At 41.5% G+C, this 244,263-nt stretch overlaps 11 protein-coding genes across 12 annotated transcripts; 5 read left to right on the top strand and 6 right to left on the bottom strand.

Annotated features, from left to right (window-relative positions):
* Positions 1-3,813: 3,813 nt before the first annotated feature.
* Positions 3,814-15,639, top strand: dhodh (dihydroorotate dehydrogenase). Its single transcript, XM_062382216.1, has 9 exons — positions 3,814-3,915; positions 5,253-5,465; positions 5,565-5,764; positions 12,066-12,148; positions 12,629-12,816; positions 13,145-13,258; positions 14,284-14,437; positions 14,572-14,731; positions 14,921-15,639. Exons 1-9 carry the CDS (start codon positions 3,898-3,900, stop codon positions 15,060-15,062), a joined length of 1,272 nt encoding a protein of 423 aa, XP_062238200.1. The 5' UTR covers positions 3,814-3,897; the 3' UTR covers positions 15,063-15,639.
* An 8,344-nt stretch (positions 15,640-23,983) lies between these two features.
* Positions 23,984-26,233, top strand: LOC133957419 (lectin L6-like). The gene is given in 6 exon segments (XM_062392984.1): positions 23,984-24,028; positions 24,116-24,161; positions 24,164-24,370; positions 24,550-24,773; positions 24,864-24,984; positions 26,148-26,233. Coding segments are annotated over 6 exon segments (729 nt in total).
* A 4,023-nt stretch (positions 26,234-30,256) lies between these two features.
* On the bottom strand, positions 30,257-40,703 carry LOC133947576 (beta-2 adrenergic receptor-like). 2 transcript variants are annotated; one of them, XM_062382195.1, is made up of 3 exons: positions 40,523-40,703; positions 33,948-34,317; positions 30,257-33,720 (listed from the first exon to the last, which is right to left on the bottom strand). In XM_062382195.1, exons 2-3 carry the CDS (start codon positions 34,228-34,230, stop codon positions 32,825-32,827), a joined length of 1,179 nt encoding a protein of 392 aa, XP_062238179.1. In that variant the 5' UTR covers positions 34,231-34,317; positions 40,523-40,703; the 3' UTR covers positions 30,257-32,824. The 2 variants fall into 2 exon arrangements, with proteins under 2 accessions (XP_062238179.1, XP_062238187.1); XM_062382203.1 differs by lacking the exon at positions 40,523-40,703 and having other exon boundaries at positions 33,948-36,655.
* A 3,516-nt stretch (positions 40,704-44,219) lies between these two features.
* Positions 44,220-47,494, top strand: hp (haptoglobin). The gene is made up of 4 exons (XM_062382186.1): positions 44,220-44,376; positions 44,470-44,558; positions 46,325-46,608; positions 46,839-47,494. Exons 1-4 carry the CDS (start codon positions 44,345-44,347, stop codon positions 47,400-47,402), a joined length of 969 nt encoding a protein of 322 aa, XP_062238170.1. The 5' UTR covers positions 44,220-44,344; the 3' UTR covers positions 47,403-47,494.
* A 6,081-nt stretch (positions 47,495-53,575) lies between these two features.
* On the bottom strand, positions 53,576-56,587 carry sult5a1 (sulfotransferase family 5A, member 1). The gene is made up of 6 exons (XM_062393302.1): positions 56,241-56,587; positions 55,401-55,612; positions 55,094-55,220; positions 54,903-55,000; positions 54,457-54,637; positions 53,576-53,871 (listed from the first exon to the last, which is right to left on the bottom strand). Exons 1-6 carry the CDS (start codon positions 56,377-56,379, stop codon positions 53,720-53,722), a joined length of 909 nt encoding a protein of 302 aa, XP_062249286.1. The 5' UTR covers positions 56,380-56,587; the 3' UTR covers positions 53,576-53,719.
* Positions 56,588-58,584: 1,997 nt separating this feature from the next.
* dpep1 (dipeptidase 1) lies at positions 58,585-67,722 on the top strand. The gene is made up of 10 exons (XM_062382177.1): positions 58,585-58,934; positions 60,346-60,472; positions 60,886-61,018; positions 61,143-61,293; positions 62,421-62,490; positions 62,777-62,953; positions 63,781-63,865; positions 64,012-64,087; positions 64,849-64,984; positions 66,711-67,722. Exons 1-10 carry the CDS (start codon positions 58,810-58,812, stop codon positions 66,885-66,887), a joined length of 1,257 nt encoding a protein of 418 aa, XP_062238161.1. The 5' UTR covers positions 58,585-58,809; the 3' UTR covers positions 66,888-67,722.
* On the bottom strand, positions 67,103-81,142 carry slc22a31 (solute carrier family 22 member 31). The gene is made up of 9 exons (XM_062382164.1): positions 80,433-81,142; positions 76,904-77,007; positions 76,281-76,435; positions 72,446-72,614; positions 71,304-71,449; positions 70,959-71,067; positions 70,546-70,760; positions 69,693-69,804; positions 67,103-69,192 (listed from the first exon to the last, which is right to left on the bottom strand). Exons 1-9 carry the CDS (start codon positions 80,964-80,966, stop codon positions 68,748-68,750), a joined length of 1,989 nt encoding a protein of 662 aa, XP_062238148.1. The 5' UTR covers positions 80,967-81,142; the 3' UTR covers positions 67,103-68,747.
* A 2,797-nt stretch (positions 81,143-83,939) lies between these two features.
* ankrd11 (ankyrin repeat domain 11) lies at positions 83,940-171,110 on the bottom strand. Its single transcript, XM_062382153.1, has 14 exons — positions 170,681-171,110; positions 148,188-148,267; positions 108,157-108,302; positions 105,026-105,158; positions 98,253-98,426; positions 97,035-97,235; positions 96,787-96,929; positions 96,340-96,487; positions 91,767-96,216; positions 88,904-91,649; positions 88,597-88,695; positions 88,349-88,492; positions 88,145-88,237; positions 83,940-88,029 (listed from the first exon to the last, which is right to left on the bottom strand). The coding sequence occupies exons 3-14, from the start codon at positions 108,241-108,243 to the stop codon at positions 87,844-87,846; spliced, it is 8,604 nt and encodes a 2,867-aa protein (XP_062238137.1). The 5' UTR covers positions 108,244-108,302; positions 148,188-148,267; positions 170,681-171,110; the 3' UTR covers positions 83,940-87,843.
* Positions 171,111-173,137: 2,027 nt separating this feature from the next.
* On the top strand, positions 173,138-181,138 carry spg7 (SPG7 matrix AAA peptidase subunit, paraplegin). Its single transcript, XM_062382127.1, has 17 exons — positions 173,138-173,507; positions 174,072-174,174; positions 174,266-174,355; positions 174,467-174,708; positions 174,808-174,947; positions 175,381-175,483; positions 175,597-175,722; positions 175,915-176,077; positions 176,209-176,382; positions 176,462-176,586; positions 177,436-177,538; positions 177,673-177,783; positions 177,871-177,986; positions 178,543-178,699; positions 178,998-179,161; positions 179,411-179,488; positions 179,964-181,138. The coding sequence occupies exons 1-17, from the start codon at positions 173,304-173,306 to the stop codon at positions 180,168-180,170; spliced, it is 2,406 nt and encodes an 801-aa protein (XP_062238111.1). The 5' UTR covers positions 173,138-173,303; the 3' UTR covers positions 180,171-181,138.
* A 321-nt stretch (positions 181,139-181,459) lies between these two features.
* Positions 181,460-196,580, bottom strand: cdh15 (cadherin 15, type 1, M-cadherin (myotubule)). Its single transcript, XM_062382138.1, has 14 exons — positions 196,407-196,580; positions 189,105-189,272; positions 187,443-187,598; positions 186,501-186,645; positions 185,753-185,934; positions 185,534-185,662; positions 185,219-185,401; positions 184,269-184,513; positions 184,039-184,175; positions 183,296-183,526; positions 182,947-183,186; positions 182,556-182,704; positions 182,271-182,462; positions 181,460-182,144 (listed from the first exon to the last, which is right to left on the bottom strand). Exons 1-14 carry the CDS (start codon positions 196,458-196,460, stop codon positions 181,944-181,946), a joined length of 2,412 nt encoding a protein of 803 aa, XP_062238122.1. The 5' UTR covers positions 196,461-196,580; the 3' UTR covers positions 181,460-181,943.
* An 18,362-nt stretch (positions 196,581-214,942) lies between these two features.
* Positions 214,943-243,232, bottom strand: acsf3 (acyl-CoA synthetase family member 3). Its single transcript, XM_062382118.1, has 10 exons — positions 243,178-243,232; positions 240,859-241,651; positions 239,924-240,079; positions 236,520-236,674; positions 235,494-235,639; positions 231,067-231,164; positions 230,593-230,719; positions 219,230-219,364; positions 218,634-218,745; positions 214,943-216,361 (listed from the first exon to the last, which is right to left on the bottom strand). Exons 2-10 carry the CDS (start codon positions 241,567-241,569, stop codon positions 216,247-216,249), a joined length of 1,755 nt encoding a protein of 584 aa, XP_062238102.1. The 5' UTR covers positions 241,570-241,651; positions 243,178-243,232; the 3' UTR covers positions 214,943-216,246.
* Between the last annotated feature and the right edge of the window lie 1,031 nt (positions 243,233-244,263).

The following is a 244,263-nucleotide window of genomic DNA, read 5'->3' as shown; positions in this document are numbered from 1 at the left end:
CGCACCATGACAGACCCTCATTATAAAATAAGTTAAATATCATGATGATAATGATGTATATATTTTTTCCAAAGCGAAGTACATACCCTGCTTTCATTTGTCGGTTCCCCTACTGTTGTTTCCATTCGCATTAGTTCTTCGTCTGCCACCTGTCTCAGAAAAACAGTACTTTTTTTATTGAATTAAATAGTTCTATAAATAATAAAGTATAATATAATATAAACATAGTTGTATTCATTGCCTGTGTGTTAAATGGGTGAGGCATCTCTCACCTGGAGAAGCCTCGTGATTACTGACAATAGTGGAGCAATTTCCCTTTTGGGTCCTGAAATTTAAGTGAGTGTGTTAGAGGGGCAGAGAAAGACAAGCAGGTACTCCGACTTCTGTTCTTTACTTTCAGTGAAAACAAAGAAGATGCTTTCAGATAGGCAAATGTCCGAGTCGATTGCTCCACACATTTTCTGGAACCTTTCATGCCTGCCCCCTGGTAAAATGTCTGTGAAATATCTGAGAGAGCCAGTGCGATAATTCAGTAGGAAAATGCTCGGGCGGGTATGTTAATGATGTTTCTCATACACATATCTCAGGACGAAAAATATGTGCCACATATGCCAAGGACGCTGATGGCAACTTTGAAAGACAATGAGATCTGAGACTTTTTTAACATAAGGGGCGACACCGCGGCTGCAAAATATCATGTCCTGGTATACACAGTCACCTGTCTAAATGTTCTGGACATTTCCATGCTGTTGTGAGCACTTCTAGCAGGAACAATCTCCCGCTGTGTTCTTCATATGTGAAAGGCAAAGTCTGGAAAATGTCCAGACCCAACTTTCCGGCAATTTACGGAGTTCATGTCTGAAAACGGCAGATCTTTTTAATCTTACTTACGAGGTCTGCTCACATGACTGGACACAAATTTATTCTGCAAAGACAACATGAACAGACGTGAAAATTCAGTTTGTATTTTAACAAGGTTTCACTCTGAAAGGGTGCAATAGATCTCTTACCCCTGTGTTTGGTGAAGACCGCAAACCTTTAAAACAAGAGTGACACATTCATCAAGCTGCATGTGGAATACAAAGGAATGAAATCAGAAAAAAAGGAAAAGACAAAGGAAAAGGGAGGAAAAGATGGAGCTAAAGCAGTTGTTAACATACTACGGCTGCAGAGGTAGCTGCGTCTCTCACTGCAGTCTGATGTCAAAACGAGCTCAAGAGGATTCGGCTTCATGAACGTGCAGTTGTACTCTGAGGGATCCCCATTTTCTGTTGTGTACACAAACACACACACACACACACACACACACACACACACACACACACACACACACACACATATAATACAATACTGCTTTTGATACCCATTCATTTTCTGTCGATGGACTTTCAGAACTGGAAAGTGGAAATTAAGTGTAATTACACACATGTATGCAAATCTGTCAGTGTTTATTTGCAGGTGTTTATTGAGTTATTGTAAAGGTTAAGTGTGTAGAAATCAGTGACATCTAGTGGTGAAGTTGCTTGTTGCAGCTCCCCTTCCAAACATGAGCGAGAACCTTTGGAAGCCTTCAGTTGCCATAAAAACTCTTAAAAGTTTACTCTGTCCATTCTGGGCTACCTTAAAAAACCATGGCGGCCTGAGAGGACCTGCCCCTGATGTAAATATAAAGTATTTAAATATAAATGGCTCATTCTAAAGTATAGAAAAAAAAATTAGTAACAATTTAGATGAAACACACTAGTGAAAATATCACTGGGGTTATTTTATATTCAATTTCTACCAAGAGATCCTTTTCACCTAAATCTGACACACTTGACATTTAAAACATAGTCAATCAGAACTAAACATAATCCTTTCATTAAGTTTCGGATAGTGTTGGTGTGGATTTGGGTTATTTCTTAAACCCTTAAGGTGAAGAATGACTTTTGGTGGCCATTCATTTTCATTTCAATTTTTTATTAGACTTTTTTCTATTGGCCAACATTAAAGGTTTTAGGTTGATATCTGCATATGTATAATATCAGTAAGCGTGATGTAATCTGAATGTGTCCGATTTGAGCGCCCTGAAAAATAACCATTTAACACTCTATGGTCAGAGTTACCATAGTCTTGTGTCGATCTAAAATGATTAAATAAGACAGATGAGACAATGATGTTAAAGTGTTTGAGAAGTTGTCTTATTTTGTTAGATAAAAAAAAAAATCAATCCAGCTATGTTTGCTGTATAAAAATATCTCGATTTTAGCTTCCATGTTATTGAATAATCTTTCTTATCCACATGCCTCCTGATTATAAATATAAACAAACAACTTGAAAACAAAAAGTTAGTTATTTCCTTGAGCTGTATTTGGTTTGTCAGTCTCAAGGCAAGGCCGAACACTAATCAATTTTAAGGATCAGAGGCCAAAGACCCAATAAACTAGAAATAAAAAACAACAACAAAATAAATCTTGCGTGTGTGTCTGTATTTTACTGACCTCCGCTTGGTTCCCCTTGAACAACCTCCCCCAGCCACCATGTGAAGTTGCTGGTGTTTCTCTGTCTGGTGATGTTCTTCAGGAGAACCTCGAACGGGCTGTTCATCTCCTTCAGGAGCTCCCCACCTCTCTTTTCACAGCTTCTCCTGGCCTGGGACCAGGTTTTCAACTCCTCCACAAACTCAATGCAGACTTCTCTCAAAACGAGATCACACCGGGCAGTGAAATCTTCGCTGCAACAGGCCCCAGACTCCACAGGTGAAAGTAGAAATCCAGCGGAAATCCACAAAAAGACAGAGGCTCGGAGCAATAGGTCCATGGTGATAGTACAGTACATACTACAGGACATAATGCTGAGGGGACTCAGGCTGCAGTGGCAACTGAGCAAGATCACGTCCCTCCGTCACATGTAAATGAGGGAACTTTCTCCAGAAAAACACTGCATATGTTCTCAATAGATTAGGAAAATCACTGCAGACACTCAAACAAGATGCAAAGTGAAGGACTCCCTCGGCAAGGGTCACACAAGATGAAGCTTTTCTTCTGCAACTGACCAACTGACCAAAGACAGGTTCCACATTTTTATTTACTGAGTCACACGAAAAAACATATATTACTATTTTGTTTGTATCATAATGACAATGTACTACAACAAAATATATTTTTCTCTGTTTAAATCCTTGTTGAGATTATCGTCCTTTTTTTTTTACCTCTTGAGAAACACTGTGGGTGCAGAGGAAGCTGCGGTGGCCCTGAAGTGAAAATCACAATGACAAGTGGGAAACCACAACTGCAAAATAAGATACAACTGCAAAATAAGATACAACTACAGTTGGTAAAGCACAATAGACCAAAAAATAAAAACACTACAACAAATCAAACAACACAACAGCAAATAACAAAAACACACCGGTAAATAAAAAACACATTAGACAAATACAGCACACAAATCAAATGACATTACGGCAAATGAGAAAACGCAAACACAAATAAAAAAGTCACTGACAAATGAGAAAACACAAGAGCGAATCAAAAATACATTCTTATCTGCTGTTTTTTTTCTTCTGTTGTGGGTTTTAGTATTTGCTGTGGTGTTTTTTTTATTTGCAGCTGTCTTTTTTTCGTTTGCTGTTGACTTTTGTATTTGCTGTTGTGTTTTCTTATCTGTTGTTGTGTTTTTGTATTCGATGATCTGTTTATTAAATTGCTGTTGTGTTTTTTTTTTTGTGTTGTGTTTGCCTATCTTCTGCTATGGTTTGTATTTTCCCCTGTGTTATGTGATCAGCTCCTCCGCCAGTCAACGCTCAGGAGGGAAACATCGCGAGAGGATGAAGCGGAAGTAGATCCGGCATGCGTTTGTGTAACATGTCAGGAAACTCCTCCTGTGTCCTTATAACGCAATGACAGAGTCGCGTCCATGGCGGGACATCTGAAGGTAATGTCCCCTCTCTAACTTCCCTGTTTCGGGATAGTGTGAGACAACAACGTGAGGCTTCATGTGACGGTTGTGTTGTGTTAGCTTCTCCTCTTCAGTTGAGTTACATTGAACCAGGAAACAGTGAATCTTCGCTTCTCCTCTGCACTAAAAACAGAAACAGTGAAACCTTAGCTTCGTTGTGTGTTTGCAGGACAACATATATGTAACTCACACATTCACACAGCGGTGGTGTGTGTTGGCTCATTGACAAACAAGCGGTAGTTGTGTGTAAAAAGTCCCACAGAGACACATCAGTGTGTTCAGGTGGATGATATCCAGTATTCTCCCTGAAGTGGTGCTGTGTGTGCCCAGAGACGAACGCTGGGTCACCGGGTCCAGACAAGGAGAGAGGCCGCTGCTGATCAGACCAAAGATTCAAATACACAATGGTTTAGCTTCTTTGTATTTATATCATAGACTGCAGGATCTATACACGTCATAATGAAGCACTGTTGTTATTGTATTCACAACACCACAACTTCTCAACCTTACTTGCACTGTTTTTGCTTAACATTTTATTATCATAATATATAATATATAAATGCATTAGAATTATATATTCATATCATATGTATAAAGTCCCTGGTAGCTTAGCTTGCTCATCACCACTCAGTTCCACACAAGCCAAGAAAAGTTCACAAATTAATATTGTACAACTACTTGCATTCATCCTGTGCACAACTACTTTTGTCTACCCATAATAATCAATCTGTAGTGAAAGTGTTTATTTTGTACATGTTCTCTGTGATATGGTGTGGTTTTCTCACTTTGTTTTGGTTGTCTTTTTGTTTTTGTTTTCTCAATTTGTCTTATGTCTTTGTGTCCCTCTTCTCTGGTCGTCGATCTGTGATTGATTTTGTCGCTGGTTGCTTTTTTTCCTCAGTGTTTATTTTTAAATATTTATCTCTTTGTTATAGTAATGCTTGGCATGCAGCACCATGCTGTTGATATTAGGAGCCTCCCAATATAGTTTTGCCAGCAGACGTTTAGTGACGTCACAGCAGGAAAAGCATTTCATTATTCAGTTGCATTGATGTCCCGTCAGCCTTTGCTGTGTTCATACATTAATAATGTGATGTGTCTTGCGGTAGCTATCTCCTGCACACGATCTCGCATCCTTTCTGGATGTTATCTCCATTATTAGATCAAACCATGAATGCAAAGTTATCGTTATTCTGGAAATCTGGACCATTCTAGCATTATGAATGTGTTTATCAAACTTTTACCAGTCTATTCACTATGTGTCCTTCTAAAATGTAGTTGAATGTATTCATTTCTCACGATATTGTCAACAGAAGCAGTTTAAAGATGCGGTCAAGATCATCAGCTCAGGGAGCCTTCTGTTTGCCTCCTACCTGACCGTGGTTGGAGATGAGCGCTTCTATGCCAACCAACTTATGCCCCTGCTGCAGAGGGTTGTGGGGGCAGAGACGGCACATGTGCTGGCAGTGAAGATGATCCGTCTGGGTCTGGTTCCTCTGAATCGCTACCAGGACCCTGCGTCATTGGTAAGCATGTCACCTCACTGCTACATGACCAAATTGTTGGTTCCAGAATGATCCCAGACCCTCTAAGACTTTTTTGTGTTTGTCATCGTGTCTCCACAGGAAGTGAACGTCTTGGGATTAAAGTTCAAAAACCCTATTGGCATTGCGGCAGGCTTCGACAAGCACGGGGAGGCTGTGGACGGTTTGTACAAGATGGGCTTTGGTTTTGTCGAGGTGGGGTCAATCACGCCCAAACCTCAGGAGGGGAACCCCAAACCTCGTGTGTTTCGACTCACCGCAGATCAGGCTGTTGTTAACAGGTATGTTTTATAAGAAGCTGCCCTGCTGATAATCCAGCCAACTACAGGAATACAACCTGGGGCCAAACACCCCTTTCAGAGATGGAGAGTGAAGCGGCTGAGGTAATGCAAGGAAATAAATCCTTAAGAAAAGCTGGAAGGGATAGAAATATTGATAAGACAACCCTCAAAAGATTCATAAAAAGAAAGGGAAAGTAAAATCAGTAGCCTGGGATGCAGTAGCTGAGGCAAAGAGAATATTCACAGATGAGATGGAGGAGAAGCTTGCCAAACACTCGAAACAACTAGCTGACCAGTTCCATGGCCTTGCTCCAGTTAAGTGCTGTGAACTGGCATTTGAATACGCAGAGAAAAACAATATCCCTGTTCCTGCCAATTGGACAGAGAAACTGTGCAGGTAAGCTAGGGTGTGCAAGAGATCACATGAATCATAATAATTATAAATGTGCTTAATTGACCAATCCCCATGATTCTGTTACTAGTCCGATATTAGTTTTGGAATGTGTGGTTGTCAATCTAGCTCTAAGGATTTTAATTATTATTAACATCCTGAATTAATGGGAAATGTGTAAATTTTACCGATATATCATTTTAGCTCGCCTAGAGGGGAGCCAATGTAAAAAATGTCTCTCATTACCCCGCTCTCCCCTACCTGATAAAATCTCTTTTGTGGGAAAAATTGAAAAAATATTGCTGAGCCAAGATCATTTCTAGGCTTTGTACCATTACAATCTGTTAATAAGACAGACAAATGTACATAATAACATTTTTTTTTATTTTATTAAATATAACCTTTACAAAAATATAAATTGAAACAGTAATCTAAGAGAAACTGTGGCAATGGACGTTGGCTCTGGGTTCTCCCAACAACAGACAGAGATGAACGTTCCCCGTTTCAGCACGTTAATTGAAAAACAGCAAACATTAACACAACAAAACATAAGTTGTCTATCAGTTTCTGCCTGTCATGACAGCTCAGCTCTGGCGTTTGTCTTCTCCTGTATCTCTGTGTCTCTCTACATGTATCAAGGGAGACTTCATTGGCCAACTTACTTCAGCTGTGTCAATCAACTCTCCTTGGTTACCCTGGAGGTGCTCTGGCGAACTACCCCCACAAACCTTTTATTGTTTTTACACAGTCTAAAAGAGAACTGGTAAAGACGTGGAGTGATTGTTTCCAATCCATCTTTGGTTTTGTCTGAGTCTCACCTTTCTAGGACAACAATGTCCTCAAACTTTCAGACCTAGATTGTGTTATCTCTCTCCCTTTCTTCTTCTCCTCCAGAGCCTGCTTGGTGTTATTTAGAGACTCCAGGAGGTGGGACCTCTTCTCAAGCCACTGGAGTGTCTCTTTGTTCTGGTCTTCCTGCACCGTCATCTTCTCTACCTTGAGGCAGTATATTGCTTGGACCTGTTCACAGAGGATATGTGACCGTTCCTCCTCCCACTGACGTTTAGTTTTTTCTTGGTCATGATTAGCCTGGGTCAGTGAAATTTTGATTTTAGAAGTCTCCTCCACCTGTCTGCCGAGGCATGCCTCAGCCTTTTTCCTCCTGTCGGATTGGGCAATGAGCTCTTTCTCCAGTTTTTTTATTTCTAGGGCAGTATTCCGTTCCAGCTTGATATGATCAGACAGCTCACCAATACCAACGGCTCTTTCATGGTCTGCCTGGGTTAATTGAGAACCAAAATGCTGTAGCTGATTCGTAAGCTCAGTTTTCCGTTTCAGCAGTACAGATAAGTCTGTCTCCTTGTCACCGATCAGCTTAATGAATTCTGGCTTTGTTGGGGTTGGCAGTAATGTGATTTTAGATTTCTTTTGAAAGTTTGCAGTCTGTTTCTTTGTTTTCCGAGAAGCCTTTGCTTTGTTTATCCATGCAGACTGTGTTTGAGATGAAACAGCATTTGCTACCGAAGACAGAAAAGGCAGAGATATGTTTTTGTGTGGTTTGCCTTGGTTGTCGGCTTTATCCTGGTGATGATAGACTGGTCCCAGGTTGTCAGCTTGATCCGGGTGATAATAGACTTGTCCCAGGTTGTCGGCTTGATCCGGGTGATAATAGACTGGGCCCGGGTTATCGGCTTGATCCAGGTGATAACAGACTGGTCCCTGGTTGTCAGCTTGATTCGGCCGATAATAGACTGGTCCTAGGTTGTCTGCTTGATCAGGGTGATAATAGACTGGTCCCAGGTTGTCGACTTGATCCTGCTTATAATAGACTGGTCCCAGGTTGTCGGCTTGATCCTGGTGATAATAGACTGGTCCCAGGTTGTCCGCTTGATCCTCATGATAATAGTCTGGTCCCTGGTGACCACCGCCTTGATCCAGGTGATAATAGACTGGTCCCAGGTTGTCGGCTTGATCCGGGTGATAATAGACTGGTCCCAGGTTGTCAGTTTGATCCAAGTGATAATAGACTGGTCCCTGGTTGTCGGCTTGATCCGGGTGATAATAGACTGGTCCCAGGTTGTCGGCTTGATCCGGGTTATAATAGACTGGTCCCTGGTTGTCGGCTCGATCCTGGTGATAATAGACTGGTCCCGGGTTATCGGCTTGATCCAGGTGATAACAGACTGGTCCCTGGTTGTCGGCTTGATTCGGCCGATAATAGACTGGTCCCATGTTGTCGTCTTGATCATGGTGATAACAGACTGGTCCCAGGTTGTCGGCTTGATCCTGCTGATAATAGACTGGTCCCAGGTTGTCGGCTTGATCCAGGTGATAATAGACTGTTCCCAGGTTGTCCGCTTGATCCTGGTAATAATAGACTGGTCCCAGGTTGTCCGCTTGATCCTGCTGATAATAGTCTGGTCCCTGGTGACCACCGCCTTGATCCAGGTGATAATAGACTGGTCCCAGGTTGTCGGCTTGATCCGGGGGATAATAGACTGGTCCCGGGTTGTTGGCTTGATCCAGGTGATAATAGACTGGTCCCTGGTTGTCTCCTTGATCCTGGTGATAATAGACTGGTCCCGGGTTGTCGGCTTGATCCAGGTGATAGCAGACTGGTCCCGGGTTGTCGGCTTGATCCGGTTGACAATGGACTGGTCCCAGGTTGTCCGCTTGATCCTGCTGATAATAGTCTGGTCCCTGGTGACCACCGCCTTGATCCAGGTGATAAGAGGCTGGTCCCAGGTTGTCGGCTTTATCCTGCTGATAATAGACTGGTCCCAGGTTGTCGGCTTGATCCTGATGATAATAGACTGGTCCCAGGTTGTCCGCTTGATCCTGCTGATAATAGTCTGGTCCCTGGTGACCTACGCCTTGATCCAGGTGATAATAGACTGGTCCCAGATTGTCGGCTTGATCCGGGGGATAATAGACTGGTCCCGGGTTGTCGGCTTGATCCAGGTGATAATAGACTGGTCCCTGGTTGTCGGCTCGATCCTGGTGATAATAGACTGGTCCCGGGTTGTCAGCTTGATCCAGGTGATAACAGACTTGTCCCGGGTTGTCGGCTTGATCCAGGTGATAACAGACTGGTCCCTGGTTGTCGGCTTGATCCGGTTGACAATGGACTGGTTCCAGGTTGTCGGCCTGATCCTGGTGATAATAGACTGGTCCCAGGTTGTCTGCTTGATCCTGCTGATAATAGACTGGTCCCAGGTTGTCGGCTTGATCCGGGTGATAAAAGACTGGTCCCAGGTTGTCAGTTTGATCCAAGTGATAATAGACTGGTCCCAGGTTGTCGGCTTGATCCTGCTGATAATAGACTGGTCCCAGGTTGTCGGCTTGATCCGGGTGATAATAGACTGGTCCCAGGTTGTCTGCTTGATCCTGCTGATAATAGTCTGGTCCCTGGTGACCACCGCCTTGATCCAGGTGATAATAGACTGGTCCCAGGTTGTCGGCTTGATCCGGGGGATAATAGACTGGTCCCGGGTTGTCGGCTTGATCCAGGTGATAATAGACTGGTCCCTGGTTGTCGGCTTGATCCTGATGATAATAGACTGGTCCCGGGTTGTCGGCTTGATCCAGGTGATAACAGACTTGTCCCGGGTTGTCGGCTTGATCCTGGTGATAATAGACTGGTCCCTGGTGAACACCGCCTTGATCCAGGTGATAATAGACTGGTCCCATGTTGTCGGCTTGATTCTGTTGATAATAGACTGGTCGATGGTGACCACCGCCTTGATCGAGTTGATCCATGCTATGATGGATTGGTACCTGGTCGTCGGCTTGATCCTGGTGTTAAAAGACTGGTCCCAGGTTGGAGCGTTAATCCATGTTATGATGGACTGGCACCTGGATGTCTGTTTGTTCCTGGTTGCAACCAACACCAACTTCCTCTTCCAAGCCATTACAAACTAATATTTCAAAGAATTCAGCAGCAACAAAGTTCAAAGCATACAAAGACGGCAAAACAGATCAAAGAGCTCTAAAGGACAGGAAATGATCTGTCATAATTTCTTAACCTTGCCTGCACTTCTTTATAAAGATCAAAGAACCTCAATGCAAAAAGATTGAGATCCGGTAGATGGCAGTAATTAGGGCTGAACAATTAATTGCATTTGCAATAAAATTGCGATATGATAAAACGCGATTTTCTAATCGCAACGTGCGCGATTGTCGCGCAATCAGCGCCAGCTAGATGCCCTTCCAGCGCATCTAGCTGGCCAGCAGCATCCGCGGACACAGAGGTTAAACTGCTGCTGCTCCACTGACTATAACAACGCCGCATTCCAACACTTATAAAATGTAATTCAATGTGGAAGTAATCCAAGTTTTCAGAATACGTTACTCAGATTAGTTAATGTAACGGAATACGTTACAGATTACATTTTGGGGCATGTATTCTGTATTCTGTAACGGAATACGTTTTGAAAGTATCCTTCCCAACACTGGAAATGTTACTGACTTTGGAGCAGTAAGACAACTATAATTTAAAAAATGTTTTTCACAAGATGGTCAATTTTGCACACAGGTTATAGCCTGACGTTGTCAGACTCACAATTCTAGTCAGAATGTGAGTCTGAGACCGCTCCATTGGGCTTTCATTATGGGGCGTGTTTCAACTGACCAGGAAGTAAAATTCCTCTTCGCTCAATCAGATAGACCTACAACCAATCAGAGCAACGTAGTATGTGACGTATGCTAAGCAACGCATTGTGAGTTATTTACTAACCCGGGTTCACACCGGACGCTTCAGCGCAGCGCCAAGCCTTAAATAACAGCTGGCTCCCATCCACTCCCATGTTAAAACTTTGTGCCGGTCACACCGGAGGCTGCTTCAGTTGCTTCAGCCTCCAGTGTGACCGGCACAAAGCCGTGCAGCGATCTACTGGATCAACGGGTGATATTATTAGCGCTGCCCGGCGGTTCAGCGTCGCTTCAGTGTCCGTTGTGAACAGCCAAGCGCCGGGGCGATTCTCTGTTCCTCTTTCAAAATGAATGCGCTGTCGATGTCTTCTAAAACAGACTCAATGGCAGCATCTACACATCTCAGCTCGCCAGCGGCAGGCATGTTAGTTGAAAACGAATTCAACCCAAGGGCACTTTGATGACGTGGTTGATTACGTTACCGTTGATCATCTGTCAATCATCGTATAAAGCCCGCCCTGACAATCTGATTGGCCCGGTCGGGTCATAATTTTTTCGTATTGGAGCGGATCCAGACCGAACTGCCCGACCAAAAATGTTGTGGGCGGGGCTAATTTCGTCTGGCATCCAGGCTACACAGGTTATAAAAGTGCATGCTTTGTGTTTATACTTACAATGACTTTGATTAAATTACTTAAATGCACACTGATTTGTTGTTCTTGTTTCGCATTTTAAATTGCAATTGCAATATTTGGGAAAAAAATCGCAATTAGATAATTTTCCCTAATTGTAACTGTATTAGTTTTCGCTATGAGCACTAACTAAAATGTATATATTAGAAATACAAATAGGGGTTTAGAAGGAAATGTATCACAATAGTTTCAGTTCACAATAGCCTTAATAATTTCATTTTAAAATAATTTTATTTTTCACAGGCTTATGTCATTTCTTAGCAGTTTGTGTAAATGAGGGATGAATAAGTAATGGAAATCTGTCTTTACCAGTATTTAGTTTCTCTCTGTCATTATACAATTAAAATTGGTAATTTAAGGAAATGTTCCAACAGACAATTTACTAGTGAATTTAAAACTTTGTCATTGGATTTAAAACATCTCATTTGAATTACTTAAAAGAAAATGTCATATTATGGTTTAAGTATTTAGTGCTCTTGATTTTTAGCTTGCTGTGTTTTTTTTTAATTAATAATTTTACCATAGGCTGGCGTTCTAACAAGTTATACTGCGTATCTGTGTTGTCCAGATATGGATTCAACAGCTGTGGTTTGGCAGAAGCGCAGCAGAGGCTGAAAGCTCGGGAAGAAGCACAGCAAGAACAAAGGAAAGGTTAGCTGGCACTTCTTATTTATTTATTTATTTTCTCAATGTATTAACTGTTCATTGTACCCTTGGCACCATTGTAAATGAGGGTCTTGTTCCTCAATGTGTTTTCTGAGGCTTAAATAAATAATCAATCTATATATTTTGTAGAGACTAATGTAATGTAAATTTTGATTTCTCATTTACCAAAATAATGCTTATATTTTTATTACAACATGGAGTGAGGGATAAATCTGGCACGTTTTGGATTATCTGTATTTCAGTTAGTTTGAAACAAAGAAACCGAGGACCAAATACGATTTTCTGTTAGAATATTCTTGACCTGTCCTTGTCTCCCGTTCTGTTGTGTCTGATCCATACCTGCTCCCAGCCCATTTAGCACATGAGCAGCTTCTGCCCCAGCTGAGTCATGCGTTTGATGATGCAGCTTGTGTTTGTAATTGTCTGAACTTCCTTGTGTGTGGGTGTGTGTGTGTGTGTTTATAGCTGGCCTTCCCCTGGGCATCAACCTGGGGAAGAACAAACTGTCCCAGGACGCGGGGGCGGATTACTTGGAGGGGGTGAGAATGCTGGGCCCCCTGGCTGACTACCTGGTGGTAAACGTCAGCAGCCCTAATACGCCCGGTCTGCGGGATCTGCAGGGGAAGGCTGAGCTCCACCAGCTGCTGAACAAGGTAGGATTGTCCAAATGGTTGTTTACCTACTGGGATTCAACCCAATAGTTACAAAACTCACTGGACTCATAGTTCAGCATATCCCGTTAAAAACTGAATTGGCATTGAGATTTCAACAAAATTCATTGTGACATATAGTAGATCTTTATTCTGAAAGAGTCTTCTGGCTAACTAAATTCCCCAAAGCTCAATCTCCTTCACAATCTCTCAGAAGGTCTCTTGTGCGTCTTTCTGACACAGGCGTCTGCAGAGTGAAATCACCTGTTTCTGTAGTTGTGTCTCTTTGTGCCCTCTCACCGGATGTTCTCACTTCACACACTCTGCTCAGGTGTTGAAGGAGCGTGATGCCCTGCAGGGAGAACACAAACCTCCGGTCCTGGTGAAGATCGCTCCTGACCTCACAGCGCAGGACAAACAAGACATTGCTGCTGTTGTCACTGAGGTTTGAGGATATTCTGCCTTTTAATTGATTTTCCTTCCTGTCCTTAGTTTCATTTCATTCTGATCAGACATTCATCACAGCTGTATGTTGCTTTCAGTGCAAATAAAAGAGTGTGTTCAGGTTTTATTCAGACAGGACTCCGTTCCTCATCTGTGCAGTTTTAACTGGGAGGGATAGAGATGACATTTTTGTCTTAATATCTTTTAAAATGTAAAACCCATCTAGCAAAAAAAATAAATGGCAAACAAGTTTACACATTCTGCTTTTATAGAGTTGCATCTTAAATCTGTTTTAATTGTGTATTTCTTTCATCCCTTCTCAAAAACACAGGAAAAAGTAAGCAAATTAAATGTTCAGGGAGTAAAATTGATTAAAATAAAAAGAATAAATACTAAAAAGTGTCATGAACAAGTAAAACATTTGGTATATTAAACATGGAAAAATTAAATCTTTGGACAATATCTGTTGCTTAAGTTTAGTTATTTCTGCCTTCAGCATTTTCCTATAGGCTGGCGCATGCTTCTGCGTTTTAATTGGCCTGTAAGCGCAAGAGCCCTTCCGGGCCCCTTCCGTGCTTATGTATCCGTTCTTACGTGCTTACGTGCGACGCCCAATTTTTCTAACTATGCGGCAAAGTTCTGCGAGCTTCACGCAGCCCGCAAGGCTATGATTGGTCTGCTAACTACATCCTTTGTTGTATTAACTTTCTTACTAGACTCATCAGAGCTCTGTTTAAAATGTGTGGCGTAACGGAATCACTCAAAAGTCTCGTCCTCAGCTCTGTTCTGGTTACGTCATCACGACCTCAGTAGGTTAACTTGAATGTTGTTTTGCTCATCGGAGCGAGGAGGAGACAAACCCTAATTGAAGACATTAAGCAAATATTTTAACAGCACTTAGTAATGGTGCACTTTACTTTGGAGGTCTGTGATAGCCAAATGTCCTTAACCTCTAGTCTCCCAACATTAATCATTATCTGTGACTTACTTCCCGTCCTCGCCTCTTTGTACGTCCTGTCTCTGCAGCTGGGTGTTGACGGTTTAATGGTTTCCAACACCACGGTGTCCAGGCCCGAGACGCTCCAGGATCCACACAAGTCTGAGGTTGGTGGGCTCAGTGGCCAGCCGCTCAAAGACCTCTCTACCAGCACTGTGAGAGAGATGTACAACCTCACCAAAGGTAACGTCCATTCCTCATCCCCTCTGCTCCCAGACAAACATGTTTTTAATTTCTGTTTCTCAAATGGGTTAATTTTCAGTTTTTTCTCCTCTTAATTCGACAGTAAACTGAAAATCATGTTCATGTTATTGTAGGTAAAATACCAATTGTGGGAATTGGTGGTGTGGCCAGTGGGCAGGATGCTATGGATAAGATCCGTGCTGGTGCTTCTTTGGTTCAGCTCTACACTGCTTTGACCTATCAGGGTCCACCTATAGTGTCAAAGATCAAGCGAGAATTGGAGCAACTTCTGAAGTGAGTTTGACCTTGAATGGAAATGCTGTCGTCCTGTCCCTCTTTTTGTTTTTCTGTCTGTCTTTCATCGTCATAGTGACATTACTGTTGCTTTGTGAATAAACTCTTTAAACCCACAATGACAGGCACATTTTGAACGACGACAAAGCTGTTAATATTTTTAATTCAGTGAACTATCACTTTTCACAGAGAGGAAGGCTTCAGCAGCGTATCGGAGGCAGTTGGAGCAGATCACAGAGAAGCAAGAGGCTCGACTCGTAAACAGAAACTGCCGACAGACACAGACACTCAGGCCTTAGCAGCACCTGAAGCTGCCAACTCCTCCAACTAGGAAGCATGATCATCAACGTCGTCCGGAAAGAGATGAATGCTGATTATTTCTGATCGTCCGTGCTTCTTTATGTACAGGGTGGGGGTGATAGTCAGGTCTTAACCATATTTCCATTATTTGTTGTGAGGAGTGCAAACAGTAAGTGCACCAAACCTCAGCTAATCCGTTACTTGAAAGTTATTAAGTAAATAATGGTTAATGATGTTGCATCGATACAGGCAGAAGTCTGTTTGTAACTTTATTTCAGGCTTTCATCCTTTTGTTACAGTGTAACAGCAGCAAGTATTTCTCAATCTGTACCGTGTCCAAAGTGCTTGAATTTTTCAAACACTTGGTCTCGAAAACTCATTTTTAATGATGGATACAAGTCATTTTCTTGTGTGTCAAGACAATAATCTGACATGATGATTGTTTGTTTGTTCTCCATTTGAGGAATTATCCAATGCAGAAGTTGAAACACCTTCAAATGTTGATATTGTATTATTTACAATCCAAAAACCAATGAAATTATATTCAAAAAGGAATGGAACAGTGCAAAAAAACGATCAAGACATATTAAAGTTGTCAAACACAAGAACAGCTCGAAAGTCATTTTTAGTTTTTATTTAGCTTTGTTCTATGATTGAGGGCTGTTAATAGTCTCTCTCTGTTTTAAGGTTTTGTGCATCTGACTTGATTAAACAGTAAAGAGTTGTTTATAGACAGAATAATTACAAAGAAGAAACTCCAATCACAACTGGCACACTGCAATTCCCAGAAAGACCTCTTATATTTAAAATGAAACAGCTCAATTCATATATATATATTTAGGGCCCAAGCACTGACAGTGGGCGGCCCTATTGAAATTGTGATGATTATTATTCAGGCAAATGAAATGGCTTTTTAACATGCTCAAATTCGTATAAAAATTTGCAGAAAGTTAGAAAGTGGTGAAAATGTACATATTCTGGAGGAATTTTCAATGGGCGTCGCAAAATGTCTCAATTGTGCCCCAGAGACCCCCGGAACATGTTCACATTGACCGATCTTCACAAAAATCAATACACAGGTGTTTCATGACCAGAAAAACAAAAAAGTCTCTAGGTGCAATTGGAAAAACACAACAGGAAGCCTGTTTTTTGCAATTAATGGTTCATTTTGGCCATATTCCACATTTTTACTTTGATATACTTGTACCAGGGCTTTCATCAGATCAAATTTAGATGAGTGTCATCACAACAAGCTGGAGATAAAAAGTTATAAAAAGATAGATTTTTCGTCACACGGCACCATTAAAACATGATATTCTAGACCATGAATCCTTTGATGCTGAGCCGTACACAAACAGCTCCACTCCTGCAGTGTCAGTGTTTTAATTAATTTAATTTAATATTCCCAACTCCTTCACCCTGTAAACTGCTGCTTCATTTGACTATGTTATATGTGTTCAGGACCTCCCTGACTACCTACATACATGCATATCAACGATTTTTACTGAATATATTTGGAGTTTTTTCAAAGTAAAGTCCAACATTTTCAATGTTTACATTTTTTTAAAGTAAAGTCCAACATTTTCACTGTGGAATGGATCATTTCAGGATACTTCAAAGTACTTTAAAAACACTTTGCTCAAAAAGTTCAGAGAGAAAATTATATGCCTGTGTTCAGGACCTCCCTGACCACCTACATACATGAATATCAACGATTTTTACTGAATATATTTGGAGTTTTTTCAAAGTAAAGTCCAACATTTTCAATGTTTACATTTTTTTAAAGTAAAGTCCAACATTTTCACTGTGGAATGGATCATTTCAGGATACTTCAAAGTACTTTAAAAACACTTTGCTCAAAAAGTTCAGAGAGAAAATGATATGCCTGTGTTCAGGCCCTCCCTGACCACCTACATACATGAATATCAACGATTTTTACTGAATATATTTGAAGATTTTTTAAAGTAAAGTCCAACATTTTCACTTTGGAATAGATAATTTCAGGATACTTCAAAGTACTTTAAAAACACTTTGCTCAAAAAGTTCAGAGAGAAAATTATATGCCTGTGTTCAGGACCTCCCTGACCACCTACATACTTGAATATCAACGATTTTTACTGAATATATTTGGAGTGTTTTCAAAGTAAAGTCCAACATTTTCACTTTGGAATAGATAATTTCAGGATACTTCAAAGTACTGTAAATAGACTTTGCTAAATAATTTCAGAGAGAGACTGATATGCCTGTGTTCGGGACCTCGCTGACTACCTACATACATGAATGATGTATGTTCAACGATTTTTACTGAATATATTTGGAGATTTTTCAAAGTAAAGTCCAACAGTTTCTTACTGAATATATTTGGAGATTTGTTATGTTTTATGGTCTACTGCTGTCTTTGCAGACGTGACAGAAAGATATCCAACATGACAAATAACTCAGTATACTGTACTGTATATAAAAGACATTTGTTCCAGTGTGGGAGGTCCACATCTGGAATCCACGTACCGGTGAATGGCGACTGATTACAAATGAACAAAACATCCTTGTAGTTTTTTTTTAAATTCTTGTGATTCTAATAAGGAGTGTGTCCTAAAGATGATTGTTTGAGATCCTACATAGATAAACACCCTTAAATCCACTTTCATCAGCTGAGCTCGTACACATACCCCGTTCTTACTCTCAGAATACATTCGGTTTGTCTAGCCTATCGCAGCACCGCCTGCTGATCCTAGAATAGACGGCGACCGTAGTGAGGGAGCGCAGCAGTACTGTGAGGATCAGCTGTGTGCTGCCAAGCGCCTTCCTCTTCCTGTCCTGAGGCCAAGTCCAAACAGGCTTGTATCCCATATGTGGTGTCACAAGGGGGAGGAAAGATAAGGCCTGACTTCCAGATGACACACACTTTCAAACTTAAGGCCACTGAGATGATAGTTTTCCTCGTGTATCTTCGATCGTAGCTTGAAGGCAGCACATCTCTTTCCCGGAGATGCTATTTGTGCCGTGCACTGATACAAACTGAAGGCTAATAGCAAGAGAAAGGTCAGTGCAGGTCACGTTTCAGCTTAAATGAGACAGATATCCATTATTATATCTATTATGAGGGGATTACAGTTGAGGCATATTTCTTTTTGTCATTCACTGGTGTGGCTAATCAACGCAGAAGTAGACTGTTGACCAGTTGAAAGCAGATGTCTCTGTAATGTAGGTAAAGCCAGTGAAGAGGAGGGAGAAAAAAACCCTGCAGTGAATGAACGTGTATGCAAAGCATGTGTTCAGATCAATGATAACGCCGAGCAGCTAAAAAGGAAACGGTTGGCATTGCTTTCTACCTCATTGAGAAATCAGTTCTCTGTTTTTTTGACATTTGGCCGCTGTTTGTCTTTTTCCTTTATACAGATGACATTAACATCAGAGGATTTCTGATTTATGTATTTTTCCTGGAATGTGAGATGGCAAAACTGATGAAGCGTTTTCTTGGTCAAAGAGACTATCTGAGATATTTGAGCATGAGGTCTATAAAGCCAATGTCTTCCTGGTCATTGTTCAGAAAACAAATCAACCCTGAATGTTACCAGGTAAAGCAAAAATGTTTCTGGGTAATTTGTCAACTTTGATAACCTGATAAAAAAAAATTGCCCTCAGAGAAAGAAAGAAAGTAGTTAATGAGAATAATAATTTAAAGAATTCATTGCAAGCCAAGTGGGTTTAATTAATGTTTAAATATTTTTTATTTAATATTTGGTCACATTTTTCAAACATTAAATCGTAAAAAAGTAAAAAGCATTTTTTTAATGAAAATATAAACATCGCAGACAATCAAAAGATATTCAAAACAGTTAAAACATGATCGTGACTTCAGTTAATAAATATATACACTTTCAGAGCATAAACGCCATGAAGCGATCCTTTAGAGACAATAAAACGGTATTTACTTATTTGTGGTTGCACAGATATTGTGATGCATTCATTGAATTCTACTGCTGGTGGTGTTATGGTCTTAGTTGATTATACATGAACATTTTAATTTAAATCAATGTATATATTTTTTTTACTTTAACCTTTTTTTGTCACAAATACATTGAAGAGTAACAGAAACCAACATCATTTTGTTTGTCAATAGTAGCAGATGCAGGGAAATGTAAAAGGCCCTTTCCCTGTTGAGGCATCAATAGACTTAAAAATGTATATATGAATAAAACATCAGATTACCGAGACCTTTATATGTTTGAAGAAAGGAAGCAACCCCTGACAAAGGTGTGGAACAGAGTTTTAATCGTCAACCAACCTAAAAGCAATTCGCTGTGAAGTGTGCAGCCACTGGCAGCGTCCTGCGGAGGAGGCGTGTGAGGCATAACAGTGCAGTGACTTGAGATGAGTACAGGGTGATTCTGGAGAGGAAAGCTGCTTTACACTGCCAAACGCTTTAGATTGATACGACTCTCAAGAACTGTGACGGCAAAGGCGCGAGAGCTGTCAACACTGGGAATGACTTCCGAGCAGCAGCATGAAATCCCTGCAGGGGCCAATGCGAACGCTCCATCTTGAATCACAATGAAAACCAGTGGAATTGCCTGAAAATCCCTTTCACAGACAATACACGGCCAACCTGACAGAGCCAAAACTAATCTGCAAGGGAGGCGGAGAAAATCCCAAATTGAATATTGTGCTCCAAAGGAATACAGATGAATGTGTTGAGAGCAACATTTCCTCCAAATAATGGTAAAGCAGTCGGTTATTTGACAGAGTCTGGAATTTAGTTTCTAACATAGACATTTCATTTAAAAACAAACATACAATAAGAAAAAGTTAATTAAAAAACATTTGCACCAGAGAGAGGCGGTGGTCTAGTGGCAGAAACTTGGACTATGGGCAGAGAAGGTCTCTGGTTCTTCTCTGGTTCGACTCCACGGAGAGACAACAAAAAGATGAACCTGGATTGATCTGTCCAAAAATCCAAGCATCTCCCTACCCTGCCTAGTGCCCCTGAGCAATTACCCAGTGAGCGACCTGAGCGCCGTTCATGGTCGCTCACTGCTCTGTGTGTCCTGCACCAGATGGGTCAAAAGCAGAGATTAAATTTCCCTACCTGCATGAGTGTTTCTGTGCATGTCTGTGCATGTGTTTGTGACTAATAAATGCACCTTAATCTTATCAAAAACTAATATAGCATGGAAAGTTAATTTCATGTTAATGAAAATACATTTTTAGCGGATAATATATTACATAAATCCATCAGTTGTGATGGATTTATCCATTAGTTGTGATGGATTTATCACGAGTGAAATCTACTCAAATTCAAAGTGGCTGCATAAAAGAGTAAGTTGTATTCATACAAATTGGAGGAAAACTGTGAGACAAGGATCCAGGAATGGATCTGTGCTTTCACAGGCAACTCCACCAGGGGTATGAAGTCTTCCTGCAGAAGTTCAACACAGGGAATTGGGTTAACCCTCGTATTGTCTTCCTGTTGACCATGAAACCTTTGTCTTTTTTTGCCTGTTTTTAAAAGCATCAGGTACAAATTATCCCCCGATCATGTGTTACACCATTTGATGCAACATTATTTCAGCTCTTTACCTCAAAGTGTACACATTGTTTTGAAATTCAAGGTAACCAAACATTTACGAGCCTCACTTTTGAAAAACAGTTGGTGAATTATTTGATTCGAGTTTTGAGCCGAGGAACACAGTGATGGGTTATCACAGACTAGTATCGTCCAAGTCTAGCCAGAATATTGTATTGAACGGCAGCACATGACAACACCTTCTCGGGCAAAAATGAAAAAACTATCATCGGCTTGAAAGCACAATTGTGTGACCCATTACAGCACAGTGTCAGGTTTGACCTGAGGACAACAGGAGGGTTAATGATCTGTTTTAAAGCATGAACTGAAAACGCGCGAGCAGTGAATTAGCTTTTAACTTTTGTAACTCGGGATAACTATATGCTTTACAGTACATCATATTACAGTGATTGGGTATTGATTAAACACTTTATTCCAAACATTGTACAATCAGTGCATGTAGTCCATTAAGATCTTAAATTTTATCGGTTTCTATGTGCTTAACGTCATGATTGTATATTGCGATATAGCATCACCGACTCCTATAAATGACTCCACTTACAAATCCAACAGCACTTTGGCAGTTCCTAATGACGGCAGGACAAAGGATCAACATTGAGGAACCAGATTACGGCACTCCCTGTCATTACTTGCACCTTATCTGCAGCACTAGCCCCTTACAATAAAAATCTATTTTAAAACGTTGCATTATATAACTGAGACCCACTGTGTCACAGTCTTGAATGAAGACGGGCTCTGAACGAATCATGTCAAGCTCTGAGAAGGTGGTGAAAGGTATCAATGCACAGATTGGCAGATGTCAAGCAGACAAGGTTACTTAAGCGGGGGGGCTGCAGGTGCTGTCTGAAGGGTTTGTTTACCATAAGGACGAGGAGGAGGAGGAACGACAGCTGCGAGCCTGTCAGGTCGGGTCAGGTCGTCCAAGACGGCTGAAAAAAACTTTCTTCCTGAATCCTGATGGTGATGTTATCATATTTGGAAGTTTGTTGGAAGTTATTTTTATCCGAATATTAAGTGAACGTACAACAGAATCTCAATGATGTGGGTGTTACAATATTTTATAGATGCATCAAAACACTGTTACCTCAACAACTATGCAATGTTTTTATTAACAATTTTAGAAAAGTTTCCCCAAGGATTTAACGATTTATTATACCAACTGTATCCAAATAATGAATACATTTTTTATTAACAATTTTATATGCTAGACTATAATATTAACAGATTCACGCTGCCCATCTACACATTAGACCCTGAACTGCAGGTGGAATCGCTGGCTCTCTAACTCAATATATTTTTTGCTCGTGTACCTGTTCAACAAAAAAGCATTATTTCCAACAATCCCTGTCAACTTTAATTTGGAGAATTTGTGGTGGAGGGACGTTTGAAGAGACCGTCTGCCCAGTGTGGTTTGTTGATCCTGTTAAAGATACACATGTACAGGTGCACATACTGTAGCCCTCAGTGGGCACCAGGGCTACCACACCCTCTATGTCTCACTCGACTTATGCAACTATTTCAGTCCAAAAGGGAAGGATCTGAACTGTTGTTTGTTCAAAACGTGGAAAGATGCATTACATATGTGCGGATGTTAGAAAGTCTGGATGCATTTTGAGAAGTGAACTTGTTTTTTGGAATGTGCTGGATGTCTGTCGTGCAGTGTGAGTGACGTCTACCGCCCGGTGTCCTTGTGCAGATGGCTGTTATGAAGGCTGGTGAGGCCTCTGGCTACAGGAAGTCACAGGTGTGATGGAGGCAAACAGAGACACCGACTACACGCCATGCTGCACTAACCGATTCCCGCTGACGGGAGGGTGTTCATACACGTTCATACAAAACACACACAGCAGAAGGACATGGAATATATCAAATAAACAATCAAAATCAGTGTAAATATTTTTCAATAATTAGTTTCAATTTGAATGTATTTTTATTCTGTGTGCGTATGTTTTAAAATACACTGGGTCGATGTCCCAATGTGCATGCTTGTCAGACACCTGTCATACGACCTGTGCAATCTTCCTCTGGTTTGATCATGAAGTGCTCACACTGATCTCGTCAGTTGGCAGATGTTTAATGGGCATCAATCTCTGATTTGGCTTTCCTCCCTTTTTCTTCTATCCTATATCTGGTGTAACTTCATTCATCCTCTCTTCATTAGACAACTGTTTATTTGGGACTCAGCATCACTGCACAAAATCTCTTATAAGCATTTAAATGAGACGATCAATTACTTAGAAACAAGGTTGTTTATAAAGGAAAGACAACTCATTGAAGGGAGGTAACAGGTGTATTGAATGGATTTTTCCGAGCATGTATAACTTTTCCTTTATTCTCCTCTATGTTAATAAATGATAATTGAAGCAATTTCATCTGACGTTGTGTCCAAATATTAGTGCTGTCGTGAATGAGGTCTTAAATAAGTAAAGCATTTTGGGCTATTCCTAACTGAATGTACTGAAGAAGTGTAACTTCCCCGCAAACCTTTTTTTTTCTGGGATCAGTGTGGATTTAACATTCCCTCAGCTCAATGTTCAAATCAAGAACTAAAATAGGTTTGATGGTAAAACCATTACTGAATCACTTTGGAGATAAAATAAGTCTTCATGGATCGGGCTGCATAATGATTTGAACTTTTACACTTCTGCTTCTTTAGGAAAATTAATTCTAATGGGCATATACTTTATGTGTTGCTTCTCTACTAGAACTGTCAATAACCTGTGAAGAAAAGATATGAAATATTTTTTCACTGCACCATGTTTCACATATGTGTCATCAGTAAAGGCAACTCGGACAGAGGAGCTGGGCACTGACAGGCAGTGACAGTCACACAGAGGAGCAGAGTCTCTGTTAGTTAAAGATTTTCTCCAAGCTCTGAAGTAGAAGCCCTCTCATATTTAGACCTGTGAAAATTAAAGACATCAGTCTTGTTGTATTGGCATTTCGAGGAACAATTGTGAGTGGCTTCGTGTATGTGCGGCTTGTCTTCTGTATCTACACCATTTTCAACAACTGCCCAACCTCATTCATGAGAAAAGATGTCATCTCATTATTGTTTAATGATCCCCTGGGACTCGAGTGCCACGAAATGTAATGACATTCCTGGTTTTGTGTTTATCAAGTCCAACTGGCTTAACATTTGAAATGAATGAATACATCCGTGTTAACGTTCCAAAATAAATATGATCTCCTTGATTCCCCGAGCAGCCTGCAGAACCAGTTTTGGGGGACACTTTGGTTTCAGTTTGGATAAAGTATATTAGGCAAACAAAACTGATCGGCCTGAAGGACAGCAGCTCCATAGAGAAGAGACGGTTCATCCATATTTGCACTGCAGATCACAGACTCACAAACCTAGAGACAACATGAAAGCTGTTGCAGCCTTCTTGCTGGTTCTGTGTTGCCTGGCTGTCAGTCAGGGTAAGTCAAGATTCACATTTTACTTATCACAGTCTTAATCGTTGAATCGTCGTTTTGTTAAATTTTTCTACCTACAGATAAATCATGATTTTGTCTTCATGGCATGGAGATGCAGCCAGGCTCCGCGGCTGCCAAACAGGTTGACACTGGAATGGGAATGGTGGTTGCAACAGACATTCACAAACGGCCCCATTTCCTGAGTGGATTGTCCTGGTACAGACTGGGCACGTTCGCCCACAAGCATTTCTCAGTGGGATCTTCAGGAACGTGGGGGACTGATGCCGCAAACAGGGTCCACAAATTAGTAGCTGGCAACTTCAGACGAGTCAATGGTAACTATTCATATTATTGTGTTTGTGTGATCATCATGTTGTTTGTTCACGGTTTAATATATTGTAGCTACGGCATTCTCCACATCAACTGTTCACACTGTGCTCGACGACTTATTGACCTCTACCAATGTATTATAGTACTCTGATGGTAATAATATGACCTATGGGTTGGTCTTCAGGTCTGACTATGCAGCAGGTAGATGCTGGTGGTGATGGGCAGGTCGTCGGGGTAAGGCCCTCCAACTATTGCATCTACTGCATGAGAGAGGTTAATGCTGTGTCATACACTGGAGTGGGCAGTGGCAGCTGGACTAACATTGCTGGAACCCTGAAGTACCTCAGCTGTGGCCCACTGTACGGATGCTGGGGAGTTCACCGAAACGCCCAAGTTTATGTCTCTAGGGTAAGTTGCTGTTGCATCTCATACTGTCATTTACTGTACTCACTCAGAGATCATGGCAACATCACCATGTATGTGTTCTTGTTATGACAGGCAATATCACCAACCACCTGCATGAATAGTGGCTGGATATACGTGTCAGGGCTAGCAATGTAAATGATTGAAGTGGGGACAGACGGAAGTGTTTTTGTACAATGGGCCCGCTCTACCAAAGGTAGGTCAGCGGCCCTCAGATTCTTATATATTACATACAAATCTGTGCACACATCATTGCAGTACATATAATTTAAGAACAAGAGACACAAGGGCACAGTATTCTAAACATGTCTCTGTCTTTAATGGAATAACATCTGGCATCGAAAGAGCAAAAAATGAAAATCAGAAGTCAACATATAATTACAGTGGTGTAATTGACAATTGTGTTTCAAAACTGTAAAGATTTCGGCCGAGACTTGAGTCATCTCCTTCACTTAGTGTCAAGCTTACAAACAGCAAAGTGCAGCGTTACTCATGCAACAGTTGTACCTTAGATATCAGTTCATGTCTTTTCATAAAAACACGGGTTGGACTTTCCTCTCATCAGACTTGGAATCAACTCATGTCGCCCACAAGGCACAGCTTGGCGGTTAGTTGTAGTCGGTGTAAGTACTAATTTTTCTCCTCTGCTTATTTTGGTATCAATACAGAAAATCTCTTATCAGCATTTAAAAAAAAAAATTGGTTATGAGCACATTTAAAAAGTATGTAATGTAAATTGCGTCAAAATGTTATTTGAAAAATGTAATTAATTTAATTGCAAGACAAACAAATGTGCATGTGAATCATAAGGTTGCATTGTGGTTTTTTTCTGAAGAACGCCCCGCAGGTTGAACCTCTTCCAGCCAGTAATTGTACTCTACCATAAAAAAAAGAAAATAAAAAAAAAAGAGCACATTATTGCTGTGGTGTAGCATTTTATTCTATTCTTGTATTTTGACTTGTTAAGCACCTTGTATTTCAACCGAATAAGACACTTTACACACAATGTGATTTTGATGAATAGATGAATCTAAACATTCATTAGTAAGGAGCCAGGTTCTCAGTATTTTTCACTGTCCACTTTATTGGTAATGATGTGTCAGACTGATACAAATTATAAATCCTTGCAGCTTTTTAAACAGGGATTGTGCCTCCAGTTGGGGAACTGATGTCTCCCAGGGTCATATCGGTTGTGTTATAATACCACCCTCCTCAAACACAGTGAAACCCTTGTGATGAATAATACAGAGGCACTGCTCTGCCCGAGGACAAGCTGCAGACAGGACCACTCAACATAAGTGCTATGGTGAGTTTATCAAGTAGACTTTCGACGAACTGTGCAGGTGTGTGTTTTTATAGTGGACAATGTCAGCAGGGACCAAAAGTCTGCCCTCGACTCAGGCTCGGTCGGTCGTGCAGGGGGCCTCCTGTGGACCACGCTGTGACACCTGCTGAATAATCTGACTGACGTGTCTGTGAAGTGTGGGACTGAGCAAGAGGGACAGATGAAGATGGAACTGTTGAATTGGAGCATCTGCAATTTTTCTGAAAAGGCAGCAATAGATTTCCCATTGGTGCAAATATAAGAGATATAAGTTCATGCATCTCAGACTCACACTCTCTTATATTGAATGCACTCCATGAACAGCATTTCAACAGTAGATGGATGGATCAGAAGACAAAAGTTTGAATTCATACAATACTTTCCCCCTGTTTTCCTCTGAAGAGATCATAGATGGTATAAAAGATCATCTAAAATATCTGAACACAGCCATCTGGTGCATTTGGAGCCAGAGTCGGGGGATGGAGCTGCCAGAAAAAGCAAAAAGCACATTTCCCATTATGTCTAATTATCGCTTCAAGTGTTTCATATTCATATAGGCAACTCAATCTTTTTTTTATCTTATTAAGGAGGTGCTGAGTGGATCCCAGTATACATTTAAACAAAACATTTTCTTCTTTCAGTCTGATTCACCAAGTATCTATAACCAACTATTATCTTTCAATAAAATGTATGCAACATAATTATCACGGTCCTATTCCCACATCCTGAATGTGTTTCAGTTTTGTCAGCACAAAGACATGTTCATCTTTTCACCATTTACTGAATCAGCCAATCTGTCCAAATCAACGTCATCCTGCTCTCCTCCACTTCTCACACATGGTCTATAGCCTCAGGGAGAATTACGTTTTCTAGCAGTTGATCTGGGATCAGTGGAGTATGAAGAAGAGATAAAGATAACCCCAGTGGTTCCGGTATCGTCTTACAGATTATTAGGACTCCCAGGATCGTGGAGTGGAGGTGGCTTGTTGTTGCCCCTGTGGAGGAGACACAGCGTTCCAAACCCACCCCTCCCTGTCAGCCCTCTCAGCCATCTCTGCCTTTGCCCTTTCCTCTGTCGAGCCAAAAACAGACTCCAGCCACAGGTGGTCTCTGTGCTTTATCGGTTCTGACACACATCTCTTGCCTTAAGAGCTTAGAAAGACAATTAAAAATTCATTAGGACAATGAAACGAGAGAGGATGAAATAGAAATAGGACAGACAACAATACATAACCTTGCTGAGGCTCCCCAGTGCTCTGACCCATCGTATGCAGCGTCTCTTGCTAGCGGCGTTGTTGTGTCTGTGTGGTTGTGTGGTTGTGTTGTGGCTAACTATAGAGATACACAGTCTAATACAGACAACAACCGTGCTCTGCTTATACCGCAAAATCTATTGGCATGTATGTGTGACGCACTTTGTTGTTTCCAGACCGGAAATGGTCCATTTCTGTATTTAGCAGTCGTCAGTTCATTCTTATTTTCTCTGCACAAAGTCTCTTCAAGAATAAGGTAGAGACGCACACATACTCTCTATCTCCAGACATTTGACCACATTTAAATGATTCTGACTAACAAATAACCACCACCCCTGTTTTTTTGTCTACTTGCAAATGAGTCTCTTCTGTTTGTCGCGATAGCTCACATATAAGGGACTGAATTTATTCCCTCCTGAATTCTTCCAACTACAAAGCAGCTTTGATCTGTCTCCCACAAATGTTTCCAGTAACAAGTTGTTACACAAGACATTACATCCGTTTCTCTATCATTAACATTGTTGCGACACAGTCGTGTCCCATGTAACAGGGCTGTGGCCACCTTTTTTCTTTGCAAACTAAATTCAGTATGAAAGGTGGCTGCGTGAGTGGTTGCTCAGGTCGGAGTGTCTTGTTTATCCCTGGAAAATGATCCTTTCCCTTTCATCTTTTACGAAACATGGAGAGGCATTTTCAAAGCCTGCCATACCTGGAACAAGCTCCTGTAGAACTGCAAGTCTGCTGCTACTCTTAGTTCTTTTAAATCAATTCTAAAAATGGCCCTTCTTATCTCAGCCTATTTATTAATTCAAATACATTTTTTTACTAATTTCTTATATTTCACTGTTACTCTAAGTCTTTTATTTTAGTTTTTATAAATCTCTATTTAACTCCTCTTCATTTCTCTCTAGATCTTGTGTTTTTATAATTTGCTATGATGCATTTATATTCTATGTAAAGCACGTTTAATGGCTGTGCTTTTTATGTTTTACAAATTAACTTAAATTAAATTTATCCTACTGGGTTAATTCATTCAGCTATAAGATACATGATTGTTGCAAAGTCTGACCTCAGATGCACAGTTGCCTTTGAGTTGAGCCTGGAGGTGAATGCAACAGGCTCATTTCATACGATTTTACAGTGAACTACTTATCATATACTGTAGGAGTATAGTAACATATCTCTTCACTGCACTGAAAGGAATTCTTGATTTAATGAAGAGTTAGTATTTAGACAAAAGACTGTATAAGGATGGACGACATGACAGCTCCACAAACGTGAAGTTAAAGAGTCTTGATTGCCACCAGGTGGCTGGCTGCAGCATAGGTCATAAATCCATAAAACTTTCTCAAAAATGTGTTCTGTGGCTTTAGAAAGTTCTCATTAGACTGATAGATATTCAAGTGCTAAATCTTTCCAGTGAGTTTGGATATTTGATGCTAGAAAAACGGCATGGAAACATAATGCTTTGACAGGGGAGACTGACTCCTGATTGGTTGAGTGCATGTATTGGTAGAACTTTGAAAGTGGCTCCATCCCCCAGGCTCTGGCTCCGAGATTGCAGCCTGTGTATTCTGGTTATTTGGGCTTCATTTCTGGAGAGTGGGAGGAAGTGGAGATGCATCGTCCACACAGGTTTATGGTTAAAATATAAAAAGTACAGCAATAGAGGAAATTTGAGAGCAGGTTGCGTATATTACAGTTGGATGTCACATGAAGAAGAATTAGATGACAAACAAACAGTTGAACTCCCAACTGTGTGTTATTTTGTCCTTTGAAAAGGTAATCTTGCACCAGGGGAAGCCAACACAAAAACGTCCAAACAACTTTACAAACACAATGTAGCTGCTTCTTTATGTTTGCAATTTTAATGGCAGGCTTAACGCCGCTTTGAACATGTAACAAAATATTGGTTTAAAAAAAACATGAACTACAAAGGGACTATTATGCTTTAATATAAATCCTCAGATATGCATAGGTATTCACAAAAATACGCACAGTACCTTTCCAGTAGAGTTTCCACTGCCCTGCAGCAAATTTCCACGGTAGGTGACTCAGTTGTCTACCGCAATCACTGTCAGTCGGTATGGCCACTAAAGATGTTCTACCCGACGCAAAGAACATGAATCATAAGCCTGCTATTGTAAGGATATAATGTGCTGATACACAAGTCTGCTAATGCAATCAGACTCTGTAGATTGATATGCATTGATACACTTATTGGTCCCATACATTCATAAGAAAACAAGTGATTTATTCTCGGTCTTTAATTGTCTCAGTCTCTCTCTTCTCTCTGATAACCTCTTGTTTTTCATTCTTTGTACTCTGTCACATGAATAGGCAAGTGTCAGATCATTTATTTCATGGTGACACTGGAGGTGGAGAACGCTTTTATCCCATCACTGCTGACATTAGTGGTCAGCCTCTCACCCTCATGTCTGATGTCTTTAAAAGTAGGAGATCTCTCTCTCTGGCATTAAAAAATGGAAATTAGCAAACTCTTTTCGCATCTCAGCGAAACAGACACTCTTCAAATTACAATTTGGGTCACTAGGTTTCAAGATCCTCTCTGCTGTGTCTTAAGGCTCATCAGCTGTGCTATTTCAAATGTTAAGAAATAGACTGAACACTCGACCTCACTCTGCTTGCCTACCTGGGTGATTGTGATGCCACTGCGGCCCTTTCTCCTCCATGTTACATAACAAGAAAAATCTGATCCCTGTAGGATTAAGCCAATAATACTCCGGAGTAAACTGAGAAATGCTGAGGTATTTTTCTTATTCCCCCGGGAGCAGCTTCTGTACCTGCTGAGTCTGTGAATATTACAGCAGTGAGCAGAGTGCCTATCTGTCAAACTGAAGCCCATTAAAACTCACAAATTAAATGTTCCCAAACACATTTATTATGACCAAATCTGATGCAATCGCCACTCATGAATTATGCACGGCTGATACAACTCTGTACAGTGATTCAATATCAGCACAGGGAGAATCAATTATTCACCAACGATGATTAAGATGCTGAAGATTTCAATGACTGTGACCGTCTTTGGTGGAAAAACGCTGCAAGTTTGTAAATACGAGATAATCATTCATTCTGTGAAGTTCACACATGACACATTAACATATATCTTTTTTGTTGACCATTAAATTCCCTGATATTTGTTGTCGATCAACATATATTAAATCACAGCACCCTTGGTATTACACAATGCTACAATGGACATGCACTGGATTGTCAGTCAGTTGTTTTTTAGGGAGTAGTATGACAGGTTGGAGGAAATGTGCTTATTCAGATTATTGCTGAGGTGGTGGATGCAATCATGAAGCTGTTTGCATCCACCACCTAAGCTATGTTAACTAACTTTATGAAGTTAAAGCTTAGCATAGCTTAGCTTAGCACAAAGGCTGTAAGTTGGTTGAAGGATAACTTTGCTTTGCACTTTTAGTTTTACTTTTACTTATTCGCAGTGTTTATGCTAAATTAAGCCAGTTGCCTATTGGCTTGAGCCTCATACTTAAAGGTAGGGTTGTTGATTTTTTCTTAAACAACCTGATATCTTATTTGCCTGCCCGTGCTCTCACTGTGCACGACCAGAGTCTTCAGCTGTAGAGACATACTCTGCTGAAGCAGGGAAGAGGGCCATAGGTTAGCCTGTGAGTCAAAAGTCAGCTTCCAGCAGTTGTCAGGCAGTGTAAGTTCATATGGGCATGGCTTCGGCAACAGGGTCAAAGTTTAGCCTGCTCTATCTAAGCTTTTCAAGAATTACCAACCCAATCTTTAAAGGGCAAATGTGAGATAAAATCAATCTCTTCCCCTTAATTCTCAGTAAGTAAGCACATTTTCTAAAATTTCTTAATGTTCCTTTAATGGGCACTTCATGGTAAACAGGACACATTTTTTTATCATGTTGATAGAACGATAGCAATACAATTTCTATATTCACAAAACAAAAACAAAATTTTGAGCAAGCAATGGCAAGACAACATAATTTTTTCCTTTTTGTTGATGCAGTTGCTGAATCATTACCACATCAAAGGTCTGTCAATTATCACAGCAATTCTTGAAATGCAAACATTTTAATCATGAATAGAAATATACCTATTTAACAATGTGAAATGCCCCTCGACCTCATGCATATAATCATTATATTGTCAAATTGTACAATACAGATTTCCAAACAGTACACAAGACTTATAGCTTAAACACAGATATGTTCATATCATGTTACAAATACATTATACCCTGAAAAGATTAACGGTTATTGTGTTTGTCCGTGAACCTTCTGGAGAGACTGTGGGTTTAGTCCTGAAGTTATTGAAAAGCATTGTAACTTGTAAATCTTCAGGACAGAGGTTTGATTCTAGACGGAGGCAGGACTATGAGGACAGGATGTAGATTGTTGCGGCAGTAGAGTTGTTACAAATACCTGCAGTTCAGAAAGTGTCTCTTTCCCTTTATATCTACAGTATGTGTGTTTGGTCAGATCCTGAAAGCTGATTCATCATGGCGTGCATAGATACAGTACTGGTTTCTCTGAGCTGAGATAAATGTGGATGGAGGTAACAAATCTGCTTTCTATTTACAGTTTTTAGACACAAAGTTTTGCAATACTTTCATGTTCAAATTACTTGTTTTGATTATACGCTCATTTCAATTTCTGGCCAAGCGATAAACAAGAAGACTTAGATGACTCTCGTGGATGTACACTTAATAAGGTAGCTTAGCATAGGTAAGCTTAGCATAGCTTAGCTCAGCACAAAGGCTGTATGCTGGTTGAAGCAGGATTTTGTTATCTTTAGACAGAGCAGAGCATATCGATTTTATAAAGATGGACGACATGATACTTCCCCCAAAGTAAAGCCAAAGCATCTTGATCCCCCCCTGGTGGCTGGCTGAAGTATAGGTAGTAAATCTTTCCTATTCAATGTTAGTGGATGGGACATGGACCAAACTAAAAACTCAAAGAACATGTTAAATACATGTTTTGCTCAGAGATGGTTTCTGTCATTTTAGGTAATTATAATAATTTATTAAAAATATACTTATTTAATCAAATAAATACAAGGTGAAATATAATGATTGAGTTCTGCCAATAGAATCAATGTATTGAAGGGACCTTGCTTCAGAGGTTCCTTCACCTAATCACTACTGCATAGACTTTCGTTTCAAATCTACAAGATGGCGCTGTTCATAGCTGGGTTATTTTGGCTTCACATCTGGAAGTGAAGACACGTCATCCATCATTACATACAATCTATGTGACTGAGCCACTTTAAGCAGCCCAAACTCCAGCTTCATATTTTCCGTACAAACATAGAGAGCGGCTTCTTCTTTTACTCGACAAGAGAATGAATATGCATTCCTCAAAATGTCAACCTATTCCATTAAAATCAAACTTACTGGAAAACAGCCACAAAACAGTAAACCTGTTGCCGATGAATCAATTTATGTATCTCTCAAGACTTCTCGCAATGTGGGGGGGAGTGGTCTCGCTTAAAGAGTAGTGTCACACCCTTCCTGAAGCGTTGGTCCCAGACGCTGTAGATGATCACGTTGCAGCAGCTGTTTCCTGTGAGGATCCAGAAGGCAACAAAGGAAAAGTTACACCAGGTGTATCCCACCACGTTCCCAAGCACAAAGACTGCGATGGGAGAGAAGGATGCTGTAAAGGCAAAGGTCAGTATACCAATCGTCTTGGCAGCTTTAATGTCGGAGAAAGAAGGCCTGTGGGGGCAGCCTCCTACGCCACCTCCACCCCCTCCATCACTCAGACTCCCCTCTGAGAGCAGTTTGCGTTTTCGCGAGTACCGTTGAATGCTTGTGAAGGACAAAATATTAACCACTAACGTGCCACCAAGCAGCGTGAAGTCAAACGTTGGGAACAGCAGCAAAATGTTGGCATCGGGTGGCAGCTGGCCTCCAAGCAATAGAGGTGTGTAGTTACACATACGACTGCACTCATTGTACTCCAGAATGAAGTTACTGCTGAAGATGAGCGGCGCGAGAGCCAGCAGGAAGCTCGCCCCCCAAGAGAGCAGGATGAGGAGCAGAGTCCGCCTCCGAGTCACCAAGGCATCCTTTTGTAGCGGCCACAAGATGGCAACGCTTCGCTCCAACGTCATGAGGAAGATGGTGCTAATGGAGACAAACGTGCATCCGGCAAACACGGGGCCAATTAGCAGGCAGGGCTGCCAGGGGCTCACTATTCCGCCGAGGGAGGAGGAGTCCAGGGAAGTGGAACTACCCTGGTACCAAATGGGAAGAGAGCTCGTCACCATTAGAGAGATTTCAGTGTAGACGGAGAAAGGTACAACGAGGACACCGACCATCATGTCTGCTATGGCCAAAGACACTGCAGAGAAATAAGACACAATACGAAGAAGAATAAGAAGACAAAGAAGAAGACAAAGAAGTGGTCAAGGGATGTATTCAGGTTGTTTTCTTCTCGATTCGCCTCCAGTTATTCCAGTTACAATTGCACTCACTACATGTGAATCATTTTTATAATACATAGAGTGAGCATTTCCCAAAAAATTTTGACATGAAAAAATGGTTTGCAATACGGTTTACAATATTTACCTTTCAAGTAACCCTGTGGTGTTCTTGACTGCCTTGTTTGCACAAAGACAGTAAGCGTGACCACATTTCCAACGACAATGGCAAATGCCAGGCTGACCATGAATACCACTGCCAAGGTACGGTTGACAAACCCACAGCAACAGTGGGTACAGAGAGGAGCCAGTGAATGGCCGGACCCGGGTCCTGCCTGAGTCGCTGCGGTCAGGTTGAATGGGCTGTCGGTGATTGGCAGCAGAACCTCTGTGCTCCCTGGGCCGCTGACGTTGTGAAGCAGAGCAGTCATGGCCCAGGATAAACTGACTGGTTTATTCCTGGGATGTGTCGGTGGACTGGCTGCTCAGGAGACCATGTCCTGTGCTGAGGAACTGTCCTGTTGAATGAAAACATTTAAATCACATCTTAAAAACACCAGAGAAATGTATATCTGACAGAACTTGTTTATCGAATTCATTAAGTCATGGTTAATATCACATAAAATCTTTGCAAAACAAATCAAAAGTGGTGGGATGTTAGAAAGTACATTAACCTTGTTACTTTAATTTCTATGCCGCTTTATTTTTTACAATGCATTGCTTGACATGTTAACTGTCAATAATGAAAGAGGAATTTGTCCAATCAGAGTGGTTGGGTAACAATAGACTGTGCTGCCTTCTTCATCATCAAGCGGGTCGAAAAGTGAATGTGATTCCCCTACTTTTACTTGAGTATATTTATTGTCAATGTCTATTTATCTGTGCTTTTACTTAAGTAAAACCTTTGAGTACTTCCTCCACCACTTCCTCAACTTGTATCATTAAGTAAAGCCTTGATTCAACAGAACATCCACTCTCATGATGCATTCAAGTCAAAATCTTGATTTTCGCTGTCATTAATTTTACATTCATGCTTTCACACACACATTCAGAAAGTGCATCTATTAGCAGCACTTTGTTGCTCTATGAGGGGCTATTCCGGGTTCAGCATCTCGCCCAAGGACACTTCGGTGTGCAGATGGGGAAGACTGGGGATTGAACTGCCAGCCTGAAGGTTGGAGGACGACCGCTCTACCCCTCAGCCAAAGCCACAGCCGGCCATCTGTATCATCTGTACAACCCTTAGAAAGAATTCAAAGAGTGGTCTTTATGACATAATTTCCTGAAGCCACAATCATGAAAGTATTTCTTTCTGTGAATAGGTCTATAAACATAATTGCTGTTTAAATTCCTGCTAAATATAAATGCCATGGCTGCACAGAGATGATTGTTTTGAAAATACTGTTTCTTTTTTTACTTTGTAATATCTTATCATATATCAAGCCCGTAATTCAATGACGGTTTGGAGGTTGTTGAAGACTAACTATGTGCAGACTTGAAAACACTACAGTTTGCACCATTTTTTAAATTAAGAAAAATGTGTTAAAGTTATTGACCTCCACCTGGAGTAGTAAGCGAGTTTGTTGTGGTGACATGATGTCTCTCTGTACTCTAACACTGTTGGGAGCACCTCAATGTTGTCAGTACCCATGCAGAAACTCTAGGTTCAGTACTAAATGTCTGTCTCAGCTGACAACCAAATACGCAGGTCCTTCAATCATTTATGCTGTTCACTGGGCTGGAGAGCAGAAAGGTGCACAGGTCCAACCAAACAAAGGCTAACAGGAATGGACATAATCAGACCAAAGCAAAACCAAACCCATGTTCTGGCCATGGCTTTGAAACACAATCAAAGAAACGTCATAAGCTTTGGAAACATCTGGTACCAGCAGTGAATTAGCCTCACAATAATGAGAACTTGACAAACAAGAGATACAAACCTCCTGCTTGTTTAAAAGATCAGTATGTCTCATTCACAATGTTTTCATTAGCTATAATTACCTGAAACTCAAGACTATTGTTTTCATGAGCCATAGTGACATGACAACTCCCAAAAGTAAAGCTAAAACATCTTGATTGCCCCCTGGTGGCTGGCTGCAGTATAGGACCTTTTGGTTGCTTTAAGTTACCTTAAGGCATACACTGCCTGAAGGCCACTGTAGATTCTTAAAGCGAGTGGTGAGGAGAGTTCAATTAGATGCAAACTACAACCTCACCACCGGATACCACTACACACTGGTCTTACTTTGATTTTGAATTAATGATTCTTCCACAAATTAAATTCAAATATGCGGACAGTAAAACATTTCATATACAGAAATTAATATTAGCAGCATATTTTTTTACATAAGCGTAAGGTATATGTATAAAACAGGATATTGTCTAGACGATTAACTGCAAGCAAGTGGGTGTGTTGATGACATTCCCAAAATTGGAATTGGAATATTTTGTATCTGTGGTTGGTTCTGAGCAGGTAGCTTAATGGTCTCATTCTTGTTTTTTTCTCTAATGCTACCAGAGTCATTTCAGTTCCAGTGGGGTCCAAAAGTACAGAGCTTAACCTTAACCAGTCTAGTTGAGAGACTTCCTTTAACATTTTTAATTTTCAGGTGATTGTAAATGAATGTATTGCTGGTTTTCCAAATACAAGTTGTATGATTGTTCAAGTTACGCTTCTCATTGCACCTTGGTGTTCACTTCATATCAGTGACAGTAATAATCAGCTGCAGCAACACGTTAGAACTTACAAACCAAAGAACGGTGTAAAGCTTTTGATTGTTTTGATCTATAAATCATTTAAACAGATTCATCATGAGGATAATTAAAACGTGCAGCGTAAATGATACATCCACAGATAAATCATGAATTATACACACTGGCTTGTTTCTTTCAACTGCCTTGGGCTAAAATGTTGTAATTTAATAATGTCTTAACAAATCCATCCCATTACTCTTAATTTATCTGATGTCACTAGAGTTGAAACAAAAAAAAACATTTTTGGGGTGAACCTCATTAAGGAGCTTTTTGCCTTTACCTTGACTAAAGATGACAAGCGGAAGTGTACACTGCGGCAAGACCTCAGGCATAGTGAGACAAACAGCTGACAGCCAAGACAGTGCATGTGCACACACACACACACACATAGACAGTTCACTGCTGGAAGAATGATAGCTAACCAGAATCCCCTTCAACTAGCTCCTATATTTGAATTTTAACAGGGTGCTTTAATCGAATACTGCAGACCTGCCTCAACAGTGGAGATGTAAAATGTATAGTACAGTGTGAAAAAATTACAATCAAGATTATTCATGTAATGTTAAAGGGGAATGAGTCTAAAACTGCTGTTAAATGTTCATGTAAATTTTATATCAATCAAAAGTGACGTGGACTTTCATATATGGGGCTGGATGGTACTGACTTACATGTGATCAACAAGACTCAAGAGCCAGTGCTGTACGTTGGAGGGGAATTCTGAATAAGTGCTAAACCTGTTCTAAAGGACAAAGTGCAAAGAGATGTGGTAACGAACTGTGCTGTAAGTGCAGGGAGAGTGTCAGTGGTGTTAGGAGAGGGGGTGCTCTCTGAGGAGAAGACTCTTCAGTGGGTTCTTGGAGACTGAGAGGGAAGCGTGTTCCACCACCTGGGAATCACAATCCAGTTCAGGGCAACCCAGTGGCAGAGATGGAAGACAAACCTGTATGATCGAGTTCATGGGTTCAATAATCCCTGTTTTAGAAAGCATTAGAAACTTGGGTTTGATTGGAACGACCATGCATGCTCAGTGAAGGTCAATGAACAGCAGAGTGACATGTTTCCTTTAAAGATGATCGAAAATCAGATGCACCACCACATTCATCACAAAAAAATTCTCTTGAAAACAGGAATGCTTGGACGTACTTTCGTGCTAATCCATCAACTTGATGCTGAGGTGTTCTGAAAAACTGAATCACTGTCAATATATACGAATACCAATTATTTTCAATAAGTCAAACCTGCGACCTGATGGTGACGCCAGTGGCGCTAGAGCAGTGGTTCCCAAACTTTTTACCATCTTGTACCCCTTCAGAGATTCAATCTCCAGCCACTTACCCCCCCTAGGGGTACGCGTACCCCAGTTTGGGAACCGATGCGCTAGAGGACTAGATAGGGAATCCTCAAGTAAGTTTGATTCATCTACGTGGGACTGTGGATATTGGCACTAAATGTCATGTCAATCCATCCAAGTCGTCGAACTAGGATGAATTGGGCACTTAATCAATTTCTGTCTTAGGGCAAATGGACCAATTTACGAGCAGGCCTTGCATTGACATCTTGCGAGTCATACACTTTGTAGCCATGCAGGTCTTTCTTCCCCCAATCAGTGGAGGCAGATGCCCGCCTGTCCTGCTGGAGGTTTCTTCATGTTCATGAAGACATTTTTCCTCTCCATAGTTGCCGTAGTGCATTGTGGGAACTGTTGGGTTTCTCTATAATTTTTAGAGGTCCCAGCCTTACTATGTTAATTTGCCTTGAGATAATGTATGTTATGATATTGCGCTATACAAATAACATTGAATTCAACTGAGTTGCAGTTTAGTGAGCTACTTGAACAACTGGTAATTCACCATATTTACCACATGTGCAAAAATAAATCCAACCCTGGGGGTCCTTAAATAACGCCTACCCTTGTCTCTCTCTGGAGACACTTGTGCTGGAATAGCTGCACTTGAGGTTGTTGTTCATGCATGCAGTGAATTTTCTCTGACAGCTCTGTGTCCCTGAGGGACAGGTTGGACATATGTAGGAAGAGTCTGGGGGCTTGGTCATGGCTCTCAGACCAGATCGCCCAACGAGCAGAGGGGTCATGAGCAGTAATAATGGACAGGCTGGCTCTGAGCCCCCTGAGGCCGACATCCACGGCACACGAGCAGAAAGACCAATTCCTCTTCACATCTTAACTTGTCATTCTGTCTGTGTTCGTTTCACTTGTGGTTATCAGAAAAGTGCACGAGCAACACGCTCACACAAACGCAGATACAAACAACGTAGTGGGACTTTCTGGTTCTGGTTATTATATATTTTCCTGTCTTAGCGTCACGGTTACACATTTTCTTGTTCCTTAGCAACATCAGTTTTTGCTAAAATTTTGCTTCACACCAATATTCTCATTTAACATTACCTCTCACTCTTGATTTTATTTTTTCAAAATGGAATTTCACCACAGCAATTGTAGCATTCATAGGAATTTTGAGCCCAGCAGCAATTCCTGTTAAAACTCTTTCTGCTTCAAAACATATATTACAAAATGTATATTTTCAATATTTTAAAGTGTGTTTATAATGCATCTCATCCTATCAGTCATTCTATTAACAGTTTGTATGAAAATATCTTTAAGTGCAGGGAAAGAAGTATCGGAAACAAGCAGATAACAAATTTGCATTTGTGGAACCTTAAAAATAAATTAGTCTAAAGTAAAAAAAATTAATTACACACTTCATATTGAATAGTCAGGGTACTATATATTTGTCCTCTCACTATATGATGAGGTTTCAATATGTGCGGCATGTTATCAAACATACATTTTAGCACTTCCATAATATAAATTAAAACTGGTGGACAAGGACCAATGTATTATACATAATAATTACAGCAACAAATGTGTGAAAACTGTAATCTCCTTTATAGATAAAGCTATGTATACAGGCACACCCTTCTTTCAAATTGAGGCCTAATGTGTAGTTCTCCAACAACAACAATAATGTTTATCAACAAAAATCATTAATTTAAAATAAGCATTCAAGTCTTCAAATATTTAAATATGTCATACATATAAAATAAACAATTTCCCTTCAGTTCCATGTCCGTTACCTCAGTGTACTTGGCTTATTACTCAGTATTTCAACTTTTGTTCCTCAGTAAAAGTAATAAAGTAAGTCTAATTTACTAAAACAAAACTGTGAACTCCCCATGTTATACAAATGTCTTTGGTCTTTTTCTCTTGTACCTATGTACACATACCCAATACTTATTTGATTGATATATGCACACAGAATAAATCGATAGCTGTGAGCTGTAATCTGAACAGATTGCTGTTGAAGTGATCGTTGACAATTAATGTGTGGCCATGAGTATGTGAGTGTGTGTGTATATGCCGTCTCCAGTGTGTAAATTGCATGGTGCTAATGTGCATCACACCCACTTAGTGTACTTAGTCAGCCGCTGCATGACTCAAGGATCAGACACAGAGCAGGATTCCACAGGCTCACTCTTCTTATAATGATTAGAGTGTATTGAAGTGATTTTAGAGGTAAAATGGAGATTTCAAAATCAAGGTCATACTGTTGTATGCACTCAACCTTGTCAGTATCAATGATTATTTTGTTTCTCTTTGTTAGAAACACTTAATGTGACAAATTTTCGCAAAACCTGCTTGTTTAAAAGTCTCTGTAAGTGCATCAACATTGAGTTAGACAAACTAAAAGCTATAACAGAAAAAAAATTACTCCAAACATGGAGCTGAATAAACAGTTACTTTCCCGCTTTTTGAAATCCCACTACTTGGAAAGTCATATTATTCCACAGAAAAAAATGATTCTCATCGAACTAAATATCCATAATAATTCCTTATCATTTAGAGGCAAATTCACACGACTCATCCATTTTCAATCGACACTCAAACAATGATATATCACATATACTACACATACCAAACACTGAAAAAGAGAATCAGATGGATGATCTTACCTGCGTTTCCACCGTCATGGGCCACAGAGCAGTTGTGCATAGACAGGTTGATAAAACAATCCTGTGTTAAAGTGGCTGTAACATCCGGTTAAAATCCTCCAGAGAAGCAGAAAGTGGAGCTGTGGTCGTCTCATCATTCATCCTGCCGGAGCACACAATCAGCACAGAGCTACTCACCGGCTCCAGCTCTCTGTCCCTGTGATTCAGCCCCCCCCCCTCCCCTCTCTTCCTCCTCTCTCCCTCCTCCGCTTTTCTCTCTCTCTCTCTCTTTCTCTCTCTCTCATTCTTTCGGCATTCAACCCCCCTACCCCACTTCACTGCCCCCCCTCCTCTCCTTCGCTCACCCTCTGCATGGCTTGCCGTTCTTGTCGCATGCACAAGCACTTCCCCTAGAGATTCAAGGTAAAGTCTGCAGCAGGGTTTTACCCTCCTCTCTCATCCTTTCCTCCCACGTTTCTCCTCCCACTCATTTTATCCCCCCCCCTTGTTCTTCAACCCCCCAAGCATCTCTCAGGTCTTATGTATTCTTCGTGAACTCTCTTTTAAATTTAACTCTTTACACAAAGGACGTAAACCTTCAACCTTGTATGAGGCCCTTTTTCTTTTCTTCATCTTTCACACTTGCAAGTTTCCATACTACTAACCTCCGTCTCACTCCTGCTCTCTGTGTGTTGGAACAGAGATGCAGAATGAATGAAAGAGACAACGATGGAAAAAAGAGCCCGAGAGAGATACAGATACATAGAACTAATGAGAGGTGACTCTTTTACAGTATGTGTGGGGGGATAATGCATCCATCCTCTCTTGGGGCGTTTGAGTTTTTCCCGCCGATGGCCTTGGCTTGTGCGCGTGGCTTTGACCGTGGCTGGCACAACGGTCATATTCCATTCTCTTTTTTGCCCCAGGTCATATCATACACAAACGGCAGAGACCTCTTTGAGACTTCTAGTCTGCACAGTACTGAACAGGTACAACCTAGCCTCTGCTTGATTACATGTAGGATCCCAGAAGCCTGAGTGACTGGATGTGCAATGCTCCAGCACAGTCAGGTCAACATCTCTCAGACCAGCTGCCACAACATAATCTTTGGTAGAAGATTACAAATCACTCTATAAACAATACAACAGAGCCCAGGCAGCAACATGACCCAATCCAACAGGGACAGTCGCTGTGTCATTCATTGTGTGAACAGAATTCAATTTAAGATTAAATCTTTTCCTAGGGGGGTAGGGGGACTTTAAAGCTTTATTTACCTCCCCCCACTAATTAAAAAAAAATGTTGGTCATTGTATTGGATCATCAAGCTGCATTGTGTGGAATGACGTCCGTACACTCGGCACTGGAAGACTCCTCACTTTCATCAGTTGGAGGGAAAGTTTTCTTCTCATATATAATCGCAGGTCTCTGTGCAGGAATGCTCACCAGTGGACACCAATCCTGGGCCAATCAGCAACTTACACAGGCGTGATGTGAAGTTTGCATTGCAAACACACTGATTATGGATTTAAGATTGAGGGCAAATACATCAGGACTTTTTTCAATGCAGGATTAAGCATATAGGTCATTTTATGAATTTCTAACCAGCTAATAGCACCTTTTTCTTTGGAAAAAATTACATTAAATGAAATTAAATTTGTATAGCACAGTTCCCTCTGCGAGCAAACAATCAATCAAGCACCTTCATACAAGTCAGTGCTTCACAAGTGACTGATGAGACAATAATAAGACTACACAAATACAAATGTTCTCAATGAAATACCAGAAAAAAGCTATAACAATATTGAAGCTATTTTCTGGAAAACAACAAATAGAAAAAATACAAGTGAACAAAATTAGATAAAAACATACTCATATTTAAGGGCAGATGAAATTGATTAAAATGTTTAATACAGACACAATAAAATATTGTGAAACCCTTCAACAGGAAAATAAATTCAGCAGTATAGAGTCACACATTATTATTCAAAGTATGGTCTGTATTTCCAAAACATGCCTTAGGGGATGTTTAAATACACCATTAGCATATAGGATGTGAGGGTGCAGTCCAAGGAGCAGGTGCGCTATTAGCTCTGCATGCTAACAAGCTCACAATGTCATCGCTCACTTAATTAACTTACTGATTTATGTTGATTAGACCGTAACACTTCCCATGATCACCATTTTAGTTTTAGCATACAAACGATTGCCATCATCACAAAACACAAAGTACAGTTTGATTTTGCACAACTGAGAGAATCACCAATCAACTGACTGACATTGCTCTAAAAATATGTACATGATTGTTTTGACTATGTGTTATGGCAACTCGGATGAGGTTAAAGTGCTGACAGAGAGAAGAGAGGGGCTTCTTAAATAAACAGCTTCTGTCTCTGATCCATTTCAGATTGCACTCGCCCCCAGGTCACTTAGTACAGCTTGCAGAGTCAAGCTTTAGTAACACAGCCAGCAGGAAATTACTTCATTTGATATCAGTGTTCGTTTTTCAGAATTTTCATGTCCAATTACATGCTTAAACTGATTACCCTCAGGAAATCATTTCTCTGGGCTTGCAAGAACTTGTGATCAATCTCCTTCAACAATGAAACGAACTTTGAAGTCAAAGATATGAATCTGAATTCTCTCTACGGGCTTGTTGGCTGTGGGACAATTTTCTACTTACGGCGTGCATTTGAAACTCTGGCTTTGCGTGTCAGTACTCATGTAAAGTACATACTGTTGAAATATTCAAATATACTCTCTAAACATTTAAACTTACCCTCTGTAAACATAGGTGAAAATATACTTAACATATTTATTATGAATTTGTTTATTTTGGTATTTTTACCTGCCACGTATGGCACTTTGTTGATTTTGTTTGCATTTTATGTTTGATTAAGACCATTTTCGCTTACCCCATCCATACATCAATCCATCCATCTATCCTTATTCGAATTATCCTTTGAGGGTAATGGGAGGAGCTGGAGCCAATATGTCAACTTACTTTAATACTGAAAACCAGCTGAAAAATGTAAAAGATGACAGGAAATGCTAAAGCAAAACCCAAAACACGTTTTATGAAAGCAGAGGCTGTAGTTTTAGCAAATTATCATACTGTATGTTGTATGTTACACATTGTCCCCAATGATTCTTGATGTGACGTCATTGTTTTTGACGAACAGCATTTTCAAATAATGCAAAGCAATATAATTAAAAGTCAAGGCAGCAAACTGAAATAAAAAATCTCATCTTAGTCACAAACCTCTGGAGCCTCGCTGTGACCTCTTGTAAATAACCAAAGCCGTAATGCTGGACTTTCCTCCCTCGTGCACTCGTGTCACGGCACAGTTAACTATCTACTGCCGGGAATTTGATGACATATGTGTTTGTGTTCCCTGCAGATAAATCAAAAGGGGTCGTTATGTGCTTTTTTTTTTGCTGTAAAAAACAAATTGAACTGCACATTTTGCTGCATATCATTGTGTTATAATATTGGACTGACACAAATCTGTCAGCATTGTCTACCTTTTGTAAATAATGACAGAAAACATTTATACCATATGGTCAATCTGTTGAAATCAATAACAACAAATCTGTCAAATGATTTGCTGTCCTATTTTTACTGCTACAGATTTTAATCATAGTTAAATGTCCTGTGTCCTGAATCTAGACTGTGGACATTACAGATTTCGCAAGAGCTTTATTTAAAAATCCGGGAATCAATATTTCTGTCCTGGAACATTTGGGGAAATTTGGGGACATTTTCAGGGCTCTGAGCCATTATAAAGACTCCCAGCTCCAAAAAGCACAACACACGGAAGAGCAGAGATTAAAACCAGTCGCCGCATGACAAAGAGGAATATTCACCAAAAAATGTGGTAAGTTAATTTATTCTGTTGTTGAAGAAACTTTTTTTTAATGATGGAAAAAGATTTACCGTCTGTTCATGATGTGTCTGCTGTTGTTTGAAGGTTTTCTCTGAAGGTGCTCCTCATGGCTGCACTGGCCTCCGTGGCAGACGTGTCTCATGCTGAGGACAGGATTGAACGCTCGTTGTCAGGTATCACAAACCAACCTTTACACAAACACAAACACATGCGTGCTCTGATAAACACTGTTTCTTCATTTAAAACCTTTTTATAGTTTTTGCATCAATACTGCATGAATATGATATATATAGACAATAGGACAATTGTTGATAGGAAACTCAACTTGACCCGCAGAGCATGACAAGTTCAAACCTACAGCCATACTCCGGAGGTTTAGCATATATGCAAAAGTAATGAGATTTATATGCTAATATCAGCATGCCAACATAGTCACAATTGTATATGTACTGTATGTGTAAGCAAGTGAAGAGCTGTCATTTATTTTGAAGCTATTTTGTCATAATTGGTTCATCTATTTAGCATGTTTCAAAAGTAAAAAAAAGAAAAACAGCAAAAGTAAATAAACAAGATACAATTATTGAACAAACTAATTCCATTTGTTAAGTAAAAAACATGAAAATATCAGATTTTAAAGAAGATAAAGAGTTTGGTAGTCTGAGATCATCAAATGTACAGCAATAAATAAGGAATTAAAAGTTTGGGCTGGTGATGGGAAAGGAGTTTTTACAAATTGTCCTCTTGGCAAATGTGTATACAACATTTCGTAACAACCCATTCAATAATTGTGTACACCCCCAAAACGGTCGATGTGTATACAGAGCACTTTGTCTCAGGACAGCCCACTCTCATTATACTGTATTTTTATATTTGTTTAGATTACTTTTGAAACAACTTTCGTAACTAAAACTCATCTTTCAAACTCTAATATATCCCAAAATGTATCCATCCAAACAGCAGCCTTTCACTTCAGCACACGTTCAAGTGGATCCAAGTGACCACAGGCTCCATCGCTCTGATGTCCGCTGCTGCTTAGCACTAATACCTTCTAGACAGTTGCTGTTCAGAAAGATAACTCCTGCAGGGACTGACAGGGTTGTCCTGCAGAAATCGCAGGTCTGGGCTATTACAGCTCATTTCAGATACCAATCTACATTTGGTTCTGACTTTACAGAATCTGACAACCCTAAAAAGGGGAGATAAACCAATAAATTAGAGTCCGTCAGAGATATGAATTATCTGACTGGAGGCCCGTTGAAAAATGATTAGTTGATAACAGGAGGAATATATTTTTCAGTATAAAGATAAGCATAATGGGATGAAGAAAACATAAAGTAACAGATGCTCTGAATCAATTTTCTGTTCATACAATCTATGTTGTGCAATAGTCTCATTCATTTTATTGTATCTCTTAGTCATTGTCCAGTGTGTTGAATACACATCGATCGGGTCAAGTATAATCATTAATGATCCATGAACCTTTTCATTAATGATAATTAAAGATCGTGACCAGTTTTCAGAATGATGCCATCCTGGTGCTTAAGATCTTGCCACTGCTTATATCTTAGGAAGTAGTTTTCATGGATACTCACCAACACAAGACACGCACATCAAAGCTTGATGATGCATTAATTAGTGGCATGAAAGCATTGCATTCACTCCACAAAGCTTAATTTATACAACCGATATCAAGAAGCAATACACAACATGCTTTAATATCGGAAATAAATAGCCATGGGGATCCTAGGTTACAATATCTGTTGTGACAAATGAATAATATTTCTGTGTAAAGTAAATAATAGGGGCACTCATATTGATCTTTGTGGGACACCATTATCTACCAGTCTGGGAATTGATTTCCAGAAACACAAGATTTTAACCAGCTATAAGCTATCTACTGGTTTGAAACAGAAAATAAAAAGAAAGTTTCATTTTCCAGCCTCCAGATTGGCATCACTCCGGTCCAGGCGAATGGTTGGGGGAACTCTGGCCCCTCATGTCCCCTGGCAGGTCATGGTGTACCTTGCTGACAGCGTGATAGACGGAGGCTATGCAGGTGGTGCTCTTATATCTGATCGATGGGTTTTGACGGCTGGCAGGAACCTGTTTGTCAGGAAGAGTCAAGAGGACATTCAGGGAAAACATCCCATAATTCCCAAAGTATACGTGGGAATCTCCGAACGGGAAGAAGCCGTTGCCTCTAAAGAGGTCGCGGTAGAGAAGGTGGGTAAACAAAATGATATATTAGGGTTGGAGACAGACTTTAACTTATTGACTTTTCACTCAATCATTCTTATTGTCTTTAGGCCTGTTAAATCAAAAAGCTTTATGATATACAAGTATGACCCAACACAGTTGGTTCTGAATGATTATAAAACTAAGAATCTTTGACTTTTTGGTGAAAAAACAGATGCCAGATAAAAAACCGAAACACTTACCTTCCTCTCCGGCAGGTTGTTCTCCATCCAAGCTTCCAGAATCACTCTGACTGGGACAACGACCTGGCTCTGATCCAGCTGAAGGAGCCTGTGGTTATGAGCGATAGGGTGACCCCCATCCCCCTGCCGGAGAGCGGACACGACCTGAACAACACTGTGGGAGGGTCAGGGGTCATTGCGGGTTGGGGCTGGGGGATCCACCTCACCCCCGCTAGGTCACTGAAATACCTCAAACTCCCGCTAGCTGATCATTCTCAATGTAAAGCAGAATATGGAAGTGTATCTTTCACTCCAGATGTAGACGACAGCATGTTCTGCACAGCGGCTACTAACTACGGGGAAAATCTTTGTTTTGGGGACGCAGGGGGCGCTCTGGCTGTCAATGACACAGAAACTGGGGAAATTTACGCCGCAGGTATCCTTTCCTATGACAAACCCTGCACAACATACAAGTACGGAGTCTATATGAAGATTTCCTCGTACTTACCCTGGATTCACAGTGTCATCAGGGGAGACACAGAGACATCGTCTGCTCTGCGCCAGGATGCAATGTCTAAAATGTACAAGTGGCAGCCGTAGAGCTTCAGGTTTTGTTTTTGTGAATTTTGTAAAGAACATAATTGTGAATTTTAAGCCGAGAATTTTATTAAATAGTCCATTCATAACGTAAATACTGCTGTCTTCTGTCTCTTTATTGTTGTGATGAACAAAATTTAAAAGGGTAGACTTGTTGACAATATACATATACTGTATACTGTACACATATATATTTGTTGAAATAAATTCAATATATGGATTTCTGCTTGTTTGCCATAATCCACACAAGTAGGTAGAACATGATGGATGTCTTACAGCATCCTTTAAAGAGAGTGATGTTATCTTCATACTTAAACAATGACTGTGTCTAACCTCCCTCTATGTTGGCCGGTGTTGAGCTGCGCAACATTTTGCACAAAGAAGTAAGAGGTTGGGTGGTTGGTTGGATGAATCAACTAAATATCACCACATTTTCACCATAGCCCTACATAAGTAATTTATGTGTCTGCAGTGAAATCTTAACCACAGTGAATTCTATGCATATTTCTACATGTATACATATGTAATTTAATGTTATATATATTCATAGTTCTGAATTTATAGCACTTACAAGAGAGGTCTCAGATAAAAAAATAGAAAAAGGAGGAAAGAATAATTCTGGACTCACAACTATACATTGATTGGCGATGTGTGTGCATGATGCATGGTGCACAAGCCGGCTTTTATGCTGACATGCCATGCTAGCTGTCTGTGCACTGCTAAAGAGAAGTACACGCAAAATCAAATCCGCAACCACAACCTTTAACAATTAACATTATTAATACCTGTTCTTGATTTTGTTTAGACAAGATTTGATTGGCTAGTGCCTCTGTTGCCACATGAAAAGTTGGGCTCTGCTAAACTTCTGCTATACAACGTCTGAGCAACCACAATACAATTCTTCAACACATAATGTCCCCTCAATCAAAGGGAATGAGTAGCCTTTTAGTTGAAGCCTCCAGCACACATTTTAATCCTGCATAATTTCATTTGGAGGACTCAAGGATGAGACCACATTTCCTCATGTACAGTCTTCAGCATGAAAGACAGAACTCAAATCATTGCCTGCAGATGAGTTTTTCCCCCGACAATAGAAGCGGGACTTAAAAGCTATTTCGACTTGGCAGGTGCGTCCACTCAGCCACAACACGTGAGCTGTGTCAATAACAAACGCTTTTCTCCACATCAGAGAAGAAGGGCGATGACAGATGCATGTCTGATAAAATATGAGAGAAAAAGATGAGAGGGAAGAGGAAATCAAAGTGCAGGGCCTAAGACTTCTGTTTACATTGCTCTGGATCTGATCCAAATCTTTACTTTATACCTACCTCTTCAGTCTTATTTCGACTAGGAATGAGGATTTATTGTATTTATTTATATATTTTTTCAACAGTTCACTCTCTTATCATTATTAACTATCTCTTTTATTATTTTCATTCATGTCATTTTGTTCTTATATTTTAGTTTTTAATTGGGTTTATCTCCATTTCAACCTGTGAGATGTCTGGATTCTACTAGAGAGGCGGTGGACTAGTGACAGAAACTTGGACTAAGGGCAGAGAAGGTCTCTGGTTCGTCTCTGGTTCGACTCCATGGAGAAACAACAAAAAGACGAACCTGGATTGATCTGTCCATTGATCTTGGACACCCTTTTTTTTTTTCCCTCTACTCTGAACTGACTCAGACTCTCCTGCATCTTTCACCAGACACACAAACATACAACCCTTTAATCCAGGAAGAACACCCTGTGCATATCCGTCCCTCTCAGTCCACTGCATACAGGTGCAGGCCCTGACTTACACTCTGTGAAATCATATTGGCTTCAGGCAGAGACTTTGAGAGAAACTACAGTTTGTCTTGCTGAATGTTTCGGCCTGTGTAGGTAAAATCGAAATGAAGCTGCTGAAAGGATTAAGACATTTTTTTAGCAGGTTGGCTGCAGGGTGCGCAAGGTTTTTCTTAGGCTTCTAAAATATTAATATCCCTGTCAAGGGCCATTACTCTTCACCAGTCTCACAGTGTATGCTCCCTGCCTCCATCACTCCTGCAGAGCACTGACTGAGGTCACAACACCGGCCGTCTCTCACTGCAGCTGGAACTGGAATCCGCATGGACCATGAACACTGTTGTATGTGAGACGAGATACACTTTTCATACAATATGTAAAACCCTTTTTTTTCTAGTAAAAAGGGATTTCACGCTGCTGTTCTCGGAAAAAATATATGGTAAATTTCCCTCTGAAGTTGGTTTGATGTCCTGATGAATGGAGAATACATCAACACTTCTAATACAGCTTTGTTTAAACTTTGTTTTTGATTGAAGAAGGTGAAGAATCAGCCGCACCCTGCCTCCACTTGCTCGATAGAGAACATTTTACACAAGCTTTCAGTTAAAGACCCTTTTCAGGTATATTTAGGTTGTTTAAAGCACTTCTTCATGTATCTATACCCGATGACGGTGTCTTTCATTTTTTGGATTACTACAGCTGTATTACATCTACAGGCAAAGTTGTTTCATATCTCTCAGCAACCTGTCTACTGTAGATAGAATATGCATAATATAGTAAATAAAGTAACGATTCAACAACTGAACCCATTTCAGTGAAATGTTCTGCAGTGGTCGGGTATTCAATTTTGATGCAGATGTTTTGAAGAGAATAATTCATGGATCTTGATAAAAAAAGGGGACAGGTACTGATGAGTGCAGTTTGGTGCAGGTCCAAATGAAAATCCAGATCTAGTGAATTTACATGTGGTCTAATAAGGGGAAGCTCCACTGGGTACGATTCTGTAATTCCTGCTGCCTAAATAATAATTATATATATTACATTCAGAGCACAAGTACTCTGAATTAGTATTAGTTTGAATATTCGACACGTGCACTTATAGAGCGAATGCCCTGGTACTGCTGGATGTGTTGATACTGTCTGTACGCCTATATCTTCAGTCGTCAAACACAGGACTGGATCTCTGAGGTAGGAGTGACACTTATCAGTAGTATTCTGATCCTTTCTGCTGTTGAAAGCTTGCTATGTACTCAGCTGCCAGGTTATCTACACTGTGTCCATGTGTCACTGGGAAACTGAATCACCCACCTACTATTTACTGTATCACACACACACACACACACACACACCAAGCTTTTCACAGGGTAATAAAACAACAGTTACGTGGAACTGTATCGGCTGATGGATCATTTTCCACTGTTTGCCAAAACAGGATTCACTGTGTCTTTCTTTGGCCACGGACAGACTTTACACACAATAGATATGCTGGGTAATGAATGATCCTTCCTTTCACATATTAAACAGATAATAATATTAACACAGTGTCTGTGTCCCTGTTTATTCACCTCCTCCATCTTTTTTTATCAGGTCTCTTGAAGGAAGCTGAAGAGATTTCCTTGTGAATGAACGACTAGGGTCAGTTGCTAAGCATCGGTTGAACCATATGAATAAACCTGACAGACAATGAAAGGACATTTGATTTCTACTGGGTTATTAAGTGTGATACCTACTTTTTGATTTGATGCTGCTTAACACATAGACATATTTGTTATGTTCACACATTCAGTACATCTGCTGCTTTAACTCTTGAGACACCAGTTATATTCATCTAATATTACATGTACAAAAGATCTAAAACGGTAATGATTACTTACTTCTGATTATTTTTACGTTTTGCCGCAACTTCAGGATTTAAATACGTCTTCCATCGCCGCTCAGACACTTAAGTCATAAACCATGTTATAGGTAACCGTTGTCATTTTAAATATAGTGATGTACAATATTCGTACCAATAAATGCAATGATTGGTTAAATTGTTGATCTAAATAGAAACGGGACAGAATTTTGAAAATACTTTTTCAGATAGATGGATCAGATCGATTTTCCACAGTTTTCTTTTCACGTTATCACCAAAAGCTCCTGAATCTAGTTGTTTTTCCAAGTTGACATCTTCGTCTGCGTCTTCTACATCACTTGGTCAAGGGGACTTTTTCTGCTGTATTCTCACATGGGCTCATTCTGACATTTTCCAGACATTTGACCTGGTGGCTGGTGGAAAAGTTGAGTAAAATGTCTGGAGCAACTGACTCAGACGTTTGCATTCTCACATCTGGAAGATTTTAGTAAAATGTTCAGTTCCAGTCTGATCAGCTGAAGACTGCCACCACATCTTTTTCACAGTGAAGATGTCAACAGCTATTAAGAGCTCTGGAGACAGTGTGTACTTTTGTGCCAAGCTCAGAGTTTGCCCAACTCCCCATGTCCAAAGACGCAAATTCAAAAAGTTTGAATATATAGGATGTCAGTAGAATCCAACCTACATTAGAGTTAACGTAAACTTGCTTTACCTTCAGAAGTGGATTCTGCTCATTCAACAGCTCCAAAATGGATGAGTTGCTGTGGCAACCTGAGATTTCCTGCATCGTACCAGAGGCAGACAATGTTACAGATATACTGAAAGTAAACAAAGAAGTTTGAGGGATTCAAGGTTATGTGTGTTCCTTGGAAACGACAACAAAAAGTCTGTAAACGACTGAAACTCAAGGTTTCCTTTTCTTCGTCACACTGACATTCAGTCTGATGTGCCGTCTCCTGCACTTCCCACTAAATCTTCTTCTCTGTTTTAAAAATGAATTGTCCGTGTGTGTGTGTGTGTTGAGATGAACTATTTGCATACTCTGCAACTGTTAGACACAATGGGGGGAGATGATGTGAAAGGCCATAAATGCCATGCAAAGGCCACCAATGTCACACCTTCTCTTGTCCAGGGCACAAACATCCTGCTCTCATTAGCAGTCTCTTATCACACAGGAACAACAGTCACTGTGCAAGTCAGAGTGAACGCAGCTCACTTGTTGGATCAGCTGGGCAGAATAAAATCAACGGTTCAAAAAGTAATAATAATAAAATAATAGCAACAATAAACAGATTTGACCAGTGGGTTGTTTTGTTATCAGCGCCTAGTTGCGTTTTCACCCCTGTACGTTTGTTTCGGACGTATTAAGGGACCTGACATTTATGAGTGCATGCAATGTGCTGCGGATCAACATAAAAATCTAGAAATGGCTGCTGGACCTTGAAGGAGGTATGAGCTCTACTGAGTGACGTTCTAGTTTGATTTCGTTCTGACATCAGCTTTATCCTTCATCCTCCTTCCCTTCAGCAGAGTCTTATATATAGAGAGGTGTGAAGTGGCTTCTCACATTGAGGAAACGGGAGTTTGATTGCACAACAAAGTGTTTGAATGGTTGAAAACCCTTTTTGTGTGTGTGTGTGTGTGCGTGTGTGTGTGCGTGTGTGTGTTTGTCTGTGTGACCGATGCATGGCCAGAAGCACAAGGACGCGCACTTGCACAGGCACGCACACACACTCTCACACACACACTCACACACACACACACACACACACACACACACACACACACACGGTAAAAGGTTTCTTATCACAAAGGACATTGGGAGCATTTCCTCTAATTCAATTCCTCTTTTACCAGATGTTGTATAAATATAAATATCGCTTTGACGATTTGCTTTAGAGGCTGGAAATTGTTGGGTGAGAAGGTGTTTAAGTCTCGTTTTCTGAGTAGTTTTTAAGGCAATTGTTTTTTCAAAAGCATCTTTCTCGTAAAGATGTGTTCTTGGCATTAATGATGCTACTAAACTTTAAAGTCATAAAAGCACAATTATATTCCACAGCGTTCAGTTTGCCCATTGATCGTTGAAATGTATTCACAGAAACATCCGTAGCATGATGGGACGCCTCAATAGATGAATGACCTTCTAACCTGTGTCAGACCAGAGCATCTCCACCAGTTATCCACCCTGACAGTCGCAGAGAACACCATGTTCAGCACACTCTGTACCACATGGCTGATCTAACATGCACTGGGATTATATCAGAGCGACTCCAGTGCATGTAAACTGACCTGTGGAGGCAACATTTCTTTGGGTGGTAGAGGTTACAGGGCGCACAAGGATGACTCAGCCCTCTGGATGAATCTTTGACTTCCTCTTCCTCCTCTGCTCATTATGGGCTCCTGACACGACGTTCAATCGCTTTGCTTGTTGAGCACATTAGCAACCCAAAGTGCCACTTGTTCCGTAGCAAAGACACCAAGACTTTTGTTCAGAGTCAACCACAAGAGGATTCAGTTGATTTGAGAGTTATCCACACATTTATTAGAATGAATGCACCATCAAAAATGTCACATTATACTTATCAATGAGAGTAAGACAACAAGAAATACTAAGAGGCATAGAAACACTCTCACTATTGCATGCTCTTGGATTCATGAAGCTGTTATGGTTTAATTAAACTATAGAGAAATGTGGTCTTTAGCGTGCGTCTCCTCTTGATCCTGCACCTCCCACACAAACTCAGTGCAGTCATGCATCTTGGACTTGAAGACGCTTTCGAAATATTGATTCTGCTCGTCTGTGAACATGTTCTTCCAGTCCCCAGTCTTACCTATATGGTTGGAAAGGGAAGCAACAAGGATGATATTTGATTAATGTGATTTTATAAAAAGCCAGATTGATGGTAAATCTATATATCTACAACCAAACTGAATAGTTGATCATGATTTTAAAAACATGCCTGTTGACTCATGGTCAAGATACACTAAGTTCACCTCTTAAAGGAGGTATTCATCTTTTTTAGTCCCCTGCCAAGTCAGATGTGAAAATTAATACCACAGTCGTGCCTGTAGTGTCTTTGCTACAGCAAAACAAATCTGCAAAACAAAGAGAAGCAGCAACGAAACAAAACCACACTACATAACCTCTACGTCAAAAGGATGTGGTTGTGACAGCAGCGTCGGAGGCCTGTTCGCTGCCTCCCCAGTGAGTTGTATGTAAATGGTGTGTGATAGAAAAATACACTGTGAGAGAATACAGTCCTATAACCGTGGAGAAATTATTTCATTTTAAGAATTTTTAAAGGCGATTTAGGTATATATATATATATAATTCCCCTCCCCCTCCACTGCAGGCTGGAGCAGGTTTCAATCTTGGTGGCCACTAAAATATATATTTAATGTTGTCATAGCCTCACCATTCCTCATGAAGGAGCCCTTGCTGTGGTCCATTATCTCATGAGCGATGAGGGTGTAGTTGACCATGTTGTTATTTTTCATCCCGGCGAAGCTGCAATGTTGCACACTCTTGTTGACCTCCTCCTCCACCAGGGGGCACTCTAGGAAAGAGCTGACCCTCCTTATGGCACCATGTAGGTCCTGTGGGCGATAAAAATAAATAATAATATTAAATGTTTTATCAAGATATAAGTTTTGGACTGCAACACAAAAATGACTGAGGTATGTGAGTAAAGCTGAGTTTGAAGAGATGACGTAAAGTAAATATTTTTATAAAGTTCCTCTTTGTCTAGTGGCCCATGTGATGGGAGCATCTTAAAAGAAACAGGCAGGTTCACTGTCTTTTAATAAATATGCATTTATAGAAATATCATGTGATGAGAATGATGAATCACTTCTCATCTACCAGCGACATCTCCTCATAGGTGACGTGAAGCAGATTGTCCATAGACGCCATCTGGCTGGTCCAGCCTTTGAAGTGGTCAAACCAGGAGCCAAAGTTCACTGCAACAAATATGTGAGGAAAAAATGTATCATGTGTCTTTGATCAAATTATAAATCATAAACAAGAGAAAAACATGTTCTCTGTCCACTCACGCGTGCCCTCGAGGAATTTATTCAAAAACTCTTCAAACGTGCCAGCGCAAGGGAGAAAGTTGGCCATTTTGTGAAAGTGGTAAAAAGACACCACCACGTCTTTGGGGTTTCTGCTCACATAGATGACCTGTGACGTGACAAAGAGCCACAAGGTCAAACCTTTTGAATTGTAACTTATAACTGATGTGAAGAACATTTAAAATAATTCAAAACAAGATCTATACTGAGCAGGATCAAATTTACAGTTGACATACACCGCCATAAATATCGACCTGACCAGTTTACAATAACTCTGTGTAATTCTGACCTTGGCTTTGGAGCCCTGGAGGGCAGGGCCCAGCAGGTGATGAGGCAGGTGGGTGGTGATGGTGCGTTGTGTGGGGGATGAGGCCTCCAGTACAGCTGCACTGTAGTGATGCTCCAGCCAGGGAGCCCTGGTCCAGTTTGGAACAGTTTGGTTCAGATGTGGGTCCCCTCTGCTCGCTACTAGAGTCACAATTTCCTGCATCCATGTGGTGCCTGTAGAGAGGAGAGAGAGAAACAAACACTGTGCTGACGTTCATTCAATTCATTCATTCAAAAGCAAAAAGGTTCTTAGAATAGTTTAAAAACCTGAACTTCATACAAATGAATCATGATGTGATTACAAGTCACAATGTTATTCTGTGTGCAGTCAGCAGTGAGTCAGGATAAGATGAGATAATTAACATTAGATCTTTTTAAAGCTCTTCAGTCCCCTTAAATTAAATCAAACTGCACCGAATAAATATCACTCCCTTAAATTAAATTTTTTTTTAAATAGATCCATAAATAATTTCCTGAGAAATAAGTTAAAAGACAGTGTTGAAAAATGTCAGGATCTTCCCCTTTGTCCAAATCTGGGTTCTTGGTTGTTCTATAGAAATACTTTCTGTGTTTTTGTGTAATCCAGCTCACATGTAAACCAGTGGACAGGGACTAAAACATGACTTCATTGTCATGGGTAAAAAGGAAAAATGCTATATAAACACAATGAAATATAAAAAACACATATAATATGTACAAAGGAGAAATTAATATATACAGTATGAACATCATTGCACATATAAGATATTATATGTTAAAATTGCACGGATAGAACATGAGTTTCGTTGTCATCTGCAGTTACCTGACTTCGGGTAGGAGACGATGAGAACGTCCGTGTCCCGAAACGGAAATCTGAGAGCAAGCTGTAAGGATTCCTGTGTGTGCAGGTGTCCAGGGAACGGAATACCGTGAAACATCTCGGTGACATCCAACCTGTCCATTTCCTGCCCTAATGTAAGATAAGTTTCGGCTGTTCTCTGTGTCTCTTTTAGCTTCCTCTTGGATCTTGAGCAGATCTCTTTTGATGTGTACAGCTCTGTAGCTCTGCCTGTCGCTGTCTGTCTCTGTCTCTGTGAGCAAACCAAGCGATGACACCATACGTGTCACTTAAATTAGAAAGAGGAAATGAAGATGTGACAACTTCTCGAAAGACAGAGGTGTAATTCTTGTAAAGGTTACTAAACATGATATGCTAACATACATTTGGAATCACTGAGTAAAACAGGAAACAAAAGGTGGTTTAGTAATGAACGTGTGCAATGGTCTGTCTGCTGTAGGAAAAAAACAAAAGAAGAAATAAATAAGAGGGAAGAGCTGATGTAGATGTCGGGAGGTGAGAATGTGAGTATTTGTTTTAGGTCACTATAAAATTACAAAGAAAAACTATATACGACCAGCATTTTTAAAACATGTTAACTTATCATCCTATTATAAATCACAACTCCTGCACTTCTACACAAATTACGATTTTTATATATATATATTCTTATTTATTTCACAAATTACGATTTTTATATGTATATATATATATACAAATCGTAATTTGTGTAGAACATCTACATATTTTTATATATATATATAAAAAAATATGTTTTTCATAAAAGCAACTTTTCTATCTGAGATGAGGATAAAGTTCAGTCAAGCAACTTAAGTGCAGTCAAGTTGGCTGCTTTAAGTAGCTCCCTTTCATTTGACATAAAACAACATTATTAGTCTTCAGAATGCGAGTGGAAAATGAAAATGGCGTTTGATGGGCGCGAGATGGTGAATGAAAAGTCTTCATCTCAGTGAGGAAGTGAAGGTCATGTATGTGTGAGTATGTGATGACGGTTTTTGAATCATCTTGTCTTCAGTTTGCTCGAGCACTGGGTGATCTGCCTGTAGCCCTTTGTCCCAGAGCAGCCTTGAAGATAAGAGGGTGACATTTACGGGCGATAAATCAGAGCTTACATATGACACCTCACGGAGAGGGCATCTCCGTCATGTCATAGTCAAGATAAATTACTGTGCTTTAAGTGCATGTTCGAGCATGAAGAAAATCCTTAATAATTCTAATTATTATACAGGATCACCTTTTAATTATTAGCGGATCAACTGTTTCTGAGTCAGAAACACTGCCGCAGTGTTAATTCTCCAAACGAGGTCTGTACCACCAGTGAATTGTTGATTACGTGCCAGGGCCAACTCGCGCCTTCTTGGTGCCCTTGGTGAGGTTCACCACCTGAACTGCCTCATCAGTCCCCACACATTTACAGATCCCTGGTCTTATGCTCTTGAAAGGAGCATTGGCCCAGATGAGTAAATGGTGGAACTGACTATGCAACTTTTTCAAAGATTTAATGTTCCGTCATGGTTTCAGATCAAATTTACTTCTTAAGCTAAATACACCGTTGAGAAACATCATATTTGGACTTTTCCGAGATCTGTGTTTACATTTTTAATTATCGAGTTAGGTCAAAATAAACAAGTACTACAGAAAAGTGTAGCATATTCGGGCTGGGTGATGAAAAATCATGATAAAACATTTGACCATATTGCTCAGCCCTAGCATGTACACTTATAATAAAACTAACTTCATGTGAAATTCAATAATTCCTCTTCAGGGTGAAGGTCAACTACACTGACAAACTTAATGAAAAATCAGTATTGCAATCGGACACTGTTTACTCTTTTGCATTTTACTTTTTACATCTTTTACCTTTCATATATTTTTATTCAGAAATGTTTATGTCAAAATAAATGCTACTTTGTACAAATATGAGTAAGTGAGTAAATAAAATTAAACAGTGAGTAAATATATACTGGTTTTCTATTTTTTATTGCTTTTCCTATGTATGCTGTATTTATTGCATTTTATGTTTCTATGTTCATTGTATGCACCAATAACCAGAGCAAATTCCTTGTAGGTGTAAACCTACTTGGCAATAAAATACTTCTGATTCTGATTCTGATTCTGATTCTGAAAAGGAAGAGAAGATATTGTGAGCTATGGAAAAGCCGTCAAAAGGCACAATATCCATTTACCACCAGTTATTGCTCAACCACCACAGAGACTGTAAGGATTGTTTAAGCGACTGCACAGTAATAAACAACAGACTCACAGGGGAGGAGCAAGGAGCCGAGTTGATGTTTAAAGAGGTAGTCAAATGGAAACAAACAGAAGACTGTGGTGACAATCCAAAAGAATCTGCTCCGTTACCAACTAAACTAAACGACTGGAAACTGGCAGACGAGAGGGGAAATCATTTCCAGCTGCAGCTTGGTCAGTATCGCTTCAGAGGATAAAAAATAAGTACAGTCAAATCTAATCTAAAAAGTTTGTTTACACAAAGAAAAAGAAGAGGATTCAACAGTGTGTAAGAGTTAAAGAAATGCTGTCCAGGGTTATCTCAGCTGTCTTTCTGGTGGTGTGGGTCAGTTCTTGTGCCTTCACCTCGGCAGACCAGTACTTAACCAGAGCTCTGAAGCTGATGTCTGAGACGCCACTCATCGATGGGTAAGTGTCCTACATGGAACGAAAAGAGCTTCACATGTTGGTTTTGATTATGGTATTTGCTTTTTGCCATGGAAGCAACATAAAAAGCATTCGGAAGCAATTTCCATTGCTAATTCAGCAAAAAAAAGCTAAACAGTTTTTATGGGGTTTCTTTCTTTATTATGAGGTTTCTTTCTTATCTTTATTCTTTCTTAACTCCCGTCGCAAATAGCAACTGTTAGGGTGCAAATTTCCTCTGCTCCTGCTCAAAACATCTTTTCAGAGGGCAGCCTCAAGCTGTAAGCATCTGGTAGCCAAAGCCACCTATATAAAACCCTTAATTAAAACCTGAACCACGGTTTCTGCTCACAGATGAGGAAAAACCTTCTCTGGGTAGCCCTGACTTATCCCCAATAGCTGTATATATAAAAATAGATAAATTATTTATTTCCTGTTCAACCAGCCTCAACAGATCTTTTATTTTAATTGCACCATTATTATTTTAAAAGTGCGATAAATGAAAATCTACATTTGGCATTGAAATAAATCTATGATAATATGCTCTCAAATATTAAAAACCCTGTGTCATGCCAACAATGTGGCAACAAACTTTTTTCTGCTTGTTAATGTAAAAAAGGGGTTGCCTCAGATGGAGCTAAGAATATATATCAAAACACTTCCAGTTTATGACTCATTCAGCATCACAGTGAGATCATGTCACATTAAGCAACACATTGAGCTCCTCACAATTTCACTGGGTTTCTTAAAACCGTGATAGAAAATATTGGAAAATATTGTTATATGCACAAACAGCTTCATATAATTTAGAATTGAAATCAGTGTTTGTGTTGATTTGACTTCATTTTCCAGCTGCAGTGACTCTTCCAAACAAGTTTGCCTGGAATGAAACTTGTGAACAGCAGTAAATGAGCAACAGCAGGTTTCATTTATTTCACTTTGCAGTTTATGTCTTTGTAAATATTCCTTTTCTAACAAATGTCAGTTTTTTTGTACCCGGTTGTTCCTTTTTGTGCTCTTTTGAAATAGAGAATGTTAATCCATTGAGTCAAGAAATCATGACTTCAAAATTTGAGTCTGGCTAAATCATGTTCCAATAGAAGCTGGTGCCCCTTTCTCAAAACAAGTGCAAAATCATCAAACTTTAGAGAATACTGCTGCACAGAAAGCTGTTTATTCTGTTGTTGTGAATGCTGCTCCAGAACTCTGGTCGGCTGTTTATCCAGCATGGACAGGGTTTTTTAAGAAAAGCATTAGAAGATCTGGACAGGAAATGAAAATATTATCGTCTCAATTGAAAGTTAATGCTCTTGAATACAAATAGGAAAGAATCGTAGGTGTTTTCCTCGCTGCTATCAAAGCATTTTGTGATGAAAGCCTTAGAGAGTGACCGCTCCACCTTCTGATCTTTCAGCCACAACGACCTGCCATGGCAGCTTCTAAAGCAATTCAACAATGAGCTCAGCAAAGTGGATCTCAACACCCTCCAAACAACACACACCAACATCCCCAAGATCAAAGAGGGACGGCTGGGAGCGCAGGTACATACAGAATAGGATGTACTGGGAATTAAAGGAAACTAGGCTTTCAAGGTCAAAGGATATTGATATCATTCCAGAGGTTTCATATTTTGAGGTGTGAGGAAGATCTAATGATATAAGCCCTTGTGCCTTGTAGGTGTAAGCCTCCTTATTTCTGTGATAAATAAAATATTATAGAATGAAACTGTTTACTTGAAACTACAGCCACAGGGGTGTGTACGCGGATGACATCATTATCTATTCCGGGGCCACAGCTTAAATCAAACATTTCATTTGTTGAAGACATCGAACCCTTGGTGCGACGCCTTCTAAATCTCTTGTGTCTTACTTTATGAAGAACCTTGTTGAGAACTCGCTGTATGCTACACATCAGCACTGCATATAATCCATACATTATCATTTATTCCTCTCAGTTCTGGTCAGCCTACGTTCCATGTGAGACTCAGTACAAAGATGCCGTCAGACAAACACTGGACCAGATCGATGTGATTCACAGGATTTGCCAAAAATACCCAGAAACCTTCATGTTCGCCACCAGCAGCAAAGGTGAGACTTTAAGTTGTACTAGTAAGTTCAGAGTCATTGAAATGCATTGCTACGTCGTCTCTGCTCCTACCTGCCTCGGGTGCCTGGTGGAATCACCTGTCATCTCTCACATGTGGCTGCACAGACATCATGGACGCCTTCAACATGAACAAGACAGCCAGTCTGATCGGGGTGGAGGGGGGTCATTCTTTGGACAGCAGTCTGGGAACCCTCCGCCTCATGTACCAGCTGGGGGTCCGCTACCTGACTCTCACACACTCCTGCAACACACCGTGGTAAGAAACATCAGCGCAGCTCAATTATGCCATCTAGTACACGAAGGACAAAGAGACACATGTGACCTTTAAACAGGTTTAGTCCTTCATTGTTGTTGGTTGAGGTGGAGTGAACTCTCAACTGATTTGATTTTGATTTGTAAAGAATTAAAAAATCCAACCAAGACCTAGTGATCGCTTCTTATCTTTTGGCCAAACCATAACCAAAATTATTCTGTTTTTTTTTTATTTAACACATGGACAATCAGCAAATTGTAACTGGTGGAACTTTGAAGTGTTAACTAGTTCAATTAAAGATCGGGAGCCAGGCAGGGCCTCCACCACACCTGTCAAGCCCACATGTAATAATGAAGCAGAGACAGAATACCCACAATGAGTTTCCTTCCACCCGGTCCCCAGTGCCTCCTCCCAGACCAGCCTGTTAGACACATCTCCACCTCAGCCCCTTCCTTCAACGTCCAAAATATCCATTCAACCTTTAAATGACATATATTTAAAATCTTTCTTTAGATCAACGTGAAGATAAATCGATAAATCAGTTCAGATCCCATCAAATCAAATCAAATCTCGTCATGTATTTGAATCTATAGCGCAACATTGTATTTTATGTTTTCTTTTGCAAAATCTTCTTTTGCTAAGAAAATACATGAAGCCGATTTTTTTCAATTTAGTCTGCCAACTATCTCTCGTTTCCCAGGGTTAATGATTTACAGATTTTCCCCTGGAGAAAGCAGATGTCTGTTTATTAAGCAAACGATCAGTGGAGCTCAGTGAGGTGTGTAACAGTCGGATGTATTGCTCTGCTAAGGATGTGGAAAGTTTGGGGGTTTCCTTCAGGCCTCGTGTGCATTGATATCAGATTCTCTGCAGGAGGCACTGAGGTGCTGAAGCCATATACGAGCATTTATAATAATATTTGCAGTGACTACAGTATCAGGTATTTGAAAAAAACTAATTCACATGGGTATTAAATCTAAACAGATCGATTTAATAAAAAGTCCAAAACTAAAAATGTGATAAGTATTCTTATTAATAATATTATTTGGTCAATCCAAGGAATCAAAAACAAATTTTCTCCTCTCATCAGTCTGATTTTTTCAGGGGACTCTTTTTGTTTTTCTTGTCAGGGCGGATAACTGGCTTGTTGACACTGGATCAGAGCCATCGGAACACAATGGCCTCTCTCCATTTGGCAAGGTCGGTCAATAAGTATCTACAGATGTTATTCTTCCATTGCCCAATCAAGGTGTCACAAGACATCTCTTCAAAAATGTGTCAAATGAAAACTGTCTCCACTTTCACACTTGAAACTTACTTGAAATTAAGCCTGTTGCTGGTGCAAATGTGTCTGAATCAATTAGAATAACAACATGTTTTAATTTCACTTGTAATATGTTTACCGAGTAGATAAGGAAAATTGAATGTATCTATAAAGTATTTATTTATTCTTATTTTATTAATCATTGTGTTTAACCCGCAACAGCAACTGATAGTGGAGATGAACCGGCTGGGGATGCTGATTGACCTGGCTCATGTGACTGTTGCCGTCATGAACCAGGTGCTGGACATGTCCAAAGCTCCCGTCATCTTCAGCCACTCCTCTGCCTACAGCATCTGTCAGCACAAGAGGAACGTCCCTGATGATGTTCTCAAGAGAGTCGTGAGTCACTCTGTGTGTGTCTGTGTGTGTGTGTGTGTGAGTGTGTATTGATTACCTAGACTGTAACAGCCCACCATAATTTGTCCTGCCACAGTCAACATATAACTTCAAAAGTCAAAGCACAAGTAAAATAAGAAACTTTCAAAGATGGTTTCTATCATTTTATTTTTTATCACACTGATTTATGCTCAAGTGCCAATTTTTTCAGGACGAGTTCTTGATTCATTATTTGATGCTATAAAAACGTGGTTATTGGGTATTTTACAGTTTAGTTGCCTTGATGAGCACAAAGCTGTGGTGTTCTCTCCCTCAGGTTCTCATGGCACACAGCTCAATGTTACTGAGCTTTTATTGACCACAAAGATTAGAGATGTTTTGTTATGGAGAAGCAGTAAGTTCCGGGTGAATGGTCCACAGGAGCTGTTAAAAACTATGAAAACACAAGCTACCTTCCCTGCTCACTATCTCAGATAACTGACACGCACATAAAGCTCTTTGTGGCCCCTAGGCCTCACAGCAGCTGTAAACCGCTCACCTTGTGTGGACTTATACTGATATAATAAAGGCAGGTTCACGTTTAAAGGCAATAAAAGGAGGATTATTGTGCAGCAGTGTTAAATAACAAACGGTTCCAACCGGGCATTCGAATAGATGAGGTCAATACCCTCATGTACTTGGATTACAGCGGGTTTGAACACGTCTCTTGGCTCGGGTCACGTCTCTCTCTCAGTCAGTCCCTGCAGGGTCTCCATGTCTAACAGAACAGAAATCCCACTGTGTCTCGCTCCACGTCTCACTGCCACGTCCCATCCTGTCTGTCGCTGCAGAATCAAACCCGCGGAATCGTCATGGTGAACTTCTACAACGACTACGTGACCTGCAGCAAGACCGCGAACCTCTCGGATGTTGCTGGTAAATTAAACCGTTATGATGCGGATTATGATGCTGATGCTGATGACACCCGCTGTAAAGCTGGTTGAGCATTAACAGCGGTTATTCTTTCCACAGCCCCCCCCATGTTGATGCACTTTAATCTCTGTTTACTGCTGTCACTGTAGATCACTTTGACCATATCAAGAAAGTGGCCGGGGCGGGTATCATCGGTTTTGGTGGAGATTATGACGGAGTAACCAGGTTGGTACAGGAACCATTCCTACATTAACTTGGAGTCCAGAAAAGGCGATTTCCAAATTGAGCGGCTTATTACGAGAAAGGACTGGAATCTCACATCCTAACAAAAATTTCTCCGATATAGAAAAATTCCGGCCATTAAGATATTTCTTTGTTCCCTGAGCTTGTTTTGAAAGAATGTTTGCATTTTTAATGTTACAGCAACTAGTGTTTACACTTCCACCAAGGCCCAACAGTCCCCTTATGAAACAACATTTAAATTCACAAGATACAGATTTTTATTTGGAGTGCCCCAATCATGTCTGATGATCCATGAATTCCCCTCTGAGAAATCAACGACAATGTTGAAAAACATCTTATCTCATCATGTTAAGGAATGTGAAAAGAAATCCTGGATGTTTTAAGAGATCAATCTCAGATCATGCTCCACCTCTCCAGAAAAAATCAGAATCAGAATCAGAATCAGAATCAGAATCAGAATCAGAATTCTTTTTATTGCCTTGTATATTTTCACATACAGGAAATTGCCTTGGTGTGGTTGGTGCACTTTACAAACAACAATATAAAAACAACAATATAGAGCAATATAAACATCAATATAAAAAACAACAATATCGAAAAAATAATATATACAGTAAATGTGTTGTGTTCCCATAAATCCCATGGTAGTTGATTGAGCAGTTGCTGTGTAGTAAATACACTACAGAAGACTTGACATGACAGTTCTGTGTGACTAATAGGAAGTAAAATCCTCCTTCCGGCAGATTACCTGAGGGTCTGGAGGATGTGTCCAAGGTGCCCAATCTGGTGGCTGAACTGCTGAGAAGAGGATGGACCGATGAAGAGGTTAAAGCTGCTCTGGGAAACAACCTGCTCCGGGTCCTGAGAGAGGTCGAGAAGGTGAAGAAAAGACACTGACGCACTCACACACATTCGAATATGTACAGTTGTGTTGTTAATGCATTCACAATGAAACTCTTCAACCAATGAGACGACACTCCCGACCAAACTAACAGTTCTGAACTGAACCCAAAACAAGATTATAACAAAATAACAAAATATCCAAACGATCGATTTGTACCAAGATTTGTCCTCACAGCTAAAGACATGAACGAAAACAACCATGAACTCTGTGTGTGTATTTCTGATATCAGTTCGAACACCATTTTTTTTTGCAGTAGTAGTTGCAGTAAACACTTAATCATTGAATGAACATTATGGGCATAATGTTGCTTGTGGCTGGGAAAGAGGTTTGTCAAGGGTGAGGAAATAACCTTGAGGGTTATCTTGGAGATAAGACATTTATAACAGCGAGCCTGGATTAATAACTGGGGGTGTAAAGTTTGAAAGACGTGGATGTGAACCACTGGGTGTGAACCCGGCCGGGAGCATCTGATGCTGCACCTTCATCGTGTGAGATGGAGAATATAAAAATCACCATTTCTACAACCTGTGAAAATACAAAGTGGTTGTATGATTGCAGGGTTGATCATGTGAGGGTTAGAAATACTCTGAATTGGTTATATAACACTACATCCATTAGATGAACCCCTTGGCCTTTGGCACAGGTTTTATGAAACATTACATATCTTCAGTTGAATCACAACTGGGTAAGATGTGTTTCATTTTCAGTATGAAAAGTAATTCAGTGTGTCATGGTAACTCTGCTAATGGGAAGGACTGAGTATCTTTCTGATTCTTTTAATCATAAAGAAAAACGTCCTATTATGAAACATGATATTCTACTGCAAACATTCATAGAGCCCAATTGATTTCCATCTATGTAAAGCTTGTTTTTCCACTCAGAGTGCACATCTCCACCAAGGCCAACCAGTCCCATGAATGTAAACAGATTTCACACACTCAGAGATCTCAGGTCCCAAAATGTGTCTGATTTAAAAAAATATATATATAATCAAGATCTATGAACAATTATAATTTTCTTGGAAAATGGTGAAAATGTGGTAAAATGTATTTGCAGTGCTAATATTCTGGATCTGTCCCCCGCTCTGAACCTGCACCAAAATTGAATGGGCTCTTCCCTCACCCGCCCCACACAGCATCGTCCCAAGCAAACTAACAGAACAAACAACCAGCGGGGGCGGAGGTTATAACGATTATTTTGATTAGTCTAGAAAATCCTGATAAAAATAAATACAAATAAGCCAAAGTCTGAAAAACCAATCATCTTTTTATTTCCTCTGCCTGAGGAGGTTTCGTCTGTGTTGGTTTGTTTATTGGACTTTTTGGTGTGGATCCAAATCAGGAGGTGGAACAACATCATGTTTGTTTTGTGAGATTGGGGGTCATCATTTTACATGATCTCACATGTTTAGAGGACTGATATCTTTGAGTCTGTGCAATATGGTGCAGATCCAAAACTAAATCTAGAGAATATATATTTGATGAGACTGTTCAGCCTCTGCAAATGCATTTATAGAAAGAGTCAAAAGATCTAGATTTCTGTCGTGCAGATTAAAAAGTGATTCATGATAAAAAAAACAGTGGATCTTCTATAATAAAGTTGGTGAAGGTGCTCTGGTAGCAGGTGGACGCTGTGAGAGAGCACACACCTGTCACAGTGTTTGTGCGTCTGCTGGCTGACGGTCTTATCTTTGTGTGTCAGGTCCGTGACAGCCTGAGTGGTGCGAGTCCAGATGATGTCCCTATTCCGTACGAGGAGGTGAAGACCCCGTGCAGGACGAGCTTCTTCTTCACCAGCTCCGGAGCCGTCCACTCCCACAGTGCACTGGGCCTCCTGCTCACACTGGCTCTGCAGGCTCTTATCACATTAACAGTGTAAATGATTGAGGCAGTTTCTCCATGTATAGATCTACAATCAGCTTTTTCCATGTATCCTCTCTGTGCTGAAAGAAACACTGAAGCGCTGCAGTGTCAATCGGGTTGGACAGATGGGGTCGTATCTGATTTGAATGGACTTCAACAGGTTTGATTCAGTTACAGTGTCACATTTAAAACCAAACAGAAATGATCACATCAAGTTGAAGTTGTTCAGGCCTGAGTCAATGTTTCATCTGTATTGAACATCTGTATTACATGACACTTTTACAAAGAGGATCAGAACATGAAGTAAAAAAACACACAAAAACAGTCCAAGACACCAGCATGTCCATATTTCTAGGAGAAGTGCTCTACCTAGTGGTTTGAGAGTGTAATGCACCTGAGAGATAAACGTGTCACTGCAGATTTACACCTTTAAAATTTAATTTGTGATGAGTTGCTCCACTTTTGGCTTGAAAATATTGACATGATTTCGATCTGTGAACTGATGGCATGATAGCTAAAACACAAATAAAAAGGTGACATTCCTTAATTCCTACAGTTTTTAACATAAAAATCACATCTTAAACAAATAAACATATAAAAAAATGTAAAATCAGTTTCTAACTATATGAATTTAGGTTCATATAAATGTTGTTTGCACATTGAAAGTGAATTATTGTAAAAAAAATATATATATAACACAGTAACATCTCATGAAGGCTGAGCCAGTATGTTTTTTTCTTGTAGCGCACACATGCACACACAAAAACCTTGAGGAGTTCAACATCCTTTCAGTGACAGCAAAACGTTACAGAGAAAAACCATTAAAATACTGTTGTGGTTTTAATTTTTCACACAGATCTCCACATTGTGTTCAATACTTAAAAGTGAAAAACTCTGATTATCAGAGCTTGTTAGTGGTTTCACCATTAAAATGCTAAGGAATAAATTAGGGCTGGGCAATATGGAAAAATACTATACAATATCTTTATTGATAATATCAACTTTTTCCTTTTTTTCATTTAAACACAGATTCTTACTCCTGAGTGAAGGTTGTGGTTTTAAACTCGTCTTTGTGAGCAGAGAATAACAGACTTTACGAATCTGAGGTAGATGATTTATGTGCTTTACCTCCTCACTGTGCTCGCACATCACACACAAAATATATTAATGTATTTATTGGACTTAGGTTTATCCTATTGATAATAATAATATTGTCTACCACAGGATAGTGATTCCCAGTGAGCAGGGTATCATCTAGCATCCTCTTGTGGGTTTCCTGGGTAAACACAGGACTTCCCCTACCACAGCATGAACCACTCTTGTTTGTCCTCTCAGCACGGAGACACTGCTGGTGAATCAGATGAACATACTTAATGAAAAGTGCATGAGTTGTTAAGAAATGGACAAAGGGTCGATGCTCACATGATCCCGTGATGATTTACAGCAGCCGCACGGTGGAGCGAGTTTCAAAAAACAATTGGGTTTGAAAACCTCAAATCAAGCAGCGTGACCTCACCTGGACTTTCCAGAGGAGTGTTAACCTCGACAGCAAGGAGTCGACAGCACAAAGAGACACAACATGCACACTCACAGTTCAGCGGAGGCTTTTGTAGCCTCCAAAAAAAGCTGAATCCACAGGAGAAAATACCACCACACGGTAACGGCTTCAAATGTAAAACACATCAAGATACTGATATTTTGCTGAGAACAAACTTGGAGTTATCGTTCTAAAGTTCAAGCTGTGGCCAGTTCCTCTGCTGTGTTAGGAGCGTCCAGTGCCTGAGACAATAATTCACTTAAGGATGAAGGTAAAACCAACAGAGGTAGGAAGGAGGAGGGATAATCCACGTTTTCACAGAGGAGGATGAGGAGGCTCTTAAGGTACATCCGCCCTCTGCGTCTGATTGTCTTGTCCCTGTGTGTCACTGCTGGACAGCAGAGGGGAGAGAGCAGGCTGAGAAATCTGATACGGCAAATTCTCTTTAGTCAACATCTTCCTGGTGGCTGAAAACAAGCGGGAGTAGTTGTCTGGGTTGTAAGACGCCAGAGGGGGCCGGCTGCACAGCAGAGGCAGGTTGTCCCGGTCGGGCCGGGCCAGGAAGAGCGGAGGTCGCCGCTGGTTCTCGCCCTGCTTCAGGGAGTCAGGGAGCGGCTTGCGTTTGCTTTCAGGAAGCAGCATAATGGAGAGGACAGAGAGGACGGCGAAGGAGGCAAAAATGACATGGTGGAGGAAGTAGCCGCTGTTGTTCTGGAGCTCCATCAGGGAGGAGGCGGCCATGCCGACACAACCCGCAGCCAGAACCAGGCCGAGGCATCCACCTCTGACAGAGGGAAAAGAATTACAGTCAGAGGAAGAAGGCATCGAGCTGTAACGGTCAGGCAATATTTTCTGTGTACAGCACTCGGGCCCAAGTGAAGACGTAAACGTGGAAATCTGTTATCTGGGGGGGGGGGGGGGGGGGGGGGGGGTCACCATTGTATCACAGGGCCCAACATACAGAGACAAACATCCATTCACACCAGGCACAGTTTAAAGTTTCCTATTGATCTGATCCCAATCGGCATGTTTTTTGGACAGTGCACGGAAGGACCTGGAGAAAACCCAAGCAGACACACTGGGAACATGCACAGACCACACAGGGAGTTTGGATTTATTGTTTGAACATGGACTAATGTACATTTATCACTTTATTCAGTTTCATAGGGATTGATTGTTAGTAAGATTAATTCAATACTTGTTTTAAGTTTTAAACACTTTCGATGTTTAGATTCCATCATGTGAAACCGTCAGGGAGGAGTTGAATCATTTTGAGACACTCACCGAATGACAGTGGGCATCACCTCACAGGCGAAGAACACACTGAGCATAGCGAGAGCCTGAGAGAACAGCAGGCCCACGACAGAGAGCACCAGCACCAGGCCTCCACGCAGGTCTGACACACAGAGAGGAAAAACCGTCACCATCAACTGAGACGATCAATCAGGAGCACCGTGCAGCGGATTGGTTTCTCCATGGATCAGATCAGCATGGCGTACACATTGGATTTTCAATAGCATGAAGGGAGAATATGGATTATATATAAATATCTAGTAACTCCATGTTGGGTCCTGACCCCGAGAATGAGAGTTAGTTAAAATACATATTTATATACATAGACACCAAACTATACATATTGTACATATTTATATTGTTTATATTTATATACTTAATATATAGTTATCCTGTGCTTCTAAATATATATAGTATAATAATTATAATGCACAGAATTTGCAGATATGTAGGATGTATACTGTATATTTACTAGGAAATTATAAGGAGATCTGAAATATATATATAGACTGAATATATACAGGTAATAGTATATGTTTATGATGTATAGATTATTTCCCAGTAAGTGGCATACAACTAATCATAAGTGTATATAATAATAGTAAAGTACAAGATATAAAACCTGAGGTGCAGAAAATAATGCAATTAAAGGTGAGTATTTGGGGTGTTTTGATATTAAACTGTTTCATTTTAATGTTATGTATGCAATGTTTGTCACCTTTTGAAAAAAATATCGGTATATTTCCATAATATGAGTCAATTACTGCTTTGTGTTGTGATCTCTAACGACCTGAGAACAACTGTTGAAATATAATAGTATTATGAAGCTCGAGATGTGACTTACACTGAGTGAGGGCCAGCAGCAGCAGGGACGACAGCCCAGTGATGATGGCAGACAGCAGTAGCATCCCACGGCGCCCGAAGCGATTGACGGACAAACAGATGAAGATGCAGGCCATCGCTCCGGTGATGACTCGGAGAAAGTAGCTGAAGTAGAAGTTGGTGGAGTAACGGTGCAGGTTTCTGGTGAAACAGTACTGGATTCCTGTTCCAATAAACCTGGAGGAGAGAGACCAGGGAGTGAAACCTCAGAAACAAGCCACTGGATCTGCTTTAAAACGCATCCTGTACCTAGAGGCTTTGAAAAAAACATTCTTTAAATCGAACTGTTCACCTTCTTCGTCAGCTCACTTCCCATCTTTAAAAATCAGTGAGGTGAGAAAGACTGAAACTGGATTTACAAGATAAAAAACTCACAGAGTGAAGCTGAGGATCAGGCAGTTCTTCCAGATCACACGAGACCCGCGCAGCTCCAGAACTGAGTGGTAGCTCGGTCGACACTCGTCTCCATATGTTGAATCTATATCTGCGAACAGAGGAAGGGTAATGAAAACAAGAATTCAACAATTTTACAAATCTTATCTAGCTTTTGAGTTTTCTATCAATGGAGGTGACAAACCCTCGTGTCTTGTGTTTGAGCTTTTTATAAAATCATATTTAGATAAAGGTTGTTTTCTTGCAAGTTTATGACACATTTTTATGTTTGATTAAAATATGTGTGCGCGTATGTGTGTGCGTACACAAAGGTGTGAGTGTAAGTACCTGACAGGAGAGTTTCACCGGGGTAAATGTCATCTTGCAGACAAACACCATTTCTGGTGGAGAACTCCTGGAGGCTCCTCTTCAGCTGAGGGATCTGAGCGGTGGCCAGCAGCCAGCGAGGAGACTCAGGAAACACGGACTCACAGCTGAGCAAAAACAAATCCTCTTGTCAGAGCTCAAAAACACAAACATCTTCTTTTTTTACATCCACATCCAGCCATTATCTACCTGGTCTACCTGACCAGAGGAGAACATGCAAAAACGCACACATAGAGCCGGGATTCGAACAAAGAACGTCGTCACTATGTGGCCACAGTGCAAACCGCTGCACCTGCATGACGCCCTGATACAGACGAGGGTCAGGCTCTTCAGGCTCCTCATGCAAAGTTAGGATTAGATAAGAATCACGATTATATACAAATGTCAAATAAACGGGTACTGCAGACACTCGCTTCCTGACGTGTTTCAAGAGACTTAAGGGAGGTTGAAGAGATTGTTCCAGAACAAGGTGCAAACTGAGCATAAACTTAAATAATAGTGAAGTGAATTCACCCACCACTGTCCCGGGCACATCAGACACACACATTTAGTGATGGTCTTCAGAAAACCCTCTAAATTTACAAAGCTTTTTGCAGAAAGCTAGAAACATGGAGCCTCATTAGTGGGTGAGGGGCATATCGTTGCAGTCTCCTCTTCATGAGCCATCACAGAATTGAATGAGGTTTTAACATTAATGTTGTCGCTGACGAGGTCAAATGTAATCAGCCGTTATTTGGGGCCTGGTCGTTTGACTGCTTTACTGTTGTTGCATCACGCCTGCTCACTCCTCTGAAGACTGAGGGTCTCCTTGCTCATTCATAAAACCTGGGAATGTGTGTGTGCGTGTGTGTGTTTAACTGCTTCAGTTTCATACCTGAAAACATGACAACACTAACAGAGGGTTTTGTGTATTCAAACCTTCAGATGTGGCTGCTAGAAGCAAACTGCAGACACGTCAAACACACACTAACACATTATGTCATAATGTGACACTGGTATCGAGCACCACTGCAACCAACAGCCATTACTGCACCACCAAAAATACGCAGATGGTGAGGTGTGTGTCTGTGTGTTTGGTGTGTGAATACTGCCGCCTGACTCACCACCAATAGGAAAGCAGCAGGAGCAGAGGCAGCGTGATCACAGCCTGCAAAATGGGCCAATCTCTGCACAACAGAGCGAGACACGGCAACAGCAGCTCGGCAAACACGGCAAAGAAGCCGCTGACCATGGCAACCATGAGCCGGTGAGGAGGATCACACAGCTCCAGCCCTGAGAGAGATGAGAGAGAGAGACACGTCAAGGATAAACAGAAAGAATATACTTCCTTTGGTCCGAAATCAAATCCCTTCCTGTCAAATCTTGAAACCTTACACACACACACACATACACAGACACACACACACACACACAACTACTGGCTGTTATACATGTGTTTTGTATAACTGCATTTATTTCATATATTAAATATTAACCCACTAGCTAATATTTAACAGCACGGATTAGCCTAGAGTATTCAATGTTAGGATCATGGATCGCACATAAAGATGGACAGATTGGTTGCCCCCTGGTGGCTGGCTGCAGTATAGACAATCAACACCAGCATCTCTATGTTAGTGGATGAGACATCGACCGAGTACATGTCAAAACATCTCACAGAGGGTTTCTGTCTTTTTAGGTAGTTCTTATCCCATTGATGTATGCTCAGGTGTTAATTGGTTTCTGAAAAATAATGTAATGTTCTTATTCCGAGCTGAATGTATTATATTGACAGTATAATATACATTGACAGTAAAACTAGGAAAACCTCATTTGCTTTTGTAGTTTTGTGGAAGAAAAGTGCTGCGTCTCCTCGATGAGAACCGTACTAAACTCAGCTATGCAACACAGGACAATCAAATCTCCTCTAGTGTCGAGTCTGCTGGTTTAAAGCAAGAGTCTGCACACTATCTGAAAATAAACACTAATGCAATGTTCAGTAAGCAAGGAGATAACAAACTCCACACTCGGGTACTGACGTAAACATGTGTGCGAATGTGTCAAATTTTTCCTGAACTTTAACCTCCTTCCCTCCACAGCTGTGATTCGGTTTCCAGCTGCTCCCGGCCTATAAGGAAAACGAGGAGCTTACTTCCTGCCTACTTCCTGCTCACTTCCTCGCCTTCAGCTCTGTCCTGCTATTGTTTCTTTCTCTCTGTGGACGAGATGTGCTTGGAATGACATCACAGAGGGAAAAAAAAATCTCTCAAGGCCTGACCCAAAAAGAAGAACCTGGACTCACTCTCACTCTGACCTCACAGGAATGTGGGAGTAGGGTCTCATTTGATTAAAAGCTGAAAACGTGTGCGTTTCGGACAGGACACTCCATCGCCCAGTATCTCCACTTCCCACGCAGGAATGCATGCTGTTCACGTAACAACATTCCCATGCTGCTTCACTCTGGAGATAGTTCTAGGAATAAAACAAGCAGGGTGGTTGGGAGACACTGTGTGTCCTCTACCAGTCAGGGACGTCTCGTCACAGGCAGAGTGACAGCGTCGGTACGGAGCTAAGGATTCGTCACAGAGACGCTGAAACCCTGTGGACGACAGCTGAGACGCACAAGTAGAGACAAACCCCAACCAGCTGCCGGCTGTCAGTCACAGCTCAGCCCGACACACACACACAAAGTGATTCCGTCATAGGAGCACACACACAGACAAACACACACACATAGTCAGTCATACACACACCTGTGAAAAACAATAATCCAATTCTGTATCTTATCTACTCTGACACGTAGCCGATGGCAACAGACGGTCGGTCATTTAGTTTGATTTATTCCGTGACCACAGAGGAAATACGACCCTGCAGATGTATAGGTTCAATAACCAGAGCAGCTTCAGTCGACACACACGTCTTTCCAGACTCATATGAGGTCACTGTGACCTTTGACCACTGAAATCAAATCAGTTGATCTTTAGGTCCAAGTGAAAACGGGTCTAATTCGAAGAAATTCCTTAAAGTCAGATGTGAAGAAGTAAATGCAACCAGAGAACATGACGTCCACGAACAAACCCAGAGTGAGTCGTCTTTCCATTCTACATGTCTGTGTCCAAAACATAGTTCACAACATTTTTTTATTCTGATGTAATCTCAAAGTTGTTACTAATGTTAACTATTTGAATACTAGTTTTTCCTTGAGCACTGCTTTGTGGAGAAACAAGTTTATTCTTCCGCAGATCCAAAGATTTTGTTGTAAAAACCTATTTCTGCTACAGTGTCACCAGAGATCAACCCTGCTTCTAATATAATATATATGATTTATAACTTTCAAACTAAAGAGAGTGGTACAAATGATTTGGTAAAACAATTATTCGCTTTGATTTTCTTGTAATGAGAAAAGCCCCAGTGGTCACATGTTTGGCTGTCGGCTGGTGTGTTTGAGCTTCGGCTATTTCCTCCAAGTGTAATGCAATTTAAATTACAGTCAGACTCAATGTGGGACGAGGGGTTAAACATTTAAGATTAAATGATAACAGTATTTTTTTTATCTTTTCTTTAACGTTATACTTGTACGATTGATGGCCAACATGTATTTTTTAATTACAGTATATTAAGCTCTACTACTCGTGGCATTTATTGCACTTCCGTCCTGGGAGAGGGATCATCACATGTGACTCTCTCTTAAGATTCAAAGTTTCTTACTGCTGCACCCTGTGAAGCCCAATCAAGGCTATACAAGTAAGATTGGATTGATTGATTGAAAATGCAGGTATGCCATTTTTAAGATTATCCTCAGAACTTTTCGTTCACGTGTTTTGTCAAAACATTAATATGATAATCTGATCATTTATCTGACTCGTGGGTCTGATACAAGTAATTCAATTGTTCCTCATGCTTACAGAGAGTCTAACAGAGTTAAAATACTGTTAAATGTAATATAAAAGCCTTTTTAGAAGAATAAAAGTATTAGTGGTAGAAGTATTCAGAGAGAAACCGTTACAGTCTCCTGTCGTATGGAATCAACAGAAGGTAATAGTATCCGGCCGTCATTGTTATCATTATATATCAAACTGTCTTTCTTGACTTTCACAAATAAAAAGTCAGACTTCAGTTGTTTTGTGAAATAAAGATAAGAGGGTAAAATAAGATAAGATAATCCTGTATGAGTCCCACAGTGGAAAGAGGGCAGTCAGGAATAAAACGTCAGAAGATAAGCAGATTTTTCTAGCTTGCTTCTGTACAGCGCACAGTGAGACAGCTCTTATCTCGGACTGATTAGATAACTCCGTCAGTTAAAGGCAGTTTGTCGTTCTACATGTTTACATCACAAGCTGTCGGATGTGAAGCTGTTTCCATCAAACTCAATAAGCTACATTTTATTCTTCGCGGGGAATCACAAGGGAGGAATTTACAATATTAACATTTGCATAACTTCAGATCTCCCAGCGAGAGAAAACGTCTATTATGTATAATCGCTGTCAAACCCACTACGGCTGCAGCTAAATCGTAAAAAAGAGAAATCAGGAGAGTATTTACTTAGGAAATAAGTTCTGCTCTGTTTTTTTTGGAATTAACATGATTAAATTATATTTTAATGCGATAGTGATACTGAAAATAGAATTGTGTTCCCTTGAGAAAAAGCTTTCTGTTTTGATTAAAGCAGATTTTTTCCCCACATGAAAACAGAACATAATCTTGCCAAGTTTTTTTCAGTGACATTTCTTTTTAGATAATTTGTTTAAATTCCAATCACAGTGACAAATGATATTAAAATAGAGAATAACATGACATCTGCATGAACACGGTGCCAGGGTGTGACTCACACTGGAGTGCAGGAATCCTGAAGTGCTCTCTAAAGTAAACACAGAAGTGAGCGGCTGGGTGCGGAGGAGCTGAGGTAGTTTTTTTCAGCCTGGGCTGAATGTGTGAGATACTGGGATGTGGGATACTCACTGGCGATGTACGAGGACACGAGCACCCCGGCGAGCATGACGCCTTGAGCCAGACGCAGCAGCAGGAACATCACAGCGCTGCTGGACAAACACACGGCGACCCCCAGCAGGCTGGACAGAACGATGGAGAGGAGGAAACCTCGCCGACGGCCCAACCTGCAAACACACACAATGCACATGGCATCATCATCACACACACCTACACACACGTGACATTGTTAATTCACACAATGGTGTTTTTCTCAATAATTTCAGGTTCGTTTAAGTTATCTTCAGACATGAACTCTGGAAAGACTGGAAACTTGAGTCTGGACATTTTCATAGTTTCCCTTTCACATAAGAAGAATAGTCTGAATAAGAAGCGTTCACAACAACAGGAAATTGTCTTGAACGTTTGGGTGAAGGAAGGCACCACCTGGGTAGAGCATGCAGGAGTCAATTCAGCTGCAGATATCTGATGTTAATGTCCGAGAGTAGCTATTGTTTAGTACTGTCAATTATTTCAAAGTTGGTTCATTGATATAAAATAAAATAAAATATTCACACGTTAATGTTAGAGTTTATTTTTCATTTATTGAATATTGAACACCCTGGGGCTCCACATAAAACATGATCAACACTTACCAGTCACATAATGTACCGATGAAGATGTATCCCAGAATCCACCCTGTCATGAAACAGATGTGCTGCAAAGGGATTTTCCAGTAGTCGCTGCAAACCAGGTTCCACTGCAGAGGACAACACACATAAAAAATTTAAATATGAACTTAAATTTCACTAAAAACAGACGGTGCTGCTATTTTCTTTGGTTTTTAAAAGGAAACAAACTTCTGTTAATTTCATTGGCTTTAGATAACACATATAAAGAAGGGATCTATTTTGTTCAAACTGGTAAAACTTTCTTTCCACATGTTGCTATTAAATTTTTTTTATCCTCTATGGAAAAAAATCAAAATTCAATTCTGCATCTGCAGAAAATGTACCTGCTGCCATCTCAACATGAAGTCAGGTGAACAGCAGAAATTAGAAGGATGGAAAAAACAGGCTTTGGGATTTGAGACTGAGCCAAACATTATCCATGGTTGTTTCTAATGTTTCCTCTGGATTTGAATCTGTCACAAACATTTAATGAGAATTGACTGTTTCCCAGCAGCTGACACTTAGAATCTGACATGTTTTTTCCGTTTCTTTCACATTTCATCTCATTACAGTTGGATGACCAATCAGCTTCAAGCCTCAGTAAGTTAATTGGCATCAGCTGAATCAAACTAATGACTTGTAATGTGCTTTGAGAATAGACGACAATATAGGACATTTGCAAAAAATATTAAAAAAGCAGATACCCAATTCATGTGTGATGACAGTTTAAAATAAGGGACATGAACAAACCAACGTCACCAACATGCTGCATTCATGGTAATCGGAGGACACAGGATGCAGAGAACAGCAAACGAGTCACACACACAGTGATTTGTGTGAGGAAGCAGGAATGTAGCTCATGTTCTTTTCTAATTGAGTTAAATGTCTGCTGACTGTTATTACATTAGAACAAAGTGGAGCTCAAAGTAGAGCCTGTCAGTGACAGCTGATCTACACCAGGTGAGCTGCCGCTGCAGGAAACGTCTCCACTTTTCTCCTCTCTTTGATATAAATGCGGTGGAGACAATAATAAGCACCAGACAGGGTGAAGTACAACCGTCCCTCATTCCAACACAACACAAACCTCCACATCTCAGACACACAAAGTGAACTCCCATGAAGATACATCCTCTTTTCTTAGCTTATAAATGCTATTGGATTTATTACAGAATTATCATATTACACTCCATTAGTTTTAGGTAAGTATAATAAACAGCTGTTGTTTATAATAAGGATTTTGTTAATACAGGGTTTTGTATAAAAACTTGAGTACGTCTGACGAACATACAAATCAGGTGAAGTGTGTTTCCTGAAGTGAACCTGGGGCTTTCAAGGGTCTTTATTTCACAGCCTCAAAGGACAAATCGTATTTGTGCGAGCTGCTGCTGAACTCGTCCCAAACACTGAATCTTCAGTCATGTATCGAGTCTGAAAAACATGACAGCATGTGCTCAGCTAATGCAAGAGACTTCCGTAATGTGGAGGAGTGGTCTCAGGCAGAATCGGACCAACATCCATTCTGTAAACAGTCGCCTGCTACATGAGCATCCAGTTCAATAAACAAGTCCGTCTCACAGCAGACAACACCGTTGTGGGCTGGGGCCACAGGACGACACTCTGAGGTGTTTCTGCATCAGATCGCTCGGTGTGTTTTAATGTGATGAGCTCTCATCTCGTTTCGTCAACTTTTCCTTTCCTAACTTTTCCCTGTGGCCTGGTGAGGGACATCATGTTCAGAGGAAGCCATTGTCAGTGAAGGACGTGTTGACTCAGGAAGGAACCCCGAGCCCTCAGACTTCCCAGCGCCACAGCTCGTCGCTGGGGGGAAAGGAGGAAAGGGTCTCCCCGCTGCCGGATGTTTATTTCCTCGGAACCACAACACACTGAAGATAATCTGAGGAAAAGCTGAGGGGGCAATTACCCATAATGACCCTGGTTTGGAGACTGCACCAACCACCCCGTGTTTTTCTGCTGTACGTTACCTAACACTGAACAGAAACAGATGTTTGGGTGACGACACCTTGAGACAGAGTTTTGGGGAGAACCTGTTATCAGTGTTTGCAGACTGGGGGGGGGGGAATCAGATAGGAGCACGAGACCAGCGAAGAGATAAACAAGTCTCTGCTGCTTATTTACACACGTTGCACAATGTGACACAACCACGATAAAACATAATGTTCAGGCTCTGATTCTTACCTCTGTCACGAGGGTTATGTTTTCGACCGTCTGTTTATTTGTTTGTAAACAGGATAACACAAAAACGACTAAACAGATTTCCATTCAATTTGGGTGCGGATTCAAAGCAGAGGATGGTTCCAGGCGTTTTTTTAAGTTGTTATCACCTTCTTCAACATTGCAAGATTTTGCCATTTGCGCATCTCAGAGAATAATTTCTGGATGTTGATGAAAGAAATCAGAAACATTTAGGGAACTGATATTTACGGGTGACAGAAATTTGTTGCAGCCTGATTAAATTAAGCGTAACTGCTGGGCCTCAGTGGATGTACGAGCTCTACACAGTGTCATTCTAGTTTGTTGGTTGGTTTTGAATGTTTGTTCAATAGATTACAATCAGAGTTACACAAAAACTGCATGTCGGATAACAATGAAACCTGCTGGAGGGACGTGGTATAGGTCAGGAGAGAGAGCATGTTCAAATTAGGTGCGGCTCCAGATGAGGGGGCGGATGTTTGTAATATTAATAATAATAATGTCTTTATTTGTGTAGCACTTTTCTAAACAAAGTAACAAAGTGCTTGACAAAATACATGGCAATAAAAACAGTTGTAGTAAGCAGATGTTAGGGACATATTCAATTCATTTTAAGGTGATGATCTTAAGATTTACCTTTATTTCAGAGACAATAATTCAGGGATTTTGATGATAAAAAACTGGCACATTTAGGGAACTCATTTCTATGAGTGTGTGGAGTTTAGTGCAGCTGGACTGAATGTAAGGAGACTGTTGGGCCTGGGTGGAGGTCTGAGCTCTGATTTCTAGTTGGCGTGTTGAGTTAAAATCCTACAAAACTTCTTTTTGTCTTTTCACACACTTCACCCTCACTTCTTAATCCTAAAGTAGATCATTTGTTTTATTAATGAATATCAGTGCTGTGTGTGTGTGCAGTGTTTGGTGTCTACAGACCGACCACAGATCAGTGAGAGTTAGAACTGTTTGAGCAGCTCAACCTGAGCAAATATTGACTGGAAGCTGTGAACAGCCCCCTTCCACACCACACTGATAAAAGCCTGTGTGAGGAAAGTGTCCAGCAGCAACATGTTGGTGCAGGGCCAGATCACATCACCAGCTTTTAGAGTGACTCAGGGAAACTTTTATAGAAGAGTGAATGAATCCAGACAACCTACAAATCCAGCTCTATCCAGTGGAACCTCACTTCAGCCACACAACTTTGGATGAATGAACCTTCTCATGCATGTCATGCCCAGAGACATCTAGGAGGTCCACACCTGATCCACAGACCTGACGATGACTGGCGGGCTGATCGGTCCCTTACCTCGGTGACAAAGTTGCTCTGGAGCCCCGCTGAGCTGCTGTACTCCCACCCCTGGGTGCAGGACACCCTCTCCCTGGGCACGGTGTCGGCGAGCTCCGACGTGTTGGCCGGGTACTTGAAGAGCTCACAGTGGCTGAGGCCGGAGCCGTTCACCCAGGGGATGGTGAGGTTGAAGTAGCGCTGTCGGGAGAAGTTGCTGAGGAGGAAGGTGGAGGGCAGCAGCTGCGGGTCCGGCTTGCAGTGGTACGAGTCCGGGAGCAGGGTGAAGAAGACGTCGCTGAAGAGGTTCAGCATGACCGCGAAGTTGGGCAGCCAGCTGAACACGACCACGACGCGGTTGTAGCGTCCGTAGCCGCCGGTGTATGGGAAGAGCTGCGTCTCGTAATCCATGAGGAGGTGAGCGGAGGCGCATGTGTCGGTGGCCATGGCGCAGTGAGGGCGCACAGTCCGGAGAGAGGAGGCGCAGCGGCAGGTAACACATGGAGGAGGAGGAGAAGGAGAAGGAGGAGGAGACAGGGCTGAAGCCTGAAACATGCTTCTGCGACTGCGTCTGCGTCTTTTCACGCCGCTGTGGCGCAAGACTCGTTTTCATTCATGCTTCCCCAACCGTTGCGCGTCTTACAAAGCAATTCTGCGCCAGAACACTAGGCGGAGTAATGCTTTTTGTCGAGACGACCTTAGAGACGCCTTCTTTCTTCTTCGTCGATTGTTTATTTACATAGCCACTGCGGCCCATCGTAGCCTTTTTCTGGCGGACAAATCCGCCAGTCAATGACAGGTTATACAAGTGATCATACTATCGGATATCTTCTGCCAAGTGCTCTTCTATTTGGTCCATATTCGTTCTTCTAAATCTTCCGTGATTTCTGCCGGTATTATGGGGCATGAAACCGGAAATGCAGCTCCAGAAGGGATGTGGAGCAGACCAATCACAGCCTTGCGGGCTGAGTGAGCTTGCGGAGCTTTGCCGTAAATTTTAGAAAAGGGGGTCGACACCCGTCAGCACGTAAGGAGGGATACATAAGCACGTAAGGGACCCGGAAGGGCTCTTGCGCTTACGGGCCCGTGAAAACGCAGAAGCATGTTTCAGGCTTGAGGGATGAACCCGTGACGTGACTCACTTCTGAACGTCCCCTCGTTACAAACTTAATTAACTGAGTCACTGAAATGAACACGGTGAGTGCAAAGGGCTGAGAAACACACAACAAAAGCAGTCTGACCATTACATTTAAGATGTTATATTATGTTATTTGTAGTCTTTAAATTTAGATTCTGCTTTAAACCATTTGCTGTTTTTAGATGAAGTTATTTTATTTTGCTTGTTGTCTGTGATGTTTTGTTTATATAGAAGTTGTGGTTTAATTAACAAATAGATGTTTGGAAAGGGTGGAGCCATAGGAGCGAGGTCCCACCCCTAAACAAGCTAAACCAATCGTGAGTCAGTGTCACAACTTTTCATTGTTTTTAAAGAATCATGTACCATTTAAAACCAAACTCACTGAAAAAGATGAACAAACATCAAATGTGAAGAATTACATAAAATGGCACAATCCATGTTGGAGAACATTTTATGTAATAGATACTTTTAGTTTTTAGTTTGTTCCATGTCCCGTTTCACTTTTCAAAGCTGTGATGTCAGCTGCCATCTTTTCTGTACCTGTCGCTGTTCAAATCTGAAGCAGTTGGAGGCAGAGGTGTTTTGGTCATACACTGTATCCTAAATTTCCCTTCATCCAAAAGCTTGTTTTCTTTTGTCCACCCCCCCTTAACAAATCCTGTTACCAAATAAAGTATTCTTTGTTTAGTTGGTAAACTATTTTCTTTTCAGTGAAAGTAGAATTAGTTTAATTGTATGTTACTGTGCTTTATTTAACTGCCTGATTTTACTCAGGTAGAGGTGATTAAGGTGGGTTTTATTGTCGTCAGTTGGATGCAAATCTCAGTGACGTGTGCAGAGCCTGAGGAGTTCGGTCTCATGTTCAGTTTTAACTGACTTGTGGAGTCAGTGCTGTGGATTTACGCCTGTGTGTTTTCCACTTCAGCAGGTGACTGGTATTCGTGTCATTGGAATCAGATGTGAAACACGAAACGATCAATGATCACAGACAGTAAATATAACATGTGAGAAACCTGGTTTGTTTTTGTGAGGAATGACATCACATACAAATGGTGACTTACAGCAAACAGGTGTATTTACCCCGTGAGTCATAGACTGACTATACAGCTATGGACGACATGACAGCTCCCTGAAAGTGAAGCCAAAGCGTCCCGATCGCCACCTGGTGGCTGGCTGCTGTATAGGTCATAAACCCTGCCTCCTCCAAGTTAATAGATGGGAAGTGGACAAAGCCAAAAAGTACACGTCAAATAAACTTTTCTAAAAGCTGGTTCCTGTCATTTTAGTATGGTTCTTATCTCCCGGATTGCTGTTCAAATGTGAAAAACTGCAATTTATTTGAGTTATTTGATGCTATAAAAATGTAGGGTGAAACGTTATGATTGATAGCTGAGACTGAATCATGATTGGTCGAGATTATCAAGTGTATGGATTCATTTATGGAAAGTGAGAGGAAGTGAAGACGCTTTGTCCATCTTTGTTTAAAGTCTATGGGTAAAATCCATAAGTGAGTTAGTAATATGTTTGGTGAAAGGATTCCAACACAGTAATAACATTAAGGTATGTGTTTGTTGATAACTTCATGCTGTTACATCTGACTTCAGCCAGAAGGACGACCTCATGGACCACATCCAGCAGAGAAGGAATTTCAATTATTCACACAGACACAGTTTGCATTCTTAATCTTCAGCTCCTTGATACCAGACATGTTTCCTCTTCCTCCTCTCTATAGAACGGTGTCTCTGGGACATTAAATAGAGATCGATGTTATAGCTGAATGTGTATCTACTCTTTAACAGGTTTATTCTTAAATGTATCGATTTTTCTAAGTAATGGATGTTCTAAGTGTGTCAGAAATGATCAGTTGCAGCATTCATGAAGCTTTCGTACCGTAAGGCTCATGACAAACACAAAAAGCAGAGGGCAGCTGGTAATATTTCAAAATTTTATTAACGAACATAATCTCTGAGGAACAACAGCAGTTCTTGCGCTCTCTGTACATGCAACTGTAGAAAATAACAATTTAGAATTTTTAGTTTTAGTCTTTTTTTTGCCATCCATCCTCATTTTCGGGTTCTCTCGTTTTGATTTTTTTTGTCTTTTCTTTTTCTTAAACTCTTCTTTTTTGCAGGAAATCAACAACAGCTAGAGGTGAAAGTACTGGATTTCTGTTACAGCACTGACGATAGCATCAACAACCCCCCCGCCCCCCTCATTACACCCTTCCCGCCCTCCCCCTTAGCTGCTCCAACAATATTTACACAAATAAACTACATTGTACAAATAAAAAATTGTTACATTGTTACATCATATCACCTGCAGCGAGCGCACGCAGCCCGTTGCTGTTAGAACCCCACATTCTACGCAATTTTTCAGACTAGTACAAAGAGGAGGGTGCAAAACGTCCTGGGAGGTTTTATTTACAGAGCTATGTACAGTATGTCTCTTTCACGCATTACAAGGAGGAAAATTTACACAGCGGAGACCAACTTCAACTCAAAACATACCACAGGTGTCAGAAAAAACAAAAAGATAATAAATAGGTTATTTCTCACCATTTAAAGAGTAGTTCTCCATGCTTTTTATTAGTCATTTTCCATTCTAAAAAAGGAACAAAGAAAGCTACAGTCTGGGTTTTAATAAAAAAAAAAAAAAGAAGAAAAACAAAAGAAAACAAAAGAAAACTAGAAAAAAGGCTTGAAATCGTGATTCTATATAATGAAAAAATAGCAAATATGTATATTTACGTCCAGTAAGAATAAAAAACAACAAATAACAAATCTAAAATAAACATTATGAGTGAATGTAAGGAGAGTAGAGGTAATATGTTGTTGACTGAGGTGGTGTCAGGCTAGCATCTGTATCACCACGGCCAAGTGCTCTACCGTGCATCTGAGGACTGACTGTTATTTGTTTTTTTTTTTCTTCAATTTGATCCAGAATTCAACTTTTTGTCAGTTGAATATTCAAACTGGAGAATCGACGCGGTGTGAAGTGTTTTTACTAAATTGTTCTGCGTGACGCTGTACCGCAGACCTGGGGGGGGGGGAGAAATGGCCTGTCACTTTTATGTCAACCATCACTATTTCAAGCCTTTGTAGTTCAAATAAACGACTGATTACAGAAGTAAAAAACAAAAACAAAGGCGGGGCTCAAACCGTTAAAAAGGTGAATCAGGAAACGGAAACACACTTGATGTCTTGTAAACAATAGGGAGAGGGTGTTGTCGGTCGGGGCATAGTAACGGTATACATTCTGCTCGATAAGCAATGTGATTGACATGCCACTGGTGTTTATGTCTGAATTAGAAAGAGAAAAAAACAAAACAAGATAAACACAACAACATCCAAAACTACAAACACAGAGCTAAAAAAAACAAACAAAAGGATTTTGTGAACAAAAGACACCCATTACCCCTCGTCCCAAAAAACTGTAAGAAACCAACACCAAAATTAAAATCAAGACAAGCAAGGGTTTGAAACCAAATTTCTGGCTATATGAATCCAAGTGTGTGTGTGTGAGTCTAACAACCAGAATCTGTCAAAAACTATCCAGGACAATGCATCTAGCCACCTTGTCTGCACAGTGTAATAGCAACAACCATTGCACTAGCACTAGACATACCATACACAGCTATGTTGACTGACAGTGTGTAAATAACTTAAGAAGTTCAGATAATATTGCCATCAGGATGCATGAGCAGCTCTCACACACGGACAGAACGTCGGCTGTGTGGCAGGTTGGGAAAGCTTTTCAAAACCAAGACCCACGAAATAAACAGAATCAATACAGGTTGTCACAAATCAACATTTCAATGGGATTTCAAATTGTCTGTTCAGCATTAGGCTATATCTTCCCTCTCCACTGTCTGTGTTGATGTCTGTTTACTTTTTGGTTGATTCGGAGAAGATCTACGTCTCATAACTGTTTTGCTTGGGCCCAACGCAAGATGCAAGATCATAACAAATGCCCCCGACTCAGAGTTATATCAAGAAGTAACCTAACATTTATAATCCCTGACAACACCAAAGTCAAACGCCTTTCAGATTAAGCACGGATACAAAAACGTGTTTGTTCTTGAGCCTAGAAAGATTTAACTGACGGCCAAACTAAGAGAATTAAACTCTCTATGGGTTCTAGTAAAATTTTAATATATTTAAAAACATAAAATATATTAAGAGGCCACAGGTCTCATGCAAAGCCAAATAGGGTTCTTGAATTTTCTGACACGCAGAGCCACTGGCGCCATCAAGTGAGTAAAGTTGGAACAGCACCAAGGAAATAAGCTGGTCTCCAACACTGGCCGAGGGGCAGACAGACCAACAAGGAACAGTGTGACATTGCTGTGGAATGAAAGCTTTCAAAAGCTGTTACAGCTCTTCAGTCTTTTTGTTGTAAAAAGCAGATGAGCCGGGAGAACAGAACATATAATGAAATGCTGAAAGACCTGCGTCTTGTCGGTTTCACACAATGTTTTGTGATCATTCGAAATGATTTCAGTCCAATTTTTGTAAAGTAAAAACAAAAAAAATGAAACCATACTAACATGAACATGATGGCATTGCTCGTAAATGACATCTCTCCAACTTTCACCCCACTGATATATATCTATGTGACCTTGCCCAACAATGAGTACATTTTTTTCACTGAAAAAGGCATTTTCTTGGTTTGAAAATTTTCAGATATAATTGTGTAGTAAAGCAATGAATAATAATCCTCTGTCTATTCTTTAAATAAATCCTCAACAGTTATTCTGCTACATCCGAGGGACTATATGGTGGTTGGCCTGTGGGAGGCTGGTTAAATCCACAAGTGTTTTCCGTCAGCTATTTGTGTTTTGTGGTGATCCGTGTCCAGGTGAGACTTCTCATCCGAGCCTGGAACGGGATCTAGAGATGGGATCGTATGACTGTGCACTGGAGTCTTTCCAATACTGACAGAATCGTGTACACATTTTGGCCCATGGATATGAAGGGGGGGAAAGTGCTGCCCAAAAGTGAACTGTACATAAAAAGATAATTTTTATTTCTTTTATGTTTTTTTCTTTACACTTAACTGAGTGATATTACAGTACATAGGTTATTTACAACTGTGCAGTAATGTGTGGCAAAATAAATTATCTAGAAGGCAGCAAGAATACATTGGTTAACGAATATAAAAACTGTACATAATTTACGGAATACAACTTTTTTTCTGTTTTCTTTTGTTTTTTTCCATTAAACTAATATTGGCTCTGTAGTGTTTCAAGTCACTTCCTCAGAAGCAATGAAATGCCCAAGTAAAGAAATAGACAAAAACAATATTTCTCTCCCGCTAAACCACAATTTCTCAAAAGTCTCTTTGAGTCTGACATTCGTTATGTTTGTGTCTTCTGGTTGTCATGTGGTGTTTCTGCAGTCCATGGCGGTCTGATGTTTTTGTGTCGGAGCAAACACGGTGGCCGAGGAACACTCCGGTCGGTCCTCTGCGATCCATGCCTGTCCTTTTCTGTGTAGCCAGGCTGAGAGGCTGAAGGGTCAGTCTCTTCCCCTCAGATACTGGGCCTGACACATCGCTAACCCTCTGCTATGTTACGGCCTGCTGCAGGCTCTGTTGCGCTGCCGCTCAGCCCGACTTGGTGCAGTGAACTGAAACGGCGTCCTCTGGGTGTACTATCTTATGAACCCGAAACCATCAGCGTATGGTTCTAGCTTCCAGGTCCATCCATCCCAGATTTCTTGGGGTAGATCCACATAATGCACCGCAACTCTGTTGATAGACCAGCACTGACTCTGTCTGGTTCTCCTGGCCCACCAGGAGCCCCGGATCGACAGGGGAGGCTTCACCTTAGTCCTCCTTCACGACAGGCACCACACTGCTGAGATAACTCTTTGCAGATACCTCCCAGTGGTGGTGGGTCTATTGGAGCAGGGACTAAAAACAAATGAAGAAAAATATCTCTGTCCCCGGTCTCACTGTAACCGTGGCGCTGAGGAACTTTGTCCTGATGTCAGAGCCTCAAAGCAAAAACTGTTTTGCTTTTCGCGCTCTGACCTAACGAAAGCGTAAAAACGTTGAGGATGAAAGTGCAAGTTGTGTATTTTCTTTTTCCCCAGTAAAAACATGTTTCCTTCTTCGTGGAAGGGAATTGAGAGCAAGTTTTTCATCTTTACTTTTTCTATAGAATATAATTTTTTCTTGTCTAAAGTCCTCTGTCGAACTTGCTAGCCCTTTCCATTCGTTCTGTTCAACGAAGTCTCTTTGAGAAGAAGTGATTCAGACAAAGTTTGCGCTCGATCTGTGAAAACAGGTGTGTCATGCAGGCAGCAGGACAAAGTCGTCATTGACATCGACCATTGGCACGTAGAACGACGGCACTTCGTTGACACAGAGGGACTTGTGTCCTGCTGGGTCCAGCTCTTGAACCTTCAACTGCCACTCCATCCTTTGCACTGCGTTGAGCGCTGCTGCCTCATGTTGTTGCCGCATCAACAGACACGTCTGGGGGGGAGAGGCAAAGAATAAACATGCTTGGTACATATACAGGCTGTGGCATTAATGTCTGTAACTGAAGACATCCCAGAAAATTCAATCACCGGAGAGTGTCGACACTTACCTTCATGCGGTCATATTTATCATCCACATCCTGAATCCAGGAAATGAACTGGCGAGCGTTGAAGCGATCTCTTACAGATTTGTTTTCATCACCCTGAGAACATTGACCAAGTTAGAACATAAACTAAATAATGATGAAAATAAAGATATGGCCACCGCTGATAGATTGATATCTGACCAATAATGTGTTGTAGCCGATTTATACCTGGCTCTCTGATGGCATGTTGTACACTTCAGAGTCCAATAGCATTGTGCAGGCGCTGAATGGCACAGCCTGATTGGCTATTGTCCTGGCTGCTCTGCAATGGACTCTTAAAACCTCCTGCTCACATGACACAATCAGCTTCTCCTGTGAACAGTAAAAAAAAAAAGAAAAGAAAATTAATATAAGCTGACCAACAGCAAGACAACAATCCCAGATAATAAGATGTGCCATGACAGTATATTTCTTACCCGTTCTATGCTGTGCTGCAACCTGAGCTTCCCTCTTATCGCCTCTTGTTGTCTGAAGAGCTCCTTCAGAGGTTCTGCCAGTGATGGAGGTGGTGCAATCTGATAAACAAATATAACATTAGTTAGTTTACCTTGTATATACAGCATTTATGAATCTAAAGAAAAAAACCCTGATGCACTAATGTTTGCCTTTGCAGCAGACAGTAATTTTGATTAATACAAAAATCAGGCATATATTCCAAACTGTCTGAAAACTCCTTACTATTTAGATTTTAATCGAGGAAAAAGTAAAGAGAGGATAATTTACCACAGGGATGTGAAGCTTGCTGAGCGGCTTGCCATCAAGCAGGTAGGAGCCGGTGTAGGTCACATATTCAGCATAACACTGTGGGGCCTGTGGGGTGATGTAACACAAAATCTTCCTCTTTTCCTCAATCTTCTTCCTGATCTGCAGGTACTCAAAGTAAGGGTTTGAACGATCGCAGTGGTAGGGCTCGATATCATCCAGCTTGATGGCATTAACTACAACAGCCAGAGTCTGCTGAATCATTTCCCTGGTCTGCTGCAGGGCCGTGTTTACCAGCTGGACCTGGACCTGCTGCCCAGTAGAACGTGGAAATCTCCTCTTCCGCGGATGCTGGGTCTGAGACTCCTCTTCATCCACCTGGAGAGGGCGTCCTTTTGTCGTCCTACTGAGAACCACTGATGCAGGAGTTGTCACAGAAGTAGGTACAGAAACTGCAGGGGTTGAAATAGATGCAGTAGATGTGACATGAATCACAGATTCCTTGTCTTTCTTAAGAACTGAGATGGAGGAGCCTGAGGTGGGTGTTGGGGTTCGAATGGGGATCACGTTAATGCTCGCTGTTGGACTGGTCGTTACAGGGTTGGCAGTAGCAGACGGGGTTATTATGCTGGAGGTAGAAGGGACAGTAGCGGCAGATGGATTGTTCTTGGCGCGATTGCGGGTAATCCTTTGGGGGATTTCATCCACTTTCTTGGGGATGTCAATAATGGTGGACACAGTGGTCAGAGTTACAGGTATTAGCTTGGACGTTGTCTCCTGAGTGTCTGGTAGTTCCAGGGGGATGGAGAGGCTGACTGCCACTGGGGGCTGAGGAAGAGGACTGCATGTCACAGATTCTGCTACAGGCTCAGACATCTCCTCCTGCATCACCTCTGAACTGACAGCGGACACTGAATCCAGGGGTAACTGCAGCGACTCAGTGAGGGAGTGGATCTGTAGCTGATGTTGCTGACTGGCATCTGGACTCACAGATGAATACAACATATTAGTCTCTGACTCGTCAGGCTCTGTATAAGGTCCTTTTCTCTCCTGTTGTTGAATGAGTGATAGAGAGTTGTTGACTGGCACACTTTGAGGCTCAAGGTCCAAGTCCTGTTGGAAGTTGTCATGCGGTGACGGTACGACCAAATCTTGACTGGTAGGTTCCTCCAAACTTAGGTCTCCGGCAGTGCCGGTGGTCTTAGCCAGGCTTGGAAGGTCCACCTCTATTATGTCTGGGTCATCTTGCTCTGTGATACTGAGACTGTGTCTGATGTGGATGGGCACAGTTTGGGTGAGGTCAGCTGGTTCAGGGTCTCGAGGTTCAGCTTCTTCTGACTTGTCTGGTAGTGGTAGGTCAGGCAAGGAGAATGGTCCAAGGTCATCTAGCTCATCTGTGTCAGCTGAGAATGGGTCTGCCCAGGGCACCACAGGCTCAGGGCCCACTGTTGGACTCATGATGACATCACTTGTAGCACTGAAAGTGTGAGTACTCTGTCTGCTGTCTGGTTGTACACATGTTGACTCTTCAACTATCTGGTGATTATCCTCCATGCTTGGTTTATTGCATTCTTGGAAGAAAGACTCCAGCCTGTTGGAAGAGGATGAGGTGTTTAGATAGTTAGGTTCCACATCGATTACTGAGTCACGTCTCTCTGGGGAGGGGATGTCAGCCACAGCCTCTTTCTGCTCATCAAAGTCCTCTGGTTCCTCTTTGTGCCACCTGTTCCAGGCATAGGGTGGAGTGACAGAGGGGTGTCCAGACAAGTGAAGCATATCATTGTCTGAATGAGAGTAAGGACTGGTTATTTTGGAGACAGCAGCCTCTATTTCCCCGTATGTCCTGTGGGGAGATTTGAGGTCCATATTGGGGTTCCAGCCCATGCTGTGATCAAAACAGTTCTCTCCCTGGTTGGGGGCAGAGTGTGTGGGGGAGAGCTCTGGGACTTCTGGATCCTGTCGGTCTGGAGACTCTGCGGGCCAGCTCTTCCTCAGAGGGTCGTCAACCTGAGGGGAGACGGAAACTGTCTCCCTTGTTTTCTCAGGCTCCTCCACTGCACAGTGGTCTCCATCAGCTCTCTCGTCCATGTCGGCTTCTTCCTCCTCGTCCTCCTCTTCCTCTTCATCTTCCTCTTCCTCTTCCTCTTCTTCCTCCTCCTCCTCCTCTTCTTCCTCCTCCTCCTCTTCTTCCTCCTCCTCCTCCTCCTCTTCCTGCTCCTGTTCTTCTGTGACAGAAGGAAGATCGGAGATGACGCGGTTAGGTTCACTGTGTTGAGGCTCAGAGATGTCATCGATGTCCAGTGGTGGCAAAGCAGCAGGAGCTGGTGTTGGTGGTGCAGCGATGTCAAAGCAGGGCTCCTGGGGGTCTGGCCTGTGAACTGGTGTAGAGGGTTTCGGCAAGAAGCTGTATACACTTTCAGGAAGGTGTTCACTACCCTCAGAACCAGTCAGAGCTGGTTCTGCCACATCTGGTGTAGGAAGTGCTGGCTCGTGCTGAGGGGACAACATTCCCAATGGGGAGAAATAAGGAGAAGACAGACACTCTAGCCTATCTGATGATTTGTCCTCTGGAGTTTGGGCAGAGGGTGGATCAAAGTCCGCTTCTGGATCAGACTCCTGTCGATGGAACTTGTCAGCCTCAGCCTTAAACTCATCCTCAAGAGGCCTGCGGACGTCTGAGGATGCAGAGCGGCTGACGAGTGAAAGCTGAAGGTTCTTCGCAGGGGTAGGGCAGGTCCCTTCCTGGAAACTCTGGGAGTTTGAATACCTGTTGGGTGCACAAGACAAAGGAGAGGACGTTAGAAAAATATGCCACAACCAGGAGAAGAAAACATTTTAATGATCACAACAGTAACCCTGCGTTATTGTTTGTGTGTGTAAATACCTTTCAAAGGACGATGGAGAGCAGGCATTCATTGACATGTTCATAGCTGTTGAGTTCTGACAATCCAACCCATCCAACATGATGTCAGGGTAATCCTCTGCACTGCATGATGGGGTACGTGGAGTCTGCATCACTTCCTCAAAACTGGGGCAGGAGATGACAGATGTCGGTGTGGGGACACCAGTCGGCCTGTTTTGATCCGGCCTGGGAGAAGCAGGGAGAAGCTCCTTCATTTGGGGTCCACTCAGCCAGTCCTTTGAGTTTTGACTGTCCGAAGGCTGGAACTTCCTGCCCGGAGACATCATTTGCGCTGGGAGACCCACATCCTTCAGCTTCTTTTCTTTAAGACCAGATTCCAGGCTGTTGGATTTCTTTGACGAAAGTTCACTGCGGTTCTTTCGTACTTCCTCTGTGGACTTGGTTTTGTCCTTCAGTTTAGGGTCCCCTGACTTGGGTCTCAGCTTTTCCATCTGCTTCATCCTCTCTTTGTGTTTCTTGTGGCGCTCTTCAATCTCCTGGTCTTTTAGACTCAACATCTGACCAAAACTCGTCATTTGATAATCACCATCCACCAAAAGTTTTTCGCGTGGACGATTATCTTTCCGAACTGTGTCTTTGGACTGAGTGATCTTTTCATTTTCATCCTTAGCCTTAGATTTGCTGTGGTCCACCCTGTTGTCTTTGTCCAGTATATCCCGATTTCTGTCTTTTTTCATATCAAATTTAGGACTGTCTTCCTTTGACCTGTCTTTGAGAACGGTGACCTGTGGGCTGTCTTTCAAGCCTGACTTTACATCCTCTTTGGAGTGTTTCAATGACCCAAAGCCATCGATGTACTTATTTTTCTCCTCCTTAATTTTCTCCTTATGTTTCTCCTTTTTCTTTTTGTCCTTCATTCTGTCACTGATGACACTCGAAGATTTGTCTTTGTCTTTTTTGGACATCTCTTTTTCAAACTCCAGAGTTTTCTCAAAGTCATCGTCTCCATCTCCCTTACCTCCGAATGGGAAAGTATAAGGGTCAGCTTCTAGAGGCATGGGCTCTTTCTCAAAAGGTAGGCTCTCTCTGCGGCTGTAGGACTCTCTTATCTCCTCAGTCTTGTCACGTTTGTCACCTTTTTCTTTCTTGACCTTTTCTTTATCCTTGTCGTGGCTTTTCTTGGATGAGGATGAAGAGGAATGTCGATGTCTTTCTTTCTCTCTGAACTTGTCCTGGGGTGTAGATATGGACAGGGAGTCTCGCCTGTCCTCAGACACGTCAGTCAGACTGATGGCTTCATAGTAACCGGTGAGGACGGGCTCGTGACCTCTGTCAGTGAAACTATCTGAGGAGATTTCACTATGCTTATCATTGGAGTCGTCCTTATAGTCATTCATTGCTTCCTCCTCCAATTTTTCCAAAAGGGACTTTTCATTCTCACCACTGCCTTTTGATGGTTTCCTTTCCTTTGAGTGTTCCAACTTGTCTTTATATTTGCTCTTTGTCTTTTCCTCACTCGTGTCCCTTTTGTCCAGGAGCTTCTGCTTATTTTTCTTCTCTAGGTTTGAGTCCACCGACATCCGGTCTTTTCTCTCCTTGTGTTTTGCATCCACACAGTCCTTCTTGTCCTTGTTGTGTTTCTCCAGGGAGCCTTTCCTCTCTTTTCCGGTGTCAAATGTAGCCTTTTCTTTCTTCTTTTCTTTGTGGTCCTTGTCTTTTGCCTTTTCAGTGTTGTGTTTAGCTTCCACAGAAGATTTTCTTATTTTTTCTAAAGGGAAATGATCTAGCTCGTCCGTATCAGGTATTGAGTCTTTCCTGATGGAGTCAGGAACGAGCACACCACCATTGTAGCTCTCCTCCTCATCGTCACTCTCATCAGTGAATATGTCGGCAATCTTGTACCACGTTTTCTCTCTGGTTTTCTCTGGTTTTCTTTCCTCTTTCTTTACCTCCACAAAATCTTTCTCCCTATCAGTGTGTTTGTCTTGAGAGGCCTTTTCTTTCTTCTCCTTGGACTGTTCTGAAGACATCTTTCGATCTTTTTCTTTGCCGTGAGACTCTTTGTGTTTGTCTTTTACTCCCTCCTTCTTGTCTTTGGTGCCCCGGTCTGTATCCTTTTCCTTGGCAGGTTTTTCTGTCGAGCTTTTCTCACTTTTTTCCTTCTCCTGATCAGTGCCTCTGTCCTTTGTTTTGTCTTTGTGCTTGTCCGATTTTGTCTTTTCTCTCTTGTCTGTTCCATCCCCTTTCTTTTCTTTCTCCTTTCCAGAGTAGTTTCTTTCTCGGACATCACTTGATTTTGCAGCATCAATGTCTTTAAAGAAAGCATCATTGCCATAATCATCTCTTGTAGATTCCTGTTTGATTTTCATGTCCTTTCTATCCTTTATGGACTCATGTGAATCTTTACGGTCTCGACTGTTGTCCAAAGAATCCTTGTCCTTTTTGTCTTTGACCACTTCTGTTGACTCCTTCCGCTTCTTTTCTTTTTCAACTGAGTGACTCAAGTTTAATTTTTGTTTTTCAGACCAGTCTTTTTTCTTTTCGTTTGTCTTTTCAGAGGAGTCTTTGTCTTTCTTTCTAGATGTGGCTTCCTTATCTGACCTTTTCTCACTGTGATCTGATTTCTTGTCCTTGACTTTGATTTCTTTCCTCCTGGTCTCTTCCTTAACAGTCTCAACAATGAGTTTTACAGCGTTGTTGGCTTTGTATTCCTTGTACTCTTTAATGGGAGCATCCCAACTGTCATCTTCGTAGAGGGAGGAGTCAGAGGACATCTCTGAGCCCCATCTGTCATGGTGGTCATCTGAGGCACTGAGCTTTGTGTCCTCAAGGTTGAGGAAATGATTGTTGACGTCATAGCCTTCATACTCAGACTCCTCCTTCGGTGCCTTGTCTTTTTTACATTTCTCTTTTTCCTCCTTGGTGTTTTTCTCCTTGTCCACCTTTAGATGTTTTTCCTCTTTCTGCTCACTTTTACGGTCTGCCTTTGAGGAGGACTTTTCCTTGGACTTTTTCTTCTTCTCCTCTTTGTGAGCTTTTTGTTTATCCTCCTTGGGCTTCTCCTTCTCTTTGACAGCTCTCTCCTTGTCAGATTTTACTGGTTTCTCCCTCTCCTCCTTACTTGTCTTGTCCTTAGTGGAGTCCTTCGATTTCTTGTTTTTCTCTTCCTTTGTCATTCTGTGCAGGTCTTTCCCAGATGACCAATCCTTGTCATCAGACTTACTTTTCAAAAGCCTGTCCTCCTTTTTCGAATGGTCTTTTTCATGTTTGGATAACTTGACCTTGCTCTCAGCTGGTGACTCTGACTCAACGATTAGGGACTTCTGCCTAGAATCATCATAATCAAAAGAATAGCTCTTGACAAATTTCTCATTCATGTCTTGATTAAGCACTAGACTAGGAGCCTTGTCCTTTTCCTTATTTTTGTGCTTGTGCTTCACTTTATGCTTTTTCAGCACTTTGCCGTCTACGTCGGTTTTGGAGACCGCACTTTCTGCATTGGAGTTTTTGTAGAGCTCAGAATTTTTCTTGTCCACTGTGTTACTGTGCACATTGTTATTCTTCTTTTTGCTCTCCTGTGCTTTCCTCTTGACTTGTTTTATTGACTCTACACTGGAATCAGCGGAGGAGTAGTCAGACTCACTGGATAGTCTTGTTCTGACTGAATCAGAGAGAGAACTGACGTCTGACCATGTGGGAGAGGACACAGTCTTCCAGCCATCTGTCCTCCACTGCTTTGGATGCTGTTCTGCTAATGACGGGGCTTGTTTCTGTGAGTTCGAGGTACCATGGGAAGAGGAGGAGGAGGATGCGTTAAAGCCAGGCGATTCTTTCAGGCTCACTGCAGAGGAGTCCTTTATACTATTTGAGCCCTTGTCGTCCTCACTCTCCATGTCTCCACAGTCAGAATCCGATGTACAGAATTTGTCGTTGACTTTACTAGACTTGACTTCTTTACTGACATTATTTTTAGGCTCCTTCTTCCGCTTCCTTTTGACTTTATTCTTGTCTTTCTGTTGTTTAGAGCCAGAGTCTCTAGCCTTGGTATTTGTTTGCTGGGCTTGTTGCCGCGGCGTAGGAGCTGGAGTAAAACACAACGTCCTGTCGTCCTCATCTGAACTGTTACTGTCAGAGATGATCCGCCTGACAGTTTTCTTTGGTGTGAGCGTGTTGCTTTTGGAATAAGTTTTGACCTCCATCTTGGGTATGGCGGTGAGGCTGTTGGGCTTGGGGGCAGGTTCCTTACGAAAGTCTTTTTTCAAGAGGTGTTTATCGTCCACTGGAGGGACACGTTCCTCCTCATCGTCCTCATCGAATTCATATTCATCTTTGACTGGTGTGGTCGCACATTTAGGAGGGTCCATAGTTTTCCCTTTCAACTTCAGGCCCTTCTCAAACTCTGAGTCTGTGTTATTGCCATCGACAGAGCTGGACGGGGCGAATGAGGGGGCATCTTCCTCCTCTGATGATTCTGTGGAAAGTAAAGAGAGGCCCAATTAAAACACAATTTAACACTAACAGCTTATCTATATGAATAACTTCCATCACTTGTAACAATCATGTGATTGGTGACACAAGACTTGTTGTTCCGTACCCGATGAACTGTCTTCACTTGAAGTGTACGTGCCTTTCCCCAGCAATAAATTCAGCATAGTTGGAGAGTTGGCAACCTTCAGTGCTGTTTCACCTCGCCTGTTGCTTTGACGTGGGTCCCCTCCATACCGTAAAAGAAGCTTAACCACCTGAAACAAATAATGTGAAATATTCAATTAATATATACTTTAATTTAAGAACATTTATATTACATATAGTGGACACTAAAGTAATGCACCAATAACTTAAAATTGACTATTGGAGTGTATAAATAAACTTGACAGAGTAATGATGTCAAGGAAATGATGAGAAAAGGGTCTCTACAACCATTTACATTTTCAGAGTCTTTGGAAATGTAAAAATGTTTCTGTAAAGCTTTACTACTGTGATAATAGTATTGACAGAATTCAGACATGATCCGTTTTGACTGAGTGTTTATTTTTGCTACCTTGAAATGTCCATTGTTGGATGCATCGTGTAAAGGGGTGTCATCATCCAGGCCCTTGGTGTTGACCTCTGCTCCGGCTGCCAGCAGCTGCTTGGCCACATCATAGTACCCCCTATTGCACGCTTCATGCAATGCAGTCCAGCCTAAACAAAAGAAGAATTACAGTAAGAGACCTGTATGTAGAATATGAATTAACATATATTGCTTCATGCTAAAAGCAAAGGACAATCTCTACAAGAGCTTCTCACCTGCAAAGTCTTTTACATTCACATCAGCTCCCTCGCTGATGAGCTCCTTGATGCGGCGTACCTCTCCACGGATTGCTGCTCTGTGCAGCCGAGTCTCTCCTCTCTCATTCCGTTTATTCACTTTGTCTTTGGTTTTAGATGCAGAGTTTGGCGTTCCCTTCTGACCCATACTGGACTGCGACTGATGCTTTGGTGTTGTGTCTGTTGGACGGAGATGGACAAAGCACTTTAACACTAAAACAGTTTTGTAGGTCACATATATTAATATAACGCTTTTCTTGATACAATTATGACTTCTATGAATATCAATATATCTGAACTGCTTTCAGCCAGAGGGGGGCAGTCTTACCCTACATGTCAGCAGCAGAGCGGTTGGACCTACTTCACTTGAGCTCATTTCATCTCATTTACAAGATAAAATCCAAGACTTAATCACATTTACATTATTGAGTTTGTATCGCTATTTTCACAAATAATATTTGAAACACACCCACTTCATTGTCCATCCAGACAGGCATAGAACAGAGGAATTACATGTACATCAAAGTGGCGACATATTGGTCCTAACCAACTAAATTACATCTTAAATGTCAACACTGAGAGTTAAAGTTAAATTTTGTTTGTGTCCAATACATTTATCAACAACAACAAAATAACAATGAGAGGATAAGTAGGTAGTAAATGTTATTAACTAGGCCAGATCTACCATCTGACAGCAACTATGATTTATAACAATAACTAAATCCTTGCAGGAGCTATACATCTGGATGTCTGGCTGCGATTTGGCTCAGATTGTGAAATTACGCCATTAGTTCCAGTCTAACGCAATACCAACCAGGGTAGTTTAGTTTCATTTCCTTGACGGCCCCATGCTGTATTCTAGAAAAGAGTTTCACTGCTGTTGATGAACCAATATGTGACTATTACAGCTGCTACAAAAACAACCACTTTCGCTGACTGCATAGCTCTACATAGTAGCTGTCAAGAGAATTAACGTGGATTATCTTGTGTTACTAGATTCAAGATGCAGAGCTAAAAAGCAGAGGGTTAGGGTTAGGGTTAGGGTTACAAAAACAAAACAATAACCCCCGTCCCCTTCAAGACCTCCTTCATTCATCTACAGCACGCGCACGGCACACACAAACAACATAAAGCTCCCTCCCTGTCCTCCTCTGCCACCTGTCCACAGTGGACGTGGCCTCCATGATAAGCACGCACCTGGACTGTTGACGGACTCCTCAGCTGTCATTTGCATGAGCAAGGCCACCTGCTGCCGCTCAGAAAGGGGGTACCCGGCCCGGATCCCTGGCATCCCCATCCCAAACGGCAAGCCCGCCTTCCGGGTGTTGGTAGGCTCCTTTTTAATTCGCTTCCGCTCTGGACCTGGTTTCTCTGTAACGATAAAAGAAAGAAAGGAGCAAAGTTAATTTTATTGGGTTGTTTAGAACCTACATGATCAGTCATGCATACACAAACAAATGCATGACATGGGAGAGTAATGGTTATGTTATGGTGTAATGGTGTTATGAGTGTTATACCTACAGAAAACTGGGTTTTTGGGTAAATGTGTGTGGTCATAGCTGTTTGTTTCTGTACATCAGCCTTGTGACAGACTGCCAACCTTGTCCAGGGTTTACTCCACCTCTCGCTGAATGCCAGCTGGGATTGGATTTAGCACACCGTGACCCCCAAAGTGAAGAGGTAGAGCTAATAGATGGATGATCATCTCTTGTTGTGACTACCAAAGATATTAACAATAGTAATATAAACTAAACTGCATTCATTTTATAGGAAAGCTGTACGGTACAAACTGCATTCTTATATCTGACAAAGTCTCAAAAGCCCATTAAATATATCACTTCAGTCAGACTAATTATAAAATGTTTATAAAAAGTACGAAAATATAAAAGTAGTATTGAATTTACAATCTAGTCAACCCAATGCAACACACACTTAGTATTTCCACAGCCAAAGAAATCTAAACTATCTAAAAAATCCTCTATAAATCTATAAAAAGGTACATACTACATACTACACATTCGTAGTCCAGTATGCAAGAGGTTGGATGGTAGGAGGGGGCGACTTTTTGTTATTACCCAGCTGCCCCGGAGGAAGGGGGGGGCTAACAGGCGGCGTGTTTATGTCTGCCTGTCTCCAAGCCAATCAGGCCACATCGAGAGGAGAGGAAAGAGGGTGTGACTTGGCAGACCCACAGTTATTATGAAATATCTGGTGTACATTTCAATTCAACATGGCCTTGCCAAGGTCACCACATGCCTGCCTGCGTGCCAGGCTTACTGGAGACACGGTGCTACTGGACAAAAGCAGCTGCTCCACAAAGACACACCCAGCAATTATTTTCAGTGGCAACATACCATTTGATGACCCTTATGGAGGGTAAAGCTACACAGGACTGCAACACTTCATCAGTGAGGGGAAACAACTCCCACAGCTCACTACTAAAAAACACTGTCAACGATACAGACTCCTACAGGAGCAAAATAACCTGCAGATTCAAATGAGCTAGTACAGAGGAACCAGTTGAATAATGGAAAGGTCTGAGTTTTATTTGTGTGGGATACATTTTCATTCCAAGTCTAGCCTCATTGCTCCAGGCCACAAAAATACAAGTAAATAAGTCGAGGAGGAAGCATGGCAGCTCATGCTTCCGGTGGCTTAAAGATTTCCAGGAAAATATTTTTCCAGTCACAAGTACAGAGCTGATGAACTTTCACTAACATCTGTGAGCACTTACAGCTAATGGGCCCCCACCCCTCTTTGATACACTCTCACGTTCTCCAAAGCATTTGCCATTTAGACACATTCCTTCTGCTAAGACTTTAACAGCGGGAACCACAGAAGCAGTCCAAACATGTTTTCGGGCAGCAGAGGAGAAAAAGTGCTACGCTTGCCTTTCCATACTATGTTTACAAGATGGGGAACCAGGATGGCGGCTGATACACACATTGAGGACTGCGATGAAAAACAACACACAAGTCATTATCATATGGATCAGACTCCAGGTGACAAAAAAAAAAAGAGGACAGTTTATGTGAGAGATGTTCTGGTACCAATACCAGCATCCAAAATTTGTTTGATACGACAGAAAATGCTAGGTTGGGCATGAAAGACAATGCAAATCTATATAACTATCCGATACAACTTTTTTTATTGTATATTAGTTTCACCAAAATAGAACTTCAATTCTCAAATAAGTGATTTCCGGTAGTGTAGAACTAGCCATAGCTAGCTAAAATATCAGCAATATTTCACGCTGTAAACATGTACCGTATGAAGGACTTCAGTTACGAAGAGTGTTGCCATTAACAACACTAGAAATAGGCCACACAATAATGATAATAGTCATCACTTCCAATGCATTGGAATGGAGTGGTACTCGATAGCAGCCGAAAGGCGATGTCGAGTATCAGAGTCAGTATTGGAAAGGGAAACATTTCTCATAATTGAACAGACATTTGGATCACTCTTTGAAACCTGTACCAGTGAAGCAAAAAGTACAACTTTTTAACCCAGTGACTAGTGCTTGTTAATTGATTTTGAAGTGACAACAGGGAATACAAATAAACACAAAGTGTGTTCCATATGTTCAAAGGAGTCATAGGATTTTTGTGTTAAGTTTTTCGTCCTGAGAAATTTGAAAATAATCCAAATTGGAGAAAATAAATACAAAACTGTCTATTATTCATCATCACGTGAACCAAAAATACACATCACGTGTGCATGACTGAATCACTCATATAAACAATTGCACAACGTTGTGTCTCATATAGAGTGGTAGTTGGTTGTCCATTTAGGGAACACTGCTTGGGCCTTTGTTTGTATCAGTAAAATGATATTGCTCAGCTTACAGAAAGGGTTGAAACCTAACTCTCCTCACTGCATGAAACTTGACTAACAAGATAAGCGAAAAGGAGAATATAAAAAGGAACACAAGCTAGCTAGGGAGAGTCAGGCCATGAATAGACTGCCTAACTCAACTGTGGGAGGGGACCAAATCATACGTCAAGCTATAACATAGTTAGATTTTTGATATGGCAAGCAGACAATCCTTTAGTGTTAACCAATCTCAAAACGAAGAGAGTGTCTGGTTCAGTGAGCCAACAAACGCAACAACAAGAAGAACCCCTCCAACCAGTCCCACCAGGTATCTCTGACCAAGGCACGTTGGACTGAGAAGAAAAAACGTGTTCTGTTTAGGGACTCATAAAGGTTGCATAAACAGGAAGTTAAGAGAGAAGAGGCAGGAAGTGGCCAACAGGATGTTTTGTCAATGCTTTGTATTGAGCAAGAGAGACTCACAAATATGTGTAATGAACATAGTGGTGTATAAAGCTGTGTCTGCCCTCTCTGTCCAGCTGGCACATGTGTTAAACATTGTTTAAATTAGTTAGGTCATGCATGTATAGCTTTTGTCTTCTGGTTGTATTCAGAGTGATTCTAGGAATCAGAAAGACACATCTCTATAAGCTATAATATGCCAGGGCGATGGACGGACGTGCCGGCTCCTTTTGCAAACCTCTTTACATGGCTCAGCTTACATTAACAAACATGACTGGCACTACTTTACCGCCAAAAAAGAACCAATAGGAGAGGTTGCAATAACACAAAAGACTGCACAAAGGGGAGTAAAGTGACTCTGTTTAAGCACATTTACTTAAACTGCAGAGAGACACAAAAAGAGCACATGACGTAGTCCAGACATCAGCCAATTGATAAGATTTGTTTGGCAGATTCGTTTTGGCCTTCTGTATATTAAAGCCGTCACTTTTTAATCAAAAACGGATTATGAATAGGGGGGAGTTTATAGTCAAACTGCAGTCGGTTGCGCAGGAAATCTTTCCCACCAAAAAAAAACTCAGTGCAAGTCCTGCTCTTAAACTTAAAGAGAACGCTCTTCAATAAAGATACTAAAAACCAACACAGAAAAGCAACCATTTCAAATGAATAGTCTGAACAACAACAAAAACGGATGGCAGCACATCCTTTGGTTTAAGGAGCTTAAAGCTTGACAAACTGCCAAGTAGCTAATAGATGACCGGTTGACTCCAACACACCAAAACGCTCTGTATGGTCTCAACAAACAGAACATTTCTAAAAGAAAAGACAAGTGGCAAGAATAACATTGTTATTTTTCTTTTGTTTTGGTGCATCATGATGTCAACAAAAATGACCTGAAAACGCTGGCAGGTTTTCACGAGTAAACAGCACTTTCAGAATTATCCATCTTTAGATTGGGCGTTGTCGTTATCTGACAAGACTGTTCTAGCATCTATCCCTGAAGTCTAAGTGCTGTTGTGGAAAGTGGTGGTGAAGAGGACAAGGGGAGGATGACTTCAGGAAGGAAGAATGCTGCTGTCTAACGCTCCTCATGAGGAGGTCAAGGGAGGCTTGGCGATTCTGCAAAATGATAAGTTATAGTTCTGCGGGATGTGATCAACCTCATATCAAATCATCTACTGTTTACTATTCAGAGGCATAGAGTCAATACATACTCCTGTCACTTCTCTAGTTTGCTAGTAGGTGCTTGTAATATTTGTAAACACAAATCAGGCACCTTCCACGATCCATGTGCATCCTAATCAGAGGCTGATTTCATAGCAATGCACACAAACAACATTGGAATTGCTGTGCAGGATATATTAACTAGAAGGGAACTCAGTAGACTACATACCTCAACCAAGGTCAAAGTCCCTTAAATTCAATTAAGCTGCACCAAATTTCATACACCCATAAACTGCTTTAAGACATCCACTGAACTCCAGCAATCCTCTGGACTTTCTTTGCAGGGGCTGTATGTTTGAATGCAAAAATGTCCAAGTGAGAGCGTCCAGAGTTTCGGTGGACTTTCTCTGTCTGGCCCTCCTTGTCGTGATAAAGTCCAGAGGAGCCAATATAAAAACACAGCAGGATATCCTCTGCAGGATTCACAGCAAGCAAACGCACCAACATTAAATGGATCTCCCCTGACCAATACTGCATACTTCTACCAAGATTCAAGGTAATCCGTCAAGTAGTTTTTGTGTAATGCTGCTGACTAACAGACAAAAAAACAAGCAAACCTACTTGGCAGAGCGAATAAGCAATACTGATTTATAATTTGCCCAAGCTCAGGCTATAGAATAACGCTTATTCGGTATTCAACAGAAGACAATTCCGAAACAACACAAATATAAAGAACACAGCTGAAGGTTTTAGAGAGGCCAAAATATAAGCTAAATTTAATGAAAAGTGATTGGACAGGATTTTAAGAGCTACACAGTGAGATATATGCCTGTGGTTACTTGATTCCTACTCCATAATGCCTGGTTATTGTGAAGCAACCGCAAATGTAACATATCAACTCATAGAACAGAAAAAAACAACTGATTAAAAAAAGGATAGAAAGTAAAACACTATCACTTGGTCTATAATAAGTTGCATTAACTGTACAGCTTAATATTTCCCCTAACAACCATGAACGTATAATAAATTAAACACCGATGTTAGCAAGGACAAGATTGTAGAAAATATTGTCGGTATATGATACTTTGCCACATGGTCATAGTTAATCTCGAACAGCCAAAGCCACAGCAGAGAGGAGAGAGAGTGTGTAGTGGGGTAAGATCGCAAGGGGGGTGGGTGCTGTGATGTATCAGAGGTGTGACATTTTGCAGCGCAGCTAGCCGCTGAACCGGGGTCAGAGTTGGAAGGGGACACAACAAAGTCAGATTATACAACACAGTTGTACAACAACCACAACGACTCAACACACAGTTGAGGAAATTATGGCATTCATACTGAGCAAATTCTCCAACCAAGCATTAGCCTAGCCACAGCTTTTATAAATGATTTTATGTTGCAATCCATCCAAATAAACAACAATGGCATGAGGCCTGGATATTTCAAGGCTTCTGTGGTAGAAACTCCTTTCGAGAATATGTTGCAGAGAGCCTGAACAGCCATACAGCCCCATTGAATAACAGACCGCACTATTAGCATACTAACAGACTGTCCTGCTGTTGTCCCTGAGACGAAAGTTCACACCTTCATTACTGAGGGGGGTTGGGGTTACTCTCTTTCTTCCAGAAGCTACAAGAAGCAGCGTCAGACAGCCAACAGGTAAATGAGATGAAACCAACAAATTAGGATAAAATAATAATCATAATATACAACAGGAACACACTACTCTTGAGACTATAATAAATTATCTTGAAATGCAAGTATTAGCATGCAAACGGCAATGACATGCATGACACATGACAGGAGAACAAGAGTTACAATTAAAGTAGTGAGAAAGCAAGATAAAATGGTCTGTTTTATATATTTAAGATACAGCTTCGCAATCAAACATTTCACCTATTCACAATTCCCTTGCGCTAAACTCAAAATAACACACAATCCCACATGTCGAGAAAATGCATGACCCCAAACCATAACAGTCATTTGGTGCAACACACCCTTTTAGTTTTCTATTCTAGCCTGGAATGGAAAGTCTTTTTCCAACTCCAATCGCTGAACATAAACCAATGTAGCGACTCAGCCAATGCTGCTGATGAAGGCAGTTACCAAAGCCTCTGAGTTGGACCATTATCAACAAACTAAATCCTGAACCCTTAAAGCCCAAAGTCAAACAAGCACGAGCAGTAGTCCTTCTCTCCCTAATTAAAGAAAAGACAGAGCTGGAGCCTTACCAAAGCCAGACCTGGTCAGACCTGTACGATACACAAATCCCCACTTAATTGGATCATGATTTTGTGTGGTCGTCTTCTCCTTTCTGACTGTGATAGCAGGAACAAGCTTCTTGGGTCTGCCACAGACACACAAATGACTTGAACCAGGAGCGGGGAGCTCTTCACTTAAAAGCCAACTCCCTAACACAAGGAATAGCTAAAAGATATCTGCCAGGTTTAGAGGATGAGATGCAATAACTCTCATTTCTCTTTTGATACCCACATGGTGGTGTGACGTATACATATGCCAAAATCTCTCACCTGAGTCAGAATCTTTCTGGTCTCCATTAGCTCCAGCAGTAAAGGGCAGCTTCCTTTTAGGGGCTTTTTCTTTCATCTCTTTGACCCCATCACTGCGATCCAACTTGGGCGTCTTGTTCGACAACACTTTATCCTGTGAAGGAAACAAATCAGAACATGAAGAACACTGTGCAAGGCATGGTTGAGAGTAAAAGACCATTGATCACTCCAAACTAAACAATATCTATGTGTTTTTCTGAATAGAAAGTGTAAAAAAAAAAGTAAAAATAAGACATTTGCCATCAAACACAGACCCGTTTAAGAAGGCAGCGAATGTGCAGCCTACTCCTGAATTAAGTGCCGTTCTCTGCCCTGACTCTTCTTTCCATTACTGACTTTGCAAAGCAAAACCTTTCAATGGACTTTCCTCCTACATTCCTGGATCTCTGGCCGCAGCACAAACAGCAAGGCACAGGGCGAGGAGGCAGCACTGACGCCGACTCAGCTTTGTGGTCTACAGCTGCTGGAAACAATCACAAGCCCAACTGTATGTGCTATCAACAGATGCAACTACTTATGTGTTTGTTCAACAGGTTTCTTTGTTGTACTAGAATATGACAGTAAAAATGACTTGCATATCCTGACTAGCAGCTTTACAACAGTTAGAACCAAAGAACATAAAAAGAGTTGCTTTGTGCTTTGTCCACATAGTGTAAATAGTAAAATGTATATCATAGGTTTCTTAGACGTGTTTCTGACCCTTAAAAAGTATCAATGACAATTATAAAGCTAAGAGATCTTTAAATCAATAATAACATGATTACTGATACGTAAAATATTGTTGTGACTTTAAAAAATTACATTATGTGTAAATGCAAAATGCTTCAAATCAGTAGAATATCAAAGTAGTAATATGTTGTAGTTTTCTTACCTCTTAATCTTCAATCAAAATATTGCTAGCCTTGTTTTACTTTGAAAACTCATGAGTTTACTTTCTAATCTGGACAGGCAGAAACGGAGACTTTTGGAGACAATGACCACCATTTTAACTTTTCTGTAAAGTGAAAAAATGCAACAGGAGTAATAAATAAACATGGATAATAGATTATAAACTTTGCCAACCCTTACTTTCAATAAGCTTCTTTTGCTTGTTTGTAGCATTTCCTGCAACTAAGCAACCAACTGCAGAATAGACATCAGCCTACTATTTATTTATGCTCAGAGTAGGGGATTGGTCATGTGATATGCCTTTCAGGTGTATTGATATAGACAGAGATGATTTCTGATGTGGAGCTTAAACTCTTCTCTGAACAGCGATTGTTTTTGTTAGTTTGATTTTCTTAATTCTAAATATTTGGCCACAAAACGTAAGTGTACAAACAATTTAGTATTTTTTGCCAGGTCCAGATACGTTGAATCATGAGGCTTTATTTACAGAGGGTTTAAATTCTCATAGGAGACATAGGAGCAGGTCAGACACAATGAACACGCGCTCACTTCTCATTTCTTTTAATTTCCCGGCCCTACCTTCTGTCCCCTACTAATCTCTTTTTCCCTCAGGGCAGGTTTTCCATTATGTGTCTACTCTGTGAACTCCTCCCCCTGCCCTGCCCGAGTCATAAGACTATGATGTCATGGTACAGTAGAGACAAACACTGTCAGCTACAGTCAGCCGATCTCTCTTCCTTTCTCTCTCGCTCTCCTTTCCTCTTGCTGTCTTTATCTCCCGTACCTACACAAAGGCCTTTACAAGAGAACCCACAATTCACACAAAAGCATGTTGCACACACCTTTCATGTTGAAAGGGAGAGCAAGATTTGGGGGAAGAGAGAGAGAAAATAAATAAAATATGACAGAAAATGTTGAACTTGGTTTGACCTGGCAGCCATTGAATTGGAAGTAAATAGAAGAAAATAGTCAAATAACTAAGAACCTTATCTCCTGTTGTTCATTTGTGAATTCAATTTAATGACAGCTCTGACATTCATCAGATCTGCCTTCATTAGCCACCCTGTTTTGTGGTCTCCTAGCAATGCCTGCTCATTTCGTCTCACTCCATTTTCCACCCACCCCTTTGCTCTTCGTTCCCTCCCTCCCTTCCTCCATGCAAGAGTCTGATGCAATCCTTTGCAGAGGGCTGTAAATCCATGCCTGCATAAGCCCTACCTCCCCTCTCACTGCCTCTTGGTGCGGCTGCCTGTAGCTTAACAGTTGGCACACACTGTGACATCATCAAGCTGCGCCTCACACTTTGCTCCACTGCAAACAACATGACTGTACCTGTGTCAAATTAAGGATATGATTCCTTCCAAACATTCAAGACTGAATATGTCATAACTTGCTAACATTGCTGTTGTTGCGCCTAAATATGGCTGATAAATCCTCTGAATTTCCCCCCCATAATTTCAAGGACACAAAAAGGGTTAATCAGTCACCAATAGTTCATGTACGAGTGGGTCATAAAGTGGTCTTGGAAAGGTTAGGAAATATGAACTAACTATGTGCACACGCATTAAGGTCACTCTTCTGTGCAACAGATTCTGCGTGACTGGTACAGAGACTAAAGAGTGAAACATTAATTCTGGCATTAGAGAGAGAACTGCACCCATTCCCATTTGAAGTTGTGAACATGAAACTATGAGGTCCAACTGCGTGGATGGTAAAAACACTGTGTATCATGCATACAACAAACAGTGCTGCAAATAGCACTGCACACGGCTATGCAATGCAGCGATGTAGCAAAACACAGAGTTAGAGATATCTTATGTTATTATAGGTGTGAACAACTTTTTGGTTCATTATGAAAGTGTGGCAGGACAGATTAGAATATGGCGGGCTGCCAAGGTCTGGGTTACTATTGGTGAACTCTTCAACCACAGCATTCAGTTCGTTCCTGGTATCAAGATATGATGTTTATTACTGTTCATTGATAGCAAATGTTTCTGTCGAGTAAATCACAGCTGTAGGTTGAAAATGGGATACTACTAAGGCCATGACACAGTGATGCTGTGGCAAGAGCAAATTCATATTGTGTTTGAGATAATATAAATAATATCCCCTCATTTGTCCATCAGCTAACACACACACTGGGATTGTATCTGTATAAATGCATTTGGTTAGTGGGTAGGGAGTGTGTGTTTTTCTAGTCTTACCTTCTTCCCACCCTGCTTTTCAACCATGTCGGTGTTGAGTGGGAAGTGGTCCAGCTGGGGGGTTTTAGAACCCCCACCTTTGGGCATCGTTCAGCTCTCCCCACGCCAAACTTCATTCACGCTGCCATTGCATCGTCATCAACCGTCTGGAACAAAGAGAAAGGGGGAAAAGAGATGGGGGTAGAGGTTAGCACCTGGCCACTAGGTTTCTTTGAAAACACATTTACACACTGCCAGACAATGCAGCCATTAGCGCCACATCAAGCACTCTATTTTCAACCATTACTCCTTTGCTCCTGAGGAAGACCAGTTGAGAGGGAGGACAGCTGGCTAAAGCCTGAAACATGCTTCTGCCACTGCGTCTGCGTCTTTTCACGCCGCTGTGGCGCAAGACTCGTTTTCATTCATGCTTCCCCAACCGTTGCGCATCTTACAAAGCAATTCCGCGCCAGAACACTAGGCGGAGTAATGCTTTTTGTCGAAGACGACCTTAGAGATGCCTTCTTTCTTCTTCGTCGATTGTTTATTTACATAGCCACTGCGGCTCCTCGTAGCCTTTTTCTGGCGGACAAATCGGCCAGTCAGTGACAGGTTATACAAGTGATCATACTATCGGATCTCTTCTGCCAAGTGCTCTTCTATTTGGTCCATATTCGTTCTTCTAAATCTTCCGTGATTCCTGCCGGTATTATGGGGCATGAAACCGGAAATGCAGCTCCAGAAGGGATGTAGAGCAGACCAATCACAGCCTTGCGGGCTGAGTGAGCTTGCGGAGCTTTGCCGTAAATTTTAGAAAAGGGGGTCGACACCCGTCAGCACGTAAGGAGGGATACAGAAGCACGTAAGGGACCCGGAAGGGCTCTTACGCTTACGGGCCCGTGAAAACGCAGAAGCATGTTTTAAGCAGGCTTAAGTTGCTGCTGCAGCAGGTACGTCTGCCTAAAGAACTTAAAAATATGCTTTGTGATATGTGGACATTTTTAAAAACCTCAGCTATACTTCAACCAAAGCATTGATTCCCTGGAGCTGGGAATGACAGACCAGGACCCAAAATGTCAGATATTGCATAACACCAAAGTTGTCAGCTACTGAGTGAGCTAGGAAGAGCTGAGGAATGATTCCAGGAAAGTGACAACAGAAACCCAATTAGCTTCTCGAAGACAGCCGCCCCTTGTAATTGTGAACTTTCCCCCGCATCCTGATTCAAGGAAACCCCAACATAGTAAGCCAACGACATTGGCCATCGTTACCAAAGAGCCAAAACTCAAAATCTATAAGGTAGAAATTGGTTTGATCATGACCTTAAACCACATACAGTGTTCTCATTCTCTATTTTACATTGTGCATGTACAAAACATGTGCATTACTACCAACTGCCTTCTTTCATGAAGCGAGGCCTTCAGCTTCACAGGGCCATGAATTAATCATACATTCCATCCCTTCTATTCTCCCCTCCATAAGGCACTTTCTCTTTTGAGTGCGTCCAAGTATAATCATCCTTGTGACTGACTGAGTGACTGAACAGATGAGACCATGGCTGCATTATTTTTTCTGAGACACTGGCACTCCTATCTTCCCTAGCGCCACTTACATGTCCCCGCCCATCCCCCCTTTCTTTCCCTCCGCAGTTATCCTACTCAAAGACTGCTATTTATATCCCTCCAGTCAAGTCAGTCAAGTCAAGACAGCCACCGAGCCAGCCAGCCAACCGGAGAGGCACACAAGTACAGAGGATGTACTGCTCCCCCTTTTCTGGTAAATGGAAAGAGAGACACATGAGACGCAGCAAACCACACCCCCTTCCTCTCTCCAATGGCTCATTGTTATTCCCCTTTCGCTACTACTGGGAGCTCATTTCAACATCTCCTAAACTCCCACCTTCACCACATCAAACAATTTGGAAGGGAAGGTCAACCCCCCCCACACACACACTAACTAAACTGGGTCAGCTGGGCTTCTACAACAATAATCTCAGCAGTATTTTGGGACAACTATGATGGGCGGATATAGCAACTGAAAATTTCGCTGACATGCGGAATACAGGAAAAATTATGTCTGCAAACTCCTAGTCGCACAAAGGTACAGTTATGGCGAAGAAACCCTGTCGAAAACCACAGGCCTCATTTCCTTTGTAATTCCATCCCAATCAAAAGATACACAACATCTGCTAACAGCGTGCGACTGACATTGGGCGTGTGTGTGTGTGTGTGTATGTGTGTGTGTGTGTGTGTGTGTGTGTGTGTGTGTGTGTGTGTGTGTGTGTGTGTGTGTGTGTGTGGTTTGGTTCTGAGATTAGTTGACCTTCCCTTCCAATTTGTTCATGTAAAGCTAAGTTTTTCCAACAATAGAAAAATATATCTTTTGTGATGTGGTCAATCAGCATTGCATCTGATCCTGTGTTCTCCAGAGCTTGACTTTTTTATTTAAACTATAAGAGTAAATGTTGCCAAAATGTTGAAAACACTTTGGCAGGATTAGAGTGCACACGATGCTTTGAATCAGGAATGTAAGAATTTAGGCGTATTAAAAACAACAAATACAATAATAATAATAATTAAAAAAAAAAAATCAGCCTTTAATTATTTATTCTGCTGTTGCCAGTACTATGAAAGTAGTTGGCGTGATAGCAACACTTTTGTAACCCTGAACTCTATGACCCTTCAAACATTTAACATACTGTATTGTACATTATGTCCATATTGGTCAACAGGCACGTATACTTTCACATCAACTGCTTTTCAAAATGACCACCAGGCTACTTAATTTCATTTGTTCATCTAATGAAAACCACAAGGTTGGGTTTATACACATTTGCAAGAAGATTAGTGGCAAATCACAAGCTTATAGTAATTGTAATGAGCAGCAGAGGAAGTGAACGTTGTAGGCCAGTATCCTGTTTCTAGACAGCCAACAAATACAAAACAAAGCAAGGCTGTCTTTTGAAGTTGACGTGATAGGAAAAACTTCTTGCGGGGAATTAACACATAACATTATTATTACTAGAGTAGCACTCGGGGGAGTCCAGACTTTAGCCAAGGTCCAACAGTCTCCTTAAAGGTGTATAGTTATTGCGTAATCCAAACGAAAACAAAGAAACATAAAATAAATTCAATATAATAATAAGAAATATTAATATTTATTAGTAAATCTTCAAACACGGTAGTCAGGTTTAATATTTTAATGACCCACAGACTATGGCCACATCTCTTGATAATACACATGCCCTGACCCTAACCCAGAGGAACAGCCACGTTGAGTTTTAACGTTTTATATGTGACATCAATCAAGTTAAACCTGGCCGTTGAGATGATGACTGCAGAGAGGAGATGGAAAAAGGTGAGCCAAAGAAAGAATATCTTCCAAGCAAAGGACAGGACCTGCGAACTCTCCATGTCTCTTGCATAAATGCACACACCCCTTTCTTTCTGAGCCCCGTAACTTTCTCTCTTCATTCTCCTGTAGCATCCTCTCCATCCTCTGAGCCACTCCCTCTGCGGTCAGACAGAGGCCAACCCTTCAGCATATTGCAGCATACTGTGTGCACACTCACAGACGCACTTACACACACCACAGGCACACACTTACATGGGAAGTCAAAGTACAAGGGTACTTCATTTCTCAAACACATTACATTAAGGCTGTCTTGAAGTTAGGACAACTTGTAGTAATTTAAAAAGTGTCAACAATTTCACAACTAGTGAAACTGTCATGCAAAACGAGCACTGGTCATTTAATTAAAGAGAAACAATTTCTCTAGCTGAAATTATTTTGGCCCGCAAAGCAGATTCAATACTAGAGTCAGTCCTTATAAACTATGAATAGGAATAAAAGCTGACATGTAATATTGGCAGATGCAGCTTTAAATGAAATCATTTTAAGCATTTTTAATGTTATACTCATTAAGGTATTTTTTAAATAATATGACAGGATGGTGTAAAATCCTAGGGTATGGTTAAGAGACATTTGTTAAACTAATACTGAATGAAGTGACCTCACACACGGTTCATTGGACCGTCTTCTACCATACATAATACAAAACAGCAACAGGAAAACAGATATTTTAATGCACATAAAGGAAGTGAAGGTTCAGAGATGAAAAGCTGATGTTTGCGCAAACCCCAGGCCACTCCTAACTCTCACTGTACACACAAAAACACACCTCAAATGTTCCACACTAACAGCTGAACAACACAGCAGCTGCATAGAGGGATGGGCATGTTGATCAACGTCTGCTAATGTGTGTTGTGTGCACAAACCTGGTTGCCTATTGCACAATCAGACACAAATCAGCAGCACACTCTTTGACAGCCAGACAACTGATAGCTTGGTGTTGGTTAACAGATGCGCTATGGCTCATGCATATAAACAGAGATGGAGGAGCAAATGTTATATAGGTCAATGTGTCCTCATACCAGAGATGTTTATGAGTCAACTTCAGTTCATTCTTTTCTCAGGCCATCACCTTAAATCAGTAAAAATCTCAACAAAAACGCTGCAGTGTTAAAGGAACTGAATAAAATAATCCTGGAACTGCCCCCAAACCAAAGTTTAATGGGTTCTTTCCAAATCCATACTGCATACTTCCACCAGGTTTCATGGTAATCTGTTATTCATGCATACTCTTGTAAACAAACTAACAAACAAATGGACAGGGGAAGAGCTTAAACATTTAACTTAACCATCCAACATAAATCATGTTGCAGCAATATTTTCTGTGCCACTAGCTAATGGCTATGGCTAACAGCTAAAAACATATGGGCAGTCAATAGCCAATGTTTTTATCACATTCTGCATACAACTGTAATTTATTTACATCAAGGCACTGTACTTCCTGTCCCTTAAAGCCTGTTGTGTTCTTTTTAGGCATCACCAACTACATTACACACAAGTTATATGAAGGTGGTAAAATGTACAACTTGTGACAGGTGAGTTTAAAAAGGCTCACACTCAAGACGATTGGGTTCCACTTGCTAGAAAGGTTTTATTGCAATTAAACCTAACGAAATTGTCTCTTTCTCTGCTCCCCTCGCCTCTGTGTTTAGGTGGGAAGGACAGAGACTGTGGAGAGGCTAAGACAGCAGGGTGAAACAGAAAGCAGAGAGAGACTGCTGAAGCCGAGGCTCTCAAACCGAGCTCAAAAGAAACGTGCACATAAATTAGGTAAATAATAATAAAAAAAAGCCTTGAGCCCACCTACCCTCAGGCTACGGTAGGGGAAAGATTGTAATTTATTGTAGTCGTGTGCTACTCCAGCACACGTCTATGGATTGCTAGTGTTTGCCTCAAACCTCTCACTAGGCTACCAATGTGTTTTTATGTGGATGGTGACTGGATCATGTTTTTAACGTTCAGGTGTCATCCGTGGCTGTGAACCATTTTCTCCCCCTGAATTCCTCATTCTTATTAAAGATTAAGTGCAATGGTGCAATAACTACTTTTATCCCAACAGTTCCAGAAGTCATCAGGCTAAGTATGTGGCCTTGACCTGACTTCAAGAATAACATTCGCCAAATTCTTGTGATTGTAATGTCAAAATTATACCACATCAACCAGCCCTTGTGTGGATATCCAGTAGTGCCCATGGATATCTATTGACATGTTATGCAGGAAAACGGTGTACAGGACAGCAGCAGCAGCTAACTAGCCTGTTTGGTGTACAAATAAACCAGCCGGGCTTGGCTGCTGTATCCTGGCAACCAGAGCCCAGCTTGGCTGCTCAGTCCCTGACCTGGGCCCATTCACTTCATTATAAACCTGTGTAGCGAAAGAGGAGAGCAACACACACAAACATGTGTGCTAACACATGCACAAGCACTCGAAGGAAAGCTGCATTATGCAAAACGAGAACTGTGTGCTTTCAAAAGCAGTAAGAAAAGAGCAGAATTTCTGTGTGCATTGCATTGGATAAAAGAACAGAGCTTATCTATACTTCTGGAGGGTGGATGCCAAGCTCCTCCACAAGTCTGCTATTTGGAAACAGGAGGGTTTAGAATGCTAGCCTACAAACTTGAAGTTTAGGTTGTATTTCCGCAAAACAAAAGTTTTTGGGTTCAATAGTTTCTCAATATTCAATTTATTTTTCTACTCAATAACATATCCTTATGGTTAAATATCGATATGAGCAGCAGGTGATACACAAGGGCATTTTTAAATGAAAAACATATATTTGAAATGTGAGTAAGTGGGAGTGGTTACATTATCCATAAGGCTCTACGAGTTTAAAGAGCCAGACAGCAAGAGAGGAGTGAGATGTGGGGAGGAATTCAATCACTTGCTCTGATTTCCTATTCTGAGCACGTTCACTCTCCCTTATACCTCTCTTTTCCATCCAATAAGAGCTCAGTGCTTACTGCCTGCCTGCCAGTCTGGTAAATCATACTGTCTTTGCCAGTGACCTCACTAAAATAGTTGCAGGCCTGTATATATATATTTATATATACATATATATATATAAAGAGAGAGAGAGAGAGAGAGAGAGAGAGATAGATATAGCAGTGTATGAATAAGCGCAGCTAGGCTACAGGAAAGGCCAGAGACAATCTAGTGCTTTTTTAGCTCTCATCTCTCCAATCCCTCAGCTTCATCAGTGCTCTGACTCATTCTCATTTCTCCCCCCCTCCTCTCTGAGTACGTCTCTCATCTGCCTCTCTTTTTATTCTTAATCTCTGCCTCTCTCCTCTCACTGGCAAAAGCCTGATATTGCCACAGCAACGTGTCAGCACACACACACGCAGGCAAGCACGTGCACACAAAACACACACATGGAAAGCCTGTTGCCTAGCAACTCAAGGATGAGACAGATGCAAGGCTATCAGAGAACCTAGTGAAATTGCTGTGAACGGAGAGACGGAACCAATTGATAAAAGAGTGCCTCTACGATTCAACCTCAAGCAACAAGGATTCAATCACTTTATGACCTTTGGATCACCGTCTGACCAAACAGGGCTGTTTCACTCATTCACAGCCTCCTTTGCGCTGACACTTGTCATTTCTAACATAGATACTACAGAAGTACACAGTTAGTGGCCGGGAGTCACAATGCATAACAAATTGTACAATGCAAAATAGCAGAACAGTCCAAAAAACATTACAACTGGAGTAATCACACCATGCAGCAGAACCACGACAAACACAACAACAACAAAAATGACACTTCAAACATCAGCTGACGACACATTATCTGCTCCAGTTCTCTGGATAACTCTGCCTTATTTTCACATCCCCAACACCCTGACTGTGCGGTTGTCAAGCAGCAGTGATGGAAAGAACAGCAGCATGTTTAGTTGACCCATCTTTCCATGCAGGGAATGTACTCAGGCTGATTAGGATCATAATCACACAGCAAAGCACAAAATGCACCAAAATAGCAAGTTTATCTTTAAGTGTCCTAGTTACCAGACACGATTCTTTACAAGGGGGACTCCAGTTAAATATTGTTTTGCACAAGCCAATTCTCTTTCTGTAGCAGGAAGAAAATGCTCTATTAAGTTGATTCTTAGCTTATATAACATGTCCAACTGTTTCCACAAGTGTTCTTATTATGAAGCAGTCACAGGAAAGGCAATGTGATGGTGAGCTTAGGACTTGAAAAATCGTCCATCCAAAATTAATCTAAAAAACATTTATTTTTTTGACAGTGGATCAGTTTGAAATATTGCAGGGAGTAATGAAACAAGGTGGTGCAGCCACAGTGAGCTGTTAGTCAAAGCGCTTCAAGCGACAGGCTGCACAACTCCTACTTCTCAGAGAAGTAAACAACAACTTTCTCTGTGCGCTGCTCTTTGCAGACTCATAGGTCTGCAGCACAACATCAGATCACAGCTGCTCATAGAATGAAGGAAAAAAGGCCAAATACAACTCGACTTCATGAATAAAATCACAATAGTTGGTTTTGCTGCTGAGCCTTGCCGGCTTTTATGGTTACAACCAACTAGAATAGAAACAATATCAACCTGAGCTTAAAACTTCGAAGCTGCCACTTTAATTGACATCCACTCAAAATATGATTACTGATGCCATGTAGACTGTTAGTCCTGCAAGCTTTTAAATCTAAACCCTTATAACCTTTCTACATCACATATGCAAATTGTGCCTTTTATGAAGTTCAAAACTAAATTCTATGGCTCAACATGAAGACAGAGAGCCCCTCTCTCAAAACAGAACTATTATAACTCTTATTTTGAAAGACAAAACAAAACAATATGGACAATGCATAGGTAATGTGTATGCCTTGATAAAAATACATAAGTATAGTATAATAAGTATATACAGCAATATAGCAGTCAAGCAGAATCAATAAAAGTGAGATGTGATAAGCAGAATAATAACAATAATGACCTCTTCAAATAGCTGATGAGTCATCTGCAGATGGTTAATGGTTATATTCTTTCCAGAGCAAGAGTAATGGACATCAACTGAGGACACATAATAATATACAACACAAAGATCTAAATGAAAAGTAAAAAATGGCCCATACAACTCCCAGGTCCTATTCTTAAAAGACAGAAACGTGTACTACATCTTAATGTAATTTAAAGCACCAGGGGTTAACAGCACAGCCTGAAGTGCTGTCCCATACCTCATACAGCATTTGCAGCCTCTTGCATTTATGCTCTTACACTAATCATCCCAGTGACGTCAATTAACGACAGTGTACGCTGCTTATAGCTTAGGGCAGACACTGGGGGGGAAGCACAGCTTTATAACACCGCCATGCTTTTTTTTTGTGAAGTACAAAAGTCTCAGCTCTGGTTTCAACCACTGCAGTGACAGCTAGCAACCAGCTTTCCAAAAGTAATTTCACATACGTTATCTCCATTCAAAATTTTATTATGAAACTAAAAAGGGCTAAAGGCTACTCACTGACTACTTTCAGTGTTTATTGTTGACAGACTGGACAGTAAGGAACAAGCAAGTGCTCCAAGTAATGCTCAAGATAATATAACATTTAGAGGAGGACAACCCTTTATGACCTCATATTTTAGATTTTGTTCACAAAGTAATGATTAGAATGGCACTCAGAGCGCAAACCCCAGCCAGGGAATGCACAAATTTGCTAACTTATAGAAATCAGTCTCCTAAACATGCCCGTTTTCATCAGGATGCACAACTTATCTCCTGAGAAAAGAGTGACATTTTCTTGGATCCGCACCAACACTTACCAGGGTCTTTTCGGACCCGAACAAGTTTCATGGCAAATTATCAACGTTGAAATTTGTTTACATTTTCAACTTATAATAAATAAACTTAAGGCATATTTGTTCAACTAATCTAAAATGTGTGCTCAGTCACCAATTGAAATCATGAAAATGTGACATTTTTGTAAACTATTCAACACAGCTGGAGAATGAGATAGAGCTGGCGTGTGCAAGAGGTCCCATTTTGTATTGAACTCAGATCATGATGGTTGTATGGTAAATGCTTTAGCTTCCTGTATCAGTTTGTGATTGTTCAGTATGCAATATGTTAATATGTGGTTGTGTGTGTGTCTGATCTAGATCATTATTCTCCAGCAAGAGACTGACAGAGAAGCTAAATGATTGATTGTGTGTGCCTTGTGGAGGGAACATGAATGAGCGTTCGTTCAAGCAAGTCTGTATGGTCGTAGAATGTGAGGCACGAAGACTAGATCCACATTAATTAAGGATTACGTGAGGAGGTAAAAATAAATGCAGAGCGCAGGGAGAAAGCCTGGATGGATAATGAACAGTGAGAGAGAGGCAAGGCAAGAGAGGCACAGAGGGTGGATATGACCTTTCCACAGATGAGCATCATAATGTCTCTCACACACATGCAAACCAACACACACACACACACACATAAACACAATGCGCAGTGGGAGACATGTGATGTTCATTTTTATCAAACTTAACCTAGCAGTGAGCACTTATCGTTAAGAGTCTGCAAGAATGTGGTAGCACATTGCCGGAGTTACACCAGTGTTCCAGTTGGTAATCTTTCTCTGTGACTTCAAAAAATAAACACAACCAATGATGATGCTTCTTAAGCGTGATAAAAATAAATAAATAAATAGCAGAGCCCCCACATGTAGAATACAACGACGAATGTGTCAAGAGAGTTCTTGGTGTTACTAGTAGACACCCGTATCTTGTGTTAAGAGGATCACGTGATATCTGGAGCGGAATTAATACTCCATGCTCAGCCTCTCGCCTGAATAATGCTGAGGATTTAATGGTGTTGTGAACGTGTCTGTGCAGAATACCTCCTGCGGTGTTGGGCATGTGTGCAAAGCAAACTTCCGGTAAACTCTGCACCAACTCTCCTGATTTTACCTGTAGGTCAAGCTTGAAAGCGGCATTCACAGCAGGTTGAGCTGCCACATCAACCAAAAAACCTTTTAGACATTCCAACATTTCTTCTGCATTGATTTGTATTTGTTTTTAAATATTTCTGTTATTCACTGAGTTTATTTTCCTTACTGCTGGTTTCGGAATTGCAGTGTAACGTGTGCATTATCAATTTGTTGAGGGAGAAAGTACTAGCCATTGTTTGGATGCAGGTGACGTCCCTGATGAAAATGCAGGAGATATACCTGCATTTACTGTGCCGAGGTATGAATTATTATTTCACTTTTCCGATTAATCGTGCGTCCCTATTGCAGCTGCTCTCTTAAAACATTCTGCTGCTGCATCAGAAGGAGGGACAGGCAGCTGACTTATGAAGACAGAGGAGAAGGAGAACAAACAGCAGAGATTAGAAGCAGACTGACAGCCAGACAAGCAACCTGATGCCTACAATGACAGAGGAAAGCTGGCAGAGCCAGAACAGAATGAACATGCATACAGCTACAGTAACAACCATTCCAAATGGAGCCTCACTGGCTAGGCCTAGGAATCATTCCATACACATACACACACACACACACGTGGGTACAGAGTAGCTGGGGACCAAACAGAATGTTAATGCTGTCCTGGTGCAGAGGGGTGGAGGGACGCAGGATCCCAGATGAATTATAAATCACTGGGTTGGGTCGGATAGAGGGATGGAGGGATGAAAGACCTGCTACTGCAGAGCACAACCAGCTGAGGGCTGGGGCGGTGCCTGCTTAAAAAGGGGGCAGGGATGCCAAATTGAGGCAACTGAGAATATGTGCATATTCCTAATAAGAATTTGCATGTTAACATTTTTCAGGGTGTGTTTGTGTGTGTGAAAAAAAAATCGTGAAACTACAAGAAGCGAAATGTGTGTAGTGGATGCCACGTAAAAGTCTTTGACGAGCTCAGTCATTATGTCACCATGAACAGATAAATATGCAACTTGATTTCAAGTTACAGTTTAGTTTCTGATAAAAAAAAAAATCTGCAAAGAAGGTGTGTTTCAATAGTGTAATCTAGAGTAGGATCTTACAAATCAGCAGTCTCTGGTCATGTAGTTGTAGCAGGAATTCTTGGGTGCAATATTTTTCTTTGGGAGTTCTTTTTAGGATGGAGCAAGTACCAGACATTGTTACATTTTGGGTTGGTATGTAGCCTAATGTTACATATGCTACGCTAGTAAATTTAGTTTTTAAGTTTATCAGCAGTGGGTATGTCAGAGTTAATCAGCCTTAAGGCCAGCACATGCTTCTGCATTTTCAGGGACATGCAAGTGCAAGAGCCCCTTGCATACCCTTTCTTGCGTGCGTCGCCCAATTTTTCTGACTATATGATGAAGCTACACAGGCCTCACGTTGTGATTGGTCTGCTTACTACATCCTTTCCGGGGTCACATTTCCGGTTTCATACCCCATAATACTGGCAGAAACCACAGAAGATTTAGAAAACGAATATGGCCCAAACAGAAGAGCATTCGAAAGTAAAGATCCGAAAGTATGACCACTTCTATAACCAGTCATTGACTGGGCTGTCTTCGACAAAAAACATTACTCCACAGAAATTCTTCTGTAACACATCATGTCTTTAAAATAATTATAGTTAAGAAATTGTCACAAAAAAATAATTACGTGAGTGAATTTGAGATATCTCAAATTCACAGTGAAGATGTACCTTTAACAAAAAAAGCGCAGACAAAGATATAAACTACGTAAATCAACAAGATTCGAAAACTTTAGGTGTCAACGACCTCATATGCTATAAACAAAAACATAGTGATGTTCACAGCAGAATTTATACGACGTGTCCTGCCTCTAGCATGCTTTATCCAGACATGACCTTTCTCCTGTCCCGGAAACTATTGGGTTGTGGTAAATTGGACTATCCCGGACAATCTCCTGCTGAATTTTACAAATATGAAAGACCAATGTCTACCAATGGATACCAAATACCAATGGAACCAACTGACATTTTAGGGAGTTGATATCTTAAAACTGTTTTTGTTGGCATATTTCAATTTCCTTCTTGCTAATTTTCGTTTTCCATAAAGCAGTTACGCTTACCTAAGCATCACCTTAACCACAGTAAAGTAAATATTGATGCAGAACAAGTACAACAAACAGGAAGGAAAGACATGCAAACAACTGACCAGGTAGGGTCTGTAGCAGGCCACACTCCCTTATAATGGCACAATCAATAAACTCATCAAGTGGAACAAAAAGGCTCCAATTAGTGGTTTGAGGAAAGTGCCTTTGAGGATACCTTGAATGATCATCAATGAGGCCACAGAGCACCTACATCAATATATTATATCACCAGCACTGAGACTATATATGAAATAAAGCCCTTAAATCATCAATCATCATCAACATGGCTTGGAGACAATAGCCCCCATCTAATAGCAAGACCTAATGATTTAATGCTTAAGCCAAGCAGCGCAACCCAACCCAGTTTACATGATGTTTTGAATTAACATCCCTTTATCTCTTCGTGTCAGTGTATGTCTGAGTCTAAGTGTCTAGAGAGTGTGTATGTGCGAATGTGTGCAGACTATTTCGTCAGGAATGGAAACTGCAATAACTGAAAGAGGCAGTACCCTGAGGGAATTATTATTCTGGTGCTCAAAAGGTATCACTTTTTAACATCTGAACCTGCAAACGGATGTGCACAAACACACAACACATAACACACACTTCCAGCCAGAAAACAGTTATCAACATATGAATGCAATTAAGCCATTAAAGCTTTATCCAATAACCCTTTGCAGCCCTACCGCAGAGGCAGTACAGACTGTTTTCATTAGAGGAATAAAAAAAGACAACTTGAAAGAAGATGAGAATGATGTATAAATGGAGATTGGCAGTGGCTTTCACTGCTTGGGCCACTTTCCTGTTAAGTTTAAAGGACACTAACGACACAAAACTTTAACATGAATTAGTCACCAATGTGGTCCTGTAATTATACCATAGATGATTTGCAATAACTATTTGCTTGGTGGCAAGTTCTGTTGTGTTTAAACAACGATAAACATGTTATATTCCAGCCTTTAAAGCAAATGTTTAAGCAAGTATGGGAACATGCATGAACATGAAAATTTAACATTATCTAACTGAGAAACAAGAGAACAATAGAAGACAAGAAATGTCTGCACACCAGTTGATGCTCCCACAAAAAAAGTTAATTACCAGGAAGGTAATGTTTTCGGCCTATATATAATATATTTTAAAATGAATTGTTCAGGCAAATAATGATTTTGGATTGTAAATAACTGACCTATGTCTAGGGATTATTGTTTTTTAGTATCAGCCTCCTTAGTAAGATTGAAATTTCTGGAGTTTTTAAATCATGTAGAAACCAAGGCACAGTAGCAGGAAGAATTTAAGCATAAATAAGATAAGAATGTTCCCTGGAAAATGAAGGACGAGGAAATAAGTATATAATAAGTATCAAGTAGGATGTAGGAGTAATTATGAGGAAAAAATGCAAACTATAGTTAAGAAGAGAGAATACAAATAGTAATTATAAACAATGACATGCAAAATAAGGTTATGAGAAGGAGGAGGAGAGGAAAAGGAGGACGAAGAGCCGATTCAAAACTAGTGTAGAAGATGCAGCATTTTTTCCCATTCGAGTGACCAGAGGGAGCTCTTAGGCAGACCAGCCACTCGGAGACCATTGGGTGCTCTTATAAAACACACTGATCTTCTCACTTCTATCCCAGCCATCCCCTACCCCCACACTCCAAGTCTGGAATTTCCTGTTGATGGCCAAGTGCAAACACCCACTCTCTTATGGAAAAGTTACTTTGAAGATGAGCATGAGAGACAGAGGGAGAAAACTACTTAATATAAATGCATGTCATAATGGTGCCTTCTGGCAAAATCTGGAAAGTTTACACTGCAGGCACACTTAACCATTTACTCATGCCAGAGAGACAGACTGCTACTAAAATTACACCAGTGGAAAATACACAAGTGCATTTAGAGAGAAGTTGCTGACAAGGCTATAAAAGGAGGTTGATAATAATGACGGCATATTAGAGAGGAAGGCAAAGATGGACTGCATATCACTGCACTGGACAGGATTTAACATAATTTGAAGCTTTCCCAGTCTTTGTTTGGGATTGATCCATGGATAGAGGTTGTTGAAGGCCTCACTTATCAATAGAGATTCTGATGCCAGCATTGGAAAATTCTCAAATACCGACGAAACGGTCGGTTGGGAACTGGTGAGTAGGCAACGCAAATATATGTACCGATATAAAAAACATACTATATAATACATAATATATTTTAGTTCGACTAAGATAAGTCTGTAATTTTCTTTTCCCAGAGATCACTTCTACTTTGCTGCTTCAGAACAGCAGACATAAGGTATTGTCACTGGCAAGTATTTCTTATAAAGCAGCAAAGAAATTATGATTTCTAATTTAGTACAGAGTAGCATTAGCCAAAGCTAGCTAAAATATCAATAACATTTCATGGTAGAAAGTCCCACAAATAAAACGTGTACCGAATGCAAGACTTCAGTTTCATCTCTGCTTTTCAAAGTGCTTAACCTGAGCCAGGCCATACAACAATAATAGCAATTATCGCTTCAATGCAGGGTTACTAGCATAGCGATGTTGAAAATAGATTACATAAGTTTGTTATTTAAATGCGCCGGTATCAGAATCTGCATAAGCCAATGACCAAGTTCAGGTCGGTATCGGGAAGGGGGAAATGGTATGGGACATTCATACTTATCAAGCCATAGTTTCTGGTCTTAGTAGTACAGGAGTGACTGGAAGATGGGACTGTGATGGAATATTTCAGGGGACAAGGGGTGCAATGAGGCTGGGGACAAGGGACAGATGATACAGGTGTGTGAATGTAAAGCCCCAAAACTCAGCCTTCTCAGGTTTCCTTCACAAAGCTTTACTTTTACCATGGTATACCCAACCCCCCCTCCTCATCTTGCACACAGATGCACAAGCCTCTTCAGCCTCTCTGCTTATTGTGCTTGCCTGGCGATTTAAATTTGCTCCCAGCATGTCTCTTTATGTTATGGCATAATGTAGTGCATATCGGTTGACCACCATTAAGACCACTAGACACACTCTTAACTGTCAGTCCTCGCTGTATGTGATGTAATATTGGACTTTTTTCCGGGAGCACTGTTGGGGCTGGGGGGTTGCTGGGCATTGTGTTTTTTCCTTCACCCCTCCTTCTGTTTTTGTTCGGTTGAGTGACTCATCAAAAAAAGCCCCTGTGCACTCCTTTGTATCCATCTAAGGTCTGGCCAATATGAAAGCAGCCCTGGAGAGAGGAGCACAAAAGGATACACATGTGACACGCTAAGGCCTTTTGGGATCTGGGTCAGAATAGTGAGCTGGTCCTCAAAGCCGGGCTTTCACTAGTAAACGCCTCTGACAGACTGTAGCCCTTGGCAGTTTCACCATACCCTTACACGCTCATATATACACACACACACACACAAGCAGATGATGTTAATACATTCAGCATAGTTTGGTCTCATCTGCTATCTTCAAATATAAATGCCAAAAGAATGATTTATCCTCTTTGACAGTGCAGACACATGCATGTAAGCACACATACATGTCAAGAGGCCCTGGCGTTTATTGGGATGGTTCTTCAGTGGCAGTGTGGAGAAGCAGAAAGCAGCATTCATATGCAGATACTCTGCCATGTGTTGAGGGAGCACAAAAAAGGGGCTTCCCTCTGAACTGCAACCCCTCACAAGGATGGAGCACACAAATACTGAGCTAACCAGTCAACAGGTAGCCGGGCTGGAGGAGTAGTAAAAGCGTGCACCAGCAACAGATGTGGAGCATGCACTGGCCTGGATTTAACCCAATTGGATTGATAACATGGTCACGCGATGGATGTGGGCTTAAAAACAGGGTACATATGTAAAATATATTTAAAATAGTACACAATTTGCATGGATGATTAAATAATGAAAACCTGCCTATAAGTAAGTCGAAAGAAGAAATAGGAAAATGTTAAACTTAACTTTAAGCCACAAACCTGGAAATAGGCCTAAAGCATTTAATTTCTGACAGCACAATGTTAAATCTGATTGCTGTAGCATATAGGTCAGAGAAAATGCAGAGGAGAAACACAAAAATTTGCTTCGAGAAAGAATTCTGTATATTGCAGCTGAAAGCAATGATTGTAACAAACTACAGAATTAACGCTAAAAACCAACAGTATGAATTCAACAGAAAAAACAATTCAAACATGCACACTCTGTCAAACACTTCTCTTACACAACGATGAACGTGAGAGGGCCCAAGATAGAGCAACTGAGCAGGGATCCGGCTTTTGAAGCATAAAGTAGTGAGTCATGATGACCTACATAGGCTGTGGGGAGAGAGAGTGAGAGAGAAAGAGAAGGGGGTGGGGGATAAGAGAGATTCCTCTTGCATATCAAAGTGTTTACTTTGCTCTGCATGTGCCTGCTCTCTGGGAGGGAGGGAACAGGAAAAAGGAAAGCAAGAGGGGGGTAGATAACGATAGGATGGAAAAGAGAAATTAGGGGACAGGAAAGAAGGAGTGAAATAATACAATGGCTGTCACAGTTGTGGTCTCTCAAATTTCCTAAAACCTACACGAAAAGCAAAATGCACAGCGTGCTTGATAATCACAGAATCTCAATATTCATGCTGGCGAACAGTCCAACATTATATTTCTACCGCATATTAAATCGACATAAAAAAAAAGAGAAAAAGAAAAATACAGATTCAAATAGTTGTGGTGTGAGTGCAGTGTCTCCATGATATCTCACACCCATACCAAGGAGACCAGCAACATTCCTGTCTGATCAATAAGCGCAGCAAAGGGATCTAGTTGCCTTTGAAGCCAAGCTGTGGATCTGGTTTCCTAATTACCTCCAACCCTGCACCCTGTTTCTTCTCCTCTATTGTCTCACCCACAAATTTTCTAATACAATGGAGCAGTTTTCACACTACAAGACGACCTGAGCTGAAACTGCCCGATGTGGGGAAGAGAGCATGAGCAGTGAGTGTTGATGAAGCTAAGTTAAGGCAAACCAAAAGGAGAACAAGGAAAGTGGTAAAACAAATGGAAAAGCCATCACTCTGAAAATACAAGACTCAAACATTCACACTTTATGCAACGATAACTGCAGCTGAAGTGGTTTTCGTATCAGGCTGTGTTTTTTTTTCTGTTGAGGCCCTTTGGGTTATTGATTGGAATAAACCTTGAGAGATTTCTTTTGAAATTAAAACAAAGTTATGTAGTTTTTTTTTTCCAAAGGATATCTCCACAGCAGCGGCCATAATAGTAAACCAAGGCCAGGGTAAAAGGCATTTGCTTTTATAAAAGTTCTACAGAAAAACCTTGCCTAATTGTATCACAGTTTATGTGCATAGAATATCCATGTGTCTGGACGTAAAATGATTTATAGTACATTGTTAGAAGCTAGTACAGTAATTGGCTTTTAAGAAATAACATTACAACTGACTCACACAAATAAATGAAAGGAAAATTAATCAGGAAATACAATTCTGTAATAAAGAGGCCGAACTCCTCTTCCCCCCCAACTGTCCCCTTTCGTTTACTTTGTGTTTTTGTACTGCATCAGCATTAAATGTGGCCATGGGAGATCTGCCAAAAAGCTGTAAGACTGCCATCCACAAGAGGATGGCTTCAACCAAAACAACAAACTACGTCATCTCCTTGAAACCCCTGGTGCACTTACACTCTCTCTCACACGAACTGAGATTATCTTGGGATATGTCCCTATTATGAATCCTGGACCATAAACCAGATAACAGAAACTAGACAAATATATCTAAGTAGAGGGGGAGGGGATCTGTTATGGACACTGGCTTGCACTAGCTTGGGACTTTGTAGTACAGGATAGGGTATCAATATTAGGGTTTAGTATGGAGGGTGTGGTGTGTGTTTTTGGAAGGTGTTTGGTGATGGGCAAAGGAGAGATGGGGTTAGGGCAAAGAGGGAGGATAGAGGAGGCAGCTGGGGGAGGGGAGGTAGGGAGGAGAGACTCACTAAGAGGACTGGTGAATTATTGATGAGAGCCAGCAGGCTGGCCCTTAGTACTAATGCACACATGCACAGACACTCTAAAAAGGTGCACACAGGCATTTACAAGGAGCATGGATATTGTTACACATTACATCAGCTGTACCGCGTCCCCCTCTCTTCTTTTTCCTCAAGCCACCACCCACAACCTTTGCCTTGACTGAGCCTCACGGTCCTCTAATCTCTTTACCTCAACCTGCCCTCTTGTCTTCTGTCACACCATCCCTACAGCAGCTTTCACCGTCAACACTTTTAGGTGCCCCCCAGTACAGAGTCTGCTGTAACACCAGATAGTTTTATACACTCAGTCTCACGTCTGTTGTGGAAATCGCAAACCAAGCAAAACACTAATGATTTAACAAAAATACTTGTGTTGGGAGTTCAGGTGCAGTCTTTGGAAAGTGCTAACCACAAGATCTGAGTTCATAGAGAGGCTAGGAGCCATGCAGTGCACCCCCTCCAACAATACAGTGTGCAGGCCAAGCACAACACAGGGCGGCTGGACAAATCCATTCTACACAAATACAAAGGGGGGACTGAACCAATATGATGCCACCCCTGCTCTGAGCTTGTCGTGTCTTTTGTTTGTACGTGTCTGTGTGAGAATGCATGTGTGAGAATCGAGGGGGGGAGAGAGAGTGTGTGTGCGTGTTTGTGTCATGGGGCCTGCAGGTAATGTTGTGTCTGAGACTGGTGAGAAAGGATAAGCATAAAGCTGAAGCCAGACGAAGGGGTAAGGAAAATTAGCAAAAAATTTGGGGTTAGAAAGGGAATAAATAGTAGAGTGTATTCGATACAAATTGAAGGCAGCAGATTATTTTTTGATTGCATGACGTTGCTGGAATACTAAACCAAAAGAGCCTTAGCAATCAGCTCTGTCGTCCAAGAAACCGACACATGCACGCACGCACACAATATAAGGGATGCAATTTCCTTCTATGTGCCCTTTGGCAATATCAACCATAAAAACAAGGAGTATAATAGGGTAAAAAAAAAACATTTCTAACCTTTCTATGGGCTTTGTTTTTGCTATTTTTAGTGTGCAAAAAATAAAAATTTTAGTCAAAGCAAGAGAAGGGAATCAAACAACATAGAATATCTGCATAACTGATAATGTGAGAATTAACTGTGCAGAGATCAAAACAAAATGTAAAATGTGTAAAAAGTTTAAATGTGACCAAAAAGGAAATTTTCTATGCAAAAAAAAACTAATAATCCAACTGAAAGGACATTTATTATGGTTTGTTTGGCCATTCCAATTGAAATGCCTTTTGTTAGGGTGTGGCAATGTCCGAGGATCTTTAATATACATAGATGATATTGATGCACAGGCATGTATTTGGGGTTTCAGTGTGTGCGTATGCAAGCAGAGCACAGCATGCTGAACTGAGCTGAGCAAAGCTGAGCTGCATACAAAGTTGCCTAGCTCTGCCTCAACATTGTTGATGCCTCTAGAGCTCTGGTCTGCCCTTCCCCCATTCCCCCCTCTCACCCACCCGCTCTCTCTCTCTTTCCCCTCCCCCTGACTGCGGCAGGCAGGCAGGCAGGCAGGCAGGCAGGCAAGCAGGGCAGATGGTATCCTAGCAAGCAGAATGACCCTGGTGTTCCTGCCCCTTGTTTTGATCCTGCAGTCCTGATTGTCCAAGCTTAATCCTACACTAGCCAGAGCTGCTGGAGCACTGCCAGCAATCTTATTAAGCACACAAAGGCGTTTCATTCCAGCTAGGGCGCTAGCTAGCTCCTCAGCCTGCACACACTACCTCTGGGCCGCCACTCGGCTGCTTTCCTCCATCCTCTCGCAGACTTGCCTCCCTTACCGCTCGCCAACTTGCTCTTTAGTCAGCTAAAAGGCTGTCTGCACCTCATCTTTCCCTCCAGGTTTGTTTAGCCTGCTTGAAAACAGATCTCCAAACCCCTCTCCCTGCCTTTCTTTTCTATTATATTCAGATAAGCCTGTTAAAATGCCATTCAATTGTAGACATTAGAGATTGTGCTACTGTTAGTACAGTAGTAGCACAGTAACTACGGTTAATAATACATTTAAACAATGGGAAAGTGGATTTGAATAGCATTAGGTGTTAAATGCGGTCTGACCATAATGCTTTCAGCATATAGAGTGTTAAGGTACGAATACACGAGACAAGTGTAAACAAGGCAGAATAATATGGAGATGATAACAGAGAAATGTGCAAATGAGGTCAACCGGATATGTGTTGGAGAAAGACATTTTGACTGTTATGCATAGCTGTATTTATTCTTAACAGAGATTACAACACAGTAAGCCAAATTACTACTCACATCATGCTTTATCTATTGGGCAACAATAAAGGCCACCTTCAACTAAGAATAACCAGATCTTGTTCATGTCCCCTCTGAGTAAGGGGGGGGGGGGGGGTATGAACATATAATTTTAAATAAGTGCAAGGTCCAGTATGAATAGGTTTTACTTTCATCTTTACGCAAATATTTCTCAATACCACTATATTCTACATGGATCACAATAACAGACCTGAACCATCCTACTTTACTCCACTAAAGGATATCCCACTGCTGATCCCACATGATTAAATATCTGTTCCTCTTGCATGTTCATATAAGCAACCTAATTCAACTGTTTTGGATGTCTTTGTACATTTCATATAAATTATGTCCCAATAAAAAAAAATCATAATTCCAAGAAAACGATGTTCTTCACAACCACTTTATAGAACAGACCTAAATTGGATCACGAAAACTACAAAAGCCACTCTGAAGGAGGACTGCAGCTTGTTAAGGCAGTGAATGTGTTTTTCGGAGGGCTTATCCATGCACTGTAAAACACTCGTTCATTCTTGCTTCCTCCTGCACTCGTTCTCGGTCTCTCTGAGCTAAAAATCAAAGATTATGACTGAGAATTCTACAGCACGTTGCCTAGCAACTTACACAAGAAAGCCACTCTACATCAGATCACATGAGGGACATGTGCAGGCTCATGCACACCCACACAGACAATAATATGTGGTTTATGCTCCCCTGAAGCCAAATCTAAATTGATTGGAAAATATAAGCAGTTTATATAGATATACGTTCTATTTATATGATAGAATCAAAGGGATGTTAAATATGATAGGCTAGGTAAAATGTAAGAAGACATTCTTCTTGAGTCAGTCACAACTCTTTATTTCCAAAGTGTTTTATTGATTAAATGAGTGACAATCACACTTTTTAAGTCCAAGTCCTTAAACATATGAATGATATCTGACTGAGGGAACAACAGCACTACTTCAAGTTGCTTGGTGAAGAGCAACAACTTATATAATGTACTGAAAAACAAGGCCAATGACTGAGAGAGGTGGAGAGCATGACAGAAAAGGGAGGTATTGTGAGGTGTACACTCCTCTGTTTAAAGATGGGTCATAAAGAGGGACAACTTAACCCTTTTACAGCTGTCATGTTTACTCACACAAAGGGTTAAGAGCTTAGTCCAGTTCAGCGTTGCTCAGCTCAACCACATGTCATTTACTCTTAAGATCCTGATTCAACCGTTAAACTGACAGCTTCTTGAAAAATGTTAAGACGACTTTTTTGCTGCTGTTATTTTTACTGTAGCTGTGTATCATCTACACTCTACAGGGACGTTTATACACAGCTCCAACCAGACTAGCCAACCTTCTGTACTTAAACAATCCACCAGGCTTGGTGATCAATAAGAATAAGCAATGGCTCTGCGCTGAAGCTGCCGCATTGCAATAAAATCCTCACTGGCCCTGACCTGATAAAAGTTAATACTGATAAAAAGACTGTTAGTTGGATTACCAGCAACACCCTGTTCTCAACTCTGCCCCTGTCACACACACTTAAAAGTGCCCTTACATCTGCTAGTTACAGGTTCAAAATACACATTTGTCTCATACTGTATATCAGAGGGACTTTTTTCCCTCTCTATCTCAATTTCGCCCAGACTGCTCTGATTGGTCAGCTGGACCACTCCTTTGCAATTGGTCAACTGTGTCGAGCGTGCATCAGAACTATCACATCCATAAACCACAGGCTTCCCAATAAGCAGTAAATAATGTTGTAGCCATGGGAACAAGAGTCTCTACTCTTCCATTCTGTTTCGTACCAAACTATACCTTTATGTGATGTAGACACATTAAAGCAAAAAAAGACAGTCATTACGACAAGGTGATTCAAGCACTGCTTTCTTTTCTGTCCCTTTACCATTAACATTAGCCTCTCTACTTTATCAAAACATGTAAACGCAAACAAATTGAACGACACAATATAAGAAATGTAAAATCCAGTAAAGCATTATGTCGCCACATGTTTCTCATTATACATCCCTCTGTATTAGCCATCATCTGAAATGTGTTATGCTACAGACCCAGCAGGAGAAAGAAAAAACCAAGGAGGCTTGTACGGTTGCACAACCACATAGATCTTGCTGCAGTAAATCGAGCGCTCCTCCACATTTCCTTTTACTGCAAACCATTACAGATGCATTCACCTATCCAGTTATCTCGTGCTAGAGATCTGACAGGATTATATATTAGTTTTGTGCAACAAAGGTAGTCTCCTTGATATGGAGTATGAGGTGAGGGTGTGTGGGACTGTCACACCATGTACGCAAAACTAGAACTGTGCAAAAATGTTTCTACGAAGAATTTCAGTACTCTAGCAAAGGAAATTTAGTACAAATATTTTTGTCCCTGTCATCAGGAATATTGGAAAGTACCTATCCTAATAAAAAATTTAACATTATGCCAAATTATTTGTATCACCAATTAAGCCCTCATTACAGCATAATCAGTTAGTAGAAGTGGCTGCGGCCTCCAGGTCTTGCATTACTTATTTTCCCCCTGTTTTCCTCTCCTTTCCGGCCTGTGACATCATCACTTCTCCAAAGAGGCGCTCTATATTTAGCTGCTCACACCCGTTCTGGGTCTCTCTACTCCTGTCAATGCCTCGGCTGAGCTCAGCCTCCCTCCCTCACTGCCTCAGATTGCTCATCTCCTCTTGTTAACTGAGGAGGTAGAATGCATTTTATTTTTACAGGGGAAAAGGGGGAAAGAGCTGGAAAGAAATGACTAGAAAGGGACTGAAAGGAGATCAAGAGGAAGATGCCCATTGTGAAAGACAGAGGGGAGGGTCTGGAGGAACAAGCAGGATGGTGTGAATAGCCATGCTGTAAATCAGCCTCTCCATAAAGTCCCACGGTGAGAATGGCTCACGTGTTGCCTCGTTACGCCACACTGTCACAATGTGTTCCGGCACACTCACACACTTCAAAAAACACAAAAAAATAAGCCCTGCAGAGCTCTGCAATACTACACTGCACTCTTCCACTGCTGCTCAACGGTACATTATAAAAGACTGTGTGTGGGAGAGAGGATGGGGGAGGGTGCAGTGTGTCTGTGACTGGCATTTCAAACATCCTCCCTGCACAAAATAACATCCTGGGAAGATATTCTGCGAGCGTGTGACAATTTATTCAGGCTCACGTTTCTGCAGTGTGTGAAAGCCACCGAGTGGTAGAAGGGAAGTGCAGGAGACCAATGAGTGTGTGCTGGTAACTTCTGTCGAAGGACACCCAGCTAACAGCTTCAGCAACCACCCCCGGGAGAGGGACACATCGCCTCATCTAATTTGCTCCATCACATTTGTGTAATTCAGTGGCTTCAGCACTTGTTAATTGTTCTACCTGATGCTTTTATGTTATCTACCACGTTGCACACTTCTAGATCTACCCAACCCTTGTGCTGCTGCGGGGGCTGCTCAGTAAAACACAAGGTGCGGTGCTGTTGAAGAGTATGCCACACTGTGAAGCAACTACAGGGTTTATGGTGATTTGGTTGAGTTAGCAGGAATTACTATACTATTTCATGTTTTCTCTTCTCTCAATATTCCCTGTTTGCAGGAGCCTGGTGGGTGAAGACAAGAATCATCAGGATCACCTGGGTCACTTTCAACTCTGCTCTTAATAGCTGCTAAACAAGGTATTCTGCTGCTGAGCAGTCGCTACTTGCTTTCAGACATGCATTGAAGTCCAGACATATTCTTGAAATATTCCAGAGAGGCTGTATGTGACACTGCAAATATCTGAGTCAGTTCCTGCTAGCCCTCTGGTAAAATGTACGAAAAATGTTGTGAACCCTTGTGATAAAACTGAATTAAAAAGTTTGTATAATCACAGCTAGTGTGTGTGTTTATGTTTCTAACAGATAACAGAAACAAAACAGGACAAATTCAAATAGCTCAGGATTAAAAAGAGGAGCAATGCACAATGTCAATTTTGAAAGACAACGAGCTTTGAAAGTGTTTGATAAGGACTGACGCCGATGTGCTGTAAACAGAAAAAAGGGAATTCTGCCGCGAAATCTCTAAGTTATAACCTACCTCCTGCATAATCTACCCAGGCACCACCCCTCTGTTGAATGTTAGTGACATTTGCCTGTTGTTTTGAAATTCAAGACACAATATTCAAGACATTTACTGGAGTTCATGTCTGAAAACGGCTACTAGCTGCTAAGCAATTTACTCTGGTGTTGACCACTCTCTGGTTCACTTATACAGCTTCCATGCACCAAAACACAGATTTGAAAACTATATTCTTACATTGTTTTGCTGTTTTGGTGGAGTACTACTTTTCTGTCCTTTCTTGAGTGTGTCAATCTGCCCAAGCAGAGTTCTCCTTAACTGAAAGCTCTTAGACTCACACTGGCATGGAGGGAAAGAAGCTGGTCAGCACCCATACGGTACACTCAACAGCTGTCAGCCATGCAGCCATTACCAGGTAGCAGTATGATTAATTTATAATACTGGTGTTTAAAACCATGCCAAAAGGAGTCAAACCTGCTGGTTAATTGTCATTCAAAAGTTGCCTAGAGGTTTGGCTCTTCTTTAAAGCAATGGCAAAGAACAGGAGGGCTCTTTTGTCTTTTGAACACCGGAATCTCTTGTTCAACCACACATGCCTCTTTATCCATACACCAGCGTACAGTAGATCGGATGTAAGATTCCAAGAAAAGCAGCCCATGTATGGCACATGTTTGATTGCAGAAGCACTAATCTCCAGATCTTTATGGTTCAATCAGCCGAACACACACACCACTCTACCCCTATATTGTCCTATGCCCACCACACCATAACCAGTCATCTTTCAACAGTTAAGTGGCTTTACATTCCTCAAGCCACTCTTGCCCACTTATCCACACGAAAACACACTATTACCCCCCTCTCAGTAATGTGGTAGTGATTGAAGGGGGAACAAGGGGCTGTACTAACAGGTGGGCGCACATGCTGCTGGGGAGATTCATCAGATTATCCAGCAAGCACTCATGGCAGGCTTTCCTTGATACACAGATTGTGTATGTGTGCGTGTCTTACCCTGCACTACAGGACAGGTGAGGAGCAGATCTGCCTCATCTCATTCCTGATCACGTACAGATCCAGTTCCATTAGGAGATGCCACCATCAGCTCCCCCATCTACCTACTGACTTGCACATAAACACTCCAGCCTCCACGTTTGAAACTATGAACATGGGTTGAAGACCAGGCATTTGCTCTCCACCTCAGGTTTCCCAGAATCAGGGAAGCGCTCCATTGCATTTTTGTTTTCTTACCTTAGTAGTAAGAACTACTAAATATTTATGAGAAATATTTCCCCAAAATATGCTTGTTCAAGCTACATTAATTATTTCCAAAGAATTATGTGGAAGTATCAAATAATACGCAATAATTTAACATTTCCTTTATTAGAATAAGGTGAAAATGTAGTTCTTGCCCCTTTGTCCAGATCCACACCGAGATATAAATGGTTCTGTCTCCAAAATGTCCCATTCGTCAATTGCGCTGCACCATTAGTGCGTTGGATGCAAATTTCACTCAATTTTATTCCAATGTGAGTTGAAATATTTGATAATTGAGTCTCGAAAGCCCGGCCACTGGTAGGCCAAAGGTAACATGGTGTCAACCAGACACAGCTCCTGGAGGAGCCGGTGAAAGCCCCCAAGCTGTGTGCTCTTCCGGATTGGCTGGTGAACACACCATTACAGTATAAAATAAAACTTAGTGCAGTCAAACTGGCTAAGTATGGAGGATATATACAATAAAAAAGTAGGGAAAGAAACATACAGAGAGCATTGCTGATATAGCAATGTCCTCTTTGTCCCCCTCAGGCCTCTGTGACAGGTGCTGTGTTTTATTCCACTGCTATGCAGGGCCTCCTTTCTCAGCAACTCACACCAGTTGGCTATGTGAGCCACAGCACTGGAAAGCTGGGAGTAAACAATGCCAACTAGAGCACAGGTGAACTGAGCTTGAGGTCACTAACAATTCTGCGGAAAATAAAAACCATGCAGCTCAATGAAGAAACTGGAGCTTATCTGGTTTGAAAGTAAAACAATGAGCTGGTATAAGGGCTTTATATCTACACCTTGGTTGAACTCATTGAACTAAGTTTAGTGGGATGAAATAGCTAGGAAAATGCAAAAGATTGAAGAAACTGACAAGCTGCTTCTTCACTATAATTCAAAGTTGTCGAGAGGTAGCCATGTTGCTGAAAATTAGGCATTTCACTCTGCTCAGGGCTAAACACGGGACTATGAAACTCAAGGGGGAGAGCGCTGGGGAAGAGATTAGACTTCCTATTGTTTATTTCAGCCTATTCAGGCTCCAGTGCTCTACATCACTTCAATACAAGAGGGGCAGCCAAAACAGCCTGAAGAACTAAACAGCAGCAAAGCCAAGAAGAAAACGTTCACAAGCCTTTGCCAAGATATGCCAAAATGAAACCTTTTTCATTATCAGAATAAGGTGAAAATGTAGTTCTTGAAAATAACAATGATAAATCTACCTTTATCATTTCACCAATTTCCATGTTAGTCAAGTCAGTTTTTTATTTATGTGAGAGGATAAATTCCTCCCCCTGCTTTGTACTGTGTGATACAGGCATAAGCGGGATAATTTACTATTCAAATTCGTGGATTCAACCACATCAGAGTAACAGTTATAGCAGCATCCACAGCAACATCTACTGGATTCTGTCTTCACAGAATAATAGTACAAATCATGCAATCCATACTTCAAATGTAATTTACATAACAAAGCGGAACTGCATTGAATTATAAATTGGAATTGTGGGTCACATTGAGATAAATATGAAAAATACGGAAAATATGAGATAGAATTTCTCATGATAGACTGCAGTGGATAAAGAAGAACCCTGCTGGGATGATTTGAGTGAATATGAGCAGAGAAAATTCTCTTTGACGCTTTCACCTCTGATATATCACCAAACATATTAAAATTAAGTATTTCACTAGACAGAAAAACTACACCTTATCATGTGCTGCACTTGTTTTAACATTGAGGTAGAACCAAATGAAATGCATAGGAATTGTGAAATGAACCACAATGAGTAAAGATTGGATATGCAATACTGTAATGCTTGTGAATAGTAATACAAATATACATGTAACTGTTGCTACCTCCCAAAAGCAAATAAGAAATAATTTGCTGGGGATTGGTCCTGTCTGGCTAAATACCAATCCAGTGTATTGTAAAGATGCATTAGTACATTTGTTTGTCTCAAGGGCACCCTGCTAAAAAAATACCCTGCTTCTGGTTGTCTTTTTAAAATGCTCGGATTGATATCCAGAGAGGTTGTATGACATAATGCAGATGTGGAAGCTCTCCGGAGTTTTTCTGACAGATCATTAGTGAAATGCCCTGACAATATCAGAGTAAGTCCATGTGAGAATACAGCAGGAGAATACCCAGAGAATTAACGGCAAGAAAGAGGGCCTGTCGTTTCTAACATGCAACAAACGCATGCCTAAAAAAAACTAAATTAATATGATCAGTAATATTTCAAAGCTTTTGGCAAAAGGAACAGACGGCAATGTCAGTGTGTTTAAAACAAAAACTGTGTTTTCCGCAGCAAAATTTAATTTGTTATGTCTTGCCTCCTTCATTTTCTACCCAGACGCTACCCCTCAGCCAAGTGCAGTGAAAATGTTCCTGTGGTTGTGAATGCATCTGACCTGGACAATCTCCTGCTGTGTTGGTCATAGGTGAAAGGCAAAGTTTGGAGAATGGGCAGAACCAAATGTCTGGATAATCCCATATAAATATCTGAATACAGCCCAAGTCTCCACTTGAAATATAATGTATGCACTCTTGGTGAGCAGGTATGTGCTAGAGGTAGTGGTTGGGGGCAATGAATTAATAACAATATAATATCTGATTCTAAGGACAGTTGGGTGAAATGTTGAAAACTTTGCATGAGGAAGAAGAAGCGTACGTCACAAGTTTTTGCAATGCTGGCTCCAGGCAAATTGTGTCTGTGTATAAGTGTTAAAAACCACTAAAATTGGAAAACTGGTGTAAAAGAGCTGGGCTCTCACCTATTAATATGTTTAGTAATACTTTATTTACACCAATATTTTTTGTCTCCTACTAAGGGTATTTCACGTTCTAGGACAGAGTTCAAATTTGAATGCTGTAAAGCATAACTCAAAACATATACATCAAAGACCAATAAGTACTAGAATGCGGCTCAGGAAGCAATCTTCTGTCCAAGCCGGAGAGAAAACTAACATAGCTCAACTGGAAACAGATAGGAATTATGTTTTTTTGGTCTGGACCTGACCCAAGACCAATATTTTTCCCAATTACAGGCACATGGGCTCTATTACTAAATCAAGATAGAAGAGCCAACATGACCTAACCAGACCAAAACCAGCCTCATCGCTACATTGACTGGGTTACTATTATGCGAGTGGTGACTAGAAATAAAAGAATAAATAAAGTTTATATATTTGCTTATTTGATCTGTGTCCGGTTTACTTCCATACAATCCACACAACACTGGTATTTCTGAAGAGAGTGCCACAGCGCATTGCTGACTGAGAAAAAGACAAAAATACAACACAACCCTACATGTGCAGTGTCGGAGTTTCAAGCTTTGTGACGTGGCCAGGAGCAAGCAGATAACGATGCAGGGCAGAAAATAGACAGTCTCCACACCTCTGATGTCTTATCTGAACACATCACTGTCACACAAACAAGCCGCTCGCTCCTCATGGGCAGACAAACTCTAAATGTGAGGGCGGACGAGTGTGAGTCACTCTCCCTTCTGGCCATGAAAACAGCAATCTGTGGCAAAGATACAAGGCCTTAACTAATTTGCTGTAATACATTATTATTGATTTTTTATTTGTTTTTTTTTCAAATGGTGACTCACCCAATAATTAATTGAGATCATCAGGACTGATTCCTGATGATAATCCTGATGTTAGTCGTAGCAGTTGCAATCACATTTGTCTAAGCAAATACTGCTATCAGAGACAATTAGAGCGTTGTGCTGTCCATAAAACAGGAAAGAGAAAGTTAATCAGCAAAGAGAAAGACAGACAGGCAGGCATGTAGACAAAGAATGAAGAGCTTTAAATCTGAATGGTTCAATCTAATGGTGTGAGTGGCTGCTGCCTAGTTACGGGAATATCCACGCTAAGCCTGCTAAATCTGAAAAGGCCTCAATTTCTCTAAGTTATGGTCAAAGTCAATGTTCTTCCGCACATCATGGTGCTTTTTTCAAAAAACAATCTCGGAAATGTATAGGTCTCAAAATGCCAGTTTTAAATTATGATGTGGATCGGAAAACAAAGCTTGTCAAACACAATGACAAAAAATGCACAGAGCTTGCATGGTGTTGTGTCTCAATAATATAAAGAAGCCAACTTTCCCAACTGCCCCTCTGTTTGCGGGCAAAGCCCATCACATGATATTATCACATTTAGGTACTTAAAGTCTGCTTTAGAAAAATAAAGTGAAAGAGAACAGGAATTACTAATAAATAAACAAATCATGACCAGAAAACAAACCCAACAATGGTTTTCCCACTTAAATTTAATATTTTTGACACAACTATTAGTGACGCACCACAAACCTACTGTAATCTATAAACAACAAAAACAAAGAGGTAGAAAGGTAAAAGCAGGCAAATATTGTACAACAAAGGAGGACTGAGTTAGTGGCCAGGCATCAGTACAGAGGACAGGCCAAACCTAATTTTAGGCTACATCCACATTACTATATTCTATTTTTACGAAACCATGTTTGTATGCATGTAGCCTTAAAATACTACACCGCTATCACACATACACATACCAGATTCTCAATTGTAATGCTACTGGGAAGTCATTTACTGGTACATAATGTGTCAACCCATTTTCTCAGCTACCATGCAGGTACTACAATTAAAGGTGACAAATAAATGGTTACTGAAAGTAAATATATATATTTGAAAAACAGATATATGGCTTGTTATTGGGGCTTAAATATTCTGAGAAAATGTGAACATAAGTTATTATGAGTTTGTGAAAGATATATATATATATATAAACAAAGACCATAGTTTCTTGAGAACCTTCTAAAGTTTGTTGAAATTATGACATTTGTTGTAAGTTTGTAACTTTAAATCGTATCAACATTGACAACTGCTTCGCCATAACATATAACAAGCACATACCATAACAACACTTTGCTAGCTTACTTTGCTGAATTTGAACACAGGTCTAACTTTAATCCCTTCTCCCTTTAACAGCTTCTCAAAGGCTGCAAGGGTTTGTGATGCTGTCAATGCAGTGCCATTAAGGTTTGGCCAAAGGTCACCAAAAAAGGCCAAGAGGTAAGAATAAGAAGCACGAGAAGAACACAGTTCTGATTATATAAGAACAGCACAGCACAGTCTTTCCTGGGGTGCTGGTTGACGCTCTGAGATAATGATAAGAGACAGACACCAGAGGGTGGTGAACTAGTTGACTTTAAAAATTCCTGAATACGTCTTTCAGATCAGAGGTCAGTGCCTGTCTAAACCCTCTACGTACCATCCCCCACTATCTAGTCATAAAACAGCCACACAAGACTGTGAGACTCAACTTTTTTTTTAAACAAAAGCTAGCCTCCAGTGCTCCTCCTCTTACCCCTTACCCCTTTCTCTACTTGACTCTGGCTCTCCTGCTCTCCTTATGTTATGGTTATCTACATCACTGAGAACAATAAGACCGAGGCTCTTATTTCTGTTGGTGGACGGTAAAGGGGGGTCGGAGTGTAGTAGATGGGTATTGGCTGTAGCAGTTGTAATGGATGGGTGGAAGGAAGGAATGGGAAGAGGAACTAAAGCTATTGTTACCATTAGGGCAACAGATGACATCAGTGCACTGACCCACAGCTACTCTCTTCTCCAAAAAGAAGTGGAGGAGTCAGTGTGATACAAAGCAACGTTTTGACTTAAATCCATTGATATATTTTGTTTGTGCAGTCCTATTTACAAACATACAAACCGACCTTATCGGTAGGGGTGAAAAATAACCTCCTTACCAGTGGTAACAAAATACAAAAGTAGAGGGACCTTTCCAGCCATGCCAATATGGGAAAAAGATGGGGGCAATTTTGGGGATACCGTGTGAGCACATCTACTCTATAAAACATGCCATGCATCTCTTTCACACAGTGAGCTTCCCTCCTCATCAACAGGCAGAGTTGGTATTGATCGTCCCTCAGGGTTTTCTATTTACAGTCCACTGGTTAGGAGGGAGGGTGTCTTCCAGAAACTTTACTCAGCTGAGACTGATTTCCAATAATACTGTGACCCTGCATTTCTACACAAATTCTGAATGACTCTCGAATGCCTCAAGGTAAGCATGCACAGCATATTTTATTGTGACTCTATGAAACAGTGAGATGCATATTTATTAAACAGAAAATATAGCCAGATATATAGCTTTCTGACACGTATACTATGTGAATCTCCCATTTGCTTTATTCGATAGTTCCATTTTTGTCTTGTTTTTAAACTACAAAAGTTTAAGAAAATTTAATTTTGTTTGTTCAATTCACCAGCTGTTTTACATTTGAGGATTGTATTTAATTATTGCATTGTTGCAGTGGTTGTGGAGTGACTGCGACACATTTTGTGGTGACATTGCTTGCAAACCCTCTCCTGAGCATGTTAGTAGACAGAAACTGGGCAGGCAATGAAATGGGGCTAAACAACAAGGTCACGATCAATTCACCCCTCAGCACAAAAAAAAGTATGCTGCGTATAGTGGCGTGTGCCTGTGAAAACAATTTTTTTTAGCATCGTACTAACAGCATTTATATGTTTGCAGGTGAAACGTTGACTACTGAGATGGCTACAGCAAGAGAGAGGGATGCAGAGTGGCTAAAACAATCGGCAGACAGCCAGTGGACCTCATTGGTTGTGGTGACTCAACATCCCAGAAAAAGCAAGACATTCGTGGGACAAACAAGCAAAGTGCTGGTTTGGCTGAGAGAGCAGACAGCAGAGAGTACCAGAGGGGGGGGAGCCAGAGACAGAGAGCCGAGTACCAGAGCATTTCCTACATGGCAGCAGGAGCCATATGTCAGCATAGTTCAGAGCAGACTGAAACTGTAGGGAAAGGTCTGCAATAGCAAAGCCTTTCTCGCTCCCTCTGTCTGCTTTCGGTCTTCACCCACAGCCACATGCACGCACGTGCACACACACATACACACAAACAGCCCCCTTCATTCTACTCTGCAGAGAGGCGTGCAGGTTGGTAAAGGAGGGCCAAGAGGATGAAGTGGCGTGGGAAGGGGTAAGTCCAAATAGATCCATCTGCTTCCTTGTCTATCCTCCTGGCTGGCTATTGGCCCAAGCCCAACTTTTATAAACCAAACAAATACATACACACAACTGGACTGCACACAACCAAACCACAATGCTGACAGGTTTGAGCATTTTTGATTTGATTTTCATATTTTTTAATAAGAGCAGAAGGGTTTTCCAGATGGCCTTCAACAAGATACCAATGCCCTGGGCCAAAGACCTGGCCGATACATTTAAGTGAACATCTGAGAATGTCTTTTAACATTTCTCTACAGTACTCTACAGCAAACTCAGAGCAAAAATAAACATTTTGCTGCTTGCAAATAACCTTTGACAGTTGTGAGATGAAATGGATAACAATATAGGAGTAACAGAAAGTTGTGAAGTTAAAGCCGCATGAATTAATTAATCAGGACTCTTGTTTGAGGCTGATTTGAACAATTACAATCTCTACAATTTACAATCGAGTTACAAACCGCTTCCTGTTTTGTGGTAAAACATAGAAAGTCCATGCCACAGCCTCACCATCAGACAAAAACTCAAAAGCTTAACAAATTATTTTTGGTAGAATCTTTTAAATAAGCTAACCAAGTTTCAAGTGTATCAAATTAAGCTCCTAACAGAAGTTTGTGATAGAGTGATGGCTATAAATGGTAAAATACACTAGAAGTTCAAATAAGGTGTAGATGAAACATACCATGAGGGCTGCTTCTTTAAATATCGTTGGGGCCATTATTGCGTTATGTTGCTACACGCATAGCCAATAACCAAATCTTCACCCAATCAGGAGATCATGTGGAGAGGTTTTGTAGAGAATAGTAAACCTACCATTTTCATATGCTATAGCCTCTCGGATAAGATGTGAAATTGTGTTGGTCATTTTTGTCAACTGTTGTCAGGTGAACTACAGCAACATATTTGTTTACATTGAGCTTCACTACTGCTGCAGGCCCAGCTGTCATTCAAATATACAAACTTTCCCACCACCTCAGAAGCCTGGGAAAGGAACATTCCTAATGTTTCTCCAACAAAAATGTTCTCCTTTCGACTTGACTGGAAATGTAAGAATATGCTCTGGGTCGTGTTTACCAGTTTATAGCTTGATTGAAGTGCAAGCTTGTAATTATGACCTCACATAATATAGAACATCCTGTTTAAAACAACAGTCTGTATAACGCAATGAATGTCATACACTTCAAATTTGCTTTGGCTTACACTTTATGCAAATACTAGCAATACTTTTTTACACAAGTTGAACATATTCCTATGTGACTAAAACACAAGTTGAGAAAGAGGCAAGCTTGATGATTGGGTAACAACCTCCTCTACATATGAACACTATCAGTTATGAGCCTACAATGAAATGGATATACATGTCTGGACCCATCTATGCACTGCACAGCTGGACAGCTGGACAGCTGCAGGGAATCAAAGTCAGGAGCATAAAGGGAGGGGACAATGATGTGCAATGCTGCAAATACCATCATAAAAGAGCATGTTGTCACTGAGAGAAGACGTGGTTGCCTGATGAAGGAACACCTGGTGGGGGAGAAGCCCAAACCTGCTAAACCCTGCTCCTCTACAGTATAATGTTCATGATTTTGCAAAGGTGAAGTTCACACAGAGGCACTTGTAAAGACCGCTGAGGTTGAGGTGAGGGTGACTGAATAAGAGAGACAGAGAGGGGCGTGCAGACTTACAGTGTGTCAGACAACAAGGTCAGCCCATCCCGGGAGAGGTGTTGGCTTTCTAACAGAGCACAGCTACTTGAAACCAAGGTCAATGCTCTGTGGCTGTGAGAGGGGCCAGACAGGGACAGCTTTGCCACATGGTCTGTGTATAAGTATGATGTGCTGGGGGAGTGTAACTGCATGGTTTTGTGTGCGCGTCCAAATTGATCGAGTTCAGATCTCTGGTAGAGAATAAATGAACGAGTAACATATCCACAACCATTGAGGGCCAGATTTCCTGAACCCAGATGCCTTTCTGACATAAAAAAATCAGAACACAGTCCATTATCACTGCCATTATGGCCAGAAGCTGTAGAGACGGGATCTTAGCTGATATCTGCTCTCATTCAGAATTAAATAGCCCTTCGCTTGGTTTTGACTACCTTCTTAGAGAATAAGGGCCAATTGACTCGCACTGCACTCGGATACAGCAAAAGATTAGTTGAACATGGTTTAGTTTAGAAATTCAAACTAGCTGCTTATCCAGGCTGAGCCCCTCGCACATTAATTTGGAGACATATGAGGCAGTATGTGTCCCTTTATTGTATCGGTACATTGTCTTCAGATATTGTTCAGAGTGTACTGTAGCACTAGCACAACAATGAAGGATGATGTAGTACTTAACTACAAACAAATATGACAAATGCCAATTGTATTAATACCAGTTAATTTAAGATCCTCAGTGAGATCATGCACTCACTGGGAGTTGGTAACCGTGACTGAGGTTTGTATCTATCGACACCCAAAAATCTAATTTGTGCTCAACATTCACAGGGGCTGAATGAGGGGTGATGGATGCAGCTGAATGATGGATATTGGTTTGACTATCAAAACCAAACTGTGTAAGGAGGGAGGGCTGCTTCAATGTTATCTTATCCTCCCCCACCTTGGACAAGAGCCTAGCTGCTCTAAAATTAGCCATCACATCTAAACACTGTCTTTGGTGCAGCAGCGACTCTTTGATGGGAACTTGGCTCATGGCTGGCGTACTGAAAGCACACTCAAGCCCATCTCCAAATGCAGAGATGACGCCAAGATAGTATAAAAAGGCAAACTAGAGACACACACTCCTTGACTGTCTCAAATTTTGTATCCAGGGAGGAAGCCTTGGGATGAAAGTGGGTCCAGTAACACAGAATAATAAATTTCATTGATCACTATAAACATAATGTTGTAGTGTCTATTATTGTGTAAATTGTGTTAATTATCAATATGAAAAAAGCCATTACAATCATACAAAATTTAAAAATTAATACATTAAGCATACATTTGGTCTCCTGGTATGAACCATATCAGAAAATATTGAGAAAAACATTTATTGTTGCCATAATCATTTGCCTCCAATCACACATTCTGTAATTATTTTTTTTTTCAAAAAGCTAGAGTTCCATGACAAGACTCTTGTAAAGATAAAGTGAGGTGAGCCACAAAAAACTAAATAAAGGACGGGCGAAGACAGCGGCTATGACTCAAGAGGGGGAATGACATAAAACAGACCAGATCTTAAAAACACAGGCTTCAAGACGCTGATGGAATAAGTAGACCGTAGAATTCATGGCAACTCATGGACCACCAACATTATAAAGCAATGAGTCTAAATCAGTCTAACCATCAGGTACAGATCCTGTTTACGTGTGTGTATTAACGTGTACTTAAGTTTGTGGAAAACAGTGCCTGGGAAGAAACCATGACCTCCCAGCAGGAGCAGGAAAAAATCCTGATGAAAGCAAACCAACATCCTGTGCTCATGGAGCCCATGCACCAGCACAGATACTACTATATATATCCCAAATGTGAGTAACCACATTATTTGTATTCATATCTAAATAGCAAGAGGGGCTTGCATGTAAATTTAATGTTTATACCATCAACATATGACAACTATTCTTTTTCTTTGTAAACATTGCCAACTATTTTGGAATTGCTTGAGGGCTTTTGTGACCTTAAAACAAATATATTCCTCAACACATATGAATAACCAAACCCCTGAAGAGTCAGAAACAAGGAAGAAATGCAGAGACTAATTTCCCATGTAGCGAGACCATATGAACTACATTAACCGCTGCAGCAATGTGTGACAGTCAAGCCAAGAGATAACTTGCTGAATATGCTTCTAGCATGATTATAGGCATGGCATTCAAATACCTTCCAAATTTGAATTTAAGCCAGTAGAAATGAATAAGTGTTTTGTTGTGGGAGATGGAAAAATCTCTGCTACTCATACCCATAACACCAAGTATCTTCTGGTGCCGAGTGACTTTCCCTCCTCATCAATTCAAGGAAAATGCAGAAATAAAGAGCAAGCAAAGGACTCATTGCTGCAAGATGTTGTGCATAAAGCTGCCGCTGTGCACTGCTATTTATCTTTTTCACTCTCACGCCTACGGGTTACTTCTTCTCAGTCAGAGTGCTAACTGGTCTGAACCTCCATTACACAGAGCACACTGGCCTCCCACTCCCACCCTACAGTGGCAGACTGCCATGTGGGGAATAGTGTACGTGCTTGTGTGCGTGCGTGTGTGTTCATGTGCTGCACAAAAAATACTTAATAACCTGTCAACATTGAGAAATTTGGCATAGATGCTGATGTGGAGCCCCTGGGCGGATACTAAAGCCCCGTTCTGCAGTCCCTTGTTTCCCTATGTCCCTGAAATTGTATGACCTATGGCAGCCCTCAAATTCCTCTGCCTAAGAGGTGCGCTTCGCACCATTCAGCTTGCTATTAGTGTATTTCTCTGCACTCCATGCCACAGTGCCTTGCCTGTTCCCGGCAAACAGACTCCTTCTATACGGCATCAGTATGCAGCTTGCTTAAAGGGGAAGAGGAGGAGCGGTAGAGGGGAGGAAGAAGGGAAGGTTGGGAAAACAAAGCCTCTATAGTCGTCTCTCCAGCCAGGCCAGCCCGAGCTGCACTAGTGGGGGCGGGTTATGTAATGCAACTAGCAGGGCCCACTTCCCTGTTCTGAGCTGCAGCACACACTAATCCCCACTGAGGAACGAGCCCTGCTTGAGAGGAAGGGGAGGGGATAGAAGGCGAGCTGTGAGAGAACCAGTGGAGAAGGTGTGATAACAAGAATTTTTGCTTTTTATCTGCAATAAATCAACAGACTTTGGTCCCAAAACTATTTCTAACATGTAAATTTAAAAGGTATGCCACAAAGGCCTGAACCCATAACTTTAGTTCTACACATCACTCTCACATATTCAGTGCTAAAACATAGCGTTAAGAGTAACTAAATTATCCCTAAACAAACAGATATGGAATCGTGACAAATCTTGTGTTTTAGAATAATTTGACTGATAAAAATCTGTGTCTAAACCCAGTCTTAATCACGTCACACCCCAGTCACTTCTGCTAATGATGAAGACCAGGTGGAGGATTTAAAGCAGTTAAAAATAAAAGTCTGATTCTCATTTACTGAGCCGCTTGACTGGAAACCATGTGACTGGTATCACATGAGGAGAGGTAGAAGGAGAGTGGAAGAAGATGTGTGTGTGTGTTAGGTGCAAGCATGCCCACACACCATAGGCACCCATGCAGCAGCATGTATTTCATTCCCGGCTGCACAATAAGCTTTGTGATCAGTTTCCGTTGTTGCCACTGAGAGTAAGCAGATATAGGCACCTCGGAGAGGTAAACATTAGCAGCTCTTTCTGGTGCACAGCTACAGACAAACAGACGCAAGAGAGGAAGGTGGGAGGAGAGTAAGAGAGTGAGAGACAGAGGAGAGAGATGACTTTGTGCAGGGGAAGAGGGGGACTGAGACAGTTGTGCAGCTGTTGGTCAATGAATGTAGGCAGTGCAGACAGCGATCACCATGCCGCAGATTTCTAATAACACATATTCACTGGTATTGTGGCTCACAGATCGAACACTTCTGCTTGGAAAAATAGGGGGGGGGGGGGGGGGGGTAGCTGTCCTTTTGACGAAGGGACAGGAAAGCAGAGGTTAGCCATGCACTAAGCCCTGTTCTTAATACATGCATTCCAGTGGATAGAGCTCAATTCTACTGCACTTGCTTGTTGGTACAAGCAACCTCTGCAGACACACACAGTCAGTCACACACAGGCATGACTGGCAATAAAAGGTAGAGCCTGACTTTTAAATGCACCCATGTACAGGCAGTCTTTCTCAATACTGCTTAAAACAAAACACAATACACTAGTTGTTTTGGTTTAAAATGAAGAGCTTGAGATGCCTCAGATTGATTTATGAGATACTTTAATAATTAACCCTGGTTATTCAGGGTAACACTGGTAGGTGACATTGCCATGGTAAGTAACCTCACACACCTAATCTGCATAGGAGCTGGTTAAGTTCGATCAAAACTGACGAATGCATATAAAAGCACCAACTATTGGCCAATTAATTCTCTTGGAAAACGACAGCACCATTTGCGGAAGGCCCATGGAGCTTAGTTTGTGTATCATCAGATGATATCTTAGAAGTGTTCAGAGACCCATAAAACCCTTTGGAGTTCCCTGACAATTTTTTATATGAACGACCCTCATTATTGCAAAGGGCCAGCTCCACAGCAGCAGTGAACTCTTGTGTAGGAGGGCCCCCTCTCGTCTTCCGCATTTAATTTTTCCCTTTGGGTGGCATGCAAGGTCAAGGCATTTCATTGTGCTCTTGTATACGTATATCATCATACCACAGCGATTGAATAAAGTACTAAAACCTTGTACTAGAGCTGCACGATATATATATAAATAATTTACCCTCATAACGATATGAACTACCGCGATATACATATCACAAATACTTGAACTAGGATAAATGGTATTCGATGTGCCATGCATTCACGTTCTACATAACACACGCGCTACAATTTAAACTGTGATCATCAAATAAAGATTGACACTTTTCGGGTGCCAGGTGGAACTTTTTCAATACAAATATGTTGGCAGAATTGATATAATGCGTTTAAATGTATCAGTCTGATTAGGCTACTCACTGTATGGGGTCTATTTTAGCAGTGAAACCAAAGCAGAGAGACTGTATACTTAAGCATATGATATAAAAAAAAATAGGGGAAAGTGTATATATGTTCAAAGGGTCTCAAGTTGCAATACCAACATTTAAAAAACAACATCCACACACACACACACCACAATGTACTGCATATTTTGTACTATAGTGCAAATAGATGTAGGAACTAGTCAGAATTTTTTTCTAAAAGCAAGTGCTAACCAGCTGTTTCACTTAAACTGCTGTACATGGATGGAATATCGGCTTGATGTTTAAGAGGATTTTCATTAACATACCGATTCCATGGCTGTGGGAGAACGTCAGTGGGCTAAAATCCAACTGGAAAAACACCTGCTGCTGAAGAGTCCACAGAATCCTGAAAAACAAGATGAAAACCAAACCAGGCATTAATTACCTGGACAGAACACACAGTTTCACATTCCTTGCAATGGATGGGTATTTGGGGTGGATGCAAAGGGTCATGTTTCTCCTCCCTGGATCGGTTCTCCCACTGTTCTCTGACAAGCTGAGAGAGGCCTATGTGAGAACAGGGTACAGAGGGACTGAAATATAGTGAGCTGTTTGTTCCATTTTTTTGTTCCTTCAAAACCATGTCTTTATACATTTTAGAACATAGGGCAAGAGTCGTTTATATGTGTTCACATAACAAAATTGCTAATAAACTGCCTGCATTTTGAGGTGTGCAGCAGTGAGTTGGAAACATTATTCAAGTGAAGCCAATACAGCTACAGGTATCAGCAAGTTAAAAGTTAAAATAGGCAAGCTGCTACTTCTCAGTTCATTTAGAACAGTGTTAATTTCGTTGACGAAAACGATGATGAAATATATTCGTTAAGAACCCTTTTTCCATGACGTAACGAAAACGGATCTTTGAAAATCAAAGCTATGACTAAATCTATTTTTAACTTTCGTTGACGAGACGAAAATGTTGGTGGTTGACTAAGTCACAATAATTTTTTTAACATCATCGTATCAGGCCGTCATTAAGTATCTGGAGAGGGCAAGTGTTTCTGTGTGTGTGTGTGTGTGTGTCTGTGCGTGTGTGTGTGTCTGTGCGCTCCAAGAGAGCGCACCGGTCCCGAGGCTGCGCCCCCGGCCCCGCGCACTCGCTCAGAGACACAAGATCAGAGCTAGAACACGTGAGGAAGCCTCTCAGTGACCGACTGCTTCTTAACAAGGGAAACATTGAAAATACAGTTTCTCTGGTCTCAGCTGATCAGAGATCAGCACCTCAGCTTCTTGATCAGAGCAGAAGCTGCAGTTGGTTTGTACCGAGCTGATGTTTCTGTGTTCGCCTCGAGTCTGACGTCCTCTCACTTTTTGTTTTCACATTTAAAATTAAATATATATTTTTAAGCTATTAGGCTCCAGCTATATGTTTTTATAGAAAAGGAGTTTAATGTGGCTATTAAATGTGACTAAAACTAGACTAAAATGGAATTTGTTTTCGTCAACTAAAACTAGACTAAAATGGAATTCGTTTTCGTCAACTAAAACTAGACTAAAATGGAATTTGTTTTAGTCGACTAAAACAAAGACTAAGACTAAGAAAAGACTAAATCTAAAATAGCTGCCAAAATTAACACTGATTTAGAAAACTTATACTAGTTCCATAAAATGCCATCAACAGGCCCTTTGCACAAAAAGGCCTCTTCAAATGGCTGTGTTAGGAATCCTACATATGAGCATCTGATTTTGATGTCACTTGAAATAAATAGCATGGAGTTTTTTGGTGTAAAATAATTGACATAAGTGAGATCAGAACAACTCTATTTTAAAAAGCATTGGGGGTTGGGGTCTAAAAGGGCACTTATCAAAGCCCTGAACTAAGAATCATAGACAGAAAGAGACAAAGATTTCAGAATTTATAAACAGGATGTGGTTAGGCAATGCACCAACAAAACTATACAGTGCTCTGCAACTCTTGTGTTTAGAGGGTTCATGAAATGACAGTCACAATGCATCAACTTCATGAACAATGATTACGTGTATAAATATGTTGACCTATAACTTTAGTTGTGTCCTGTTTAATGGTTTGTAAAAGAAGCACATATAAGAAAGACTGTGGCTGCCAAGCCCTAAGATTGCACCTGGTTGTCCTCAGAACATTTCCATATCTGGTCCACAATAAGGAGCCAAATTGGAACACACATCAGCCACAGTCCAGAGTCCGAGATCTGCTAACGTTACTGACCTGTCTGGCTAGTAGCCCTTCCCCCAGTCTCTCAACATTAGTTTGGGACAGTTCAAGGTTCAAAAACGCATTCTCCTTAGTAACAGTTGCTACCTAGCTTATTGGCTTTGACTAAACTACACAATAAGAGAATGAGGGGATGACAAATAGCAAATCTGCTGAATAGTCAAATTTACGTCTGTACAAAATAAAATCTATAGATGTGATTAAATATTTGTGAACAAGACTAATGTGGTGGAGCTGATGAAACAGAGGTCAGAGGCCAAACCCCTGCTTTAAACCGTGGTTCTATACAACTTTGCCCTGAGTCAAAAACCTGTTTCAGCGAAGTGCAGCCATACATACAGCAAATTTCTAGTTCTGCATCACCATGACAACATGTCCGCATTATTAATTAATCTGCGTGTTCACAAGACACGTCACTGTTGACAAGCTGCTGAAATTTCAGAGATTTAGAGATTTAGCTCATCACTGCAGCAGAGATTTCGCCATATTGGTGAGGATCAGAAGCGTTAGTGAGGCACAGGGGGGCAAGAGGCACATTTGTGGTCAAGACAGCTGCACTACAAGCTCTTTAAAAACACTGCTGTAAGTGAGAGAGCTGGTGAGACCTATGCTGGTTTTAACAGTGACCTTCAACAATAATCAAAGGCTGTCGTTGATGCTGACAGACTATGACTGCAGATAAGGATAAATCTCTTCACTGGAGCTGGGGCAATGGCTTCGCACTAGAGAGACTGAAAGGTTTAGTTGCAGCCATACACGGCTTCTTGCTATTTGGTTTTACTCAACTCAATCGTTGCAACAATTGTCCTACAATATATTCACTAAAGCTTCAAATGCGCTCCAATGTTCAATAGTGAGGTGACCTTCAGGAGATTAAATAGTAATCTATTAAGGTGTTTTTAGTTTATGAGACAAACCCAAAACGGCAGACTGCTATCAAGACCCCATGGTTGGAAAACTATTAAAGAATGCTGGGCCCATGTGCATGAACAATGGGAGCACATGACGTTTGTGTGTGATACCTGGACCATATAACACATCACTGTGCACCCCCCGCAGGCCTGCAGAACACCTCCTCAGTCAGTCTTGTGTCTGGCTGTCATGTAGGCGAACAGAACAGGGATAACTAAAAAAGCAGCTGTAGCAACAATACTAACCTATGTCCGATTTCATAAAGCATACTGCTGGCCTCATACATGTCAAAGTGGGACATTAATTCATGCTCACACTGTAGAATCTGCAGCACAGTAAATCTTCTGGAACAAAAATTCCCAGGCTAGCCAAATTTAAGCAGAGCTCATCTACAGGACACGATATACAGTGGAATAGAAATGTTGGCAGAAAATTTTAGCGAGATAAAATTAACATGGGTTCCTTTAGACACGCTGAAATAAAGTATATCGGCCCAATGTAGCATGATGAAAGAGCCATGAAATAATGCAATAGCCTAAGTTAGTGGTTGACAGCACATCGACATCTGCACTTTTTGCCAAAAACTGTAAAATTTGATCATCTTTCCAATCTTTCTACGTGTATGGTACCTCTTTTTGTCCTGATAAAATTTAATTATTTCCATTTCACGTCTGTCGTGTGATAGAGACTTCATCAACATGCCCCTCATTCTCGTTTCCAGACATTTTCTTGCTGCGTTACCACATGACCTCACTCAGACATTTACCAGGGGCCTGCCAGGAAAAGTTCCAGAAAATCCCATCAGCAATTGATGTGGACACTCTCTCATACAGCCACTCTCGGAATTTCAGGAAAATGTCAGAAAGCAGCTTAAGTTATTCACTTATGGCAAAGTCCTTCTACAGATTGTGACGCAACAGTTTTTCAACCTCATTGTTGCAGAAACAGCTTAGACAGGTTTATCTAGGAACATGGAGTTCAGCAGGTTATTGTCGAGATCGGATTTGCTTGTGTGTGATTGGAGTCATTTGATGATCGGTGCAGAGGTGGGGCACTGATAGGGTTAGCATTTGAATATATGTTTTAATGGTGTGTCACTACTGCTGTAGTAACCTACTTCTTGCAGCCTTGAACTGGTGTATATAGGTGTGTGTGTATGTAAGTATATTGCATGTTCATGCCTCTGCTGTTGTCTTTCAGTAACTGACATTTTCGTATCAGGAATTGTGGAAATTTCATCCCATCATCATCGACTACTACATTTTGGTATTTTGACATCCCGATTATAATCGATTGAATCAATTGAAACACCTAACTACTTTTACTAAAATGATGTACTACAACTGGAATTAACACTGCCTACAATATCTGGGGGGTGTCTGTCAGTGAAGACAGCCTATATAAGATCCGATCACAATACCAATTGAACAATAGGAGGTAACAGCAGCTTAATATAGATGCCTGGATTTGGCCTGCAGTATGTCAAAGCATCAGGTATCGGAGCTTATTGTAATATCTTCCCTAATTAGATTCAGTCATCTGCTCTTCAATGCACAAATACTGGAGGGGAAACCTGACACTGGAGGGTATGGGGAGACAGCTGAGGGGGTTGGAGAGATGGGCCAGAGGGTGGAGAAAGGAAAAGAGATACACACCACACCTCTCCTCCTCAAAAACATCTACATTATTGATAAAGCCTGGCTTCTGCAGGGAGGGACCACAGCACATACTGGTCCTCCATATCTCCAGCATGAACAACCAGTACAGACAGCAGCATGACAGCTCTATCCAAATCAGTTTATCCAAACACCAAACACACTAGTGTGAAATAAAACTAGGGATGCACCGAATATTCGGCCACCGAATATATTCGGCCGAATATTGCAAAAAAGGCCACATTCGGCCACATTCGGTATCCGGTAAAATGAGTGAAAAACAAGGCCGAATATTAGCGGCGCGTTTTAATGACGCAAGCAAACAGCGTCTAGTGACGCGATAAACGTAAACAAAGATGTCTGCGGTGTGGTCATGTTTTAAAGTGTCGGAGAGCGACACAAGAATTGCAGTTTGCAAGCAGTGTTTAGCCGAAATATCTAGAGGGGGGTCGTCCGCAAAGACCTTTGGCACTACTGCCTTAATTAACCACCTTAAAGCCAAACACCCCGAGCAGCATGCTCAGTTTGAGCGAGCGACGGCTGCAGTAGCATCAAAGAGGAAAGCTCCGAGCAGCACCCATACTCCGTCCGTGGCCGCGGTCTTTGAAAAGACAAAAAGGTTCGCAAAGGACAATGCCAAAGCTAACACAATCACGAAGAAGGTAATGGAGTTTATTGCTTTGGATGATCAACCGTTTAGTGTTGTGGAGGACATCGGCTTTCGGAGGAGTAGGCTAAGTAGACCTATGGCTTGATACAGGCACAGTTGTTTTGTTTTAATGTTTTTGTCTGTAAAGCAATTTGGGTTGTCTTGTCTCAGATGTCCGTTTCTTTCTGACGACAAATCTGTTCTGGTCAGGGATATGTTATGTACCTGTAAGTGTTTGATGTTACAAGCACACTTGCTATTTACCTCAGCCTTTACATTATTGTTTACATTATAGCCTACTGTTACTTAGTAGACTTGTGCCAACTTTTTGCACAACATGTCAGAAATGTTATTAAATATTTACTTTCTTTGAAAATCATGTCTATGTATTTTATTTTTGCAAATTAAAAAAAATAAATAATGAAAAACTTAACCATATTCGGTATTCGATATTCGGCCAAGCGTTATTATTCGGCTTTGGCTACAAATTCTCTATTCGGTGCATCCCTAGATAAAACATCTGCATAGATGTTAACAATGAGAGGTATATAAAAGCAAATGCAGGTAGGAGCATTCGGCTCAAACCAGCCAAATAAAAGCCTGATATAAAATCAAGGCTGAGGAGTTAGGAGGGGGAGGAGGAGGAGCAGGGAGTGGAGAAGAGCTGCAATGAAACGCAGCAGCAGCAGCATTGCTCGTGACATGGTTAGCGACAGCGCTTGTTTGTTCAGCACAGCCATGCCACTGTAAGCTCAGCTCACACGCTCAGTTCCCCTTGCTGCGAATCTTCTGCTGTTGTCAAGGTAACAAGCTCTCTGGACTGGGAAAAACCTTCACATTCAAAAGATGCTTTATTTTTTCCAATGCTGGGCTCAAGCAGAAACTTGCATGTGCTCTTAATATACAGGGTGTGCAGATGAACGTATCCTCAGCTTGGCTGTGCAACAAAGGATAACACTTTCCAAATTCCCATGGAATTCAGAAATCATACTGTACGCCATACTGTAACTTCTGATGTAGCTGGAATGAAAACGAAGAAGCAATGACAGCACGGTGCTTGTTTAAACATTCATAATAGTGCTGTTAAGAGCTGCTTCATTAAAAATAATCAAGTAAATTAATCCAATACCTCATCAACAAGAGAGAAGCTAAACCAATAAGTCTCTTCCCTAGCTAGTTCAATCCTTTTTGATTAGGTGAAACATCCATGGCGTTGCACCTAGTTATTCTTCACAAGGATTAATATAAATAAAAATGGGTGAAAACCAAATAAAGCATATAAGTTTTACTTGTATAGTTACAGCTTGGGCTTGTTGATTCAAATTTAAAGAAGCTTCCTTAATTTTTGACAGAGTGGGCTCCAAAAGCCTGACACCACTTTGGCCACAGAGCTTTGGGCCCAGCCTGTTACTTTTTTATATCAACAAGTCCTTCAATCCCAGCTCATTTCTCCCTCTATCTGAGCCGAACTGTACATTAAAGGTACACCAGCAAACTAATAACCAATAATGTAGGTTCACTATAGAGTTATTTGGCAGCAGATTAACATTTTACTAGCAATGTTAGTTTAGAATAGTGATTGAAGGGCTTGACTTACTGTTAAATCAGGCATTAAGGTGGTAACAGGAGTACCAATTACAGAAAATGTGTTATTTTAATACTGCATTTATGTCGATTGTGAGTCTGATAAGGTTATTTAGAATTTGACCAATAAACTATGCATCTGACATATTAAAAATTAATCTCACTCACCTTCTGCGTCTTATTTAAAATTGTAGTGGTTATGGCTCAGAAATAAACACACAATGTCTGATTTTGTGATGATGTAAACAAAATACTACAAACTCATGGCTGTACATTGGCATTACAAATGTAGTGCTCACAAACCCTCTTGACAAGCATTGACAGCAGCACACAAACCAACAGCAACCCAGTCTAATTTCTATTAAATCAAGTTAATCAACTTCCTATTGCTAATTCCTTGTAGACTTCATATAAACAACTTAAAGCAATGCTACAGAAGCAATGGCCAGAACTGCTGCATAGACAAGACCTCTGAATGCAGAACAAGCCAAGAAAGGAGTGTGGCTTTAGATTTATTATGCAATTAATGTTGATAACTGAACAATCACTGATCTCAAGACAAACTGTCTGCATTTGCCAAGCCACATCAGCACTAAATCTATAGGCTATCGATTTCACCACTACCACAACCAGGTTTTTATCAGTAAATCCAAAAATCAACAACACTGCTCTTCATTTCAGACGATGTAAATGTGTTCTTCCTAAGTTATGACTTTGAAAATACACTTTAAAATGTATAAGACATCCATTTTCTGTCAACTGACTATGACATAACAATAATTTCTGCACTTACACAGGTTTCTCTAGAGGCCTGTGGTGTCTTAGGCATATATGCTCCTTTCAAACACTACTGATGGCTTAAAATACATTACAGTTCGTAATTATGATAGTGCAATTCAAGATACAGAATGTCCCACATTGGCATCTAGTTGTTGCCAAATGTAAACAAAATGGTCAAACAACAGAAAGCATTTTAGATTATATTTGAGTTGTGAAATTTCGTCATTTAGCGATTGAATACGGTGTGCTTTTTAACAATGGCATTATAAATAAGCGTTGGAAAGTTAGACATTTCAGTTACAGGGATTTGATTTTCTTTCAAGAAAGCTCGCTATGTCATTCAGCCTCACACACAACCTGAGCATTTCCATAAGGGGTTGATCCATTATTGGCCGGACGATTATCGGGGCCGATATATTGCTTCTTTATTATTGATTATCTGTATCTTTAATTGTTTTTATCAGATTGCCGATAATATCAATTAATTTTAAAATATCTATTGACAACTCTGTGGTCTCGAGCAATGTCCCGCCAACAGCATTATCTGATTTCCTAGACATCACATCTATCAAAGACCGACGCAAAAGAACGCATTTCAGACTGGAGCAACTTTGATCGAAGAGCAGAGCTATGTTTCAAAAGAACTGCCTGGACCACACTGGCTGCTGTTGCACCACGGAACGGTTGCTTTTTTTCTGTGTGTAGCGCTTGTTTGCTGTTTACACTGGTTGCTGTTTAGCCACAGATCTGCATAGGAGGAGATGCTACCCCAAAGGGTTTGCCTTAAAGACGGCAATAAATTATATAATTTTGGATAGGACGTCATCCTATTTGAACTGTTGCGCATAAGTGACGTGTGTTAGAGTGAAACCCACACATCTATTTCTATGATGACATGCCGAGTTTCCCAGTTACACTGAATATGCCCACTTGCGATACAGCCTACAGTTAAGTTTATGTATGTAGTGACAGCTATATCTTTTGAGTAACGTTGGATTAACTGGAACTCATTTTAGCCACCATATACCCTACGTAACATTACTCACCCTAAGTTAGATGGTGTTTTAACATAGGTTATAGGTAGGCTAGCTTACGGACATTATAACGTAAGCTTTGTTGTCTCGTAGAGCTAACTTGAATGTGATAGGTGACGTAAAGGTAAAGTTCTTTTGTTGATCTTTAATTATACCACCTAACTAGGAAAACGAAAATCATATGCTTTAACGTTATTTCTTGCGCATCACTTGATAACCATGTCAGTTATCGGTCCCCCTGATTATTAATTATCGGCATTAACATAAGCCCTGCAAAGAACACCTATCTCCACAATTCTGCCATTGTTAATTTTCAGTTGCCATGGTTGCAGTGGAAGATAGAGCCCTATGAATATTGGAAATGGAGGAGTAGCAGAACTTGGTACATTATCGACATAAACAGCCGCACATGCTCTAACACCACAAAACAAGTCGACTGTTCTGAAAGCCTGCGGCCATCCGTTCACCCACACAATTCTGTGCCAGTTAAAAAGTAGGCATTTAATACACATTTCCAGCTGACACACATTGTCTCAACACAAAGTGAACCAAAGTCTACACTCCAACTCTACAGAGGGACGTGCAACTCAGATTTCTATCAATGCAAATTCCACCATACCATCATGCAGGATGACTGTACCATTGTCAAAAAGTCATTAGTGTTTTCGTCATTGTATTTTGTTGGGCCATATTGTCAATAACCCATTTCTCATTTATGACAAGGTTCTGCCACAATGGCATTTCTACCTATTTAAAAACCTTAGAAAACAGGGGTTTAACAAAAGTAAACAGAGCAACAAGCGCGCAAGAAAAATAAGTCAGCTAGGGGTGTCCTTAGCAGTGAAAAGCTCAAAATTGGTAGCTCTGGTAGAATTTATAGTTGGGAAAGAATATATCAATACGATCATGTATTTTACTATAAGAAGTTAAATTACTTATTTTTAAAACATTATTTGGAGCATCTGATATGACTAGTAGTCATATCAGAATAGTATTTTAGAGCAGCAAAAGTTAGTTTTACATCAATAATCTCTCAATGCAAAGACATCTAAAATATCAGTAGAATGTAAACATTCCTGAAATTGCAATTGTCAAAGTAGTCAATGCATCCTCATGTCCTCCTCCCTCTGAAGCTGCTATGATTCACTGTGTTTGTGGAGCATACACCGCAGCTGAGCCCTGGACAGTGAGCAGACATGGCTTCTTATTAAAATATACTTATCAAACGCAGGGAATTAGAAATAAAGTATATCTCTAAAACAAGTCAGCCTCAAATCAAGGCTTTACTTTCTGCAGTCTAGGAAAAGATGGGCTGTGGTCACTATTTGCGGAATACCGTAATCGAGTAGCCAGCTCGATTTCCAAGAAAAGTCATCTGCTGTATATGGGCGTGCATAAATAAAAGTGTGTGTGAAAAGTAGTGCAAAGCACACAGTGCACAAAGTGGGAAAATGACAAGAGCAGTAGGTTGATGTGTTAGACAACACGACCCGATTAAGGGTTGCCACTGAATATAAACATGCTAAGTAACAACGTTAACTGCGGCTGTCAAGCCACTATTATGAAAACAACGATTGCCATTGAACTCCATGAATGAACACACACCCACACACGGTATGAGCGTAGTGTATATTTTTTTCCTCTCACTCCTTGGAGGGAAACTACAAATCATACACAAGCTTGCTGAAGCGGGCTTTGATCCCCTAGATAAAAAGCTGGTGACAACTCTTCTGTGGAGGTATGAAATACACAGGACTCAGGACGGTGGCCATTTATGACAAAAACATGGATGATGTGGACCAGGAAAGTTTTCTCTCTCTTAAATGTTGCATGTTTACAGATATAAGTCCCCTTGAATAAGATCAATGATTTTTTCACTGGGAAATCTAAATAGTCAAAAAAGATGCAACATTTAAGAAAGAGAAAACTTTCCTGGTCCACATCATCATCATAATGTATTGTGTTCTTCCTTGAACCAGTCCCCATATTTCCACCAACTTTCATTATAATCTGTCCAACAGTTTTGTAAAATGCTGCAAACTAACAGACAAACAAAGAGCATTGAAAACATAACCAGCTTGAAGGAGGCAACAAGAAAGACAAAGGCAATAAAGAATAGTCTTTACAATCTCAGCATTTCATAAATCTGGATATACTGTATATAAAAGGTCTTGACTTTTGTTGAAGAAGGAATCAAGACAAACAGTAAGGTCCAATGCCCTCAGCTTCCTGCAAGCAGAGCTTTGTGTGGACCCAGGGCTACTGCATCGAGGTGGAAATGGTTGGCTGTCAGGGATGGGAGAGGGAGGATGGGCATGTGAGGATGCAGTGTTAAAAAATATGGAGAGGGTTGCAAAGACTGACATAAGTTGCTTTCAGACTTGCAGGGGACTCTGCAGAACCTCTGAATTTCTCCGGAGGAGGTGCATTTGTGAGAAACAAAGATAAAAACAAAAGAAAACAAACATGCCCAGGTGAAAAAGCGGTGACACAACATGATCAAGTGATCTACACAGCAGAGTTAATACTTCACTTCCTGTCTCTGTCTGCTGCACCTCTCGCCTGAATAACACTGAGGATTTGATGCAGTTGTGAATACTCCTGTGCAGAAAACCTCACGCTGTGTTGTGCATGTGTGAAAGGCAAAGTCTGGGTTAATTCCATAGCCAATTCTCCGGATTTTACCTGGAGGTCTTGTCTGAAAGCGGCTATATTCACACTGGACCAAAAACCCAACCAACATCCACTAAAAGCTGGCATTATTCCTCAGTAAAGGAACATTTAACTCAAAATCAAAAGCAATGCAATGATGTTTGTTTAAGAGGTGATAAAAGTTGTCACCTCAATTGGTAGCTTGTGAGACGATTTGCCATATCAGACTTAAATTCAATTTCCTCTCTACTCAAAGCAGTTGCCAAACATTGTTCTGTTGATGTCATGTTTTTAAGAGATTTAACCTATTTAAATAGGTACTGCTGTAACATACTCACTGGCTTATGTGCTGCTTGCTACATAAAGTAAAGTAAACGTGTCTACTGGCAATGGAAATAGAGTAATTGGGGTTGCCTGCATTTAAAAACCAGCATATATGGCCAAATGTTGGTTTATAACGGTTTGAGTGGAAGCAGAAGAGGAGCAAGTACAGAGTTAGTTGGGTATGGAAAGAGAGGATCGGGGGAGAGTTGATCCAAGTGTGTGAGAGATCAGCATAACAGTGCACCACAGGGATGAGTTCAAGAGACAATCTGTTCTGTCCAAGAAATACAGACAACATGGTGAGATTTGATAGATTTGTTCCACGTGAATACAAGTAGGTGTATATGTGTATTGCCAATCAACACAGACAAACTGGATTTATGAATTATTGCATGATTGAAAAATAGCCACTAATAACTTCATAATTACAAAATAAAACATATGCAGCAAAAAAGAGGTTCTTCTTTAACAACCACATGGTCCCTAAAAACTAAAACCAACAACAACTATACTTATCACTGATCACAACCTTGGGAAACTTAACACGACATCAACCAAATCATAGCCTCTAACATTTATTGTTTGAGATGAAACGCCTGAGGCAAAATATGTGCGCATTTACAGCTTACAGGAGCTGTGTTTTTCCATTATTTAGATGGTTTAATGTGGGGGCTTTAAATTTAACTTGAGAGAGCTGGCAACAAAGGAAGGCATTTTAATGCAGGAAGCCATCCGATTCATTATACTGTTTTTACGACACTAATGTTGGCTTCCTGTCTTCCAGGTGCGTTTTCTCACACCACAGAACATGAATATAATACTGTCTGCCAGCTTAAGTTTCCTCTTTTATATTATTTATGTATTATAACAAAACTGTTACGATACATGGACACTTCAAACTGCACTGAAATTCAAAGAAAAGAAACATGGACTCGCAGCAACAAAGTATAGACAATTTGTAGAACATGTGCTGAGCCATGCAAAAACACAAGTATGATCCTTTGACTGTTCACCTTTTTCCATCAGGCTATGCAGTGATTGTGGGTGAGAAATGGCTTTGCATAAGTAATTAGGAGGAATAAAAGGCGGTCCTACATCCACGCCAGAGATTACACTGCTGGCTGCTGTTTCTATAAAAAGATTCACTGCAGGGAGTATGAGTGGCACAAGCACACACGCAACCATGCACACAGACGCCCTCACAAACACAGAGACGGGCACAAAAACAAGGAAGTGTATTTATAGGGAAGAAGGTTCTTGCATCAAAAGAACTTAGAAGATCAGTGTCTGGTTAACTGTAGTCACCCAATCATAGATCTATGACTTTTGCGAAGCCTTGGCAGAAAAACATAGTGAAATGTTGGAAAGATTATTGGTAGCTCGAGGCCAACTTCAAATGTTTTCTATATTTCCTGTTCTCCTATTTTCCACTTCTCATTTAGGCTACAGCCTTTCTGGGCAATACAAATACCTCAGCGAATTACCTTCACAATGTCTGACACAGGGATTCAATGTGGACGTACAAGGCTCGATACAAGGGCCAAACACATAGTGGCCTGTAGCTTTAAAATGTGCTCTGTGCTGCCACATATTCCGGAGGGAAAGTCCCTGTGCAGGCTGAATGAAGATGATGGTTTTTCCACTCCCTCTTGACTTCTCTAGTTTAACACACAAGCTAATTCTTGCCCCTGCCCCCCAAAAAGACACATTTCAATCTCACCTTCTCGATGACTTAGGGTGAATTTTTTGTACAATATCTTATAAATAACCATTCAGGGCAGCAACTTAAGCTTTCTTGTATTTTGCTTGAATTACAACATTTTATCGGTTGATATTATTATTGTGGGAAACAGACAAACATCCAATGCTTAGTTGTGTTTAAGATTTGATGGTAGGTTGTTCAAACACAAATGCACGTCAAATATTTGAATTCTTCTCTGACAAGTTACACTCAGATGTAGCATCAACTGTTGTGTTTGACAAATAGAATTAGCTCACGTTGAATCTCACACTATTGTACAGCAAATCAAAGCAAAGCATCAAACACTACTTACAGTGCCCTAGTTTGACAAGCTAAAGCAACGTATGAAGTAAGCAAAGTGGACGAGCTAAAATTAGTGATATCCCGTTGCTTTATACATTTTCAAAGATCATTGAGCTTTGATTTTTTTCCTTGAAATGTACATGTCCCGTTGCTGATGTACATGCTTGGCAGCACCTACCCTTCAAGCTTCAACTGTTTACTACAGCTACCAACTCGGTACCATGACGCATTTACAGCATTGGTTCAACAGCAATAATAACTATTTGAGTCAAAGAGACATCTTTAATATCTCAGTCAGACCTTATATCCCCAAAATATGTTTCTAAAGAGAGAATACATGTCAGAAACCTGCATTGTGTAATGTAATGCAAATGTATCTCTGTGAAAAGGCAACTGCATTATGTTCAACACTTCAAAGACATGATAAAAGTAGAATACAATGTCAACTCAAGGCTGGGTTTTCAGCCAAAGGTGACGACATATGAGTTGAAGGGGTAAATAATATCTGACCAACCTAGTTCTTTGTGATCACCCATTCTGTATGTAAATATATGTGATCATAGAGAACAGATGGTTCAGTTGACATATCTCTGTTTTTGTTGTCAGAAGGGTTTGTGAGCATCAAATAATGATCTGATGCAGGCCTTGGTGCAGTGGCCCAGAAATATTCATCAGCCTCGGTTGACAGGTACCATTCCTGCAATCTTAAAGTTATGTAAGGCATGATATTAACGTCAAAACAAAGGTTTTGATCAATACAAGTTGTCCTCCAACAAGACATCACTTTGATGAAATGCTGAAAACTTGCTGTGTTTCTGACTCAAGTTATGTAATTCTTATTCAGGGGTGCAACACTGACATTGGTGTCTGTGTGTTATAAAGACAATCACAAGTTTTCCAAAGCAAAGGTAATATGTTGCTTCGTGCCTCGGCCCGCTTTACCCGCCTGCGGTACCTTTGGCTTGAATTATGCGGAGGACTTTATGCTGTGGTGATGCGTCTGTGCAGAGAACCTCCCGTTGTTTTGTGCATGTGTGGAGCAAATCTTATTCTACGTAATTTACCCGCAGGTCATGTCTTAAAATGGCTATAGTGACAGTTTCGCAACATGATTTTGATCCAGCCGACCAATTCTGTTTTATCAAAAGGGATTTTTACATTTGTGCAGCTGGCCCCGATGTTAAGATTATTAGCACACAAAAAAAATAGGATTATTTTTATTATTTGGCATTTCTGTAAATTCTTAAAGTTCCTAATACTTATCTTTTACAGCAGGTCTTTATCCTTTGTTCTTGCAAGAATTTTACCTAGAAAGTAAGCTTGAACTTATTTGACCATTCCAAAACAGTATTTTTGCTGGCTGACAATGAATTGTGTAGCTGCAAAAGTTTAGCCAGATTTACGTTATGTCAGTTTTGCTGCAGCCCTCTAGCTGGGCTACCTATGTAGTAGTTTACCTGACATAAATAAGGATGTGGTTAGTGATGCAATACTACTGCCAGTATGAATTTGAATTTAACACGTCCCCCAAAACGCCTCTTGAACACTGTCACATGCACACCTCTGAAAACATCCAAGTTATCCTGGAAAGCTGCATGAACTCAGAAAAATGACACACTGGCCTCATTAGTGTGTCTAAAGCTCGTAATGAGAACAAGCTTCTTCTCCCGGCCAATAGCCAGCATGGCCTCCATTACAGCAAGTCGGGAACAAGAACTTTAAATTCCACAGCCCTTACAAGCTTCATAAATAAGTCTTGATGAACAACTAGCATCTGTAAATCATCCGTCTGAAGGCAATTACCAACGAAAAAGTTAAAAAAAGCATTACGGTCAACAGGTGTAACATTAGAGTCCTGTTAAAGCGGACAGTGGGATGAATCACAATCTCTTTATAGCCACTAGCCTGGCTGTAAAGATGGAAAAGAGCTGAGTGTTGCAAATGCATGTACCGGTCAAAAGGGTGCTTAGATCCTTTGTGTAAAGTATACTGCCCCACAGCATGCTGGGTGAAAAACAAAGTACGCATTGGCTAGCAGGGGCGTGGGCCCCGAGTGACGGACCTCCTCTCTTTGGTATTTAGGTATGCCTTTGCTTTTCATTCACATCCCACTTGCACAAGCGCAGAGGCCCATCTCCCCACAGTATTTCCCCTCCCCCCTTCCTGTTGTTGCATTTCAATGTAAATGGGTGGATGAATGGCTGCAGCTGGCCCATCAAAAGGCCAGCCCTGCTGAAGGGCCTTGTGATTGAGATTCAGCCAGGCCACACCACCTCTACCCTCCCCCACCCGACACTTTGTCACAACACCCTTACCCCCTGTCTCAGCTTATAGCTTATGTCCAACATGAAGCGGTCGTCTGGGTACAAGACGGCTTAAAGAAAACTGATATAGCCATTTGCCTCAGAGCACACAAGTAGACAGCATGAAGCAATCTCTAAAAGTGGCAATAATCCCAGACATATTTTATTTATCTCAGGGTTACAAAGGTTGGTTACAGACACAACGCAAAATCCTGTTCCATCTCTGTAGTAATGGGGAACACAAAAGACAAAACTGCTTCATATATCACGTCTACCATCAATTAGATAACATTCTCCAATCTGCATTTGGGAGCTGTAGCTAATTGCCTACGAATCTCAGCAAAAGTGTTAAAATGACCCAATATTAATTTTGACCGGCTTCTTGCCTACATATTATGCAACTAAACCAATCTAGGATTCTGTCAGCAACAACTGCTATGGTTACTTCAAAACAAAGCTTTATTCACTAATTGTTCAGTGTATAATGCATGAGCTAGATCACAATATATTTCAGTAGTGGATTTATCACTGCAAAGCTTGCATTACATTCTTTTTTATAACACAGCTTGTTAAGAGGTTAGCCTGATACCTTAGTCATGGCAAATGGTTAAAAAGGGGACTTAAGATTCAGGAGTAGAGACAGAGTAGGTAAGTGATACTAGGCAAGCAAGCCTGTCTTCTTCGCTGTGTGTCAACTAGAGGCTGAGCAGACCATAACAGCTCAGCCCTGAGGGACTCATCACACAGACTGTCTCTGCCATCAGCTCCCATACCTGGCCAACTGACCTCAGGACATTTCCTGTAGTGTCTATTTCTACCATGTATGGTCTAATGCATCATCCCATGCTACTTCCGGCACATCTAAACTAAGAACCTAGTGTTGTCTTAAGATTTGCACCACTCCTGATTCATATCTGATTCATGGCTGTAAAGCCATTTAAGACTGACCTCTGGGTAAAACCCGGAAAACTGGTCACGGAGTTTACCTAGAGGCTACATTTCACACTTGCAGCTTTAAATTTTATTATTTATTTTGTTTTACATTGTATTTGAATCCCTAATTGCACTGACTGAACCAGTCACACTATATATTTGTGATTAAGATTGTTTTACTGTTGCACAATTATATAATAAACAAGTAATTCAGTACATTTATATCTGTTTATTTGTTTTATAAAAAATAGGAAAGAAATGTTTAAGTCAAGTCTCATGATCCCAGTCTTTTCCCCCCAATGAAACTTACTGTTTGTTACCATCATTTCGCGCTGTTTTTCTATATCGGTATCGGATCGGTATCGGCCGATACTAAACCTCAGATATCGGTATCGGAGGTGAAAAAAGCGGATCGGTGCATCCCTACTGCATAGATCACGTGATCATGTTTACATTACCCAGACACCATCATCAGGTCGTATCTCTACAAACTTGCATGGGTCCTCTTCCCCCACTTGCACCTAAATCCAGATGGGGATCCCTGGCTGTGTTCACACATCAGATTCTCCTGGGTTTCTACAGACATTATAGAAGGAAGTCAGGCCGATATTGTCTGTAGAACATGTGGAGCGTCTCACTCAGACACAAATGCACCTCATCCACAAAAAATACGGTGGATCTGCCGAGTCCAATCCTTAGAAGCAGCATATGACTCTACTTCCAGCACTGTATGAAAAGCAATGCTAACGCTAACTTTCATTAACAATTCATTGCACAAATTGCCAATCTGCTTCCTGTTTACTATAGCATGTACCTAATAACCTTCAAATACACAAGATCAGTTCCCTTCCATTTTAAAGATTTTTTTATTTGTGAAAGAATAACAAGTCGTATCAAACCCCCCAGGAGCAAACTTGTGTATTATACAGGTTTGGAGACCTGCTGGGGGCCTGAGAGCCTGACAAGGCATATTGGTAATGTACCTCTGAAATTTAGGGCATAAAATATTCCTTCTTCAAGCTTAAATTTGAAAGATCAAAAGCCAAGTCTGTAAATGCACATTTCTGGAAAAGCAGCAGAATGCCAGAATAGAGAACCCGTCCGTTTGATGTTCAAGCGACTCAGGAAAGAGAAATATTATCGAGAGTGGTGCAGTGGAAGGCAAGCAAGTAACCACAACCTCACATGAGTTAAAGATGCTGTCAACCACCAGGACCTCCTTAACCCCAAAATAAGGCTCTACAGTCCCAGAGGGAAACAGCAGGACTGGGGCCCGCCATTTTGTTCCATTTTGCTTGGAGGATAGAGGAGGGGGCAAAGGACTAGTCTGAATTTCAAAGGGCTTCAGATGCCATTTGAGTATCTGCTGAGATTGTGCTGGTAAAACAGCAGCAATTAAAGATTTAGACAACTTGAAAAGAGAGGAAGAGAAGGGAGTGACAGAGAGAGAGAAAACAAGGCAGAGACAGAGAGGCAAGAAACAGGAGTAGCCATGCTTGTTTACCTAAAAGGACCACACTCCCAGCAAAGTGGGGGAGGGGAGAGCTTGGATACAGAGAGCGCAGGCAGAGTGAGTGAGTGCTGAAGTTGCAGCAAAATGCTTTCCCCCCTTCTCACAACCAGCACGAGATATTGTATTCTTCCATTTGATCCTAGAGAGGGTTTCTCAGCAATATTCAAGGCAGAAAGTGCTAAATGAAACATGTACAGTGTCTGCCACCTACGCATTTTATCATTATATAATAGATCTTATAAAGAGAGCATGGGAGCAGGAAAAGTAACGCCTATTCTTTCCCGGAAAGACAACTGATACATAAACAAAACTACAAAGTTTAGTGTGATGGCACAGACAAACAGCGTTTCAGCGACTACTTGTATTACCTTTTTCCATCAACAACAACAACTTACTTTTCAATACCAGAAATCAGCAGTTTGGCATTTAGTTTATTAAATTACTTTAATGACTAATTATCAAAATTAAGATTAACTTTCTGTTGACTGTATAACGAGTGCAGAAATAGACAATAACTATCTCCTCAAGTAAATGTAGTCAAATATATATACTGACTATACTATATGCGTATCAGTTCGGCCCTCGGTTTTTGAGACAGAGTTCAGTTCATCTCTCGTTTTTTTTGGAGTGAGTGTGTAGTGGGTTCGTAAGAAAAAAAAGCAGCAAACAGAAGAACACTAAAGAACATGTCGGACATGACTCCACGTGAAACTACGTAAACAAAAATAACCAATGAATAGGAGCGATGTAGAGGTGGGTCTCCCACAGTCTCAACGTCCAGAGTTCAATCTGTATATATATACTGTATATAGTCAGTTTCAGTTTCCCTCACAGGCCCAACACAGTTCAGTTCAATCCAGTTCAAACTACAAAAAACAGGTATAACAATCTGTTTCGAGGTTTACTGCGGATCTCACCAAACCAACAATCTCAGGAAAGCAAACGGAAAGAGAAGCCAGAACAACAGCGTTCATATATATAATATGTACATGTGAATCCGGCATAAACTGGCAAGCAACTAGGGATGGTCATAATTAATCGGAGATCAATTAATTGATCATTAAGAATTTCGTTGATGACATTATTTTTTCATCATTAAAACGAATACATGTTCTGTTGCGCTCACTGCCAACACTGCAAAGCTCTACGTCTCCTTGAGCGACTGAGGAGTCCAATGGTCTTCAAGTAGGAGGTCCGATTATCTGAGTTGCCTGGAACGCAGCACAGTGAGGATGTTAGCAGCTGGAGGAAGAAGCCCAGAGCTTGCCTCCGCTGCTCGGCTTCATGTCCGCACACGAACCCTCAGTCTACGGGGAAGGGAACCCGGACAGAGCTGGGTCTGGGTGAGGGGTTCTGGGAGTGATGACGTGCCAACAACCGGACTGAGAGATCGAGAACCGTCAAATCTAGCTAGCTCTCAGCAGCTAGCTGCTCTCTCATCGAGGCTTAAGAGTACAGCAGCGCATATTTTCAAGTGTAACCATTGAACGGATCCCGTTTAACTGCCACAAGAGTTGTTCATCTTGTAATAAAGATCTCAATGAGGAAATACTGTTTTTTTTTATTTTCACTGCATTTTAATATAGCCTATAAATTCTCGAATAATAGAATGCCCATCCCTACCAGCAAACCTCAAAACCTCTACAAGGCATTAAGATTCCACCTGGCTCAGACACCTGATTTCCTCCCGACTTCAAAGACGGGGCATCTGCACTCGAGCGGGGCGACACGCAAACCTTAAAACACACGTTTGTAAAGGTAAGAAAAATGATCCTCTCTGACATGAATTGCTTTGATGCTACTGGTCAATTCTGCGTGATTAATTTGGAGTGTGGCTGTATACATATGCACACAAGCAACCGGCTGCGGATGTGGCAGCGCTTGGGGATGGGCAGGGAGACGTGTTGCCGTTCTGTCTTTGCGTATTGCAAACCGAAACCGTGGATGTGTAGATCGTGGTTTTGGATGGAATATTGTTACAGCGCATATATATGTATGTATAATAACAATATTAATAGAATACATGGTCTCATCCTGTACACCCCTGTACATCCTCACCCTGTCGAGTCGTCCAAATACAGCAATGCAAAGTATCTGGTTCTTTTCTTACTATTTGTATTTTTGCCATGATGAATTTACTCAGTTGTGTTTGCCTTATACTCAACCTTCTACTCAAGGTACTACAAATACGCAGCAACAACAGTTGAGGGGCAGAAACTTGCTACCTGTTTTTACGCGACACAAAATGTGTATCCTGGAGCTACAACCACAGCCCTTTCTGATGCCAACAAATCTCAATTTCCTGCTACAGACAGAGGATATGCCTTATGTATATGGTACCAATTATAGCAGGGCCAAAAGACATACAGATCAGGAGCATCCTTCAACATGGCAATTATCCGTACATGAGACAAGATAAGTACTTGGCATTAAGAAAGTCTCAAAAAGGGACTGGAATAAAATAAATACCCAGTGCTTACTGTAAACATTACAGATGGATCATTATTTCTAATTCAGGGATCAATACTCAATACTGCATACAATCATAAATTACACTTAAACACTAGTAAATTGTTTCAAAAAGGAAAAAGTTCAGTAAAAGGTAGACAAGAGACCACTATGTTGCATACCCTTAAAAATGTGTGAAATTTAACAGAATGTCAAGAATATAAAATGTTGCTACGACACTGTCCAAATTGGCCAAAAAGATTAATTGCAATGAGATTTTAAATCAGTATTGGGGTTGTCATACTTTCACAATGTGAGCACATCAGTGATGAATAATAACACACAAGATATAACCTCTGCAAAGACTTATGCAATAAAGCCTTGATTATATTTACATCCCAATCCTCATCATCTTCATGTAACTGAGAAGAGCATTTGATGCCATTCGAACATTAGTGTTTTAATATAGCAAAGAAAAATAGGACCTACGCAAGCTCAAGCGAGACAGACATATGCATCACTGCCTCTGCAGTGTAGTCAACATGAACGCCCCAACAAACTAAAACACTCTCAGTATCTTGGTGGAAAACACCACCAGCGGCACTGCAGTGTTTTCCTCAGCATTGGTACTGCACCAAAGTAGAGAGGTTTTTATCCACACTCAGTTTCCTTCTGCAACTAGTCTCTCAAATCCAACCATGCTGTGCCTCCTTTACATGTTCTTTACCACAGAAAACACAGGCAATCCACTTAACCAGCGTTGGTAATCACACTGACACTTATCCATTCATACAGCCCACTGTTGGTCTACTATTTACTGACAACTCCAGAAAGCCTGTGGGCATTATAAAGACCCGTTCTTTAAATAGTACTACAAAGCACGTAAATATTTGGTGCTGTGTAGTTCTCACAATCTAGTCCATTGCCATCCTTGCACACAGGCTCGTGACACATCAATTCTTCTGTAGGGCAGGAACACAGCAGCAAATGGGCAAGACATGGTGACAGCAATTTATGACGCCATGCACACATAACTGGATAGGCTAGTGGTGTTGACTCTGTTTACCTGCAAAGTAACCATTGCAATGTGACAATCAAATCCAGGTCAACATTTTGAGGTTGTCAGTTTTCATCATTGAAAACTGCAATGGTAATGTGAGCGTTGAAAAATTTAAAATGCTGTATGCACAAAACAAAACATTACTATTAAACTTATTGTACAGAGTAATAAATAAATGTATCATCGCTTCACACACACAAGCCTCCCACTACACATGCACAAGGCTGATTTTTTATTCTGGTGGCTTCCAAGTACGTATACGCGCATGCATGGAGCAGAGGCATGCAGCACCAGATTCACCCTCAAAACATATGAATTTAGTTTAAAAACACCAACTTTCTGCTCGTGCAACACCCATCACACCCATGTCAGCTAAACTACGTTTAACAAAACATTGCCAGGTGGTGTTGTACACGTAATAACCTACATCTCTGGTCAGATTATCGTCATTCAACAAGCAGCTGGGAGGATGTATTACATAAACAGAGCAGCGTGGCAAAAACCAATGAGAACTAATTATTCCATTGATGACGCAAATACTTCCAAATCGTTAGTAAATTGAAGATATAAAGTTGACCTTTGTTACACCAAACAACAACCCGCGTCACCAGGGGGACTAGAAATACTCAGTTTGTTGTTGTTCACGTTTAAACTGTGCAAAGTAAAATGTGACTTACCTCGGGTTCAATCCCACAAAAACAAAGAGAGAAATGTCTCTTAAAGGTTAGTCTATGCCGCGATGGTTTCGGCCGATACTGGATGGTCCCATTTGTTGTCGTCGGTTCAGTAAAGAGTGGCCCGGACACATCCGCTAAAACCCGCGACGACCATCGCAGCTCCGCGGTGCCGAGGCTAGTAGCGCTAGCTTGTGAAAACAGTGCGAACAGGCTTCCAGCGGGGGGTGGGGGGGGAGAAACACTAAAATATCCACGAAAGCTCGTTTACTGCGCAGTTATTTCGTTTCCAGCGCCAACTCGGAACCTTTAGCAGTCCATTTGCACGACGCCGGGCTTGCTGTGGTGATCGTAAACCATCAAAAGACAATATTTTCTTTCGGTTTAATCCTCTCCGCCAACACATTCGAGCGGGTTTCGAACGGCCTTTGACTTCGCTGTGTGGACGTGCGAGGCGGAAATGCTCCAACATAAAAACGAGCGCTCTGATTGGCTCCGCTGCTGTGGGTGGATACCGTTTCCGCGCTCTATGAAACTGACGCCATTTTGGATCCACTCAGCGTCTCGTTCCACGTTCACAATAAGCGCGAGCTGGGCCCCAACGTGGCTGACAGACGCGCACAGTTTCAAGCGCAATGGACCACACTACATTATATAATTGGAGACCGAGAAAAGGAAATGGCGTACGAGCATCGGGTGCGCTTGTTTTTAAACACCTTTACAAACCGTGATGCATATTGACAAAGTGTCATTTGTTTTTTTTGTGGTGTTGTTGATACATATATATTTTTCAAAGGTCAATTGAACTTTAATGTATCCTTCAAAAGTGTACCTAATAATTATAAATACACTTAATGCTGCTAGCTAAGATATTTTACAAATTTCTTTAGTAACAGCTATTTATGCTGATCTAACTTCTCACAAATGTATACTCTAAGATGCCAGTGTACACAATATATTTGGGCCATTACTACTCTCTATATATCGTATTCAATGGAGAGAATCAGACCTCAAATAAAGGTCACATATGTAAGGGGGACACCGAGTTCGCGAGAGATCGGAGCGTGTCGGTGAAAACATCGAACGCACCCAACGTCAAGCTGAAACGTAGAGGGGATGGAACAGAGGATCCCATTGGCTCGCAGAAAGATCCTGGACGCTCATTCGCTAACTTCACAAGTCACTCAAACTGACCCGTACACGTCGCTAAACATTACCTTCTTCCCTTCGTTAATTACAGCAACGAATGGGGGCACGAGAACTTACACGCTGCAGTTGTTTGGAAATTAGTTTGAAAAGATACTGGTCGTAAAGTTCAATGATTTGTGATCCTCTAAAGTATGGAGTTAAAAGTGATTAATAAAACGACCTGCTCTGGTTATTATCGGTAATAATTAGCGGCACATTGTTAGTAACACGGAGCTCCACGATGATCCACAGTCACAAACGTGTTTAGGGTTTTTACCAGTAGACTCGTGCAGCTGTAAACAAAATATTTACAAGTAACAACTGGACCGAGACGTTCCACAGCTCTGGGTCATGAATTAACCAATAGTGCCCTCTCCTGGTTCTCTGTTCAACCATTATGTCAACAAATCTATTTATACTAACAAAAAGTTCAGATTCTACATTGAAATGCAGATAGTTAGCTGAATAAAAAGTGTTATGCTTTTAAAAATTCTTGGTACCATGACATTTAGTACGATAGAAACAGTGTGGTTTAAACCTGCCTAATACCACACTGATAAAGACACATTTGTACAACAAACACTTGTTATTTATATCCCTATTGCACTTTCTCATAAAGTTGAGAAACATGCACCTATTCATGGCACTCAAGAGGATATATATTACGAAATGGTTTTCATATAATACACACACATGCACAAAAACTAAATACTAAACAAGAAAAATATATAAACACACAACTGGACAATTTTGAATTATTTTTCATATATCTGGTTATTCAAGTTAGCATTTCAGATATTATTGTTAACTATGCTTATTCTCATTGAAAACTGCAACAAAAAAATCAGTTGTTTTAAGGAAACATATGGAAGATTTGTTTTGATACATGTATATCTAACTATTGCCTATATTCTTGATACGTTTTTTACAGTGTTCAAATATATGTTGTTTGTATCTAAATTTCATTTCAATCCTAGTTAAAAAAATTGGAAACCTTTTACAGAACCTGTTGAATCAACTTTAAAAAATGTATACATTTACATAATGCAAAGTATCGACTCTCGATGTAAAAAAATATTTCTAATGAATAAAGTTTTTATAGTTAGATACATCTTTGTGTTAAGATAAACTTTCTTCACGATGATGAAAAAGTAAGAAGATCCACTTCCGCTGCTGGGATTGCATAATTTCCTGTCGAGGGGGTATCTATTGAGCCTGCGCCAGCAGAGGTTTGAGGTTCGCCATCTTGTCTGCAGCCAGGTCCCTCCTTCTTCCGCTGACATCTTGGCTCTGTTGCACAGTTGAATAACATAGCAATCAAGCTAGCTAACGCGGCACCAAGCTAGAGGTAAACAGAGCTTGACTTTCAGCTTAATGCGACATTAATAACCATGTCGTAACACTTGTTCAGTTGACAAAGTCAGTGAGCACTGGTGTCATGGCCGCTCGGTTGTTACAGCACCGTCTTGGTCTGTGTAGTAAACACAGTTCACGTTTACTGTGGTTACTGTCGAGGCGAGGCGATCATGCTTTAGCTAACAGGACGATCTGCAGCGATAGGGTTCAAAATGTCCTGTTCAGAAAGATGCTGCTTTCCCAGTCCGAGCGGACAGTGACGAGTCAGCCTCAGCAACTCATCCAGGTGAGACCAGCACATCATGAATCCTCAAACAGGCCGAGCTAACGTGTGGTTTGTTATTAACTGTCTTACACAATGTGAGTCAAATGCAGAAAACTGATAGAAGAGAGTCAGGTGTTTCCATTGCACACAATTTTATTAACACACACAACACGTAGGATTGATATCAATAAGCATCACAATATAGTCTTCACCGATAGCCATATAACGTAAGTTCAATTTGTTTATATATTGCTTATGCATGGTGAGGCAGTATAAGACATAATTTCATTTAAAGATTTTGTGCACACTGTTGTTGGTTTATAACTTCTATAATTGGATAAATATCGAGCTGGAATAGAGCTTTAAAACAATATGAGAACCACGTGACCTACTGTATATGTAAATAAGAGCTTCAAAGTCAAAGTAATAGAGTACCCTAAAAAAGTTCATATCTCATTCTCATATCTTCAGTCCCATCAGTTTCTCGTGATGAAATCAGCATGTCAGATCAAATCTGTGATGGTTCGACATTAAAGTGTGAAGATTTGTCACTGAATGACCCTAATGTCACTATTCCCTTTTCAGAATCTTCTCCACAGACCATTGAGTCCTGGCCTGTTGGGAATTAGCAAAGATTTAATCAGGAACAACCTACTGAGGAACCCTGTTGGTTTGATCAATCTATTAGGTAAACAATCAATTATGATAACCTTACTTTGAATATGATTATTTATTTATTTATTGTGACTGACTCATGATTCAAAACACTCTGATATCAGGGTCAACCAACTTCTTCAGTACGTCTCAATCCAAACAAGAGGAAAAAAAAAGTGATGAACCGAAGGGAAAAACTCCAGAGGAAAATGAAGGTAAGTGATGAATTGCTTTGCCGGATGGCCGTTCAATAACTCTACAACATCCGGTTGTGATCTTAATGCTTTTCTGTGATATTCTTTGTTTCCTTCCTCCTCGCCTATCAGAGGAGAAGAAACGGCGTGAGCAAGAGGACCAGATGTACAGGGAGCGCCTGAGAACGCTCTTCATCATCGCGCTCATCATGAGCCTGCTGAACTCTATTAACACCAGCGGTGGTAACATCTCCTGGAACGACTTTGTCAATGAGATGTTGGCCAAGGGGGAGGTGTCCCGTGTGCAAGTTGTTCCTGAGAGTGACATCGTAGAAATCTACCTTCATCCTGGCGCAGTAATCTTTGGGAGGCCTGTATGTATGGATAAATGCAAACATGTAATTAGCCCCAGAGCTTTCGCAGCACCATGGTACGCTAACCTCTCATTTCCTTCCATGTTTCCTGCTCTGCAGAGGTTGGCACTCATGTACAGAATGCAGGTCGCCAACATAGACAAATTTGAGGAGAAGCTACGAGCTGCTGAAGAGGAGCTGAGTATTAATGCTAAAGACAGGATCCCGGTGTCGTACAAACGTACTGGATTCTTCGGAAAGTAAGAAGATGACCTCAACGTTAACTTAAAATCGAATAGCTGTTTCCTGCTGTCTGAAGGAAAGCTATCTCCAAATAGTGTCAAAGGAAAGGTCAATCACAAAAAGCTAATCAATGAACTTGTAATTATGTTGGATTCTTCTTCTTCTTCTTCTTCTTCTTCTTTTTCTTCTTCTTCTTCTTCTTCTTCTTCTTCTTCTTCTTCTTCTTCTTCTACTCATTGGTAATTTCATAAAGAGCCAGTCACTATTATTATGTATTGTTACCATAAACCATGAACAGTTTCTTTTTTTATGTGGTTATGTTTGTGACTTGTGATGTTGGCATCTCCAGCTCTATTTTTAGTGTCTTGAACCCTGATTTAGATTTTCTCCTACACTGATGTAAGGAGATCAAAGCTCTGATACGATGCCTTTCATCTCTTCTCTCCACAGTGCAGTCTATGCTCTGGGGATGGCAGCTATTGGCGTGGCTATTCTCTGGTACATCTTTCGACTTGCGGGCATGGGTGGCAAAGAAGGTGGCTTCAGTGCTTTTGTGAGTTGACACTACATTAGCAAATTTACTTGTGCACATTAACATTTAGTTTTTTTTGGCTCTTTCACTGCTTTATCATGCGTATTAATTGCATATTACAACACACTTGACAGAATCAGCTGAAGATGGCCAAGTTCACCATTGTGGATGGCAAGTCGGGTAAAGGTGTACGTTTCAAAGATGTAGCAGGGCTGCACGAGGCTAAAACAGAAGTAAAGGAATTCGTTGACTACCTCAAGGTAAGAAACCAGACTCAAATAATATATGTTACTCTTGTATGATATATTAGCCCCTGAATATTCATTAATTAAGTAATCTAAAGGGATTTAGATTCAGGTTTAAGTCCCTCTTAGCTACAGGATGTCAATGCAAACTTTGAACACTTAAGATCGCGGTGCACTGCTCACCACAGTGATTTTGTGTGTTGTCAGAATCCAGAACGATACCTCCAGCTGGGAGCCAAGGTTCCCAAGGGTGCGTTGCTGCTGGGTCCTCCAGGCTGTGGCAAGACGCTGCTGGCTAAGGCTGTAGCCACTGAGGCCGCGGTGCCCTTTCTGGCTATGGCTGGCTCTGAGTTTGTGGAGGTCATTGGAGGTAATTATAATGGCGGTTCATGGCAGGCTTATCAGAAGGTTAATTTCTCATGGCACATTAGATGTGGGTATGTTACAGTTGTGATCTGACTTATTTTGTGTGTGTGTGTGTGTGTGTGTGTGTGTGTGTAGGCCTGGGTGCTGCGAGGGTCAGGAGTCTGTTCAAGGAGGCTCGTGCCCGAGCGCCCTGCATCGTCTACATCGACGAGATCGACGCTGTAGGAAAGAAGCGCTCGACCAACACGTCCGGCTTCTCCAACAATGAGGAGGAGCAGACCCTCAACCAGCTGCTGGTCGAGATGGATGGTGAGTAAAACCTGGGACTTCAGAGCAGTCTGTTTTTTAATCAGAGGCAGAACAATGACACGCTGAACTCCTCCTACAGGAATGGGAACGACAGACCATGTCATCGTCCTCGCTTCCACCAACAGAGCAGACATCTTGGACAATGCTCTCATGAGACCAGGCAGACTGGACAGGCATATCTTCATAGACATGCCGACACTGCAGGTAGACCTATACACTCACTTTGGTTTCAATTAAAAAAGTGTAGTTACTGTTCTGCACTTACTTCTATCTTTTTGTGTCTTTTCAATAATGAGTTGACGTAGTTGCATAAAAACATTTATTATTAATATACTTTAACAGCTGTATGGTACTAGCCCTGTATGGAAGTTATGATTGTTATCAAATCTAAATTAAGCTCTGAATACACAACAGTTACTTCCTATTAAAACTTGTTAAGTGTAGCCCCAGTTTCATGAAGTTAGAAAAAAAGACCTTTTAACTAGTGCCACCATTTGAAACTGAATTCCTGGATACAGTACTCATCTCCATTTTTTACTAGCTCTGTCTCACGCTACAGTACTGGAAATCAAGTCTTTTTCACTGCTCTAAAAACAGAAGAAGAAGCAATTTACACGAAAAGATAATAGAAGTTTTATTTGGGTGATTACTTATAAACTTAAAAAATGGAACTTACATTTGTGTACTTGTCAATGCTTTTCCAAGCATTTTCTGCAGTATCAAACGCAACTTTGATGCTGGTATCTGTAGTGGAACATCTCTATCAACATGTTTTTTTTGTACTATTGTAAAGCAAAACCTTGTGAGTTTATTAACTGTTGACAAACCACTGTATCTGTTGAATGATAGTGAACTATAGTTTATTTCACAATCTCAGATATATTCCTGACAAACAAAAACTTTCCATTGCTTGTAACTACTCCTTTCCTGAACATTAGTATTCGATTAACCTGTTCTATTGTACAATCTAAAGTACAATGTATCAACATGTAATACCAGGACAACAGACGCATACACACCTACATTAGTTTCATTTCCCTTGTTGTCTCTCAGGAGAGGAAGGAGATCTACGAGCAGCATCTGAAGATCCTGAAGCTGACGCAGCCAGCTCACTTCTACTCTCAGCGTCTGGCTGAGCTTACTCCAGGCTTCAGTGGTACGCATGTTTACTGTTCTGTCCTCTTGTAAATCGATGAACATCTGTGGCCATAACATAAGAATTGCACGCACCCCCAATGTCAAAAATCTCCAACAAATATGAAAACTCCCTGTTCAACTGTTTCTCTGCAGGCGCAGACATTGCTAACATTTGCAATGAAGCCGCTCTGCATGCTGCCAGAGAGGGACACAAGTCCATCCACACGTTCAACTTTGAGTACGCAGTGGAGAGAGTAATAGCAGGTACCAAAGTACAAGCAGCACACCAACACATTTCATATGTCTCAGTTGCTACTCTGAAATCTGACATTTATGTGTTTGTCATCTCAGGAAGTGTAAAGAAGAGTAAGATCCTGTGTAAAGAGGAGCAGAGGGTGGTTGCCTTCCATGAGTCTGGACATGCCCTAGTGGGATGGTTACTTGAGCACACAGAGGCAGTCATGAAGGTAAACACTCGTGTATGTCTGCTGCTTGATGTGGGGAAGACTTGTCCCCCCTAACATAAAAAAAGTTTTACAGTGTTGTGTTAATGTTTTGAGAGGACTTTGAGGACACTTATAAAGCTGCAGCAATTGTGTATTATATTAAAGTAGAACAATGAACCAGATCCTCTTCTACACGTCTATGAGTCAAAGCCCAATCGACCAGGGCATCAGACTAAGTGTTAAATATGGAACGCTCAATTAGTACGGTATTGGCTGCCAGACGGAGTGACCCACCATCCCAACCTTATCTATGAATGAGTACAAATTGTGTAGCCAAAATTATGAATGAAAATATCTTTAAGATTTCTGCTGTGGGTAGTCAGTGCAGGAAGTTGTGGCTGTTGTGATTGAGGTGACAAAATCTATTTACTGAGACACACCTGCACAGACTGACTCACTAACAGCAGCAACCCTCTCATGGCTGATAAATGTTAGCACAATATGCATAGACTCATAGAAAGGCCTTGAAGACGGTAACTTTTACAGTTACTGATGGATCACCTGATGTGTTTTCCAGGTGTCCATTGCTCCACGCACCAATGCAGCGCTGGGATTTGCTCAGATCTTGCCCCGTGACCAGTACCTGTTCACCAAGGAGCAGCTGTTTGAGCGGATGTGTATGGCTCTGGGAGGCCGAGCGGCAGAAGCTATCACCTTTAACAAAGTTACAACAGGTACATCTCCCACAGCCCGTTCACGTGCATTTCATCTTCTCACAAACTCTCCTCACTTATCCTGCTGATTGTTTCAAAGTAAATTCTTCATAGCTTTCACTCTCACTTTTTCCACATTCCTAAGTTTTAAAATCACCAAATCATTTTTTTGTAATATTCCTGACATGAAATCTGATTTTTATTCTTGCTACAAGAATTAAATAACAGAAATTGTTTAAAAATATCCGACTACACAACCAATACTACTTTCCTGTGTGGTTCACCCCGACACCCGCTGAATGTTCCGCTGTGTTCCCAGGAGCTCAGGATGATTTGCGTAAGGTGACACGCGTGGCCTACTCTATGGTGAAGCAGTACGGCATGTGTGACAGCGTCGGACAGGTCTCGTTCCCAGAGACAGAGGCGCAAGGTGCCGTCGGGCGTCGTCCTTTCAGCCAGGGCCTGCAGCAACAGATGGACCTCGTGAGTTTTCTAAAATTGGATTAGTTCTCTGTTCTTAAATTAGCACACTGTGAAAGTCGACACAATCAGTTTTGGTTATCACCTTAAAATCCTTGAAATGTTGATATTTTTTTTAACTTTAGCTATTTATGTTTCATGAGGCCGTAATGTTAACTGAGTTTCTGAAGTAGGTCTAGTGACTTTATCATCCCCCTGTTTAACTGATCTAGTTCACAATGAATGTTATTAAATGTGAATTTGTTCTTTCAGGAGGCCAAGCTGCTGATAGCCCGCGCTTACAGACAAACGGAGAAGCTGATACAGGACAACAGAGACAAACTGACACTGGTCAGACTTTACTTCTTTTTTTGTTGTCTTAACCCTGCTATTAACTTCTTTCCTAAGTGATCTGATCACTAGTGCTCTACACTAAGTACATGTGTTAACGTACACAACACTGATCACCCCATCTAATTAATACCTTTCCAGATCTTTCTTCATAAAAGCTCCTCGTACCGTTGATTTTATACATCCAACCCCCTCCTGACTCTGCTCGCTCTCTCTCTCTCTATGTCTCACTCGTGCAGACACACACACATACATTAACAGTATTATCGGACACATTTGTAAGCTTGGTAAAAACATAATCTGGTTTTCACAAACACAATTGATGTAGTTATTATTTGCATTTAGAGCAGTGAAGTGAGATCTGATCACAGGAGAACTTAGCTCTGTCCACTTGTGATTGGATCACTCAGGACGCATGTTATTACCTGATCTGAACGGGGCCTTAGTGACACCAAGTCTGTTTCTGTCTCTGCAGTTGGCCAATGCCCTGTTAGAGCGTGAGGTGGTGAACTATGATGACATCGAAGCTTTGCTGGGCCCGTCCCCTCACGGACCCAAGAAGATGATCATGCCTCAGAGCTGGATGGAAGCTGAGAGGGACAAACAAGACACAGGAGAGGACGAACCTCAACCACCTCCTCGCAAACAGAGTGAAGACGACATGGATCCACAGCTAGTCTGATCTTGAAGTGAATGTAGCAAAAGTATTTTCAAGATACTGCGTTTGTTGAAGGCGGGGCAGCGGATCAGCAGGGGCTGGGTGAGCTTAATGAAACCTGGCGCTGTCCCCTCACTTTGAAGCTTTATATAACTGAAGGTGAAATCATAGCTTCTCAGAACTCCATGCAGACGTTTTTGTCCAAATGAACATTTGCACTTATTTTCCAGTGCACGGAGCCATTTGATCATCTGATGTAGGTCCAAATGTGCAGCCAGTGCAGAATGATTATTTTGGGAGGAAGTCCATTACTTTTCTTAGTCGTGTGCCGCAGTTAATTATACCCTGGAAGCAATAAAGACAAGTCTTTTTAAACAGGATGTCTCTGACTTGCATTAAGAGAAGACGGAAAAAAGCTTCTAATCAGCATTTTACTTTGTGTGTAATCAACAATTAAATGTTTTGTCTTTCGGATTCTACAACTCTGTGTTAATACCTGGAACAGATGTGGGATCATTGGATGCAGATGCACTGTGGCACACACAGGTTCGGATTCAAGTTGCACACTTATGGAAAAAGTTAACTAAGGGAGATTTTGAGTTGCCAACTGCAACAAAATATCTCGATGTTTTGATTCTACACAAACACATTCAGGTCAGCATCACTGTGTTTGTATTCACATGAGTAAATTGCTGTGGAGTGTTTTCTTTGACCAGGCTGAAACCGAAGTGTGGTAGAAATAAAGGAGAAATTAAACTGCTCTCCATCAACAGAGGAAACTTTTCTACGTTGTACATTTTGAAATAGGCCTTAAAGGTTGAAATTCAAAAGACGTGTCACGATGTTGGTGATTAGGCAGCAGATAGAGATTGAATTAACAGATTGAAAAACATAACACAGTATCTGTCTGAGAGGCTCTGTGCTGGTTTGTGAATAAGAAAATCCAAAGGGTTGTGTTGTTAAATATTTAAATAAATAAATATTTAAATACTGTGTGTTGTTCTGCTTTTAATTTCATTGGTATCATGTATGTAGTACGAGTAACCCTGCAGCATATCTGATAGTGATCATTATAAGAAGTAGACACTAAATAAAATAATTACATTTATTCTGAAGAAACCAGTATGACCTAAATATAATAAACATTAATAAACATTAAAATGTTTAACCTCCAACAGTTAGATTACAGAACAGAGAGCCTTAAAGTGTTTTCTTCAGTCGCGTTTTGTGCTGCGATGCCTTTGAAAAGGTTGAAACAGATGGAGGAATGGAGGACTTGTGATGACATCAGAAAAAAACAAACAAGCTCAATATCAAAGCAAAACATTTTTATAAAATAATCACTGATATAAAAAAAAGAAATACATTTAAAAGATATTTTATATTTCAGGTTTGTTGTATGAATCATTACAGAGTCAACATTGTCTGAAGAGAAACCACAGCAGACATGGACTCACATTTCAACACACGTTCTGTTTGCCCTGTAACATACACAGCTCCTTCCATTGTGACGATATGATTTGTACATTCTCATTGACTTCTCCTGAGCTTACCTCAAAGCTGTGGCACGAGCCAGTTGGACACTTGTGTCCGAACGATCCTCAACATAAGGCACATTGGATTAAAGCCCCACGGATTTTTACATCACATTAATTTTCCCCGGTGCACTTCAAATCTCGTCCTGGACAGAAAACACTCATCAAACGTGTCTAGAAAATAACACCCGCTGCAGGATCTGTGTCTCTAGCTACTCGTGATACTTCTCTCTCTGTGGGGTGGGGGACGGGGGTGTCTGACTTAACGTGGGTCATACATGTTGGCCAGTTTCTGGAAGCGTGGTCCCCAGTTGTTGAGGTAGTCGTAGTCTTGGTCTCCGTCCGAGCTGCCTGAGGCGATGGAGCTGAGGCTGCCTGCCAGGGATCCCTCTCCCTCGTAGTCGTAGATCAGAGCTGTGTCGTATGGAGGCACGTTAGGGTCGTTGTCTGCTGCTTCTAGGCCCTGAGGACAAAAAAGAATGATGTAGAAGGTGTGATAAGTGAAAGGAAAATGCCCAGAGAAGAACACAGGGACAGTCTTTTGTATGACATTCAATTATGATTTGGGCCTGTCATGAATGTCTCTCACGTCATTGATGTACTCCTCGATGTCAGTGGGATCTGCAGGAGGTCTCCTTGGGTAGATGGGCGAGGGCAGGTTGTGTGGGGCGTCCATCCTGAGGGGCTGCTTGCCTCGAGGGACACGGGGCATCGGGCAGTATGACCCCGGGGTTGAAGGTGCATCATGGGGAGTCCACAGCATGTCGATGTTAAAGGCGTTCTGCAAGATAAGATGGACGGTTTGAGGATCAGTGATGATGCATAAAAACAAACTAAACAAATCCACAATAATTCAAATCTACAGTAGCCTCACCTCGTCCTCCTCACCCCCTCCCTGCTCGTCATAGTTGATGACGTTGTCCCGGATGTCATCCTCCGATTCCCCGACAAGCAGACCGCCTCCCTTCTTGATGTGGTGGCGTCTCCGGCAGGTGGTCGCTGCCACAGCCAGGAGGAGCAGCACTGCAATCAAACACAGGGAAGTCAGTGAGGATTCAATAATGATAGACCTGTAGCCAACATTGTTGTTGACCTATTTCACTCTTTTAATGTTTTTTTGAATCTGAAGAATAAATAAAACATTCTTCAGATTCAATAAAACAGTCCAAAGTCCGCATGACTTTATAGTTTAGTTCAAATAACACATCAGCCCACAGGTTTGAAAGCGTCTGGAACTACACTCATGCTTCTCTAAGAGGACTTACCCAGTAGGAGTGCTACACAGGCCATGATGATAATGAGAGCGATGAAGCTGATTCCCACACTGGTGCCTGAGACAGCCCCTGCCTCAGTCTTACAGTCTCCGAAGGAGTCGCAGGGACACACGGTGATGTTGACCTGAGCGTAGGCGCTCAGAGCTGGGATGCCGGAGTCAAACACCACCACTGTGACTGCATACTCTCCTGCCTCCAGCTCCACCAGGGGCTGAATCACAGCATGAGTGTCTGTGGATGAGAAAAAACAAGAATGGTTTGACATCAGGAGGGGACTAAACATCCTCTAGACAAATCCACAGCACCCCCTCCACTCTCACCCTTAGTGCTGTCTCCTTACCATTGACTTCAAGAACAGTCCAGTTGACTGACAGATAGTCAGACATTTCAAAGGTGAAGGGTGCAGCGTGCGGAGGGAGATCCTCATCCACCGCCGTCACCATCAGGCCAGAGTGTGTCCGGTGTCCACCCCTGCACACGGAGCCGCTCAGAGGGAACAGCTGAGGGGGGAAGTCATTGGTCTCCTTCAGGGTGATGACGACTGTGGCTGTGGTCGACACACCTTCACCGTCTACAGGGAAGAACAAAAATACAAAACAATGAGACAACTTTTTACTATCAACGTCCACAACAATCAATTATGTTTGCTAAACTCTCTTCAAATGCAAAAACAAGTTCATGAAAATTTGTAATGAGAACAAAATAGAGATGAGAACCTCACATTTTCAACTCAATTCAACTGGCAGGATCTACAATATCAAATTTGATATGTTGATATTTGTGTAGTGACCTGCCTTCTATTAATATTTGAAGGCAGTTAAATGCTCCTTTTCTGTCTCTTGCTTTACAAATTGATTCATTCAGAAATGTTTGTGTGTGTGTTTGTGTGCGTGTGTGTGACAGCCAGTGTATGCAAGTTTGTGACTCTTTTTTAACATTGTGTGTCCATGACAAATTTCCCTCAAGACAGAAACCTGCAACTCATTCAACCAGTTGCAAATGTCATATTGAATACAGATATAGATGCAAATATTACATTTTGAATGCCAGAGGAACAGAGTCAGAATAAGTGGATGAACTGACCTGTCACCTTCACCACAGCAGTGTAGATACGGTTCTTAACATTTGGAGATCTCATGTTAAAGGTTCTCCTGGCTCTAATTTCTCCTGTATCTCTGTTGATGTCCAGCCATTTCTCCGGATCCCTGACGATCTCATATCTACAACACAGAGAGCGGAGGATTACTTTCATCTACTGACAGTTTCTATGAATAGAAAAATGGTCCAGATGTGCTGCTGCTCTATCTTCATACCTCAGCTCAGAATAATCAGGGTCAAAGGCGATGTTGCTCTTCAGGAGAGTCCCGGGCACCACCGACTCAGGGACCACGATCTGTATCGGGTCCTCCCTGAAACGTGGAGCTTCGTTCTCATTCGTAACACTGACCACCACCTTAGCAGAGCTCACTGGGAGGTTGGGAGCCTTTCTGCTCAGACTGTTGACGTTTTCCACCGTGACACTCAGCACATACTCACTATGTGCTTCAAAATCCAGAGGCTGCAACACAGGAGAGGACATCGTTTTTAATTGAAGGAAAACATTTCACAAACATTCACATTTAAAGCAAGAAAACAACATTTCAGTCATTTCTAGCTAATTCACCATCGCACATGTAGGGAAAGCCAAATTAAAGTCTTTATATGAGGAACCTCTAGTTCCAAACCTGACCACTAGATGGTGTTATTGAGTTGAGCTGTGTCTGTGGACCTCAGTGTATGTTTTTGATTTAAAGGGCAACGTCACCCATTTTGAAAACCTCTTGTTACTCCTGGGTCTCACAGCAACACATACACGATTCATTTGTGTTTGTCAGAGTGACTGTGGATACTTGACATGAATCCACATGTTTGATCACACTGAAACTCATGTGACGTCTCAATTAGAGCCAGACTGATGTGGAGGTTTGGGAGCTGAACCCGATACAAATATAAAGAAGTAGAATATTCCTGAAACCGATATATCTGTGGAAATATGTATGTTGGAACTTATTGGCAAGGATTCCTGAGATGTTATCAAACCCTTATTACAATGAAATGCAACTGAAGTTTGATACTTTTTAAAGTTTAATCACAAACTTGATTATAAGTAATTATAAATAAAGAGAAAAAACAAACACAACAATTGTTCTGTAAAACAAAAGCATATGTGATACCTTACAATGATCACGACCCCTCCCTCAGCCTCTCCTCCTGCACACTGTACCTTAACTACTGACAGGACGCCCTGGTTGGTGACGGGGTCTGTAGCGATGGCAAAGTTTCCTTCATGATCATTTGCAATAAAATATTTGGCCTCCCAGTTTCCTGCTCCCCGATCGTCTCTGTCCGTCACATTCACCCGGCCGATCTCGTAGTCCTGCCTGTTCTCCACTGCTGTCATACTGTACTGCAGGCACACACAGAACACAGGCCGAAGCATTGAAATCACTGGGAAGCAACTTATCTCATAATATATAAATTGACTTAACCTTATGTAATATAATACAGATAAGTTCTTGTATGGTTGAGTGAGACTCACCGAGACAGGGCTGAACTGTGGAGCATGGTTGTTGATGTCGGACACATGTATGACCGCCACGCCTTCCCCTGTTAGTCCCATGCCCCCCATGTCAGCAACCTGCACTCTCAATCGGAATTTTTTCACCACCTGAAACAGTATTCAGCACATTTTAATGAATTTTTTAATTACGATGCAATGATGAGAGAAAATGCATCTTAAAGTTGACCTGCACTTCACCTCTCTGTCCAGGCCGACGTCCCTCGTGTAGATGGCTCCCGTCTCGTTGTTAATACCAAACATGGTCTTGCTGATGGCGTTGGCAGGATCACTCTCCTGGCCGATGATCGAGTAGCTCAGAAAGGCGTTTTCTGTCATTGGGTCGTCTGCATCAGTGGCTGAGACTGTCATCACTGATGTGCCTATGAGAAATAATAAGAATGTGATGGCTGAGCTGAGGCTGCAGGACTTAAACACACTATTCCTAAAATGGAAAGACGATGTGTCTCTAGGTGTAAAAAATTTACTTGGTTATTCAAGTATTTTACTCAAACCTTCAATTTCAGATTTTTCGGCCTGTAAACACAACACTGATATATTTGATCTAAGATGATTTGGTGACTTTGTTAGCAAATTACACATTTAAGTTAAATTTACAATATATAACTCCGGCCACACGGTGTCTCTCAATCTAAACATGAAGAAAAGACCTGCTTTGATGGAAGCATGAAGCAGCTGGGATCAATGATTCATCACCATTACCAATGGATATCTACATAAATGTTAAATCTGTCAAATGTAATATGTGAGGGAGCCGGGGTGCACAGAGAAAACCCAGAACATGCAAACTGCACACAGAAAGACGCCGGATTCAAACCAGAAAGCTACTCAGGCCTTTTTAGGAAGGAAATCCTGTGATTTTTAGGAAACTGCGTGTAAAGTGAGAAAATGAAAGGTTAGTGATGTAACATATAACACATGGACGTACCTGGGACAGAGAACTCAGAGACAGCACCGACAAACTCGCTCTGGATGAAAGCGGGTCTGTTGTCGTTCTGATCCAGCACCACTATCTCTATGGTGGTGGGATTCTCTAGTCTCTCTCCACTGGGCGACAGCGCAAAGGCCTTAAGCTGCAAGTAACAAAAACAAATTGTAATTTGTCTCATAGGGGTATACAAAATCAAATTAGATTGATTGACTGATCATTTCAAACATCTCTACATCAGGAAATTTAAAGTTAACGCCCTCTAATCAAACATGGGCGTGTTCATTATCAGACATAGACAAATTGTGGTCTGGTCTGCAGCACCCGCACACACAGGTGTTTCAGGGGTAAAGCAGCATTTAATTGTGACCACTTCTTCAAACTTAAAAAGGCTTAAAGAATTGTGTAAATGACACCGTTTGGAGTTTTAATTTGAATGTCGAGGCTTATGGACACTTGAATGACACCACACAAACAGTATGGAGGCATTTTATGTTCCTTTTCCTGTTGTACGTTTGAAGATGTGGTTAAAATTTAGTTCAAACTTATTGTATTTGGCTGCAACGCTGTTTACCCCTGAAACTACAGAAGAGACAATCTGTGGGTATCTGTAATACGTGTACACAACACATGCTGGGTATGGCAGAAAGAAATGTGCAGGATGTTTGCCTCCACATCATGAGCATCCATCACGAGTCATCTGGTGTGAAACATCCTGAAGTCGCTCCCTAGATGCCCATTAAAGCCCTTGGAAACTGACCTCTGGCTGTTTGTGCTGGTGTCTGAGGCAGATCTCGGCTTTGAGATGAAAACATGGACCCACACTTTGAAACACTTGGCCGGTGTCTCGCTGTGTTAAGTGCCTCTGTTTGATTGGGCTTTAAAACCCATTTGAAGCGACTGGAGGACTCAAAGCGGCCACACCAATAAATGATCTCTCACCGTGAAGCTTCTGTGTCTCTCTCGGTCCAGGGGCCGCTTGCTCCTGATCATCCCGGTTATATCGTCGATCTCAAACAGATTCTTGGGCTCCTGGTCCACCCCCGGTCCCTCCAACTTGTAGATCACCTCACCTGTAAAGATTTTGTCCGATTTGATCTGGGCAGAGGAAGGAGATATGATTGTTACAACCTCAGGGGAAGGAGGAAGGGGGGGGGGGGGAGGGGTTGTAAACCATATGTCGTAAGACCAGATGTTTGGATGTTGACGGGGACCTTGAGACAAGGAGTGTTTAAACTCAGAGAGGTCTTTGACTTATAGCAGGAAATGAGATTCTGCAGTAATAGTGGCAGGGAGTCCATATTTCATGCATTTTGCAGTCCCTGTTTTTGACATATCGTCTTTACAGCAAATTCATCACTTCATAAAAGTGCCTCAATATTTGTTCTGGTATGATAGGATTTATATATTACAGGTCGCCTGTAACAGCATTAACACAACATTTACATGACACACGTCTTTTAAAAACGGGTGCAGTGCAGTGTGAGGTCATCATTTCAAATCAACAGTGCATGGCTCCACCAGACAGTGTGTTTAACTGGGGTCAGTCATCAGCTCATTGAAACAACTGCAGAACAAAGAGTTTTCCCTCAGGAGAAGAAACACACCAGATTCTTCCTTCATCGCGATCTAATTTTGATTATAGTGAAAGTATAACTGTTACTCACATTATATACACATATATATGCACTTGTCTGGCAAATGGCTAGCAACTGCTGTTAAACATTAGAAGCCAAATGTCACTACAACTAAAGTCAAGCTGTTTTCAGACATGTACTGAAAGACATTTTCATTTCTCCAGATGGGCTGATTGTGAGAACACGAATGTCCGTGTCCATTGCTCTGGACATTTTCCAGAACCGTTCCTGTCAGCTCCCTGTTAAACTGTCCAAACATGCCAGAGTGTTTTTTTCTTGCAATGTTTCAAGTGAATGAAAATGTGAATGATTTACATGAGGTAATTTATTAGCTTGCTGAGCAGCCAAACACTATTTGTTCCACGAAATAAGAGACCGTTTTTTCTTGTTTTTCCTCCATGTACTTTGCAATACTACAACAGAACAGCTCTATATCTATTATATTGTAAGAACAATGTATTATATGGATCAAATCATGTGGCTTTAGGCTCAGTCTTCTCTTATCAAATTTAAGATACCTCCAAGATTTCTGATTTCACAGCCGGAGAGATTGAAAAGACAGTTTAGGAAAATGTTAAGCAAAGGTTATGAAACCGTTATAGCTTCAGATGCCTGCACCTCTTTTGAAAGTCAGGGAACTGTAGTGTTGAAGCTTTCCAAATAATTTGAGAGGTAAATTGAAAACTGTGTGTGAGCCGTGTGAAAAGGCATTGAACATGCTCCTTGTCTTGAGGGTGTTTCTCTTCGGAGGCCTCACATCAGCTACTTCAGCTATAATTACATAAACTCCTAATTAGTGAGTGACTGTGCACCACAGCAAGTAGAAATATGATTATCTTTATTATATAATGTTTTTACACTGTAGGGACATCGTCTTTCAGCAGATATTGTAAACCTTAAGTTGAAGTACCATTTACTCCAGGGATCTGCATTTATCTATCATGATGTTATATATCGGAGCTTTTACCTGGACAAGGTTTTCAGGAACCTGCTTGCTATTCTCCAACACTCTGATTGGAGGGATGATCCAATCCCTCCTCACCCGGACCAATCCCCTTCCTTGATTTCTCCAGGGGTAGAGGGCCAGAGGAGGAACCTCTTCCTCATTGCGATGATGTTCTGCGGCGCTCCACGCCTGACAGTCACAGGAATATGCAGTTAGTTCAAAGTTAACCTACATTACATCAAACATGAACATATAATATGTGGATAAGTCGCTTGAAGTTTTTGTTTCCAGTCTTTCTCCTTCAGGGACCGACACAAATTATGTCATTATAGACATATGCAGCTGTTAAAAACAATATCACGAGTATCCCTCAGTGCTATTTACTCTCAGAGGCCTGATGGAATTTCTGTATGTTAGCCGTAGTGGGGATTGTTCAGGGCAGGAGGTCTGAGGGGCCACGGCTTCAGGTTTCACTCACTAATACACGTCTTTGTCAGCTCCCTTTGAACTGGGCACAAATTCATCTGAGGACGAGGAAACACAAACACTCACGCTCGTTTCACAAGCCCTCCTTCTCCACCACGTTCACACAAATACACCCACACACACGAGAAACATACTCAGGCCACAGCTGTCGACTGTGGATTTAGATCCTGTGCTTTCCCACCAGCATTCCCACTAACACTCACAAATTCCCCCTTCATGCTTAGCTCTGCACCTGACTGGGAGTTTGGGGGTCACCTTACGGATCTGCTCTGCTGCAGGAATCCCACAGACCCAAACGCACCCACACACACACCCACACACACATATACACACACACACACACACACACACACACACACACACACACTGATAAACAGTACATGCACGTGCATCAACAAAACACCATCCCACGCTCAGGTCCAACATTACACTTCCATAAGTTTCTTCCTCTGTGGGAATTCACTGGACTCAGCATTGCGTCCCATATGTTGAACAGCTCAAAGACACAGTCCAATGAAACCAGACATAAACCGAGATATAACTGAACATGAACTCAAAACAGTGGATACAATTGTGAATATTTTCCCTAATGGCCTGTGATCCCTTGTCTCTGGGGTGGGGGAGCTAATATTCCGATCCTCTGGCACGCCGCTGGACAGTACAGCGAGGAATGGCAACCATGGCGGGCATCTGCAGGCCCAGTCAGGGGGCAGGCTAATCTTAGACTTTTTCTGTATTCCCGGCTAGTACCTATTTAACTTTTCGAAGCCGTCCTCATCTACACATCCACCGAGATGTTTACAGGCGCATTCCAGCAGTGCCTGTCACCCACACAAATTCATCCTGGTAGCGATCCACTTCCATGTTTAAGCCCTCTGCACATACGTGCTCTCGAGCCTCCTGCAGCATTGCACACATTGTGTATGGTTACTTCACCTCAAAATCAATAACAGCTGCATCCCAGTCGTACGTCCAAATATAGCACTTTCTCAGTTTGACTGATTTGTGAAATCTTAGGTCGGCGCAACCACCTCCTCCTTAAGAATGCACACACACAGCAAATTCATCATGAAGACACAGCCCTCCTCTGTAGTACATCCTGCGTTACTACCCACATAAGCAATAGAACATTTAGGATAAATGTGTGACATGATGTCTTCTATGAGATTTTGAAAAGATGAATTGGACAAAAACTATGTTCTGTCTAAATATTGATAGAATTTGATCATTCGTACTAAACAGTATGGTTGAAGATGATGGTTGATGTTAGTTTTGACATTTGGTTAAATTCAAATGTTTTATCAGCAGCATCTTAGGATGAACGTTAATTTAGTATAAGATGGTGGCTATATATCTAAAAGTAGAGCATCAAGATCATTGTCAGAACCATCAGGTCCTGGAGATTTATTTTCAGAAAATAAGTCGGTAGCTTTATTAATTTTCGGGTCTATTTTTGCACCATCTTTATCTTCATCTAATATTCATGGAGGAATCATGTTTTAGAATTACTGCGCTGATTCATTGAGACTTTCAGATCTTCAGAAAATTTGATGTGGATTAAAAACTAATTGGACATTATGGTCTGTAATTCATCATTACATTAATTTCCCAGTGACTTTTGGAACCTAAGGATTTTTGTTAACAATCTCTTTAAATCATAAAGCTGCTTCTTATTCTTTAGGATACTCATCTTATTGAATTCTCCTCTACGCTTCGGTGCAATGTCAGGAAAGTGCCACTAAAATATGAATGAATTCATATTGATCACTGACCAACATGCCTGGATTCAAACAATTAATCCATTAATGTTAAAAGCTCAATGAGAGATTGCATGTGCTACAGAATATTTAAAACAATTTGGAAAATGGAACAATTCCTGTTTATTACTATTTATAGTTCTCTTCTTGATTGATATATTCAATATGTGTAAATATTGCATTATGTAAGGTATGTATTGGTAAGTTATGTAACAGATCATCAAATACATGTAGTATATGATAATGGAAAAACAATCTCAGGCGCCAGCACATGATTGCAATCAATCTGGAAATGTTTGGTAAATAAAGAATTGTGGACTGAAGTAAAAGTCGGCTGCTTGTTTTCAAGTTTAATGGACAGTAATGAAGTAAAGAACTTGGTTGTGGAAATACTGAAGTTAACCACAACATTTTCCAGATTTTAAAACAAGAAATAGACGGAAAAGAATAGAACAGTCAGACAACAGTGTTTTGTTTCTTTTAACACACCCTTTATCAGTGTCCTGTCTCTTCAGTCTGAACGGAACATGACACCGTGTTTTGGACGGTGGCTCCACCAAGTAACTGTTGTAACGTTTTTACCAGACCAAGATGAGGAAACTTGAATGGAAGTGTCACGTTACCAATTAGAGCAACAAGTACCTTTTCTGACAGTCTGAGAGATGTCACCACACACAGATCAACCGTTTTAGAGGCTTTTCCCAGACGCTATTACAGCTTGACCTTTGACCCCAGGCCCTCACCTGAGCATGGACAGCTTGTTTGGGGAGGATAGGACCTCACTACAGGAGCCATGAAGCACTCGGCTGCTGCTGAAGAGTGTTGGCTGAGTTCTAAAAAGCTAGATTCTGCCTCCTTGATGCTGGATTGTGAAAATAAAAGCTTCACAACTTGTACTTAATATTCTGTTGATAGTATTTTAAGTACAGATGTTAACTAGAGACCTATTTTGAATGTGACCTTTCTTTGGGAAATGACTGTTAATCAAAAATGACTTTGTCAAAATTCAGTTTGTAATTTATTAATGTCTCTGTCAGGGAGGACATGTTTTCACCCCTGTCCATTTTTTTGTTTGTTTATTTGTAAGTAAAAATTACACAAAAAAACGACCAGAAGGATTTCCACGAAACTTGGTGGAAGGATGTGTGATGGCTCAAGAAATAATCCATTAAAGTTTGGTTCTTATTCAGATAAGCGAGAACATTGCGAGTTAGGCCATTTTTTAACATTTTCACTGATTTTTCAGAGAATCATTTATAGATTATGATGTAAGAAATCTGTCACATTTAAGAGACAGATATTTATTAGTGTGTGCGATTTGGCGCCGGTCCAAATAAAAACTTCTAGTAAATTTAAAAGTGGTTTCATTAGGAGCACCCTTGGCATGCAAGGTATGCAGTCTCCTGTTTCTTGTTTAACAACTTAGAGCAATAACAACAGAAAAAAGACATATCAATAGAGCCAGGATATACTGGTATAGACAAAAATAGGAAACTAGTATGAGTATAGTGTAGCGTTAGTATATTAACGCTACACTACAAACGAGACATCTGAAAGAAATAAATGAAACTGGGACAACCACAATTCCTCTGATGTTTTTGAACAAGTGATAGAATTTTAAAAAATGCCTCCTTGTAACATTTGACTTATTAGAAAAGTACCCCCACCCATAGACAGCCCAGTGGATCTCTGTTTTGTATATTTATCTCAATCTCTATCAACCTGAGCGTCTCCAGACCAGACGTGTGTGAGTGGACCAGTCACGCAAACAACTCCAGATCAACACACTGCGCAGCCTGAGAAGTAACGTCTCGCACGTCTGACACTTCCTTCAGCCGCAGGCCAAGAGGTCGCACAGGTGCCTCCCTGGTCACTTCTGTTACTGGTCAATCAACCACATTCACCAGCAAACGCCCACTGGTCCCACACGCCCTACTCTTTGCTAAGTCATGACTGCCCAGCATCGGTATGGACACCCTATTTCTGGAGCCACTAAAAGTGTGCGTCCTCTTTGGAGCAGATGTCTGATCTTTCGGAATGCTGAGCAAGGTTGTAACATTCAAGTAAGTCCAAAGGGAGGACTCAATAAGGGGAGAAATGTGGAGGCACTGAAAAAATGCACACGGAAATAACGTCATCTGACAAGTGGTGGTTTCAAGATACTTGATAACGTGATGAGCTCGGTCAAGGAGGTTATGTTCTCATTCGTGTTTGTTAAGCAGGATTACGCAAAAACAAGGACAAATTTGGTTTGATTTCTCTCCATAAAAATGTATGGAACTTGATGATTTCATATTTAGGGACTGATATGTATGAGAGTGTGCAATTTTGGTGAATTTAAATATGGTTTCATAAGGAGACTGTTGGGCGTTGGTGGAGGAATCCCATCCGCTGAGTGCCGATCAACTTCAGTCTATTTATTGTGTGGCAAATCTGATTTGCCATCATTGGAATACAAATGACTAATCCAATGACAGCTTTAAAGATGACTCTAAAATGTTTATAACTGACTCTCTCATATGAAACAGCAGCATTAGTTGACTGCAATTACAACACAAAATCACTGTGATGAGAGAAAACATCTAAACATCTTTAATAACTCCAAACAAACCAAAGACCACTAGACACATTTCGTTCAGGGAAGCGTCATGACAAACAGGAAGAGACTGATCAACAGTGAAGTGTTTGGAACATACTGAACACACGATCAACACTGAGGAACCGAAGACTCAGAAGCTTCATTTTTGGTTGTGTATTCCTTTAGAGAGTGAATTTACAACACTGAAAAAGTCTGTTTACAGAATTTAAAGTCTGTATTTCCCCTCCCTGCCCTTGGAGGAGGATATATGGCTCGAGGCTAATCAACAATTGCTAAAAGCTTTCCAGAGTTTTAAGTTTAGAATGAACATAAACATGGAAAACACATCTCCACTTCCTTTGTCCCAAAATAAAGCTAAAATAGACACAATATGGATCTGAAGTCTGTGCAGATGTAAACATGGAGTGGAGCCAAAGTTATTGTATAAAATGTCTAATTAAATCCAATCTCACCAGATAATAATGTAATTAACATGTTCTTTGACTTTTTTAGTTTGGCCCATGTCCCATCCTTCTTGTGCAGAATCTCTACAGAGATTACCCATATTTTCTTTGTATATTATTCTTCAAGTATTACCCTTGGCTGTGTCATATGTAAAATTAATGGAAATATATTATGAATTTGAATGAGTAAATAATATGAATAGATCAATTCAACCATCAGCAGCTGTCAGTCCGGTCCAAGTGAAAGCTCTCAGTGTCACCTGATAGCTTCCACTTGTGCGTCAGTTGTGCTCCATTCATTCTCAGTGGGCTGGTGTTGTTTTGAAGCGGACAGTCCTCGGCCCTGCGGTGGCGGGTGTCTGTTGAGGTGAGGAGTGGGCAGCAGCCACAGCTGTTCCCAGATGCATACGTGATGCCATTTGTCCCGCTCTGTAATCCCCCTGGCGGAAAGAGGAGTGGGCCACTTCTGGACCATGAAATTGGGTACAAATCAAGAGAGTGTAGCATCGGCCAGCTGCCGCTGAGGTCTCACTCATCGGAAACAATCAGTCAGAGGATTTAGAGCCTGAATCAGTCGTCCTGCTGGGCGTGGATACCTGCAAGCTGTTTTACACCGACTAAGGTTTCAGGGGGAGCAAACGATAAAGAGACAACGTCCTGATCATAAAACTAGTTGACCGAGGAGTCGCTTTCCTTTACTTTGTTTTTCGGCCTCAATGTTTTTTACAGTAGTCGATTTGTCACTTATTAAGTTATGCATTTATGCATAAATGTTCAAATGAACTTTCTTTAACAAACACAAACTAACTTGCACAAAGCATATAATCATATAAAATAATATGACAGATTTTCTTCATCAGGATCCATGAACTACAGGACATAGTGAACTTCAGATCATTCACAGGTTACTTCTGGTCATTGAAATGAAAGTATTACTCTCCTGAGTATTTGAGCAGAGATATCTGTTGTGTAATGTCACAGGACTTCCGTGCCTCACTGTGACTAATTGGTTTTCCCCATGGCTGTGGCAGTGATTTATTACTCCCATGTTCAAAATAGACAAAAAATATTTTCTCTGCCTTTCTCTCAATCAGTTAGTTGGTGGAAGATGAAAATGAACCACAAAAGTATCGCAAGGTTAAAATAAAGAGTCTGAAGATACTCAACATTTGCAAAAATGTATGATCAGAGCAAGTTAAGTGACAGAGAAGATTATTAAATTAAAAATTATTCCGTTCCACAGCCACATTGTTAATCTGCTACATTAACAATGGCTTTATTTATTTACTATGAGTAAATCCTAGCAAGACGTTCCCCAAGAATCAACCATGGCCCCGTCACTCAGCCTCCCGACCTGGGCCGCATTACAACTCCAAACACAGAGAAAGACGGATGGGCCTTGGAAGTGCTGTTGGTAATAAGTCAGTTTACATTGTCATCCATTTTGGGACTCATAATGGCGTCTGCTGACAGGGGCTACTAATGATGCCCGGAGCCCTCTGTACACATCTGGAGACTCGTCCTCCTCGGGACGCTTCATCATCCTCGTTACAACTCGAGTGTTTATATCGGCCTCGGCCTCTGATTGCAGAGCCGGTGCAGTGGCTCCATATTGATGGAAATAAGTTGATGTTTGGTTGACGACATCACTCAGGTAAAGACATAAACTGTGTATCTGAGGAGCAGGGCCAGTGAAAGGTCACTCTCCAGCCAAGCTCGCACTCTGAAGGGGCAGGAAGTGAGAAGAGCCAACAAATAGAGGTAGGTTGAATATAGACCCATGGAGCAGAGGAGGGGGGGGGGGGGGGGGGGGGGCAGTACCACAACGGATACAAACTACATATGCCTTTATCGTAGTCGATGTACTTGCTAGTGACATTTTTAAACCAATCAGAAGCGACCCCTACCACTCCTACTAGTTCCATTGCTCTGGCACCTGTGCTCTAAAATCTCAGAAAGTCTTTAACTCAACAGGAAACAAGAGAAAACGTACCTTAATGCTCAAGTAACTCAACATGAGGTAAAGTCTGTTTCTTACCTGACCAACCAGTGCACCCAGCAGACACACCATCAACGTCTTCGCCCCCATCATCAGTACCTGCACTCAGAAACTCAGTACTAACAGACCACTGAGGAATCAAAGATCCAAGGCTCCTCCAACTGAGACCTGAGCTCCTGAGTGGCTCCACTGGGCCAAACTCTCCAATCCTGAACCTTCTCCTTCCTTCTCTCTGTCCTCTCGCTCCCGCAGTCTCTCCCTCTGTCTCTCCCCCCTTCCCTCTCCCAGCGCCCGTCTCTTAGGGCTCCTCCCTGTCCATAGCTGGGGTATGTCTCACAGTCGCTGGGTAGGGGGTTTGAATTTCAGCAGTGGCCCTCCCAAGTACCCCAGCACATGTGCTGTCACTCATGGACCCAGTGGAACAGGGAGAGAGGGAGGGAGAGAGATGGAGAGAGGGAGGGAGATGGAGAGAGAGGCAGGGCAGCTGCTGGTAGTGTGGACGCAGTCTGTGTCTTCACCAGATGAAAATGAGCGTGTGAGTAAACTTCAACACGTTTCTGAGCAAAACATAAGAAGCAGAATTGTGAAATCACTATTTCAGTAAAATATCGATCAAACCGAAAGTGTTTTAAAATTCTCTTTTTAAATGTGATGAAAGCTGTTCCAAATTCTCTGAGCTCTGGTTCTGGCTATGATGGAATAATGTGAAGTCAGATGCAACTCTGGTCATCTGCGATGGCACTGTACCATTTAGCAGTAACAAAAAAAAAGACTTGAATTTTAAATTTCTTTAATTAAATCTGCCGTCGGTGAAATCATCAAGTTTCTCAGAAACAAAGTCACGTCTTCAGATGTCTTGTTTTGTCTCATTAACAGCCCAACACTATATAATGGTATAAATAAAAAGCTAAATATTTATCAATTATCAAGTTGTTCATCATTTGAGCTACCATGTAATTATTTTGTGATACTCATTATTCTTTGATTCGGAGTTAAGGAGGTTTGTTGTAATTTTGTAAGTATGTCACTATACAGAAATACAACATGTTTCTGGTGTTTTACAGACCCAACTTGTCAACACAATATACTCTTCTGTCAAAGTCTACAGGGGCGTAAAAGAGGATTTCTTCTAAAACCCATCTTGTGTCAATGAGTCTTGATGTCGTGAGGTTGGATGTGTGACCTCCCTGTGCCGTGTGGTGTGAGTTGCACCCTCACATATTCAGAACAATCACACACAACCCTTTGATGGCCTGCTATTTTCAACTCTCTGTCAAAGCAGAAGATGAAGATCTATAGTTCTCTACGAGTGAAGTCAAAATTCAGACTGCCATTTCTGAGACGCTTGAAATGTGACTGACACGTCGCCACGGGCCGTCAGGTACAAGTGAGGAATGCCTGTCTACAGGTGGTTTGCTGTTTGTCCGCCTCATTGGGACAAAGTTGAGAAAGTCGGTTTGTTTTTCAGGACGGACGCCCTCGAGGGAGAGAAAACCTGCAGGGAAGATGTGTTTGTCATTATGGGACCGTTAGCGGTCTCGTCCACGCTACGTCCAGCACTCATCGACACCCTCTCAGCAAGTCTGCTCACAGGTCAGCGGTCGATACGGATCTTTAGAGCCTAAACAATGTCGTAGCACATCGGCCCCTCGTTTACCACGGACACCGCTCACAGGTCAGACAACAAACTCGCCCTGCCAGTAGATGCTGCCACACACATGAAAATCACGGGCTGGGTTATGAATTTACAGTAAGAGAAGCGAGACTGTTGATATTACAGTAGAGAGACTGGTGCTAGAAAGCAGAGCAGCGGGAATGTGTTGGCAGACTGGCCCTGCATGCTGAGTGGGTGTCCGCATGCTTCCATGTGTGTTCATGAATGTGTGTGTCTGTGTGTGTGTGTCTGGTATAAAGCGGCGATTTCACAGCACCTGTCTCTGTCATTTTAGGCTGAAGCAGTTGGCAGGAGCCACACTGATGACACTCACGCACACACAAACACACATGCAGGTCTCTCTATAGTTGTTAGGACATAATGCATTCCCTAGCCCCTGACCTAAACCTAATTCTAACCCTAACCCTTAAACCAAGTCTTAACCATCAAACAGCTTATTGAATGGCCCTCATAAAAAAGATAGACATGCATTCACACATTCACACACACACACACACACACACACACACACACACACACACACACACACACACACACACACACACACACACACACACACACACACACACACACACACACACACACACACACACACACACACACACACACACACACACACACACACACACAGCTCTTAACAGCATGCCTGCAGACATTTCAGATGGTGCCAGGGGAGAGCCTCTTCTCCAGTTGATAATGTAGTTTGGATTAGATCGGATCAAAAGGTGTCCAAGTGAGTTTCTCATAAACACAAGGCAAAACTACATTAAGAAAGTTTAACTAATTATAATCTTGCTTAAAAAAAATTCTTACACATTTAATGATAGAGCTCTGCTGCCCACTGTTGGCAACAGGCTGCATGAACTCAACTGAGCCCTTTGAATGGAACACAAGGAGAAGCAGCAGCAAGAAAAACTAAATCTATTCAAAAACAAAATAAGAGTGGAACCTTGATGGAACATTCAGAAATCCTGTAAATCCTATAAATGAATGAGGTGGCCTTGTTTTCATCTAAACCATGTTTCATCTAATTAAAAGAACAAAATGTAAACACAACCCTAGGAAAGTATCACAAGTTGATAATACAGTATGTCTCTTTCTACTTGAATGGGTTCATCCCTGACCTGTACGGCATTTCTCCACTAAGTTTCGTGAAAATCCATTCAATTGTTTTTGTGTAATCTTGCTCACAAACAAACAACATACAAACCAACAAACAAACAAACAGTGGTGAAAATACAAGTTACTCTGCAAAGGTAATTCATATAATTTATGTATATATTTACTGAACCTCATTGCCAACATCAGACACAGCAGAACACGATGAAATGAGTTTCAAAGGCTCGTTCCTATCAGGACCCACTGACGTGATAATGGGGAAGCAGAATCGTAGGGCTCTTGAAGCTGTGGTCATGTAACTACACAATATTGTGAACATACAGGTGGCTCGGAGCCCCACTGATCGGAAAATAAGGCACCAGACGTGGGAGCTGTCTGGCTCTCCAGGCAGACAGTAACACCAGTAATGATGGATGTTGTGGGGAGGGAGCAGAGCAACTTGGTTTTCGTGTACGTCTGTGGTCAGTGGCAGCTACAGTCGAGAACAAATCTACTGTTGAGGATTATTTCCTCTAAATGTCATTTGGTTATGAAGCCCACTTTAACAAACAATGACATTTAATAAGAAGCTCTTTACATTGGACAAAATATTGAAAGCAGTGTTGCCTGATGAGAAAAAAATCTCCTCTCTCAAGATATCCCTTTAAGTTTTGACTCACAAATCAAAGGATGAAACTTCTATCTGTGACGTGTGTAGTTTAACAAGGCAGCCTCACAGTAATCGATCCGTCCACTATCTAGCGATCAGTCCACTATCTGTACCACTTATCCCGTTCAGCTGCCATTAGAGAAGAGGCGACGTACACCCTGCAGAGGGCGCCGGCGAATAAAAAATACAGAGACACTCACATTAACGCCTCTATTTAGAACCCCAGGATTTGAATTGGCGTCCTTCTCTAACCACCAATCCACTCTGCTGCCCCTTCATAGTAATACTTGTATCACGTTATTATACGGATACTTTGATATATATATTCCATTTACTCAACTTTGTAGCTCCAGCTCTTGATATTTGTCACTGAACAACTGATTCATTCCTCTGGCATCGTCAGTGTGAGTCACTGATTGGCTGCCAAAACCTCGGATTTGTTTAAGTTGGTTTTTTTTGCACATTTTGGCACAGTAATTTGTCTTTAGACACATGCACGTCCCATCACATCTAATCTTTCTTTGCCCATATTGAACTATTTAAGTTGTATCACAATAATCTAATATTAAACCAACCAAACAAATGAATGTCACAAAATAATCAGTAGTTTATGACGATTCAAGTCAAAGACGTGAGGATGAAAAAGCTCTTTAAAAGTCATATACAGGACTTTAAAAAAACCTCTGCATCAATCAGATTGTGACTGTTAATTATAGATCTGAATTTCTTTGTGCATTTTCCATCCACTGTAACCTCATGAGCCAAAATCAGATATTTTTGTGTTTTGAAAGCAGTTATCTTTCCAGAGAAAGCAGTGATTTTTTGCACCTGTAGGGGGCAGTGTTAGACTGTGTTGGCAGACAGTTGAAGAGCCAAGAGAAGAGGAAACTTGTGAGACTTGAGGGTTTGACTGATAAGAGATCTGTCTGCAGAATAGAATAAATAATGACCCTGAGGATGGAGGGCAAAATATTGAGCAGAAAAAAAAAAAGGGATTGACTCACAGCAAGGCAGTAAAGTGCAGTCGGCTAATCCCCCAAATCCTTGCATCATATATAACAACAGACACACACACACAGAGAAACACAATGCACTGTAATAATCCCTGCGTTTACGTCGGCTTGTCATTATGCTCGATATCATATTTCTGAACATTCCTCTCGTTTACAAATCTGTCTTCGTGCAGAGAAACAGCGACTCAAACACCAAACAGAATAATGAAACATAACCGAAGGCACCGGTGGAGGGAGGTGAGTGTGTGTGTGTGAGGTGGTCGTGTTGCTGCAGCAGCTCTGCCTTCACCCCCAGTCAGCCTCCACCAGGGTGGGTTGCCAATTAGAGCCAACACATATGACACACTTGACTCCCCCGCTTGAACCATGGCTGGAGATAATAGGCCTCTTCCTGCAGCTCAATCGATGACATACAGTCCCAGGGTGGACGTCTGCCCCGCTACACACACGCACACACACACACACACACACACACACACAGAGGCAACACACATGCACACACTTTCTCTTCACTTCTCTCGCCTCAACCTCTTCTCTGTTGGAGAGTAAAATGTCAGCTTTTTGTTTCTTACTCAGAAATACAGTACACAAGCTACACAAGCTACACAAGCTACACAAGCCACACAAGCCACACAAGCCACACAAGCCCTACACACACACACACACTCTCTTTGTCTTCCTCTATGCTTCTAACAACGACGTCACACCAGAAAAGCACCCCCCATTATCCGCTGTGAGATAAGACCCAAAGATCTCAGTGCATAGTGAAGTTATGCGTGCACCTGTACAGCTAATGCATCAGCGTTCATAACTCCAGCTCCCCGTGTCAGGGCTGTGTGAGGGCACTCGAGTCACGGGGCTTACAGACATTATGGTAATGGTTATCTGCTGTGACTGTAATAGGCAGACGGCTTGCGTGAACTTGCTCCCAGTAACAGGTCTCGACTCTGCGGTTGCCGGCTTGCATCTTGATTCGGTTGTTGCGACCCTGACTGTCAGTACGAGCCGGGTCATGGGCCTGCAAAGCAAAAGTATAAATGTATTGTACCAGTGCAAATTCACCAAGCTCTGTGTGATGCAAAACCTGTGTGTGTAACATCATCCCCTCAGTGCTGAGCCGGTAATGGTCACTTTCTCTGCCAACCGGGTGTGTGTTTGTGTGTGTTTGTGTGTGTTTGTGTGTGTGTGTGTATGTGTAAACTGTTGGAGTAGAGGGAGGAGAGTTTAGGAGTCAGTGCTGGTCTCTGGGCAGCCGGAGCAGGGATGGAGGGATGGAGGAGCAGCAGCAGCCGAGGGATGGAGATGAGCAGAGAGAGGTCTTTTGGGGGGGGGGGGGGGGGGGGGGTAGAATGAGGAGAGGATTGGATGTGTGTGGAGTTGGAGGTGGGTGACAGTTATGTGCATGCGTGAGCCTAATCTGCCTCCATCAGCTGTCAGACTCTGGGATGTCAGGGCTACAGAGGCTACAGAGGCTCCTGGTCCTCTCTCTCTCACTCTCTCTCTCTATCTCTCTCTGTCTGTCCCTCCCTCTCTTCACCGGCAATGTCATGTTGTCAGCCCACATATGCTCGTCTGCAGTGGAGGGGGTGGGGACAGAGGGGGGGCTGGGGGTCGGGTGGCGGAGGAGACATAGGCACATGGGCAGCCTCCGTCTTTTTCCTGTCGCTGTCGACACTTGTCTTATTGCCTGTGTGCCGCTGACGTTGTTCCCTTTTAACCCCCTCTGCTCCCCCTGTTGTTTCTCCCTGCTGCCCCCCCCCCTCCTCCATCCCGTGTCTGTGCAGGGACGTGAGAATGACACTCACAGGGATTTTACTTTTCTCATCCAGCCTCTGTTCTTTCATCCATAACCAGATTGTGTAGCCTCTTTAATTGTGGCTGTGTGGTTTTGTATTGAGGGACCGTCCTTCAGCACTGATGCTGTTCTGCACTTATTCTGAGCTCTGATCTCCCAGTTTGTGTGTGTATGTGTGTGTGTCTGTGTGTTTGTGTGTGTGTGTCTGTGTGTTTGTGTGTGTGTGTGTGTGTGTGTGTCTTTTGTCTAATCAAAAAAAAAGAGAGAAAAGATTGTCGCCTGAAATGTCCTAACTCCTTTCTCAATTTGTAATATTCCAATGTACTTTTTTATTTTATTTTCAATATTGGTGATTTTCATATAGGTATGAAAATAGTTTTTATTGTTCCCAGGAACCGTCCAGGTGGTTGCAGGATTCTGGAAATAACAGCAGAAAGTGTTTTTAAAACACGGCGATTACTTGAACAGCTGCGACTCAAAGGCAAATTCTTTCTTAGTGCTTTTAACCCTACAAACTAAATTACACTCACTTCTCCACACTCACAAAGCTTCCATATAATTATATTAAGTCCCTTCTTTGTACATAATTATTATGAATGTAAAATGTTGTTTTTCCACAATTTTTTGTGTACAACATTCAAGTTTTTTTTTTTTATCAAGGGTGTTTGAATAAAAAACGTGTGTTTTTTCCTTGGATGCTCAGTTGTACTGTACTCAATTCAATTCCATGGCTTCAACAATAAACGTTGCATCTTTTACAACAAGCCCTTGAAAATAAATGAGCGTAAACAAAAGTCCCTTCAGGAGTTTTATACGAATCATAATCCCTTATGACAACAAGAGATATGCCACGGATAAATATGATTAAAAGTCAATAACTTGAAATGCCTTCTCCTTTAAGATAAAACGATCTTTGTCATTGTGATAACAAAGTATAAAAGTAACAGCGTTACCTCTCAGTAGGAAACAGGAAATGAGAAGCAGCCTCGCTCTATAACGTCACCTGACTTCCTCTCCTGCTCCGTCATAATATTTCAGCCCAAAGACGACTCAGTCACTTGAATGTAAACATGTTTTCGGGCATTTGCTGAAAAGACTGATGCCGCCTGACAAGACTAATAGACGTCACCTCCTGGTAGAACATAACTCTGGGACATATCAAGCTGCTCGCACAAATGTCCTCTGGGTTTACATTTTTGATGGGAGGACAGTCTTGCCCTATGACGTCTGAACACGGTCAACAAAGGAAAAACTCACCGTGTGTTTATCAATATGTCCCTGAAGAATAAGAGAATAAACTAATGCACCAGCTTCACTCCCTATAAACCAGTGGACTCCGGAGCGGGGAGAGGCCCTTATGCAAAGACAGCAGTCAAGCGCTCAAGCGTTTATATCTATATGGGCAACAGTGCTCTCGCCCCAGTGACCTGCCCCTGGCACCGTCCACGGGGGGGCTCTGAGACCACCTGTCAATCAAACTCCTATTTACGCCCACCCCTCTCTTTCTCGCTACATGCCACACGCTCATCTCCGACCCTGTCTCAGCGTGCATGCTGCATGTTAACCAGGAATCCCACGTTCTGTGCAGTCTGTCGGCACAGATGGATTTTTGTTCTGCAGCACAGTCTGCTACAGGCGGCACGTGCGATTCCTGAAGATTTTCCAGTCTGCAGGATATGAATGCAGAGCAGCTTTACCCAGGAACAGGTCAGGTCTCACATTAAAGCCTCTGCAGACTCTTGTGAAAAGACTGATTTGTGTTAAAGAACTAAAGTGGCTGAGTTAACCTCAGCACTTCAGGATACCAGGAAATTGTCTGAGGTCAGGCCGAGAGGTGCTTTTTAAATTTATGTTAATATTTCGCCTCAGCAATAATATGTACGATTCATTAAATCTGATCAATCGCATAAAGGTTTAAAGAGGATCTCTTTTGCTTTTAAATTAATTTAGCAAAAACAGCAAACAAAAATATGCTCAATATAAACTCTTTGTGTGTCACACACGGACACTGACACACACTCACACACACACACACGCACACACTCCTCCTGGCTCTGAGTACCCTTGCCCCGAGTGCTCCTCACTGCAGTCTCCATAGCAGGCAGGGATACTGTCTGAGTGCTTTGTGTTTTGCTGTAACACAGAGTCATCACTGTCAGAGCCATTGATTTGTCAACAACATTGTGATACACTATAGATGGATAATGGCCCATCTTGTGCACAGTTGTTGCATTTTTCTGGACAACGAAGGAGCATCTGTTGTTTAGTTTTTTCTTCCTCTCTTTCCTTCCTTGTCCTCCTCCTCTTAAACCGCCCTCTCCCCAGCCTCCCTGCACACACACACACATACACATACACACACACACATCCTTGCAGATTGAAAACAATAAAATAAAAAAGCACTGTGTCTTGTTCAGTTACTAAATAGCTGTCTGGTTTGTGTCTCCTGAGGTGGTTGCACATCAGTGGCTCGCCCATCTATCAGGCCAGTGCACAGCCCTCAAACCTCCAGGTATAAAGATGATAAATACCCCACCTCCTGGAAAGGGCATGAGGAAAAGATGGATGGATATGGAACGAGAGAGACAGTTACAGATATCGAAATGAACTGATTGTGGGAGAGGAAAAAAAAAACTGTGGAGTTGAAGAAGAAGAATGACGTGGATATCAAGATGAAAGAAACTGAAGAAGAAGACAAACGACAGGGAAAGGGACAGGACGACCATGAGCGCTCCAGGAACCTCAGCTATACAGGTCATAAGCCCAAACCCAGCTTCACTATAACCTCAGTACGAAAGAGATTTAATTTACAATGCTTTGCAATTTGGAACAAGTAAAATAAAAAACAGTTATTTTCGTTTTGTCCAATCATTTATTTTGAGAAAAAGATATACTGTAATTTGCGTTTTCTCCCCAGCAAATATTTATAAAAAGTGTATTCATTTCTACTGCAAACTTTATTCCTTATTCAGGCTGAAGAGGGTCAAGTGTTTGTTAAACTAATTCTACACATTGCGTTTTTTTTATAAAAAAATCGACTGATTCTTCTGTTATTACCTGTAATAACTATCAGATTACACAGTTCTTTCTATGAAACATCTTGAGAAATCATTTTGAAATTAAATATAATTTATAGACCCATAAAACAAAGTGTCTGCCGATCCACTCCTTTCTAGATAGGAGTTCTCTGCCTCCTCTGTCACATTAACACAATCTGATAGGCCAGTGCCTCCCTTGCTTCATGAAAAGATGATAATGTGAGAGGGTCTTATTATACTTTTAGCTTGACACTGATTCTTCATACGGTTTCAAGAATCTTTTTTCCAGCTGAAGCAGAAGCCAGAAATCCACACGCAGTTTCTTCAGTAATTCTAGTCGATTTAACAACAAATGCTGATTAATATTTATGTAAACTAATCAAGAATGTAATACATTTTTTTACAAAAATTAATAAAACAAGTTGATACCTACCATTACATTTATTTTCAACCTCTCTGAAACAGTTACAATAAGTAGTAATATTTGTGATTTCGTGTTTACCAAGCTGATTATTGCTTTTTACTGAACATTACCACAGATTTAGATACAGTTTAAAGGTGCAGGCCAGTTTTGTAAATCACTACTTTGAAGCTGTAGCAGTACTTTGAATTTAAGGACTAACTTTGCGATGGAATGAATAAAGAGCTGATCCGAGCCGGTCCAGGCTGCCTGTGCTCATCCCCTATTCCCTCCACTGTTTAATGAAACGGTACTTTCTCCTCTTATCTGGGCTGTCGCTGCATGAAGGAGCTATCTGTTGTGTGATTGGCAGCCGACTGCCTGCTGCCTCTGATAGCATTCCACTTTGGTTAGGTAAATAGGAACTTAACTGAACTGAGACAATTTAAACAGTCTAAATGTAAGGAGATTAAAACCGGCCAAACAGTGGCTGAGCACAGGGATGCATCACCACGGGTTGTGCCCTGCCGAAAGAATGAGAGACGCACACGCACACACACACACACACACACACACACACACACACACACACACACACACACACACACACACACACACACACACACACACACACACACACACACACACACACACACACACACACACACACACACACACACACACACACACTCACTCACGTTTCAAAGTCAAACAGAAAGACAAGCATTGGACAAGCTCAGAAAAAGACACACAGGGCGAGAGGACTTGTAGTAGCAGCCTTTAGTTGTTTTTGATGCCTTGCTGACCTCTGACCTACAAAATCATTGTCTGTGCTTGCAAAAACTCTCTCTCTCTCTCTCACACACACACACACACACACACACACACACACACATACACATACACATACACACACACAGATACAAATTGCATGAGGCAGGCAAAGCAGGATGGACCTGGGGACAAGTTTCCGCCTGGACGCCCTCATTTCGGAGCCGGTCTTGCTCTGCTCTGCCCACAGGCCTTTCCAAACTGGCCAGTCGAGTGAGTGACCTACCCTGACTCTAACACTGTGTGGCAGGGGGACCTAGAGACAGATGTTGCCTGCCACTGGCATGGCGCTGCAGAGGAGATGCCATCCCATGTGCACACAGGGTGTGTGTGTCTACGAAGACAGAGGGAGACAGAGAGAGAAACCGAAGGCCTGGCTGTTGGAAAGAAGAAGAAGAAGGAGGAGGAGCAGCGGTGGGTGTGTGGGGAGGTGGGTTGTAAAAGAAGAAAAATAAATCAAGTCAAAGCAATTTGTGGCAATAGCTGCTGCAGTGTCATTAGGAGTCCCGTCACGCAGCGGCTTCTCTTAGCAGTCAGGAGACGCAGGTTGACAGCAGGCCAAACAGGAATTTTAATCCCCCCCCCCCACCCATGTCTCACAGCTCCCACCTCAGATACATTTCCTAGCCACCGGGTCAACCTGCCAGCAGCAGCGTGCACCCTCATCCTTGACACTGCTGAACCTTCATGGATTTTAAAAACGACTTCCAGTAACATGATGAGTAACATGCAGGCTGCAAAAACATGCTTGGAAAGGTTAAAACCCATTTTCTAAATGTTGGAATTTTCTAATTTCCCTTCTTAGTGTGAACTGTGTATTCCTCCATTTTGTAAAAAAAAATAAAAAAGATATTGATTTTGTAAATATGGAAGATTTTGATACACAGAGCAGGTCCTTTCATTATTGGTCAAGTTTAAAAAACAGTTAATTTGAAATTACTTTGCCTCTTTTAAGACAATTTCAAGTTATATTCTACATACATTTTTGCAGCCTGTAAATAGACACGTGACTCTGACTCTAAAGTCATTTAACGACATGAACTCCAGAGTTTGCCATTCACACACTATTTTCACGTTGCCTCAGCAGTTTTCAGAGAGTATGATAGTATATATCCATGTTAGAGAGATGTAATGGAGAAGAGCAATCGAAGAAGATAAGTCAACGATGAAGGTGTTTTTCCATTCACAATGACTAGAAAATAATAATTAATACTAATCTCACAAAAGTAAATAAATAAAAGTAATAATATAACATGATTGATGTGAAATAATTCATTAGCGATTACATTACATGGTGCATTAAACTCATAAACTATGTTTCCTCTAAACACACCGAGATAACATCTCCTAGACGAAACCAGGAAATACAAACATGAGGGATCTTTAGACCAACACATCCACATCAGTTTTCTGAGAGGGAACAAGCGCATGCAGACATGTTGCATTGTGGGAGGAGGACAATGAGGTAATAATGTCGCCCGAGCTGCAGAGCAGGCCGGAGTAATGCTGCACATTTCTCCTCACAGCTGCCACTTTAATGAGCAGACAAAATGGCCACCGCTGAATAATTAATATGCGGGTCCATTAACAAGGCATTAGAATGCATTCTATGTCTTATTGATTTTTTTTTCCTGACTTCTTTTTTTTTGAAAACTTTTACTCCATCCGTAGACCACTCTGCGTCCGGTGCTGGCGCGAGTGAAATATGGCTGCTGCTGTTTAAATGTCAGCTTTGTAATTACACGTGGAGCCACGCGATGGGCTATCCCCCGGCCTGAGGGCCTCTGATTTATGGTCAGGCACCGATGCTAACAGCACAGACACACACAGACGAAATGCATTCGCACATAAAACATCCTACACACTCCGAACCCAAACACAGATTACACAGCTTTCTATTAACTGTATGGAGTTTATCCATTAGGTTTATGCTTTTACATATTAATAGTAAACTAAATAGTCAGTGCCGTCAAGCTGGGGCTTTTAAATGTAGGGGACAACATGCATTAATCAGGATGTCATTTATTATTATTATATATGTTTAGATAAATGTTCTGACATCTTAACATTAATATTATTGTTGTTGAAAAGTTGTGTGTGACTATGTGTCTGTTTTTTAAATAAATGTGCTGACTAATTCATGTATGGTATGTGCCAGTCACAGAGCAGGTAGCCTTGGTTATATGTCTGTAACTACAAAATATAACATGACATTTAAAGATGTCATAAAGTTTTGAAATGAATATCTTTATAATATCTTGGCTGTCTGTCTCTCCTACTATTGTGAACATGATATCTCAAAATCACCTTGAGAGAATTCCTTCTTATTTGGTTCAAATGTTCAGTTGGACTCAAAGAAGAACTGATTCAGGGGTGAAGGTCAAAGGTCAAGGTCACAGCAACATCACAAAAACATGTTTTTTAATTAATATCTTATCTGGTTTGAGCTTCTCAAATGTTTGTTACGTTAAATACCTTTACATGTTGGACTCCTGGTCGATGGGCATTTTTCACCACTTTCACTGGTGACACTCCATCGACTAAATGACTGATCAATAAACCCCAAAGTAATCAAAAGTTGAATCCATAATGAAAGCGATCATTGCAGCCCTCTGCCTTTGTATTTACCTCAGCATGAAGTCAGATATCGGTAAGAAGTCGCTCCTCTATCCCCAGTATCTGCTGCACTCGCCTGAAGTAGAGCTTGCCCCCCCCCCCCCCCCCCCTCCTCCTCCCAAAGCTTCTTTGCTCAGCGGTCTAACACACTCTAGTGGCATGTGGGACACCCTGGTTCAATACCGCCTCCCTTATGCACTCCGCCCATCAGTCAGATTCTAGGCACAGATACCTGCTGGGAAAACCAATCTATATCTGCACGAATGGAGGAGAGGCGAGGCCAGATCAATGTACAGATATTGATACACGCAGCCATGCAAGGAGACTACACTCCCTCTGAACTCATTCTCTCTCGTACTGAAAAGATTAGGAATTGAGATGAACTGCTTAGTAAGGTGTGTGTGCCTGTGTGTGTGCCTGTGTGTGTGTAGATGACAAAAGAGACACTGTAGCACACCGGCAGATACATCAGATAGAGCAGGGAGAAAGAGGAGATAGAAGGAGGGAGTGGAGACGCGTTGTAGAGACACAGATTACCACCACAGAGCTCAGTAATGGTGTGAGCGGAGCACGTCAATAATAAATACCTCCCATTGCACCACAGTGGACTGCTGCATCAGCCTGTACAACACGACACCTGCCGGCTCCCCCCATCCACCTCAAATTACAATGATGCTCTCACACTGAGCGTCTGTGCAACGACAACACCCAGCGTCTGCATCAAAAACAGACAGATTTACAGCGCGGCTATGCACAGATAGGCTGCGTGCATTAAAACAACACCTGCGGCACTGAATTCATTTTCCAGCACAGTACAGAGGTTGAGCGTCGGGGGTTTGATCCCCTCTGACGACTCCCCATCGGGGTCGGGATTTTTTCCTTCTTTCTTTCTCCTCCCTCCCTCCCTCTCTTCAAAGAGACGAGGCTTGACATCCAGGTGTTTTATAGTATTTGAGGCTCTGATCATCCATCAAGCCGATCGATCACTCTCCCAGCAGCTTTTATTAATGATCTTGTCAGCCGGCCCGCTCTTGGGTGCAGCCGCTTGTCCAGAATGATAGATCATTAGCTAGTCCGCCTGCTATTTATTCTCTCATGACCTTGTCTCTCTCCATTGTGGAGTGGGCCGAGTTATGAGAGCTAAAACATGATAATTCAGTATCGATTCTGTGTTTTTAACTTTTATCCCCCCCCCCCCCCCAAAACTGCTATTTTAACTGCAAATCAAAAGACACACATAGAGATGGGGAAAAAAGCATAACAAATATTTACTTGGCAATATCATGATGAGATGTTCCACTACAAATAAAAACTAGAATGTTACTCAGAGCACATGGCTCCACCAAGTCCCAACAGTCCCCTTGAATTAAATCAAGATCTATAAAGGATTCCCTAGGATATCAGAACTATGTTTCCTGGCAAACCATACGTTTTGGAATAATCCTGCTGACTAACAAACAATCGCAGTTGATAACGCAACTTTGCAGGCGGACGTAAAGATCATACTATAAAATATAGCCCTCTGAAATGTGACGTCTAATATCCTCCACCTCAAACGATGGGACAAATAAAAATAACCGAGTCATGAGGGACAGAGGCGAGAAGAAAAAAAAGAGGGATAGAAAATGTGAAAAAAGGTCAACAGATAAAAAAAGGCAAAGAGAAAACAGGGAGCGAGTCAGCAGGAGATTCACAGGAACGGAGCCCGAGGCTGAGCCAGTGAGGTGTAAGTAGCTTTAGAATAAACATGAGCTCCATGTAAACAACAACCTGCCACTACAAGCATCGGCTATGTACCCACACGGACCTGGTGGGGTTCTGGATTCACTGATGTGCATTTGAGTGTGTGTGTGCACTATACACTCAGGGTGTCCCCGGGGCTGAGGAGCCCTGCCTGTCATCCTCCGATCACTCCTCCCCTCCACCCACTTACATGCATAAAGCCTGTCATGTTGATCAAGTAGCTGCAGGCCCGCAGCCCTTTTGTGACTGTCAAAAGTGTGCACATGCAAATGTTTGACTGTATAATTGTAGCTTGATATTTCTGTTTGTGCCAGAAATGTACAACAGAGCAGCAGTGTGTCAGAGCTCTGCCGTGAACGCAGAGGCCACCGTGTGTCTGTGACTCACTACTTCAGTCCGACCTGTTTATTATGCAGCCGGTGTTAAGAAGAGACGAGGGAGGAACTTCTTTCTTCTCCAGAATCATTCATGACGGACGGCTTTCATGTTCCCGGCAGGATGACAGGCTGACGGAGACCTCTGAGGAGCCGGAGCAGCCGAGGATGACTTTCAAAGTAACACAGTGTGTATGCGCACGACTGAATTCAAATCCTCCGAATGCAGCGAGCACATTAATACAAGGTTCACCCCTCTGCATCACGGCTGTAATGTTTAAATATTCATTTTATTTCAATATTCAATGTTAATTATTGCATCCCAGGCTCCAGATGCTGCAGGTCCTGGGCACATTTCGGAATTGTTGTATTCATATAGTGACTCAGGTCACAGAACTTTACTCTAGAGGCTCCCAGAGCTGAAAATAAGAAAGGCAAATCATCATGGTGGCTGATGGCTGCAGTATAAGTTATAAACTAGTATGCAATATGTTAAAGTGCACATTTTTCAAGTATTCTTTTAATTAGTTCTGTGCTGTGAAGATTGACACCACTCTCAAGTCTGAGCAATAAAATACAAAGCTTAACTCAGCCCCGCGTGTTGAGAGTATCCCTCCTCATTCCCCTCTTCCTCATGTTTCCCCTTTAGGTCAGCTCCTCATGAGTCGCAGCTGGAAAACCTTCTTCCCTCCAGTCTCCAGCAGATTGTTCAGTCACCAGCGGTGTTACAAACGTCACAGCCACACTTTGGCTTTGCCTCGATGCTTTGCCAGTCGGTCGGCTCGCTCCTGTTAAACACTTGTTTGCCTCGGGTTCACCACCCCACCTGTGCCTGTGACCGGCCACGTCCGGCCTCGTCTTTGTCTGCCTGTCCGGTTCAGAGTCTGTTCACCATCTGCCCGTCACCCTCTCCAGCCTGCCTGGTTTCAGAACTCCTGTTCAGACATAAACCTGCCTATGTCCTGCTCAGTCACAGCCAAGCTGAACTCTGAGCCTGTCTTCTGCCAACTGAGACCAGTCATTTTAAAAATGGCCTAGCGTGGTTCTGTTCAAAGGTAACATGACCATCCCCACCCCTGGTGTGAAACCCCATGTGGTGCTAGAGACAACTTACATAAAGCCTCTTCAATCTGTAAAAATAACTGTACATCAGGAAGCTGTGGTTTCACTGCTGGACTGCCTCTGGGCCTGGGGCAGCAACTTCTCGGTTATCTGTAAATCCTCTGTTTCCCGTCCGACGAGAGGAGTACAGATCCTCTCACCCAATTCATGACAAACTATCTGACAAACTATAAATATTTATTTAATATTCCATCAGCTGTACTTGTGCCTTAAATCCCACATTTCATGTGTCACAAAAGGTCTCAGTGGCGGGTGAGGGTGTGTTCCTGGGGATCGGAGGGACTCTGAGGCACCAGGTTTAATGAGAATACCCTGGTTGCACATGTGGTTACACTCAGCTGTGACGCTGTAGTGCACTGAAGCATCCCTGTACACGTCCACATCACTGCAACACGATGGGAGGTTAAACCACTGGAACCCCCCCCCCCCCCCAGCTGCCATTAAGTTTCTCTTCAACGGCTTTTTACTCTGAAGCACATTTCTCACCCAGATTTGGTGTTTTGTTATTGATACCTGCCTTTGTGTCCTTTTTTTCTGTTTGTCACGACTGAACCATGTGGCCATCGGTGTCTGCCTGTCCCTGTGAGCCGCAAGCTGTCGAGCGCTCCCGTCTGCCTTCGACCAGGTGCATGATGGGATAAGATTCTGAAAGGGGCGCTCAGAGAAAATGAATCAGTGATTGAATGAGCTGGCGTTCAATCAGTGCGCTGGATGCCGTAAAAAGTGAAATCCTCTTTCAATCCTTTGTCGTGCTGTGCTGCCACCTGATTCATGTTCCCAGATGATGTATCAGTCATCCGGACAGGAGGCCAAATTAGACCAGAGGAATAAATCTCACCTTCCAAGGAGGTTTACATAAAAAGTGTAACTGCGCCATGGGAATACCAACTTCTCCGCTATCTCTTTGTGACATCACCTGCTTTTTTGAACCTCTTCTACTCTACAGAACACACAAATACGACCTCACCGGTGTCCCCCATAACCCCCTGCCCCTCCACCCTCAGGACCCTGGGGCCCAATAAGCAGCCATCTGCAGACCACTTCCTCCGCCTTGCTCCAGCGGACTCAGGCAGGGAGCGTCTGAATGTGTGTTGGAGAGAAGAGGAGCGAAAGGGGAGGTGGAGGTGGTTCAAGGGCACGAGCGCTCCGTCAAGCTGGAGTCGAGGGAATATCTCTACCAGCCTCCCTGTGAGCACCAGACGAGCACTGGATCCTGAAACACCCCTCATCCAAAGTACATTGACTCCAACTGTACTTTCCCCACTCTTCAGCTCTGACCCTCAGCTGCGGCCTCAGCGTGGCAGCCTCCCGCCCGTGGCCCCGGCCGACTCGCAGCTCTGGCGTGGGTGGTTGGGTGGGGCGGCGAGGGATTCAGGGGCACCGAAGCTGTCCTCTGGTGCTCCTGCAGCCCTGCCTGCTCATCCATCCTAGCCTGCCAGCCCACAGATCGATAGCTCTGCTCTCTTAATCAGGTCTCTGGTGACTGTGGGGGCGGATGAGCGTGTGTTTTAGTGTGTGTGTGTGTGTGTGTGTGTGTGTGTAAGTGTGCGTGTGCAGACGGGCGGTTTTATTGGCCGAAGGTTTTTGTGTTTCTTTCCTTCTTCAGTTCTCTGGCTGTTCATCACATTGGTTTATCTCAACCGTATTTTCGCACGTCCTCTCTTTCCCCCTCTTCATCTCCATATTTCTTTTAGCACATAACTTATTCAAAACCACACACTGACTTTTTCTTTTGCATTTTCATTTCTTTCATCCCCTCCTCCTATCAACTTTCTCTAGCCAGCTCTTGTTAAGGCTCCAATCTCTGAAAGTCCTGCTTTATGTTTAACTCCTCTCTCTGCCTTTTCTTTCATCTTTTCATGCACCCTCTGTCTATACTGGCTGCGCGCTAGGGCTCATTGAAAAAGATCCCCGCAGTCAAGTTGGTCCTGTTGCTTTTGCAATCTGTTTTGACTTGTGACGAAGAAAGAGGCGGTGAAGTGTCTGGAGAAACGGAGATGAGAAAAGGACGAGAGGTGCGAAGAGCGAGCGCAGAGAGAGGGTTAGTCAGATGGAGTGCGGGGCATCCAGCTGTGGTGTTGTGCCTTGCTAGAGAATCTGCCTTCAGGCTCTCATCACACCTGTGTAACCACAGCTGCACAGACACACACACACATGTAAGAAGTCTGCAAGTAGCAAACAAAAAATAACACTTTGGAAATTTCTATTTTATATAAACTTTTTTAATTTTCAGATAAACATGTCAAGTGCAGCAGTGTGTGTGTGTGCGAAGAAATGAATCTTAACCATGTTTCCCGCTGATTCATTTCAATGTCTCCTTTTCTAACCCACTCGTTCCGGGGTAATCACCCACTTCTACCAACAAAATGATGTGATCGCACCAATAAAACATCTGAACTTACAAATAACAGATCCCTAAGCACTCTTTACTTAGAGGAACCGCTGTGTTCAACTCTTTTCTTGGAAAAGTTGGACATCCTGCACAGGGTTTGTGGATTTATTGATCAGGAGTCACAGCAGACAACACACTAGCTGTTCATGTCTCATTAGATGGAGCCGTGGATCGGCTGGGGGACTCTTAGTAAAGTGTATCAAATAGTTTGTCCCACTTCTGTACAGTACACACACCGTAAACAGAACAATCTAATCAAATTAATTTCATTAAAAAAGGGAAAAGATTAGCTGATTCAAGAGCTGTCTCAGTTTAAAGTAATTACAATTAACCTCTACCAACGGGTTATGTTTACGTCTGCATGGATTTGTCTGTTATCAAGCAGGATTACGCAAAAACTACTAAATGGATTTCCATATATCTTGGTGGAAGGCTTGGAATGGGTCAAGGAGAAACCCATTACAAGTTGGTGCTGATCAGCGGGTGGATGCAGTTCTTTTTTTCATTTTCTTCAATGATGTTGGGAGGTTAATATTTATGAGTTTTGGCAATTTTGTGCAGATCCAAATAAAAAAAATGGATCTAGGTAATTTAAATGTGGCTGCATAGATGTGTGCATTGCCTCCATTTCATTTGTTCGACAATAGTTGTACATACTCTTTTACATCAGGTGTCTTTTATATGTATTATGTCTGTCTAGAGTATAAATTTCTGTTTCCAGTATGAACCACTACATAAGACAGTTTTGTGGCATGAAACTTTGACACTGCTTCAAATGTGAACCCTACAAAAGTGGGTCATATTAGGTTGCGTCTGACACATCCATGTTGGTTAGTTTGAATTTTGAATCTATTTTTGATGCAACATCAGAAGATTTTCCCCTTAGGATTACGATCTGTTTAAAATTGTCAAAAAAATACATATCAAATGGATTATTTGACATAAAGGGATCTCAGGACAACTGGCATTAAAGACATTAGAATTACCCAATGTTTATCCATTATTTTGTGTTGCCTGCACTTGTCTGTGATATTTGAATCTAAGAACCAGATGAGATCAGCCAGGAAGAGACCAGGAACCTGTTTGTTGTCGTACACATCGAGGTGACTCGGTCAATGGAAGAAGTGTCGGAGGAGGTCCTTCTTGTTGACCTTGCCCATCTGATTCCTGGGCAGCTCCTCCACCAGCACCAGGCCTGTGGGGATGGTGTAGGCAGCCATGTGTTCCCTGCAATAAACACTGGTGTTAATAAACGGACGACTGTTTACTGCAGAAACGCACCGACTAAACTAATACAAACGTGTGCACGCCGGCACGTATGCAACAACAAAAACAGAAAACAACTGCAAAACAAAGGCTAGCCCTGTGGCAGAGCACTCGAGATAAGGAAAGAAATGTCCTTCATACACTCTGCAGCTCTCCTCCCTTATATCCCCAATTCGCCTTCCAGACACAGACAATTCCCTTTGTGCAAAACAACATAATCACTGTGAGATGAAATAATAAAAAAAAACTAATAATAAAAGGAAGAACAGAAGGCTGAGATAATTAAAAGTGTTTTATTTTTTCCCTTTTGAGTGCATGGTTGTTACGTCAAGTCCTGAAGCCTGAAGCTTTTTTTATTATCTCCTAACCTAGTTTGTTTGTCTGTGAGCATGTGTGTTTGTGCGTGTGGGTGCTTGTGGTGTGAGTGTGCATAATGACTCATGTTGCTGCCATCAAACACTACTTTCAGCAGATGTCTCTGTCCCTCAGTGAGTGAAGTGTGAGCGGGTATTTGTACACACATACACGTCTCTGTGATGGCGCTCGCTCGTGTCACAGGTTTCTCGGGGGCAGCGTGTTCGTGCGTGCGCGTTCGAGGCTGCGTGGGGCGAAGGGAGCGTGACGGAGATCCAGACTGACAGCTGAAGCCAGGGCACTGAAGAGTGAGCATCCATCTACTTGTTTACGTCTCATCTCATCTCCCTCTCCTCTACACACTGGCCTCAGCACAGTGCGCTGGCACTGGCTGTCCACTGGCAGCACCCGTGGCTGGAAACACTGGGTGTGTTTGTAAGTGAGTGTATGAGTGTGTGTGTGTGTGTGTGTGTGTGTGTGTGTGTGTTATCCTGGGTAACAGGCAGCAGCAGTTTGACCAGCCGAGCAGTCCACAGCAGTAGCATCTAACACCCCCCACACCATATGGAGCCCACAGCGTACACCCACCCACCCACCCACCCACTCAGGTTACTAGACAGGATAGTGGAGGAGACAAACAGAGAAAAAAATGTTGGACAGATGAATGGATCCATTTTTTATGAAAACGAGGTAACAGACAGGGAAAAGAAAAGGTAGAGGGGTGTCTGTCACTGTGTAGTGGAGGGCAGCGTGTCAACGGTACCTGTCCATGTTCGACAAAACAAGCTCTGCTGACATTTAGAAAGGAGGGGGGGAGAGAGACAAAGCCCGCTGTAACTATGGCTCGTTCACTTCTCACACATATTCCTCTTTATCATCGCCTGTCTTTCTTTCAGCTCCCCTCATTAGTCCATCTCTGGCCTCTCTCTCTCCCTCACATCCTCTCATATTGATCTGAGGACTTCAGGGCCAGTCGCTGGGGATGTGTGTGCTGAACTGCTGGAAGAGCATTAGGAGCCTTCATTTGTTTACCGCAGGACTGAAAAATTGTCCTCTGGAAACACCGCAATAAGACAGGGTCAGCAGTCTTTGGCAGTAACGGGACACAGCGCTTCTTTTTTTGCGTTTTTGTTTTTGTGAATTCAGGATGATGGATTGGTCGCAAGCTATTCAGGTCACTGTCTCCACTGGTGGTACTGGTTGGAGTCCACCTGCTGCCACAAAGCACTTTTAAAGGTGGCAGGTGGTCCTGTGGTTAGTGGTTTCCTCCTCACTGGTCATTCATGCCAAAAATAACAGAAAAACAAATTGCTGCGCTGGTGTGAACGTAGCAAACCTTTGGTTTCATGTAGTGAGATCAGATATTATCCAGAAAAGCAAGTTTCCAGTTAATGTATATATCCATGTTTTTATCTTGTTTTATTTCTTATTAGACACCAAAACTCTTTTATCTTTTTATTAAGAAAAAAGGAACTGATAACCATCTTTCTTTTTCCCAATACGTATCTTTTAAAAATGTATTATATAAATCACATTATGCTTAGTGGCATTTCTTTTTAGTTTGACAATGGGAGGAGAGAGAGGAATGAATGAAGGGGATGCACATTTTTATGCAGCGCTTAGACTCAAGGATGGAGGTTTATTAGCATTACCCTACTTTAATGTCAATGAACTAAACAATTGAGGTTGTTGTTGTTATGGCTTATGTGTTGCTAGCCCTGTAGCACCAGTAATGTGCCAATGAAGTTCATTTATTGATCTGTTTACAGACTGTGGCATGATATTAACATCATTCTGAAACCAACTACAAACACATTTATAGGAGAAATACAAAGTAGTTACAATGAAGGAATAATTACAAAGCTGAAAGTCACAGTACCTCGCCCAGGTCTTCAGCTCCGGCAGGGTCATACTCTGGCCCTTCTTCAGCTGCACCACCGCCGTGACCTTCTGACCCCAAACGGCATCTGGGGCCCCGACGACGGCCACGTCTGTGAAGTGAAGACCACACGAAGCAGACACGTTGTTGTTAAGTTTCAGCTGCTCCTGTTCTTTCATCTTAGGGCAGTACTTAAGAATAATAAGACACGGCCATGTCTCCTCTGTACTTAAACACATTAGTTTTAAAGGGCAGCAATGACTGGGGTTAGAGGTGCTGACTCTCAATTGTGATGAGAGGTTGTTTACGTGCACATTAGATGCTGAAATTACACTCTTTGTAACAGCTCACGGCTCGGTCATGAACTTGTCCTCCGTCATCTTGTCTGTGCAGCATCATTGTCTTATTTCACTTCCTCGACTGAACAAAACGATAATGTTTAAAATCAGCTATAAGTCTTGATACAATATTGATTCAGAGGCCAATCAATTTCAGAACATAGCCACTTAATTTGGATCCTGAAGAACAGACATATACAAATTAAAAGTGGGTTATTGTTTTAAAATCTACAGACCAAACCTGTTCAGCTCTCTTACCTGTGATGGCTGGATGAGCCAGTAGGTGCCGCTCTACCTCGAGAGCACTGATCTTGTAGCCGCCGCTCTTGATGATGTCGACACTGGTACGGCCAATGATCCAATACGCACCATCTCTATAGACAGCTGTGTCTCCTAAAAGACCAACAGGGAGAGAGGGAGTGATCAATAAAAAACATTCCAGTAAGATTTTCATGGCTCATTATTTTTGCCGAAAATGTATGGACTGATTGGCTAACTGGATTTTCCTTTGTCATACAGTGTTTAGCCTGGAAGATAAAGTAGATATGACCGAAATTAAACGTCCTATTACCTTGACTCTGGACTGTACATTAAATCATTAAGTACACAAGTCAACAAAATGGTAAAGATAGGTCTATTCCTTTTTAGACATGTTAATAAATAATACAAATATTATCTTTAATCTTGAAACATCATCCATTTGCCCCACAGACACTTTAAAGTAGCTTGATTGTCCATGATCAGCAGCTTATAGCATTTTCTCCAACTATATGCTCTTATCTTTCTATTATGCAGAGTATATTTTATTCCATGCCACAAGACCTCCTCATTTGCTGTAAATAGCCATGAATAGATGATTGCGACAGAAAAAACTTTTCGGTGTTCTGGGGAATACTCAGCAGGTGAACAAATATTTAACTGTACAAAACAAGCATATTAACTCATAAAAACGACATAACGTCTACAAGGAATGCAGGGTGAGTAAAGTTGGTTGGATATAGGGTGTGTGTTTGAGACAGAGGAAGTCGGGTGCAGTGGATGGATGAGAGTTCCCCCCACATCCTCCAGACACACACAAGCACAGAGGTGTCTGGGGGACAGGTGTGGGGGAGGATGAGTACAGTATGTGGGATGGGGGACTCAGCTGGGCCCGGGGATGACAAGCACGAGGAAATGGGTCAGTATGGATGAGTGGAGAGAGACAGAGGGATAAAAAATGGACGGAGGAGGGTAGGTGTGGGGGAGAAGAAAAGAAGGAACAGGAAGGTGTCCTTTTGGATTATTACAGGTGCTGCGCCCACAGCTGGGGCCGAGGAGGGAATGGAAGTGTGTGACGGTGTGTGTGTGACACTAATGTGGTTAAGGTTGGATGGGGTTGAATGAAGGAGAGGTCAAGTCAAGGGTGGGGGCCACAGCTGGAGACTACTGCTATACATATAGAGTTTCTATAAAGGCTAATTGTCACCATCCTTAAATATGAGCTTTTACACTCACTGACACAAAATAACCCCAAAATATTTGTATTACTCAAACAATACATTCAAATAAAGTAAATACATTTTCTGGCCAAATGCAATAATACCTGCCACAGAGAATCAATTAGACCAGTTTGCAGGGACATCAAATTTACAGAAACTAAACCATTAAATGGTCAAATCTACATACAAATAAAAAAAAACAAAAACGTATCATATTTCATATTTATTTATGTTTTTTTTTTTTAAAGGAATCATAATAATGACAATAATTTGACACGTATTTACTTTCTCGCAAACAGTTTGATTAGAAAATGAATTCCAATCTGATATGGAGCCTCTCACCTCGAGGTTTCAGTATTTCTACAATCGTCGGTACAGCCCTGCCAGGAACCTTTCCACAATGTGAGACTGTGCACGTCTGCAGACACCAGAGCTGGAAAAAAACCTGCACCTGAAATATCGACTCAATAAAGAAAACAACTGGCCCTTTCCCTTTACCTGGATTCAACACGATGAAGCATTATAGGAGAAGGATTATATTTTGATAGTGGTCTGTTTTTACTGCCATCTTCCGTATGTCTTGTTCACCATCATTTAATCTCATTTGTTCTCTCTTCTAACCCGGAATCCTTCCATCCATCTCACATTTATGTCAACTTTTTCCCCCCAGCTTCCCCTTCTCCAGTGTCACAGTGTCAGTCAGACAAACACAACTGTTGTTGTTTTTTACTCCCATCCTTACCCTCCATTTTTTCCTTTCACTAAGTCTGGAGCATCTCTCATCACATCTCCACCTCTCTTCCTGTCTCCTCCTTTCCCTCCTTGCCTCTATGCCTCAGCATCAATAGAGGGCCCATCTGTTCCCATACATCACGCACTTCATTTCAGTTTATTAGCTGGGATAAATCATAAATATTTCATTATACATCACGGGCGGCTGTCGCCTGCACACCGACAATTTATCACCGCTGCCCTCTCTGCCGGCTTGCCACGGCGGCTATAAGCTTTCCAGTCTATTAAACAAGATTGATACAGTGTGTAAATTTAGATATTGGGAATTTCTTCACAGACCACTGCTCCGCACTGATAGGCTAGGGTAACAGAGGAGGGGAGAGGGGGGATGGAGGGAGAGGGTAGAGGGAGATGGAGGAGGGGAGTGGAGGAGCTTGGCTGGGTGTTAACACTACTAACAGGGTAGTTCTCCTCCGTCTTTGGATGAGGGGGTTGAAGAAAAAAATGATATGCAGCTCTATCATCTTATGCACATAGATGAGGGGAAAGGGACTGGTAACATGCACGTTGATAAGCTGTTATCGTGCCCTGTGAGTGTGTGAGTGTATGAGTGTGTGTGTGTGTGTGCGAGCTGAAACAGATAAATACACCATAAAATGGGTCCATTTAGCTGCAAATGCTGAAGCGAGGAAACAGAATTATTGAGACTATGTTGGACAAAAGGGGTTTGAAAGAAACACTGGTACACAACATACTTGAGCTGAGTTTGAAGCACTTACACAAGACTCTGACCTTGTCTCTCTTTGAGGAGAAGTAAATAACAAGGGATAGAACAGCATGTTTGGAGAGAGGCACAAGTGGGAATAGTGATTGGAGAACGAAGACTGATAAAAGAGGGAAGAAGGTCGGGAGAGATTGTCGGGAACTGTGTTACTAGGACACACATACACACAGTATGTACACACATGCACACAAACACTACTTCAGGTATCAGAGACTCTCTGCCATTATGTGTTATGGCGTTGGAGCCAGATATGGCCGAATGGCTTTCTTAATTAAAACGATAAGAAGCCTAATTGCACTGGGCTTTCATCTCATTCTGAGGCATTAAAGAAAGTGAAGGCACACAGTGCAGGAAAAAAAAAAGAAATAAAACAGATCAAGACTTTAACTGAGGATGGAGGGCGGAGAAAACTTCACTAATGTCTTTCAGAGAAAACAAGAAAATCACATTAGTTGCCGCCACAGAACTGTTAAACCACAACGGCAGAAAATCAACACCAAATTACTTTCATCTATAAAAAATTATTTCGTTTACGGAGAAAAACAACACGTGTTGTTATGCAACATTGCTTTTAGGGGATTAATGAAATTATTCACATAGATTATCGATCTTCATTCCAACTGTCATGTTTTTTAATCCTGAGCACCCATATAGTATTTTCGTCAACAGACAAAGGCTATTTGATATTTACAGAAACTACTGGTGATGTTGGCTGGAGCTTAAATTAAGCCAAATGAAAGACATGTTTCTATTTATACCCACTATCAAGAAAAGAAGCTAAAATATCCTGGTTAAAAACGCTGTCACTTTTCACATATTTGGAGCCAGAATCTGTGCAGTAGTGATTCGAGGCTTGAGCTGTGGAAGCGAGGTCCTGCAACATCCCCATTCAACCAATCAGAAGTCACTCTCAGCTTTCACCACGTTTTTATAGCATCAGATAGCTAAACAATACCAAAATAACCAGTCAAATGGTCACTCTATCATAGCTATATATAATTAAGACCCTTTGGATTCACTTTTGAGGAGCCGTCACATCGTCCATCTTTATAAAGAGTCTATAGCCCAGAAGAGTAAGGGAAGATCCTGGATGTTGAGCTGTCGGCTTTAAAACTGTCCCTGCTTCCCTGAGTCAACAAACAAAGAGAGCTTAGGGTTCCACAGCTACAGTGCATTTATGTTGCCTCAGAAATTTGTATTATAATGCTTTAATTTGACATGTTTCCAAAGCAGCCATAAAGCTATTCAAAATTACACAGGCACACGGATACAGGCAGAGTCTGTGCATGTTGCTTTTCTAAGAGGAAAAACAAGAGAGTGAGAAAGAAAAGGGCAGAGTGTGTCACATGACAAAGGCCAAGGCCACAACAACAGTTCAGCCACAAGCATCGCTGCCGGAGGTGTTGGGGAAGCAGAGTCGAAACGGAGAATGCATAATAACTGGTTTTGTGGAGGTGAAAGAAGTCATCTCTTCACTTTTAGGAACTTTCATCCCCTGAACACATTTCTGCTGTCACTGACACGGATAGAAAGAAGTGTTAGACGCATGTTTGTAATTGAATGTGATTCCAGTCTGGCCTTGATCTAAGTACCATGTACTTGTTTTTGTGTGCACACCCCACTCAGCCCTGGAGACATGGGCTGGCATGTAGCTTCCTGTAAAGCGCATACTTTGAGGAATAAAAACATTTCCACATTCATTTACTGCACTCTCAAACAGAGACCAAAACACTTTAATAACTAAGAAAACCACTTAAATTCAAGGATGAGATGCGGCTTAATAATTCAAGTTCAATTTGGTGGTTACAGGCAAAAGATCTTTAGTAAAATGATGAAAACACGCAAACACTTAAATTTTCCGGAAAATCTAAGTTAAAATGTTATTTATTTCTGACTATACAAAGCGTTTGTGTCACTTTCTTACTGAGCAGCTTTTGCACAATTCTTATTTTGGGAGGATGTAAGAAATTTCTATCTCCTCTTATCTAATGTTGTCTTGCAAAGTCCTCTTCAACTAATTTTCTTTTCATTGCATCTATAGGTTGATAGAATAAACCTTGATGACAGCGAGGTCATATACGTCTATAAGTTGTCCTGTAACTGCCGTAAAATCCAGGTTATGTAGACTAATAAACAAGATGATCCCACACTGTAACACACAAAGGTGACATTAGGATTTTTTTTCTGATAGAAATGTTCACATCAGTCGATAGGCGGAATTATGACGTTAAGATTTTTGCTCCTTAGTGAAAATTGTAGTTTTAAACAGATAATGACAGCAACAGCAAAACATGTAATAAATCTGAGGTAGATGAATTATGTGTTATACCTCCTCACTGTGTTTGCACAATGCATTAGTGATATATTGGACGTTTAATACATTGCATTGGATGACAATTCCATCGGGATAATTATTAATATTTATTTGATGCCTTCTGCTCATTCCAGAAAGACAAAGAAAAGCTTTGACCTGACCAATCTCAGTAGTTTTGGAGGTTGCTGAAGTTCTGTAGGCCTTTACTGTAGTAGATCTGACTTCAGATCTGGCTCGGCAACTTAATTGAATGGGTTCTTCCCAGTCCTATTCAATCCTTCCACTGAGTTTTGTAGAAATCTGTCCAGTTGTTTTCGTGTAATCTTGCCAACAATCAAACAAACCAAAGACAAACAAAACAAAGAAATGCAGATGAAAACATAATCTCCCTGGCCGAGGTAATAAGTGCACCCAACTCAGGGAAGATACAAAAATGTCTGCAGACACCGAGGCATGGCGATTCAACCTTTTTAAAACCTGGTAAACAGTTTCAAGAATTGCCATCCTCAGCCAAGACCCCAGAAGTGTCGTATCCCTTCAGAAGCATTGACATTTCAGAGGAAACTGACAGTCAAGTTGTGTGGTGCGTAGGCGAGTCCAAAGTGCTTAGAAGTGGTGGTGCTTCTCCTCTGTGAGAAGGTACAAGTGGAGTCACTGTCTTTCATCACAACCTAAACCCTCACACTGCGGGTTAGAGCCGAGTGCCCTCCATCACAGTGGAGAGGGGAGCCTTATCTGAACAGAGATGACAGAGGTCTAAATGTGAGTCATGCCTCTCCTCAGACTGACTGTAAACACTTAGCATATATGAATATTAATGTTCCACATTAAAGTCCCACCGCCTAGATGGAAGAGTTAATGAGGATAAATAACAGACAGCCGAGCAGAGAAATCTCAGCTCTGACATTATTTATCATCCTTAACTTTTGTCACAGCTCCTTTTTTTGTAATTAATATTGTACAATAAAGCACTTTGCACTTGGATGAGTGATCTAATTTGTTTAATATAATGCAATTAAAGGAGCGTGAATTGCTTTATGTTAATATTACTGATTATAGTCTGTGCTGGGCTGCCTCTCCACCAGCAGATAACAAGCTGAACTTGAGGATTGATGTCTGTCTCAGATCTTTCGTGATCATCAGGCAAACTACTTAACTGTTGTTTATATGCTCCTTCTCTGCTCTGAATCAAAAGAATAACTATCCAATAGTCAGTCAAGACACATTAGAGTCTTGAGCAAAACAGTTTAAAAAACTAAAATTCATCGAAAATTTTGGTTCATAATTAAATCACAGTAAATCGAGTGTCTTTGCCTTTGACCAAGGGCCTGTAGCAAGTGCAGCATAAATTAAATTATATATATAATATATACATTTTTTTCTTGATCGGGCTTTACAGAAACTAACCCTGACCGTCCTCGATATCCTGTTATAAGAAGCCCGGACTATCAACTGGCTCAGTGAACCCTTTGTTCAGTATAAATGAAGCTGTAACATAAACTGTGTTTATTTATTCAGTGTGATAATATCTTCCTGTGTTTGTCTGAAGGACAGCCTGGACCAGCAAAAGGATTTGACCGATCTAAATAAATATATGAATTTCTCTTCATCATTCGTCAGTTTACTCTTTATGTCCCTGTCCGAACCCTGTGGGAAGGAAGTTGAGAGTTAAACCTGAAGTTCCCTCGATAACCCCAAATCCTGCTTCGTACTACAGGCTCCTAAACAGATGAATGTAAAACAGCAGATACCAATGAAATAAAAAAGTTACCTTCAACTGGTGCTAATAAAGCGAGGAGCAGCATGCAGTGCCACCTTTGCTGTTTAAATGTCACAGGGACCGCTTGTTGGAACCGAGTGCTCGGAGGCTGGGGTGTCGGCGGATCCCACAGGGAGCTCTGACATTGGAGTTAGGAGGACAAGATGTGACCCGGGGTAAAGTATGACACTGGAAACACAGAGAGCGACGGAGGCAGGGAAGAGGAGAGCACAGCTGGGAGCGAAAGACCCATGCACAAATGAGTAGTGATGGCTCTGCAGGGTATGAGCCACAGTGCTGTCAGTCTGTCTGTGGAGAAGTTACCCCGCAGATCTGAAGCTCACCTTTACAGCTGGGGTGAGTGCTCGCTCGGTCACACACATTCCGAGGTACACCAACATATGCACACACACACGTACCCTCTCAACCAAATGCTTTTGAACACAATTTGAAAAGTGATGCCCCTGACTTTTACAAGTGTACATGAAATCCAATTGAAGCCCATACAAGGCTGGATATTTTCCATACATTTTCCAGATGGGCAATACGTGACAAAGCATGTTAGAGCCATTTGCTCCAGAATTGTTTTTATCCAAGTGAAAAATGTCTGGAGCGAGATTCTAACTTGCAAGAAACGCAAAGCAAAGATAAATAAATGAATAATATACATGTCTTGAAGATGAGGAAGATGTAAACTTGCAAAGACAAAATTTGAGAGCTTTGGACATTAAGGACTGAAATCTAATTATGTTATTTCTGCTGCATTCTTCATTTGTGAAAGGCAAATGTGGGAGTTACAGTTCTCCGGACTTCCTCAGGAGTCCATGTCAGGAAACAGCTCTATAGAAAACACTGTAGAGCACAAAAAGAGGTTGTGAAAGGTGAGAGGGGGCCAACGCACTCAAAGATGTTTGTGAACAGAAGGTGACAGGTTTCCTATGAAGCTGCCAGTCATTCTCTGCAGAAGTCCCTCGCACTAGAGAGGACACCTCTGGCCAGCTGAGATCTTATTGCTCTCAACTCTCACAGTCCTCCTCTCGCACTCAATTTTTATCCAGCCAGCTCTCCTTTGCCTTCTTCTACTCAAGCTTTTCAAATTTTTCAACCGCAAACTGTGTTATTTTTTAATAACTCTGAAAATTAATAATAATCATAATAATAAGATAATGTTTTACTAAGAGTAAATGGACCTGCAAAAACTAAACAATTCTTCTCTTAAATCTTACCCTCTGTTGAAAGATGAGTCGGAAATGCTGGACACTTTTGACCTTCAATGAACCAAAAACCTCTTTTCAAACTACAGCGCTATCTCCTTTACTGATTCTGCATGTCTCAGCTAAAATGTTGGTCCTGCACTTAAGTCATGAGCTACTTTGATGAATAACAAATAGAATTTCAGCCCTAAATTTAGTCTCTCAGGCTGAATACAAATCCTTCCCACTACACAGCAGCTGGAGACGGACGAAGGGTCACAGTCTGGATGTAGATGGTGCCCCGGACAGGAGGCTCAGGTCAGAGCAGAGGAGAAGCTGATGATAAGCTAGTGGATTTGTGAGAGTTGACCATGAATACAATTGGTTGAAAACATTTATTTCCATCACTTTGAAGAAGATCTAAGTCTGATTTCTTGAAAAGGGCTGAACATCCTTGATGTTCTCTTCCCTGACCTGGAGGTTAAATCCTGGGGGATGTATAACAACTGACACATGAAAAGCTCAAAGGGAAGGTGGCAAAAGATCAGCCAGGACTTAGTAAGTCAGCAGTGGAGTGTGAGAATGAGACAGTGTTAGAAATGAAGGTGGCTTGTGAAACAAGGAGCAGGTGTGAGGGTAAAAATGGTACGAATGTGAGAGGGGAGGTAGAAAGCTCAGGAGAAGGTTAAGTGCAAGAGTAGCGTGTGTGGGAGTTTCCAGACCTCAAAAGCATGTGTCTATCTGGAAATTAACCGATTTAACTGTTTAGACTTGTGGATTGGGATCAGCTGCGGGTTACAGATGTTTTTTCTTCTCCGTAAATTGTTCCACAACAAAGAAACACAGGATAAACTAAAGTGTGTTTTTATTATAGCCTTCACTTTAAATCTCCTCCCCTGACTGCTGCAGCACGGCAGCAGTGTAATCCTTGGGCAACTGCGACAGTCCAAGAAAAGTCCATTAAAAGAGCTTTTTTTATCACTAATAAAAGGTTCAACATTTCATGAAAGGCAACATTACAGTTCTCCCTCAACAAAGAAGTCTCACTCTCAAATCTTTTGAGACTTGGGTTGTTTTAGGATGGCAGAGGTGGAAACGAGAGAGAGAGTGAGAGTTGGAGAGAGGCGTTTGGATTGTTATGGCTGAATCTTTTCCTGATTTATGATCAAGCATTGACTACGATGGCTGCTCGTAATTTGAGCCAGATAATACAAACAAAGAGCTCCTACAAACTGAGGAGCAGACAAGGTGAGTAGGGCAACAAGCATTGGAGGAACAACTAGTCGCTGCACAGTTGCGTAGCTGGTGCTGGTGGAGCTGGTGGTGTTCATGTGGCTGCTGTGAATCTATGCCAACAGACAAAGAATGAAACTCTTACCAGAAACCAGATATTGCCCAGCTCAGTTTTCCTCATTTAAGCAGATGATTTCATCACAATGAGCTTTGAAAGAGCTCCAACCAAACCAGAGACCCTTTCAATTCCCAGCTTCAGACACTTAGTTTGCAGTTTATTAGTAACACCTAGATTTAACATGATGGAGCCTAATACAACAGTCTTGCAACTACACCTACATAGAGGATGGATGTTCATTTTCAACTGTTTTAAAGAGGTGAGTTGTAACTAGGTGTGGAATATACTGACAACTCAGTGTACGCGTTTGTTTAACTTCATCAGAGGCAGGTAGGGCCAGGAACGGTTTGAAAGCTTCCTACAGAAAATTCAACAGTGTGTGTGTGTGTGTGTGTGTGTGTGTGTGTGTGTGTGTGTGTGTGTGTGTGTGTGTGTGTGTGTGTGTGTGTGTGTGTGTGTGTGTGTGTGTGTGTGTGTGTGTGTGTGTGTGTGTGTGTGTGTGTGTGTGTGTGTGTGTGTGTGTGTGTGTGTGTGTGTGTGTGTGTGTGTGTGTGTGTGTGTGTGTGTGTGTGTGTGTGTGTGTGTGTGTGTGTGTGTGTGTGTGTGTGTGTGTGTGTGTGTGTGTGTGTGTGTGTGTGTGTGTGTGTGTGTGTGTGTGTGTGTGTGTGTGTGTGTGTGTGTGTGTGTGTGTGTGTGTGTGTGTGTGTGTGTGTGTGTGTGTGTGTGTGTGTGTGTGTGTGTGTGTGTGTGTGTGTGTGTGTGTGTGTGTGTGTGTGTGTGTGTGTGTGTGTGTGTGTGTGTGTGTGTGTGTGTGTGTGTGTGTGTGTGTGTGTGTGTGTGTGTGTGTGTGTGTGTGTGTGTGTGTGTGTGTGTGTGTGTGTGTGTGTGTGTGTGTGTGTGTGTGTGTGTGTGTGTGTGTGTGTGTGTGTGTGTCAGTGTAGATGTTGCTTGAGGTACCAGTCTGTGGGGAGCTGATTGCACTGGCTCTCATTATGTGGCCAGTGGCTGTAATGGAGTGTGACAGCAGCGTGCTGTGCTCTGGATCTCTGTCCTTCCAGCCTGCAAAGCCAATTAAACACAGTCTGCCCTGCTCTCCCACTGCCTCACCCTGCTTCGCTCTCCATCACTCGTTCCTTCCTTGCTGGTTTTTGCCCCCCACTCCCTCTCCCTCCTCCTCCAACACCACTGTTCGCTCCCTATCCCTACCTTGTCCATCACGAGTCTCTCTGGGACCATTCATGCCACCCTCTGCAGTTGACTCTTCCTAACCCCTCCATCACTACATCTCCAAGCTCAATACCTCCAGCTCTTTCTTCACTCTCTTGGTTATATCCTGTCGTGTGCATTACAATTCAAAGCTCCTTGTGCACTGCCCAGCCTCCCCTATGACAACCTAACACCTGTCTGTTGGTGGCTTTGCAGTAAAGAAGCGCTCCTTAGGGGAGGGGGGGCAGAGAATGAAGTGCTAGGCCGCAGGGGAGAAAGCCTCCGATGACAGCTTTTCTCTGTGCTTTTAAACGCACAAGTGCACACACACACACACACACACACACACACTAAAAACAGGGAGAGGGGGAAAGGAAGAGCGAGAGAGCAATACTTGGTTCCTCAAGACCCAGAGCAGTCATAACCACTTAGGAGGAAAAATGCCCTGCAGCACCAAAAACACACATAGTCCATTTATAGTCCCCTGAAACACACACACAACACATATACTCAAACTGTGTGTGTTTATATGTGTGTGCGTGCGTGGTTGGGCGTGCGCAGGTGGGTGTGCATGTGTGTGCGTGTGTGCTTTGGCGACTTGACTCCTGATCCAGTGCTTAAAATGGGGCCCTGGAAGAGCAGTCGGTAGTGAAGATGAAAAAAATCTTTTGACATCTCTCCTCCTCCCGTGAATCCCTCTGACAGCACCACTCATGTAGATGCAATTAGTGGCCGAATTCACTTCCTCCAAGGGATTTTGTGTGCAAGTGTGTGTGTGAGGAAGGGGAGACGAGGGCTCAGTACCTGTTTTGAACCAGTCGCCATCAGTGAAAGACTCTCTGGTCTCCTCAGGCTTGTTCCAGTATTCCTGAAAGACAGACGGACCTCGAACCAGGAGATCGCCCTCTTTCCCCTCCAGACCCGCACGTACCTGTAGCATATGCAGAGAGAGATAAGAAGAGACTGAAATAGATGGTTAAGACAGTTAGAAAGAGTTTATATTAGCCAGAATAGTGTTAAATGACCATTTGGTTGATTGCTAGGTGATGACCTGTCCAACAAGCAAGAAAACAAATATACTGCTTTACATGCTAAATATGTGCTGAAAAATAAACCTATCCCATATTTAACATACATTTCTGGAAAGTAAGTCACTATCGGTATCATGACTTTTTTAAGTACATTTCAAGGTTTGAATTTCAATGAATTGTACAGCCTTTTCAAATATTTCCCTTCCTATCGATAATTCAGTGCGTAACCTATTTATTTATAGATTACCCGAGTCTCTCTGTGGCTGCCCTCCGCAATCGTGGTGTTGCTTGCATTATTCATGACAATCCGAACCTCCACACCTGGGAGCGGTGACCCCACAGCCCCTGTCAACAAATCAAGCAGAGACACACACACATAAGTATCACAGTACAAAGGGAAGATGGTTTATTACAAACAAGATGGGATGATTTTGTCCCTTTTCAAAAAAGCTGGACATATTTGGGCCGTATCTAACAAAGTGATGATGATCAGCCTTCGACAACAATAGTGTTCACTTTCAAGACAGCATTAACCTCCATCTGCAGGGCACAACCAGTCACTAAATGGTTTTCTGAGCTTGTAAACCAGTGGAAACCAAAAGACATTTGTCTCTGTCGCCACAAGTTGGCTTACGTTGACAGTAATGGGGATTTCTGGGAAAATCACCAGCATCCGCGTAAATTTCAAATAAGAGAACTGTTTCTGGACATCTGTCTAAGAGTCTTAAAAACAGATCCCAGATACACTCGGAGACACTGCCATCTATCAAGTGAATTGAATTCTCAAAATGTTTGAACTGCAGCATCCATGGTATCAAGTAAACCCCAAAACACAAGATCATCCTTCCCTGCTTCTACTTTTCACAGATTTTTGGATGAATCGGAAGAAAATCAAAGGATCCGAGGTTTGTAGCCAAGCTAATAAGTTATCAAATAAGCTTATCAAATGATGTATCTATTGAAATAAAGTCAAAGTTATGCTTTTTGCTCTTCTACAGTATTTTAAACCCTTTTCACACTGTTGTTTCACACTGTATGGACATATGGAAAACTACAAAGCAAGCCGAATGTCAATGGGCAAGTAATATTACATTAGCGACACAAACACATGTGATGATTAACAAGATGGGACAAACATTTCTAATCTATTGGCTCGGCAACGTAAAACAATAATCTACATTGTCTGGCAGTGAAAGAAGGATTGACTGCTCTTTCCCCTTCCTTGGTAATCCTTAGATTGGTACTATCCACTAGCATGTGCCAGATTAACAAGCTTTCACTCCAACCTCTGCTTTTTCACAATGTCCCTGCTTCTTCTACTTTTCCTGTGCATTAACATTGCCTGTCGCTGTAGCATGAATAATGTTGTGTGGCATGGACCAAGATATTTTATTTATTTCTCATTTACAGAGCAGGGGCTGACCAGTAACACCCACAGGATGGAGAGCTGGCGGGCACTGAGGAGTTATTTACTGAGATTGACAAAAAGTGTATCGGATGAGAGTCGCTTCCTTCACCTTTGAGGTTATTATGCCGTTTCACAGACCACTGATCTCCCAGTGAGGAGCAGGTCAGTTCCTAATTATAACTGATCCTCTCGCTTCATATTGATCCATTCCACTCCAGTCTTGATTGGCAATGTCTATCACAAGCCCCCCTTCACATGCATTCAGTACATAAAGGAAATGACCACAAAAGACTGATAATGAGTAGGATAACAAACATGTTGGCGTCCGAAGATTAGACAAGCTTTGTCTGTGGAGGGCATAATCAGTGGTGGAACAACAAATTAAATATTTCATATTGTAGTTCATTACATTTATTTGACTGCCCTAGTTACTTAATCATCTTATAATGCCATATATAATATCAGCATTGCAACTATTACTATTTATGTACTTTTTTTCATAAATGTGATTTTCCATGCAGGAATATAACTTTTACATATTATTACTGTATTGGTTCTCAATACATCTTCCACCACTGGCTATAATGATATCGTGGACTGCTGTGGACAGTGTGAACAAGGTTTATTGACACCTGCAGCACAAGGGGGTTCTGGTAACTTGTTTTCATTAGTTCAGAAGCAGAGTGGGATAAGGATCAGGTTCAGCTGGAGGACATTCAGTGTCTGGCTTAAGGACACTTCAGGTGGGGGGCATTACTTTGCCTTTGGCCTACAAAAAGCAAATTGGTTCAAGTAGAGAGATCAGACTAAGTTCGATTTACAGCAACCAGAATAAAGTTTGTCCACAATCCTGGAGCGAGACCTGGTTCCCAGGAGAGCTCACCAGTGAACTCCTGGTGACTGGGCCCTTGATCCCTGGAGCCATGGAATTACACAAAGTCAACACCCTGGGTTCACCAGAGCAGGAGCAGGCATCAGGTTGGGCTGCAATGTAAGCCGGGCAACAACAAGCCAGGTCAGGGGCCTGGGCATGCTGATCCTTGGCAACCTCCTCCAGAAGAAGCTGGAAAAGGTTGCTGGAGACAGGGACATCTGGACCACTTTGCTCGAACTAATTCCATGACAACACAACCCTAAATTGGCTGCACAAAATGCATGGCTTTTGTTTTAGTTTAGTATAAAAATGTCTGTAGCAACCGTAATGAAATAATTGCCAAGGATTAAAATTGTCTTGGGAACAAACCTGTTAAAAAAAAAGGGATAACAAAACAAATAATCATCTTGAGATCTTCTCCAAGTAAACAACTTGACAACAACCTTAATGGCAAAGTCTCCAAAATCAATCAATATTATAACTCAGGCAATGTGTGGAGGGGAGCAATACGGATAAAGGTCCAAATGGAAAAATTGTAAATTACATTTTGGATGGAGAACATCTGGAGGAAGAGACTTCGGGCGAGAAGGAGTCTCTGTTCTCTACGCACCAAAAAAGAGACTGAAAATAAGGAGGAAAAGGATTTATGAAGATTAAAAGGGGCAGCAGAGTGAGATAGTAATGAGATGGAAAGAACTAGGGTGAACTCATCTCACATATTTACATCTCAACAAGGGCAACGTGACCTAGAAAGCCACACTGCTGTTAATCTGGAATGCTCCAAAACTGTACGCTACACAACAAAATCAGGCCAGTTAGACGCTGTATTTACAGTCGGAACTTATTAATAAAATGACTGTCAATAAGGTCCATTAAAATCTGAGTTGTGTGCTGCTTAGCTGGCGAAGGACAGAGAGAAGAGAAAGTGAGTGTGTGTAAGAGGAGCATAGAGAAGGTGACTCCACTCCACTACTCTTCTGAGAGTGTTTTCCTACGGTTTGCTATTGATCCATTTTAACCTACTTAAAGACAAGACAGGAACACACTGACTCAAACAGCCACAAGCTCGTGACTGCATACACTTATATGTACAAACACACCTACGCACACAAACATGCACACATCCTCCACAAGTCTCAGCACTGCAATGGAAACATCAATAGACCTCTTGAAGCCATTCTTAATAATCACCCGAGAGGAATCAAACGCAACCTGTTCAGTTTATGCCAAACATAACCTGACAAACAAACAAAACAAAGCCCCAGCAAGACAGCAGACAGAGGATTACCCAATCCACTTGCAAGCTAATTAGCTTTACATTTTAGAGGAAGAGTTGACTGGGGAACAGGAAGGGAAGGAGAAGATGGGAAAAGTAAGGGGTGGGGGGAGACGGGAGAAGAAAGCAACCGCCAGTAGTCTGACCTCATTTCCAGTCCCTGTCTTTGTTGTTGCATGTGTGAGGGAGGTGTAGTTGGGATCGTGGGTTTTTTACCTGACATCAAACCAGAGAGAACTTCCTATGATCAAAACACGACCCAAGAAGCTGAAGCACCGAATCAAACTGGTGCGGGAGATGGAATCAATCAGAGAGATCTGAGATTTGTGATAAAGAAAACGAAAGGTATCTCAATCTGTGGTGAGACCGACGATTCGGTTTCTTTGCCCAAAAGTGCAGAATAATCCCAGAGATGTGGCTCAAGCAAACATGGTGTCGTTGCTTTCTGTTAACCTTACCAATAATGCTGTGGTGCAAGGTTGTTTATTTTGTGCCAAGGAAAATGTCCATGAGATCCCAGAAGATGCTACACATGAAAATCTGACATAAGCAAATCTTTAAGAAGGGGTGACTGGCAACCAATTTCACTGTCAGTAAAACTATGAGTTCAGGTTCACCAACAGAGTGATGTCAATGTTTCTTTAGAGTACAACACAGAACATAAAACAGCATTTTTATAATGTGAAAGCCTTGTTCCAGAATTTGAAAATGAAAGACAGAGATTTTTTAGACTAATGTTTGATGCTCTGGTTAAGAGTGATGGTGTTCGAGCCATAGATTGTATTTAACGAAGGACAGCTCGTCTCCACTTCCTCAGCAGACATCACTGGTTGATACCAATGACTGTTATCATACCATTCCAAACTTTTAGTTCTGGCTTAATTTCCCATTGAACCAACAGTTGGCACAGTTGTGTTTGTGCTGTCAGTCTTTGTACACCTGAGAGAGTACATTATTGTCAGTTATTAAAGTTGAGGATTTCAAATAAACCAGTTTGAAACAGAGCTGTTCTGACAATGACCTTTTATCTTACTTTCACTTGTTTGTCGCTGTGTTTTCCATATTGCGTAAAAACAATTTTTGTGTAGGTGTATGCAGTCAGTCAAACTTGTGTACCTGGGATGCGTGGGCCTTTGAGAGAGTTGGACAGTGCCATGCCAATCTCAGTCATGCCGTAGCGTTCCAGCAGTGTGTGTCCTGTAATTTCTTCCCAGCGCTGCAGAGTGGGAAGAGGAAGAGCAGCCGAGCCCGAAACCATTAACCTGGAGGGAGAAGGCCAGACATGAGGAAAACACTCCAGGCTCCAAATAAAAAACTTATTAGGCTTTAATATGCCATAAAAACACTTATTTACAGTCTATTGGGACTGGAACTTAAATGGGTATCAGAATAGTGATGACCTTAAAGGTTTATCAAATATCAGAGAAAATTTGTAAAAATATGTTTTATATAATTCGATTTTATTGCAACAAATAACAAAATAAAACCGAAGGCACAGAAACAAACACTCGAACAAACTTCAGTGTGACAGGAACTACCTAAAACAGCTGCCAAATGTATTCAGCTTGTACTTTTACTTTTAGATGAGGAGGTGGAATTTATAACCTGTACTGCAGCCGGCCACCGATCGAGGCGCTTTGGCTTCACTTTCACGTCGTCAATCTTTATATAGAAATCTATGGGTACAACAAAAGTCTATTTTTTTTAATTGATGAACCACAGTTTGTGATTACTCTCTGAAATAATGAAGTCTATAAATGACATCCCTGGCCAAGTGTCACTGTCCATGGTGCTGAAATGGGGATTTAATTCCTAATTATGTTCAAGCATTCTATAGCATTTGAATTCTTGTTTTTTTGTTCATGATCACATCCATCAATCATCCACATGAGATAAGCAGTGGAAATATGACCCTAGGTAGTTGATGAATACACATTTTTGAGCTAAAATATTCAAAAATTGTGATATCGAAATTAATATTTTTCCCGACCAAAGTCGGTGGAGGTTGTCCATTGTTCAACACAACCATCCGACGCCCTGGTGTCAGTTATCACCTCCGATAGAATAGCACCCTGCATACACGTATCCACAAACACCTCTACCCATGAGTAAGCTTACTGCCATCCATCCCACAACCAGTACCTGATTCTTTCTTTGCACACAGCTTTGACAAAGTCCTTGACATGAGGCTGCGTGAAGTGCTGATCATAGTACTGGATCAGCTTAGAGTAGATAGTTGGCACGGCCATGAACACATTAACCATGGGAGCCTTAGAGCTCAACAGCATCTCCCACACCTGCAACGCAGCAAAGAGAGAGAGAGAGAGAAGGGAGAGAGAAGGGAGAGATAAGAACAACATTTAAGTGAAGAGGGAGGATAGAGATAAGGAAAAGCAAAAAAGGAAAGCCGTGTATATAATGGATGGAGCCAAGCAAACTAAATTATAACGTCCAGATGCATTCTATTAGGGCATGTGATAGAGAGGTGTGATTTTTATTTTCCTGTATTTGATGTTAATGGCAGACTATAGTCGAGAGAGCAACCTTATTTTAAACCTGTCAACACAATGCCAAAAAAATACAAGAAAATAAGTCAGGGTTTGTAAAGGTCAGGGAGAGGAAAACAGCAGATCGCTGTGGGCCAGTGAAAAGGCCTCTGTCCAGCTACTGTTGACAAATGTGCTTGTTGACTATTACAGAGGCTTCACACACACACACACGCACACACAGACACACACAGATGAACATAATCATACATTGTGAACAACATGCACATATAAAAATACTGTTTCACACACCCAGCCCCACCCACCCCACTCCAACACACAGACACACACCCACACACACACTCAGAGTCGTCTGGGTGCATCGCAGTAGACAACGGGAGGATGGGACAACAGCATGAATTAAGTGAAGGTGAACGACAGCTTCCCTAATTCTGGTCTCCCCCCTGGGAGACAAATGCTCCTCCCCAGCTGTCTCCGCTCCCCTCCTCTCCTCTCGTAGTCTTCTTAAGCTCACTACTTCTTCTATCATTCTACCTCAATTTACCCAGTGTGTCTTCTTTATTCTTTACTTTCATCTCTGACCCTGCATCTTCCCTTCATCTTCTGCCCCCCCTTTACCTTCGCTCCCTATCTCACATTCACTTACCTTCTTTCTCCATTTCGTAATTTCCTGCTTCGCTGCCTCTGCAGTTGCTCGCTCTCTCTCTCCCTCTCAAACACACACACACACACAGACACACACACACCAACTTGACACATACAGAGAAAGATGCAGTCTCCCCTATTATCACTCTCCCTACAGTACCTCCACATCCCTTTCTAATATGGCAAACACTTCTCAACTCATCCTTCAAGTCACGTCATCGTAGACTACATCTTATTTTTCACCTATTAACTCCTCCATCACCTCTTCTGCGTCTAATAAAGAATATCTAGATGAATACAACTCAAATGATTGTTTACAGTCTATACTTGTGCCATTTCTCGCCATATCATTAGAAGTTGATGTGCCAGCATTGACAGTTCACCTGTGCTCATACAGAATAAAACTTTGTGCAGAGAGAGCAAGGTTATTAACTGTGTGCCCTGACCATTCTGGGTGGTGTCTATCAAGTGCAGTGGAGCGCCTCCACCAAGTCCAGTCTAGAGGGGAGAGGAAGGCAATTTATGTCTGTCAAAGAGTTGGCCTCCACCTAGGGGACAGGATGTGGTGAGAACCTTGAGCCATGGACTGCATCCTAAATAACTGTATGAGCTGCTCAGTGCGGCACTCAAATACGTCAATTCTTCTAAAGGACGATCATATGTTGAAAAAGTTTTAAAAGTAAGCATTGATGGTTTGCCAGATTGTATCATTTACTTATTTCTTCATCAGGTTTTTGTGATTGATCGGTACTTTCAGAATGGTTTTATTCTCCGGTGGCCTTTATTAAAACAACATTGATGCATTTGGTTAAAAAACTGTGTTCAAACAAGCTACAAAAAGTGCAGTGCTGGTATCGGTTCCGAAAGTGTGTCGAAAGAGAACCTAGAGCTATCCTACAGGCTCGTAAAGGTGAGTAAGCTTCATGCTCTCAGGACCATGTGAGCAAGGTGTGTACAAATATCCATGGAATTCATCCAATAGTAGCTGAGATACTTTTGTCTGGAGAAAGTGGCGTTTGAACGACAGGCTGCTATATGGACTTAAATTGCCGTCCCTAGAGCCAAAACACTGTCAAATGCTTTATGCCCCCAAGTCTATTCAACCTGAACCACTAGTATATAAAATATCACTTTAGAGATAACAGTGTTGACTTTGAATAATAGAAGAGGAAGATGTGTGTGTAAGTAACGCCTCCATCAATCAGTCAACTTAATAAATGCCTTTACCTGGTAGAACACAAACATTTGTTTATTATCCTTTTCTTTTAATAAATATCAATGTCAATGTCTTCAATATTTAATTTGTGCTTTTCTCCCATGTTGAAGGATAAGTTCCACAATGTTTGAAATACAGTATTACCTGTTGAAGAGGTCAGTGGGATTCAAGTAACCAAAAAAAGACTGGTGTTGTAAACCCTGGATCACTATCTGCTCACGTCAGTCTGTAAACAGCACAGTTGAAATAGACTTAACAGCGATTTACTGGATCACAATTCCTGGGCTGAAAATTTGTGCCACTATCTCCAGGCGAAATCAGTAAAAATCAATGGTGGCCTCTGCTGCTCGGGCTACCCTTCAAAGATCTTCGGGGAGAGAAGAGACAGACTATCGATCACTTCATCAATGTACTGTAACTTCAGCAGGAGGAGAATAAAGGCTTTTTTCTAGGGTTGAAAGAAGGGATTTTGTGGTTTGGTACACAAGGTCAGGGATACCAGTTGAATACTGATAGCTATAATAACAACGTAGCAATATCCGTGTTGACTGATGCATGCATGTCCTATAAAGACCTTTACTTTCCCTCTACTGTCACTGTCATCAAGCTGCCGAGGTCCAGACGAACAATAACACATATACTACAGGGAAAACACGTGCATCTAAACTTCTATACGCACACGCTTAGCACCCCATCTTCCCCTCCCTTCTCCGGGCCAAACAAGCACTATCATCCTTCAATGTCGGCTCATCGATTGATCTGCTGCTTAAGCCCCTGCTGTGAGTCGGCATTGGTCAGATACAAAGCCACACAGGGCAATTCATCACTGAGCCCCAAACACTTAGTTTGACAGGCGGGGGGTGGGGAGGTGGGGGGGCTAGGGGCGGGGGGGCTGATAGAGGGAGAGACAGAGAGGAGATGAAGCGAGGAGAAAAGAGGGAAGAAGAAAAGTAAAAGAGGAACCATAGCGAAAGATGGGTTGATGTGGAAATTGCTCAAGGTCTTTTTCAACCGTGTGCAACACTTTGACCGAGCCGGACATCTTCTTTTTGGCTTGTTCAGTCTCCCTCCACATTACAACTGTAAATCTGCCTCTTTTTGGTGAATGGAAGTTACACTGTACCTGGAGAAAGAGTTGGAAGAACAGGATAAAGAAAGAGATAAAGTGCAGTCTGGACCTTCTGAGGCTGGAATTCAGGCATCATGATGCAGGTGGCGCCCACCCAGAGCGGGCACAGCAGCTTGTTAACGATGCCATGCACGTGGTGGAGCGGCAAGGTGTGGAGGATGACATCATCTCTGGTCCACGCCCACTCTGAAACCAGACACTGTACCTGAGGGGGAGGAATGAAAAGAGGGGTGAAGGGTCAGACTATTTTATCATCTTCAGAATAACTCATCTCAACCTGGTCCCAGTGTTGAAGACATGATGATCTCCCTCTTGTCCTTAGTTGGGACACTTCAAGATCACAGACATGATCCTGTTCTTCACCAGTGTTCTAGGACCCTCTGGTCCTATGTAAGTTGTTGTATGAAATGGTAGGTATATAGATGAATACAATAGATTTAATCTTGTCCTTGTGGAGGATGAATTTAAGAAAAGCATCATGTGTAAGTCTTCTGATGAAGTTTATTTGCTTCACTTTCTGTGTCTCATGTCCTTCCGATGTTATATTTCATCAAGATAAGAAAAAGGATATTTATTTATTTTTTTTTCACCCAAAGCAACATTTTTTATTTGTGTCTATTTGTAAAATTAAAACTGAAAATGGGTTGAAGTTTAAAAGGCGCCCCATATGAATACAATTTTACACAAAACATTATAAATCTAAAATAAATAATAATTATTGAAGGGGTCGTATAAACGAATACAATTATTTGAAACAGGTCTATTTAAAGACTATTGTGAATAAAACAAAATATTTGAAAACGCACACAGCTTGTTATTTTAATTAGTTTTTCCGTCAGTGTGAACCAGCAGTATCATGCTCTACTGGGTCAGAGTGCTGAAAAAAACACAGACAAACTGGAAGTCTATTAACCTATGACAACCAGGATTTGAAATATATTTGTTTGTTACCAATGTAGTGATGGTTAAAAAGACAACATTTACCATGGCTTGGATGGAGCTGTGCGTATGTAGAACCCCCTTGGGTCTCCCTGTGGTTCCGCTGGTGTAGATGATCATAGCTGGTCGGTCAGCCCAGTCAGTGATGGACGTCTCCTTCTCCTCTGTGTCTTCCACACCTAAAGTGCCCAGGTCAGACGTAGGAGGCAGTGTCAGGCACGGCAGCCCCAGCTTCAGGGCCAGTGGCTCGAGGATCTCAGCAAAGGGATGCCCCGCCACCAGCAGTGAACTCTGGGAGTCAGAGATCACATACTCCAATTCCGACTGAGGATGTTTCCGATAAAGTGGTACTGCCGTCCCTCCACTCATCCAGGCTGCCCACTGTGCCACTGTGTATGAAGCGTCATTAGCACACAGGAAGGAGATTCGTTTTCCTTCCAGACCTGCAAAGTCACAGTTGAGAGCGCTGCTGATTCTACCTGCAAGATCTAAGCTGCTGCAGTATAGCTGCTTGTAGCTGTGGCTGCCACTGCTGTCTATAACAGCGAGCTTATCTCCAAATGCTGGAGCTCTGACAAACACTGGCTTCTGGTTCATCCTCGATGACGGGGCGGAGGTCCAACTGTGAGCGCCCTTGTGAACCAGAAGCCATTGCTGGGCCTTTGATGGAAAACACGTTCTGTGAAGTGTGGCTGTCCAGTGAGGCACAGTCCCCTTCAGAGAGCGACGGGCAACAGCAACAAGTCCAGGCAACATGTTTGAGACTCAGTTGTTCATACCCTCCAGAGACTGGACCTCAGGATGGCTTCACCCTCAGTCTGCTCATTTCATACAGGATCTGGGAGGTGACAGGACAAAAAAGCATTAGAGCTTTGTTTTATCATGCAGCACATAAAGATCAGCATCTTCTCCCGTAGGAATGTATAACTATCCTCCCTGTGTAATAATCGCAATAACTTTTTCCTTTCAATTTACACAAGGTGAACTGATAAAGGAGGACATTTTAAACATGCACTGAAACGAATATTTATAGAAATTAAAGCATGTATTAACTATTTTTTCTTGACCATTATTAATGAAATGTATGACCTATGTCAACTAAAACAAAAATGAAGGAATATCGTCCCGGTTACCAAGAATTATTCACACTGCCTAATTAAAGATAAATTGAAGTAGCAATGTACTGTGTGTAATGTTTTAACATTTGTAAGACTTTTTAAAGACATAATATTCAGATGAATACATTTCAGACTTTTTAAGAACCTGCAGAAACCTGTTAACACAGCAGAGAGATCCTGACTTTAGTCTCAAGTTTGTTGAAAACTCACAACAGGGGGTCCTACCTACGACTCCCTGCAGTCAGTTAGAACTGAGGAAGCCTCTTGGATGAGAGGGGAAATGTCTCCACCAAGTCCAGTTGACCTGTTTTGCAGCACTTGGATACTGGGTCCTACAATAATTGTGGGTTTCTGGCTCAGACTGTCAGACTTGCACGCCTTCACAGCCACAGATGACATGAGGCAACTGTTTACACAGGCAGAGCAGTGCTCTCTGGGACAATAACTCTGCAGCTGATGTGTAGTGTCCTAACAGTGTTGAGTTTCTGGGCTGTTTATTACACAAAACTACACAACAAAAATGATATTAGGTATATTTCAGAAATAGTGTGTTTGTAGATATGTGACTGCCTTCAATGTGTATGACATTGTCAATGCATAACTTTGTCCAGCTACATATGTGTGTATATATTTGGCTGGGTTCAATGCTCGCTTGTGTCTTTCAATAACGTTATACTTAATATTTGTGTTGTAAATACCTACATTAGCACATGCTTCTTTACAGTGACAGCTTTGTAGTAGTACTGGTGGCTGTACTGCCATCTCCCTGTAGTGAAATTATTCTTGACTCATTTTGACATTTTATTATTCTTATGCGCTTGTGTTTGACTGTTTTGTGTGACACTGGATTCCTCCTACATTTCCTCGGATCAATAAAGTATCTATCTATCTATCTATCTATCTATCTATCGGTGTCAATATCAAGGTTCAACCCTTTTCACATTAGCTTCATGAGATATTAAACATTGAAAATGGAGATGAAGCGTCTGTGTTTGTAACCATCACGTCATTCAGAGAAGCTGTAACCGCTCACTTCAAGTTCAACAAGGACAACAACGTTACAAGGTTCAGCTAAAAATCACATTGGACTTGTTTCTGTGTCTGACAGCGACTGAAGGAAGGGACACAACTCAGACGAACAACACGGGAGATTTCAACGCTTCATTTCCCCGAGAATAACTCATACAAATCTCTTTACCAATGTCTGTGTTCCGCTGTCAACACATTTCATTCTGTTCACACTCACCTCAACAAGAAGCCGGTACCTTGTCGTGAAGGACGGTGCACCGGCAGTAACGTTCCGACATGAAACAAAAATTGCTCGCGATGGTTCCCGCCTCGTCAGTACAAACAGACATCCTATATTATGTAAATATCGTGACAATTTAAAATGCTTATATTTTAATAATACTGTACTTAATTATTTAAGATATTTCAGTGAGTATGTCATTTGTCTTCCTCTAAAAAACAAAACTTTATTCAGACATGTCGTCTCATAGACATTTTGATACCTGGGTACATGAATAGACATGTGCATTTTAAACAACCACACTCACACACATACACACACGCCTTGGCCCATTCATTTGGACTACACTATTAAAATAATTCAATAAAACAGTAGAAACTAATTTGCTGCTCACTCCATTTAGTAAAATCACAGCATTGTAACACGTGTCCCAGATAATGTTGATATATCCTGTGACCACATTGTAAGAACCATGTTAATATGACACCAGAGGTTAAGAGACAGTGTATGAGGCTTTATATCAATAACAATATAATGTTATTCCCTCCTGTTTTGTTTAGTATAAATTTCCCACCTTTTCATATAATTTTAGTGAGGATATTATCACCTGTGATTAAAGCACAGTGCTCCACAATACTCAGTTTGTAGATTGCAGTACCGGGGGAGAGTCTGCTCACCAGAGACAGGGACAGGGGACCAGGCAGCGCAGCTACCCCACACAGATTGGCTTTAGATCACATGCCAGTCCTACCACACTGTGTGCCAACTAGCTTGGCTGGCTCCATCATCACAGTGCAAGTAGGCACATTCTGCCGCCAGCTGGCAGTCGCGGGCCTCAGATAAGAGAATGGTACAGACATGGCACACGTTCAAAAAGTTTCATTTCCCTTCCCAAACCCCCTACACTGCAAACGAGGATGGCATGTTCCTAACCAAATTGCAGCCTTTGTTTCGGAGAACTCCCCTCCACTCTCAGGAATAGTATCGTCAAAGACCACTCGTTCCCATTCGTGGGGGGAAATGCTATTTAGGGGGATGCTATGCTACCACAGCAGCTATGTCATTTTCAGAGAATCCTTTATT

This window comes from Platichthys flesus, chromosome 1 (assembly GCF_949316205.1).
Source record: "Platichthys flesus chromosome 1, fPlaFle2.1, whole genome shotgun sequence".
Taxonomy (NCBI): Eukaryota; Metazoa; Chordata; class Actinopteri; order Pleuronectiformes; family Pleuronectidae; genus Platichthys; species Platichthys flesus.
This window is presented reverse-complemented; position numbering and strand designations above follow the sequence as displayed.

Bases quoted from the DNA above. Each gene is read 5' to 3' on its own strand.
- dhodh (XM_062382216.1), top strand. The intron at 12,149-12,628 runs GTTAGCTGGCAC...GTGTGTTTATAG, and splicing joins ACAGCAAGAACAAAGGAAAG to CTGGCCTTCCCCTGGGCATC. The intron at 14,438-14,571 runs GTAACGTCCATT...ATGTTATTGTAG, and splicing joins GATGTACAACCTCACCAAAG to GTAAAATACCAATTGTGGGA.
- LOC133947576 (XM_062382195.1), bottom strand. From the start codon at position 34,230: ATGACTGCTCTGCTTCACAACGTCAGCGGCCCAGGGAGCACAGAGGTT. The intron at 33,721-33,947 runs GTAAATATTGTA...ATTTCTCTGCAG, and splicing joins ACCACAGGGTTACTTGAAAG to TGTCTTTGGCCATAGCAGAC.
- hp (XM_062382186.1), top strand. From the start codon at position 44,345: ATGACAAAGAGGAATATTCACCAAAAAATGTG. The intron at 44,559-46,324 runs GTATCACAAACC...TTCATTTTCCAG, and splicing joins GATTGAACGCTCGTTGTCAG to CCTCCAGATTGGCATCACTC. The intron at 46,609-46,838 runs GTGGGTAAACAA...CCTCTCCGGCAG, and splicing joins AAGAGGTCGCGGTAGAGAAG to GTTGTTCTCCATCCAAGCTT.
- sult5a1 (XM_062393302.1), bottom strand. From the start codon at position 56,379: ATGGACAGGTTGGATGTCACCGAGATGTTTCACGGTATTCCGTTCCCT. The intron at 54,638-54,902 runs GTAGATGAGAAG...TATCGCCCACAG, and splicing joins CCTATGAGGAGATGTCGCTG to GACCTACATGGTGCCATAAG. The intron at 53,872-54,456 runs GTGAGGCTATGA...CCAACCATATAG, and splicing joins GGGCTCCTTCATGAGGAATG to GTAAGACTGGGGACTGGAAG.
- dpep1 (XM_062382177.1), top strand. From the start codon at position 58,810: ATGCTGTCCAGGGTTATCTCAGCTGTCTTTCTGGTGGTGTGGGTCAGT. The intron at 58,935-60,345 runs GTAAGTGTCCTA...CTGATCTTTCAG, and splicing joins GAGACGCCACTCATCGATGG to CCACAACGACCTGCCATGGC. The intron at 60,473-60,885 runs GTACATACAGAA...TATTCCTCTCAG, and splicing joins AGGGACGGCTGGGAGCGCAG to TTCTGGTCAGCCTACGTTCC.
- slc22a31 (XM_062382164.1), bottom strand. From the start codon at position 80,966: ATGTTTCAGGCTTCAGCCCTGTCTCCTCCTCCTTCTCCTTCTCCTCCT. The intron at 71,068-71,303 runs GTACTTACACTC...CTCTGTTCGCAG, and splicing joins CGGTGAAACTCTCCTGTCAG to ATATAGATTCAACATATGGA. The intron at 69,193-69,692 runs GTGAGTGTCTCA...TCCCTCTGTCAG, and splicing joins GTGATGCCCACTGTCATTCG to AGGTGGATGCCTCGGCCTGG.
- ankrd11 (XM_062382153.1), bottom strand. From the start codon at position 108,243: ATGCCCAAAGGTGGGGGTTCTAAAACCCCCCAGCTGGACCACTTCCCA. The intron at 98,427-105,025 runs GTGAGAGATTTT...TTATCGTTACAG, and splicing joins CCAGAAAGATTCTGACTCAG to AGAAACCAGGTCCAGAGCGG. The intron at 96,217-96,339 runs GTACGGAACAAC...TACTTTCCACAG, and splicing joins AAGTGAAGACAGTTCATCGG to AATCATCAGAGGAGGAAGAT.
- spg7 (XM_062382127.1), top strand. From the start codon at position 173,304: ATGGCCGCTCGGTTGTTACAGCACCGTCTTGGTCTGTGTAGTAAACAC. The intron at 174,175-174,265 runs GTAAACAATCAA...CTCTGATATCAG, and splicing joins TGGTTTGATCAATCTATTAG to GGTCAACCAACTTCTTCAGT. The intron at 175,484-175,596 runs GTGAGTTGACAC...CACACTTGACAG, and splicing joins AAGGTGGCTTCAGTGCTTTT to AATCAGCTGAAGATGGCCAA.
- cdh15 (XM_062382138.1), bottom strand. From the start codon at position 196,460: ATGATGGGGGCGAAGACGTTGATGGTGTGTCTGCTGGGTGCACTGGTT. The intron at 187,599-189,104 runs GTAAAAGCTCCG...TCCTCTGCCCAG, and splicing joins TTCCTGAAAACCTTGTCCAG to ATCAAATCGGACAAAATCTT. The intron at 185,402-185,533 runs GTGAGTCTCACT...GTGTGCCTGCAG, and splicing joins CACAGTTCAGCCCTGTCTCG to TACAGTATGACAGCAGTGGA.
- acsf3 (XM_062382118.1), bottom strand. From the start codon at position 241,569: ATGTTGCCTGGACTTGTTGCTGTTGCCCGTCGCTCTCTGAAGGGGACT. The intron at 219,365-230,592 runs GTACTGAGCCCT...TTGGTCTTTTAG, and splicing joins TGGCGACTGGTTCAAAACAG to GAGACACAGCTGTCTATAGA. The intron at 218,746-219,229 runs GTAAGAGAGCTG...TTCACTTCACAG, and splicing joins GGCTCATCCAGCCATCACAG to ACGTGGCCGTCGTCGGGGCC.